Consider the following 249,650-nt stretch of genomic DNA (forward strand, 5'->3'; position numbering starts at 1 on the left):
TTTGCCGGGGGGTGGAAATGAGTTCCAATAAGCGAATGAATGTTTTGTGTTGCGTGTTGAGATACTGTTGCAAGAGTTCCCGCGTTTTTTTTCTCGAACAGACAGTGAAACAAGATTCGAAACAATTGTTTCATCAACCGTTAATGTAATTTTAATTAAAAAATAAAACAAAACCTTCATTGCTTTTGTGAAGAGTTTATACCGCCTCTGTTCTAGGCTGTTCTACTCTACTACTTCATGTTAATAGCAATCCAGTTTTCATGAATATTTATTGCGTTTGAGCATTTAATAAAGAATTCGAATGTATGGGTAAGCTTTGAATAACAATGTTCTATATTTATATTCAAAATAAATACGTAAAAACCCCATGTGTGCCATTCCTTGTGATTCTTTCCTACGAAGAAACGGATGAACCTAAACATATATGACCGTTTTCAAAATAATGAAAATAGTACGTCTTGAGTGTTTACACACCAATTCAAACACTCAAACCATAAGACCATAATTGTAAGTATAAAACTCCATAAAGACTTTTTTCATATCTCTCAAATAATATTTACCTGAGAACAACACCTGAGCGATGTTAAACTTTTGAGTATTTCATAATGTCATCAAGAAGTGTTCTTCAAATATCGTCTTCACACTTCTGCTCTAAAATTCCCTCCAACAAGACGTGTGTGAAAAACACAGCATATCATTTGAGTTACTCTGCCACCGAAATCACTCAATAGCTCCGGCACTCTAGCTCGCTAGAAGAAGCGCCAACAAACTGGGGAAAATTGCGCCTCAAATCCACTCGATTCCCAGTTTCACTCAGCACGAGTGTGTACGAATGTGTGAACGTTCTTATCAGCGGAAAGTAGGTCGAATGTAACGATGAGTTTCCACAGTTTTGCCTCGTATTTTTTCCACCTACCCCTCCAATCTGTTTTGCGAATGCGTTGTGCAGGAAGAGAACGGAAAAGAAAACATGCTGAAACCGTTCTCGGTTGTGGTACTGGATGCACTGGAATTTTTGGGGCGAGTAAATTTATAAAGATCGATACGAACCGAACGAACGGAAGCGTGGTTTTCTATTCGATTGATAATGCTGTTACTGCTGTGAAGGAATGATAACACGCAGACCACACCATGAGAAATGGGACTCGAATGGGAAGCATTTCTTGCCACTGGAAAGATGTATCGATATCGGTAAAAGAACAGGCGCTCAGGAGCTGCAGAACAATGCCTCCACAACGTGGCAGTGGCTGGTAGTGAGGGAACGGAAGCAAGCAAAAGGGTTTGTTTTTGGTGTTCAATTATCATAATTGAACGGCAATGGTTGCACATTTTAATCAAATTGTGATAATTTTACACTTATCAGTCGTTGTGCTATCGAAAGGTCAGCAACAAAATGACTCAAATCATTTGCAATGGTAATGCATTTTGGCAAGGCACATGGTAGTATCGATCGATCAATCAATTAATAAAATGGAAACGCGAGCCATTATGACAGCGTCCGCTGCTCAATTAAATGTAGCGTGGAAGTAATTTTTAAAATGAACATGTCATTTTTTAATTAAAATGCAAAACTAAGAGTCATGTCATCGTTGTCGATTGGTTGAACATTTGCACTGGAACGGTTCCTGGTAGTGGTGCAAGCCATCGGGACCGGATATATAATGTTTCACAATTGATTTTTGCTGATTTTAAGAAACATCATTACACTCCTGTGTCATGCTGAGCGATACGTATGTTATACAAGTTAATGAATTGCTACCGTGTGTTTCATCGAACTGTACAGGCCAACCCCTCATAAAAGCACAATTTTTTCGTCAAGCACACATCATACTCTCTAAATTTCCGGCGGCGTCAATTTAATCAAAAGCGGAATTGGCTCAAGTGCAGCATCACCGTTTCATGTAGGCAAATACAATTGTAAAACTCGCTCGAATGCACGAACGCGACAGACGTCGGAGGGAAGCCGTGTGTCATGTTGTGCGGATGGGAAACGTATTGCCTGGAGCAATCAGGGCCAAACCAACACAAGCGCGGAAGCGCCCGAAGCATGGGAATGCATAAATTAAAATTAAATTAACATTTCTCTATTTAATCAAGCCGTATACCACCCGTTGCCGATAAGTTTTCTCTCCACGCTGCGGGGTGGAAGCTTTTTTCTTTGTTACCCCCACCAAAGAGAAACACACACACATATAGGTATGCAGGTGATTTTCTTCATGCGGGAGTTGAAATTATTTTTCCCTCCGCTTCTCGACCTCCCTTTTCTGTGGCTGCATCTGGTGATGAAGAAACCGCAATGCCTCTTTTCTTGCCTTATTTTGGCGGCAGATACCTTCCCTGTGCGTCTGCTTTCTCCGGTAAAACCACATATGCGCCTGAAACGTATGCAATCGAAAGGCAGTGCTGATACTGATCACACAGGATGAGCAGGATGAGCGGGTTGGGAGTGTATATGGTTCGAAAATAGTCGTTAAAAAGGAAGCTCAGGAAAAAGGGTCCCAAATCCTTCCCAACTTTCCCACGGTACACCTGAAAGGGGGGCGGTAAGGGTTTTCTAATTTTCCCACCAAATTTCCCAAATGGGGGTTGCGAAAGTTTCCCGCCCAGTTTCACGGAAAGCATGACGAATGAGTTTCTGCTGCGCTCGTGTGTGTGTGTGTGTGTGTGTGTGTGTGTGTGTGTGTGTGTGTGTATGTGTGAGTGTGTGAAAGGAAATGACGAAAAAGGGAGCGGATGCAAAACCGAACCGAAAGGCGTACACCCCAAACGCTTGCGATAAAGCTGGTTAAAGGTTACACGGCAAATGGAAAGCACACCCCCGCCCTCGCTAGTGCTTCCTTTAGGCTACTAATTTTGGGGTACAATATTCCCACGGCCCGTACAGGAGGGATTCCTTGTTTCCGCCATTGCTCCCTACCTTCAACACCTGAGCAGCACGTGGGCAGCCCTACGCCCTGCGAAAAGGGCATCGCACACACGGCAGCTCGTGCAGCAAACCGTCCACGAGGAAACGGTTCCCGATAAAGTACCCACACCGAAAACAGGGCCGGCGTTTTCCGCCAACGCGTGATGACGACGATGACAACGCCAACGAGACGAGAGCCGATGGTCTGAAGGATTTAATTCAATAAAGAAAAACATTGTCACGAAAACGGGTGCACCGCACTCGCTTGCTCCTGATGTGGTATTTGTGTCTATGGCTGTGTGCATGTGAATGTGTGTGTGTGTGTGTGTAGTCCGTGACCTGGATTAAGCTTCGGCATTATCGAGTGAGGGAATGAGGGCAGAACTAGTGGCACTTCCCTGATTCCAGCCCCCCCGATGCTGTTGGATGAGTTGGGAAAAACGTGGAAACGTTCAAGGTCTGTGTGGCCTTTTTTGCTTCTTTTTTGTTGCTACCCAAAAAGGGAATGATAATGGAGCGAACGGGAGCAATTCACTCTTGCCACCGCCAATGTTACATGCCGAAGCAGGGTTTGAATTCTAATTTACCTCGGGGTGACACTCATCATCCTTCTCTGATTCGGTTGTTCCTGGTGCGGGTTTGCAGGAGCATAGGAGAAAGTGAAAGGCATCCCTAAGCGCCTTGTCAGGTTTTGGACTAGCGTTCACGAACGGCAACACACGCACACACTTTCACTGAATATCCTTATTCATTGTTGTTTTGCTGTTTCCTTTTTCCGTTGCTCCTGCAGTGTGTCGTCGTCGTTGTAAAGGTTTCAGGGCACAAGTGTGCACGTGTTTGTGTGCGTGTCTCTCTTTGGTACACCGAGCACATCCTCAGCTCCACATAGAAAGCCAATTTCTGTATCCCCTTCTCTCGAGCCCGGTGAGTGGAAGTTAATGAAGTGCACGGTAAGATAGTGGAACAACAAACGAACGGAACGGAAGAAAAGGGAAAACTTCACCCCGCAGAGCGACTAGGAGCGACACTTAAATTAACCTTCCGAAAAACGCAAACCAACCGAGAGGCACGCAATTGAGATTCGGGTTGAATTTCGGACCGGGCCCAACTTCTAGGGGTGGACCTGGGGCGTGGAATTTTAGGGCACGGGATCTCGTCATGCTTGTAACTCGACAATGGTGGTTTAGCTGAGCACGTAAGGGTACGCTATTTAGTTAGGTGACGAAGCCGTTGCTCTGTTGTTTGGGGTGGCTTAAGGTGAGACTAGTGCCAGCAAACAAGACAGTGCCTTACGTACCACACGGACAATAAAAGCACGAAGGGGTCAGCCAAACCCACATACACGAGCGCGCGCGCGCTCGCTCTTTAATAGTATATATAGAAGTAATTGCTTCCGGTTCCGGTTTGCTTGAGCTCGATCCGGCTGCACAAACGACACCAGGGACACAACTGGGAGTAGTAATTCCGTTTGGCGTAGAGGGAGAGTGCGAAAGAGTGAAGTCTATTGGAGGAAGCGTAATTGGTTGGAGTAGCTTTGTGGCATAATATGATTTACTGTTTTATTGATTTCTTTGTTTCTCTATAGATTTTGAGACTCTTTGTGGGTATTTGTTTTCTTTTCCACTAATTGCGTTATCTGTAACGAGTGTAGATAAATTATTTTTGATAAAAGTTGCATCTACATCAGGTCATTTCTGTTTTGTGTAAGGAAATGCTTGGCAGAGGTATGTTTAATTGAAGTATTCACAATGCCATACAATTTAAGCTATTGTTCTAAATATTTTAAAGAATTTATTGAATATTTCAAATTTTACTCACCATATTTCAGTTGGTTGGAGTACATTTCTTCCTGTTATCTCTGTTATTCGAAAACATTCTTTGCTTTTACACTTGATTTAAAGATTATGGAAACTATATCAAACCACAGAGTCTTCACGTTGTAGTTTACTCTACAAACTAAACTCCTAACCAGCAACCAAACACAACCAAATCCTAAAATTACTTTGTCCTCGTCCCAAGTTGCACGTTTCCCACATCAAAAGCGTCATAAAAATACACTTAGAATTTATCTTAGATTGTTCAGAGCTACGGCAAGTTTGAGCGACATGCTTCTCAGCACACGTGTTGAATTGCAACACGATCCGATTTGGGCCCCAACCAACCCATCTAACCCGCACCCGGTCCCCGTGCTCCGTAAAAATAACATAATCTCTTTGAGAAAACATTGCACATCGTTGCATCTGTAGGTACACCGTTACACCTACCAACAGCCCCGGGAATAAGGAAACGGCAGCATGCAGGAAGTACTCCACTGGGAGTACGGGAAAAACGGCACACAAACTTCGGTTGCATCGTAACGGAGCCGAGAGCAAAGCGGTCTGGGGTGAAAATGAATAGATGATGACTGATGTAATTACGTTCTAAATGGATGCCTGGGGCCAATCGGGATGAGAGTGTAGTCGAGGGTGTTCTGCAACAAACCTACCCAAAAGCCGTAGGGTGGAGCTGCGATGCAGGAAAGATGCTACGACGGTTGCCTTCATTGTGCTGCTCAGACAATGCATTTCGTGCAGTTGCTTTTCTCGTTGGCAGCTTGGCAGAGTTGGTGTTTTTTTTCTTCTTCTTCTTCTTTACCTCCCGGCCAACGAGAAGGCTTTTGCTGGTGTAAGGTAGAAAGATATGTTGTTTTGGTTGTGCAGCTGCGGGCGTAGTTGAAATGAGGGAGTTTGACCGTGCCAATTAGCTAGCCAATTAATTAGAAAACTCTCTGTTTGTTTTGCCCATGAGAGTGAATGTTCGAGAAAGCGCCATATTAAATATTTTTGTTGATTTTTAAATAATATAATCCCCATAATTTAGAAAAGCTTAAGTCTCTCATTCTATTCTTCCCGTTTTGAAGCTTCTCGAGAGCCTTTGCTTGCAATATTAACCCTTCCGAGCAAGGCCACTTGTGCGCTCAAAAACCCACCATTGCTCGTGTTACGTTGCCCATGCTGAACCAGTGAAATGAACCGTGCTCAGTTGTCAGAATATCCTCGGAGCATCCAGAAGCACCCCAGCACACTGACCGGTCTTTAGCAAATCCCAGCCCTGATACACACCGAAACCGCATCCCCGATTGCTCCGATCTCCGGGACATTCATTTTTAACGCTCGATTTCATCCTCACCATCCGTGGGCAGCTGCAAGGGATCGTTGATCCTCTTCTATCGGTTTGCATCTTGGCAAGCTGCAGATTGCCAGCTCACCCACGACACAGCGGTCGGTCGCAGTAAGTAGCACCCTCATCCCTCCCCGTTTCAGGACGCATCCGGGACGCATTTCGCAAAATGTGAAAAGATAAACACAGCGAATCTTAAGAATGAAGAGGCCATCGACGGAAGAGGCGATCCGCTTTATCTTTTTTTTTCTAGCAGCGTTTCAGCTCAAGAGCTCGCCATTTCCCTCGTTCTGCTACTACCACCGCCACCACCTTTTGTTGCACATGGGGCTCTACATGAATGGGTTAGCAATAGGCGAGTGGTCCTCCCGTTTTGCGTCCTCATCACCATCTCCACCGTCGAACAATGGTGAGTTGGGGCCCGCAAAACCGAACGGGCTAAGAAGAGCGTGTCAAAAGCAACCCGGATAACTAAAACAAATCGCCCCATTTTGTTCGCATTAAGCCATGTGCTTGAATGGTTCGCACAAAAGGGCCCAGTTTCAAAGTACCGGTGTATGTGTGTGTGTGTCTGTCAAGAAGGTGAAGTTGGCTGGCAAGGGTTTGTACGATTTTCCGCCGTTTCGGTGTTATCTTGCTTTCTTCTGGAAGCTGTGGAGCGATAAGAAGCTGCTTTCGCACCAGAAGGACCCGTAAGCATTCCCGTATCCCAGTTAAAGGGGTTAACGAAACACTTTCAGCCCACTTGCCACACTCACGTTCGTAATATTTCATGCGAAACGGTGCTCGGGTTGAAAGCGTTTCGGAGTGCACAATCGGTGAAAGAAAAGAAAGGGAAAACACTCCCCGCCCCCCCTCACACACACACATACACACACAAACAAGCGAAACAATAGCTTGAAGGGAGGTCGGGAGAGATTGGGGACAGAGCACAGAAAGCAACGGTGAGAAAGTTCTCGAGACAACTTTTCAATAGCTCCATCTGTCGCCCGGGTTCGGGATATCCTGCCCGTAGAAGTAGTGATATTAGTAGTAGTAGTAGTAGCTGTTGTTGTTGTTGTAGCGGTCGGGCACTTCCTTGATGAGTCCCCATTTGTGAAGCGGTCGGTTTAGCGTGGTTTTCATCCAGTGGGGGCTTGTGGGCTTGCATTAGCCTCAAGATGGTGGCAACATTCCGCCCAAGCACAAGGATGATCGTCACGGAAAAAGGAAAGCGTGTCCTGCCAGCAGGTTGTCAGTTCCACTGGTATCAATTACTCTTACTTTTCGAGTGGTTGTGGTGGAAGTGAAAGAATTTCGACTAGATTGACTGCAACTTGAAGCGGAAATCAAAAACACCAAAAAGACTTTTAGTACAGTTGGAGTAATGTGTCGTCCCGATAAAAATGGTGTGCAATAAAGGGACGATTTTTCAGTATGAAAAGGATTGTACAAGGGTTTAGGTTAAATGTGATAAATCTTGACTTCAACTAAGGATATATCAAGCATAATAGTTTGAGTTTTATTGGAAATACTAAAGCTTCTGAGCAATAACTCACCAAGAACTCGTCAAGTTTATATCTGTTTATGAAATTAAATGTTTCTGCGGTCAATTTTGTTACAAATAATAGTATTTTTTACAACTGAACCTATAATGGCGCTAATCAACTTAAAATTTTAACTAATGCGATTGAACAGGATGTTAGATTTACATATTCTTCAGTGAATATGAAATACCAATGTTTGGAAAAACTACAGTTTTAACATCATTATTAGTGACGCTATAAGTCAAGACAAACATTCTTCACAGATAATCCACAAATCCTACGCAAAATAAACCTCAAACTCTGACTCCCATAATGACACAACAGGACATCTTTTGTCACCCTAGCGGTTGGCAATGTTGAGAGCCTTCCCGCCGGCACCGAATCGATACACTGACCCGGAAGCAACGGAACACTTCAAAACCGCAACTTTCTATCATTTAACGTCACCTTCTGACCCTGAAGTTGAAGCTCTTCAGCTGACCGCAATCCAGTGGGATAGGGCTTCGGTGCAACCCGTTTGCTAAAACCTCATTGTTTCAACAACTGGCTGCATGCATGAGCAAACCTACCAACCCGAACAACCACAGCATCCAATCGAAACGAAGCATCCAACCCCAAAAACATGTGTCTTTTCCGGTTCAAGTACCGGCACCGGTGTCCTGCACTGTGGGATGTCTTTAGATGGCGTGGGTCGGGGGTCGTACGTAAAGTTCAACGAGAGGCTCTGGGGAAAGGGCAGTCGCTATCAACCGAAACAACCCCAAACCGGTAATGATGCTGGTACGACCAACCGTTGGGGCGAAATGGCCGGGCATGTCCTTTCAAGATGAACTTTGAGTAGCCATTTTCGATTCACCGGTCGCTCCGTACACGTCAACGAGAAGAAACAATGCGCTCGGAACAATCGGATGGCTGGTAAAGTTTCGAAATGCAACCGGTGAGCAAATGCAGCCACATCATAAAGTTCCGCAGCTTTAACCTGAAACCTTATTTCGATGCTTTTCGGTCGAAGTTTGGTGCACAGCCCCGTTAGCTGCGATGCAACACCGTCCCAAGACAACGTTCGATGTTTCCCCCCACACCACGGTGTGGTATGTTTGAATATGGCTTCGATCCGTTCGATGCAAGGACGGCGTCCAACACACACATTTATAGGAGAGTAACATATGTCCACACAGAGCGAGCGTCTGATGTGGTCTTTCGGGAGGGGTGAACGGTGAGGGAGAGAGACAAAACACAGGGAACGGAACCCAGAATCGGGGTCACCATGTTGAGTTCGGCGCAATCCATTGCATTATCTTCGCCTCTGCTTTTGTTGCTTTCGAGAGCGTCACATTCAATCCGCACTATGGGAAGGATGACAGTAGGTCCCCGTACGAAGCTGCTGTACTTGATATGAGATGACTTCAGCTGCAACAGCATGATTGACGGATCCGATGATGTGCAAGATTCGGGACTGGTTCGGGTCAGGTTAACCCAGACACATTCCACATACCGCTCGACACGTTGTGAAGGGGTAAACTTTTCACATGTTGCACCTCAACAGGGGAACGGGAATACGGTTGGATGTGGTACGCTTTTTTTCTTCTTCTGCAATGTGTGATTGGCAATAATGAGAAGGATTTCATTTTTGACAACTCCATGTAGGATGAAAGGTCCGCTTCATTAGTGTGACCTCGTTGGGACAATGGAGAAGCGTACGAAATGCTTTGCTGGGAAGCTTTTTAGTTCAAAATTTGCATTTAATTACGTTTCAATTGATCCTGTTGACATTTAAATTAAGAGTAATTGAATCCGTCAGTATTGATTGTCACAGGGGAAATCCGAACAGATGTTGTCAAGAATTGTCACTTCAGAGAAAATGAAGATGTAGAATCGATATAATCAGTTATTTAATTACGTTTGGAAGGACTTGTTTGGTTTGATAGTAATAACTAGATCATGTTAAGTTCACACAAAAAATAGAAATTGTTGCTGTCAGTTCCTAATACATACAAATAATTGGCATGCTCCAAATGGTCATACATAATACCAGCGATGAATTGCTTTCCTCGTCTCATGTTTGAATGATTCCAGTTAACTACATTCCTTCGTTAGTACAACTAGTGTACGATTCTATTTCAAACAGCGTTAAATAGACAATACGTCACGTATCTACATACATACACACACGCAAAAAATGCTATTCCTGCACACCCACATTCCTGCACGGATAAGGTAAATTTCTATTCCTTTTACAATTCCAAGTTAATCACCGTACCGTACAGTGCTCCCTAGTTGCCGTGTGACAATGACAATGCACGAACCGGTTTCTTCATTCTGCGGCAATGTACCAGCACGTGTCCCGTGTTCAAACAGCCATGGTAGGAAAAGCAAAAGCACGGATCCTACTTTCTATCTTTCCCCAGATGTTGCTCCCATTCCCAGTACCAACGCAACGGAAGGACGCAAGTAGACAGGACAGAAGGACTAGGACTCATTATCGCGGGCATCGCGCACCAGCATCGTGGCGGTTGCAATTTCACACACTCGGCTGCATCAACAACATCTTTTTTCGCCAATTATGCCGCTTATTCGCTGAGCACGCAGAACGACGCTTTCGACAGGATGGTTGGAGAAAAAGCGGAGAGGGAAGAGCCGGGAGCTTTTGCTAAGCTTTTCACGGGAGGTGGACCGAGGTGGAAATGCTTTTGTTGCGTTCGACATACTTTGATAAACGTTGATACTAGGAAGCCAGTGCGCCTTCGAGCAAACCACGAACCCGGTAGGAAAGTGACGACAAAAAAGATTGGTGACATTTATGCTATACAGGACAGAAAGAGAGAGCGAGAGAAAGAGAAGGGAAAAGAAAGAACAAATGATGAACACTTCCACGAAGAATTGTACGCAGTTAAGCGTACAATTCTATCAAGAATCACTTTGACGCTTGGGACAGGTATTACCCGGCTGTGCACTGTGCCTGATTTTCCACTGTTACGCTAATGATGGTAGGTGACATTGAGGGTGGCATTTTTCTACGAAGGTTGAAAAGCAAATGTGTTTGATGCATAGAATCGATAGAATCTGTACAATCGTTTGATGTTGTTCAAGGAGCCGTAGTCGCGCAGATTTGTTACGTATCGGTCCAGAAAGCCTTTCTATAAACGCTTCCTATTAATGCGCCATAAACAAGCGCACTACTCCGCTGACATCTGTCCAATGTTTGACAGTTGTGATGGAACGTCTATTGTTATAGTTAAAAATGTACCATAGCGCTTTCGGATGTCAAAGAGCCTTAGCAGAACCAAGTTTACCTTTGGCGTGTTCCTTTTGTCAATTATTTAAACGGTCGGCAGTATGCAATACACAAAAGTTGAAGGTGGTTTTGGGATCTTTGCCCGTTTGAAACGAATAAATAAATAAATCTCCACAGCATAGGCAGCTGCGTACGTTCCACCGGCAGCCCCTGTGACCATTGGCGTTGACGAGATGGCATTAGAAAATCGGTTAAAAGAACTTTTCCAAACTCGCTCCATAAGATGGCTCGCCTCCGATGGGAAAACTCGCCACTTCATCCCTTCCCACTTGAAACTTGCCGTTTGGAAGTGTCCAACAGTGGAAAAGGTAACATTCTTAAACTTTTGAGGCACTTTGGGGCTTTGCCGACATTCGCGGCATCCTTCCCATTTTGCGGTCAACCTGTGAGGATGCTGTGTTGTGGGCTATAAATATATTCGTCCGGCAGTGAAGGTGTTCTTCCCCGGAGTCGGGTCCGGATCTTCTACCACTCGCAAAGCTACTTTCACAACGCTTGCAAACTAGATCAAAGACCACAAGATGGCGGTCAACGGAACCACAGCCTGAAGAGTCTCGACAAACCCCACAGAATCCCCTCCACTCCCCTGCTTTCGCAGCGGCTCTCGTCTTCGACAGATAATTCGACTTCCAAAAGTGAAATTAATTCCTGCGCCATCATAAATCTCACCGGCTTTTCCCTTTCGCTCGTTAGCAAGTTCGCAAGGGCAGGGAAATATGTCTAGCTTTGTAGCTGTGTGTATGCGTTAGTGTGCGCGAGTGTGTGTGTGTGTGTGACTGTCCACTGTTGGACAATGGTGGTATACTTTTTGTTGGCCGTAGCTCGGTTTCAGTGTTTCATATTCTTTTATTTGCTTTCTGTGTTGCCGTTCGCAGAAGAGTTTGTACCCTTTGCGACGGGGTCGTGTACGCACTGTCAGACCCGTCTTGTGGTTAGGGATGGAAAATAAAAATAAAATAAAGCACACAAAAAGGGAATACTCGCCATCGCTAGCGTTAAGGAGGAGAAATGTTGTGGGTAGAAACAGTAAACAGAACATGACAGAGATCAACTCTAGGGATCATCAAGACCGACTTTCGTAACAGAAAGTTTCTGCTTTGTCCGTGTTAACCAAGGAACATACAAGTATCGAGTTAAACAGCAGGATGCTTTCTGTTTAAAAAGGATTTGCTTGCTTCCTTATATTTTTTAATATGTATTGCACTAGCTTTACTTTTTTCAACATGATTTGAAGAAATATGGGTCAGTAGTTCTTGTTACACAACTTTTCATACTACTCCGTATTCATTTTTTCAGCTGTCAGATAGTGTTTATTTCTTATAGAAAAGTTTGAACAACAACATAAACTGATCTTAAAATTTCAACTTTTCCACAAACACAATTAATGCTCGCCATGGCAAAGTTAACCTACTACCGTTACCCGAAAACACCGAAAAACTAGCTCTAGGTCACCCGACATGGTCGAGCAGCAGCTACAGGTGTGGGCACTCCGCACTCTGTTTTCGGTAAAACACCCAGCGGGAAGCTTTCGGTCATAAACATAATTAAAAGTTTTCCCTACCCGTAACGGTGGACCCGGCAGCAACGTGGAAGCGACACAACACGGTACAAGCTAAACTTCCAGCCCCACGCCGCTCCGGTAAAAAAATCTTTAAAACCACTGCTGAACCATCGATGACACGTGTTTTATTTTGGCTTCTTTTGCTGTCTGCTTTTAGTTTCCCATTCTACAAAACGATAATGATTTTACCATCATGCGACAACCCAACACCTCGTGCGAAGGATACCTTTCTCTTTTGCGTCGACGTGCGACGACGAAAGTAATCAAAAAGTTTAAACCATTCACCAATCACAGCACCAAATCATCTCGTTAAAAATGATGATCTTCGAATAACAACTCTCTCTCTCTCTCCCGCCCTCAAACCCGGCCATTTGTTGGGGGACAAACCTTCCCGAGGGTGGCTCGTCGGGCGGCCAATTTTCTCCAAACTCTTCCTTCCCGATACACCCTAAACGTCATCGTTCACCGACATGCCAGCGCACGTTTTAGAACCAGAACGATTTTATGACCTGCAATTCCCATCCCAGCGCACCCATTGCTTCGCTCCACCCGATGACGAAGACGTTAGTAAATCACGCAACCGGGAGACTATTGCTCCCACATCTTTCATCGCAAAATATCTGCTGCACCCGATGCAACTTGGGCCACGATAATGTTGTTCGTGACTTGCCCCGGTTTGCCCCGCCTGCTCCGTGTTTCCACCGGTGCGGCAAAGCTACCAAACCGAAGCCCGGTGACTACAAATTGCTTAAATTGAGTTTATCTGGCTTCTTTACCCGTTGTGCCCGTGTGCTTCCGTGGCGTTTTTCCCTCCTCGATACGGTGATACAAATGAGAAGAATCATTGCCGTCGTCCTCGTTGACGGCAGTTTTAGGTTCACTTTCTTTACGCAACGCTCCGGATGGCAAACGGTAGCGTTGGCAATAGATACCATAATTGTGACAAAAGTTAAGTACGCGGGTGTGATGGATTGCTGAAATAACATCATTCCATGCGAAGTAATGTGAAGTTTGATGGGCAAATAGGGAGAGGACGGGGTCGGACACCAATTGCACCAACTCACGAAGCCACGAAACCCGAACGAAACTTACGAAAAAGCGATGCATATAAGGACACAAAACGTTCGGTGACATTTGCTCAGGGGTTTTTCCTGCCCTATTCATCCAAACTGTGTTTTTTTTAATTTTATTTCATTCGCTAGTTTTTCATTCGAACGTTTTCGTCGATTGTCGATTTTTGCATGATCTATGCTGGAAAGAAAAATGACGAACAAATATCATCACACACCCCGTCATTTCCCCCGTTACATTACGTTGATTTATTTCGAATCATTCTTTATCCGTTGGGAATGATTGCAGCGTGCATTGCTGCAGTGAAATATTTTTCACATTTTTGCAGCAAAAAGGGGGTAATGTATGTTTGAACTGTCGGGTTAAGGTTTGTCCATTGATTGGTGCTGCAATTGCAAATGGAAGCAGTCGTCTGGGACGCAAATATGAAGAATCAACTTTAGCGGAGTGTTTGTAGGATTAAGCATTTATTTTTAATGGATTTGTGGGCAAGAATTAACAATGATTGTTCATAATATTTGGTAGAATAGTGATGAAAAGAAACCTGTGCGAAAATGTGATTTTTACCAAAAGATAATGAAAAAACTTACATTTTCCGTATTACGTTGAATTATTGGATAACAAACGTTGAATGGACTTACATATAAAGCTCGTTTTTTTACGATAACTTTCATCATAACTTTTGACACTCTCTTCTTCTGTATTTCTGTATTTTCTCATTCTCAAATAATTTCTATGAACGTGTTGCAATTTCCGTGAGTGACACAGAAAATGCACTCAAAACCATACAACCAATGCAAAGCGTTATTGTTGCCCAAAATGAACTCCGCTCACGTTGGCACTCAGCACACACTTGGAACTCATTTCCCCCTTTACCATTGCATGTTCCTCGTTCATGGCTGCGCAGATGAAAAGGAAGCAAAGAACAAAAACAAGGACCAAAAAGAGAGGAAACTCCGTAAGAGAAGCAACCCGCTTTCGGAAGGGGAAAATCGTCCTTCTTATCGTACGCCGAGAGAAAGAACGCTCTTGAGAAGATGAAACTCCTTTACACACTCTCGTCTGTACCGAGGGAGTGATGACAATCACTGACCATCATCAAAAATAACCTGTAGAATATGCTACGCGTCCATCTTGTTTGATAACGGAGTGCGTTTGTGCAGGATGGTTTGTTTGGTGACTTTAGCACACGCAAACGATTTCTAGTGTGTAGAGGGATTGTTCAAATTGGCGCAAGAGCGGTTTAATATTGCTTCATTGTTGATCAAAAATCATGCACACCACAGTAGATGTAATCATAACAAATAATAAAAGTGTGTACGCTTATCGAATCCTTCCTTCCTCCTCAACCATACAATCACTCACACACTTACGCAGTATCAGCTTTGGGTGAGAATATTGTTGAATTGTAACAGACGGCCGTTTCCCAAAATCCATCTGATTCGCACGTTTGGCGCGAGCTCTCACCATTTCCTTTCTGCTCTTTTGCATGGTGCCAGTAGCCAAGCTTCCTCTCGCCAGCATTACAACGCTCGCAGCTTGCCACACTGGTGTGTGTACTACCGTCAGCGCGCCGTTGTGTTCGGTGCCCGTGTTCCTGCCCATGCGTGTTGCGCGTGGCGTGTAGTTGTTAGGGCGATCCAGGATTGCCAGGCTTCGGGTGGTCCTGGTTCAGGCAGGTTCTACGCATCCTGCTTGCCTGGTACAGCTGTGAACGTGGACGCGACATTTTCACCGAAAGGGTCTAATGTTTGCTTTTCTTTCTAAATTTCCCCCCAAACGTGCTTTTGTTATTATTCTGTCTCATTTCCTAACGATTGCTCGGCAGGGTGGAAGTTGCTTTTAATTTTCTTTTTCCAATTATTACTTCTACATTTGTTCTTTTAGGTAACGGGCAGCAGGTGCTCACCAATATTATTGCAGCTTTTCTACGTGCATAGCTGTGTATTGTTTCAAACCATTCATTCCCAGCGATGCTAGCGCTCAGATAGATGTGAATAATGTATTTCCTGCGTTGTAAATAAATCAAGTCAAACAAAACTCATTGTTCATCGTGAGTGAAACATATACGTTTCTTTTTTCACATTATATTTCAGCAAAGCTAGAACCCATCCTTCGAAATCAAATAAACATTTTGTTTGTTAAGAGCAAGTTAGACACTTTGCAAACGGGGATAATTGAAAGAACGGTACCCCTTTTTATCGCTGCGAACAACCACTCTCGACACGTGCAAGAGCAACACGTGCTAGTCATTAATTTGTTGTGCTGTGAGGCGTACGGAATGTTAGCTTTTTAATGGCGTTCGTGTGTACGATTAAACTCACTGCAAAATCGCATACACAAACAGACAAAGGAAAAACAGTTGCACTGCCGCCTAGAGCTGCCCGGCAGAATCGTGGAAACGACAACAATCAGTTTCAGCTTCGGTACCCCTATAGCAGCTAGAGCATCAATTAAAAGTATGTTTTCATTGAAAACTAACTAACCAACAACACATGTTATGCATTGACTGGAATTTAAACTTTGCAACCCCCGGACCTGGGTGTTTGTTTATCACTAATGCAATGGTCTCCAGGTTCAGGTTGTTCAGTGCGTCGGGATATTCCCTGAATTCCACGAATGGGACGCTTGGGACGATATAGTTATTAATCAGTTGTTTAGCAACAGTGTGCAGTTTTAGGTATTTAATTAGCGCGATACGCTTGCTTGCATGATTAAAACTTTTGCACTCTGGTAACGATGGAGACTCTCCACTCTTTCCTATGGCAGGAGCAGCTACAACGCTAGAGACACTATAAACTCAGGCATGCTGCTAAAAGTATAGTTTTTTGCTGCGATAAATGTGTCCGATCAGTATAGCAGTTGTTTTAGTGTGTAACGAAACTACCTGGGCGTGAGTTGATCTACTGCATGCAACTGTTTTGCTGTAGCAACGTCAAACTGGAAAACCTTTTTTTTTGTTATTTTATTTTACATAATAAATTATCGTAGACAATATACGCCTAACAAATCCAGAAGAAAATGAATAATGTTTTAAGTAATAAGAGAAGCATTTTTCTGTAACTCCTTTTTTTACACCCCGCGCATAATGGTAGCTAAATTAATCTGCTATCTTCCCGCCCTTTAAGCTTGTTCTGTTACGGACGGCATGTTGCAGAGACCGTATCGTTGCGAATTTATTTTTCTGTTTATTTGCAGCCTCAACCAACTTCCGACAATGTGCTCTCCGCGCTAACGAACGCTTCATCGTTGCTGATTAGCTGCTGATAGAACGGAATCCAATTAAAAACTTTTATCGAGTTCACCGGCGGAGCATGCTGATGCGGCCAACGCAGCTCAAACTGTTACTTTATAGCACATTTCCTTCTTTCACCTTTTTGCCCATTTTGTTTTTTGCTCCTGCTACTGCTGCTGTTTGACGCAGACGTGACAAATTGCATGATTGAATAGCACCTTACTTTGAAGTTTTTTTTTCTTCAAATTTACTTCTTCAATGAATGTAACATAAACTTGGTACGGATCCAGGGCTTAATTGTAGCTTATGTTGAGAATGAATGCAATGAGCAATTCTTTAAACTTATAATAATACAAATGGCCATGTAAATTGATCCTCAAATAATTAAATCTGCAATTGAGAACTATATGTTTGATTTATAAGTGGTGACAGCAAGTTTTTGTAGCCTACCATATTGAACCAATTCTTTTCCCAGTAATGTTACGCCAGTTAGTTGCATGAATTGTTTATATAAATGTTTATCGAACTGGATTAAAATTTGTATAACTTTACTATATAATTTGTATTGAGCTTCCCTGTTTGGTCGACTTGGTCGACTGAAAGGCAAGATCATGTAACGCAATCAGTGAAATGTTGTACGCTGTCTGAATGAATCCAATTGGAGTAATGAGTTGTTACAATATCAAAAAAGAATACACATTGAAGGCAATTAAAAAAAAAAACAATTAAGAAAAGTAGAAAAAATAAACAGATCAGATGTTATACCGACTGTGCGGATCAGTCGGTATTTTCTACAACGACTTTCAGGGAAGCTTTTATCTAAAGCTTTTTTCTGCAATACGCCCAAAAGTATGCAATGCGCAATCCATCAAGAATACAACGCTTTATTTATATTTCCTGAATAGATTACTATAAAGTTAAATAGATTCAAAAGACGTGTGAGTCATGTTATTAAATTTAGAACTATGTAAACTGATTCTGTATTATTTTTACGAAAAATATTTCTATTCAGTTTTTTTTACAAATTTTATGCAATCCATCGATTTTAAAAGTACTCAAACCAATTATATTTACAACGAATGGTATAAAACACATTAAGGTAGTAAAAACGAATACAAGTGCTTGTACTTAATTTCCTTTTAAACAATCTAAAACACAAACAACCAACAACACACCATAAAACTCATTCGCGTTGTTGACGACCCCTGCGATCTTGCACGATCGCCTTCCCAGCAACGACGGTCTGGCGCTAGCGGTCCGAACCAGCACGCCTCAGTACAGGTTTGAAGCTCGCCCGATCCGAAGCGGTTTCGTCATACGGCGTGCGCCATTTTCACGTACCCACCGTAGCAATGCGCACCGTGCGTTTGCTCAGCCCAGCAAGTTGTGCACGAGTGTAACGAAAGTGACGACAATCGGCTGGTCAAATGTAAGCAGCCAAAACATTCTGTTGCCCTTTTTATTTTGCGCCCCGCTTTTACAGTCATCTGCAGCGTGGAGCACTGTTTCTCGCTTCTGTCATCGGACAAGTCTTTCGTTTTTGCGCACGACGCTTATGAAAAGTGAAGCGATGAAACACGGTGTAGTGGAATAATATTGCAAGTTTTGGTGTTTGGTGTGTTGCGAAGTGAAATGCATTCACACAGCGTTGGATGCTGTTTATGTTCGTTAGCGAATGTGTGTGTGTGTTTGTTTGTGTTGTGTGTGAAGCGGTGTAGGAAATTGCGTATCAGTCCCCTGCGGGTGATGATCGCGGGCTCGTAAGATTATCGATCACGTCATCGCAACCGATCATTATCGTTTATAGCTCATTATCAGTTTTACGTGCGCTTGAATGTGAACAGCCCAAGTGTGGTGGGTTTGCAATAGAATGTAAAGAGTTGAAGTAACTGTGAGTTCGCAGAAAAGAACAGTCTTTCCAGCAGTTCAATCAACGCAAAGCTATACCGGTGATCGAGCCCTACTCCCAAAAAGGGCTGCAGGTGGTTCTTGCCAAGCTTATTTCCGGCCAGTCTGTGTGCCCGTTTATTAGAATTGATCTCGCGAAGCGTGGGGAAGACTGGAAAAATCGACCCAGAAATGCTCATCATCATTCAAACAACCGTAGCCGGTCCCGTTTCGTGACAGTGCTGCCAAGTAATTTGATTACGTTTCTTCTAAGCTCTTCCTGTCTCGCCCGCTTCCCATCATAAACCATCCCCGTGCGCCTGCCAACAAATTACAGCGATCATTAATTTTTCCTACCGCCCGACATTCGCGTCGATCGATTGATCGATTTCGCTTTCGACCGATCGATTTGTGCGCTTCCTTCGCTGCAAACATTTTTGATTTCCTTTTAGCGCTTCTGAGCGCATCTCTTCTCGGCTCGGCTTTTTGTGTGTGTGGTAACCCGCGCAGTGTTGCTGCTGCTGATGCCGTTGGCATTGGTGGTTGGGTGGAAGCTGCAAAACGGGGCTAGTAGGCGGACCAGGGGGGGGGGGAGCACGGGCACAAAGTAGTATTGCACACACCGTGGCCAGCGCATGCCACCCAGCACCCATCCGAGGGCACTTGTGTGAGAGAGCGCGTGGAGCGCATGATGGAACCTTACGTAACCCTTTTTGCGACTGGACGTGGACGCCACTTGTGGTTCGTCCGAGCACTACAGTGTGTGTTTGTGTGGCTGTATGTGTGAGTTGGCGAGCGAAGCATTTAAAGCCACGTTCTGGTGCCCTGGCGGTGGCCGTGCGGCAAGATGAAACATGTAAATATGCGCAAGAATTTGGTCAGCATTACTGTCTGCGGCTCGCTCGCGGAGACGTAGGGGTGATTTTTGCATCCCCACGGTAAAGAATGACCCTTTGCGCAGTGACACTTTCGATTCGACGGCTTTAGGGAAAACGGGCGAGGGTAAAAGAAGCTTTACTGCATAGCAAGAGCGTGGTGCATCAGCGTGCGGCTTCACAGCGCGCTTTGTATTCATAGCTTGTGGTGGTACTGTGTTCTTCCTTCCCTCATTTTCCCTCATTTAACTCCCATCCCCAGGTTTTGGTGGCTGGCGGTCGTTAATGGAATTGTTATTTTGAGGTATTTTGTTGCTGTTGCTTCTTTTGATTCGTGGTGGTGTTTTGCATTAATGCTGTGAACGCTGTAATGTAAACATACCACAGACAAGTGTGTTTTAATCAGAGTGTTTGTGTGTGTATTTTTTGTTGTAAGTGTGCGAAGAAAAAAAACGACAAAAAGCGCTTAATAGCAGTGTTTATTTTGCAGCTCTCATCCGCTCATCACGGGGGGTTAAATCGAAGGTGACAAAGATGTGAAAGTGGCTTCGTTGTCGAAGCGACGAAAAAAGAAATAAAAATATCCACACGCTTATGCGAATTTGCCACCCTCTCGCGGGCTGGTGTGAAAAACGTAGTCTGTGAGCCAGTGGTTGTGTGCGTGCAGTTGTGTGTGTTTGTGCGGGGTGACAGCATCACATTTCGCATAATGCTCCAAGCCCATTTATTCGAAAACAGGGTTCAAATTAACAGGTGAAGCATATCGAAGAGGAAGAAGAAAACAAAACGCCTACATCTACAGTGTTGTGTGTCGTGCAGCAATATTTACGCCTGTGTTGGTTACGCGAAAAGCAAACTGGTTTTTGTGTGCGATTGTGTGCTTTTTTCGTTTGGGATTGAATATTTTATCACCACCGAGGAGTTGTTGATCTGTTTTTTTTCGTGTGTGTCTTGCTGCAATCTCTCTTAACCTCGCCAAGACGCAACCCAACGACAACGACGAACAGCGTGCCCAGAACGCACGCACGGTGGTAGCGGTGACCAGCTGCCCAAATAAGGCGAAGCACAATACCACAGCGCCACAAAAGGATAAAGTCATCTCTTGCCTCATCGGTCGGTCGCACCCTCCGTCTCAAGGTAAGCCAGTGGTAGAGAGGAACGGTGCGCAAAACCGGACCGGACGGACAGAGGGAACTGAATAAAATTCAATAACACTTTTATTGGCCTGTGCATTCCTTGGGGAATATTGTGGAAAAGGCCGGGTTCAAAAACATGAGAAAACAATTTTGCATATTTAACTTTAAGCGGCAAATTTTAAAGTACAGTTTTCGTGACAAAACTTCGGAGCTTTTTCACCAAACAAACGTGCTTTGATGCATTTAAAGGAAGGCAAAATAAACGCTGCACAAACGGTGCACATGACATCATCCGTAGCTGTAATTTTGCGATGTGCATTGAAGCGATTTTGTCACCGTGCGTTGCAGCAAACGTGCGTAACCGACCACCCGTCCACCGGGAACAATGACCGAAAATGTGTTTGCCACCGGGCAAGATGGGCTTGCTGCAGGTTTACAATCAGTGGTTATGCTAATTTTATGAGCCTGTTGCTTTGTCGTGCAAATTATATGCTGCTCTGTGTGCATCCCCTCCCGAGGGGATGGAGCTCCCGAGAAATTGAATTTTGGCCTTTCGGAGAAGACATAAAATTAATTTACAAAACTCGTAGTTATTAACTTAAAGTCTGTACCACTTTCAAACACTGAACCAAACAGTACACACTGTTGCAAAAGCAGTAAAATGGTAGAAAAACAACACAGCAGTCAAATTCCATCAACCCAAAATGCCGCTACAAAACCGCAAACATTTGTAGCCGTCTGGTGGTACTGGTTTGTGGTTTTGTTTTGCAACGGCTTCAACGTACGCTACACCGGTAGCGCTAGCCACTGCGTCCGCGTTTGATTGGCCGTTTCGTTTTCCAGCCGTGCCGTTTTGTTTTCGCTCTCCCCGCCGTATTTGTGATCTCTGTAGGTCCAGCCACAGTTGAAAGCATAATTGTAATGATCATTTACAAACCGATCGGATCGGATCGGCATCGAAGTAAAGGGAAGTAAGCGCCGAAATCAAACTCCGTAGCGGAGGCTAGACGTTTTTGTCCCTCTGTTCCCCTAATGCCTGCGGTAGCCCAGCCATCGAGCAGGTCAAGTCAAGACAAAGGTTCTCCTGCTGCTGCTGCTGCTGCTTCTGCTGCTTAGTTCTGGCAGGTGGCAAAAGGTGGGCCCCATTCAAGCATAACACACACGACGGAGAACACACACAACACCGGCGGCCGGTGGAACGATCGGGTTCGTCGCTTTGCCGTCTTCGTTCGTTCCGTAGCCGCTACCAGGGGCGTTGAAGTCTTTTGTTCCGCGTTGTGATTTGCTGTGCGTAATTACGCTGACGGGTACACGGAGGGACGGTTGAAAACCAAATATCACTGTCATATTATTGTGGCACCGGTAGCTTTTTTGAGAAAGGATGTTTGGTTTGTTTTGTTAGTTTTTGTTCATATTTTTCCGAAAGCAAAAATAAAAATCTAAACGTGAACACAGCGTGTCATGTGTGTAAACATTCTTAGAAGAAAACACTGTATGTCACGATAAAACGACACGACTCGACCCAGTAAAAGAGGTGGGCGTTGAAGGCAGATGATGATGATTATGAATGCGGCCCGCTTTTAAAGCCGCTTTGAAAAATCAAACAACAACCACAGAACAACCAACATGACGAAACAGGTGATTCATTGAGCAGAACGCGCTGCCCTGCTTAGTCTCGGTGGGCGGGTTCGTTACAGAATTGAACCGTGAGGTGCGCCACCTTCCAAGATCGAAAGAACAAACGTGCCGACAAGTTTAGCAGCCATAAACGCGGTGGGACGGAATTTGTTGTTTCGTGATGAAACATCCAAAACTCCGTAACGGGCTACGAGCGAGCGGGAGGCGTTAAACAGTCGCAACCGTAGCGTGCAGTGGTACCGAACGGGGCGGACGGGGTGTACCATCCTGTGGGTAAAACAATCTCCCACGGTTAATGCCACACCACGGCCGGAGACGGAAGTCGGGAGTAGCATCTGGGTCGCGTTAGAAAATCAATCAAAATTGTAACGACCGATCGGGAGGAAGGAAATCGATTAACGGGTACAGCGACGCCTACAAAGCGCCAAAGCACCCTTTTGAGTGATCAGTGGTTGATGAAATAAAGTGCGCTGTGGTACATTGTTATTAGAAAAATTGAAGCAATGGACGATCATAAAACGTATTCTTTAATGGAGAAACTGTAAAGCCATGAATATTTAAATATGCGCTTCCATAATCAACTCAATGTCACTGGCCGATCTTGACATATGCTTGACAATTGGTAAGCTCGCTGGATCAGTCCCTTCGTGTCCGTGTGAAGTGTAAAAAAATCATTGCATTAATTCAACCACACCACCACACAACCCCCACGAGCAGAAAGCGACTGAATGATACACGATGACATCAGCAACCCGGGGTCTGTGGAGGTGAATTTCGTTTCCAATCCAATCCCCAGCCCCATCGGAGGCAAATCCTTGATCATGACATCAGATCGTTGACTCGCAGCGCAAAGCCGATCGAGTGTGTGGTTGTTGAATGTCACTGCAAATCAGCTGAAGCTGACGAAAAAAAAGGTGGCAGGTAACAAACATTACCGTAGCTTCGTTTCGTGAACGCGGTACAGGAATGTTGGGATAGCATTAAAAGCTGTGATTTATTGTTATTTCCTTGCCTTTCGTTGAGGCAGTAACAAAAACCCGTTTTAAAAATTGCACACTTTTAGGGAAAGCTGGTACCATCTGTAAAAGATAACTTGGGCAAGGAAATAAATAATCCGCAAGATTACGTGGGTAGGGATGTAAGAGTTAGAGGAAGATATATTATGCAATAAATCATTAAATTTGGAATGAAGCGATTCATGATAAAATAATAACATATGCGTAATTCTAAATTTCAGGGTCATTTTTATGTATAAAATCGTTTAAGATTCGAACAATGCAAAGTGTTACTAAAGAAAAGCACAAGTTTGAAGTATTTGAGATAATTTTTAATGTTCTTTAACGATTTTTCACACAAAAATTCTTGAAAAGAAACATTTGTGCTGCCTCCAAACACTCACATAATGCACCGAACCCATCAGCCCACCCCAAAAAAAGGCCTCTTTACAAACCTCCCCAAATAAAGGGTGTCAAACGGTTTAGCCTCATTTGCGTAACATATGTCACGGGGTTGAGTGTTTGTAGGTCGAAAGGTTTGCCCTCGAAGAGCTCACAAGCGTATCGGAATCCGGAGCGCGTTCAGCGTTTAAGCCTAAAACCCCACTCCACGCGAACGATTATGACATACACGCACACAAAGACCAGACGAGGCACACTCATATTTCGTGACACCGATTGCAAGAGAAAGATTAAACGAATTTGACTGCACTCGAGATCATTCGTTTCGGCATCAGCGAAACGACAAGTTGAAATTAAACGCTGCTGATGTTTTCTCGGTACGCACTTGCCGTGAAGATGATGTTTTAACTGAGCAAAGCAAAGAGAGGCACGGCCAAGCCTTTCAAGGGTGCGCTCGAAAACGTCGCTACCAGTACCAGTCAGCTACAGCAACCATGACTACATTCCAATTTGCATAACAAATCAATCGCTAAGCCACGACGAATCAATCGCCTCCCCCCCTGCTGCAGTGTTTCGGGCTTTGTCATATTTTGTGCCAATGTCAAACCACCCCCGGTTGCGGTAACCTTCGCACCGCGGCTACTGCCTACACGCTTGTGTCACCATCACCATCCAAACGGAAACAGGGCCCCGAAGGCTGGAGATGCGTAGATGCTAGGCGTAGACCTTGAAATCTATAAATACTGTAACGAGTCGTAGAGTGGCGTCTTGGGCGGCTTCAGTGTTTCGGGGAGGGTCTGCGACTGCCGATGACACTCTCGTTTGCCATCACTTCCAGCGCGGTGCACAGTGCGTGCGGTTGCTGTGGTTTTAAGATGGTGTGTTGTTGTTTTGTCACCAGTCTTCATTTCTTTTCCGGTATCGTAGATACACGGGCCCAGACTGGCAGTGAGACGCGCGCTTCGAATATTAATCACTCGGAAGCGTTACCCCACTTCCAGCGCCTGTGGAAACACGATAGAGTTCACTCTAGACTGACATAATTAAACACCGTTTTACCACACGCACACACAGGTGTGTTGTACACGGTGAGCTAAATTCATAATTGTGTCTAAACGGTTTAAAGCCGTTTCAGGAAAGCAAAACGGAATGCACAAAAGAATGAGGAAAAATTAAAGAAGCTTTACAAATAAGCACACCAGGAACACACTCCGGTTGTCACATATTCCCTTCTCTTTCCAGTGGAGCATGCTGTTATAAACCGTTGCGATTTGTCGCTGCATGCAACACAATTGCTTTAATTGCCATCAAAAGGCCTAGCCTTATGAGCGTTTAAATGAAGCGCATCGTTCTTAATGAGACGCCAACAAAACGCAGTCAGCGCAGTGGTTGCACTGGGGAGATCAGCATTAATTCAGGTTAAATCCACACGACCACCTTCTGCTGTCCCACATTTCTGGGGACGGAGTGGACATCTGGTTTTATGGCTTTGCATTATAATTTTCATTATCGATACCATTGTTCTACCGTCCGGTGGAGAGCCGGACACCGAAGAAGGGCTTAACAAGGGTCCGTTTGCTACTGACATATGCTGTTACACTTTATGAAAGAAAACACCGGCAATGGAGTGGCCCTTTTGCGCCCGGCATGGGCGAAACAATGACCGTTTCGATGCTAATGCTGGTTTGACGGGGGGTAGTGTGTGATTTTTTTTTTTGTTATGTTTCGTTCAAGAGCGCTCTCTTGAGCCTATTCTCGCATGTCGCTTGTTTTACCAAGTTCCCGCGAGCGCACGTGCGGGATGATAATTTATGCGCTTAACACTCTCGACCGAGCGAATGGGTCTTCCGGAAACTGTTTAACAGTGGTCTTGAATGAAAGAGAGACGAAGAGAGAGAGAGAGAGAGAGAGAGAGAGAGAGAGAGAGAGAGAGAAATGGAAAGAACCCTTTCAAGTGTGATTATTTGATTGGGAAACAAATTGCTACACAACCGAGGCACGTGCTTTGGCGATTCGCATCACCAAGGCAACAACAAGAACGAACCCCAGGCGTGCTGTCAGGCCAGGCTTTCGTCAAACGGAAACACACACACGCACTGCGCTGGCTCTTCTCGCTGGATGAAGAATGCTAATTTCTACTTCCGTGGACTCTTTCGGATTGCCTTTCCGTAATTTATTCCAGCAACATTGAAGTGAAACCATAAAAGGGCACTTCAGCAAATGGAATGGTTCCGACCGGCCCGGCCGACCATGGTGCTGGTTGAACTTCAGCCTGCTCTAGCACCGAATCGAACACCAAATCGAACTGTGTGTATGTGTGTGTGCGTCATCATCGTGCATAATAATTCGCGTTTCCCCTTCTCGGTGCCCAAAAATGGTGCGACTGGTTGCCTGTCCTTCTCTCCACTGAATCTGGTCACTACAGGGGTAATTCCGGACATCAGCAAAAAAAGCCACCACTGATCGGGATAATAAAAAAAAACGGAAGATTACTTAATCTTGCCGGCCGTCGATGAAAGCATGATCTGCCCGCTGAACGGGTGATGATCGCGAGAAGCACTTCTCACTTCGTTTGCTACCATGCGGAGATAGCTTTGCAAACAGTTTGAGTGGCCTTTGCGGCATTACACAATGCTTGAAAATGGTTTAAAGTTGCCAAAACCTTTTTCCCCGATCACCAGCAGCAGTGATCGAATCGAAACAATCCCTCCTGCACCAAACGGACGATCATCTGTTGTTGTAAAGTGGTATGAAACGCGTTTGGCTGCTCTGCAATACTTACGTCACCTTAAGCCGTTTGCTCCAAATGGTGCCCGAAATGGTGGTGGGCATCGAAGTCAATGATCCGAACTTGCCACGAAATTCCGGCACACGCAAAACGAGTTTCTTCCGCAGCGCCTGTCATTTATGCACTGTGATTCGTGCGCAATTCGTCACATCCGCAATGTGTATCTGCGCGCCTACTCAGATCCAAGCCCATGTGGACAAGTTTATTGTCGGGGTACCAGTTTATTGTCTGGGCGTACTCCGAAACAGGATCCGCGAGTAGGTTTGTGTTGTTGCGTGTGGTTTTGGTGGTTACGGATGTAGAGAGCAACAGGCCGTGTTTTGACAATGCTGTTCACAAAAGGTTGCTATTTATTAATCATGTTTGTGGGTGGGGTTGCTGTACGAGTTAATGAACTTCGGTAGCATTAGGTTATTGTGTTGATCAGGTTAGATTTGTTTCTTTTGCTGGAATTCAAGTTGAATCATATTTGAGTCATAAATACAGTTAGGCTTACTGTGCTTCTCTTACCTGTCTCGCTTTCTATAGACAAATCTTAACCAATGTTCCTGAAATGATAAGTAACCCTGTACTTGTTATACGCTTTTGTGGAATTGCAAGAATGCATATAATTAACATTCAAATTACCCACACAACATAGGACATTGTAACGACAAAGATACACTTAACCAGTAGCACAACACTCACCCTTTTCAGAAATCGAAAGTACACTTTCGGCCAATCCCTTTCCCGCCCATCTTTACCCTGTCGCACGATCACGCCCTCCTTTGCGTTTTCACGATCACGACATTACTGTCCGACAGTAGCAAGCAGCGGGTGAGTCATCCCCCCAAAAAAGGGCACTGCCGGTAGGGGTGAAATCGTCTTCGCCGTCCTCCAAACGTAGAACACCGTACTAGGCACAACCACAACCACGCTAATATATGCACATGCAACGCGTGACGCGTGTTATTTTTACTTTCATGCCGCGTGCTAGAAGATTCGCGTCAACCGAAGCGGCTGCAACAGTGTCGCGAGCACTGTCTGTTCAATGCATTAAGGGTCATTCGCTCCGGAATGAAAACGCTTGACATTTGCCGGGAAAAGAAGAGGTGAGCTTCACTTTCTTTGCACAAAATACACTGATAGAAGCAACATTCTTCGTGCCGTTTTCTAGGAATTTCAAGACCCTGCAAAGATGGGGACGCCTGCAAGCGTGTGATCCGTACACTTTCCTTTGCATTTTCCCGTTCTCGGTGCCGGCTTGATATGCAAATCCACGCGCTCGCACGCTTCCCTTGGTGACATCCTTGGTAAGAAAGCATAAATTTATCACACCAAAATGCATTGCGGCAGACACTCACTTCACAGTTGAAGCTGTGTCTTCGCTTCGGGTGTAGTTTTAATGGCGCGCGCGCCATGATAAATGGAAAATTCTTTTCTCTCGCTGTCAGCACGAAACATTTCTTTCCCCGGTTTCGGACGACGACGACGACGACGGAAGTTCGTCGCTTGCCGTGCAAGCGCAAAAGGCGCATTTTGGGGCCATCTGCGCGCATCGATGTGCGCATCAATGCAAACAGCATTGCAAACACAGCGAAAAACATGCGGAAAAGTGGTACCGTCAAACAGCAGCAGCAGCAGCAGCTCTTTTGCCGCGAAAGTGGTTTTTCTAGTTAGGTTTGCTTCCGTCGGACGGAGTGGCGGCTTGGCGGCGCAACCAATGCGATGCACACGAATGCGGCATGCGCACAACGAACGGCCGGCCGGCCCTAAGCTCAGTGCGGTTGAAAAGTTGAAGTAAAAGTTGTACCTTAGCCGGTGGGAGCACTTATCACTAGCATTTGCAAACGGGGAGTTTTGAAGCGAGTGGCTGTGCGATCGGTTCGGAAAAACAGGTTCTCCATTATACGCAGGGGCGACAAACTGCTAATCCCACCTCGAAATGGAGCACACAGGCTGCTTGATCGAGGGTGGGAGGTGAGGCTAATATTTAATCCCTCCCTTCCTCCCACAGGCAGGAGGGATGGTATTGAGTATGGATTATGTGGGTTTAGTTTAATCTAATCGCCCCGGACAGCACGGGATCCAATACGCCTTGTGCATACATTAGTCGACGATGGGTTGGAGTGAAAACGCTTCCACCACCCGGGGTCGGGGCCTACCAGTCCAAAGTAGGTGAAGAAAAGTTGGGCTACAGATTTTCCGTGCTACCAACACATTCGCTTGTTGTGTGTGTGTAACGGAATGTTTAAGCCCATTCCCGTTGGTTCTTGTTTCGAAATCAAGCCACCAACGGTACAGAATATTGAGGACCGATATTGAGGTGCACTTTCTACAATGTTTGCTGCGTCGGAGCCGTTCGTCACACATCGCACCAAGGGGAGGAAGATGTCTATCGGAACATATATGTGTGCCGAATGTACTAGCAACAAGTATGTTGCATTGGTGCATTCGTGTATCAAACCGGGAGTAATCCTAAACCTTAATCCGCCGCTCAATGCACTGCGTCACTTCGCTTCTCACTAGCATCAAGGAAGTTGGTTACGCTGGCTTTCGATTTTTGCTGCTCCATTCCTTTTCCCGCTCCTTTACAAACACCTTTCTACACTGCTCTTCTGAACTCTCTTTCAAAACGTACACTTCTTGTAAATGTTGCTAACGGAAACAAACAAACATAGCAAACAAACTGGAGTTGTAGTGCCGTTTGATCTGCCCGTTTTCCACGAGATGAAACTGGGTAACGAGTCTCCCCAGAACATGTGTGTGTGTGTGTGTCTGTGCATTCCAGACGGGCCGACAACATCACGACACGAAACGACACAAACGGTAATCGATACTGCACCGCTAGAAGCGCGGTCTGGCTACCCCCGGCGGTACAGCTGATTCTGGAAGGGTGATCTAGTTTACACGTTCTGTCTGCTTCGGTGCCGGCTGTGGGGTTCGCCTCGCCGCGCATTGCACCTTCACGGACACGATTTCCACATTTGGTGTTGGTGCACTTTTGCTTGCACACCGTCGGGCAGAGAGTGCATTCGACGGTTTCCCGACACCGGCGAAGCAACACGGGAGTAAGTTTGGCTGTTTGGTTTGGCTCACTGTTGTTTTGTTTTGTACCTTCCCTTTCTACAGTCATTCTTGAGCGTTTTTTCTCTCTCTCTCAGTATTTACTTTGGCATGGAATTTGGAATTCCAAAGCTTTTTTTTGTTGTTTTGGTCGATGCACCGATCCACTGCCACTGAGAACGCTCACGCGAAGGGTTCAATTGTTTGCTTATTGTTGCATCGTTTTTACTCCGCATTCGGGAAAGTGAATAACGGGAAGAATGTTGCTCGCAGCCGGCAGCCGACGTGAAAAGTGAAAACACTGCTGAGAGTGGTTGGAACAAACAAAGCAATCTGTAGCAAGTTGTTATTGTGTTACCGTGAGGTGATCTTCCGTGAGGTAGCATTGGGGTTACAATATTTCACTTTTTAAGATCGATATGATTGGATTGATCAAGTTGATGCAATTTACACAAAACTGAACATTTCTTATGTATTTTAACATTGTTTTCGTTTGGTTGTTTTAGGATTTGAGTGTTTGTTAACATAATCATTGCATCTAAAAAAGAAATTAAAAGCATCTAAAAAAGAGTTATAATAAAAATCAATTTTAAATAAAATATAGAATCAATACACTCAACAAACAACAAAAGTTATTCAATCACGATGTATTGTACAATAAAGTCCAATTTCTTATGCAACAATCGTGCAATAAGCAGAGAAAACAAAAAGAAAACAAACAAAGTGCATAAAGTTCAATGCTAATTGCAAATTGCAAAGTGAAAGTTCGTCCAGATCGCTTTCCAATCATCGCCGGTTCAAGCTCAAGCCGATCTCGAACCCGGCCGCAAACCAAACAGAAACGATCACGAAACGTAAGTTTGAGCTTACATAAACTACATTTCGATTGGCCGTTGCTCGGTTTGCTGCAAACTGCCCAATTAGAATGGAATTACAGAGATCACGGAGCTCCTTCCAGTGTCCAATCTACAGATTGCAGTCGGATGCATTAGATGCTTTATTACTGCTGATGGTGGGTACTACCTGCTGTACGACAACTCCCTATTGGCATTGATTTATCCTTCAGCTCTAATCCACTATGCAAAACAACGCAAAGACAAATGGCAAAAAACACGCGTCGACAAGACTGCTTGTTCATCTTGACAAAGGCAGAGGTGGCACCTTAATAATGGTACGTTGATCAGGTTGCACCCTGGTTGCCGCAAAAAAAAAAAACAAACTCCAATCCAACGCACACGCATACACCGCAAAACGAGACATGATTCTAACCGAGCTAGAAGTTAGCAGTGATATTGCCTTTTTATTTACGGACGCCTGCACACCAGCCAGTGTCATTCGATCGACCTACGCGGAGCGCAGTTACCCGCGAGACCCCCAACAACACCTTAGCACGCGGGCAGTAATCTCGACTCGGACTCGGAGTGGAAACAATTTATTAGTCTCTTTTTTGTTGCTGCTCTTTGCCACACTCAACAAAACACCTCGCGAGCTCGGTTTAAGATCTCACGTCATGTCTAGACGCGTCGTCCAAACGGGGTGTGGGGCAGCAGCTATCCGGCAGGTCCAACGCGGAATCACCACTGCCAGAACCGCGCAGCAGTGTGGGCTTTTTTCCCCTCAACTCAACTCAGCTCAACTCAATCCAAGCCTAATGTGCGCCAGCCACACCATTCGCCCGCTTAGACGCACACGATCGAGCAGGAGCGCACGGAGATCGAGATTCGAGAGCGTGAGGAAATTCCTCTGCCCGAAGGTCGTTCGAAATGTCATTAGATATGGCTTTGAAGCGGATCAAAAACGGCGAGATCGTTCGGCCGATCGTTGAAAGAGAAGGTGGCAGTCGCCGAAGCCGTTCGAACTGCATCGGCGAGTGGTGGCGTGGTGAGCCGTTGGAAATAGAAGGTTTGAATAAAATGTAATGGTGTGTGTGGATCGGTGGGAAGTTGTTCATCCCACGGTTGTGTCGCTGTGGGTTGTGCTTCATGCTGCTGCTGGAGGCTTTGACGTTGTTCTGGTATGTGCTTCAACAGATGGTCAGGAGTCGTGAAGTATTTTAAACAGGAAATCACGACTGTTCGATTCTTCTAATTGAGTTCTGTTGGGTATTAATATAAAAACAGATCCAATTTTTCATTTTCTAAAGCTTTAACAAATCACTTGCCAACCAGGCAAGTGCCACCACTACACTAACAAATGTCAGCAAACAGGGTATTTCCAACAATATTTCTTTGTGTTTTCTCAAGTCAATACTTACACTTACCATACGGAGTCAGTCATCAAAGAGGGACACGGTTTATGCATTACTTTGGCTCTACGATCAGCCGCGCATAGCACAGCCTAACACAACAAGAACGGTTTGAACAGCTCATTCTACGTTTCTACTGCTAAAAGCTTTCCCAACAGCGGCCAAGAACATCCCACTTGGGAGCATTTATTTACATACTATTTCCATTACCGAAACTACTGCACGTGGCATCGTATTATCGTGCGATCAAAAATAATTTTATCCCAAAACATGTTCACAGCGTCCGGAAACACTTCATCAATCTCCTTCGAACAATCCTCTGGCCCAGCTCTGTAATGAGGCTCTCCTAAACCCCTAAAACCATGGGTAGAACAAATGATTGCTATCAAATCGATCAACACCTCCGCGCGCGCGCCGAAACCACTCAACGCTGTCCTAAACGCTGATAGATGGAAAGAAAATGAGTCCACAAACTCGGGCAGCGGAGGTACACGATGCCGGGCGGTGTGAGGTGTCTTTGCCTTAAGGGTACGCTCGCCGTTGCGCTCCAAACAGCAAAGCGACAAGATTAATGCTCGTGGCAGTAGTTATGCAAAAAAAAAAGAAGTGAAACACATGCCAAAGCAAAACAGTCAATCGGCCGGGCGGCGCACATAACTGCTTAATCATGAACCACTTCACGCCACACAAACACACACAAACGCGCGATGAGAAGCTTTTCACTCTTTTTTTTGAGTCATTTTTCTTCCGCGTGTTTGCATGCTTCCTCGTCACCCGAAGCTTTTCCGCAACATTCTCGTTTGTTTAGCGGAGCGGCTGATGATGAGACGTGTGTGAGGAGAGAGCGTATGCTCGGGAGCATAAATCATCACCTCATTATTACGCGGACCGACCGGTGCCGGAGCAAAGTCAATGTGAACCGATTGCATCACCAGTGCGTGTGTGTGTGTTTGTCTGTGATATTGGTACTAAAATATTACCGAATCATAATAAGGAAAGCTGATTTTAATTATGCTGCCAGAGGGTGTTGGTTGTTGCTTCGTTTTGTTGGACTGGGTAGCTTCGTATGGGAGAAGAGAAGATTACATCAATGGAGTGATTATGGTTTGGCTTTGAGATGCTTTATGTGAATGTAAGTAATGAGGAATTGTTAACAATTATGTTGTTGAATTTAAAAACATAATTGCGATGGATTAGATAAATAATGGATACAGCGAATACAGCAAAGACAACAACTACAATATCTACCTTTCTATAAATACCTTGAAAGCTCTTCGCTTCCCTCAGATTCCTACTCTAATCCAAGTAATTGAAAACATTAACACAATATTCAAACTCATTTCAAAGCTACCAGCAACTCCCACTCCCTTTGGCTTAACTATTCAACCTAAATACACAACTACATTACAACCTGTGTAGTAGTGTCTATGTGGTGCCAAGCCCCATTCGGCCCATTGCATAGTCACACTTGTTGAAAGCATACCCATTATAATTAAATCAGAAACTTCGCCAAGTACGTGACGAGGCACGACACTTAATTGCAGCGACGCTCTAAACCCTTGCAAGCTAACACCTTTGCTATTGCACCTTGCACCAACAAGACCACAGGATGCACACGTGTCACGGAAACATTTGTACCACAGCATCCCACCTCTAGCTGCTCTGTGGCTCTGTGAGTGTGTGTGTGTGTGTGTGTCTGGGCATATAAATGCAGAAAATCGGTCCTCATACTGCAATCGATTCAGTTGCTACATTAATCCCAACCCCATAATAACCAACCTCGAGTCGTCTGTCGCCGCCGCCATTGTAATTAGCACGTTTAAATGCACCATTGTGATAGTCTGGAGGCGGCGGCGGTGGTGCACCGAGCATGCCAGTGCATAAAAGATCCTGCCCCATCATCCTAGGCGGCAGGGAGTTAGCGCATTCACGCTTCTCCATCCCGCAGGCTGGGTGTGCAAAAGGGTGTGTGTGTGCAATCGGACTGGTTTTAATTTGAGTGAAAGCTTGCGATCCTCGGAATGCGGTCATATTTTCCCTCTTTGCTTCTACCTTCACCTCCATCTCCAATTGCCAGAACTCTAGCATGTAAGGGAATTGCATCCACTATGATGCCGTTCGATCTGGATGGGTGAGCGAACGAGGAACGGGTTGAAAGTAAACATGCCGCCGACGCTGTACCTTTGCTATCAAACTCGCACTGAAATCGAAACGATAGAGGCGTTGTGTGGCCCTGTCCCATGTCAACCCCTTTGGCGAGTAGTGAGGCTGATCATTCGGACACTTTTAAATGGGATGAAAGCATCTAGAGACAGAAGAAAAATGCCCATTTCTATGTGCCCCGTGTAATTGGGGCCGGAATGTGTCAACGAGCTCGTGTTCCTAATCTCGGTAACATCTTGATTGACCGGGGGCTGGCTTTCCATTCCCGAAATGCATTCAGATCAGATATCGATTTTAAAAAGGGGTAGCGGTTTGCAACAAGGCTGGCTCACAATATTTTGAAATGGGCAAGGAATGAAGGTAGGCCAACAACTTTTTCCAAATTTTCACTTTTTTGTGTGTTTCATGTTCATTTCCCGATAAGCCGCTGTGACACCTTGATTATTTAAATCTTCTAAACGGCCCCATTACCCATTACACTTCAAGCTTTCAACAGCCAAGCTGACGTGCTCTAGATTGATCAAAAACACAAACGGTGGGCGGTGGGCACTGAACGCTGCACAAAAAATGATGAAACATGGTTTATGTAAGTCCGTTCCGGGTTCGGCGATAAATATCATCACGTTCGAAACGCCCGGCTAACCTTCAACGAAATTGTTTATCGCGATCGAGTGAGGGCTGACATTTCTTCCATAACATTTCTTTTCGTCGAAACAATCGTGCGCCCAGCGAAACTAGTTGGTTTGGATTTGAAGGGTGGAATATTCAGTAATGATTATGATGATCTTTTAGAAGAAGTAGTTTCTCGTATATTTAGGATGAATTTTGTATGTAAAAACGACTAAATAAAAGTATTCAATGTTAACAGATCCTATGCTAAAAATAGTCCTAAAATAACAAGAACTATTCTTTTGGCTAATAATCAACCCAACACTGCCCTTAACGCGCACATGTTTCAGATCCAATTTAGAGCAAAAGAAGGCGCCATCACACAACCCAAAACAACCGAATGTTGGCCATATTTAATGGATGTTTTAGGTTAATCGCTTCCTCCGTCGGGAATCGCGCACCACGAACCAGTGCTAAGCTCAGCCAGGCTTAACTTTGCCATTTTTCATGCACCCTTTTTCCGAGGAAACAAAAACAAAAAAACCCCAATCCCCAAAACCGTGAAACTGACGACCAGAACTAAACGATACACCATGCCCGTGATCATCATCATCGGTTCTGTTAGGCCGTGGAAAGTGGGCGGACGCAGCGCGGAAGAAATCAGCACAATGATTGATGGTGTCACGCAGCGAATCCGAATGTTCCCCAAAAGTTCCTCCGCTCGCTCGTGGGCGCGCTCTACCGTCGCGAATAATTAAGCGTTTAGTACAGTACAGGGGGTAAGGGATTTAAGGGATGGCGGCCAAATAGCGGCCCCATCGGCCGGGATTCCAGTGCCAGTAACGGATTTGTAGCCAGTAGAAACGTGCGCGAGAGCCTCCCATTGAATAATGCATTGGGAAACGGGGGTCCGGCGTGTAGGGTCGGCGTCGGTACAGGAAAAAAAGTAATCGCCCTAATGGGGCTTTTGGCACGCGGGCACGCGTTTTCTCTTTTGATTTGATTTTGGATTGCAGTAAATAGGGTACACAAGTGGTCGGCCGGTCGGCATCAAATCGCATCAACACCGGGCCCCCTGTCACCGTAGTGCTTTATTAATTAAACATTAAGAGGTGTATTTTATTGTGAAGCAGGATGCATACAAAGCGTATTGTGAATGTTTTTTGCACTCTCTGAAACGCTCCAGATGGCATGGTGAAATGCTGTGGAAGTAATATATGAAACGATGCAGTGGGAGAGCCACTCGACTGCACCATCAAGGTTACACTGAAGGGCCATCGATTCAAATCGGTGACCAATCGAGAGTAAAAACGTTCTTGAAACGTAACATCAATCCAAACAAACGTGTATCGCTTTCCCATTCGCTCTTCCGTTCGATGGCCTTCCGGTCAAGGACTCACCTGAAAACTGATTGGCATCATTCACACACACTCACATGCGTAGCGTATACGGATACAACGATTGGAGATGGAATCGATCACCAAGCCAAGCGTTCATTTCAATCCATTCCAGTCCATCGTTTTTACATCATTGAAAACGTAAAGCCGCTTTAGGCACGGCTACACACCCACCCACTGTATCTTACAGTAAACTGGCTCGATATGGGTTTGCTGCATTTGACTTGTCACGAAGGTGTACTGTACATTCCAAAGCAACATAGAAAAAAACACACTCTCACACAACAACCCAATTTTAAACCCTTTTCACCTCACATACGGTACAGTGCACGCACGCCCTTCATGTGCGTCGGGAGTGTCCGGCAGGCGTTTCTGGGCAGTATCTAGGCAGCGCGGAAGGTTCTTTAGCGAGATGAAAGGAAAAGTTCAACAAAAAATCCCTTCACTTCACTTCCAACGTGTACGTCGGGTTTTTTTGATCGATTTTTTTTTTTGTTTTTTTTTTGGATCTGAACATACAACACGCCCTTGAGGTTTACTGAAGATCGCGTTCGGTTAGAAATAAAACACATGCAACAAATGGGTCCTAGCTTCCCCAAAAAAGGTGGATCGAGCTGTAGAACGGTGCTTTGGTAAAATAGAAATAGGACACCTTAAGCCTGCCGAAACGGAGCACCAATTGAACAGAGCATCCTTTCTCTTTTTTGTTTAAAAATGTAGGCTTATTTATGATCGGATCGCACCATTTGGCCTTGATGAACGTTTTATAACAATTTTATTAGAGGCAATCGTACAACATTTATTACAGTTGCCTTATTGAAATGGAATTCAAGCTCAGTAAAGAATATGCTGGTTTATATCGGTGTCGTCCACAATAAAATCATATTTCCTTGAGATATTGGTTTCTATACTTCGCTTTAACGCATCAAACGATAGAGTTGATAAAATTCCATGATATTCATTTCAAAAACTGCTGGTGCTACGCAAGTTCTATTGCTTTTGCAAAGGGTAAACCTAACCCTTATAAACTCATCTGGCAGCTGAAAACTTACTGCCACAACTGCAACAATACTCGCATCGCGGCCCTCGAAAGCATTGGTCGTTTGTTTTGCTTGTTTGGTCGTACTTTATCAAGTTCAAGGAAAATCAATCCACTCGTCCCCTCCCCCTATACCCCTTTGCTAACCAGTTGCGGTTCGGCCCAAACTGCCCGCCGGGCGTGAAAATCAACCATCCATCAATCCCGTAGTTGATCCCGAACAAATAGTGGGGAAGGAACCTACACCACCAGCAAGAGGCAGCGCACCCGCGGCGAAGGTCACACAAATCGATCGGCTGTACTTGGGCCCAGTGTACGTGTACGACACCCTGGAGGAAAGTGGGTGGTTTGGTGGTTATGTGTTGCAGATTACTGAATCAAAGCCAGAATCTGAAACCTTACGCGGGTCGCGATTGACGGTCCGGCTCTTCAAACGATCAAGCAAGAGCTTTCGGGCCACCAACAATGCACGCTTAGACGAGGCGGGTCGTTCCGTTGAGCGATAGAAAAAATCACTGCACACTACACTTATACAAACACACACACACACACACACACACATATATATATAAATTCAGTACCTAAAATCCATCTGTGTACACTGGTGCTTGCTGAACGGACTCGGCTGCGATTTTGTCCGGCCGATTGCATGCCAATTGTTTGACCCTGAATCATAGGCGACATTCAACGGGTGGAAGGATGCAGGATGAGTGATGTTGTTTATTTGCTTTTTCCTTTCCTGTGTGGACCGTTGGTTGTTTTTTTTTCTCCCGGGGTGATTTTCGTGGTCCATTTCCAAGCAATCGTAACTAATGCGCTTTCGCTGCTCGTGGGGACGGGCAGGGACAATGTAATGCTATAGAATGTATGTTCTTTGACTCAATGGCGCCCTCAATGGAGTAATCAGAGTTGTGAAGAGGGGGCTGAGGACTGTTTGATGGAGGGTATGCGGATGAATTTTGAGGAATTTGAACAATAGCTTGTAGTTGGATCAAGTATTTAAAATACTTTTGGTACCCAAAATATATATATATATATATATATATATATATATATATATATATATATATATATATATATATATATATATATATATATATATTTAACATTAAAAATACAAATGCATTGCGCTCAACGCAAAAATTCAATAACAAACAAAAGAAAGCAATACCCTTAGTTCCTTTAACAACTTCCTAGATTAGATCACGGGCCTTATCAATCCGCTCACGATAAGCCACTGCCTTTCTCGCTTTCAGCGTCAAATAAATGTCGTTCCCCATGTACGCAAGCATCGAACCGCATTCGCATTATTGGTCACTTCCGGGAAATCAGGGTGCCTTACACCGAACTGAACAAAAAGTGAAACCCATCCACCCCGAAAAACCCAACCCCAACCCAACCCAAACCAACCAACCAACTCGGGGACTCAATCTGGGCCTTCATTGAACCGCTTCGTGCGAAGGGAAAGAAAATTGAGCGACACAGGGCAAATTGCGGATATGTTTCACATGAGAAACGGCACAATTCAGGACCTTCCCATGCCACCAAGCCTCGCTCACATACACTCACACTCGCTAAAACCCTGGCATGGAGTCGGTCACAAAATCATAATAAAAAAAGGAGCCAACACAAACGGCCCAAACCCTCAATATGATGGCGAATGATATATGGTACCACCATAAACATTTTATGAACCATGTACGATCGCTATCGATGAAATCGGGGCGAAAAGTGTGGAGTGAGGGTGGTTAGAGGGGGGGGGGGATTGGCAGGGAGTGTATAGTGGCTTTTTTATTGGTTTACTTATGTTGGTTTTCCTTCCTTCCCCCTCATACTCCTCGCGAGAACTATGGCATTACTAGCGCTTTTATTTCCTTTTTCCTTACATCTGCCGCCCCTTTTGTCAAGTCCGGCTGTCGTGAAGTTTGTTGTTGAAGCTAGAATAAAATTCGATTCCAGTCATATACAGTACAGTTTCGATTGCGGGCAGTAGTAGTAGCACAACCAGTATTAAGATAGTGGCTTTGATGATGATGCTATATGGCGTAGCAACTGAAACTGATGAGTAATGCGACTGTAAAGGAACGAGCGTTACATGAGGAGGAATGTATGTTGAGTTACACGCGACCCAAGTACGAAATTTTATGGCGTCCATTGTGATGGGACGGAATTGAAAGCTGATGCAGTTGCAGCGCCTCGATTGAATTGTTAGGAGTCGATAAACTGAGTTTTAGTGCTGGTGATGTCGAAATGATGATGTCAACGTCCAATTCTGAGTCCTTCGTGTATCACCTTCGTGTATGTTACTCAATTGAAATGGAATGTGACAATATTATGTTTATTTTTTCATCATCAAACATCAAACAACAATCCTTCTTTGTGTAGCTTATATTCTTAAAAAAGGCTCCATTCAAAAGCTCACAATACTGGGATACATTTCCTTCTTTGCTGATTACTCTACGATTATTTGCGATAAACGTTGTGACGTAAGCCGACACACTCTAATGCCTCAGAAGAAGAAGGAGCAAAAAACCCCTCGATGACTTGCACGCCATCATAAGGGGCTCATGCGACCATCCACCACCATTCAGTGTACCTTCTTCCGTAAAGAGATCACCACAACAGAAAGCGTACAAATCTTATGTAAACATAAATGACGTGCATTCTTCTTCAATTCACTTTCCCGACTCTTCCCTTCCCCGCACCACCATCAATGGAGCACCCACCGTACACTTCTCTCACGCAAAACGTAACGATACAGACAGACACCGAGTTGATTGTTAGAAATGTTGCTTATCTTGGTACCACCACCATTTCTTCTTCTTCTTCCTTCCTTCATCATTTCATCTGCCAGCACACGCACAAGAATTCGTACGTACGGCCAATATCTGCAGGACCGAGAGCACAAGAGCTTTATCCCCGGTTGCTGGATGGAATCTGAAACCATCTCAGAAGTGAGCTGCTTAGACGGGATACATTAGGAACCGGCGTGACGACGGCAACAACGAGAACGACGACGACGACAACAAGAAAGCTACACACATACATTACTACCGGTAAGGTTAATTCTAGTCATTCCATCTCTATATGAGCATAAATTACCCTCCGACGCCCTAGCGCATCATTACAATCAAAGAGGAAGATGATCACCTAACCTGGGGTAGGGATGGGGATCCCGAGAATGCGTAGTCTATTAGCCCGAGCACACATTTCTTACGCTCTAATGGAGAATTGTGTGCAATGGTGATGAAGACTTCGAGGATCTTCCCTTTTTCTCTTCAAATGGTAGAAGAATTCTTGGGACTATCGTCAGAAAAATTTAAAAAGTGTAAGATACAGACTTTAGGTCCAATGGCTTTATATAAAATGTCTTAGTTACTGCCAACTATATCGTCAAATTGGTGACTCTGATTGACCATTTTTTGCGTCAAATAGTATCTCTTCTAACTTTACAACATGATTGATTGTAACATTCTTTGGTAACTCGTTGACAACTCCTTCAACGCCTGGGTAAGATAAGGCGTCAACTCTCTGCATTTGTTGAAGAGCACACAACCATCTACAATCAACGGGGAGCTGAGCTTTCATGGAGTGTAAATTGATTGATGTTACCGCTGGTGACATCTCCTGTGACATTTTCACGTAGTTCGTATCACTTTCCAATGAAATGTCAACTTCTCGTGAGATTTCAAGAAAAAGAGAGCATTCTACACTAGCTCTCTTCTTTCATTAATCATTGCTACTGTGTTGCTGAAGTGCATACTATCTCTTTTAGAGTTTTTGAACCGATTGCAGCAAATCGGAAACATCTTTGTCGATTGAAGTCTGATGGTCCTTCCATTGGAGCTTCCACTATCATGATGCACCTTTCGCTACTGAGAGTCTGATACCTAAAGCAACCATCAAAAATGAAGGCCAACCGGAGATATTGCTCCCTCGCAGAATGTCAACTATTTCCCATGCATCCGTTCCATCATTACGTCTTACGCGTTACACGCTCGCAGGCAAACGTTAACGACCAATAATGCTACCTGTAACCCAGTGCCGAACATGATCTGCCCTTGATCACGTCCAAAAGAGCACCCTAGCTTGAGTAGCAAGCATCTTGTGGAGGAACATTTTCCACTGCCTACTGCACAATCGGCACTTCACAAAAAATCCCCCCGGTAACGGAGTCGTTGCGCTCGTACAAGAAGCAGAAGAGAGATACTTCACCAAAAATACCAAACAAAAAAAAACCCATCATCCCCCACACACACACACGCTCCAAAGATGCATGACCACTGGAGCAGTTCGGTATTGATACCATCGTTATGCTAATTAATGAAGCTATTAGGTGATGGTATCGCTAATCGATCTTTAATTTGTTTGGAACGCGAGCCTGCACGTCTCCCTTCCCTCCTCAAGCCAGCCGCTTGCTTCTTGGGGAGCCAGCTCGGTGAGTTTGCCCTTTTTGACTGGTGGCCGCGTGTACTGCCAGCTTCCGAACCGATGTATTTTAATAGACAGTCAATTAGGTAATTTAAACACCCATTCCACCCCGCTGACCGGTGGCTGTGAAGAAAGTTTCCCCCCCTCCAGTGACGAGAGAAGGTCAGTGAGAGCGAACGAGGAGGAAAAAAGTACATCCTTCATACTTAAATAGGTACCATTTATTACACTTTTAAGTTCATCCGCTTTCGATTCCCCTGCGTGCAGTCGGATGCCCAACTGAGATGATGGGGGAGAAGAAAAAAATGAAGCCAACCATGTTAAAGGTTAAGGACGGTTGAAAATTTGTTTCGCTTTTTTTTTTGTCTGACCTTCTCCACTCTTCACCACATAAGCGATATGTTTTTTTTCACATTGGCATAGACAAAGGTCAGCACCCAACACGCGGAAAGTGTAAAAGAATTTCTCCCATAAACGTAAAACTTCCGGGCCAAAAAGAAAAAAAATTAACCCTTTCCAAAAACACCGAGCTTTGGACCCATGGTCTACCCACTTTGCATATGATTGATGCCGTTTGACATTTGTCTGATCTTTCAGGCGGCAAATGAATGTCTATGGCGCATTTCCTTCTTTCCCTTGCTCGTTGGCTAAGAAAGCAAATAAAAATAACTATAACAATAAATTGATTGCATGCAGCCTCGATGGGGCTGCACTTCCTTCACGTCCTACATTCGTGCACCTGTTGTCGTTGTTGTTGTTGTTGTGGTCGTCATCCATGCGTTAATATGAATATGAACCATCCAATACTCACATTAGTATGATAATCGATGCTTTAATAATCCCCGCAGCGTAGGAAACGGGGGATTCGTAGTTAAGCGCAGTGAGCTGGACAAACATTATGCTTAGGCTTCTAATTCAAACCAAACATCGTAAGCCTGGAAGTTATAGTCTTTCGCTTCCCCTTCATCCCCTACGTCACCCTTCCGGCCTTATCACACTAGGGAGTGGGAATGGGAGGATTACTGGATTTTCAGGATTCATTAAGATAGCCGACACAATCGCGCAAGCAAATTAGATGTTCTGCGTGCTGCCACCTGGTTAGGGGGACCTGCGAGCCGATGAGCGACCAAAACCTTTGTGTCATAATTTAGTCAGCTACCATGCTTCACGTGCAAATCATTATGAATACAACTATTTCGGTTCATCCGTTCCGCTACGGATCGTTTCGGTTCATCTGGTTGCTTGAGCTTTGATTTGCATAATAATGGGAACGGGTGGTAGTGTTCTATTCAGCTGCCCGACTCTTGATCGGTTCCGCTGGGAGGGCTTGTACAATGTGCTTTGTTGAGCGTGTGTTAATGTTAAGCAGGAAGCTTTTTATGCAGATTTGAGTTTGTAGGAAATATTTAGGAATAATGTTAAATACTGTCTGAAATATTTTATTTAAAAGAAGTTTTTTCATGAAACTACCTAATACTAGAATGCTCCATCCCAACATGTAGCATTAATAAGAGGATTTTTGTGGAATTTTCCTATTTTACCTTCAGCGAAAATCTTGTTGTCGCTTTTTAGAATACGAAACAATTCAAATAATCATTATTGAAATTATTCCATTGAAACGAACCCTTTTTCTATCAACTAAAAATAGATTACACAGCAAAACAGCTTACACCAAACAATGCACTGATTTAATCTTGTGAATAAACCTAGAAAAAAACAGGCATCACTCTGGATTTGTATAAGGCACATTATTACATGTCCTTCCGAGAAACGAAGCGATAAACTCCACCCTTCATCGGGATAACAATCACAACGAGATAATCTATTCTGTTTATTTATTTTTTTACGTCCCCCACTTTTGTCAACAGACAGTAGAACTTATCGTTTAAACAATTTCTATCGCTAGCTAGTGAACCGACTAGAAGCAAACAGCAACAAAAAACAGCTAACAACGTTTGAGGTACAACCCAAGAACGTAATTTTAGCATTACCTGTAAGCATTGAAAAAGTGTTTCAATCAACCCCGCCCTGCCTTCAACCTGGCTGAGAAATTTTATCAACCAATATTCCTGCCCCTGTCGCTACGGAAAAGGGCAACCGCTGCAGTGAGGCAAGCAAAAAGTGAAATTAAATAAAACACAGTAGCTATCCCCCGGGTAAGCCGACCCGATATAATCGATATTTTATTGAGCGCTGCAAAACGTGACCCAGCCCCAGCCACTGTCGGTGTCAGCTGCTGCTGCTGTGCTTTCCACACATTCGGATGGCGGCCCTCCGAACTCCATCCCTAAACAGTGACTACACACCACCAATCTATCGAGCCTATTGCCCAGCCTTCCGTTCGAAGTGATCGGTGCGTTGCGGTAGCGAACGAATGGGCCAAGGAGGAACAAACGTTTGCCCAGCAAAAGAGGGGGGTGAAAAATAGGCACACAAAACAAAGGTAAAAAAGCAAACGACAACACAAAACAAAAAGCACTGGAATTAAAAACAATCTCCACCGCGCGGCGATCGTAATACAAGAATCCGTTCGCTAATTAACGGTGCATCGACATCAAGATGCAGCCGGGCTCGCGACGTCGTACGTACTCCGGCTGAAAAGCGTACAAAGCGGCGAGCCCCACGCCGGCGACCGATTTCCTTTATGATTTCAAGTTTATACAGGGATTTGCCGTGTGGAAAGAGAACACTATTGAGCACGGGTTGCTTTGCCCTGGGAATGGGAACCTGATTCGTGGCTAGATTTAACCCAAATGCCTATGAGAAGCGTTAAGTTGGACGTGTTTTTAGTGCAATGGTAATCGGTTGCGGTTTCTTTTTTTTTTTTTTTGGGATAAAATCATTAAACAACAACAAAAAAGAGTATCCAAAACAACGATACTGTAAAGTGCTACACAATGAAAACGGAACCAACTTAGTTGTTGCGATCTGGCTGTGTTTAACTATGCCAGTTATTGCTTCGATACGGCACCCCGTTATGATTTACAGCACCTTTAGACAAAAATATTGCTCATTACTCTTAAACTCAACGAAAGCACCAATAAACGAATCCTAACAACAAAAAAACGGCATCCCATCATCTTGTTTATGGGCTTCTTTTTTTGTTCTTTCTACTGCTACCACTTCGCATTCGAGAAGAGGAGCCGTGCGGATGCCTCCAGCTGGGCGCACTCTTTATGTCCCAAAACCCACCAAGCAACGTGAACATTTAAATTAGCAACCCCTTCCCCAGGGACTGAAAGCAATGCAAAGGTGGCCACCACCTCTGCTCCATGCTCTGCTTTGAAGGCGTTAAGTTTAAAGCGTTGGCGCTGCTGCACTGAAGCTGCGCGCCCCCCCAAACCGTTCCACTCCACGCTGCAGCACGCGTTGCGGCATTACATTAACGCTTTCATCTTCCGACAACGACGACGGGAGAAGAAATTCCAACATTAACCACCACGTGAGCCTGGCCAGCCTTCGTAAGCAGAGCCAGCAAAGAAAGCGGTCGTTTTTGGTTTTTAGTAACATGCGGAATTTATTCTAATTAAATCGTTTGCCATGCTCGCTGCTCTTCGTTCGGTTTTTGCTGCCTGCGAACCGATACACGCACATGATTTAGGAAATGGAACAAAAACATACCTTAACCACACACGCGTTTCGAGCGTTTCCCTAAGATGGGTGTAAGTCAATTTTAAGAACGTTAATTGAAACGAGCCTGCCTGAATTAATCCCCCGGCGAGTGGGTTGAGTGTGTGTGTGAGCGTGTGTGGCAAAGTGGTTTCGTCGCTTTATGTGGAGCAGACAGGCAGACCGCGAAAAAAAACGGAAGCGAACAGCTCTACCAAAGCTCACGCTGCGTTAATGGTACCCTTGCACACCTTTGAGTCCTTTCTGCCGCCGAATGTCGCTCGTTGCTTTCCGCTGCCATGCTGGGACCAAGTCGGCCGAGAAAAGCCGATTTCAAATTAAAACCAGCCAGAGCTACCGGTGTGACGTTTGATTAGCTCTGAAGCTGCAAGAGGTGGAGAGGGTGGTCGATGTGGACATTTGATAGAATTATTCTACAGGGTGGTCTAAGTTACAGTGTCGTACAGCAGCGGCAACAGAAAGCAAGATAAACCGAAACATAAACGCAAGCTGACCACCGCGCGGGAACTGCTCAGCATCGTAAACTTCCGCTTTATGAGTTGCGGAGATGAGAGACTCATTTATGCGTCTGGATTATGGGCCGACTTTTTGATCGGTTGTGACGAGTCATGGCTTTAAAACCTTTCAAAACCTGCAGCTTAGCGGAAGAAAGCAAAGCAAATGTACGAGCTCAGATTAACTTCTGTGTTGGACTGGATGGCTGGTGATGCCCAGCAGAAAAATATGTTTCATATGTAGTAGGAGAATTGAAAACAGAAAGGTGAAAAAGTATGCTTTTTTTTTGGGAATCCAGTAGGAAATTATTAATAACGCATAAACGCGGAACGTTTAGCACAACAATGAGTAAATGATTTAGTGGGAAAACGTACCACACTGCGTCGGTGTCGATGCGAAGTGATTAGCGTCCGGGCGTGGGGTTTCTCTACCGTTATACACGCAACCCAATGGGGCTAACACCGTCCCTTTCATTAATCATATTTCAAACAACAATGTACCGTGTAAGCTACGTACGCTGGGAAGGTGTAAAGAGCTTTTCAATTTCATACAATTCATATTTATAGGGCAATGGGTGAAACGGAAAGGTGACGTATTTTCTTTACATTACTGCATGACAAATTGAAACATTGTAGACGATTTTCAACATTCGTATTTAAGCATATTTTAAATAGAGGTTCCTTCTAATTGAAAAGCTCTGTGAAAGCTACGCTATGTTTGATTGATGCTTCAAAAGGTGTTGTGGCATGTTTGAGTTGTTAATTTCGCTGTAACTTAATAAGGGCTTACAATATCAATAGAAATGAGGGTTGTATACATGCTACAAAGTCATTAACAAAGCTGACTGTCTGCGCCTAAACATGTCCAATATTTAAACACAATAAAAGTTCGAGATAAAAGAGCAAATGATCTTGCTTAGGGACCTCGAAAACGTATAAAATGTTTACAAAGTTCTTCCAAAAACTAAAACTTCACTTAACTTCAACTGGCTCGAATTTCAAAGCCTCAAAATGTGAATAAAGCTGCATCAAAATGACAAATGAAATTGATTATTTCACGGGTGTGAAAATCAAAATCCTCCACAACGAATATCTTCCTCCCTTATGATTAACGTTTGATCGAGGGGCGTGAAAACGCATGTCGCTGTGTCCCTTTTGCACCCTTCCTACACATGTTCAACCATGGCTTTGGCTCAGCTCACTGGCTAATGTGGGATGTTCGTCGTTTGCTGCCGTCTGTTTCTCCCCTTTTTTTTCGCTGGTCATTCATATCACAGGCAGAGTTTTTGAAAAATGAACACATTCCAAATCACAAACCTAAGCAGGTGTAAATTAAAAACATAACAACAGAAACTCCCCACACAAAAAAGGAGACCACCGTAATGGAACGGGTTGTGGAAGAGGGCAAACATCGCTTCCTGCTGGGAATCTACATCTACTGTGTGTTCTGGATTTTTATTTTTATTTTTTGCGAACGTTAGAGCTAGACCCTAAAAATTCCTAGAAACTGCTGAAGTAGACACCAACGAAAACCTGACAGAGAAAACAGGGCCACCTAAGCTTCTGGGAGAAGCGATGGAATGACGAACAGCAAACCAGGATCCTTTGAGGGTTGCGCTCCCGCAGAGAATCGTGATAAAGGTTGTCCGCAAGTCTGAGAGGGGGATTGGGGTATCAACGGGTCTCCTGATCGACTCCCGATACCTGGTCAGTCGTTGGAGAATTTTGCAACCAAGTTGTTTGGCGATCGCGCGAACTGAGCAAACACAGCAGAGAGAAGAAAATTCAATCCAAGCATGAGCAACACAATAAGGTAATAAAGACTAAAACAATAATAAAAAAAACAGCGTAAACTTGTTTCTTTCGGACTGATGATTGAAACCGATTGGGAAGTGGAAAAGAACAAAACGAACTCCCTCCTAACGTCACCAACGAACAGTTTGAAGCGCGAGTGCTGACATGCAATTAAAAACGGCGTCAGTATCACATAACCAAGATCTCGTTTGTGACCCGTTCGGCTGCAAATGTCGGTCAGACTCTCACGACAGTCCAGCAAAACTTGCAACACTTCCACTAATCGACAATTAATCATCGGCCCCAAAACGATTGATTTTTAATTAGCACATGGCTGTTTGGAGCTATGAAGGCTCCGAAACGTATTCTATATCCACGAAACGTTTGAAGAATACGCCCATTCTTGAGGTCGGTATACCGTTTCCGCTTAAAATCCGTCAAAAGTGTTGATTACCATTTCCACGATGTTTAAAGCTATACACCCTCTCTCCCTCCCTCATACAGTAGGCCACTTTCTCCTGGCGCCTCGCGCGCCTAATCAGCGGACAACGCGGACAGCTTTCAAGATATGTTATGATACCGCTAATGAATGCCTGCTCTGTCCAACATCTCTCCCTCTCTGTACCCTCGTTTACCCCCTCCAACAAATCTACTAAGGTGTCAATCGTTTGCAAACGACCTCCCAAATGGTGAACTCTGGCCGGTGAGGACACAAGAAAGGCGACACAAGAAAGCAGAAAAACAAAGATAAAACGTTTGTTCTTCTCTTCACTGACTCAGCGAGCGACAGAGAGAAAGATTGGATAGAGCTATTAATTTGGTAATCACCATGCCCGGGAGTGGTATCTTCCTCTTTCAGCGGGTCGTCGGCAGGTGGCTAAACTGGAGCTGGTGGAGTGCAAAGTGAAACAAAAAACGCTCCCCAGTCACGCGGTCAGTCTGGACGATCCACGAAAGCTCTAAAGCTCATCATCTGCTCGTCTGGGGCACTGGTTCGTCTTCGTCGTTCGTTTCAGCGTGCGTGAAGCTGATTAACCTGACCCCGGGAAAAGTAGATGTGATGTGCCTGACCTACAGCGACGGTGTGGTGATCTCGCGAGGTGCTGAAAGTGAACGAGCGCGGGATTATAATTTCAAGCTCACGACAATGTGCTCTTATTAGCGGCACGATTTCCGGTCCTTCCGCTAATTGAATGACTTTCTTCGGTGGAAAAAAAAACCTATTTCTGAAGCGAGATCGAAAGAGAGAAAAACTGCAGTGAGGGGTTTGAGTGATTTTCGCTTTTCTTGCGTATTTCGGCCCTTTTAATCAGCGGTGGCAAACTGATATTTAAAGTCGGCGAGCAAAGCCTTTTGATGCAAAGCAATTAAGTTATATTGGAAAAATGATTTTTAGCGTAAAGTGTTGTGCTTTTATGTTATTTCAAAAACTTTTAAAAATCCAATAAATTATATATTATTACATAACGCTGTTCAAAATGTAATGATACAAATTTTGTGTTTAAAAATGTTTAATGTCACATTAAGACATTGAATAGGACAGTGTTCCGTGGCTACATTGTTGCTACTAATCGTGTGAATTTGTCTCTCCAGTACCATTTTATTCTATCCAACAACCTTCGCCAACATACTCTAATGTGCATCATGGTCAATCAAAAACTGCATCATGACCTCGTACCGCAAAGGACACCGTCCATTGTCAATCCACCGGGAAAGTCACATGATTTATCATTCCATCTGCCAAATTGCAATTGCCAGGCTCGATATCAAGCTCCCCACCGCCGAAACAATCTTGCCGAAAGACCATTTCAGCCGGGTGGATTAAATCGGCGCTTCGTAAATGGTGTGTCAGAGAGAGAGACAGACGAGCAATTTTGTGCGATTGCTTTATTTCTATTGTTACCATTTATATCGCGTGGCGTTTGGTGAAGGTTTTACTGCCATTGTTACTTTCGGTGCGTCATGTGCGCCAATCATCATCTTCATCATCATCATCTTCTTGCTGTTGGGGCTGTTGAGAAACGCACCTTGCAAGACCGATCTACCAAAAAAGAAGAAGAACAAAAAAACACCTGACCTGCAATCCCATGAGCATTAGCCAAAAGCAAAACAAAGCAAAACAGAAACACAATAATAACTTTATTGTGCACAATTGTGCGCAATCGAGAAGACGAATTGTGTGGCCAGGTCACCAGGATGCTCTATTGATGGGTTTTCCCATTTACTTTTTTTTCTACAAAACTTCAAAACATAGCCAACGAGACCTTCACAGACGGTTGAATGTGTGTTGTGCCGAGTCACACACGTGAGACGGCATCGCCTGTTCTTTCGATTGTGCGATTTGTGATCCATTCGTTTATAGCTTCATTCGACTATGACACGCATTCGCACTTGCCAGCAAAGGTGCGAAAGTAATTACAACGTGTGTGTGTGGTGACCCGCGGTAAAAGAGCCGATGATAGCAATCTTTCCCTTGTCAACCACACCCATCACGCCCGTCCGTCGTATAAAAAAGCACGAACAAATGAGTTATTAACCTCAGCACTGAACACTACAAGAGGGCTTTAAATTCGGTCTAATCCACCAGCATTAACCCACTAGCCGAATTGTCGAGCCAAGATACGTTGGAAATGATACGCTTGCCAAGTGCTCGGCCGTCGTGTACCCCACAATCGGTACCACGAATCGGTTCCCCACCCGAGAAAGCTTGATTGTAATTGATTGTAAGGACTCGCTTAGTGGGCTTCACCATTGCTGCCCACGAAGTTAACCCAATTTTGTAACGATCTGTTCACACGATTCGCAGCAAGCAGGCAGGCAGCTGCATCATCAACACGAGAGCGAGAATATGATGAAGCGCCTGGGCGCAAGGTGCTCGATTCTCTCGGCCTTTTTCCATGCCCGCCGGATAAAATTACCATGAGCCCTTCCCCCGTTCGGGTGTGTACGTGGTTCCTTCCTTTCCACACTCAACCAGAATGCCCAGACGACGACGACGGCAGTGAAAGTTTCCGCACAGTGCTGAATGATGACACAAGCACAGGGCAGTTACTTGCAATACGATAATGCTGCTCCCTTTGCCCTCAGCTTTGCTTCTATTTGTAAAATGCACCCATTTCTCTCCTTTTCCTGCGGGTTTACTGCACACCACGCACCCGGACGGTTCTAAGAAAACCTTCCCCAAATCGTTCCAACAAACCTTCACCAAATTGGCTTACAAAAACACATCAGGAAGGGGTTTGTGCAGGAGCACAAAAGTGGGCACGCTGCCAAGAAGATGAAAACTCCTGCTCACAATCACCTCCCAGCTTCCCTTTGTGCTGCACGCTGCTGCCCGGCATGAAATATGCTCCGGCGAATTTGATTAAAAATTATGTGGGAACAACTTGTGACGCTTGTGGCGTTCGCCGCACCCGGGTAGGGCGAAAGGTAAAAGTGCAGACCAGACGCCTTCCCCTTTCTGGGGCGGGCGGCTAGTGTACTTTAGCTCAATTACAGCGCAAATGATGGTCAGTGCTGGGTGACCACAAATCCCGGGGATGAAGTGTCGGACAGGGGTGTGCTCTTGCAGACACGATCTCCGACAACTCGACACGGTCGGTGCTTTATCATCTCGGGTGCAGTGATTGTCTTTTCACCTCCTCCTTTTCCTTGCACGATTTGTTTTCTTTCCCCAGTTCGGTGTGTTGTTTGAGATGATTTTCTTTTTAGTGCTACAGGTGCTTTGCATTTTTGCACAGGAGAAAATTGCATTGAGATGGAGAGAGGGTTGACATGAGAGCAATAAAATCTGTCCATTTTTATTAGAGATTTACAAGAAATGGTGTCAAATTTCAAATTTTAATTTGATCAAAAATAACATAAAAACTCGTAATAACTTCAACATAAAACTAGAAAACTTCTCAATAAGCAACACAGCATCACGAATGTTCGATATCCTTTCCATTCATACTACCAGCTTCATGTGTACTTCATGTACACTTTCCAACACACCACCACATTCGTGGTTATCCCGACATCCCGTGTCCCATCAGCACTGCAGACAGCGCCAGTGAATGAAAGCCAATGTGAGGTTAATCAAATTACTACAACCTAATCAACCATATTAAGTACAACACAGCCCCAAACAATTCCCCCGATCAATTAAATCCATCTGCCCTCGGGCTCGTGTCGGGCCCGGCACACTGACACCGCCACTAAAGCCACAGAAGAATTAAAAATCAATCATTGCTGTTGGTTTATTGGTGGAAGTGCAGTAAAAAAAAATACGACCACAAAAGCGGGATGATCGTTCCACAGAAACAGGAAATATTCCGGAACGGAAAAAAACCGTTTAGTGGGGATCGCTTTTTTCCCTCACCTAAATAGGCAATTTTTATTCATGATTATTTGCAAACATTTCCTACATTGAGCGCCAACATTCGACATCCGGCACCGTGGTGTAAACAGTTGCGCCCTCGTCCGAATCCCATTAAAAACTAGGACGCATCTTTTGCGGACTTTTTCCACTACCAGCTAGAACCATCCCCCCGAGAGCCACAGCTCAAAGATGCGGCGCAAAGGGAACTTTAAAATTGCTTTCATATATTTTACACTTTTCGATTACCTAGTTGTGCTCACTGTCCTCAGTTGCTCTTTTCTTGTGCTGTTTCGCACTGTCATACATAGAATGGCAAAATACCTTCACTTTAATGAAAAGAACTTCTTTTCATGATGAGCTCCATGTTATTCATGTTTAACCTATTTGCATAATACTCGAGGCTGAAGAGTCACTTCCATTGCGCTCGCTGGCTGGTCGGGCAGGATGACACAAAGCGACCCATCAAAAGGCACGTTCCAACACTCCACACACCGAGACACCCCGGTAGAGCTTTGGTGAGCTAACTTGTGTTACAATGTGCGTTGCCCTAAAGAAAAGTAAGGGACAGAACGACACATTGGGCAGAGCCCACACACACACACAGTTTTCGAAGAACCTGACGACGAACCACAACAAGAAACCTGCGAGAGAAATCCGCCAGAGCTGTTTCATCCTTCGGTTACTATAGCCACGATAGCATGGCGTACCATTGAGGGACAGGGGATTGCTTGCTTTTGCCTTTGCTTGATTTGATTTCTGCATGCTGGATGGTTGATTAGTTTGTACAGTTCTCGCATCGTATGGCCCAGACAGACAAGCCGGACAGACCGATAGTAGCAAAGAGGTTACACGTCGGGGTTAAGGGTTACGCTGGCAAAGGTGGCGTACTGAATGTTTACCAGTGTGCCCGAAGAGGAAAAAATGGAACCTTCCAAGCCGGACTTCTTGGAAGGATATTACAAAACAAACCAAAACCTCCCCACCCGGTACCAGGCACAGTTGGGGAGAGTATTTGTAAACGGGGAGCAGTTCGTAGAAGTTGCATCTGGTAGCAGAGTACCGCTGGCGCTGGGTTTTAATTAGTTCGTTTGTGCCTGGCGAGGTTCTTCAAAGAAGCATTTTCGCTTGGGACGACGACTTCATAACCAGCCGCTCGACGCATGTAAAGTGTGCAAAGACAAAGTTGGGCATGGTTCATTCATCAAACAGTCAGTCAAATTCCAAACACCAGCATCAATCCGTAAAGCAAACACCATTATCAAGTGAGGTGTCATTTCGTTTGCCGCTTGTACAATGCACCCGATCAGATGCACGTCCAGACTGGACAGTTTGACACTTATCCTTCTCATCCGCTAACGACGAACGATCCCCGGGGCCCTCCGCTGGGGAAGATATCTTTCCGACTACATCTCCCATTACCCAGCCAATCATCCCATTCATCCCAACCTCTCACACACTCACACACAGCAGAACAAAGATCAATCGAGCTTCCTTCACCAAAGATCTGTACCAAAGCATACGACCACAAAGCCAATGATCGGTAGGGCGATGGATACGGTGGCGATTCAATCTGATCCTCCCATCCCTTTGTCCTCGCAGTACAACCGGCTTCCGATGAGCCGGCCAAGATACCGAACAAACCCGGCCGAAACAGTATCGAGCGAACCCATCGGCTACAATGGTGCTAACTGAATGGGGTGGGCTATTCGCTACCACCGTTCCCGAGTCGCTTCAGCTTCAGATATCAATCCGGTGGGAATTGAAGTCATTAATCAATCGGCACCCTTGGACACCCTGTTGTACTGCGCTTTCGCGCGGCTAGCGCTTCATCAAAAGCATGGATGCGGACGAAAAGGGCGGCTTTTCTTTTCTTTTTTTGTTATTGTAAGTACTGGCGCGGTGGCGTTAGCGCTCGCTCTCGCGTACGTGCGATGATGCATTTAGATAACGGTCAAATGGGGGTCAAACCGGCGCACAAAAAGGGAGCTAGGGAGTGGGACTGGAAAACAGTTCAACGTCACCGAGTATGCCGAGAGGTGTACTTCTATCGTGGTCTCGGAATGGGAATGGGGCGCTCCGGGTACTTGGACGAAGTACTTGATTTCTCTCAGCGCTTCTGAGCTTTCTTTCTGATTCGCACTCACAGTGACCAAGACAATTTTTAGAACACATAAAACCAGTATCGGCAAACGCGCATCGCGGTGTGGGAAATAAAGAGAAACATTCAACAAGCTGCAGTAGCAGCAGCAGCAGCAGCCCACAATACAAACATCTCTATTTTAATGATCCCGCCAGCTATAGCTGGTACTTCAGCACCAGCAGCACCAGCCCAGTCCTGAAATGACGCTCAAGCATCATTAAGGAAAGTGAAAGACTTCTAAGTCTTCTAATTGCTTTAATTGGATCTCAATTTTCTCCCGAGCCTCCCATTCTCGCCCGGTTCGTTCTTTCTCGCGCGGTGTCATTATCAGCAATAATTTCACACGAATCGAAAAGAAAAGGAGGACGCAGCGGCGGAGGGTAAAAACATAATCCTGCCCCATTCATAAGCTCGCTGCTAGCGCGTATCTCGTTGTGCCCAACCTGGTGAAGTGTTTAAATTTGACACGTTAATAGCACACGGTTTTCAACAAGCTGGTGCCGCACCCGCATTTTGTTCCCCTTCGCCAGCGAACCCCTATCGAGCGCTCGATCGTATCGATAATGCGGCATCCAATTATGTTATCATTAGAGCAAAGAAAAGGGAAAACGGAACCGAAGACGCGGGTCGTCATCCTTTCACTGTAGCGCCGGGTAGGCATTAATCAAGCCGCCGTGTATCTGTTGCTAAACGCCGCGCGTGTGGGCGCGTATATCCGTTTGCCACCAGTGTATGTGTGTCGTGATGGCATTATGCAAAGTAAGGCTAGTCACGGTTAAGCCGCACAAGCGCGGCGATGACAAAACGAAAGCAAACGCCTACACACAAACACTTTCGGGATGCCAGTTGCCTCCAATGATGGCCGTGTCCGTGTATCTTAAGTGTCTCTTTTAACGCCTTCCAGCCAGGGCGGGCGGTGGTCCCAATAAATCGGTACGACATTTGAGTGAGAATCAATCGAAGGCAATCGTTATGAATGGGCGATCGGCTTGGTTGCTCATTAGCATAAACTGAGCGCTGAGTCCATTAGGTCCACACAAACTGCACAAATCGGGGGATAATTTGTTGTTATAGTTACACCTTTGACTGCTTCGTCTGTGGAGAAAGGAATTTCCTGCAGTAAATTACATTGATTGCAAGAATCCTAGGACATTAACTTGGTTTAAGATAATGCCGAAGATAGTGCTACAATAATGAGTTCTTTCCGGCAATGCACGGCAATCATATCAAGCCACACATCAATTCATTAAATGAACCATTAATTATAATGTTAAATATAAAATAATTAATAGAAAAACAAAACTCTCCAAAATTAGTTTCCTTTCCCTCGTTACGTTTGACAACCCGCTTATCGCCATCATAACCGTCATGATCATCGTCACTGTTCGCATGCTTGGCTGGGCTCGCGCACACCTTCACCAACCGAGGGCAATTGTGCTCTGCTCGACTTACTTACTTTCTTTGTCTTCTGCCCATGCGGTGGGAGGTTAAGTTACATGGGACGGCCCGCGTACCTATTTTCTTTCTTCCTACCATCTCCAATGCCAAACCAAAGCCCAAAGGCAACGATGGTTTCGCGTTGTGTTTTGGTTTTTGTTTTCCTTTACCCTCGTTTTCGTTATGTAGCGCGCTCGTCCATTGAACCGATTTCACTTTTCATTGTCATAGTCGTAGCGCCCAAAAGCGCCCACCAAACGAAACGGTAGCGTTTTTCGCGTGTCTTTTCTCCACACACCTTTTCTGTTTTTCTTTGGTGTGGTTGGGTGCCTTTTCCTTCACTGCGCGTGCACGTCCACAACCGGTGCTTGGTCAGCGGACAAACGTCTCCCCCCTTGAAGAAGCGTGCGGTGGTGTAATGGTGGGTGGGTTTTGAGGACAATTTTTCCATTTTTCAATCGTTTGTACCGCTCGGCCTCCGTCTCCGGACCTTTGTCAGTTTTGGTGCGCAAGGGGGAGGAATTTTAGGCCCCACATTTTTCTGTTCCGAGCATGGTTCGGAGCATAACACAGGCGAATTCCGAACCGTTGCACATCGGGGCGAGTCTTGCAATGTACTTTATTTAAGGTTGTCACGAGCGCCCTTGCTTTCTTTTTGATTTGTCCACCGAGATCAAGGAGAGCTTGTGTGTGTGTGTATGTGCTTGTGTGTGCACAACGGTTTGATGAGGGAATGAAATAAAAAATACGCTCTGGTAAAGGGAAGAAATCCTTTATCTGCTGATAGCACTTGATCGTAGGATGAAAATTGAAAAAACAGCAATTCTTTCAAAGCCACCGACACAATACAGAACAAAATATTCGAAAGTAAATGTTCCTTTTTTCAATCTAAAGCAAACTGGGAATTATTCTCTATTCTGCGAGTACGTTTTGAATTTGGTACACCGTGCGATCAATAGGTACTCGATGGAAGTGGTTGAATTCAATTACGTACAGTTTGCAGTCTCCAGGTGGACGCGCTTTGAAGAATTGCTTTCCAACAGAGAACATCAAAGCGAATTAAATCGATTCAAATCTCGACGCTGACGTCGAAAAGTAATTGTGAAAGTTTGTCTACTTGTAGCATAATATTACTTTCACCAGGATGAAATGGATAAAATTACCACACCGTTTTAAAAAGGGACTTTTAAGAAAACACATTTTTTAACGACAAAACTCGTTTCCTACAAACAGCTTTTCGCTTCTGGAAAATACCTATAATTTCAGCTCATTTTTTACTTACCTTAAAGACATCTCGATGGGAGACGCCTTAATGTGCAGGGAACGAACCAACACCAGCTGGGGTAATGGTGCAAAGTGGTATGCTGCAATTATGTAGGAATTTGGTGGACTGTTACTGCAACGATTACTTCACGCCTTACCTCTGAACCGGTTAAGTGATTATTGTGCGTCAAATGTGTGTCAACCTCGTGTGAGGGGGTTGGCAGTTGTTGGGCGCGAGGAGCAAAAGAACCATGATCCTTTGTCATGAAGCTTTGTCACGGTGCGAAAGTGGAACGGAAAAAAACCATCTCGTGTTCAAAAACACGAAAATGACTATTTTGACCCAAAAATGCACGCAAAAAACGAGCAGTCCCGAGCAGTCAATTGCAGCTATCAATCTCCGTTTGCAAGTTAAAACTCTGCCAAAGTAATAACATTTATCAACGTAATGTTATGTACTCACCCGGAGGTTAACAAAGAAATCAATTGTCTCTGGCCATCACAATCATCACGATCCCGGCCTTGGTCCCTTGCAGACAGAGTCTGCTGACCCAAGCACAGTTCCCTCCACTTGGACCACCCTGACTCGCTATTAATCTTTCGGTCCACTCTCTCTCTCTCCCTGCATTACAACCGTTGGAATGATTTATTTTGTCAAATCTGCACCAAATACACATCCGTATCGATAACATCCTTCTTCTTCACCTGTCCTAAAGCACAAAAAACACCCTTCGGTGTATAAGCAAAAAAGTAAATGTCATCTGACGCCAACGCCGGAAAGGATGATTTGGAATGGCAAAAGGGTGTCAGTACAGCAAACCATCGTTAAAAGGCTTCACACATTTTGCCAGCAAAAGGGTGGCACCCGAGGGGTGATTGTACATTCCACAGTTTAGCTCGAAAACTGCCATTCCAAACCAAACTGACTGACCACACAAAACGTGAGCGTTCGGTTTTATGCTGTCCCGCCCGCCCCAAAATCCCTCGCTGTGCGCACCAACGAGGACGCGCTACGAGGAGCAAAACAAAAACCGACCCGAACCCCTGGATTTATGAAACAAATTGCCACCTATTAGTTATTCTCCTCTGCCAGCCGGCACCCTTTTGGCACGCGGTTGGATCGCGTTTTTCATGCACGAATCACATTTTTGCTCCATTTGAACGCCGGATTTGTATCACTCACGTACACAATCCCCGTCCTCCCCGCACAGTCCCTTTTAATGGTTGATTAACGCGACGCAAACGGGCACTGCGGCCACTATAATATGAGCTCATTTTTTGTTGCTATTTTTATTACTGCTGCTCCCTTTGTTTTGCTACTTCTTTCCCGTCCCAATGGATTAGGAATTTCTCGAGAGAATAGAGAGAGAGATAGAGAGTGTGTGAGGGCAATGGCGAGAAGTCCTTCCCGGGTGGAGCGACGGTACCTTTGCTACATTAACTTACTGACCTATATAAATGGAGCCGTTAATGCGAACGGAACCTCACCATGCCACAGGAACAGGTACAGGGCGCTGAGATCGGACCACTCAATCATGTAACCGTTTCCGACGAGCGCCAGCAGCAGCAGCAGCCGCAGCACCAGCCATTCTGAGCGTTTGCCGCACCTCTTTTCTTTCTTCGGTGCTTTCTTCGGGCAAGATGCAATACCTTCTTGATAGGAGAGAAATCCACAAAACCGCCCCGCCAAGAATGTCAGTTCCGGCAGTAATTTTATATCACTGTCAGGCGGGACTCGCCCAACCCACACCTTGGCCGTGGACCTGGACACAGGGAGAGAGGCGTGGCATGTCGTGTCGTGACGTGTGTGTGTGTGCCCGCAGCATCATATCAGTCACTCCCCAAACAACGTGGTCGTGTGCAGGAACCGTTCCACACCCTTCGAATGGGCGCTCGCCAACATAATCAGCTTACAGCCGGTATCCTAAGGAAGCCGCATCATTTCGTTCCACTCGAATCGGTCGGTTTTTATTTGACGCCCTGCCAGAGAGAGAGAGGGAATGTAAGGAAGGGCGAAATGGGGGAAGGGATGCAGGTTCACACCTTCCTTCAGTTTCCTATCGCGTGTTGGGTGGCTCGGTGCCGGAAAAAGTGCCTGATTTTCGTGCCGGCATCCGGCAATCGTTTGGCATTTGGGATTGATGTACCCCATACATGTATCCCCATGGCTCGTGTGGATCGCTACACCCTCCTCTCAAGCGTTGTGTGACTTGTTAGCACGCGGTAAGTTATTGCGCCATAAACACTGTAGCAGTGTGTGCGTGTGAAAAGTTTTTATCGTGAGAAAACGGTGCGCGCGACAAACGCCGCCCGATGGATGGATGACTTTCAGCACCTTCCACAATCTCTCCACGCCGGGCACGACGATGAATGGTTGGTCGACGGTAATCTTTACACCACCAGCTTCTCAGTCGTTTTTGGAAAAATAAAATAATAACGGGGTACGGCTGTTCGCTCAAAACCTAACGCGTGCCGACGGAGCTTGTTTGGCGGTGGCGATGATGATTTTATTCACCGCACAAACATGCCAACACACAAGCGCTGACGTGCGTTATGGCCTCCCCCCTCCGATAAAGATCTGGGGGAGAGCTTCACAGCTTCACGTGTTAACACGTGATGTGTGCGGTGCCTGCAGGCAAAAGATTATGATGACACGTGTTAGCCCGGGCCGGGTTCTTGCATTGGAATTTTCTTTTCCTTATCCGCTGGCACTACTTCTTCCCGCATTGAAAGGAATGCGATTGATAGCTTGACCTTACAAAGGAACTAAGGGATACATACAATTTATAATAAAAACATAGCAAAAAAACACATACATACTCCCATAAACTTACCAATCAAGTGGGTCAGCTTTGAACAGCCCCGATTACACATGTTTGGATTGGTAAGCCCCCTGTTGCTCCCCATTATCGGAAGTGCTCTATCGTGCCTTATCGGGCTCGGCCATCGATTGCCTTCATACACACTGCAGTGTATGGGGGGGGGGGACCAACAAACAAGCTCGTACATAGAACCATTTTTCCACATCCGCCTGCCGGCTCAGAGCTTCACAGACCACATTACACTCTTGCAGTGACGCAACGCGGCTACAATTGAAAAGTGTGAGTGTTTGATAAGCCACAAGTACTCGGAATTTGCTGAACAAATATTTATACCCCCCTTTTCTCGGGTCGATTGTGTGCGTTTCTTCGCAAGGGGAGATGTACGGTAAAAAAAAACGCGGCCACCATTTGCGTACCGTTTTCCGCAGTGTGGCGCACTGCACTGCACTGATCAGCAACAGGTACGAGCAGTATGAAGCGTGAGCAAAAACTCTAATGGATGCCCGGCCTCACTCCAGTTGCCTTGTACGCTCTAATGAGTGGGTGATAAAGTTAGGCCATCTGGACAGGAAGTGTATTGTTTTGCGAGGGGTTAAAGCGCATGCCATTGATACGGTGTGGTGCATTGCTAGCGTGATTTACTTGCTTTCCGAGTATGATTATTTAAGCTTACTTGCACAAATTAATCTACGACCTTGCGAGCTGCATGTCGTGAGCTATCTGGAATTTTCTCCATGGTGGAAAAAAACATGCGTGTAGGCATGTTTTACGATCCTCCTTCGTTTTTTTATCAATTTCTTCTCAGTTTTCGCGCCAAAATGGTTGGAGTAGAGCTTTTGCATCATGCTGGTCAACAAAGATTTCGATGGAACGCAGCTGGGAGATGTTGGACCGCATAAATTAGCCAAAAATGGTTGCACTGAGTTTGGGCGTCATTGCTTGCCGCTGTGAAGCCACTGGCCGCGAAATCAGCTTCCTGTTGAGTTCATATTTCTCAGGTACTAATTCACCATATTTGCATCGACCTCCCGGTCAGCAGTCCAACGCAACAATGTAGCCTCTTGTCGCTCGTTCTTCATTCACAGCTTCCTTTGGAACCACAAATCGCTCAGGGTCGTCGGCAATTCGGAACTGGGTTTTCGATCAATGATCTGATTATTGTCTAATAATGGCAAAATGTTTTAGACGCCGGAATAGGCTTATACGATGTCCAAAAACGGACGTGCATCATTGGTCATCATAGTTTGAGCTCAATTGATATAATTGTCAAATTGTATCTGCTGACTCATAGGATATTGTTATTGAAAAAGCAATTAACGTTTTGTTAATGTTGGTAAAGATAAACCCATGAAAAATTGTGACAATTGTGTCCCTTTTTAATGCAAGCAAGTTACAACGTAACCTCAATTCTCTTCAGTACCTTTTGATTACTATGAGAGCATCGTGCATTACAGGGTTTTCCAGGAGCTCGAATAGCTGTTAGACACTTTATTGACTCCTGAAATGAACTTAATGTAATGGGCATTGGACTCAAGGAGCCTGTGCCATAGAGTCCAATTATCAACATATGAAGTTTACTTCCAATACAAAAAAGTCAAGAAAGTGTCCCAAAACTATGAGAACCCCCGGTAAACCCTGCACATGAAACCGGCATCAGCACTGAAATACAATAAACTTTAGCAGCAAACCGTTCGATGTAACGGTAAACCACTCAGAAAACCATGTTAAAATCACTTTAAAACAAAAAGGAGGTTAACATCAGTTTGCAAACTACTTGCCACGCGGTCCAGGCTGTGCTTCCATTTCGATCAACAGACAAGTGGCACTACAGAAAAACAAACCTACCTACCCACGCGCACATTAAGAACATAATCGAGCCAAGCCCCGTGTAAATACAACAGCTCCCGCCGATTGCAGCAAACATAAGCACTCCAGACTTCCTTCACAGCAGAACCCCAATCCATGCCTGGCAAGTAAATCATCGTCAAGCACATGAGCGACTCCCGGGCTTGCTCGTCCATCAGCGAAGCGGAAGTGAACGCTGGTAGTGGTTCACAGCATAAGACTGAAGTCAGCGCTGGCAAGAAAACCTTTCTAAAAGGGTACCTATTGTTACTGTTCACCCTTGAGGGCCATCCCCACAGCCGCTCAACAAATCACCCGGTAAAGCATGTACACTGTACGCTGTGCCGTTGTGCACAGCATTTATCCCATTTATCCCACACGGGACACACGCAGCTGACAGCGTCACCTCATTGAAGGCGCCATTTTACACACGTTAACAGCCGCCCCGTTTAGGGTTTGCGTCGCATATGTGGAGCCTCAGCGAAAACTTCGGCCCCACTGAAACAAAACCATTTACAGCTCATTAACCGCCACGCACATTTGCACCGCAGCGACCAGCAACTTTTCGCGGGCTCTTTCGCTGGCCGAGCATTGTGTGTACGGTAATTTATGACGGAACAGGAGGACGACGACGACGACGACCACTCGAGCCCGTGTAGCATAACACGCAACCATTTCGACCGGCAGAGGCCAGAACTGCCACCTTCTTAGTTCTCAACTTTAGCCGTCACAACGGCAGCCGTGTGTGTTTCTTCCGGATTTGCATGACCATAAAGAGGTCGGTTATGCAAACATTCACCCAAGCCAGGTAGTGTGTAAGTGTGTGTGTGGAGTGTGGAGTGGGAAAAAAGACCAAAGGTGGTGTGTGCCATTTTGCAGACGGTGAAGGGCAGAGAACCACAGCAACTAGCCAGGTCTGGGTCAGCAGTCGCGGCCACGGAAGTGTGAAATCTTATTCCGAGGGCATCTCGTTCCCGGAAAAGCGCGCTTTATTATTTTGAAAGGCAAACAACACAACACACTTTGCGCCGTGTTTGTTTTTTCGCTTTTGTAAACCGGGAACTGCCCAACTGCACCTGCTCCGACCTACGGAAACGCATTTTGTAGAGGGATTTACGTACACGACGAAACATATGACCTTCTCCCCCAATCGAGTTGATCATACTTTCTCTATTACACCCCTCGGAGACTTGCTTTTTGTTTTATAAATAATGAGTCTTTCAAAAGTGTGCTCTCCCGCGAGGGCTACCGATTTAATCACACTTTATGGGCAATATTTATTTTCTTTTTGCTTCACAAATTATGCGAATCATTGCCTCATTGATATTCAATGCACACACACACATATATACCCCGTTGGATTTTAGGTTTTGTTTTTGCCACCTTTTTTCAACACGGAACAGTGTGTCATTCAAAGGAACAACGGCAAAAAATCGCATTCAACCGCCGCCAATAGAACGGCACAGCGAACGGAGGGCACAACACATAATAACAAAATCCTTCACCATCAGCAGAGCTGCTGCCACTAAATGGGACACACATCACGCCGGTGCAACATGTGTGAAATGTATGCTAATTGCAATCTATATGCGTGGCTACGTCTGCATGCATAAGCGTCATGCACACATTCTTTCGTGCGCACACGCTTTTTGTCACCCACATTTTGTTAGTTTGTAACCCCTTTATCCACGCGTTCAGCTCCCAGTTCAAAGTGCGAATAGGAGTAATAGAAATGGGGGAAAAAATAAATTGCTGACTACATTGATTGTTTTTTTTTGTAAGACACAATGTGCCTTTTTTCTATCATATTGTTATATGCTTATAAACTGTCCAAATGAAATTCAACTAGATTACTGCAATGAGACATATGTTCTTTTCTTTTTCTTTCCAGGATTTGTAAGCCTTTCAACAAGACTACAAGACTTACGGTAAGTTCCCCTTCTTCTTTAGATTTGTTGTTCTTAGAAAGCTTCCGAGGCCAAAACTTGTACACATCATTTTCATACTCGTAATCAGAAGGTGGTTTATAATTATAAGACAGTCTATAACATCAAAGCTTTTGGCTCAACTTCAAGAGAAATTTTTTTTTAAAGGTTCGATGAAATCTGTGAATTGATCCATTTAATATCCTTAATAGCTCTTATGACTACTTATGAATTTTGGGTGTTAAAATCTTCAAAAACATAAGCTTATGCCTTCCTTTCTCCTTCTTCTTCTTCTTCTTCTTCTTTGGCACAACAACCGCTGTCGGTCAAGGCCTGCCAGTACTCACTAGTGAAGTGAGCTTTGCTTTCAGTGACTAATTGTTACCATAGCAGGATAGTCACTCCTACGTGTGGGGGCACGGTCTATTCGGGACTTGAACCCATGACAGGCATGTTGTTATGTCGTACGAGTTGCGAATGTACCACCAGACCGGCCCCATGCATTCCTTTACTAGGTTTATTAGTCCATACTACGTCGTAAGCTTCATTTCCAATACGTAAAATCCCATTTCAACACTATCAGAGTCACATACAGTTTTAGTTACCACGTACTTTATTAAAATGTATTTTAAGCGTTCGAGATATTTCTTAATTGTGTTAAGCGGGTTTGAGAAACTCTGTAAAGCTTCTGGTAGGTCCTACGGATACATTACGAGCGGTAAAGTCTTTCGGGAACACTTCCGCATACCCTTTTATCAGTCAATAAACCATACAGGAAAGGTACTTCTTCTCCCGGCAAACTACAACTAAGCTACAAATCCCCCTCCGGATTGGGAGGATTTTCACCAAAGACTTTTCCAAATGGGCTCTCGCTTTAATGGAATTGTGGAAACCATTTCAGGAGCACACACGCACACTAAAAGCCTCACCCGATTCACATATCCTAGTCTTCGGTTTCACCTTCTGGAGCCTCCGTATTGAACGACCAAAGGAACGGGAGGGCCTAAAACCAACCAACTCCTAAAAAACACAAAATGATCCCTTTGGGATAAAGGTGAGGGCAACAATTCGGGCGATCGTTGATAGGTTTCAGGTGGCATTAAATGGGTGATTTGCATGAAATTGAACCACCATCCAACCTTGCGGCTTGCGTCGGTCGGCTGATTGTTCGTGTTTTGCTTCGCTTCCAAGCAAACACACCGGGACCAATCAAACACGCACGGGGCCAAACGGTGATGAGTTATATGTGCGTGCAGTGTGTGTATGCATGTGGTTATGGCTGTAAGAATTTGGTTATTGCGTATCAAATTGTGTACGGCACAGGTGTGTGTTAGGGCGCACGAAGTGCGCAGATTGCATTAGACACGTGACTTTTTTGGGAAAAGAAAGACATAATTGTAAAGAAAAGATGCAAGAGTAAATAAAAAAACTAATGAAACAAATTATTTTCTCCAAATTAAAGAATACAACACACAGAAAAATGATAAGTGTCTTTAAAGTACTTAAAAGTTTTTAAAAAAGTTTTAAAAAAATAATAATACACAATCATTACACACCATTACAACAAGTAGAGAAAAAAAACTTAAACAAGGATAGCATTTACCGAGAATAAACTCTTCTTGAGTGCAGGTAATCACTTCAATTGAGTTGAAAAAAATAATTTAAAAAATCGCAGAAAAATGCCTGCAAACATCGTCATTAAAAATAATCCATATAAAACAGATAAACAAACAACACTTCCCCCCACACCGAAATTCAAACTTCCCCATTGCACTATGCACGCTAGAAACAACACAAACAATGAGATGGCAACAACAACGTGCAAAAACGCGAACCGCACCACGCACCAAACAAAAGAAAGCATGCTCCCCGGCCCCCGGTATGAAAGGATCGCAAAGAATTAACAGTTAATTGAATATAATACACATGCCAACGTTGATGATTGTTGTTTGACGATATTATTGATTCCGGAGCGGAGCGGGAGAAACCTCTCAAACAACCACCGTTTTTTTTTTATTTATTCGATCTCCTTTTCCTTCTTCCCTCCCATTTTCAATTCATTTCGCACACTCTTTGCTGCTCACGACGTCGACTACGACACAGTGTTGCCTTCGTTTCGCGAAATTAATACCACTCAGCTGGGTAAGCAAGCGGTATCGATTGCGAGAGGCCGTACGCGCCCTCGTCGCAAATGTCCTCCCATTGCTGTTCGTTCGTCATTGTTGCCGGCATGGCGCAGCCCCAGCAGCCCCAGCATCCCAGTTGCCGTTCGATGCCAGTTTGTTTGTCTCAAATCAACGAGCTGCGCTTTATTTTTTACCATTTTCTTTCATTTTTTCCTTTACCGTTGTTCGAGAGAGCTCCTCTTTTGTGCTTGCTCGCGCGAAAACAAGCCCAAATGGTGAGAGGAGAAGGGGGGAGGGAGAAAGGGGCTGAGCATTTGTAAAATGTTATTAGAAGAAATCGGTAAGCATCAATCAATCAATCAAACCCCCAAACGGTCCGCGCGCGGCAACAAAAGGTGCGAGAAGGTTTTTGCTGGGTTGTTTTTTTTTCACAGTGCCTCCCCAGTACATTCCAAGACGGAGGGGGAAAGAGAAGAGGGCCGGACCGTCGGTTGGGGTCGATCCGGTGAATTCGATTTGTACCTTGTGGTGTGAAGAAAATTCCACAGCTGATTCATGGCTTCACACGTTTCCGATATGTTACCGCGGCGGCCGCGTGGCGCGGGGCATTTTTGTTTGGCTCTCGCTGTTAGTTTTTCCATTTCCTTTTGTGTGCCAGTGTTTTGCTGCACAACACGGTTAGCTTTTGTGCGACCCGGCGAGAGGGCCGGGATTGGATTCCGTACCTCCCACCATGAGAAAGCACCGTGCCGGGAAGGTCTTAATCTTAACCTTCCTGCTGGGTTTTTTTAAGCGGCACGGCTCCCTCTTGCGCCAGCACTAACGGAACGGCGATGGGTATGGTTCTTGTCCATCATTCATCATCACTGCAACGAGACGGCTGTGGACTCAGTTTCGAAATGGGAAATGCCGGGCTTTCCGGCAACTGTTAATCGCTCTTTTGCAAACTCATCGCCCGATCTTCATCATCCAAGAGCATTTCGAGCGGCTTTGCAGGCTCTTGTTTCTCTCCGACCGACTCCTCACTACCGGGGCATGGGGAGGAGAGGGGTGGAGGTAGTGTTAACGGAATGTGACATCCGATTACACCCAACCTCTTATCACGATCTTCTCCGATTCGCAAAACGTGCGCGCGCGCGCGCGTCGCCCGTGTGGGAAAAGAAATTAATGTTTGTCTTTCGCGGTGCGAGGCTCGTGTAACGAGGCCAAACGTTGGTGAAACATCATCTGCACCGCTGTTAGGCGCGAATGAAGGAGTGTGGTTAGGACCTCTTCGCCGAACACCTGCTAATGGAGAGGTCTTCACTGAAGATTTGCTACAAAAATTGATTGCTACCTCAAACAAATTGACCACAGTAAGTCATGCTAAGCATTTGCCTCGTTGCCGTAATTAAGTGAGACGTTCCAGAGCTTCAGCAATAACAGTTCTCTCGTTAACGGTAAAAGAACTTAACTAAGTGGTTTCATCCAAAGAGGAAGAGCGAGGAAGATCTGCTTTAAAGTAAGATAAGATATTGTCACTTTGCAGCATTAAAATCTGGATCGTCATTCCTTCCAAGCGTCTGCTTCTTCAAGTCCACGATCACGATCGCATCGCTGGGCTGCAAACGTCACACTGCTAACCGGGCTGCTTAGTAAACAGGAAACGATAATAGACACTTGTCGGAGGGCACAGAAAAATGGGCTCCCCCTCTAATGGGCCCCAACAGGTGTAGCACATTACGCATTCGACCCGGGATTCCAGGGGAGTAACAGCAGCAGCAACAGCATAAGCAGCAGTGGTGTCGGAGCATCTCGACAGAAAACTACTCTCGTTTAAATGTTCATGGGCTTTTGAGCTTCCGCTCCCGTTATGCGCTTTATGTCGTCACATTTCAAAGCTGCTATCGACGTTGGCTTCACACCGGCATGGTGCACTAGCACCACCACAACCACCAGCACTCGATGGTATCGTGTGCACTTCGCGGTTTGTTGCATTATTGCTTACCGGTGGTCATGGAGCATCATCTCATGTTTCCGCTAGTTTCTAACATATAAGGCATAAACCGAGGGATGAACAAGAGGGCTACGGAAGGAAAAACTTGCCCCCTAATCAGGAAGGCAAACAAATTTTCCGACAAAATGCGTTAGAGTAGTCGAGTGGTGCTTATAGGTGGCGGGAGTTTTCGAGGTGTCCAGTTAAAGGTACATTGAGCGAGCCACAGTTATGACAATGATTTGAATCTTTTTGAATCTTGACCTTTAAAAAACATTTTTTTTTTAGCTAAATATCATTTAGCAGATCTTTAAACGAGGTAATTCCTGTATTTTCTATTAAAAAAACATACATGAGTATGTAAAACAAACATTATTTAAAAATGCACCTTAACATCATGCTCATATCTTAGGTCATATTAAGTCGATAAATTGGGACATGAAAGCAATATGTTTTAATCATTAATCCATTTGATGTACCCACAGTACAGTGTTTGCAAAGTTTAGCGCACAAATACACCGCTTTACTTCGTTCGGATTAGCCTACGGCCGAAGTAGGCTGTAAGCCACAGTACACATGCAACACTCCACCCATGCGGGTGCGGGTCTTCCAGCGCTGCGTACACATTCCGGAACAGTCGCGCCGTATGCCGGGGAGTTGCCTCTGTCCCTATTTAAACTTATCTTTGCTCCACTTTGTACCATGTGCAGCGAATGGCCTGCTCGGCAGCAGCCCGGGTCATACCAAACCCAAACCCGCCCATTACCTCCTGGCGGGATACCATCTGTGGTGAAATTGCAGCAACAACAGCAGCTGACGTGCACATTGGGAGAGCACATTGCAAACCCCTTAGCCCAGAGAAACTAGCTAGGCTGGGTGTTTGTGTGTGACAGACAGGAACATGGCAATGCCCCAAATCTCCCCCGTCATAACGCCCACCCAAAACCCCACCTTTCAGTGTGCTGTGTCGTTGAGAAGCCGCTGGAAAAGTTCACTCGCTTGCTTCCCCTCCCAAAAGCTACCTACAGCTATCTGGACGGTTAGATAGTTCGACTTTTCGCCGGTGCACAATACCAAACGTTGTCGAGAAAGCGTACCACAGGGCTCCACACTCCCAAAAGAACCACCGAAGTCTAAAGGGGGAGCGCACACTCGTTCGCAAACCATTGGGTTGACTTTACCGGGCCTGATGACGGCTTAACAGGTAAATTACAACCCTGGCCACAGATGGCGGTAGCATCGAGTTAAAGTGCATCCTTTCTTCGCGGCATGATTACGTACGGCCCGGTCCTGATGTTGGACTCAGTTGCTGTGCTCAGCTTGTGACTTCCCAACGTTCCTTTCTGCCGCTGTCATTCGAAGGCTCCTTACAATTCGTTTACATACGAAACTCGGCGGCTTATCTGGAGCAAGATCGGGGAGTAAAGATGGTAGGGTAAGAGTCCTTAGATATGCTGAGGTTGGACAGTTACATTTCAGGACGTTATTGCCACTACATGCAGGTACACAAAGAGGTATGATGCATCGTTTATGTTGTGTGCTGTCTGAGCTGAAGTATGCGAACGGTTGCCAAAAAAAACGAACAACAAGGCTTTACGATTGGATGGTTAAACTTCGTATGCTTCAAGCCGACCATGTGAGTATCTGGAAGATAGACTCACTTGAATGCATTTTTAAACAGCTGTTCTACGGGCTAAACCACAAAATGGCCTAAATGAATCTAATATCCGATGCAACTGTTACAATCTCCTCAAATTAAATATCTATTTGCTTATGGTTCTGCTGTACCTGTTGGAGGTTAAGGATGAACCTTGTATGCTACCATGAGAATCTTGGATTACTCCGTAGAACAGTACACGGATGACATCAGCAATCAATGTCCAAAGCAGCTACAATGTCATTTTGTGTTGCATGTCCACTTGAACCATGAATCTATTGAATATGGACAAAGTATCTCTTATTAAACCACAACAGCTCACAAATATGTCAAGTAGAAATCACCTTTAATAATATTATGATTGGAGCATCTTTCTCCAAAGACCAATCTATATGGAAATTAAAACAATATTGCCTAGATAAACAGTAACTGCCTCCTTCTCGGTCAACAAACACTCGTATATTTCCTCTTATCTTCTATATGCGTACGGTTTGCTTTTACTATCCCTCTCTCGCCTATTAATTACTCCATAAGCTTATCCTCATTACTCTTCCTTTTATGTCCTACCCATAACATCCCGAGAAGAATTAAAAAAGCATGATACCATCCCGACGAGCGCATAAAGTAAGCCGAATGACGTTAATCCTTTCTCTACGATCCTTTCCATACTATGCCCCGGTTCCACCTTCACAGCAACGTGGAACGGCCGCCATTGGATTGGATCGATAATATTGGATTAAAAAATAAATAAACATATCATTTTATTGTCCCGGGCCACTCCATCCAGGTCCAAGGACCGAGGCACAAGACATTGGCAGAAACAGCAACAAGAGGCAACATTACAAAAAAGCCGACGAGACAAGCAAGCAGACAAGATAGGAGAAATGAGGACTCTCGAAGCGGTATGTGCGGTTGGTTGGTTTCCGCTTTACAATGGTGACCACTTTACGCAAACAAACGATGTTCGATGCCGGTTTGGTTTACGCGTTGCTAGATTACGTCGACACGGAGACAGGTAAAGTGGTTTCGTGTTCGAGACGGGTTGCCTGCTGCAGACGAGGGAAGCATTCGGGAGATAGAGAGGGAAGAAAGGGTGTACAATATTAATAAGTAATGCGTAATTGTATCGCAAACAGAGGACGCGTTTGCCGGGATGTGCTGTAAAGTTGCCACTTGTTGCACGGTAGGGTGTACATTAGGCTGGAGTACTTCGGTATATAATGTCGTCGTAATCTGTGAAATGTTTGACTGTAGAAATCAATTAGAATGGGGGTTTATAGTCCAATAACGGATGAGGCAATACATTACAAGCGAAGGTGAAATGGATATTATAAGGGCTTGTAAAGCATGTTGCTGTGATGTTCCATTTATAATGAAGTCAATTTGTTTGATTATACTTCTCTATTGTTTGTAATTTTACCTGATTAATTATAAAATGGCCCTTTAAACCAGGATTTGCTTGCAGGACCACTCCAAACTATCGAGCAAATGAACATAATTTCGATACCTCATAAATTAACGTTACCTTCATCGCTGCAGGAGATTCATGAACTACTTCTCAAAGCTGTTGTGCGCACACACATACACAATCTCCCAAACCAGCTAACCAGACCAAATCCCCCGGTGCGGTATAACCACCCCAATAATGGATGTACCAACTCCAGCTCCATGTAACGAACGAATATTTACGATTATTGTTATTAAACGCAAAATATCTGGCCCAGGGCAAATCCATCCATTAACGGCAAGCGAACCGCCCGAGAGCTCGTGTGCCACGGACTTTTGCAGCACTTTCGATCAGCTCAGCCGCCTGTGCACCGGCACTTTCCCAGGTAAACTCCCCCATATTAACTGGAGCCAGCGCCCTGTCATGACGCAGGGCCGTGTCAGCCCTGCGGTTGCAGCACTGCGTCATTACTGGAACCGCGTACGTGCGCGCACAGAAAAACCGCAGGAACTAACTTTTTGACGTTTACTTCCCCTCGCACTCGTCGCACTCGTGCATCCTTCCATCCGGTGGTTTTCCAATGATGAACAGTAATGAGGTACCTCCCGCCCCTGAGGAGGTTTGACTGTAACGCCCGGAAAGTGTTAAATACATGCGCCCTTCATCAACGGTTGTGAAGGGTCCTTTTCTGGGGTTGGGGTTTTGTTGTGTTTGTGAATTAAAACTCTTGTTCTGTTAAGCATTATGGAAGCGGACCGTAAAAACAGTCACGCATCAATGCTTAAACACTTCCGCGCGATGTCAATTGTACAAAAGAAAGCTTTTGTTCGGCAAATGGAAAAGACAATGCGAACCTTCCTTTTTTTATTGTAAAGGTTTAAGGTCCGCGAAATAATCGATAAACAAAACAAAAGCAACGGCAATGTTGTAAGTAAAACAGCTGCACAAAACACACAAAAAATGAAACACTGCTCCGAGGCGTGGTACAAAAATAAACAGACCACCACATGCAATATTATCAAGCACCGAAGACGAGGCACAGGGCGCTGAATGGAAATAATAATCAGTTGCCTAGCAGTACACCTTCCCACCCAACGAGTGCGACAGAAGCGATGCATAAAGTTGCATGATTTATGATGGCTGCCCTTAGCGCAGTGCGAAGGAAGAAGCTACTCCTCACGTAGCCCAAGCAAGCGGAACGGGAGAAGGGATAAGGGTGACAGTTCCATTCCATGGCTGGTAGGTTAACGAATGTCAAATGGAGGTGGTTCAATTTTCCATCAACGGCATCACGTGGACGTGGATGGGACGACCACCGACGTAGTGACTTTCGGTGTCACACTTTGCTGTCCACGGCCCATCTTCACTAGCTTTCTATCGTGCGCCGGGTCGGTGAAGGAAGGACCGTTTTCTAATAAAGACATATGCTCGTAACCATTTTACCTCTCCTTTCCACTTTTCGGAGGAGAAGCCATTGACGACATCATTCATTCCACTGGTGCTTCGTTTGCTATCTCGATTTATAATGATTTGTCATCAGTATCCTCGGGTCCTTCGAGCAATTTCCACCCTCCTGGTAGGGGTTGGTGTGACCCGGGTGCTACCATCCACTGACGTACGCTCCGTGGCTGTACTAATTAGTTATTGGGAAGGCACCCGTTACCATCGCTCGTGTGCAAAAACAAAGCTAAAACAAGCGACAGCCGCCAAGACGTCATAGTTTGGGCCTCTTTGCTCATCTCCTCCCAACAACAGCAGCATCATCATTGGCAATGACTGAAAGATGCAATCTGCGTGCTCTTTGTCTCCGTGTCAACATCACATAAAAAAAGCTGGGAGCCTCAGTAAATTGAGGTTGGCAGCAGGCCATCCAGTTGCCCTTGGCCGAGAGACAGAGAGAGAGCGAGGGATAGAAACAGAGGGACGAAGGCTTCGTTGCCATTCCGTCCGGCCGATCTGTTGACTTTCTCGTCATTTTCTAATAACAATCATTCCAAGCGTGCAAAAGTACGCGCGCACTTGTGTCGCATTACTGCCCAACAAGCTGCCGGTGTGTGCTTTTGGGGTCGTCTCCGTCCAGCTTTTGCAGCTTGGTTACGCGATCCCTCCTGGTGTGCAACTGTGTGTGTGCTGTGCTGTGCTGATTTACGAGTCGAGCTTTTTGGAGAAGGGAGCAGGGAGGGAGAATACTTTACGTTTCCACTTACAGTAAACGAGCCGGTTGGCTCCTCGGCCATTGATGTGCTCAAGGTGGAGTTACGCATCTTGGCCACTCGAATGACAAAGTTGTTGGAAATGAGGCTTAGGTGACGGTCGTCACTAGTTATTGGCCCTCTCTCCTTGTCAGCGATAAGTTGTTTATTTTTTCAAGAAAATTAGCTATGCTGTAGCTTGGGTGGTAAGTTTACTGTTTACTGACGTGTCTTGCGGACAGATCTGGAAGGGGTTGGTTGATGAGAGGATCTGAGCGAAAGATGTAGTAACGATTTTGCTACAAAATTATGAAATAATTGGTTGTAGAATCTACAGTTGTTTTCAGACGTCTTTTCTAGATACTTCTTGGATTTGCTTTACAACTTTTGAAGCATGTTCGACTTATTCTAACTCCATTTTTTCATCCCAACAATGTCAAAGCTGCTAATTCGATTAACTTTGCCAACTCCAAACCGGCATAGACATTAGCAATCAGGCAAAGTGCTAATTCCTCAACGACGCCACTTTACACGCTTACCGTCAAGATTTAAGGAATCCTGACGGTTACCTTCCCGCTTTGCAAGTCCTACCCAAAAACGCTATCTCAACCACTCCACCCTAAAGGGGAGACACACTGTCACGCACCTAAATTATGCTCACCGACATTGACAACGATATCAAGGTGACGCCGACGGCTATATGTACCGAAGGCTTAAAGCACCGCGATTCTGGCCGCGCGCGAATAAGTTTTGCCAGAAGGCACCATTTCTTTAAGCGCCGATCCCCGGACCGTGGTGCTACCTTCTTGGGTTTTTAAGATAATTGAATTTCCGTCCCGTGGCCCTGTGCCACGCTTCATCTGGTTCATCTATCCCCGAGGGATTCGTCTGTCTGGGCACTCGCTTCTCGGCACGGGATGAAATAAGGCCACATGACACCATGGGTAAAAGATCCCGAAGAAGTGCCGGCAAACGGCCAACTGGAGGCCAAGGGGTAGTAATCAGGGTAGTGAAAGCAAACATGCAATACGATATTTACACCCGCCGGGGATGTGGAATCGGTTATCCGGAAGAGACAGGGGCAGATTTACGCTTTAAGGCTACAATTACGATTGCTCGCAATGCTCGGGCCGGATCATCCACGGGCAGGCGGTGAAGAAAGCTTCTACTTGGAACTATGAAAGTGTGCCGCTCTGGGATGGCTTTGACTGACATCATGGTGGACCGTTTTTGGACTGAGGACTGACACGACAAGATACGAACTGTCCTTTAAGATATATTAAATAAAATATTTTGCAGCAAACAAAAATGTCACATATTCGCTTCTATCTTATTAATATTTTTCTCATTCCTTCTGCTGGTCCTTATCCATTCCATATCCCACCAGCAAGGTTGTAGAGCTTACTTCCGCTCCAAAGCTAAAAGAAGTACAACACGATTTATTGTTCGTTCGGATTTTGAAGAATGCACCGCTCCAAACAAAGTTCGATAAAATACTCTGCCATGCTTATCCTCACCGGTAAACCCATCGTCCAGCCATCGCGGAACTAATATCGGCAAGCTTAACGCACTCCACTCGGAGCTTTCCCGCAGTACAAGCTTGTGAAACAGCTTCTCCCGGGAGAGGATCTCAGTTATGCGGAAAAAAAACTTACAGCAAATCCCTTGAACTGGTCGTCCCGCCACTGGACGAAGCTGGAAAGTAGTTTCATTTCAGTCCACGTGCCATTCGGTAACTGGATATTAAACCATCTAATACGCCTTCAATGTTGGCAAAAGTTTTCTGGAAAAGCGCAAAATACAAACACTCCAGCAAACTGACTTTGGTTTAGGACTGGGAAATTACTTCTTGAACGCGGTGGTTTCACTCGGTAGAAAGACTGCTTAAATGATTTGTTGGAATTTTTTCTTACTCTTTTCTGTTTTCAATTGCATTTGATTGCAGATATACTAACTACTTTACTCAAAACCCGTTTAACAAAGTGCCGTGTGCGACAGCTCATTAAAACCATTACACACCAGCAGCAGCCAAAAGCACGCCAAAGCAACAGAGCACGTGCAATAAACGACAAAACGCTCAGTTTTTCATAATTAGCATGTTAAATTAATGCCCTCAACGACTACCCAACCATCAACTTGGTTTCCTTCCGACCAAGAATGCACACACACACACTTCTCGGTTGCGGTTGGTGTTCCATTCGACTCCACCAACAGAGAAGAAACACCGCCAAAAAGCGGGAGAAAGGATGAAATTTTTACGAGCTTCCGCAACCCATCAATTGTGCACCGGGGCGCACCACTGGTCAACCGAGCCCAGGCGCAGTTTACGAACTTTCGCGCAAATTTTGCGCCCGCCGCCAGCCTATCGTAATTTGCCACTTGGCAATGGCATTTTCATTGGCAATTAACCTGAACCTGAAGCGTTTAATAGCCGAAAAGTCGGGCTTCTCCAACGGGCTCATAGCGGTGTGCTTGCTGGCCAAACAACACATCCTGCCATCTCGCCATCGGGGGCTCCATTTATGCCCTTGCCGGTCGAGCCGGTCGAAGCCGTTTTGAATATTCAAATATTTCGGTAAAATATTAGCCTCATCTTTGTCTGGCGCGGAGTCCGGCGTGTGATAAGATTTGTCCCGTGCGCATTTTTTCCAGGGGCAGGATTCCGGGAGCCACCGAACACATTCCACGTTCTGCCGATTCGCTGTCCCATAAACCACTCAACGGTAGACACACACATACACACACTCTTTTTGTATCGCTGTCGTTCGTTCAATCTGCGATTTTTTTTACAACCGTCTGGCATTTCTTTTTAGTTTCGTTCCACAAAATCAATTTGCCAACAACACCGGTGCAAAGGTGCCAGGGATTTTGTGGGCGTCCAATGAGATGAAGATAGCAACGGAACACCTTCGAGCGAACGAACTCTGCGGACGGAAAACAAGGCCGAAAAATTAAAATTAGCAATTCCAGCCGAAATTCCAGCAACCCTTACCCCTTACAAAAACTCGCTCCGTTCGATCCCTCGGGATGGATAACAAACAGCGAGGGGAAAGTCATCCAGTGTGGCAAATAACATAAACCACCATTAAGATATCACCGCGGGTGTCACGCTGTTGGGATTGAAGGTTAACGGGCAGACTGTATCCCCCTTGCAACCAGTGGAAAGTGTTGCTTTTTGCCATTTTGCCCATGCAGAAAGCGTCCACCAATTTATGCCACAAATGGCCCAAACCAAAGATCCGAAAGAAAACACACACAGCCAGCCAAGGCCAAGGCTGGCGAAGGAAATTGGAAATCAGCTATTTAGGGTGGCCGTTGCGGCGCCAGACAGAGCTTGGACCAAGTGACATACGGTGACCCCCAAACACCCAGCCACAGTTTCAAACCCAGCGCAGCACAGTAAATGAAAGCAAAAATGAACACCACGGCAAGTGGAGGCTTCCACAAATTAGCTGCGTAAATCATTTTCCGCTGATTTGTGGGCGAACGATTACGTGGAAATGGCAGGAAACCGAAATCGTTCACCGCGTACGCGCTAATGAATCCCGACTTTCTGTTTTTCGGGGGGTTTTTACCAGGGCACAACTGACTGATCGAGATCGAGTTGCGATCGTGAAGATACGGGGTGAATCCAGTTGGGTTGTGTTTTTGCTGGGAGCTCTTGCAAACAATAAGCTTGTTAGCCCCCTGACCTCGGCAACTGAATCAGCTGGTGGGTGGTCTTTGAAGTTGAAGGTTCCAAAAAACAAAACAGTTTGAAATATTGGCCTTCAATTCGCAAAACCTTGGCCCATCGATTGGCGCTGCTGCAGCTAATGAACTTCCTGTACGAGGATGTACGATACCATATGGAGGAGCTACCGAAAAAAAGAATAGGCAAAGCCATAAACCATACGAACCAAACGAGCAGTGGTAGCAGTAGGATAGATAGAGAGAGAGTGTAATGAATTTCCGTTAGACGATCGATGTGTCTCGTCTGTTTGCTTACAAAGCGAAGAAATATGAGTAATATCCGCTGACTGTTCGTCGAAGGAAGACGTTTATATTTAAAGTGTTTCCTTTGGTATAAAAGAAACATTTAAGGGAAAAGCAAGACAAAATCAGAGAAACTGCCCAAAAAAACCCAATTCGTATGCTTTGAACAACTCTCAAAACAACACAAAAACCCAACCAAGTCGCAAATGGGAAGCGAGAAGAATTAAATCAACAGCAGCAATAATGAGATACAAAAAGCCCCCAATCGAAAGCGCAACCCAGCGGACACACCATGCGGCCCTCATTGTGGTTCGCTCGGAAATTGGGCCAATGTGGCGATGTGGTGAATTTTAAATTTCCTTAAACTCGCCGACCGAGTCGATCGATCAACGCCACAGATCAGTGCGATGGGCCCAAGTGAGTGCGTAGTCAGTGGCGTTTACACTTTGAGTTTGTCGTTGGTTTTTTTGCCGCCTCCCCCCTGCCTACCACCTGGGGAAAGTGTTCGGTGGCTCGTGCAGTAACAGCACAGTAGCACGTGACCAAACACTGTCCCCCCGGGGGCAGGATGTGAACGTACGCGGGAAAGTGTGTTTTACGAGCCGACGACGATGACGACGACGACGAGACGCGACAGAACGGTGTGCAGCACAAATGTCAATTGACATTATTCGTGTGTGTGTTTGTTTGATTAATGGCCGTGGACAAGGAAAATTGTTTGCACAAAGGCAAAAGTTTAATTATCTCTGGCTTTCAATTAATGCACGAAAAGCCTACCACTTGTTGGGCAAGATTTAAATATCGATTAGTTTCATCCGTTGTGTGCAAGAAGCGGCTTGTTAAATGAGCGGAAAATGAACCACCAAATCAAAGTTGGTTCGATTCGTCGGGACTTGATATTGGTCAATAATCGAACAGCGATGCAGCAGCAGCAGCAGCAGCAGCAGCAGCAATACAACCACCACTAATGAAGCAATGAAATTCGAGCTGCATTTCGTTTCGACAGCACACTGATGTGACCTTCCGAGAGCACATTTGGAAAACGGATTCGGACAGGTGAAAATGCCGCCGGCATCGAATTTCAACCCGTCTGGTATTTATTCAATCCAATTGATCTCACAGCAGGGCAAATGCAGATGAAGAGTGGGCACTTTTTTTGCCCCCCTCAAGTTCCAGGTAATGATGGTGTTTGTGGATGATAGTTTTTAAGTGGGATTTGAACTAAGGTTCAAATTTCAACGCTATATTGCACTTTCTATTCCATGTGTTGATGAAGATGAGATATTGAGGCGCTTAGTATATAAGGATATAAATTGAAGGTTAGCTTTCGTATGCAGATCATTTCATTCCTTTATTACTTCCATCGATAGTTCATCGTTTCGTGCTGCATCAAGGCAGCTTTTATTCATCAATAAAACTCTTGATTGAATCTTTTCTTAAATCACGCTTATAGCCATTGAAGCCTCTTACATCAGTTCAACTCAAAAGTACTTTTAGTAAACGATTTGAACAAATTACGCTTTTATCGTGTCAAATTAAGGCACTAAAGAGGGACTTCTTGTGACAAATAATTGATAAAATGAAGTGAATGTGAAGTTTGCCTTCACAACCTATTCAACAAGTACCCTAATGGACCCTAAGGACCTTAATGAATCTAATTATACGACTGTAAAGAGAGTACTTACTGTATAATAACATCACCCATAAAAGGGAAAAGTTAGAGACCCAAGCTAAGAACTCACGAAGTCAAAATGACTCAATTAATTGTAAACGCATTGCAGGAAATCACGAATACCTTCATTAAAGAGCACCAATTTCAGGTCAACGTCGTCGCTACCGATCGATCTTAAAGGTCCAGTTAGAAACCTGAACCTCAGACTGAAAAGTATTCCCCTTCCTTCGCTAACTCTCGCGACCACAGCGATTGATTCCAATCGATGCGTTTCGAACTGGTTAGGCCCTGATACTTGGTCAACCACACATCCGAAATGCATCCACCACCACCAAGGGGTTGTGCGTGCAAAAAGCGAGCTGCAGCAAACAGACAGCACCGGGAACGCACCGGACAGTGCAACAGTCAAGCACACAGGAACGAGAAAAAAACGCAACCGTACACGCGAACGTGAATCAATGGGGAATCTCCGTTATCGAACCTACTTCCGTGCAGCATCAGGTCGATTTATCGTTCTCGTGTTGCGAACCTCCCACCACCACCACCACCACCCGGTGACACCGATATCCCGATGCCATGCGCCTCTGACACACATTTCGCTCAAAACCCAAAACAAAACCCGACGACGGCCGAGCATGCACCTGACCGGATCCGGTAACCAGTCCCAGCAAATTGATGGGGATTGGGAGGGAAAAAGGTAAACAAAAGTGCATTCCCCATCACTCCCCCGGTGCGGGGCATTCGTTCTAAGATGCGTGAAAGAGAGAGACAGCGCTGGGTGGGAAAAGGGTAAGAATAACGACGCGCACCGCATGAGCGCATCCCGACCGGAACGGGACCAGAGAGTTTGTCCCAGTTCATCGTTCGGATGTTCGCTCCTTTCGCCTGATAAAATGGCAAACTTACCCCAATCCCCCTTTTGCGTCCCCGCGTTTCTCGCCTCTTCCCCTGTAGTTGTGCTTTTGTACGCGCATTTATTAATGATCGAGACGAGATGGTTCGTTTGCACGACCGCTGGAAAATGAGGAAAGGTTTAAATTTCGAGTTCCTCACCCGAGTACCCGGGTTGTGATGAATTGCATCCGAAAAAGGGATAAAAGGCCGCACAAAAAAGTGCAAGTGCAGGCTGGAGTGATGGCCACGAAACTGACCCACCGAGACCGGTGCTTGAATGACTCTGCTGCACTTGCAATTCGTCATGACACCGATTTGCTGCGATTTTTACCGCTTCAGCCGAAGTTTCGCATCGTGACGAACGCTTCTGCCTGCCGCATTCCCACCCATTGGTCCGTACAGCTTTTTTGGGTTGATTTTCAGGTTTTAAAGTTGCCTCTTCCACCACCAACTTTTATGTTACTTCACGATTTATGCTACATTGCGGGCGGGAGCGGGCAGTGTGCCCTCACGATAATCAAACCCGAAATGGGGAGAACCACCATGCTTCCCATAAACGGGGTTTGTCGGGGATCGCATAATGAACTCGTCCGATCGGGCGTCGACCGGGCCCAATCACGCTCGCGCCGGCGGGACAGTACCGTCCCAATCCGTGCAGCATAATAATCGGGCATGATGGGCAGCTCAATCGGACCCTCGCGTCGCGTCGTCTTTCAATCTTCATTAGGCCCCTCGTACCGGGGCTCAGGGTGACAGGTTCACGGGCCGTCTGGCCCGTAAGTTAGCGCTGATTGACTTTTGATATTTGCGCTGATGCTGCGCTCAAGAGGTTTGTGAGCCTCTCATTTTGGACAATAAATGCGTCCTCTTTTTATTCGGCCCTGTCTGGATCCGCTTTTGAGGGGTCAGAATGACAAAGTAGCATAAGCATCGGGGAGTGGCCCCTCCCAAAATCATAGCTTTGTTTGAATTGGACGTTGTGTAGCTGGTTGAATTTAACGTTACACGCTGAACCGAGGGATGATATTTAAATTAATTTAATCTTCTTTGCCGGTGCTCGCGCGCCAACGGGAATGCTGTAGCGTGGTCATCATGAAAGCCTTGCCATACCTTAGAAAGATGACGAGTCCGATGGTGCGTTCTCTGGCAGTAAAAATAGCCACGGTATGCGGCCCACAATCCCACAATCCAGCCAACACCAAGCGCACGTTGACCAGGTTGACTTTGGCAGTGGAATGTTTGGTTCATTATGAAGTTTGATGTTGTGAATGGATCGCGGTTAATTTGTTTGCGCGCTCGTTTTATGTCGAGGATTTATCTTTATCTGGTCGAGGGGACGATTATCAGCATTGGGGCGATGCTTAGATAGAGGGCCGGTGCGAATTGATTGATGTGTATCTCTTCCACCACAGTGTGACGGATATCGGGATGAAAGGGAATACCAGAGCTCTCTGGTCAAGCGGGCCAGGTATTAATAATGCAGTCAGTAGGTTTTGGTGTTTGCTTTTTTATCAATGCTTAACCAACTGGTTGAGCTATACTGGGAATGAATAATATATATCACTGCCGATGGAATGCATTGAATGTTGTTTCATGCCATTTATTCATAGAACGTCATATTAATTGCGTTGAGAATAATTAAATTTCAAAGGAAAAACTGCTCACCAAAAACCATTGGTGAACCTATTTTTAAATGAAAATGGTATTTTCAATACATTAACAACTCAATTCAATACAAAACAAAGATAAAAATAACCTTTTTGTATTTGCATTATTTTCAGATAAAACAAATTGAAGCTAAAGTTCAAGTCTAACGGTAAGTTGATGTTAAATCATTCTCAACAATACAATTTTGCACATTCGGTATGAGATTTTGAAGACAAATTGAATAAGTTTATGGCTGAATTATTACAGACTGGATCATTCTGATATAGTGGAATAGTTGTCAAACACACGACGTAACAACACTTTATTTTAACCCGTTACAGGTCAAAATTTCGTATGAACCTACTATACTTTATCCTACATTGAAGCGTACAGTATTCTATAACTAATAGCAGATCTTGACCGTTTTGAAAGTATTCTGATAAATAAGAGTTTAACCTTGAATATCGCGTAAAATGAACCGAATTATCTATGCAAAAATTGGTTGAGATCTAGCTGCTGAGCGTAAGATTACCATGCATTTAACCTTTGACCTTTAAACCCCCATAAAACAAGTTCCATACGATTACACCTACATCAACTCTTGAAGACTATGAAAAATCTAACCAATTCGTCAAAGGCTTAAAAATGAATACAAACTTGTTTTGTGATAGAAATCGTGCGATAGAAGCTTGGGCGAGCGAGGTACGGTGTCTTTTATCGTTATCTCTTCCCCTAGTCATGACAGTATGATTAGCTTTACCAACAAAACCTGTCCGTCTGGCTGGCTAGTTAATGGCCCATTAACATAGCAAATGATGGGAAATTAGACACACACAAAAAACCCAAACGACGCACTGGATTTGTATAATAAAAGTGCAGTTTTAAGCTTCGAGAGGGGTAAGCTTTACCTGTTCGTGCATAATCGGTGTTAATTTCTCATCCACAGCCTGGTACAAAAAGCAGCAGGCGAGAAAGAGAAGAAGCTCACGCGATCTTAAAGATCAATAACTAACGATAAAGCTCGGCCTTGCTCGGAAGGGTCGTAAAATTTAATTGATTTGATTTGATTTCGTAAATTTGGTAAATTGAATTCCCAACCCAAACCAAAATGGAAAATGGGAGCATCCATGTATGTCAGCCATAAGTTAGCATCATCCTTTTATAATTTCCCTCATTTCCCGTGAACCGGGAGGATTCTTTTTTCAGGCTATTGGCGGGAATTATATTTCCGCGAGCCACACAAAACGAACCCATAATTAAGGTTAACCGTGACGTGTTGGTTCGCGCAGCATTCAAGCACAGCACGATACCAATTAATGCCCTTTCAACGGGGGTGCTCATGTTGTTTACGAGCTCGTAGCTTGAGCTTTTCTCCAGAAAACCTGAACCCACCCTCCATACGGTCGGTTTTTGGCATGCATAGTTTCGCATAATTATGATAATAGAAAAACGGACGAACCAGTCCGCACAAAACGGTGTGAGGTCCGAACGGAAACCCGATCGAACCCTGGTTTGGGACCTTCGAACGCGTTCGATTTTGCATAAGAAAAATGGCAACGGATGCTCTAAATAAAGGCAAGGCTGTTCCATTCTTGCTTCTAAAGGGGGAGTTTTTTTATGTGCTAATGTGTGCTGTGAATTTAAACAGCCCAAGGCAGACGACAGAAGGCGCCAGTAATATGAGAGACCGTTGGCGCGCGCAATGATTACCCAACGACATGGGCGTCCCTTTTGTGCTTCCCAACATTGCTATGCAAATAGTGTTGTGTTGCAGGAGTCAATGTGTATGTGTTGGGGTGGGAAGCATCGGAAAATGGGAAAGTCATTAAAGTGTACGCTACCGTGTTGTTGCGCGCCCCATGATGACCGATGTTCGAACGTTCCATTACAACGCAACTCCATTTGGCCGTGGCGTCGTGGCTGACGTTCGTCTACCAGCACTCCGAGAACAACAACAACAACAAAAAAGAAAAGGCTTCAAATCTCTCGTGCATTGAGATGGATCGATTTCCGGATACCGGAAAAGGGGTTTAACCCAAACCCACACTCCCCCACTGCATTTGAGTTCGACACTGGTCGTCCTGTTCGATCGCCACACTGGAATGACGCGAATGCGTGCAGGAGACTCATGTTGACGTTGTTGTCTCCCGCTGCCCCGGAGACGGAAGACCACCCGGAACGGGAACCACTTCGAACCGGAACATCTGTCTCTAGCGGTGGTCATACTGTTCCGTAGCGTCGAACCAACAACGCGCGACATGAAAAAACAATCCAATTCCATACGGTTCACTGTTCGCATTGGCGGCTGGCTTCGGATGGGCTGGACAGGGTACCCGAGAGTGCCTTGATTGCTTGTTGTAGTTGTTGTTGTTTCTTGTTGTAACGACCCAGCGGGGGCGATAGTTCACGCACAACCCGGGCACACCGAGCACTCCCAGCGTCGTCATGGTCTGATTCCAATTCCGAACCTTTCGATTTACACTTGTACACACAGAGCTACACCACCAACCAAATCGAATTCTTTGCCGGCAAGTCCGGGGCAGGAGTAGCAGAAGTGTTGCAAAATTCCGCTAAACCAAAGTGTCGTGCCATGTCTGTACAGTCGCCGTTAGAACTACACAGCACAGCCGAACGGGACCGGCCGAGATTTTCACACACGTCACACACCTCCAACTGCCCGCGATGAAGCAAATTGGGGATGGGAAGACCTGCAACACGTCCTCCCACAGGCGAACGGGGCGAGATTGAATTACACACTTGTCGCAGCGGCTCAATCGTGTGCGGATAATGTCCGTTGTTATTGTGCTATGCGAGCATCTGCCACCCACCTACTGTCACCGCCAATTCCCGAGATGGTTCCGCACGACCTGCTGCGAGCTGAGGCTGGGGAGGATTTAATGATTGAATGGTTCCGATCCGGTGGCGCCTGTTGCTGACTCGTCTGGCAGAAACCCTTTTCGTGCCTTGCTGCCCGTCCCGTGCGACCCGGCCCCTGCCCATCGGTGCAAAAGCTAATCGGAACGAACCGAATCGATGATTACTAATGACGAATGATGTGCTTCTTCCCTTTGTTGTTTTACCCTATTTTCCGTGCCCGGGCCGTGCCGTACCGCCGGTGGGAATTGCGAATAATGACACGCACATCTTCCCCGAGTCCCCATTCGAGGTTCCGGACGGACCTCTGGAGGGGTGTCGGATGGCAACTTACGGGATATGAATAAGATCCCGTAGCTTGGATGCTTCTCGTCGAACAGAGGAGAAAAAATAACAGTTTCGTGCATTAAAATCGGTTGACGGTGGCATTTCCAGCCGGGAGAATTCAAACCACCCCGACGGGAGACTCCCGGACTCCTCCGGTGTCAGAATAATGGCTACCTTATCGGCAAATAACTGACGTGCCGCGTTTTGTGAGGTTTTTTTTTACAGATATCGCCCAACTTCTCCACAAAGTATTATTTATGATGCAAAAGGAAAAAAAGACACTCACACAGACACACAAATACATGGCACATTTTCCTGCCCGGGTGGTGTGCGGTTCGCCATGTTTTCATTCTCTTTTTTTGCGGTACAATGGCGGAGGGAACTGTCGGTACTGTTTGTACTGGGTACTGGTTGGTGCGGCTCACTCACTGTGTGTGTGTGTGTGGGGCAAAAGTTTTCTGACAGCTCAGAATAATAATGATCGGTCGTTTTGATTTCGCTGTGGGTACTTTGTTTCAGTTTGGCCAAACATTTTACTGCCCTTGTGCCGGGACTACTGGGGCTGCGGTCTGGTCTGGAGTGTGGCCGTATTCTTTTCGTGTGCTTTTTTTGTTCTCCTCCACGCTGCACGTGGACTGTTTTGATGAAGTCATAACAAATTAATTGTAGCTTCCTTTGGCAGACCACTTTTTTCGGCTTTCCCAGTCAGCTCCAAAAGATGGGGGTTCGAAGTTAGGCGGGATGGAGAGGGGAATTTTTGAAAAGTTTTCGTTTTAAAGGTTTTTTTGGGGAGTGCAAATTGTCACAAATTGGGAGAAAGTTAAGATGGATGGATTGAAGCAGATAAGAAGCATTGGATGTTATTGGAGCTTAATTAAAGACATTATATAGTTAAAACATTACTCAACTTCTTGTTTAATATTTCTAACGTTAAAGGCGAAATTAAAGAGCCTCAATGTTGTATCCTCTTCAATTACTAATGACACGGAATTTTGCCAGTTCGCCTAATAGATCTCAATATCTGGTGTTGGTGTTATCTGTCGTCCATGAATTTATCAAAAAGCCTTTAGAGGATATTCGTAACATGAAGAATACTAAAGCTACTCCACTTGGTCTTGGTGTTGGGCCCATCAGTATAAAAATGTCATCAATTTTAAGTTGATTGAAAGTTAATTCTTGATGGCCATGTGATTACAGATATTTCAGTAAACCAAGAGCTTAGATGGGTGTTGGATCAATCTGTCTGAGGATCCGAACGTTCATACATCACCATGATCTGTCAAACTCAATTGATCTTGAGCCGTGTTGAACATCATGTAGAAGAACTGAAACATTACTGTGATGCATCTCGCAATCATTGAAAAATATTGTACATATTGGAAATTGACTCAGAAAACCCTGTAATGTTGTGCACATTCCAAAGTGACATAAAAACCCCTGTAATGATAAAATTAAAGGTCATAACAGCTAAATGTTTTAATATTATCCTAGTTCATTTCAAAATCATATGAAAATAAGGTCAAATAAAACAGCTAAGGGTTAAGGCCGGTCTCGTAGTACAGTTGTCAACTCGTACGACTTAACAACATGCCCGTCATGGGTTCAAGCCCCAAATAGACCGTGCCGCCATACGTAGGATTGACTATCCTGCTATGGGGAGAAATCAATTAGTCACTGAAAGCCAAACCCACAAGAGGTAAAGGCAGGCATTGACCGACAACGGTTGTTGAGCCAAATAAGAAGAAGAAGAAAACAGCTAAAGCGGAGTTTTGAAGAAAATGTTTGATTTTTAACTCCAAGTCTTCCAAACTGCATTCATTTGTATGTGATTGTCTACACGAGTCATCCATATCGAATACTTCTGTGTACCGTATCCATCAGTTAGGTTTACAATGTTGTTCAAATGTTTTGCTTCGTGCAAAAGAAACTAATGTTGTGAAAACGGTAGCATATAAATAAATACAATGACATAAAAAAAAAAAACAAAATAAAACTAATTTATTCAGCTTAACGATGCGTTTCTAACACCATGCTCCATCCATACGGCATGCAAATTTAATCGAAAACTACCGCGCTATCCCCCCTGTGCTTAAAAGCTTTCGACCCACAAGCATGCCATGACGATCACATGACGGCACATCTGAATTAAAAGCCCTTGACGTCTTCTTGGACATACACACGGGTCGCATGACGGTGCAAAAGCCCCACTTTTACGATCTTACCGGTGTGAAAACAAAAGCAGAAACAACAACCCTCACCTTCCCTCTTGACCATTCCCCTATTACGATCGACGGTCCAGCGTGACTGATTAACAATGGCGTCCCGCGCAACAAAACGGCGCATATGAATGTGATGCTGAAGTTCACCCGTAAACTACAACGTGCACACGCACGGACATTGTTTTTATATTGGTTTGTTTTACGGTGCTTCTCGTACCGGCGCGGACGGGGGGGTCTCTCGTTATGATGACGCACGCCTTGTGAGAAGAGGCGGCACTTTTTGTTTCGTCCGTTGTTGTGTCCCCAAGTGCCGGCCGACCGGTCGTTTCCCTTTCAAGGGCTGCCCTTTTTCTTCGCTTCTGTTTGTATGGCGGGGGCGTATGGCACGTTTTTGGGGCCACGTTCGTTCGGTTCCACATATCGGTCAGGCCGCATTTCGCTTTCGCGCTTTGTTATTGCTTGCCGGTGATGGGAGCCCGGATCGGGTTCGGGATGGGGGCCGGACGTTTTTCGGACAAGCGATTCAAGATTTGTTTTTTGTTTTGTACCACTATTTGCTCCAGTTTCCGAGCGTTTTCCTCCTACGCTCCGCCCTTCTTAATCCCAGTGGCGATTCTTTTGAATGGTTCGTGCCTTCTCCGTTGGAGCTGACTTTCCCGACAACTCATTTTCCTTTTGTTTGCGGTCGCTGTGTGTCTTGCACAGCACACTACGCTGGGGACGCATTGCTAGATGATCCAGTTTTCTTACCTTGCCCGGTGTGTATTGTTACGGATCTCCGGTGGTAGAAGAATGGCTAGAATGGGCTGTAAATGGGCTGGAACGTTTCGGGTGGAAGGCACGAAAACTTCACCCACTGTCCGAAGTTACGAAGGGAGAAACTAAAGCACTAACACCCCCACTTTCGGGAGATACTTTCCCTGTGATGGAAGGAAAATCCCATAACCGAAAAGCAATTGTGTTTTTTGGAGGAAATGTTTTACTCTGTTTGGGCTACAAAGCTTGAAAGTGAGCGAAGTATGGAAAGTGATCCAAAGCACCGAGCTGGACCGGGCAAGGGAAGGAAATCAAAACACAACCCGACGAACCCCTTGGTCTTCAAAATTCCCACGGTTTCGTTCGATTTTCGAGGATGGGATGATCTCGTGATCAGCTCCCAACGATCATCACCGGCCTAGGATTTGTTTGTTTGTTTTTTGTTCTCAAACACCCTGCCTGTTCGGTGTTGTTTTGATTTCGATTTGTGGCCGCTGCATAATTAGTGCGGAATCGAAAAAGTATGTTTTATCAGTTTAAAATGCAAATTCTGTGACCCACTTTTTCCCCGTTTTGCGAAAGAAGCTCTTCCATTTGCTCCTCTTGCCGCTTTCGCTCTCGGTTGTGCAAATATTTGTGTTTGATTTAAGCCATTGTTAAGAACCTGTGTTGTTTCCTGTCGGCGGCAACCAAAAGCCTGATCAGTGTGTAAAGCTTTGGCGTTTGTTTTTTGACTATTCAAGATTAGGTAAACTCTCTCAAAAAGGGGAAATCAGCTTCCTTTCAACCTCAAAAAGAGGAAAAGCTTAAACAGACCAACTAATTTTCATCGCACACCAAAGAAGAAAAAATATCCGGCTAAACACGCACTCCAAAGCGGCCTCCTTTTCACACAGCGAAACCCCATTAACAAAATTGGCTTATATTGAATTAAAAATTTAAATTTAAAACACTTTTCACGCTTTCCACGGAAAAACGATCTATCCGTCCGTCCGCTTGAGATTGATTGGCTAAATGAATGAACAGAGCAACTCCACAAAACCCGCCCCAACCAAGATAATAGCGGCGCATTATTTTGCAACAAAAACCGCTCCACCTTTCACCTTTTCATTTCGATCGCGTTCGTCGCTAAACAAGGTGCAGATTGTTATCATCATGCCTCAAAGTTTGCAGCATGAAAATATCATTAAGTGAAAAGTGTGGTACCCAACGACGGCCAGACGGTTGCGGTTTGTGAGCGTGCGATTTTACATTACAAGCTGTAACGACGAGACACGAGATCCTGTGTTTACAGCGCGAGGAAGTCATCGGACGAGGTTTACCCTTTACAAAAAAGCTTAACCTCAGCGTCACAGCACCAAAGGAGTTTGTCGGAATATTTGGCTCTCTGCCGCTTATCATCTGCACCGACTGGTGGTGCCATTATCTGCGGGTGACTGTTCTCTTACAACCTGTATGAACTCCTTTTCTGAGGGTAAGAAAAATCCTGCCAACCTCGCAAGAAAACTGGAACAACTTGCAGCTAAAACACTCGACAGGCGGAAGGCAAAGGAAGCATTTTTGGGCGCGCCTTCCCACCGACCGGCGCTGACTGACTGACTCACTGACTGACAGACAAACAGACTCAGACTGGGTCAGAATGTCAAACGGTGAGATGAAGACGAAATTGCTGCAGGCTTCGCTCCTTCCGCCCTATCTCGAAAGGCCATCGGTTGGAAACTATTTGCTGGGCCAATTTGCTGGAAATTGTTCTCTCTGGCTCTGGCCACGACCCAAGTCCGACCGAAGTGTGCCCTTTTGAAGGAATGGTTTGAGGTGGTTGAGACAGATCGCGCTTGAGATTGATACAATCCGCGGCATTAATATCAACCTGCTGGTGTGTTGTAGCCTTTGCCGAGGGCGTGGGGAGCTCTGCCAGTAATTGGACGAGGACTTTTCATTCCAAGTAACTGGGTCGATTCGATTCGTGAAGCTGATTTATTATTTTAATGTCGGTAAAATGGCTGTGAAATCGTGCACACAGAATGGTCGGGTTATCTTGCTTCTGGGGCTGAAGGAATTGATTACCAAATATTTAGCAACAGCAACATCAGGCTACAATTTGAAAGAAGAGCTTCCTCTTAACAAGCTATCACATGTCCGCTGCTATCAACACTGAATCGTAATGATTTTACACAAGTAATGCTTCCTGCCAGGGTCTACACATCTCTAATCCTTTTAATCTACTTTCCTTTCCTAACAGCTCACATCATCAAAGGAGTTACTTTTATAAGCTTTGGTTTCGTATTTTACTAAAGCAAACGCTGTCCCTGGACAACGCTCTGCATGGAGCCGGCATTCAGGGGCAGATTAGTCTTTCAGTCCCCTCTTTTTCCCCTTCACTCTCTCTTACAGTCCATTTGAAGCTCTTTTTCCATGGCAGTAGCACAACATTTTGTGTAGTTTATCTATACCATTTACCAAGGTAACTAACCATTCCCAAACCCACCTTTATCGTGCCGTATGTCTGTATGTCTGTCGACATGCAATGGAACTCTTTTCACTGCATCCCGCACGTGCATCCTCTATCCCCAGGCTCCCAAGCTTATTCCGTACGATCGAGCATGTTTTCGTTTCGTTACAAAATTGGCAGAATTGCAACTTAACACCAATTAAGTTGCCGAAACCACACACTATGGGGAATCGTTTCACTATGGCAAACTGTGGAGCGGAAAGAGCGGTTCCCTTCTTTTTGACTCCTCTCTGGCATGATGCACCAACGAACGGGGACCATTGGTGGTCATTATTTTTCGGGGCCAGACTGTAGTTCTGTGGTCGCAAAAAGCTGCATCTGAACTGCAGAAACACACACACACACACATACCGAGCGTTGCATTTTAATTGAGGGAAGAGCGATGGAACCAGGCTTTTATGTGCGCCGTTTCATGTAGGTTTCATTTTCAAACGCTGCAAACTTCTAGCGAGCGATTGCAATAGAGAGGGGAAGGCAATTGCAACAAAGTCACATACAGTAACTTCTAATGGTTCTTAATTCTCCGTCAGTGCTTCCGTTTTGGGGAGGGGTAGACGGCGTGCGTCTCAGGGGAGCGATAGAGCCGACGGAAGTGGCTGAAGAACTTCAAAAGGTACCAGGGCAAAACTGCACTCTATTATTTTAGTGCCGAGTGCACTTTGGAACGTCATTAGCTGAAGGAAGGCAAGGATTTCATTGTCCTTGAGGGGGAGAAAGAAGAGGAATCTGCTCCGTTACCGTGTAATGGTACTGTTTTAATAAGCAGTAAATGAAGGCCATTTAACACAGGGAAGTTCATTACAATGGTCAATGGTTTCGCGTGCTTGGTAATGTTTCTGGGACAGATGAAACAGTTTGAAGGTGAGATTGAATTTTTCAGTTTTTGGCCATCATCGTCGTAGAAAGCTTGCTCCAATAAATGTACACACAATGGAGCAAAAACACTGAGAGTGCAACACCGTATGTGCTAGCACACCTTGTAAATATCACCCTATGCGACGAAATACCAACCTTTTTTTATTTAAAAAAAAGCTACCCAAACAGCTCCCCAACGGTGCAACCTCACTGCAGTAGTTGCAAACCATTATTAGCATGAACGTATACCGACACCGTTCAATAAATCATCCACCACCGCCGCCACCCATGAGAGCGGTATCGCTGGTGGGAACACACCTGGTGCCGTGACCAGGAATAAAATACGACGCACACATGGTTTCGAGTTTTGCCGGTATTGCGCCCGACGCTCGGAGAGAGAGAGAGTTTCCACTGGGTCGATCATCTGGGCAGTGTGGTTCAACCTGTAGGACCTAGCACGCACACGAAGTTGTCCAACAGCAAAAAAGGCAAATAACCAAACAGAACCTTTGCTGCATTCTACGCCACACACGGTTTGGCAAACAAATCGGAACTGACCGGACCGGACAGTCCAGTCAGTGTTGTTTTTTTTTCTCGTCACTCTGTTGTCGTTTTGTCTCGCAACACAAGCACAAACACTAGCTAAACATGACGCTTATGGCATTATGCGCTGGGCTGCTGCTGCTGCTGCTGGTATGATTTACGACGGAAGTTTCGTCGACGGACGGACCCAGTACGGCCAGAGTTTATTATTAAAACTTGACCGACCCGAGCACTGTTGACCAGTTGGCATGTTTTTACTTTCCTCGTTCCCCGTTGTGTGAGCTCATAATTCAAGCTTTCCGTGTCTCCCATTGGGAAGGGGGATGGCGAGGGTTACTGCTCTCGGTTTCTATAGTAACTGTGCCTAGGGAGGCGCAGTAAAAAAACGAACGGAAAGAATAGCTTCCAGCTCGGAAGCTCAGAACACACACACACACAAAAAAGAAGCAAAACTCAGACCGGACGGTTGGGATGGCAGTACTGAGACAATTAACTAATTAACTGTCCCCTTTGCTCCGTTGCCTGATCCACCGGATTCAACCATTTCCCCTCTGTCAACCTCTCGAACCCTCCCTCCTGTCCCAATCTGCACACAGAAGGCCGCAGGATACTGTTGACTTTAATTTGTTGTGTTTTGCAACCATTTGCTTTCCCTCGTCTGCAGCAGGGGAACAGGCTGGACAGAAAAAACATTAATTCTACTAAAGCCCATCCCCACCCCCCTTTGGGGCGGAAGGGAGAACACAAAAACAACTCCATTTCGCTTTCCTTATGCAAACGAGGTTAAGCATTCCATTTTAAATGCATTTTTCAGCACAGCGCATTGGCATTGGGATGTTTTGTTGTATTTCTGGTGATACAAGGATTTTCTCTCGCCGGCTGGTGGATCGGATTAGGCATCAGGGATATCTGGATGGCTTACAGGCTTATTTGCTATTGTGTACAAAATTGTGTTATTGCTGCCGAACTCAGCAGGGAATGGGGTAATGGGCATGGATTACAGCTTTCGCGTGGAGCAAAAACTAATTCGAAACTGCAACAACACACAAATCGGATATTCGAATGGTTCGCTCGTTTGCAAACACGATGTTTTACATGGCACAGATATGGGTGCACCATTAGGAAAATTACAGTCCCGGGAATGAAAGTTGGAGCAAAAACAAAATAGGACCAAGCTTTTGCAGACAGACCAATGTTTAAATAGATATTTTCAGGGAGCGTGACAAAATGCGACATTCGTAACTGCTGCTACAGCTATTATCAATTTACATTACTAATTAAAAGGATTTATTTTTTGGTTTTACTGCACGTTCCTAAAAGCTTTTCTTGCGTCCTTGTACAAAAAGTTTGCCATTGTCGGCAAAAAAAAAAATCAGTAAAACATTCAACAAGTTTTCACCCTCTTAACACGCCCCATTTCACTGTCCCGTGTCGGCGAAGATTACTACACCTGGAAGCGTCAACGAAGCGCCAAAAAGCTTCCAACGCACCTTTCCCCTTCTTAGCAGGGGAGGATGGAACAATTTGTTACCCATTTTTACACGATTTATTTTCAACGACTTTCCGCTTCCTTTTCTCCGGTTTGCCAGCATTATCAGGGAGGGGGAGGAATGGGTTGAAAAATTGCTTCCCCCTATTCTCTTGGGAAGGGAAAAAAGCTCGCTCGGTCGATGCTCACCGGTGCATTACTGTACATTGAACCGGAGCGGAGTTCACGGGTTGCTACTAGACCTACTGCGATTGATGATAGTACTACAGCACACCAGCATCGCCGGGGCATCGAGTTGCCATAATGAAGGCTGCCCTGTAAGTGCAGCACTGTAGCTGGTGCTGCTGCTGCTGCTGCTTCTAGACAGGAAGGAAGTGTGGTTTAAAAAGAAAACATAACAAACGAAAACCCACCAACCATCCAACCAAAGGACGAAACAAAGGACGAAAGGCGACGTCATTAATTTATAGTGCTGCGCACCGACCATGGTTTGAACCATTTATATTGTGGAGCTTCCGGGCAAATGTCGAAAGAGAGTGGGAGAGAGAGAGAGAGAGAGAGAGATAGAGAGAGAGAGGGAGAAAGAGAGAGAGAGAACTAAAGGGGTTTTTGGAGCCACAAATCAGATCAAACCCATATCCACTAGGACTAAGAAGACGTCTGTTCGAAAAGGGAAGGACAGGGCCGTCCCACCTTGTCCAGGGGCGGTAGGAGAAGGCGCAATGCTGCATTTACACACAGACATACACACACATATATACACACACACGATACGATGTTAGGTAGGTGTCAGCGTGTGGCGCGTGAATCGCGCTCCACAACCCAGACGTCGAGTGAACTGACCTTTTAATGGTTTCGGTCTCGCACGCCATACCATGCGACCGGTGACCGAGTTTTGTGTCCTACCCCTACCTCGACCCCTTAACCAACCGATTCGGCAAAGCAAACAGTGCACCAGTGCATGGAATAGCGCCAAACCGGGAAAAGCCGTACCTGGGGCGTCCCGGGGTGTTTGTAGGAGATAAAGTGAATAAATTTTACATTTTACTACCGACCCGTTATACCCAGGCGCCTTTTTGATATGCCAGAAAAGAGAGGAGCGATGCTCGGAGACAGGAATTGTGGGGGGAGAATAACGTAAAACCTTGGGATCGGTCATGTACACGCCACTCGGCCGCACGGTCGAAAGATCGAAAGGCAAAATAGGACACGTCCAGCAAAAGCAAGTCCAATCTTGCTTTTTCTTCTTTTTTGTGTGTTTGTAAAAGCTCCCCAGGTGTGGGGGTACACCTCCCGGCAAGACATATCACGAGGGAAAACAAGCGACCTGCACCCACTTTCTGTCTCTCCATCACAACGGACAAACGACAAATTTTCCATCACATTCAATTTATGAACATGAGCATGATAAATTCTTTCAATCTTGTGTCCACTACCACCACCGGCACCGGTTTATAACTGATGGACGCGCGTTTTCCACGTCGCAAAATCGTCGTTTTAACACACGCAGGACACGGACCGGTGAGTTAGTAGAAGGAAGCGTCCCGCCGCTACGGTTCGGTGCAACATTATCCGCTCGACCGGATCAATATTCCAAAGGTCCAAATTTCCGAGAATTTCAAACTTTGTGTGTGTGTGTGATTGTTTTTGTCACATTAGATGGCGACCCCCCATTGCTCCACAAAACGCCATTTGTCATTAGTGATGTATCAATCAAAGCTTTAATGAAGTTGTCATGGTGCTGCGTTTTGATGTGTGCATCGTTAAAATAACACATCAGCGCGTGAAGCGCCCGCCGTTTTGATTACAGCACGACCGTGACAGACCCAGACCATTACGTCCCAATGCGAGCCTTTTGTTACTTACCTTTCGCATAAATGGGCAAAACGGTGTTTCCCTGGAAGTAATAAAGCTAATTAAATAACAGCTCGCTTTACAGATATCACCGCCTCGATGTACTTAAATACTAAGACTGGGATGAGGTCCCAGTTGTGTTGATTTGCTACTTCAGAAGTTCCCACGGCACACACGGAGCAATTAATTAGTGCAAACGGCATGCGAGCGAGTATCGGTGAAGATCTCTTGAAGTGCAGTTTGAAGCCCTTCTGCGTAGGGCCGTAGGGCTGCCGGCACATCGCAAAGAGACTATCTCAATTAAGAAGCCTTTGCAGTACGATTATCATAGGCAAATATTTACCTACCGGGAGTAGTTTGCACACGCTCCTCCCACACTCTCTTCACGGTGCTCTTCCACGGCACTCTGTTGATGACACTCGGTGGCCGATTTATGGCTAGCCGGGCTGTAAATTCTACCAAGTGGAGCTCCCAAACGCAAAGGATCGTAAAAGCGTAGGTCCAGTGTGGTCAAGGTTCGTTCTTTCTTTCTCCCTCTGTCTCTGTCATCTCTCTTTACGGTTCCTAATTAAGCGATCCATCTCTCGGACGGTGGGGTCGGACGTTCATATCCCCCTCACTAAACCTCACCCCGGTCCGATATGGCTTTTGATGTTGGAATGGGACAATCTCGGTGTTTGTTTGCCGACTCGGGCCGACTGTTTTTCTTCTTTTGCTCCAACCCCTTTTTGTAATGCACTTCTCCCCTGTACGGAGCGCGTGCTGCACGCTGTGGCGTGTGTGTGTGTTGTCAAACCCGTTGTCATGGCAAGCGCATCCTTTCCGCGTATGTTATGAAGACATTAGCGCAAACTGCACCGCACCGTGAAAGGATGTGCTCGGCGATGAGGATGGTAACATTATTGTCAGTAACTGTTCTCTCTCTCTCTCTTCAACTCTCTCTCTTTGTCCTTCTCTCTCCTGTAATCCAACGAATGTGGTCACAAGGCCACCAACTTACCGTTCAGTCTCTGGTCGTAGACGTTTGTTTGAAGTCAGCGATACCGGCCAACAGTGCCGAAGGGAATGGACATTGTGTGATGATACACCGGTACTACCCATGCCTGCAAAACCCATTCGGAATTGGAGTTCCCCTCTCCCCTCTTGTCTACACCACCCCTACGCTTAGCAAATGGTGCAGAAACAGAAGCTCTCCCCCTTTGCACCGCGGCACATCAATTATCTGTCATTTTACAAGATCTCACCCGTTGGTTGTTGCTCGCCCCTACCTGAAGTGAAATGATCGCGCGGCACCCCAAGAATGGCAAACCCGACTGGCAACAGCTCACAGGCGAACTTGACATTCCTTGGCCGGGCATGGTGTGTTCTTATCGTCCACCCCGATGCAGCTCGTTACAATCATCGCCCATCCCAAAGATGGGATGGAGGAGTCCTTCGCTGCTTCGACGTGCCGCCAATGCTGCCGCTGCACTACATAGCTGCACCGATCCGTGGTCGCGTAATCCCCCGAAGGCCGGCATGCCGGCAATCCCTTATCCTCTGTCTCTCCCGTGTGTAAAGGGCGATTAAAACCGCGATTGTTTTCCATCGACCGCTTTTGGGGTGGTGTGTCTTTGCTTCAACAAAAAAAAAAGCACACTTACGAAGACAAAGTAAGATCAGGCTGGTGCGCGCACTGATTGCGTTTCCGATTGGTAAAATCCTCACCCCAATCCCCTTTTTCGACGTAATTGTTTCCCTTTTCGCCCCCACGGGCACATCTTCCCGCTTTCTCGCATCTCCGTTAGCAGATCTACAGAACTCTTCGCCCGTCTGCCGTTCTTTTTGTAGCAACGATGGCAAAAGCGTCGTAAAAATTCCCGTCCAATTGAGCTTGATACACGCTCCTTCCCCCCCCCCCCCCCCGCCCAGAAGGGTGCCGATTGGCAGATAAAACGACATCTTCAGCTACGGTTTCGCTCTCACCAACGGCCAACGTCCCCATCGGTGGTCTAGGGGCGCGATCTGTTCGTAGAGAAGCGGGCGGTAGCGTTTGCCCTCTAGCTAGCAAAAAAATTATAATTAATGGAAATTGAACGCTAAACGAGTTGATAATGGTTTTGCTCCCCCCATCCCCCCCCCCCGCCCCTTCCAGCCCTCCCAGGGTGTGCATTTATTTTCACTTCTTACGTCCGCTCTGCATGCCGAGATGCTTTGCTATAGCCACCGTTCTGTAAAGAGTTTTACAAAAAGATCTTGCCGCCTTTACAGGGTTTACCAGAGGTTGTCATAGCTGTGGGACACTTCCTTGGCCCTATCAGAAATGAACTTCATACAATCGGAATTGGACTATGTGACACCCTTTTTGGACAATCTTCTTGTAAATTCTTATTGGATTTGTCCAACACAGTTGCTGTAGAGTCCAATTCCCATGACATAAAGTTCTTTTCCTGTAAGAAGGAGTCAAAAACGTGTCCCACAACTATGAGCACTCCTGAAAAACCCTGTAACGCCCTCGGGGAAGAATCGGGTAGGAGAAGCACTAAAAGCTCCCACTTTGGCCACATTCCCCCTTTTTTGTTAAGATGACAGGCCGGACAATGTGGAAATACGCGCAAAGAGTCCGTCCTTGAGGCAGCGGAACATGCTAGCGATCGCGCGTTCTGCCCATTTGCCAGCAAAGTCAGCGGCGTCGTTGGTGTGGCTTGTGTGTCCTTTGAAGGCCGCTCCACGGTTGCGGAAGTTTCACACCGCAAATCTTCACCGTCACGGCAACAGCTTTTGAGTTAATTCTAACAATAATCACCAGTGGATGTGGCGGGCGTGTCTCGACAGTAACGAGTGTGCAAATAATTTCCTCCTTTTCCTAAACGCCACCACCCGCAAATGTGACGACGTTTGTTTGATTAGTGGTGCAAGGAAGTGAACATTTTGTTAGCTCAAACAGTAACTAAGTCTTTTTTTTAAGAAGGTGTGGGTCTCTTTTGGAGAATTCCACGACCTCAATGGAGTAACCTAACAAACGGCGGCTCAGTTGATCGCGAGACGTCGCGATCGCGTTGACAGTGGTGGATCGTGCCGTATAACAAATGTTACTGTTTCGATGTGTTCAGTTTTAAAATGGTGCTGCAAATCCGTATGTATGAGATTAGGCATTACTTCTGCATCATGTTTAAAACAAATCGAGAGGATTAATCGTTTTGTTTAAGAAAAAAAGCCCGTTTGACAACGACTTCTGATTGATGAAGTTGTTTGTTCACATTCAGTCGTTTGTTGCTTACTTTTCATCACGGTTTTTGTTGCTGTGTTTAGTCGTCATCCATCCAACGAGAACTAGAAAGCCATCAATAATCCCATACGTCCGTGTAGGTGATGACTGCGTAAATATTACATCAGTGCAGTGTTTTTGTGCCTGCTGTAAAGCCCTGTCATCAGTTCCTTCAGTTCAGCACGCTCCGAAGGACGACTACTGCAAAAGGGAGAAGAATAGCTTCACCAAGCACAGGTTCTTCAGGTGCTGCACTTTATTATGACGCCCCAATGGTGCCGATGCAGCGCTCACTTGACAAAGTGAACCGTGCCGCGACCCTTCCCCGTAGTGTAGTGTTAGTGTAGTGTGCCTCCCTTTCGAACAACTCAATAAACACCAACCAACACGGCCCAGAACTAAGAGAACTGAAGGGAATTTCCCACGAAGTTTTAAGACAGTGCAGAATGACGCCACACCAAGCGCGGGCCACTCCCAATGTGCCTCGCTCAGAGGGAGTTCAGAGATCTCGGCTGACTTTATTGATTGCACACTCGTTCGTGCCAGACACATTCCATCTCGGACACAAGGTTCCATCCACGAGGAGCTTCTCGTGTGCAGCACACCGAGGGGAGCCCGTTTTTTTAAACTGTTGAATGAAAAATGGCACCACAAAGCCCTCCATCAGAGAGAGAGCCCTCCCGAACGGGCACAATTTCACACCTTTTGCTACCGCCACGGTCCTCGGTCAATGGGGGAAAGGGCGTGTCCTGCAGTGCTGCCAGTGTGGAAGTTGCATCCCTATCCCTAAGAACCGATTCAGAACCGACTGGTGAAAACCCGGTCACGAACCCGTGTGTCTGTGCTTCGGTCGGTCTCGAATCGGGCGGATTTGCCAATTACTCTTTTGACTGTGTCATATATTTCAACATTTTCTGCAAACCCTGCACGCCCTTCCGATCGTGTGAATGAAGCGGCGGATGGTGGATGCCCGTTTGGACCCCGATGGCGCTTGCTGACCTACCCTAACGGGAACGATTGCCGGCCCCCGTTTTGTTGTGTTTTTTTCCTGCCTGAATCGTGAGTCAGGTTGGCAACAGGTTTGCGAATTACAAACGGGGCGAGGGCGGCCCACAAGTGAAGGTGTGCCCGCACTCTATTAGCTTGCCCGATATTGCCTTATTTATTTCCCTTCGGAGGGAGGGAAGCTTTGATGGTTCACCCGCGAGAGCTTAAGCTGCCTTTTCGCCCCTTCCGAGAATGCAAAGGCACACACACACACAAAAAGACTGAAAAAAAGGAAAAAGGGTTCACAAACGGAGGGTTTTTTTCCTTCAATTTCCTATCTCCTTCGCTTGGTTTATCGCTTCGTTTGAAAGCGATTGATTGGGCGCTCCGTGGGAGTCCTCCCTTACGAATGGCGGGAGCATGAAACAGGTTAAATTGTACTCAAATTCTGTCGCTTTTTGGTGCTCCTTCTCAAACCTTCAAGCCTTCAAACACATTGCCAAGAAGAATATTTAATGTGCAAAAAGAAACGGTTAAATATAAAAGCTCTACCAACTTCTTGCATTGATCAATCATGCAGATGGATTGCTGCTGTAGACAATGGATGAAGACACGCTGTTTAATTATCAAGACAGCGAGGGCAGACAGAAGCGTATCCTTTTTCCCGCGACAGCTTCATTTGTCACGCTTGTTGCGCTGCTTGTTGGTGATGAATCGGGTTCGATGAATCATTTTCCTCCCCCCCCAACCCTCCCCCGAAGTGTAATAAGAAAAGCCGGTTGCTCAGCCGGTGGTTGAATTTACCCGGCGAGCGAGAAGTGAGTGAATTAATCACACTGATTGCAGCCAGTGTACCACACAGTCAATGGTGCTCTCCCAATCGGGGTCGATATTGTTTTAATTGTTCCAAAAGCTGTGTTGCCGCTCTTTTGATGTATTTCAGGCCATTAAATTGTGTTTGAAGGCGTTTGTTCTTTTTTGTTCACACGCTCTTTCTTCCAATCGCCTCGCCTCCACAAAAGCGAACGTGCCAAACGCACGCGAACCGAACGGTCGAAAACCCGCCGCAACCAATTCCAATTGCAGGCTAATTATACGGATGATGATGATGCAAATTGCTTCTTCGATGATATTTCTCCCAAAAGCTTCCCTCACGCTCCATGGCAACGCTTGGAGCTAAACATTCCAAAGCTCCCAGGTAGCGCAGACCTTTGTTTGGTAAACTCACAGCACACAGTCGGCGTCATTATAATCCGTTTGCAGCTCATCTTCAACTCCAACGCCACCAAACAACCGCCACGCGGGGCACGAGCGTGAGCCAATTTGATCATCAAAATTCCCCCCATTTTAAGCCGACTTGTGCCCTCCCCCTTGCATCTATTTCAGTTTTCTTTTGAGCAACAATTTTGTAACCGAATTTGTGTGTTTTTTTTTCCTCTCTCTCTCTTTTCACTTTCAGCTTAAGCGCCTGTTTTTTGCATTCGGAAATTCCCACCGAACCAACGAAGAGCCTTCCGTACTGGATCGTACACCACCGAATTCCAATGACGACAGCAAGAGTGTGATCCTCCGTCAGTTTTTCGGCAGGGGGGTTTTTGCTGGCCCAGAGGCTAGGTTTGGATGTTGCCAAACCGATAATGACCGTGAGGTCTGGCTGACGACGACGACGGCGATGATGATGGAACGATGTTACGATGATCGTAATGGAAGCTGCAGATCACGCTGACCATAATAATGATGGCCGTGCATATGAATAACTGGGAATAAGGGAGCTCTCTCGTGTGTTCCATAGTTCCTGAGAAGAGATCATCGTGATTATTGTTGTGCTGTCTGTGTGTGTGTGTTTTTTGTTGTTGTGAAACAGTGGAATCATTTAATTTGCCGCTCTTAGAAGAGGAAAAAAGAACTTAGGATCTTCTCTAAACACGCAAACAAACTCATCAAAGACGCACGATCGTTTCAAGAAACAGCGACAACAAAAAACGATCCCCTAAGTCCTAATCCTAATGCCCGCACAAGAGATACAGTGAATGAGCCGAAAACTGGAGATTCCGAAAACGGTTGGTGGTCTCCCATTATTGGGTCAAAGTGTGTGTATGAAGAAAAAAAACGGACAATCCAGCATTGCCAAGTCATCTCTCCGAATGTGCCAGCGTGCGTACCGTGTTGTCTGATCCGCGTGCCCGTTTGTTGCGGCAACAGTTTAGTGCCTAAAAACGATCGACTCGTGTGCGTGTCCGTGCTTGTGTGTACAAATTAAGAAGTGGGATTAGCTTTAAGACGTTGTAATCTAGCTTCAGTTCAACCGTTGTGGCTTGGATCATCTCCAATCTTTCCCCCCTGTACACCCCATCATTTCAACATCCACAGTCAACATGTTGAAGAACATTCACGAACGTACCGTGAAGAAGTAAGTGCGACATGATCGTATGTGCGCTATTCACTGTTCCAACTAACATCCAACTGTCTTTGTCTTCGGCAGGGTAAAGGGTAACCACTATGTGGCAACGCATGGTCGCGATACGGTAGATCTGCCGTACGCACAGGCCAACCGGGGCTACTCGACCGATGGCGAGGATAGCCAGCGGGCTCCCTCGGAGCGCACGCTGTCCGAGTATACGGTGGCGAACGAGCGAGCCACACCACCGACTGCGCCGACCCGCAAATCACGCCCCGAGCACAAGTACCAGAACAATGGTGGCCCGCGGCCGCTCTCTAGTCCACCGACGCGCGCCCCACCGAGGGCACCGTCCGCGCTCAGCTACGATCATGGTGGTGAAACGGGCAGCGATATCTACGTCACATCCGCGGCCTACAAGGCACCGTCGGAAATAAGGTAAGCGCAATGGTCAGGGGGATATGGTAACGGAATCAGTTGCTGGAATGGAGTAGGTACTTTGCAGGACAGATTCGTTGCATGACTGATAGGATACAGTTCTTATCAGTTTTAAGACCAGTATGGGTTGCGAATCAAATCCAAGATCAGTGTGGGTTTAACGGCAATTCCAGAAACTAATGGGTTGGAGATCACTTCTAAGAACTATATGAGTTCTGTATAAGTTCTAGGTGCTATTTGGGTTCAGGATTAGTTCCAGTACTGCTGTAGATCCTGAATAAGTTCCAGAAGCAGTAAGAGTTCATGATTAGTTCGACGACCGATATGGGTTGTGCACCGTTGCAAAGGCCGGTATGGATTCAATATCAGTTCAGATCAGGATATGTATGAGGACCTGTGTGGATTCAAGATCAGTTCCAAGATCGGGATGGCTTCATAATCTATTGCAGAACCGATATTTAAACAGGACCAAACCCAGGGTCGAAGTTCAAATACCAGAATGTGATCAGGGTCCAGTATTTGCAGGATTTTGATAGGTTCAGCATCAGTTGCATTATGAGTTCAGAATCAGCTCCAGGTGATCATTATGAGATCTGAATATATGCCAGGATCTGTATGGACTTCATGAATCAATTCAAAGGCCTATGGTTAGTACATCAATTCCAGAATCGATCTGGGTTCAGTATCAATTGCAGGTCTGTTATGGATTTGATCACCAGCATAAGCTCAGGATCATTTCCAGGACAGAAATGTAGTATGGAAATGTGGTATTTAGTGTGGAGCAATTCAGAAACGGTCTGTTCCAAGATCAGTATAGCTTCAGGAGCAGTTTCAGGGAATATTAATTCCAAAGCCAATATGGGTTTAGGGGTCAGTCCCTTAACTAGTACAATACTAATAGCAACTACTTCTCCTTTCCGTTCCAGTCGTTACAGTGCCCACCGGACGCATCAATCCCGCGGACCGCGCAGTGTGTACAGTGTGGCCAGCACGGCCAAAACGGGTCGCAGTTCGCGGCGTCACGGTGCCAAGGTAGAGGCCATGTCCGCCCCGAACCCATTCTGCCCCAACGTGAAGGGTGTTTGCTGTCTGATGCTGCTGCTAAACCTTGGCCTAATCCTGATCACACTCGGCTTCGTCATAGTGATGCAGTTCATGGAGCCACTGTTTGTTTGGTAAGTGACGCTTTGAAGCCTTCCAATACCAACCCACTAACAATGTCCTCATCACTGCACTCCTTCACAGGATCCTGGGCGTGGTGTTCCTTATCTTCGGCTTCGGCACACTGATCGGCAGCATGATCTACTGCGTGATCGTGTGCCGGGATGCGAAGACACCGTCCCAGCTGAAGAACGAGGACCTCTACTGGACGAAGCATTGGCAGAAGAGCATCGGCTACACGCCGCAGGAGATCGACTACAAGACGGATCGGTTCGACGAGCGCGATCGATACTCGGACCGGTTTTCCGTTAGCAAAATGAGCGGCAAATACTCCGATCGCGACATTACACGGTATTAGGGAGTGTCACGTAATTACGATTGTTCAGTAGTCCAGAGAGTTTGTGAGCGAAGATGTAATAGAGGGGCCTTACGTTTTATCATCGTGAAAGGATTTTTAATGCAAAAGAATTATAATTTAATGCTTGTTATACTAGACAGGTGCCAAACACCTTGAACCAGCAGTGAGAGTTACTTTTACACGCATTGATGCTAACTTATATCGGAGGGAATTTGTTTCCCCCCCCCAGAGTCTTTATCCTTTCACAGCCGTCCAACCCCCCTGCAAAACCAAGTTACTAACCATTTAAATTAAATGATTTCGCAACGATTTTGTCACACCGCCGCCTGTGTGGTACGTGTGTGTTTAGCTGTCTCGCGGAAGAACATTAAACGGAACGAACGAATACGAAGCGGTGAATACGAACGAAAGTATAACTTTAACTAGTTGGTAGGGAATTTTAACTTGAAGCAATAATCGTAACCTGATTAGAAGCATAGAAAGCAACACAATCCAGTTAAGTTGACGGTTGCTAATGATAACTATAATAAACATAAAGGTAATCGATTAAACGGCCAATTATAACGAACGAATGAATCCGTCCTCTACGGTCCTTTTTTTAAAAAAAACACTCTGTAAATAATCCAACTTTAATTTAATGTAATAAAGGAATGAATGTTTTTTTTTAATATCATCATAATTGCGTAATGCAGCAAGGCATAATGCGTTGGGGTTTTTTTATTCATCCATGGCTAGTTGTAGACGTACACGTACATAGAAAAAATGTCGTTTGCCGTTTCAAAAATGGCCTATCCTTCGGGATTGGTAGGTGGCTTAACCGCCTGCTCGCACTACAAAGCTTTGCGTTGCGTCGATTCAGTAATACCGGAGGTAAGAGGTGTACGTAAACGCTATAAAATAGCTTAAAATGGTTGGTAAGTAAGTGTAAGTAAAATGAGCGACGACTTCGCAGCCACGAGGAAACGAACTGCACGTGTTTCGTTGATACTTATCCAGTAATTGTGATTGATATTGAAATTAATTGCATCCTTCCTTCTTCTTATCCGCTCCTGCCTTCTATCCGTTCTCCTTCTCTATCAGCTGCTCAACCAGGAGCCTGGAGTTCGTTTGTACGATCATTTACGTTTCAGCACCAAAATACGATTTCTTAAATTCCTTAAAACATTCAACACTAAACTCTGGTAAACTCTTTCACCTATTTAACCGTGTTCCTTGCCTGATGCATCGTTTAATCTAATTGAGACAAAAGTGATTGAAAAAGCGATAATGAGGGGAAAAGGTCATGGAGTTCGTGAGGATACGCGTACGCTAAGCGGGATAAAAAGAAAACGGATTCTATCCGAGCTTAATTTAAAAAAAAAAAAACCCTGTTCCCTTACTTACTGATACTACCTACTCTCTACGTCTATGATAAAAATGCATTAGCAAATTGGACGCAATTCGTGAGACATTTCTTGAGGGGTGCATCGATCTTAGGATAAAAAGCGTAGAATGTTTTCTTTTCCATTTCGAAAAACAACATTCACCTAACTGGCACTGGCAGGAGAGTAGGGGCGGGACAAAGGGGGTAATGTAAGCATTGTATACTATGACACACAAAATTGGTCACACATGGGGGGGAGAGAAGTTACACCTTAAACGCGAGATTGATAAAGAAGGGCAATTAAACATCCGTCTGCTGTGTGCTTCCCCCTTTCTCGCCACCCTTTGCCCCACCCTTGGAGATCTGTACACCCATCGAGCCGAGCAGATTGGCCGCCGGACCCGGCCCACCGAGCTGCGACTGGTAGCTTTCCATCATGTTGCGCAGCGTGTTGACGTCGATGTTGACCGGTTTGAACGTTTCAATGTCGTCGAAATCATCGCCCGCGGCAGTCGGCGCGGAACTTTTGCCACCATCACCCTCATCCCCTCCCTCCTCCCCATCGTCGATGGCCGTTTCGAAGCTCTTGCCGATCGTCGTCCCCGCCAGCTCGCGGTCCATCTGTGCCATGTACGTCTGCAGCTCGCTCTGGACGGCCCGGTTCGTGCGTGTCGGCGACATGTCCTCTATGTTGCGATCGTACTCATCCTGGCTGTAGTCGCTCATTTCCGACTCGTCCGACGAATCCCACCGATCCTCGGGTATGAGCAGATCGAGCATGTTGCGCACGTGCATCCCAAATGCGCCCGCATCAAAGTCCACCGACTGATGGAACGGCGATTCCTGCGCTACCGTGCTGCCCGCATCCGGTACGGATGTGGCGCTCTTGCTGTTCTGTTGCCCTTTCTGTCGATCGTGTGCTCCCTTGCTTTTCGTGCGCTTCGGTTTGGTGGGTGATTTCAGTGGGCCCAAATCAAGCTTGGCCAGCACAGCCTTTGCCGCCCGCTCAGCATCCTTATCGTCTTCCACCACAACGCCATCGTATTCCGATTTCTGGTCGAGAAAGTCGCTCACCATCGAGGTGAACGTTTCCGCCGCCGCGTTCGTGTTGTTGCCGTTGAGGGAGAACAGCTTCTTCGCACCGTACCGCTTGGTCAGTAGCTGGTCGAGCTCTTCGGGCGAAATGTTCATCCAGTCGTCGCTGTCCGCGGGCGGTAGCTCCGCACTCTCCCGGCGCAGCTCGTCCACATCCCATTCGTTGCGCTTCAGGATGGACACGATTTCTTCCCCTATCTTCGGGGTGGTACGCATCGAGTCCCGGTTTTCCGCGTAGTATTCCCGTGCAATCGCAAGCAGCTTCGTGTGCTCCTGCGAACCCTCGATATTGTCCCGGAAGTATCCCTTCGCTTGGAGCGATTCATAGTAACTCTTCCATCCCTTATCCGTCTCCCAGGCCGTGCGGGAAGTTTTCGCCTGCGATGCCAGTATCTCGAACCCACAGGCCAGCTTCACACCGAGCATGTGCGCTTTGTACGCCGGATCGGTTGACAGTGGGATCGTCCAGCCGGTCCGACGGTCCGGCAGGTACCGGCTCTGCGCCAACATTGCGTACAAACACTTCGTAAAGGTGACGCTAACGTTGACGCAATTTTCCGGCGGAAAATAACGCATCGCCCGGCACGCTTTCAGATCGATCGGATCGCGCCCACAGAAGGCCAGCACGGCCGGTGCGACTAGTTGCGGGTTTTCGCGCAGCACTGCCGCCACACCAACGGGCACACTTACCGTCGCACGATGGTGATGCTCCACAATGTCCTCCGGGAAGCCCTGAATCCGTTCGCGTATGCATTGATCTACCTCGGCGCTGACGCAATACTTTTCCCCTTCCGTGCTACGCACCCGTTCCAGTGCATCCTGTATCTCTAGCGACTCCTGCTGCCCCTCCTCACTGGGCTGCACCAATCGCAGCGTGCCATTGCAGATGAAAACTTTCCCCTCGCAGCTTTCCGGGTTGGCCCAGCGGGGCAACTGTTCGGCCGCCTCGATCAGCAGGAACTCACCGTCCGCATCCACAACGCGCGCCACCAGCCCGGGAATGCGCTCGGTCAAGTGAAAGAGCAGCGCGACAATGAACCACTCATCCTGTATGTTGTCACCGACGTGGGAAATCCCGTACAGATGAGAGGGTAGTTTCGCTAAAAATAGAAAACGCGAACAAAGTTCAAACATGACGCTCACTATGCTGTCCCCCCTCCTCCATCGCACGCACTTACCATTTGCCATACCATTCTGTCCCTCGGCCGCCTCAATCAGCATGCGGGTGTCGTTTAGCAGCCGCGGCACGACCCGAAATCCGTCCCGATGCCAGATGTACCGCTGGCAGAACGCTTCCGCCAATCGGTTCACCTCCTGCAGCAGTGGCTCCAGGGCGTGTTCGTTGTTCTCCAGCTCCACATCGGACGGGTCGGATGGGCGGGCAGGAAACAGGAAGTACTCGACAAAATCGTCCTCCCGGATGGACTGCAGTATCTCGCGGTGTGACATCGTTTCGTTTTTGCTGGAAGCTTGGTAGTAGTAGCGAACCTTTTTGGACTACCTGGTTTGCCTTCGACAGGGTGTTTGCCCTCGCCCCAGCAGATTCAATCGATATTGCCGTAGCGAGCGAGAAGGAGGGGGAAGAAGTTTAAGGACGACGCAAACAAAGCCTTCCCCTACTCCGGAACTTTTCGACACGTGATTGATGCGTGTTTCTGCTAACTGGCACTAAATTGTGATTGTGCAATGGTGTGGGGATGCGTCACTAAAAGTTATCACACTAACTAAAGCTTGATTGTATGCATTTTTTGCAACTTTTTTGAACAATTTCACGTTCCGTGAGCTGTGCGCGATTTGTTTTTGCACAAACCGCCTTTTGTGTTTTGACAGTTGACAGTTGATGCGCATGTTTAGCGCACACGGTTCAACACTTCAATTGAAGCTCAATTTGTGGAATTTACACTTGGCGCGAAAGAAATGTTGAGAAATATTAAAAATTGATATTTTTGGGGAAAATTTGGAGTATTACTGGTTGAAGAGAATGAAAAAATGATTAAATCCATTTCATTTTTATTCATTTTTTTATATTTCTTCTGAGAAACGCGTTTTTGAATTAAAAAAAAAGTCATCAAGTTCAAGGCCAGCTTTGTGTAGACGACAGCTAACAACAGCATGGGGAAAGATGCAAAATGCAATTCAAAGTAGAATTTGCGATAGGAAAGTTCACTGCTCTTTGTACGGGAAATACAATGTTTTACTAACATTTTCCATTCTTTCATCGTATTTTTGTGTTATTGTTTCTTAAGCACTTGTTTGCTCACGATAATATTATCAGCTTTCAGATCTTTTCCAATATTATGAAATAGTTCTGCACTATTTATCATGAATCACCGTTCTAGAATTATTTCCCCATCTTTCCCAGAGGATCGAAGAAAACCGATGCATCATTCCTCCACTATCGTTACGTAAACACCCGCAAACTACCGGTGTCTTGAACAGCCTGACTTTGTTTACATCGCCCCAGGAAATGCACAAAAATGCTATTTTGCGACAAAGGAACTCTTTCACCCATTTTGTTTTACTTGTTCAACACCAATAAATGAGTTTTATTGACTAAGCATACAGCAAGTTGCACCAAACATACAAACTAATACATCGCCTTCCTTATCATACACAATCATCTCCGCCTCCGAACCGAATGCATGGATGCCGCCGAGAGGGCCACACAAACCACCCTACAGCCTACTCGCCGCCCTTCTTCTGTTTCTTGTTGTAGTCCTCCAGCGCCGCCTTGATGGCATCCTCCGCCAGCATCGAGCAGTGCAGCTTGACCGGCGGCAGCGACAGCTCCTTCGCAATGTCCGTGTTCTTCAGCTGACCTGCCTGGTCGAGCGTCTTGCCCTTCACCCACTCGGTGGCCAGCGAGCTGGAAGCGATGGCCGAACCGCACCCGAACGTCTTGAACTTGGCGTCGATGATCTTCCCATTCTCATCCACCTTAATCTGCAGCTTCATCACGTCACCGCAGGCCGGAGCACCGACCAGCCCCGTGCCGACGTTCTTGTCCTTCTTGTCGAGCGATCCGACGTTGCGCGGGTTTTCGTAGTGCTCCAGCACGTTCTGATGGTACAGGGCGGCCGGTACGCTGCGAGCACGCGAAACCTTCAGCAGGGTGCCGATGTTGCGCGGCAGAGACATGATGATTCCTGTGAGGGTTGCGTGTTTCGATTCACAAACGATTTGAATGTTACTTTCCACAAGCAGGTTTAACGCGCAAGCACGATTGCACTCCTCGACAAACAATTGCGTTGTGGTGTGGTATTTTGATTGACAACAACAAAAACCAGATGTTTTCCTGTGCTGCGCGGAGCGCCGTGTTTATATCGTGTGGTTGTAAAGTTCGTGGTGGAAAGCTGGGAAGGAAAATCGTTAATCGTTAAATTCGTTAATTCTTGCAAATTTTAGAGGTAAAATGTTATATTCGACTACAAAAATCAGCTCAAAAGTTGATTCATCGGGGTTTCTTCTTCTTCTTCAGTTTGTCGAGGTCGTTTGACGGTTCGGAACTGAAATCCAGCTTCCTGGGCCCTTCAGTACTAGTCCGCTATTGTGTTAAACACAACCTCTGTTGTTTTTGGACGGCATCAAAGGCCATATGTCCTCTTTCTATATGTGATTTGTTTTCTGAAGTTTTATGTGTGTTGTCAGTTTATGTTGTTAGGTTAAGTACTTCGTCGGTTTATTATGTCATGTAGTTTAAGCGAGACGTTTCAGAAGGATATTCGGTTAGTTTTTATAAATTTTATCACCATTTTCATTTTCTTTTTATCTTTCGTCTTCCAGGCCTTGATGAAGTTTTGTTCATTTATTTTTAACTGGTCTTTTCGTTCCATGTCGAATTTGTGGCAATAGAAGACTCTGTGACTCGCTGTGTCCTCTACGTTACAAATTGCACATGTTCCTCTGTCTATGAGCTTCATTTTGTGTAGCCAGAAATTACCATAATCATGGCCCGCTATTAATCTATTTAGTGTTTTGATGTCCTTTGCTGGGATTTTTAGTCTATGGTGCCACATTTTGTTTTCTATTGAGCTTTGGTATCTGGCAAATTTTTTCCCTTTGCTTCGGCATAGTTCATTGTACCATGTATTGGTCTCGTGGTTAGCTCTCTGTTGGAATAAATTAATAGCATCTTTTAATCTTATTTTGTTATTTATCACAGTTTGTTTACTAAGACTATCTTTGGCTAATTGGTCGGCAATTTCATTTCCAGCTATTCCGACATGGCTAGGGATCCATTGGATTATTGCTCGAGTGACTTCACAGTTATGTAGTATTCTCCCGAGAAGTTCGTCTATTCGATTTTCTTCTTTGGCTGTATTTAGTGTTTGGCATGCTGATAGACTGTCTGTGTAAATGGCAATATTATTCCATCGTTTTTTTGTCGACATCTCGAGTGCCAGGTCTATTGCGTAGAGTTCTGTAGTGCTTATGGATGTTGGGTGTTGGAGTTTCTTTGATATTTTGAGTTCTTCAATCTGAGTTTTTACATAAATTCCTATGCCACAATTTTCATCTTTTTTGCTGCCGTCTGTATATATTTTTATGCCCTGATGTGAGTTGATGATTTGCATGCTTGTTTGGTAAAGGACTGTTATGTTTAAATTGTGTTTGTTGGTGTCAATGCCTGGGATGATCGTGTTAATACTGATGTTTCCGGAAGTGGATTTTGAGTGGTTGAAATCATACTTAGTTATGTTGTTGAAGATGAGTTTGTCAGTTATGTATGTTTTTTCTTGAGCGGTTAGATTTCTTGATGTGATTGGGAGTGGCTGAGATGTTGTGGTGAAATAGGAATGTGCTATTGCTTTGCATAGTTGTTTTTGCATAAGAAGTTTAGATCGTATGTGGAAGGGCATTTCTGCTGCTATGGCGTGGAGTGTGTTGATCGGAGTAGTTTTTGTGCAGCCTGTAATTTTCCTGAGTGACTGGTTAATTATTGTGCTCATGGTGTTGAGTTTGTTCTTGTTGGCGTTGCTACTTAGAGTTATCCCGTATTCCAGGGTACCCCTCACAAGAGCTTGGTGTAGTTGTTTAGCTTTTTCTGGATTTATGTGGTTGGATTTGTTGCATACTGCTTTAATGAAATTCATTTTTTTCTGGGCTTTGTTGATTTGGTTGTTAATATGGGAGTGGAATTTTAATCTGTTGTCAATTTCTATGCCTAGGAAGTGGTGGGAGTTGACTTGTTCAAGGGGAGTTCCGTTTAGTGCTATTGTTGTGTGAGTGTAGTTTTTGGAAAATGTCATGAGTTTTGTTTTTGCTACGTTTATTTCAAGTTGAAGGGAAGATAGTGTGTTTGCCAATTGGTTCAGGGCCCGTTGTGTTTTTGTTTGAGCTGCTGGAGAGGTGATAGCACTTCCAATTAATGCGAAATCGTCTGCATATTGGATTATTTTTACATTATACCGGTTTAGTTCGTGACATCCACTTGTATACAGGTTGAAAAGCAGTGGTGAAAGTACGTCCCCTTGGGGCAACCCGTTAGTTATCCTTCTCTTAATCGATTTACCTTCAGCAGCGATCTCTACCAGTCGGTTTGAGAGGAATCCTTCTATCCATCTGATATCTTCGTGTGGTATCATTTTTCCGGAGAGGATTTTTGTTAAAAGGCCAACATTCACACTATTGTAGGCGTTTTTAATGTCAATAAAAACTACTGTAGTGTGTTTGTTTTTTCTTATGTTATTTTTTAAAATGTTGGAGAGTGAATCAACTGCGGAGGTTGTGGGACGGTTTTTCCTAAATCCGAAGGATGTGCTGGGGAGAATGTCAAACTTATCTACGATGTGGTTAATGTTGTGTAAGATGGCCGTGTTTGCCACTTTCGTTATAGTAGGAAGCAAAGCTATGGGTCTGTGATTTGCTGCTAGACTGAGATCCTTGCCGGGTTTTCCAATTGCTACGATTTTTATTCTTCTGAGCTTTTTTTCCACGACTCCTCTTTTGTACATGTCATTGATGTTTCCGATTATGGCTTTGGTGTTTTCGCTGCTTAGTAGTTTCAATGTTTTGTACGATATTTTGTCAATACCAGGAGCAGAATTCTTTTTTGAGTTTAGGATATTTTGCCATCTGTTGTAGTCAATTAGATTTTTATCGCTTATGAATCGGGGTCTTGTTTCATTTTTTTTTTGGTTTGATGAACCGAAATGAATTTTTAAGAACTCTTTTGCTAGGGATTCATCTGTGGCAATCTTGTTTGTTCTGGCAGGTTTATCTTTGAACATTCCCAAAAGAGTCCAAAGGTCATCCATAGAGGATTGAGAATCGATCAAGTCAAGTTTTTCCTCGATTCGTTTGGTTTTTGATTTTTTTTTTGCGAATCGAAATTTGGCTGATTCTTTCTTGTACTTGATTTGGTTTTCGATCGTCCGATTTTGGTTATAGTCTGTTCTAGCTCTGCATTTCTCTTCCCACGCTTTTTGAACGATATCATTCCACCATGATTTTGGGGTGAAAGGGGTCTTAATTTTGTTTCTTAAAATAATTTTATTGATATCTTTGGTAATTGAGTTGATGTCAGAATTGTTATTGTATGGTAGGCTGGATATTTCTTCGTCTATTTTTTTCTTATTATAAACTGTGATTTTTTGTGGGGGAGGTTTGAACAGGTTAAAATTGGTGAATATAACCCGATGTCCACTATTGCCGATGTGTATGTCTGAAACGTTCCTTTGAATATGTGGGGTTATAGCTAGAGAGGTGATTGTCAAATCTATTGCTGAGTTACTTTTGTTTGGGTCTGGGTTAATGAAAGTCTGTTCATAGTTATTTATCACAGTTAGATTGTTTTCGTTAATCTCATGTAAAAGGATGTTTCCTTTTCCGTCACACGTCTGATTTCCCCATTCAGAGTGATGAGAGTTGAAATCACCCATAATTATTAATTTGTTATATTTCGCCAAGCTTGTGATGCTAAGGGTTAGTAAGCTGCGGAATGTTGCGATTGGTGTGTTGGGTTTAACGTACACCGAAGCGATTACTAAGCCTGCTTGCTTTATACGAGCGGCTACTATCTGTATGTATGGGTTGGGGGGAATCACTTTGAGTTTTTCTGTGTTTAGCTCTGTGCGTATTAATATTGCCGCTCCTCCGTAACCATCTTCTCTATTGTCCGATATTAGTTCATAGTGTGGGATGTTTATTTTCCCTATGGCTTTATCATCCAACCATATCTCCTGCAGGCAGGCTACATCGGTCTTTCTTTTTATTAGCAATTCTCTAATTTCTTCTTTGTTGGCTCTTAGTCCCTGTATGTTAGCTTGTAATACCGAGAACATGAGACCAAATGTTTAAGTGTGGATGTGGATGCCTTGTGAGTGGTATTTAGTATAGAATTTTGAATTTATCGTATTCTGATGTGTTATCTTCTTGTGTATTAGTAATTATGTATTCCTCCACCATCATAGTGGGGGTTTTAGGTGTTTCATTAGTAACTTCTATGTATATAGAATCTGGTGATTCAGGTGAACTGATCGTTAGTGTGTCGCTTCTTGTGGGTGTGTTTGTTTGTTCGTTGGGTGTAATCGGTTGATCGATTACGGTTGTCTGTTTATGTGTTTCACTTGGAGTGGTGGGTTCGGCTGTGTGTGTTTTGTTATTTTCTGTGGTGTTTGTGTTGTTTATATCATTGGTGGTATTTCGTGAATTTGTTTCTTCTGTCGAGTTTGTACTTACGCTTTTTGTTGCTGATTTTGTTCTTTGTGCATAGGATATGTCTGATGTGTAGATTTTAGGGATTTCGGGACACTGTCGTCTACGTATACGTTTTGCTTCTCCGTATGTTATTTTGTTCACTGTGCGTATTTTACTGATCTCCATTTCGTCACAAAAAACAGGGCAGTTCCTGTCTAGCGTATTGTGGGCATCTCCACATGACACGCATTTTGTTCTTACGCATGACTCTTTGTGTTCCATTTCACTGCAGTTTGCACATATTTTCTCGCGCTGGCAAGATTTTTTTGTGTGGCCGAGTCTCATGCAGGTGGTGCACCGCATGGGTCTCGGAATGTAGAGTTCCACTTTCAGTGGATACAGTCCGAAATCGACTGTACGTGGGATTCTTCCTGTTTTGAAGGTGACGATTGCTGTGCGAGTATTGGTTAACACATTATTTATCTTTCTTTTTAAGATAATCACCTCTGTTGCCTTCTGTGTTTGAGGTCCGTCCAATATTTCCCCTTCCGTAAGGAATTCGATATCGGGGCATCGAATCACTCCTTTGCTACAATTTAAGGTGGGGTGTTCTAGCGTTTGAACCTGGATCTCTCCTCTGTGATCGGGGATCGTTTTTATTTTTTTAATCTTCTCTGCTTGTTTCTGGTTGGCCACTTTGATCAGTAGCTTCCCGTCTTTCAAGCGACTGACCAGCATTGGCTTTCCGGAGATCGCATTTTCAATTACCTTTGAGATCAAAAACGGGCTAACTCGGCTTAGATTTCAATCTCGGGTTGTGGATTCCATCACCATGAATACCTCATCCTCCATGATTTCTTTCTCAAATCCTAGGATTTTATTCTTTTTCCCCATTTTCCTTTTAGGTTCGCTTTGGAACTCTAAAATGTCGTAGTAGTTCCCGAGGGGAATGCCCCCCCCTGGGTCCTGGACCCCCATTTTCCACTAGTCACTTACGCACTCTACTTCCACTCCTCCTTTCTTATCCTTTTTTTTGAAAATACCCTTGTCTTGGCAAGAAACTTTATAATTGATTTTCCTTCTTCACTCTCTTCTCGCTATGCTTGTTGTTGGTCAACCGCTGCTTCGAAAAAACCGTCTTTACTCTTCAGTGTCACACTGTCGAATGATTCATCGGGGTTGCTAGCAGTATTCAGATCTGATTCAGTGAAAACTGCTATCTGCTCACGTTTAATGATGAAATCATCACAGCTGATATTTTACCGGTTTTAAGATATCTGTTATCTTTGTATCTGATTTAACAACAGCAAATTATCAATCCACGTTTTAATTAGCAGCAGTTATCAATAAAAATGATTCTTTTTTACAAAAAAAAAAGATATTCCGAGAGCCGCATTGTTTGTAAACAAACAGCTGTCAAACGCCACGAGTTGAAGTAAACAAAGTGCTCGGTTTTTCGTTCTCTTTCTGGGCCATAAAAAAACACACACAAATTTGTGTAAAAATACATCCAAATCGTGTAAAAACTGTAGTTAAACATGTCCGTAAGCTTTACCCGTCGAAGTACACGGTTGGAGCTGCTCAGTGCACGGGCATTGCCACAGCAAAAGGTCATCGTTATAACCGGTAGGCTACCAAGATCAATCCTTCTGTTCGTCTCCTGCACTAATCTACCTTCTTGCCACTTTTTAGATAAACTAGGCTTTGAACCAAACGCAAATACAGTCACAACCAGCTGGCTAAGTGAGCAGTACGGCGATAAAGCTACCACCGCCGGTGTGACCCATTTGAACGAATCGTCTAAATACCTCCTGCTGATCCTCTCGCAGCTAGAGCGCCGATTTGAACCGCGCCAAATATTCCACTACATCGCCCAGTGCAAAAGGGATGCCACCGTCGAGCACGTGTTCGTGTGGATTGTGGAGCAAAAGCTGCAGGAGCCGTTTCTGCGACCCTACCTCGAGCATATGGCCGACAGTGTGATAACGTTCGAGGACCGGCAGCACCTGTCGCTGCTGGTAAAGAAAAGCACCGGAGCCGTCACGCACAAGTACTACGAGTTTGACCCGCTGAAAGATTCGATCACTGTTGTGGAAGCAAAGCGAGCAGCGGCGACCAAAGCAGCTGCGGTTTCGATGGAGGTCGATCCACCGCCGAATCCGGCCAGCTTGGGCACGTTTAAAATCGATCTGAAAGATGAGGAGGTAGCGGCGAAGAATGCTCTCACGTTGCCCTTTGAGTTGTAAGTATTGCATGTTGCCTTTTTACGTTCGATTTTGTAATAATTTGAAACGTTCTTTTAGCTTCAAAACGCTCCCCGAAGGAGGAAAGATCCTGTACCATCCGGACGCGGAGGATGATCTTGACGAGGAGGATCCCGACGATGACTTGCTGATATGAGTTACGAAATACACACATGCTCCCGTGGAACGGCATTTTGGTTTGTTTCTTTTTATTCACGCGTAGTATCTGCACGGGATAGGTATATATATATATATATATATATATATATATATATATATATATATATATATATAATTTGATAATAAGTTGACTCCTAAACAGGCGGCTGTTGACAGCGGACATTTTGAGTATAGGCTAGAAGGTACTAACTAGAGACACGGAACACTCACACTCCCTCACTCGTAACATCATCTCCTCGGCGCACAAGCTACCTTCGTTCAATTGGCAGTTTTTGACTGTTGCAAGAACACACTTACAAACACACACACATGCACACATACAAACAGAATATTTCGTCTTTGAGTAAGAATTTAGTCTTTCCTTGATCGCGCAACAGGATTAGTAAAAGCAATTGACTGGTTTTCATTGGAAAAGCTTTTAAAAAGGTTAGCCTTTTTCTGTGTGGGACCGGCCGGAGAGAGCGGGGGAACCACGCTCCCTTTCGATATGTACGTGTGGCGTTCGCTTGGAAGGTTTCGGTGATTTAGGAAAGGGACAGGTCAACAATCAACACAAACAAAAACAAATGGCACTAACACTTCCCTGCTTATATCTAGGGCCTCTGAGCTATTACCCCGCTTGTTACCACCCCCCCCCTCCCCCACACCCTAAGCTAGTTCGACGTTACCGATTCAACGTCGATATCACTCTTTGGATCCGCGGCCAAGCTGCTCCAGCTGGTTGATTTACAATCGACGAATCGGCCCAATTCCTTCCGCTCCAATCCGGCCACCGCACACGTTTCCCGGATCGAGAAGAACTGTGACACCAGCTTGTCCAGCTGATGGACCTGCTGCTGATCGTCCGCTTCCTGCCAGTGGTCGGCCCGATCGTGCCGATCGCCGGAATGCCCTACCGGGTGTTGCTTTCGCTCCTTGGCACGAATTTTGCTCGTGGCCGTGTTGGCAGTTGACCCACGGCGCACTGGCAACACCTGCCGGTGGGTATGGCGTTCCAGCAGCTCATTTTCCACCGTCCTACCCTCCCTAACGGTAGCTTCCGTGACGAGAAATCGTGTCGCTCCGAGCAGTGCTTTCCCCTGAAGCAGCCGGGCACCCCAAACACCCTCCGCTAGGGGTAACTTGAGCTTGCCCGCCCCCTTCAGGAAGTGGTTGAAGCTGTGCAGTGGTCCGGTCGGGCTGTCCTCGATCGTAAAGTGACTAGCGGCAACGATCGTGCCCACCGGATCGATCCACTCGACGGCGAGCGAATGGTTGGTAGCGTTTCCACCCTTCACCCGCTCCGTTTCGAGGGGCGGCGCTAGCCGGAAGATGAGTGCCGGTTCCGCATTCGTACCGATGATGCGGGGAAAGTTGCGCGACAGCTGCTCCTTCTCGTCGTACTCCGTGCTGACCTCGAGATGGATCAGGCGGCGGGCGAGCGGTGTGCTGCGCGTCACTTTCGCCGTCACTACGGGCGATATCCACGTTTCCAGTTCGCTCCAGCCGGACCCCAGCACTGCTTCGTGCCGCACGAGAAAGCCCCGGTACGTGTCCCGCTCGAAGTAGTGCGTAATTTCCCGTATCCGGCCCGGTTCGTACAGCTGCTCCGTGCTGGTGCGCCCGTTCATGCGCAGCAAACTGTGCGCCACGTTTAGCAGGGCGCCGTCCGCAGCCGTCGCAACGTCCTCGTGATGGTACACGTTTTGCCAGTACGCGTGCAGATTCGGATACTCGGCCGGGTACGGTCCAAACATCCACTCTTCCAGCTGCAGCACGATCGCCTGATTGACCATCGCCTCGAACTTGCGGCCAAAGAACAGCTTCTTGTGCTGGCTGGCCTGCAGCCGTTCCCAGTCCTCCGAGCGGAAATTGTTCGGACTGCACCCGCACCAGTCGACGATGTGGCGGTACTGGCATTTGCAGCCCAGCTGCCGCTTCCAGTTCGTCATGTGCAGATTGTTGTTCGTGTACGTGTGGCAGAAGCGCGAGTTCCTCAGCGCGGTGTGGAAGAACGATTCCGCCGGCAGGATGGTGTACTCGAACACGCGCAGAAGGCCCTGGATCAGTTCGTCCCGCTGGCCCACACCGTCCCCGGTGACGTAGCGGGCAAAGTCACGCGACAGACACACCCAATCGCTACCACCGTCGATGGTAATGCCGGCGGGCAGGGCCCGATCGCCGATGCGCCACATCCGATTGTCACACTCGACGAACGTCATGTCGAGGCCCTGCTTCTGGATGAATCGCTGCACCTCGCGGCCATGGTTGCGCACAAAGTTCTGGCCCCGGTTGGCCGTCAGGAAGGTGACGAGCTGGTCGACGGTTTTGAGCGGGAAATCACTCTCGCTTAGATTGAGCACAAAGTCCCACTGCCAGCCGGATTCGTACAGCAGGTACTCCATGCAGGAGAGCAACATCTGGAGCAGCGACGCGCCGCCCCAGATCGAGGAGAACCGTTTGCGGGCGAGTCGTATGTTGGGGAATTTGGGCTCCAGTTTCAGCAGCTCACGGTACAGATACTCCTGGCGCTGTGAAGCAGAGAACTCGATCTTAGTAAGCCTGTGTGCGTGGTGTAAAAGCATAGCAACCGCCGGTTTAACTTACCGCATCGATATGTATGTAGTAGTAGTGCCGTGGGCTGTACAGTGCTTTCAGTAGCCGATGAACCTGCCGAACCGCACGACCGTTTAGCGTCAGCAGGAACGCAATGCGAACCGTTTCGTCCGCACGCTTCGGAACAGTTTCTGTGCTTTGGGCGGCAAATTCTAAAAAAAAGTATCGAAACATTATTCAGAAAACTCCAGAATGACCGGCGTTGCTCCGAAACGTACTGCGTATGCCAGTTTCGTACACATTGATGGTGAAGTATCCACCACAGGCCTGTTTTGGATCGCCAGGACACTTGATGTTGCAGCTCGAGTCGGGTAATTTGGCCGACACTTTCGGTACCTCATCGCCGCAGAAGCATTCGTAGCTAGAAGAGGAACAGAAAAGCAAAAGAAACAGTTATTAAATATCCTTTTCCCCCCGGTAAGTCTGTTCCCTTTCGACTTACCCATACTGAACTCCCGCAAACGGGTAGCCCGACTGCAGACACAACCGGATGCACTTTTCCGGCGAGTTGTTCGTCTTGAAGGTGGAATAGTACCCCGACAGCAGCCGGAAGTTCTTCTCATCCCGAAAGCATCCCAGCGCCCGATTCGGCGAATGATCCCCCCGGGGGCAGAACGTTGGCAGCCGCTGGGGGTAAAACTTCCCCGCCTGTATTTCACACGCCACTTCCACAATTTTCGCCTTGCACGACTGACTCTTGGCACGGTGGATGGCGGAAACGGTTTCCTTGCGCGTGAGCTCACACGGTGGCACAAAGTCGAGCTCATCGAGCCGGAGTACGTGCTGGTTCTGGTGCGGTTTGCCATCATCCCTAGCGGTACTCCGGCCCTGACGCCCAGCTGCGTCGGCAGTGTCCTTCCCCCGGTCCTCTAGCGGCACGTTGTCACCGGGTGCCGTCCTTTTCACGTACTTGTCGTACAGCTTGCGGCTCAGATCGCGCTCCGCGGACGATTCGTTCCCGGACAGTGGCATGCGCAGAAGCTTGTAGGCCAGAAACACCTGCCCGGCCACGATCATAAACCCGATCAGCACGAACACTTTGTAGCGCCATAGTAGGCGCAGAGGAAATTTTTGCATCGCTGTTTTTCAAAACACACCTGCACACCTACCAGACGGACGGTGAGCGGTTGCTAGGCTGGAGGGAACACTGCACGTGGACCTTTCAATCGCGTGTGCATTGGAGACTGGATTGCTCTGGGTTGCGACAGGAGAATGCTACCGAACTGTACGGAGGGACCGATTCCGGGCTAGCCAATACATTCACCTACCCGCGATGGACATGATCGTGGCGCGCAAAGGAAGGGCAGCTACGTTCACTTGCTCGTGTTCTACAAAAATCAACCCAGAAAAAAGCGAAGACGTGTTAACTAGCCAGTCGAGTAAAACTGTCGACGCATGCACAGAATTGGACGAACCAGCACACTGCCTACGACGTACGATTACGTGGATCGGTGCGAAGAATCAAATTACATCTAATTAAGAACCGCCGTCGTCGTGACTTGCTCCAGATATTGGAGAACCGCCAGAAAACAGAAGAAAGGGCAAAGAAAACTGCACCAACGGAGCGCGAACAAGAAGCAAACGAAGTGTTTTGACAACACGAGCTTTGTTGACATGGTGGAGAGAGCATTCCGGGCGGTTGGCTCACGCCGCAGGTAATTTGACATTTGCAAAGAAACGTGCATTATTTGACATTTGACACTGCTTGTTGTGTTTATTTTTTTTTCAAAATTGCACAATGCCATGCAAATGGTAATTGGATTTTTATCCCCTAGAATCTAACCACTTTGCTTCCACCGATAATGGACGTCACTTTTCGGATCTGGCGCAAAACTGCTCCACAGTGTAGAGTTACACCGTTCCAACGGCTTATGTGTAAACTGCTCCGGCGCGATCTCACCGCTATCCACGAGGCACGTGCTCTCGAGCTGATACATTTGCGCAACGTTTGCCCTAAAACGAAACTGTTTTTGCAGCACATAATCTGCATTGCTCAGTTGGCACGTGGTGCTTGCAGCAGAGAGGATACCACGTGGTCGAGCACAAGCGTCAGTAGTTGTGGTAGAAACCCGTTTTAGTGGAATCGGCTTATTTTTGACTACCAGAAAATCAATCATTCCAACATAGGTCGCATTAACAAAAACTTTCGCTTTCCATACACCGGGAACGAGGGGCGTTTTCAGGGCGGTGCTTTCAAGCGGCTGATTATCAATTACGTCGGGTTCTTGCTCGATTGTGTACCGTTCAACCGTAACCGATCGTTGGCGAGGATTAATCCACTCGACGCTAATGTTATGGCTAATCGTTTGCGCAAGGGTTTTATATTTTGGAAACTGAAACATTAGCACAGGGTGTTTATCAACAGTGAGCACTCGATCAAAAGCGATTACCTCATTATCGACCCAATCGATCGTGTTTGAAATTTGCAGCTTAAAGTTGGCCAGTTGTTTCACTACCGCCCGGTGAGGCTGAAAGGTGTCTTTCGGCTTCACAAACACTTCCAGCTCGAGGCGATGATCGTTCAACAGTGCTGCATGTCGTATCAAAAACCCTTCAAATGTGTTTCGATGAAAGTAATGTGTTATTTCCAACACTTTCAATACTTCGTATCCCTCGAACTGGTTTTTCTGCGCATTGATATAGAGCAGCACGTGTGCAACATTTAAAACGGAACTCATTCTTGCCTCGTGCTTTGCATCCTCATGGTGATAAACGCTTTGCCAGTACGCGTTCAAATTCGGCACACCCAATGGATACTTTCCGTACGCATGCTCTTCAATCATGAGCACAATCATTTGATCGTAGATGGGATTGATTTTTCGCACCGCATAAATGCTTTCCGTTAGGTGTCGCTGAATATTGGGAAAACTACTCCGCCGTGTGGTCAGTGGGCTACATCCCGTCCACTCGACCGAGCGACCCTTTGGGCAGCCCTTGCCACGCACCCAACTAATAAGCCGCAAGGTGCTGTCGTAGTGCGTTTCACAGAAGGGAGAGTTTTGTAGCATTTGTCCGAAAAAGCTTTCCGTGCTGTGAACCGTATGCTCCATGATGGCCATCATGTTCTTCACCAGGTCGTGGCTTGTATCCAAAAAGTAGCGTACAAAGTCACTGGATAGACAAAACCAATCATTGCTACCATTCGTCACCATACCGCTCGGCGGGGCACGATCACCGATCAGCCACATTCGATTTTCACACTCAACAAACTGCTTATCGTAACCTGCCTTGCTGATAAACTCGTCCACCGTTACCATTCTCTGCATTAAGACGAAGTTTCGTCCACGATTGGCGGTCAGGAATTGTGTTAGCTTGGAAATCGTTTTGATAGGAAAATCACTTTCACTCATGTTAAGAATGAAGTCAGGATTCCACGATGGCAGGCTGAGCAGGTGCTTCATAGCGGACAGCAAGGCTTGAAGTTGAGTGAAACAGCCCCATGTGATGGTGTGGCGCTGGCGGGATACGTGTATGTTGGGAAAATCCTTCTCCAGTTGTAAAAGCTCGCGGAAGAGATAGTGTTGTTTCTGAAAGTGTTGACGATGGTTGAAATTTTGAATGATTATTGAAATGCGTTTTAATTTATCTTACCGGATCAATGTGGATATAGTAATAGTGATTGCGATCGTAAATAGCTCGCAGTAGTCGGCGAATTTGTCGCAGATTTCGTTTGTGGAACATCAACAGGAATGCAATACGGACGGGTTTATCCTTTGGGCTTGGATACAGTTTTAATGGTTGTTGCGGACGCTCTGCAATTATTGAAAGGATGATTGTATAGGAGATAATAACACGTGTTTCAACTACCTACTCGCCAGTCCCGTTTCGTACACCGAGGATGCCATTTTCCCTCCACAAAACTGGTCCAAATTTCCACTGCACGGTGCGTTGCACATACGACCGTTGAACTTTTCCTCCTGATTTGGTGCATCATCGCCACAAGAGCATGTTTTTCTGGAGAAAACAAGCAACGGGAATAATGAAAGGTATGTTTTCGGGATTGTTTGTCGGAGTGTTACCCATTTTGAACGATGGCGTAGCGAAATTCACGTTGCAGACAAAAATCGACACAAGTATTTGGCGTGCTGTGTGCAAAGATTATAGAAAGCGTATCGTGTGTAAGGTTCCTCCGAGGAAAGCATCCCACCAATCGATACGGGACGTAACTACCGCGCGGACACTGACTCACTATCTCACTAGGCGTCAGTTTGCCCAGCACATTTTTACAAGCTGTATCAGCTAGCTTAATTTTACACTCATCACTACTGACACGCCGAATGGCATCGAGCGCTCTCGGCTCGGAAAGCTCACATGCGAGCTGATGCTCGGTTCCGTTTGAAAATGTAAGTGATTTGTTCCGCAAAGTATTTGCATGCTTTGTATTGACTAGCGCACTGTAGTAAACAACAGTTTTAAACAGTAATATTATTAAACTTAAGTTTAAAATCACACGAAATATGCACTTAGCATAGGAGACACGATTCACAGTAGAATGAACGATCTTCTTCGAAGCCATCTCGGCGGCGGTGTGTGATAAAAACTAAGATACATGCTGTGCTGAAAATCTCACGATAATATGTGTGATTTGGATACGCAGCTGTGCAAACAAATCCGTCTTCGATTGGAGAGACTCTCACGAATGTGCTCTCCAAAATCGCGATCGTTTGCGATCGTCTATTGGGAAAAATTGGTTGTATGTGTGAGCATAAAAGGTGAGGAAAAGTAGTTTTAAATAAAAAAAACAAGTTGCTGTAGCCATTTAGGTTTAGTGAACGGATGTAAATGATTTTCGTTACCTCCATAACTTTAGAAAGTCATGGTAACTATCCGTAAGATTATTAATGAATCGTTTAAACACGTTAATAAATTTGAAACAAACGAACAAAATGTTGCTCAGATTTGCATAAATGCAACCCTTCACAAATTCGAGCAAAATGCAACTGCTCGACTTTAGCGGGTCTGCTCCAGCATAACTGTCAAATGTCTAGCATGTAGTCAGCAAGGCTGAACAAAAGAGGCGTTGATGGTGAATACATGATATAATGATGTAAAATAATACATTTTATACGTGGAATTGTCATCAAACATTAATTACAAGGATTTTTAAAACTATTTGAAGAAATTTAAAACTTGAAATTCAATTTTTAATTATACGCGAGAGATACAGAAAGAGATAGCAACAATGCATACTTTGAACGTCAAATGGAAATCTGTCAAACGTCATCCACATGTACTTACCGCTCCGTCTGCCATGATCCCTTTCGGTATTTCGGTAAAATTATCAGTGCAGAAAAGATAAATTTTTCGCGACAAAAACAAAAGTGTATAACTGAATCTTTCTGTACAGCTTGCCGGGTAGTTTGGCAGATTGAACGTGTTACAATCTGGAAAAGTTGCAGGAAGTTTATACAAATTACGGTCCACTACCCATACTATACCTTCAAAGAAACATTCGCAAAACCGTGCGGTACAGCAGCAGCAGCAGCAGCAGCAGCAGCAGCACCGAGTATGTGTGTGGTTGCTGAAAGACCGCAAAATTAAGACGTAATCTTTCCGCTCCGGACAACTGAAGTGGATTATTGCAATTGAAGTCGTACAGCTGCCGCGCAGTGCAATTTGATCGCAAACACTTTAGGTAAGACTATCATAGATCCGCTTTTCCGTGCCCACTCGGTCCAGTTGGTGTCATTCTCCAGTGCATCATTAGGGCGGGCGGTGGTCGAATGCCGCGGTTCGATGGGTTCGATTTGTTATGATGTGATGATGATGGAATGTGATTTGTAATAACGCTCGACAAACAACAGGCATATGTTTGCTATTAGTCACGTTGTTCGGTTGGCGCAGTGCGACCGTATGACCCTCCTCTGGCCTGTGATGCGCAGGAAATGGTTTATGAGACTTGATCGATGCTTCCGTCCGCTGCTCTGCTCATTCCACACTAACTGAACATCTGTTTCTTTCTTTTGGTAGGCTTTCAGCTTGCTTTAGAAAACACCCGAAACGATCGTGGCCGTGATCATCGGTTGATCACCGTCTATATCTATATTTTCTACCAACCATTTCTACCGGTTCCGGTGCGGACCAGCGCGCAGGCCGTCAAAATTAGTGGCGAAACACGAGTACGCAAAATGTCCCTCAGCTCGGACTCGCCGGATGCGAAAAAGCCCTGCAAGGGCATCCTCAAGTCCTCCAGCAGCTTCGACAAGCATTCGGCGGCATCGTCAGTGTGAGTGTACATCTGCTATCTGTCGTGTGTGTCGTATTTTTCTTTGTGACCATCGAGCGGCCCCTATCTTTCCACTTTCAGGCACAGGAAAAGTGCAAAGTTTGATGAGCTCAATGTGCTGCAGACGCACCACCCGCCCGATAAAGATTACGGCCACATGAAGGTGGACGAGCCGAAGACGCCCTACAACTACGTAGAATCGGACGACGTTGATCAATTGGATGCTGAGCTGCTCGCCGAAAGGTACGGGCCCCACTGTGCGCTGCAATCGAGGTTTCGAGGGTTCGAGAGATAAACGCATAATGATTGATTTTGCAGATTACGTGCGGCCGATGCACGGAGCGATGCCGTCTCGGAGGAGGACCTGGACGATGACGACGACGACGAGGAGGAGGAGGAGCTGACGGAGGAGCAGAAAAAGCGCAAGCTAGAGTTTGAGCGACGCCGCAAAGCGCACTATAACGAGTTCGAGGCGATCAAGCTCGCCCGCAAGCTGATCGAGGAGGACGATGAGGAGGACGAGGACGAAGATGGTGAGGAGCAGCGGAACAAAGCGACCGGCTCGTCGTCGTCGTCGGGCCCGAGCACAGTGAACCCTGCCGGTGCGATTGCGGTGACCGGCAAGGAGGAAACCGGCATGGAAATTGAGGAGATCGAGGAAGCGAGCGGGCGCACGGCGAAGACGGCCGATAGTCCGGTGGCACGGTTAAAACCAGGTATGGAGGAAATTGTTTAGACGGCGCTGTAGTGACACCGTGGCGTGTGCTCCCATCTGCCCCCGGCGGGGGAGCCGCGCGTTAACATGTACGCTTCCAGCACCGGATGCCCCCGTGTGGAACTCCGGCTTTTTACACCGCATTGTCCGTACACAGACACATGAACACACACACACACATACATAGAACAACACAGAGACACATACACACACACATGTAACGTGGAGTGATAAAAATCTAAGGTCCTAAAGACTGCCAATCTGCCATTTTTTGAGCTGTTGCATGCGGTTACACACCGCATCTACTGAATGCTGTTCGTTTTGGAAAAGAGAGAGCGAGCAAGAGAGAGAGAGAGGAAGAGAGAGAGTGCAAGAGAGAGAAAGCAAGAGAGAAAGAGCAAGAGAGAGAGAGCAAGAGAGAGAGAGAGAGGAGAGAGAGCGAGAGAGCGAGAGAGAGAAAAAAAAAGAGAGAAGTTTCCATTCTTATATGCATCAAAATCTCTTCCATTTATTTTCGGTAGGATCTTTCGATACATTCACCAAGTGGATGAGCTCTGTGCGTCCCGCTGGTGAAAGTATTGGAATTGTTTATTTTTTTGTATCACAATTACGCTTGATCTGTGTTGTGTCCGTGTCTATGGATAAAAACGGCAAACCCCGTTATATATAGAGCGCTAGTAGTGTTACGCGTACTGTAACGCTTTGTCTGGCCGGACGATCTGATGAAAACTATACTTTAGGGACAAAATGGTGTAGTATACCAAGCCACCAAACAGTATGAATTGCTGACGCGTTTAGTCATATAGAAATATGGTCCATTTTGTAGGAAAACACACATCTATTTCTACACGAAAAATTACGTTACGTCCAAAACAAAAAGAAAGCTCAAATTCAACACAATCACTGATTTCGGTACATGAGGCAGTAAGAATTATCCATAATTTTGTAAAGATTTCAGCAGCAAAGTTGCTCATTTACGCGCCACTGTGTAAGCATCCTGATTTAAGTATGATGATCTCTTAATTTGATTTTCTATTTGTTTCCTCCCTTTTTTCTTTTTCTTCAATGTACTTTTTCACCCATTCTTGTCCGTGCTAATGCCCGCGCCCGCGTATTGTAATTGACGAATCCTTTATTACCCCATTACTGTATTCGCGTGTATTGCATGTGTTTTTTTTTTTTGGCGTTTTTTCCCGGTCTGTCTTTCTACGATGTGCGCTACTCCCAGTATCGAGCTCGATCATACTGGAGGAATGTTCCGAAATGCAGGGCCCCCGCAGCTCGGTCATTGCGCTGATCATGATCGTGTCGATATGTTTAATGATTTTCTTTATCGTATGCTTCACGTTGCTGTTTTATCTGCTGAAACGGAATGACGATTAACGATAGCTTTATGTGGATAAGTGTGTTTCTTTTTTTGTCATTTGTGAGTGAGACTTTACAACTAGATAGGATGAGGATTGTTTTCTTTATGCACCTAGAAGAAGGGAAATATTAATTAAGCAATTCTGTGCGTGTGTAGGTAGACCCGACTGTTCAATCAAATGCTAAGAGGCAAATTTATCAACCATCGAGCGTGTTTAGTTTATTATTTGTGTACTGTTTTTTGAGTGGCGAGAACGCAACCTAACCCATATGATAATATGATTGAATTTTAAATAACCTCGCACACAATGGTTTATTTGTTTCTAGTAGTATAGTTTCTTTGGGGAAGAAAAACTACGCTCCCATTTATGAAATTAATTCACTTATTTTTAAAAGGTTCCTTTTTTGCAACGGGAAGTATGAGTGTGTGCTGCTGAAGAAGTGGAAGAGAAATTTAGGAAAAAGTTTAGTTTGTTTTCCACCCGCCACACACCACAAGTCGACTAACATAACCTAAATACCTCTCTCTCTCTGTGTATTACGAGTTGTTATGAGATTTTTGTTTTTCATAATAATTTTGATCATGTTGCTATCAGAAACAACTAGCCAATCAGTGCTGTATCAGTGTCACGTTTGCTGTGTGTTGTGTTTTTGGTAACAGTTTCTGCGTGAAAAGCGTGTGCGCGTATGTGTTTTAGCAGCATCAAGCAGCAGCAGCAGCAGCAGCTAAAACAGCCGGGATGTAATGCTGAGTACTTGCTCTGGTGTACCGGGATCGGATCGTTCGACCACTGCACATCTTTTGAAGCGTCACCGTCGGCGTCATGATCTTGATCGATCTCTGAACCGGAGTCGAACCGAACCGGATAGGTTGGGAAACTATCTATAGATGGGTAAAAGATTGCTGCACAATCAAATCAAATCCGGGTTTTGATCCGCTATCGGCACCGGTGGGTGTAGTCGGCAGAACAATGATAGAACTAATTACCAGTACACCTGCTGAAAAAGGCAGGAGGAGCGTAAACGTAACCAATACATAGATGATAGGCGCTTAGTATAGATAACAATATTTTTTTTTATAATTTCCGTTTGCTTAAACAAAAAAAAACCCGGTTGGCACGCGGTATTGTGCCGTGCTTGCTTGCGTAGTACCAGTAAGCGTAAGAAATGGGAGGAAAGAAGAAGAAGAAGAAGAAAATGCTAAACAATAAAATATCGAAGTAAAACAAGAACATTCATAAAATAAAAATATAAAAAAAATGTCAAAATTCAATTATAAAAAAGAGAAGAGTAACATAACATACGCATACGGTCGAAACCAAACGAACAAACTAAGCAATATAAGTACTGCAATTGATAAAACTAAACAAGAACACTGCATAGTTTCAAGATGTAAGCAAAAGAAGCAAAAAAACCCAATTAAAATGTATAAGGCTAGCAAAGAAAAGAAGAAGCGGTCTCTTGTTGAGCGTAACATTTTAAAAACAGTCAAGGGTACCAACCACCTAATATGAGATAATCAAAATGGTTAAAGAAACAAGATAAAAAACAAAAACAAAAACAGAAACACGCAAAAACAGCTTAACAAAATAAAGTAAAGTGTCCCACAAGTAAAGCAAATAGATAAGATAAGAAAGTAAAAGCTTATTTGTAATAAAAAAAAGAAGAAATGCAAGAAGGTAGTGAAAGCAGTTCAGAAGGAACTGTCGGCTGTTTTACAACAACTCGTTAGGAGGAAAAGTCATGTAGCGTCGTGAATGGATCTGTTGTTATTTAATTAGCTGCGAGGAATTTGTTAATGTGAAACCATGGCCACGGGTCAAGCAGATTTGCATGCGAAATGTCTCAAAATTAAAACTAAAAAAAAAGACTACACGCAGTTGGGCAGAGTTTAAAGCACACAAACTAAACCATTTGAAGAGAAGAGGATCTGCTTTATTGTACAGTTTAAGAAAAAAAACACAAACACACAACATAGAAAGCAATAGATTCCTTTTCGATCGTGACGAAACAATTGGCTGATTATGAAAAGCGCTCTTGTGAAAACTTCCAAAACACATAAACACATGTATTTATTTTGTCCCAGCACTTCTTAGAAATGGAGGCCATTCGAGGCCCTGGCCCTAGCTTCATACCACCGTCTCATCCATCCAGAACCGATTGTTTTGTTTTAAAGTTAGTCACATTTGCAGCTATAAATGCACCCGGTTTGTTATGAGTGAGAGGGACGGGCCGAGAAGTAATGGAGTGAGATTTAGTTTATAATTTTAATTCATAGTTGAAGTTTGTAACGAAAGCTTGTGCGAGCGCCGCCCCGTCGTTTCACCGTTTTATTCGATAAGAGTGGTAACGTTGAGTGACGTCTGGTTTAGTGGCTTAGCGTAGGGGTTTTCGTGGGAAGGCGTAGTAGAAGCGAATGCGTTGGATTGGAATTTGAAAATATGTTAGCAAAATTAATCAAAAAAAAGGAAGCAGCATGAAAACAAGCAATAAAGTGAAAGTGATGGTATGTGGCAGCGAGGGCAGCGGATGAGCAGCGTGAGTTAAAGGAATTTTCTTGAATAAATTAAAGTCGTGAATTGAATGATGGCAGAATGTTTGATATCATGCGAATAATTATATCTATTTTTTCTTTTTTTTTATTGTAGGACGATCGTTTTGATGCCACACCGAAATAGAAGAGAAATTTGAATTCAAAATGAAAGCACCAAAAACCACGCACAAAACCCGACCCGATTCGTTTTTGCAAATGGTGCGAATGTTTTGCTGGCCTTGGTACAAATTGAAAAAGGCGTATCCGAGCAATTTCCCGCATAGGGGTGGCTCTGAAGGCGGGGACGAACACGGGAGCGAATGATAAACATGTGAAATGTAAAAATAATCCGTGCTGAAATTGTCGAACTAATTGATTTCGATGTTTCGTTTGCGCTAGCACATACTGATCGACGACGATGACGACAACACACGGCGTCGCTCATGTGCACGTTCCACTGGCCAATGTTATGGATGGCCAGGGCTGGAATATCCGTAGCGGGTGGGGAGAGAAGCGTTACTGCATTAATGATGTTGTTGTATTCACTCATCTGATCGCCGGGGATTATTTGAACCAGTGTCCCTGCCGTTGTGTCCGGTGCACTTAATCATGTGCCACTCCCGCGGTGGTCCTGTTGTTGTTGGGCCGTCGTTTCCGCACGAACGCATTGGCCAGATTCGGGTGGGGCTCTCTCTCTCTCTCTCCCTCCCTGCCGTATGCAGAAAGGTGGCTCATTATCGTTAAAATAAATTCCTATCATTACCACTAGCGCGAGCGCGGGGACAGTATCGTGTGTCCTTGTCTCCCTGTGTAGGCGCATATACTTTTTGCCCATTTTTTTGCTCCCTCTTTGCCTGTATGTGTAAATGATAAACTTTTTTACCAATTTTTTCCATGTTTGCCTGAACGCTGAAGGCACATTCGTCATTTCCCATGATGTTGTTGGGGATGATGATGGTTCGCGTTCGCTGAATCGTGGATTAATTTAATAAACAAAAATATCGCTTTTGCTTTTCTTCATCCACGTGTGCGTTTGGCACATAAAACACCAACACCGGGAAAGTGCACAAAATTGATTCTTTACGCCGGTGGTAAAAATCAAACGATACCTCCACACATTTAATGTCCGCTCCATTTGCCTGAGTTTTTCTTTTTTTTTTGCAATTTTGCCTGGCGGTGGCGGACGAATAAATAATCTAGTCCATGTGGGGAAGGAAAGTCCACGATTTTGCTGACAAATCACACAAACCCCAGTGTTGTCGTCGATGAGTGTACAAAATTAATTCATCCAACGCAACGAAACAAATTCAAAGTTTATGCACACATTTCCAACTCACCAACCAATGCGTTTGGGTTGTAAATTGTAGCTCGTGTCTGTCTGGCTGTCCGTTGATGGGTGAATTCAACCGGAATTGGTGTGGTTGCTGGTCGCGACTTCACTTTGTTTCACTGTTGTGAAGTTGTTATTCCGGTTGAAGTGGTTTGCTCTTCGAGTGCACACAAGCCCGCTTGTACAATGTAATAGTTTTGCAGTACAGAAATACAGAAAAGTGTAACGATTTCGAAGAGATAGAGAGAGAGAGTGAGGATGAGGGAGCTTTTTCCCCGCTGTCTGAAGCGACAAGGGACGATGGTTCGGGGATGGATACCAAATGTTGAGCGGAGTTGAGTTAATATTTTCGATTCTCTATTTTTGGAAGGTTTACTATACACAAACACATTCTATTTCCATCGTTTTTAAATTGTTTTTTTTTGTGAGTCTGTGTGCGTGTGGGGCAACTGTAACATGTTGCTAAAAATACGATGTCGCAAAAAAATAGAATGCTCCACGGAAAACCATGGAAAGTTGGCTGGTGTGTGTGTTTTTTTACAACGGCTTGCAAACGATGAATGTTTAACAAGGGATGTGAAAGAGAAAATAGAAACAAAAGAAAAAAAAAAAACAGGCAGGGAGTGAAATCTCGATTTGATATTTATTTGCTGATGAATATGTTTTTCTCACCCATTTATGTTCTTTTATGGGAGATTTGGGGTGGGAAGGGCCTTCGTTCGCTGTCGTTCGCCCTTTCCACTTGCAAACGTGTGCAAATTCGGCACGCACAGCCGGTCGGGGTTCGTAATGTTGTTACATTTCTTTTTCTCCAACGTTTCATCGCATCCATCGCAAAAAAAACAGGGGAAAAGCAGAGAAAAAAACCTCGCATACAACAAAACCCATGTTATGTGTACGCAGATGATTGTGATGATTTTATTAGGTTTTTTTTGTCTGTCTCCGTTCTGTTTTGTGGTGTGCCTAGGTGCCTAACTCCCTTTTTTGCTGGTGCTTTTTTTTTTTTTTAAAGGTGACGGTGACGGGCAGGAAGGGACCTGGTCCCATGTTCACAATGGTCATCTTAATTCATGTTAAGCGAATTTATGAAAGGTACGTTTTTTGGTGGGTTTTGCAGTGCGGGATGGATTTTTTTGTTTCTGTCCTCTAGCTTTTATAGCCCTTTATTTTGGTGAATATTGGCTTTTATTTCATTTTTTGTTTCTGATGGTGATGATCATGACGATGATGTTTCAATTCAAACACAAATAATAGGTTTAAAAGGTGGAGGGGCTTGTCCACCCTTTTGTCTGATGGGGTACGATTTAATTATTTCATTTTGTAAGCTATTACATGCATGAGACGATCTTTATTACACACCACCGGTGGAACCGGATGGTAGGGTACTCAACGCGTTTGATTCAACGAATAACTTTTGTTTGGCAAAGGGGCTTTAGTAGAAGATTGCGTTGGGTTGCTTACTGTAAATTGGTTTAATTGTTTTTGCTACAAAAATAATTTTGAGAATCAGCTATTTTTTTCTCTTTCTCTCTCTATCTCTTGTTGGCCTGCTCACGATAGAGCACGTCGATGTAACATGGACTGGTCAACAATCATTCTTCAGGAAGTCTCCAATCCATGTAGACACCCAATCTCCGACAGGTCTCGCTTCGCCTGATCCAGCCATCGAGTTCGCTATGCTCCCCTGCGCCTGCCTTATGCTGAACTGGGGATCGCTGTCGAACACCTTCTTGGTGGGATGCAAGGCGCTCTATTGCTCACTTATCCGGTCATTGATGGAATATGCAAATATCGTATGGTGGTCAACTGCAGCGTGTTCTTTAGCACGATTGGAATCAATCCAGCGCAAAATTACACGATTTGCACTTTGCTCATGGAACCAAAGGCTCGATTACCGGACTAGGTGTTTGCTACTTGGGTTATCTACCCTAAGTGAGCGAATACGAACGGGCCAGGCTGTCGTTCATCAAGGGACTTCTCGACGGCCGTATTAACTCTCCGTCGCTACTGGCTGCCATCAACCTGTGCGTTCCTGCCAGGCCGCTCCGGACTCGCTCTATGTTGGCCCTTGACGACCGTAGAACGCAATTTGGCTCCTCTGACCCGTTTCCTACTCATGTGCCGTGTTTTCAACGCCGTCAGCGACGCTTTTGAGCCAAGGATTTCGCCGACTGAGTTTAGCGATCGTGTTTCTATGCTAAACTCTGTCCCATAGTGCACATTTTTTGTTCTATAATTATTGTAATCTTAAAACATTCATTGTAAAACACTGCTAGAATCGTTCGAGAGGGCATTACTGTCCATCGATACATAAATAAACATAAACATAAACATGAGTCCGGAATCCCCATAACATGACCCAGCCAAAGATGGTCCGGAGGATGCGTCGTTCAAACACGCCCAGAGCTTTTGCATCCTCTGGTCGGATGGTCCAAGACTCGTGTCCATAGAAGACCATCGGGCGAATCAATGTGCGCAAAGTATCATTCAGGAAAGGAGGAATAGAGCGTAAAAATGAAGGTAATATTGGTCAAACTAGATCCATACTCTAATTCGTATTCAGAGACATCTTGAGCCTCTAAATCATTCGGAGTCGAAATTGGAGTCATCCGGAGTAAGAGTCATTTGGAGATGGAGTCATCCGGACTCGGAGTCAGCATTAACCGAAGTCAGTTCGGAACCGTTGTAGCATTCCAGAGAGCCCATTACTATTTTCAATCATATCAAAACTACAAAACTACGGGGTTTGTGACACAAATGATCATAACCCATGGTATCTACGATAACTCATGCATTACATTCACTAATCATAGCCCAACAACATCACGAGTAGTCTTTCATGAAAATGGATTAAAAGGACATTACAGGATGGTTTGTGCCGGGGGTCATTCCAATAGGAATTATCATCCTTATAAGTTTAATCAGCCTTTTTTCACTTTTATAACCTTGAGCTGCTGTATAACAGCTAGTAGAACAGATAACAACTTAGGGGGCAATTTATCCAAGGAAGAAAGCTTTGTCACTTCTGGCATAACATTTGAGGCCTTATGGGAATTATAACCATAGTCCTAGCCAGTGCTGTAATACTGAGTGGTGAAGAGTGTTCACTTCAGCACGTTCTTATCAACACGTTCATACTTCATTACAGTTGAAGTTATGACCAGCCTATAAAGTTAGAATACTTTACACAAAAAAGATTCATCACTTCAGATAAAATACTAGTTTCTGAAGCAAATTTCATGCCAGGGAAACTTAAAGTTACGGCACTCGAATAAAACCACAAAAGCAGTTTTTTTTTATTTCCTACCAACTGCGCAAAGGATGTCAACCGGACCGGCGATAATGAGTGCGGGGTGGGCATGAAAATATGGTTTATTAAAATTGGAGGACCAACCCCCAACCCCCAACTGGTGTGTGGAGTGTAATTTTGTGGCTTTTCGGGCGTACTCACATCGGATATATGAGATCGTTGTGGTGGCCAAAAACAAAAAAAAAATAAAGGGAGGGTATGTGAGAACGACCCGACCAGTGCCGGTGCTGGAAAGCTCATTTGTGGTTGTGCTCGAGGAAGGGTGGAGGTAATTTTAATTGGACTAAGTCTGTTGATAAAGCGGAAGCTATGAATTAAGCATATGTGTTTCATTTTACCCGAAACCCGTGCCAGCAGCGTGCCATCAGTTCTCCTCAGTGCCCTTCTCCTCGCGAAGCAGCGTTTGAATAATGATTATTGTCTCATCTTTTTATTATTACACACTCCCGCCTGCCAACATTGCATCTTCCCTGTTTCCCTCGGTTTTGGGTTTTCCTAGTTCCTAGTTGCCGCCGTGTGTCTGTCCGCCGCCAGTCGCATCAAATTAATCAACAATAAGTGCAAATTTACGACGCACCCAGATAGATATATTATGCACGGTTGAGCCCTCTTTTTTTTTGCTGATGGCTCCACCAATCTCTGTGGCCGGGTGGTTGGACTTTTGACCGGCCCACAGATCACAACACCATCCCCCGCCGGCTTGCTGTTTTGCTGTGTGGCCTCAATCACTGACCCGTAACAGTGTCCGTTTCAATTTGTGCTTTTCGGGATGTCAACGCTTATTTGTCATTCGCGAGGTGGGGGCATACATGGCCAGACTCAATTCCCTCTCCCTGTCTCACCGGTGAACCGGTCACAGTTTGTGTTGCAATTTTAATAAATTAAAACAATGTATAATAACGACGTGGAAGCAAAACGCAGCGACCGAATTGACAGCACCACTGGACAACCCAGTTCTGGGAGGACAGATGTACCGGAAAGCACCCCGATACTGGAAAAACAAAGCGAGCTCCTCTTTTGGCGGCATTAATATGAAAGCTTCCTCTGGCAGGTTTCCGTTTATGAAACATACCGGAGGCCGTGAAGGTAATGGTGGTGCGTTTAATGTGTCCGGCTTCACCGGATCGATTATCCGATACACCGATAACAGGTGTAGGAATGAAGGGTTTGTGAGGGAGAGAAAGAGAACAGGAGAAACAGACATACAGTCCTTTTGAAACAGATTTGCAATCTGTAACAATGTGGTTTCGTGCAGGGAGAAAATCCCATACCCGTGCGTAAATAAAAGCTTCCCTCGTGCGCTTGGGAAACGCAAAGCGCGGGCTTTCCCGGATGCGAACGGGTGCGAAAACAATCGCGGGGCGGTGTGTATTGGGATGCATACATAAATAATGCGGCGACTTCAGATTCGCTCCCGTGTGGTGCGTTCATCTTGTTTGCCTTTCACTCAAACTCAGCTGTGTGTAAAATACGGTAAAACAGCCCAGCGTAACGTAAAGCTCTTTTGTACACAACCTCTCCCGTTATATTTTTTTTTTTTGTGAAAAAGGGAATCTTCTGTGCAGTTTTTAGCCTTCCTTCTTTCCATCGGTTGAAAGCCGTTAAATGGTTGTAATTTATTTAAAACTTCGATTAATAATTACTCCCCAGAAGCCACAGCTGCGTGGGCATACGTGGGCCGGTGCTGCAATCAGGAGCCAGGGCCGGATTATGTGTGTCGTGCTCGTGCGTTTCTCGGCCTCATTGGGGCTTCATTTTAATGAGAGCGGTTACCACCGAACCACCTGCTGCTGCTGCTGTGTTAATTTTTATTTCTTTCTCACTTTAATTTCGTTTCTATGATTTCTTTGTTGAAACAATAACATTCAATTCAGTATTAATTTAACGAATATAAGCCTTTATTAATGTACGTTTTTTATATTGTTTTATATCTGTGTGTGTTTATATATATGTGCGCGTGTTTCAACCATCATAATAAGCGTTAAGCGCTCACCGGGGTGGATAGATTCAAATTTTCGCCTCATAAATATAACAAGCATAATACAGCTTAAATAAACTTAACTTTGCATTTTTGTTACTTGCTCCTTGTTAATGTAGTCGATCGTAAAACACAAAATAAGCTTAAACCCAATACAGAAAAAAAGCTCAAAAGCTCCTCAAGCGCACGGAAGCTTCTCACACGCGCACCTTCGCCTGCGGTACCTGATACTTGAGCCAAATCAAAACACACATCGAAACGGAGAACAGAAAGCACACGACAAGGCACAGAAAGATTAACGCCATCGCGCAACTGATGCGCCCATTTTCCACACGTATCATGGCGGTTGCTTTTGCCGGTTTCAAAACTGTCCGGAAACAAAAGGTAGCGCTGGCTAATCGAAGTAGACACTTGTTGCTGCTGGTTTACTTGCCCTCTTCCTTGATCGTAGTAGTAGTAGTAGTTGAATAGAGTTTATAAACAAACGCTGTGGAGCTTTGCAGAAAGCTTTTGAAAACCACTTGCTATCTCACTCACTCTCTCTCTCTTTTTCTCCCTCGTATTGTCTCGTGTTTTTGCTTGGGGAAACCTTATTAGTAATTGCTAACTCTTTCTAGTTTATTTCTTATCTCTTTGTTTTGTTTCGTTGTTTGTTTCTGTTGTTTTCGAAAAATATGTTTTTGTGTGTGTACAGTGTTAGTTCGTTTGTTTTATTTATACGTGTGACGGTGTTGTTTTTTTTTGTGCCTGAAGCAGAATTTAACAATAAGCGCTGATTGCTTTTAGTTGTTCTTAAAAACGCCCTCACTTTGAACTTTCTCCTTTTCCTTTTTTTTGTATTCCAACTTTCCTCACATTTCCCTTGATCTAAACTAGCATTTGCAAATACTTTTTTTCTGATTTGTTTTGGTACGTTCCAAAGCTTCTAGCATTTCAAGACGCATTCGCAGCCGGGGGAGTGACATGCACACATTGAACATGCTTCTATTTTGTTGGGTTCTTCAAATAGTAATCCACCACCCGAGCCCGGGGAGGATGGAAAGGAAACGGGTGCCCTTTTTAAGCATGGTGCTGCGTGCCTGGCGGTGCCCGGTAGCCCGGGTAGGTGTTGTTCAGTGCATTCTTGGCGAAGAAGTCGGCATAATCCTGCGAGTGGGAACGATTTGTTTGTAGTTGTAGTTGTCCAAGTGGCCGCCCGGTATTGTTGATCGTTGTGAACAAATGGAGAAAGAAAGAAAGAAAACATAGAACACATTAGAGTGGATTAGGCAGTTATGGATGGGTTTGCTGGGGGTGAATGCAGTGCCGGAGCAAGAGAATTAGCTTGATAAATGGACCGCTCGTTCGGCTTGCAAGGGGTTGCCCATAACGGATTTGCTTGTGTTTGTGAAGCGGTTACATGTGTTTTATAGTGTACCGGGTCATACATCGTGCCGATCTTCTTAAGAGTTCGTTTCTCGGAGCACACTGGATCAAATTGATGTTTCATTATAAAGATTAAGCGGTGGGATTATCACACATTCAGTCATCAGAAGTAATGTGAAGCTGGTGCTGTTCAGGAGGGAGAAAAACAGGTGTTTCAATGGTGCACTAATGCACTTTTCACACGGACTCTTTCACTCGTTCACACGGTGAAGCTGTTTTAAGAACGGGTGGGGTTCTACGTAATAGAAAATAAATATCAATTATAGCACACATACGCTCCCACCTTCTCCTCGGCACTCTTCGCTTCACTAATCACAGTTCAATTGGACGGTGATTTATTTAGTTAACACTTGAAATGCGCTGAATGTAAAAATTGCTTCACCTCCAGCCATGCGGAAAACCCGTGCGGGTTGGGAATGATTATCGATTTACACACACACACATACACACACACTCATACACATTGCGCTAAAACACTCATACGCAAGGATACGTATTTATCCTTTCCATCTATGCAATTCAGTCGAGATTAATTAAGTTGACCAGTGAACTGGAAATAGTTTTAGTCACTTTTCAATGGAGACGATTTTTTCCGTATCGAAACACGAGTGTTTGAGTTGCTTATGGATATAAATCTGCAGTGCTCGGCATTACTGCACAGGTGACGCATAAAAAGTCCTTGTGCGATGGTCGTTGGTGCACTCTTCGATAATGTGTGCTCGATTTTGAAACGCGTTGAGTGATTATGGGATTTTTTTCTCCCATTTCAATTGATGTAGGGCAACATTATCTATTGATTAGTGCTATTGAGTGTCCTTCTCTTTCTCAGAGTTACATAATTTTTGCATTACTTAAAACAAATAAATTTGTGGCAAAATGGAACGCAATTTTCAAAGGTTGAGTTACAAAGCTACACCGCTGCACGGGTGACAGACGTGTTTTAGGAAACGGCGTTGCTCGAATAAATCATTTAACGAAGCCACATGAAAATCCAGGGAACTTTTAAAAGTAAAAACCTGTTTTACTGGTTAATGGTTGATTCAAAAATATAGCCAATAAGACTAATGGGAATCGGCTAGAATTGAATTACCATTTACAATTATTAAAAAAAGTCTTTTTCCGCACAACCATCCATTTCTTCCAATGAAACCCTTGCAATGCCACAATAAAGCAACTTGAAATGTATTGAAATTAAAGAAAATTTTCCCACTATAATTCCCTTCCCTAGTAGGATCGGGCACGGGAGTGTGGCGTTTCTTTTCCGGATCGATAAATCCTATTAATTTGCACGCGGACATTCGCTTGCACTTGCTTGAATTAATTCCATCGAAAGGGCAATTATTCGCGCGCGCGCGCGCGCGAGTCGCATTACCTTTTGCCACACTGCATTCAAGACTGTGTACGTGTGTGTGTGTGTGTGTGTTGGGTTAATGGCATGGATGAACCAGGTTTGGTACAGGGCCACCTGTACTTGTACCCAAGCCCGAAAGTGTTTCACATTCGTAACGGTGAGGGTAAGTCCTGCAGGACAGGAAGAAGCTGGGAAGGTGGGCCGCAGTTCCGCGAGAGTGTTGAAATCCTTTTTTCCCCCTTGATGTGTGTGTGTGTGTGTGTGTGTGTGTGTGTGTGTGTGTGTGTGTGTGTGTGTGTGTGTGTGTGTGTGTCTGTGTCTGTGTCCACTCAGATATGGCAATGAAGGCTCCAGTGGCAGTTGGGAGTGGGGGGCTTCGATCGAGAATATGGCTTTTTGGTGTTCTGACTTTTTGGTACGCGTTCGGGGTTTTCTGTTTTTTGTGTGTGTGTTCATTCCCTTTTTTAATTGTTCACCAATACCCGTCGCGAGGCCGGAGAGCTCGCTATCAAATTATAAAAAATGGCCCACGCCAATCGTTCCCGTTGCCCGATCGCGGAAATACGCTGAAAGCGCGGAAATCCTGCCCCACGCTCTGCCCTCTAGCGCTTCCCCGTGGGTTTTCAACGCTATTGTTTCGGGCCGCAGGTTCGGGGGCCAACTTTTCCGGAAAAAGCTCAACCCGTTTGTTACGGATATACTGTGTGTGTGTGTTTTTTTTGTGGGGTTTTCTGCGGATCATGTCAAAACCGATCCCGATAATCTCGCCTGGCTCGTTAGTTGTGGCTTTTGTAACAAAAAAATAGCCAACAAGGAATCCGCATCGCTTTGTTTCCGCTGTTGGCTTAAAGGTGTCAAAGTACAATACAGCAAACAGGGATGGGACACACTGACACATAAATACGCACACCTTTTACCGTGCAGTATGTATAGATGGGAATTGTGTGTGTGCGCTTTTTTTTGGTACATGTACGTGCATATGGGTCTGTCTTCGATCCATTATTTCGTACCCTTGTCAACGCGTTTATGCGGCACAATGCAACACCGATCTACCTAAATTGATGGGATTTGCTCATAAACTAACAGTTAATTTACCAAAAATTTACCTATTTTGGCAGCAATCGAGCTGCGTTGTTAATGTGCTGAGATGAGAAAGATTGTGCCTTTCAATTATTAATTAAAAAATGCTATTAATTGGCATTGTTTATTGCCAAAATATTCTATCAAGCCAACCGGCAATCCTTATTGATAAGAAAGATTGGTGGAAAATTAAATCAAAATTAATTTAATTTATTTATAGAAATTATTTTACACAGCAGCATTCTTTCTTGACCGTACTCAGAGAATGATAACGGCTGTAGCTTCAAAACCTTCGCCTGTGGGAACTGTAAGGCAGTAAACGCCAGATGTCTGAAGGTATTTTTTTGTTCAACGAATCAGCAGAATCACCACCTGTCATATCTTGCTCTAGTTCACTAGCTCTAGTACAACAGTACGAGTAGGTTGAATCGTTTCATGGCTCTATTTCTTTTAGTCCTTTCGTTCACGGTTAGTCATTCAGTTCCAAACGCAGAGCAGCTGCTGACCGATGGAGCACGGACCGTGCTCGTTTTTCGTGGTTATCTCGTCGCTCTAATAAACGGGCATGTACTTTTTCTTTCAAACGATGGGAAGGTTTTGTAAAAACTTCAATTACTGCAGGTAATAAGCTTAAATTTCACCTTTAAAAGTGTATCAATAATTAATGTAGTTACATATTTGCAGATTTTCCCCTCTTTTCCAACTTTTTATTATTATTATTATTATTATTATTATTATTATTATTATTATTATTATTATTATTATTATTTTTATTATTAATATTATGATTATTATTCTATAATGCTATATGCGCTCTCTTTTTATAAACTGTTTCTTATTTTGCAGAATATTTTTAAAACTACATGCTAAAAATCTTATTAAAACTGACAAAACTATCCACGAATCGCAAATTTTACCTTTAAAAACGGTAGCAAAAGGAAGAATCTTTTTAAATTATGTTTTTTTTTGCTTTATCTTGTCTAATATGCAAAAAAAACTAATTTAGCTGACTTTGAAAATGTGTTCTCTCCTTCTGTTCCGTGATCTCTCTCTTCATCTCTTTATCTCTACGCTATCTTCTTTCCGTGTTCCGAAAAGAATTGAAAGACTTCATTCCTTCTATAGACGCTCTGCGGCCATTTTTTGTTCTCCATCCTCTACAACGTTCGCTGAATTCAATTAGCATTGATTTTAATTCAATTTCCTTTCCAATTCTTAGCAGACCGTCAAAGCAAAAGCCACATGCCAAAGCTAGGTAGCACCATATACGTAGGTAGTGATGGCCATCCCGGTATCTCGATATCCTCGATATATTAAGGTCAGTGGAAAAGTGTGACCTAAAGGTGAAAAATCGGAACCATCCCAAGCACGGGCTAGAAATATCATCACGGAAAGCGTGGGGTTAAAAAAACACTACACAGAAAGGAATGATTCGATTGAAGAAAAAAAAGGCAAGCATTGCAAGCTATTCATACATATATATGAGAACACAAATGACGTTCTATCGATGCAGCAGTAGCAGCAGCAGCACCCGGTACCGGTAGAGCTGTGGGCTGCGATGAAAGAGTGCCTTCCAAGTGAAATCGTACACGTGACCACTCCATCCGATTCGTTTTTTTTTTGCTCCATCCAGGGTAGAGATTTTCTTCTATTAGATGAAAGCTTTTGACTTGATCCCTTTTTGCCGCAGGGGTTTCTGTGCGAAAGGTACGTAATTAGAAACGCATTTCGCAGTGCTCGATAGTCGTGGATTTCCAGTTGCTGCTTCCGAGTGAGTCAGAGGGAGGTTTTTTCGTTGCTGCCCCCTTATGATCGTGATTGAATTTAATGCAATATGGTGTAGGATCTTTTACTTCGTTTGTTCATGCACGCATCCGGCGTCTATGCATGTGTATTGGTTCTCGTTTTTTTTATTTCAAATGAATGGCAGGTCGAAGTGTATGATGATGCGATAATGCAAATGGACCAAGAGACACAACGACACGGGCATAAGTTGATTAATTCAATTGTACACCTGGATGACAATGAGAAATATTGTCAGCTGCACGTTAATTAGCTGCTGTTACAATGCATCCCAAAAAAAAGGGTGATCATTGAATTGAAATGCTATTTTTTTAAAGCGAATGCTTTATTGAAAAGTTCCATTGCAACAGTCTCATTTCAAATAGTTCAAATAATAAAAAACAAAAATCCTCAATATCATAATATTCTGTTCAGTTGGCATTACCAACACAAACCATCAGTTGCTACACCATTCAATACAATCAAGTAACAATGGCTCAAGAAGGGAATGAAACGCGTAACAGTATCCATTCACCCAAGAGGCATGATGCGCAACGAAGTACAGCATGAACACACATTACTAAAACAAATCCATTTGGAGCTAAATTATCCTCTCGCATGTTCTTCCCGCTGGCCCCACGTTGCATGGACGGAACAATGAATGCATTTTTCCACCTGCTGCCCATTGTCTCGGCATACTTAGTATGTCTGCATAACGAGGCACTGTAATGAAACAAAAGCAAAAAAACCCTCACCAGACAACAATAAGAACGGTACGAAACATTACACCATCAATGTGGCACGATGCACCTGCAATGCTGCAGCTGATGATGATAATAATCGTTCGTAACGATAATGATGGTAAAATTCTCTCAGATTGATTGTGTACAAGACAGGGTAGTGGTATGGTAGTGGTGGTGGTGATGATATAGTTTATGCAATTCATACGCAACATGCCATCCGTCCGGCAGCGCCTACTGTGTGAGTGCATTAGAACAATGCAGTTCGATTGCATAAAGCTAGGCGGCTTCAGTGTATTTTACTCCGTTCGTCAATATAGAACGGTTATTTATTATGGCTAGCTGGCAAAACAATGCTCAAAAAAGGTTTGTGGGAAAACAATGAATATGTCTAATGAATTGAGCGCTAATGAAACTGAAGGTTTTGAAATTCAATCTAATTAGTTGCATTTATATTAAAAGGAGCGTTCGTAGTAGATTCGTAGAAGAGAGACAGTTTGAACTAATTTAAAACAGAGCAAAATAGCTTCATTGCTGACATCATTATTTAGATATGACGAAGCCTTTTACAAACAATTAACTTCGTGCAAAATTTTGGAAATTGATCGTCTATTACAAATGAAACCGATCAACGTTATCAATTTTCCACTTATCGCACCGAAGTGAAACCAGATTCCCGCACAAACACGAGTGCATAATGCGCTTAATGCGTAGCCCGGTTACTGACTGGCGACCGTGGTAACCGTAGCAAAAAATATTAGTGGAGCACCACGCAACAAATTGGGATTATTACATGATCCAGGCGAAATAATTGGCTGCTTACCGCTGTTTGCTTACCCAGAAGCAAATCAAATTGAATTTCACACTGAGCTCTGCTTTGTGGGAGGTAAAGTAGAAAGATTTAATGTGATAGTTCATTGAACGGCATGTGCGAAATGCAAACAAATTATTTTTGGATGGTGTTACTCTATGGAATTAGGATTTGTACGTGTTTTTTTCGGATAGGATGAGTATTTCTCAAATGAAATCGGATAGTAAAAGGGTATTTAAAGAGATCTACAACGGGGTATTCAAAGGTTCATGTGTGTCTGTTTATCTTAAAGAGAAATCTTATTAATCCGTCGTAACTGTCTTTGCGGGGTGGAATGGATATTCTTTCGGCCTTTTTGGTCTTTGATCACAGGCAAAGGAACCCTCACAGATTAAGTGCGTTTCCGCGCATTATCTTTCTTGCATCTTAATCTATGAAGCACGCTGGTTTTGGCCCGTCGGGTTATGTGGGTTTTGGCTAATTAATATTGTGACCAGTTGTTTTTTTTTGTGTGGCAGCTACTCGGTCTAGCAACGAATGATTTCGAGCAAAACGATCCAACAAATGAGAGAGATGGGAAAATGGCCCCTCTTGCTGCAGATGGCGTTAAAGGCTGCAATTTGTCTGCTGGTTGGTAAGATTAGTGGGCTGATCGAAGATAGGCTGGATCGTTTCATCCCTTTCTATATACATTCTGGGGACCGTTTTGGTAATCATTGGCTCGGAATGGTTGTTTTGAAAACGATTGGAAAAACAGTTTTATATTATTCACTTCCAGTCTAATAAGGATTTGCGGTGTGGATGAATTAGCAATATTGATGTTCTTATTAGACCGATAACTAAGCGGTGAAATTTATCTAATGAGAGGTTTATGTTGATTTAAACTAATCTTTGCGTTTATAGCACTTCAATATGATCACCATTAGAAAACGATTTATGAAACAATTTCAAATGACCAAAATCAAATAAATGTCAACCCGTATATAAAACACAAAACAAAAGCTCTTCTTCAACCCGCCACCACCAATGGACGCGTGTATTCCCGCGAACGAACCAGCATACCAGCCCTCTGCAACTCTGGCCAAACCGCAAAATAGATGTACCATTTGGCTGAGGTTTAGGCAACCGGGATACAATTTGCAATTTCATCCACGGGGCCGACAATCGGCATTATTTGCGGTGCCCTGTCAGCGTGGTTTCGCGGTGCTGTAAAAGCGTCCCAATGAATGTATGTACCGTGGACAATATATATTTTTGTGACCTTTCCCCCCTCGTGGAGTTTTAGTTCCATTTTCAGGTTGCGTAGGCAGCTGCGTACAATAACAGTGAGCGTACACACCCTTGCGACGCTTGGTGGGTTGGTGTGGCCCCTCTTTCCACTGCCTTTAGAAACAACAACATCAGAACATGATTGTGGTGGGATGTATTATTTTTACGGTAATTAGATAGCCTTCATTGATGTCACTGGGTTGCTCTGTGCCGGTTCGGTTCGGTTACAACTAACCTCAGGTGCATAGATTTCGGTACGTACTAGTGTCGGTGTGGGCACCCCCCCATTCAATGTACAGCAATTATTATTACGACCCACTTTTTTCGGCATGTGGGAGAGGGAGCGAAGCGTCTGGGGTTTGCTTAAACTCCCATTCCAGCATGACGACATGACGACCCAACCTCAACCACCATTACCCGTACTCCACCACTTCTTTCTAATGAGCGGTGCGCGTTTGCCAGCTTGCTTAAATTCAATTAAAACATACATAAGCACTCACAGCGTGGCACCACAGTTGCAATTGTAATCCACCGTTCCCCTCCCCTTACCGCTTTTTTTGCTGGCCGGGGTGGTGCCCAAAAAGGTAATAAAACACTGCCGACCGGAGCGCAAGCACGTGGGCTACCGGGCGCCTCCACCACGAAAAAGGCAGCCAAATCGGTCCCGACACGATTACCGCGCTTACCTGCTGGCCACACTAGGAGCCAAATAACACCATCATCATCATCATCATCAGCAGCAGTACGATTGCCCTCGCCTTTGCTGCCAACTGTTGATTGTGGCGGTTAAATAAATGTGAAATTTTAAATACTTTCGGTGCTGGCGGCGCTTTGCGCGACCGTGCGCTTTACCACCCCCCCCCACGGGGGAAAGCTAAAGTGCAAATCTAAAATTCATTCAGATTTAGTGTGCGTGCGTGTGGGAGGGTGAGGAAAGTGTGTTAAATTAGAATGTTACAATTAAAACGACCCGTTTTACCGGCGGAAGGTGTGTGTTTGCTGGTGTGTGGTATGAACCAGTAATTTTTGGTAAAGTCTGATGCATTTTGAGAGTGTTTGGCGGTGGGCTTTAATGTGCTTGGTGGTAAAAGAAGGTATGCGCTTTATACAATTATTAGTGAAATTGTGCTCATTTTGTGCCGTAGACACAACATAAGTGAAATTCAAACTAACTGATAGTTAGCGGGATAATGCGTGTAAATTTAATTGAATTTCCGCTCTAATTTCATTCATTGTGATGAGAAACAAACAAAGGAAAGATTGAATGGCGGCGCCAGCAGCATCTCCAGCACGGGGAGAAGAATAATTTCCATCCATCTCATTGTTTGCGAGTCGTTATTCAATCAAATCAATCGCTTTTGATTGATTTTAATCAAGAAAGTGTATAGATTTCCCACCGCTAAGCAGGTTTCTCCCAGCCAGCCATCCCTGCCCTGGATAATTGAATTGTATTTAACAGCTTAGCGACCCATTCCGGCTGGAGACGGTGACAAATCTTTGTCCGTAGTTGGATACAGAGGGGCGATAAACCGAGCTCACTGAAGATTCATTAAATTGAATACTAATAACACCGTTAAAACCGTTGCGCCGTTATTGATTTGTAGTCTCGGATTTGCCCGTGCCCGATAAACGATTGGAAGGCATTCGATTAAAACTTGCACCAAACTTTTGTAAGCACAGTTCGTTAACATTCTCGAGGGACACGAAAAGAGTGACCCACCCGCTGTCCTCCCTCCCGTCTGCTCTTACCTTCTGCTGGCGGCGTGGACGAAACGCTGGCTGCTGGGCTAGCTTACGGCGTTCCTCGTTATCCACCTCCGACTGGCGCTTGTATTCCTCTGGGGGCCACTTTTGATCTCCGCGCATATTGCTACCTCCTGCAAAATGACACAAAGAAAAGGAGAGAAAAAGAAAATGAGAGTTTTTTGTCGAAATAGAAAAGAAAACACGCACGGGTTGTGCGCGGTTCAGGGTTGGCAGTCTGCTTCTCAAAAATAAATAAAGCAATTACAATAAAGTATCGCTAATGATATTGCAATTTCATGAACAGTAAGCACCGCGACGCTTTTATCTATCCAACGACGCCGGTGGAAGGACGACGCAAGAGCAATAAAATCAACCCGCTGTCGCTACGCTGTTCGGTGGTGCACAAATTCAACCCGAGCATAAATTTAGGCGCTTTTCGCGCAGCGCAAGATTTGTCAAGCAGCTCTAAAAGGGGTAGCAGGAAAAGGTAGGATGAAAAATGGAAGCAAAAAAAAAACGAAAACAAATGATTCTTCCCATTAGCGATTAGGTGGAATGGCAAATCATTATCGTAAAGAACAACAATCGTGCATTTGGTGCGTGTACGGCCGTAAAAATCGATTTGCAATTTCTGTCAATGGAAAAATTTTACTTTCCAATCAGCGCGTAACAATCGAGCGCTTTCAACAGCGTGTTGGCAACCATTACCGAGGGTTCGGTTTGATTTATTTGTTTTATTGTGTGCAGTGGAGATCACCAAACGTAATGGTTTTGTCGAACCGCGCGTGAACATCGGTTTAATGTGGCGAGGGAAAGTAAGTGCTTAATTGTGGAAAATCCTGGTCCTAGTATCAGATTGAGCTATTGTTTAGAGTAATATAGCAGTAAAAGTACACACAATCTCAATGCATGTAGTTTCACTAAATTACTAAAACGGCCAAAATAAACAAAACCTTACTTTAGCACTATTAAACGCCTGAAGGTATGAAATATAACGAAGCGTCTGTAATTTTGCCTATTTTTGGTATAATATGATTTGGTTACTATTTATATTTGTACAAAATTAAAATAAAACATTCTTTTACAACCAAAATAAACAAGAAAGGCAAAAGATGAACTTAAATTCACTAAATCTAGCTCAAAGTTCGTCAACCTCATCGGAAAGCATACCAGAATTTAATTCTGTACCTTGCTGTAGCGTTCTCAAAACAAATCTTCAAAGACTTGCCTAGAAATTGCTACAAACTTTGCAGTTTTACTGTTCAGTATTGGAAAATTCTACGTCAAACGTCAATTTCCTTTTATTTAAATGCTCCGCAGTATGGTACATTGCTGCGTGAAGCTCCAAACAGTTACCCTCCCCCTTAATCGCGATAGTCTGATTAGTGAGAAATCTTTCCATTCTCCTGGGGCAATCAATACCGCCCCAATACATCGCAAGGGAAAGTTTGTTTTCTATGACGCAAATTGACACAATCGACAGAAAGAAGAAAGAAAGAAAAAAAAACAGCAAGCACAAGCCTCTCACCATCCTGATGAAGCCATTTTTATCGCCGTAAATCTTTTGCTGCGCGCGAAGAAAGCACCATGTTTGAAGTGGCAGAAAGTGAAGCATGGGTACGGAAAATGTACTTTTTTTATGGCGCGCTGATATGCGCGAAAATGTGCTTGCGTAGGAGCTTACAGGCAAGGCAGGTAACGGGAAATGTAAAGGTACAAAACAAAATCCAAGGGAAATGTATTTTGCCTCACGTCACTGAACATGCAGCAATTTTTGCTTCATTTTGCAGAAAAAAGAGGGCAAAAAATGGTGGGCCCATTCTGTAAAGTTTCCTTCATTCGATGCAGCCGTCATCGAGATTTTTGCACGCGTGTGTGTGTGTGTTTGTGAGACGTTTGTTAGGGCAGGCATTCAGAGCCTGACAGGGCAGAAGAAGCCCAAAAGGTTGCGGAGGCGATGGGGCTCATAAAAATTCAGAAAAAAATCACTTTACAATAAATCCGGTGCGCCTGTCGTGCGATGCCATTACAATATTGCCGCCAATGGCCTATTTTGCTCTCCCGTCCTGGGAAGAAGCCAAAAAAAAAAGGGAAACAGGCGTACCATTTGGTACGCACATTCGCCACAACGCTTCACGGCAAAAGCCATGTGTCAGCCATCGGTTCATTTACATTTGTATGATTTAACCGATTTGCCAAACGAGCTCAACGCTCGACAATTGGGCAAACTTGGGCAAGCGAGGAGCGAACAGCATTTTCGTGCAGCCATGCATGCACACTGGTACGGGCGCCGGTTTCGGTTTGGTTCATTCGCTCGCCTTGCGGGGAAATAGGCAATGGCGTATGGTGGCATGAAAAAAGACGGGGGCCCGTGCAAAAGAATCGTGTTTGCTACCTTTCAATGTGCTAGCTTCCATACCGCGCCCGGCTTGACTAGGCGGCGGGCGTTGGTAAACCTTTTTAAATATTCCGAAAGTGTTTTGCAAATGCGATGATATTTATGCACGCTTCCACCTGCATGCGCTCGTGGAAAAACGATTTTAGAAAAGCCATTTTTCGTGCCATTTGTGTGTGTGTGATGCAAAAAAAGAGACGAGTGAGAATAAAGGTAAATAGCATGAAAAAAAAAACACCCGCGAGAACAATTTCATAACGCGTATGTGAAGAGATTGTTAAAACACGATCGTTTGCCTTGTGAAAACGGTAATGCATTTGGGGGCTTTTGTTGAGTGGAACATCTTCACCGCTGGAAAACGGCAGCCGATTGAGCAGTGTGACAGAGTGCAGGTTGGCTGAAAGCGCCATAATTTGTCTGAAAGGTACAACGCAAAATCGTTTCCAAACCACAGTGGCACAGGCATTGTGTGTGCGAGTGTGTGTGGTGAGGTTATGCAATGTTACATCGTATTGATGGGAAGGAAGGTCGTATTTGTCAAGTCGTGGGAAGCCAACAAGGCGGTTGCATGCAAACGACGACATCCGACGACAAACGGATTGGCAACGGCAGCAGCAGCAGCACAAGACGTGCTTTCGTGCATTTATCGATGCATCGAATGGGTGCACACACGCGATGCACTGCAAATACGCTGCGCTGCACTCGAACTGCATTAACCGAGGAGGAGAAGCGAAAGCAAAAAAGAAAAGAATGGTGTACCACCGGGGCTGGAGCGGGGATTCGGTGTGGGGGACCGAAAGCATCGAAACGGAAGCTAAAGTTCAACTTCCCTCCCTCTGGCACAGTGCGCGGCTGGCGTAAAACGGAAAACCGTGTCGTATGTCGCCATCTTTCCCACTTGTGCTCGCTACATTTCGAGCGTGCACCGTGCAGTGAGCTTACATGCGACTTTTGAGCCGGCTGAAAAGCTAAGAAGGTCAGATGTGTAACATGAAACGAGTTTCTGGTTACACGAGATGCACGTGCGAGTGTTAAAGGTGGTCGTGGCGTCTCTGCTCGTTTGACATATTCGCAAAGCATTCGACTTTCACCGGGATAGGTAGGGTGAGGGGAGTTTGAATTGATGACAGATGGTGAAGAGCATGGAAAGGTACTATCGCTCGTTTTTTTTTCTTTAGAGTAGCATTATGTTTTATAACAGACATGTGACTTACTGTGCCACATTTAACGCTTCGATTGGGTTTCAGTATCTGCTTGACTGGGCCCAACCAAATCCGTCCATACAATCTAGAATTATTTGCTATACATATTGCATACTTTAAGGCGTAAAATATTTGAATTTTGCTGGGCTGAAACCACTGAAACGACAAATTAGAAACCATTTGTTCGAGTAGTACCGTATTGATGGAGGCGCATGGTTGCTTTGGCCAAACGATCCTTCACGAAAATCCCGTAAAATATTGTTTTTCATCGTTAATTCGGGTACATTCACTCTATTGGGACACAAATAATTTGTAACAGAAATCGTAGCTCTTATCTCACTAGTCTAACTCGAACAAATTCCCATCCAATTCGAACAAATAGTTGCTGCGCCTCTCCGTTTCGCCATCACTTCGCATCCAATCGCATTGTAGCCGTCTAGCAAACATCTCACGCGCTCCGAAATGTCTACAGAAATGTGACGGATAAGCTATCAGCGGTATGTGACCGCAGAAAAACGATCGCACTCCTCCCCGGTCCACGGCTTGTGTCTCGGCACGGCGCGCCGTGAATTGTTTGAACAGTGGCCGGCCGGATCTGCCAACGCGACTGACGGGGGCCCTTGGTGCGATGAATATTTGATGCGCGAAAAGAGCTTTCTATCATTAAATTGAATTTATTTTAGCTATTTATGAGCTCCCTCATGCTCCTGCTCGTGCTCGTTATCGGCTCCGGGGTCTGTTCGGAATCGTACGATTATGGCGGTACGATGCGGTTCGTCGACGAGGTCGGTCGGTCTTGGCCGTGCCTATGTTGGCGCGTTTGCCAAATGTGTGTGTGTGCTGTGTCTAAAAATGGCACGCCTAGGGAAGGAATTGGGAGAAGAAGCGACCGGAGAGGTGTAGGTGTTTATTTGTGCTAAATGCGCTTTACGTGTTGCGAAAGCTCGAGTAGCTTATGCTCATCCGCGGAAAGGGATTGATTTATTGGACGTACGCTGATGCATATGTGGGTTAGCTGGCCACAACCGCTGCGGACGGACGCTCACCGATCCATGAGAGGAGAGAATGCCATGCTGTGTGTGTGTGTGTGTATCTTGCTACGGGGAACTGTAGTTTTTGGGAGGTCTAAACCTAACACACGCCCTAAAGGATGGTGGTCGTTCATATCGGAAACTACCTCGAAATGGGATTGTTTCTTCCTCCCCTAGGGGAGCGTGTCTGACGATGCCTTGTATGTGTGAGTGTGTGTGTGTGTGTGTGTGTGTGCTAGAAATAGCTTTTACCCCCAGTGCTTCGGTGACGTGCACTTATGCGGCCCGTTATGGACAGGTACGTCACCTTTGCGACGACCTCCTGAAGTATTATTACCAGAGCCCGAGCATCAATAACGAAATCGGCAGACTGTAAAATGGAATGCTTCCGAAAATCGTAAATCAAGCCAAGAGCGAGAGAGAGATAGTACATCACAGCACACACGAGGGGAGGCACACATATAAGCAGTTGAGGAATCACTTTGCGCCGCTATCAAATCACCTTTTAGTTTGGCTAAAACCGAAGCCTCTCCAAGGTGCCAAGGTGGAAACGGGCAGGATCGACTTTTCTCAGCTCCCGGGCGTATGGATTTCGGTCGCAACAACAACGTCTTCTAGGGCGAGCCTTTCGCTTGTATGCTTGTTCGAAACGGCACATTTATTATAATATTCCGTAGCGCCCTCGAGCGAATGGGGTGGGCGAAGAGTTGAGCGGCTAAAAAAAGAGACGGTGGCACAACCGAATATGAACAGACCCAGGGCATTATCGAAACAGCGGGACCTCTCTCTCTCTCTCTACCGGTGATGCCAGAAGGAATCGATCACATCTATAAATAATCAACGACAAATTGCATAGGAAAAATGGCCTGCGGGCTAAAGCTCACAAGTGATTGTATGTGTGTGCCTGTACGGTTGAATCGAGTTTCGGTGAATCCAAGCGAACAGATTGGAATGCCCCGCGGGAGAAACGTTTCACATGCCGTGCCACACCTTCCAGTGTCTACTCGTGCCTTCCTACCGCCCTGCTGGGGAGTGTCGGTTTTGTTGCCATTATGATCCATGACTTGTTGAGAGAGGGAGTGAGAGAGTACGAGAGAGAGCAAAAAAAACGATTTGTTTATCCTGCACCGCTCGAGGGTGGAAAGAAAAGGCTGCTGCTGATGATGTGAACCCCTCTTTCAGTAGGCGTTTGGTTTATGGTGCCGCCGTTGTCCTAAAATGGGGCTGTTTTCTTTACGGGGCCGGTACTGACCCTGGTCGCTCGCTGGAGGGTGGTGCGACATGGGGAGGAAATGTGTTGCTATTGTGGAGCCGGAATCGATGATTGTTTATCCAGTGATTTTACAGCAGCTTTAAGTGGATGTATTTCGCCACGTGTCGGTAGGGCATGCAATGAAGTTGTACGATTGTGTATTGAAGCGTGTGGGATTGTTGTGTTGGAGATTGGTATAGTTTTTGTTTTGGATACTTCAACTGGTTAATGATGATATTTCTTAAGCAAAATTGTTTCATAAATGTGTAGGGAGGGTTCAAATTCAGTCGTGTCTGTACTCGCTTTACTGGTTTAGCTAAGAAAACTGAGGCATAGTAAAAAAAGCAAATCCAGTAACTATCCATATATCCATCCAGTAGTAACTATCCGTTTAGAATAAAACTACTACATAATGTCAACTTTAAAGGATTATCAAGAGAAATGGAAAGTGAATGGAATGGATATTGAAAATATTTTAAAAAATTACGGTTTGAACAGGTTTCATAAAAAGCTTATAGCAATACAGGGTTTCGCACGATTTATTCGTCGGTTCCCACAATTTTTTGGGCTCGTCTCACGATTTCTTCATCGTATCCTATAGATTTTTGGTTCGTTCCCATAATTTATTGATATTTTCCGATTGGATATCAATACAATTGGACCAACAAATTCTGGGAAACGTCCAGAAATTCGTGAGAACGCTCCAAAAAAATATGGGAACCCACCAAAAATTGATGGGAACCAACCAATAAATCGTGGGAAACCCTATATGTTTTTGTGAGAACAATTCCAGCTGATATTAAATTTTGATATTTGAAAAATAGCAAAATTTTAAAAAGGTTGTATACGTAGACCTCAATTTTTGAATTGTTATTTTGAACCTGTAAGTTTTCATAAAATTGTCTTTTTGAACTATACTTTAATGGCATCTGCTAATTGCATGTCTAAGTGCATAAAGTGTACGTTATGAATAGGAATCTAATCAACTCTTTGAGTAGCATTAGAAAATGGCTTCAAAACAGGAAGGAAGCTTTCAATTACATTCGTTACTTGTACGTTTCTCAACAACAACTAAAAAAGAGATCTTTTCTACAAGTGGTAACGATAGCGGTAGTCTCATTATCTAACATACATTCATACGAAAGCATTGAAAGCATTGAACTCATCCGCTTCCTACGGAATGCAACACTCTATTGCCTAAAATGAGTGAACAATTTTACCGGCCCGATCGTCCGAGCCGTTCCGATTCGATTTACAAGCGGAAGAAGCAAAATTTGAACCATTTCACAAGTACCACTCGATGCTCCCGGATCATTAACGTTGCGGTATTTGCACACGAGCTTGCTTGTTTTCGCATCGCACCGGAAGGGAGGAAAAAAAGATCTCAAACAGGATGATCGGAACCCGGTACACCCTCGGGGAGCAGTTCATTAAGCATCGATTGGATTGTTTTTTTCCTCTACCCTGCTTTAGTGAGTTTTTTCCCCACACCACTCTTATTCTACTCTTGTGCTCGAACCGGTAACAATCTGCACAAATCGTTAAGTATCGTTGGAAAATGGGGAAGCGTTACAGCAGCCCCAAGTGCGCGCCCATCGTACGGCCGATTGCAATTTTCTGCTGCAGTAGATGCATTTTCGCTTTGACTATTGAATGGGCGTGCTGAGATGGGCCTTGTGCAGCTCGTACAATCGTGGCACTTGTGCCGAGTGGATGATGTTTCATTGATCGACTACCAACGTGATGTACTATGCGATGTATTTTAGGCTTTTTTATATTTGATATTTTTAATCTTTTATGAATAAAATTAAAATCATTGAAAAGGGCTTTCCTCTTTTAACAGATGCAAAGCCACGCGACTCATTTGCATTTCAAAGTCATCGCAGCGTTTCAAGAGCAGCCGTACGAGTTTCCTTCCTTAACATTAGAAGGCTTTCCGGCACTGGTTCAAAGCCACCCTTGCTCCTCCTATAGGCCGCTTTAGAAGCTTACCTTGATAAATAGCAGCAACCGGTTGCGTCTGATAGACGGGAGCGGGCTCCTGAGACATTGGTGGTTCTTTGCGTAGGGTTGTGATCAGCGTCGGTGGCAACTGCTGGTGCGACTGCGGTGGCTGCGCTGGTTGGTACAGTGGTTGTTGCTGTTGTGCCGTCAGCGGTTGGAAAGCTTCAGTGGGCTGCGGTTGGTACGGCTGCTGCTCGAGCGGATTCTGATACTGTGGTGCTAGCGGTTGCTGTTGGTGTTGTGCTTCGGGCTGTGGAAGAGTACAAGAGGGGTGAGATAGTTGAAAAGGTTAAAACCTTGAAGGACGTAGCACAGCACACGCCAGATACTGGCAACCGGGTAATGGTAGTATTACATGTAATTGCATTTAGTGAAATAGAGAAGGATTTATTCGAATCGTACATTTGTATTAGAATATTTGATTTTTAATTGTATCCAATTTGATATGGAGATTGTTTTGTAGCAGTTCAAGAGTGCTCTTTACTACTCACGCAAAACAAGCAATCGTTGAATTCATATTAATGTAAATTGTGAAATCATCGTAACAATCTTTAAAATCTCTAGGCCATATTGCTTTCGATTGTGTTCATTTTACACAAACTTTACATTGTTGTACATACTATAAGACTATCAAATATGTTAAGTCAGTTGTAAGCTGACATTGAAGTGAAAGTGAAAGAAATTTAATAGAAAGAAAAGGAAATCCTAATAAAGTGTAATAACACATAGCCTTAATTTGTGTGTTTTGTGTGCAATTTTTGAAAATATTTGCTTTGTTCTTTATGCACAGGTTCCGTGAGGTACCATGCGTCTCCATCCTTTTGGGAAAATTTGATTTTTTTCCAACGTATTGTTAAAATTCAACAACTAAAACCCTTAAACGAAACACACGCTGTTTCTCGCACATCATCATTAAAGACATCCATCGACCAATGATGCACCTAATGATATTCCATTCTATTTTGTACCAATCCTTCCCAGCAAATGCATGTTTAATTAACCTCCACACACTAGATCAAACTGGAATCAGCAAACGGTAGAAAAGCGGTTTTGCGCTCGAACCTTGTGTGCGTTTTGCTGCATGTCTGCATCATTGAAAAGCTTAAGGACATGCTCTAAGGACACAAAACTCAGTGCCTGTTTTCCCTGTGTGGCAGATCAGTTTATGCAAAAGCGGTCCAAGCTCGACGGTCAAAACACCGTGCCGACATTGTACATTTGTACGGTGAAGAGTGTGCCAAACCTTAGGTTTCTAGATTTTTGGCTAGCTCGGTGCTGAGTGGGAAAAAAACCTGTCATCATTGGTCAGCACCGGTCACCACCAGAGGCGATGTTTATTTGCCTCATGTTTGATAAATACTCGATATGAAGTTCGCAAGCAAGAGGAGCACTGCGACCGCCAGCGATGAAACGGGAACCTGCTTGGAATGTCACCGCAGGATTAGTGCGTCATTAGTGCGCAATCGAATGCACTTGCTGTGACAAACTGTGCAATGGGGAAAGTGCAGGAGCGATCTAAACAGCAGCAATCCACAACTGGACATTGGCCGTGCCGGTTTTTGCCGTGCGTTTTCCAATATGCAGCCCGGCAGCAGTGGGCAAGCACCCCGAAGGCGACACTTTTCCGTTGGAGCGAGCAAAACGGGATTTGGTGTTTGTTTTCTCCGTGGCCGAATTCCGTGACGCGGTTGGGAGTTGGGAGTTCAGATCCCGATTCGGGCCCGGGTCGTACGGGTTTTGCCCGCTTTGAGCACCCGGGTTACTGTTTCATCTCGTTATCGGAATAAACAAAGGATCTCGCGCGTCTGCACTGACAACGCACGGTACGCACGTCAAGCGGGCGCTACCCCCCAAACTGCTCGAGGCCAGCGCCCGGGAAAAACATCGTCGAATGGCCATGTTACGCGTCCGTTCAAGCGCAGCATAATTTATCCAGCGAACGGGTAGCGATACCGGAACTGTTACTATTTTGTGCGTTAACTGTTTTCGCATAAAATCGCGCACAAGTGGCCGGTGGTGGTTTGTCGCGGCTTCGAAAGATGGGGGGCAAGGTGCAAACACCGTTTGCAAATTCCACCAAACATTCGCTACATATTTCAGCTAGGATTGGGAGCTGGGTTTTTGCACTGAGCGCGCAAAGGTGACCAAAACTGTGTCGACGCGTCCTGGGAAAAGCCGATCGCCATTATGCAGGCCAGTTGACAGCTTTCGAGAGCTTCTGCGTTCGAGTGTGTGTGTCTGTTTACCTCAATAATGTTTTCATTCGCACCGTCTGTGTGTCTGTGTGTCTGTGTGAAGGGGTTGGATGCGCTGCGGAGTGCATCACATTCTAATATGGGGAGGTGGCCGCGAGCAACGAGGTGTTTCGCGTTTGCCGTGCGGTTTTGTTTGGTGCTGCCATCGCGTGGTTAAGGGTGCGTAGTTTGTGTGCGGCATTGGGGCTAGTTTGTAGTTGACCCAGACGGTCGAACAATGTGTGATACTAGTAGTTTAAGCAATATTTATCTGTAAGGTGTGTTCGTTTGTTTTGGGTAGGTAATAATTCGAAATGGGGTGCATCGTGTAGAAAATAAATGCTGTAGCCTAAACGACCTCTCCCAGTCGATGTTCAACGAACCGATTATGTTACTAGCATGTTTTTATATTGTTGAAAATTTGAAATATAAATCAGTAAATTAAATTAAATACAGAACATAATAAACTTTGGTAATGAGAAGTAACAAAAAGCCGAAGTAGAAGCGTTTGAAATATTTGAAATGGACATGAAATGTATGTATTCTGAATATAAATAAGGATTTTTATACTATTACTTACTACAAGATCAAATTGAAGTAAACTTTGTCAGGGATGAGACCCTTAACATAACAGTTTAAGCAATGAAAGTGGCAACTTGAACATGGAAGAAACTCAACGTCACAAGCAATTTATGTACGAAGCAAAAAGATAATTCAAGATCTGCTATTGTGTTAGTTTTGAGACTTTTAAGTAAACTCAATCAAGTTATTTGAATTTGAATGTTTAGAATAAAATACAATTCTGTTTATTTTTTATTTTTTACAAGGTGTTCCTACTTACTATTCAATGTTTTAGCTTTATTTATTGCTTGTGAAATGTGTTACCACAATCGCACCACAATCGTTTATGTATTGTCAATGCAAAAATGATTTAGCTCTTTATAATGATTTTTAACAAACCAAATGAATTCAGGTTGTGGAGCATTGAAAATCATATGAAAGAAACGAATAATTATTAAGTAGCCAATAGAATTTTTAAAAGTTGTTGAATCACATTTTACGAGCCGTGAACAATACTGATTTTCGTATTGGAAACACGAAAAGTGAGCAGGAAACCCTACATTGAAATTACAAATTTAAAAATCTTTTGATCCGTTTATGGTTTTGTTGATCAAACAGTTTTTTGTAGAGATTCATGAAATTAAAAAGCTGTTAAATTAATAAAAACACTCTTAAATGTGAAAATCAAGTGAATGCACAAACAAACGTGTTTTTTTTATCACACTTTGGTTGTTGACACTATGGATTCATTAGTTTTAGCATTTATTATGAGTAGACAGTAAAGCAATTTATGAACTTTCCTTCTAAAATGTGCTTATTGGCAGTCAGTGCTTGAATATATGCTTAATAAAGAAACTTGTAATATAAATACAACAAATCATTTATCAAGAAATGTGTGTTTGAGATAAATAGTAAAGTATAATATAAGACAGATAGCACATATATTTTACAACAAAGTACATTAAACATAAGATACAAGTTTAAAACGAAGTTTGCGTGTGCCGATCAACAGGTAAAGACAACGAATTGGAAAAGGACAAACAAACAGAAGATTAAACTAAAGTAACAAAGAAAGGTAAAACACTAGAGAAAGAGTGAGAGAGCAGTAAGAGCAAAACAAACACAATAAAAAAAACAAAACACAAATAAACGAAAATCGTACAAAGAACCCACCGGATGTTTTGTTTTTATGCTTTTCTTTTCAGTTTCGTGCGCGCGGTTTGTGATTTTTTTGCGAGGACAGAGGAGCAGTGGTAGCAGTGGTTCAGCGCGCCATAGCGTGTTTCAGTAGTTATGTACCTTTCTCGCACCGTACCAGGCAGCTGGCCCGGTTTGACCGGATGGAGCGTACCCCTGTTGGTACTGCGGCTGCTGCTGCTGTTGCTGATAGAAGGGTGAAGATGGTGAAGAAGGTGAAGATGAGAATTGGGACGATGGACGGTTGGTCGGTACCGGGGAGGCTACGTGTGCCCAACCGCGTGGGCTTCCACTACCACCGAGGTTAGAAATGGCCGGTGAGCGCGGCGAGGCTACCGGAACCACCGGAGAGCGTGGTGATGCGGCTTGATTGGCGTAACCTCCACGCTGCTGGTACTGCTGCTGCTGCTGCTGCTGCGACTTGTTGGGCAGTACGGCACGGCCACCACTGAACGCGACAGTGGAGGATGGTGCACGGGCGCCGGGATACTGATGCGCGGGCTGCGGTGCACCCTGGTACGCCGGGTACTTGAGCTGATTAACCGGCGACTTGGGCGATTGAATCGATGTAGCCTGCTTTACATACAAACACAGGGCGCCACGATGACGATTTGTGGATGGTGTTAGGATGAGACAGGATGAGGATGATGGTTCCAGGCGATGTGGTCGGTTTTATTTTTATTTTTTAAACACAGTCAAGATGCAAAACATTCACCAGCAATACCCCCGGAAAACAATGGCACATCCATGGGCATGAGAGACATGTGGTGAGAAGTGGCGATGACGGACGTTCGTTAGGAAGGAAGCATGGTTTTGTTGAATGAAGATAGATTTATAATACAGTTTCGTGCATTGAACGGTTGTTGGTTGGGGGAAAACACGTCGAAAGGGAAAAGAAAAAAAGAGAAAGAAATAAAATAAAATACAGTTCAATGAGCTACGGGTGCGATATACAGGTAATGGAAGGCTTGTGAGTGTAAGCTGTGCTTCTACCTTCAGCGTCAGTGTTTGAGTTTATCTTAATATTAAGATTGATAGTGTGTTTATGTGTGTAATAAATTTAGTTGTAGAGTTGAAGATCACGTCTTGCATTTCAGAGGCAATATGCGATCAGCAATCCTTCTTTCTTATACTTAACTCTAAGCGGTTTAGTAATCCATTCATTATATCTTAAACTGGAAACACTGCTACAAACGATTCATTTCAACTCGCACTTTTGATCTGTTTGAAATTGAAGTAGGTAGAATACACCTATTGTTGGAAAATGCGATAGGAAGAACACTCCCTCAAAGTTGTGGTGCAACCAAATACCTATTATCTTATTTGTGCAGAACTCAGTTGGAATTGTGCTTAATTCAATGAGAATTATGAGAGAAATCGCATCTATCACTAGTGGAGCACGTAAGCTAACACCTAGGAAATTTCACCGTCCGCCACATCTTAACCGAATGCCATGGCTATACTGCGGAACGCATCACCAGCAAATTGAACCACAGCATCGACGCCATCCTCTCATCAGACAGCGATTGCCAGCGTGAACTTTTAAAAATCCCTCGTATCACTAATCTTTATAAACAACTCTAACCGAAACCACATTTGTAACAGGCAATAAAATCAACGGATAGTTTTAAGTAAACCGAGACTACCCGTTATAAGGTAACTGCAACCCACAAATGGCTTGCAAAGAAGAATGTTAGATTTTATGTATAGAATTAATCTACCAATTGAAAGAGGCGAATGAGACCAATTGGTTCAAAGTCTATATAAAAATAAAGAAAAAAATAAATAAAGTAAAACCACCGACAAACCGACGTGACACTTCGAACAAAATGAGCTTCAAAAGTTGTCTCCTTATTTCAAATGAAAGTACGTTAAGCACTAGCGCCATCTCTATAATGATTCGCTTACTACTTTGACACAGAGAAGAAACTGCAAATCCCCTTGTTGTTTTTCTTTGCAAATTCCAATGCGTATTGTTTTATGTACTTCTCACATCTTTTGCATTGATTTGGAAACTTATAAAATAATTTTCCTGGGTGTTTTGTCCAATAATTCTCACAAAATCGTGCCTCACACTTCCGTCGCAATTTGTATTTAGAAAAGTTGTTTACATCGAAGCAGCAGTGAGTAAACAGAGCTTACTTTGACAGAAGTGATCGCCTCACTGGTAAATGGCAGTACTTTCGTGTGGGACACTTTTGTAACGCCAGTGTCACGTCGGTTTGTCGGTGGTAAAACATTCGGAAATTATCAATAAATCAAATTTGAGTTTCAATAAACCCTTCTAAGTTCTTTTTTCATTATTTAGTGAAACATTGCTCTTATTGGGAAATTTGATTTACACTAAAGAGTGGCAAGAATAAGAATTCCGTGGTTATTAAGGCGGAAGTTCGAATCAGGATGCCAGCCATTTTCTTGGCTTTTGCCCGGGAGAACTTCAATATAACAATTTACGTGACAGAGTAGGCCTTATACCCTAGATGATCATATGCCTCAATACCCAGACATTGATTTCATAACGCAGTTTGTAAACAGCCAAACATAATATAAAGATTATTGATATCGAATAAATGTAATCTGAATCCTGAGGACCTCATATTTGACGTTGGTCGACCAATATAAAGATCATCTCATGTCAGAAGAGAAAATTCCTTAAAAACCAAAATCAAATCTCCCTGGGAGCAATAAGAAAATTGACCATCAAAAACTCAACCGACAAGCATCTAACAGAAGCAGAAAACACAACACACACAAAAAAGGATGAAACTACAGTGCTGTATATACCCTTCACTGTAAGGTGAATGATAAAAATCTGTTCCAGCAGAGCATCTCAAATTTACAAACGAATGAGTGTGTGGAAGAGAGAGAGAGAGAGAGAGAGGGAGAGAGAGAGAGAGAGAGAGAGAGAGAGAGAGAGAGAGAGAGATTGCTCCACCCGAAAGCACACTCAAAACTGTTATGATAAATGGCTATTGTCTCACATTTGGGGAGATGGTTGCCGTTCGCCCGGCGGGCTGTAACTTTTTGTTTTGTGTTTTACCTTGTATCCAAGCTTGTTTTGCAGTTCTTGTTCCCCCCCCTCCTGGTGACCACCATCATAATTGTCATACAAAAAAGGCGCAGAAAGTCACCGAGAACAGTTGGTGGTTCCATCGTTGCCATGCTTAGACGCTTTTGGATGAAAGTGGCGGGGAAAGGTTTGTGTAGTGCAGCCGTATTCAGATGAATGTCACTGTCGACCCCGGGGGCAATCGTGCCTGGGTGGGTTGAAGAGGCAAGCAACCTCTTGTGTGGTGTAAAATTTCGAAGCATAAAATAAAAGTGCATCACCCATGAAGAGAGTCTGCTTCGGTGGTTTGGTTTGGTGTGTTTTTTGTTTGGTGCAGCTCGGCTTGCCTCATCGATCATGGGGATCGTATTTCTATGCTAGTGAGCTAATTTCGTTATTTTTACCACGCTTTCGTTTGTAGTTCCATCAAAAAATATACTCAGTTTGTCACATGTTCATGGAGAGACAAAATTATTGCATAAATAAAGCCAGAAATCCGAAACCAAAACGTCCATTAAAATGAACAACTTTGCTGAACTAAGGGTTTTTTTTCTTGTAAAACAAGCTAAACAGTGTAGTTATTCAGGAGTGTTTGCGTGTGTTTAATTATTTCATTTAACTCGAGCGTCACCATCACCAACACCATGCAGTCTTTGTTCGAACGCGCAAAGTTTTAATATGTGAGCCAATTTTGTTAATTATGGGGATTCATTGCCACATCTGCCCCACTGTCTTCCAGCTTTACCCCATTTTTCTAACATGCTTCATGGTTCCCAGTTTCCAGTTGGAGTGAGAAGCTTCGAACCGGAGGGAAACGGCACCGGTTCGTTTCAAACAACCGTAACGAAGGGTGTAAATGGTCGAACATCGAAATGAAGTCCTCCCCTGACGGTGCTGCTGCTGGTGTCTAGCAAGAGCAAACAAGGGAGGGAGGAAGAGAGAACAAAACAAAAGCACAGCAACAAAATGGCAACAACAAGTGTGGTAATTAATATTTCTGATTGCGAGTAAAAAAGAAAGCAGCAAAAAGAAAACGAAACTTGTAGGGTGAAACAAGTATTTACGACACTTTGCCCACTGCTCACCGGTTTGGGGATGGGAGGCATTTTTCGTACGTTTCTTTTTGGCGCTCGCACCAGCGTAAGGTGGGAAAGTGGGTGCTTTTTCTTTGATACATATACATACACAGCCACATAATCACTTACACTTACAATACGGACCGGGGCGAGGTGGTGTACAAACAATTTTTCTTTATCGCGCGCGATATTGCTCCAGCACCTTTCGCTTCTCTGGTGGTGGCGGCGGCGGTGGAACAACGGAGCCGTAGGAAGAAGACTAATGGAGCAAATTTTGACGTAAAACTTTGTGTACGGTTTCATTTGCGCGCTCGTGGACGGGGGTGGTGGGAAATTTATCCAAATTCACCCACAAGGATACGATTTGATGAATGCCCGTACGAACCAGCAAGCGAAGCACGAGCGTACGAACGAACGACCGCGAGTGGAACAAAGGAAACAGGTGGTAGATGAGTTAGTGAAGGAGAAGAGGACTGGTAAGGGGAATGTGGTTCTTTTGCTGGTTTTTCGCTAAATGGAGGGTAAAATTTGCTACAACATTAAACAATTTCTTTCGTTTCGCCACCCGAAGCTTCTCCATGCCAGGGAGCGTATAATCGAAGGGACCTGAGCTTGGCTAATGAGAGAGAGACAGACAGAGTGCCGCACGAGGTGTGTGTGTGTGTGTGGATCGGTACGTGTACATGAAAGGAAGGCATATCGGTGTGTGTGTGTGTTTGTGCATGGCATAATTATTCACCAGCATGTGTCGAAAGTGTCGAGTGTTGTTGGTGTGGTGGGGGCTTTCTTCTGTTGCGATCTTTATTAGCGATTCGTGCGCTCGTTTCGCAGCAGGTTTTTGGCAAATGCGTCATTTACGGGCCGTGACGTTGGTTAAAGGAAGTAGTTTCTTCACTCTCAGTTTGTCTTAACATTAAACGCAAAAAGCGGGAGTGGTTGTTTGAGCTGCTAAAATGTACTAAAACAGTGAACACACGAGAGCCTTTTGACGCGTCGCGAACGAAAAAGCTGCCCAATGAATTCAACTCCCTACCACCCTACTCTTGGAACACAAAAAATCATTCTGTTTTTCTTTCATTCCCATTGTGATTTTCCTTTCCGCGCCTCGCAAAAGGTGAATCTCGGGGCTTTTTTGTGGATTGTAGGATGTTGCAGGTGCTTTTTGCTCCAGCTGTGCTAAAACATCACGCCCGAGCAAATCGGAAGAAGCCATGGAATTAAATAGTTCCCGGGCGTGAAAATGGCGCTTCGGAGCAATTTCGCCAATTGATGGTTGGTCGCTTTCCGCTTTCTACGCCCTGCTGAATTGCTTCACCTGCCGATTTGAGTGTGTTCGGCAGTAGTACCGCGGTAGTTTACGCGGATCGTCACGATCTTCGCCGAAGCATTACAGCTGTTCAATGGGCTGTGAGGCTTTCTATCTCTCTCTCTCTCTTTCTCTCCGAAGCTTTTGGTTGAAATGAACTGTGTTGATTTTTTTTTCGTTTTCGGTTTGCCCTTTTGCACAAACGGGATGATGTCCGTGACGGAATGTTTACGTACGCGAAATGTCTATGCTGCTTGCTCAAATAATATTTGTACGCTCGGGTAAACATACGGATAGTTATTTTTTTGCTGTTGCCAATGCCCTATTCAGTGTTGTTGCTCAGTGCAAAGATGGTGTAAAAACATGATATCATTCCTCGTTTCCAGGTAATGGTTTCAGTGTAATATTTATAAAGTTTCTTGCCGATTTCCACGCAGTTGGGTGGGTTTAGTAAATGGTTTTACATTGGCTTACAATTTACTCTAATAAAATAATTGGAGTTTAGAGATTGATACTCATGATTTCTTGATTATTATTAATTTACTTATTAAAGTTTAGAACAATCGGTTACATACGCTACCCATTAGTATATATTACTATTTTAGAATTTTAATGCAATAACAGGTAGGCGAAACTTATAATTGCATACATTGAGGCGTTTTTCTTCTGAAACACTCTCCTGAGTCCACAAAAAGCACAATTATATCGTTAATACATGTGTCATTTGTTCAAACTGATCCAGATCTTGTTTTAGGCTGTAAATTGAAGCAAAAAACAACAGAAAATTCGACTTGCTAAAACAAAACAAACCCCCTTTCTCTGTACGGTTCATAGAGTAGTGGAGTGAAACCGAAACGAAACGTTCGAAACGCACACACTTGCTTCTTTGTACCGTAAGGCCTGTGTAAAGCGTACGACAGTTTGGAAAACCCGAAAAACCACGAATGGGTGGCCTTTGCATGTAACCCTTCCCGCGCCAACCGTTCGGCCCTCCCCCACAACAGGGGCAGGCCTGGCAGGGTGGTTTATCAGATGATTTTTATTGCATGTTGGTTGCATGTGTGTCAATTTTTTGTTGCTGTTCGAGGTCGTTTTTCGGTCAAGTTTATGCCGAAGCAGAGAAAGATCGTGCCGTTATGGACGGCCTGCTGTTTTTTTTTGTTCGTCCCTAACCCGTTCTGTGTGCCACCCACATTTTCTTTTTGAACTTTCTTTGTTCAAGGGCCTTCCGTGTCTGTGTTGTTTTGCATTTTTTTATTACCATTCAACTATACGTAGCCGTTTGTTGTTTTTTTTTGTTTCGTACCACTAGTCTACAGGGGGAAAGGGGAAAAGCGACTGCTCTTGTTTTATGGGTCGTGAATTTGGGTAACGTTTGGGGCAAAGGTTAACCCCCAAAAGCGGACGCCGTGATGCGTGCTCGGTGAGGAATGAAAATCTACAAACTGTGGGCTGTGTATGACTGTTGGTACGACCGGCATGATGGTACGAAATAACGAGGAAGCATTTGCGTGTGTTTTTTTGTGGGACGTTATGTACAATCGGTTGACTCTTGACGGTAACCTTGAACAGCACAATGTCACTGGGCCGTGTAGTGATTATTGATTTTGAAGCTGTTGTATGTTGTTTGATTTCGATTACAAAACATTGTAAAGCTGTTTGCCGCAACGAATACTGTATTCATTGACGTCATATAAGTAGCAAACAGCAGTACTTAACATGTATTTATCGACTATAAACTGAAAACTTTGGGGTATTTTGGAACAAATAAATACAATTGTAGATAAGATACAAAAATTAATATCAACTGTTCACAGACAAACGTGTAAATTATTACATTCGAGCTTTTCCCGAGGTTCTCGTAGTTGTGGAACACTTCATCGATTCTTTCCAATTTGAAGTGAACTTTACATCCATGATTCATGGATATTCCTGTTGGATTCGAATTTGGCGGTAATGACTGCTATAGAGAATAATTATTTTCTCATTTAGTTCATTTCTTCGCAGAAAGAGTAAATAAAGTGTCTGAAAACACCTAGAACATCCTATAAAGTATTAGAGGTGCAAATATTAGCTATTTTTCAAACCAAGGTGACAGTCTATTTGTATTGTTGTTAAATAAAATAACACCACAACGTATGTAGAAGATCCAATTAATAAATTAGAAATAGGTTAAAATGTTGTTTCTTCATGTAGCAATCGAAGGAATATGAAGAGAATTACTAATGTAATTAGTTTTGTTCATAGAATACATATTCTAACCAGCTAGCAGTGCAACATTCTGGCTGGCATATTGAAATGGCATTACCAACTCTACCTCACCTTGCACTATGAATGATTGCAATGAAGAAACAACTGACTCCCTCCTGCACAAATATGGCACAACCTGCGGAAGGATAAGCGGAAGCGTAATTACCGTATTTAATCAAATGCTTTCGCTACAGTGGGCCAACAAACTGGGCTTCCCATCGATGGAAGCTCCGTCCATCGAAACCATCCAACTGCCGGCCGTTCGACGCGTCACACACACGCACACGTGCGCGCAGGAGCGCTATGCAGTTCGCGTGTGTATCGAATCGAAACAGGTCCCTTACGGTTGTTGGCATCCTTTGCGCCTCGACGCGAACAGAGAAGGTGGGAAGGCGCTTAAATTGCGTAAACCTCACAAAACAGTCAATAATAATCATTGTCGGTAATTAATTAGACTAGCGGGTGCGTACACCGCGGTGCTTCCAGTGGAGGTTTGGCACGCAATGTGCGTATGTGCACACAAGTCTACGTAGCGATTGGTGTGGCTTGGAGGCTGCCGCTGTAGGTTTCTGTGGTTTTTAGTGTGGCAACGTGGTGGGGGAACGTGTGGTAACGATGACTCCTTTAGCCTGCCACACCTGGATGACTTCCAGGCCCCAGTTTCCCGGGCAAGTTCCAGGTAATCTTCCAGCTGCTGCTGGCAACCGAACTGTTACGTGTGGGGCACACTGCTGATGATGGCCATCGCCAACCGTTTGAACCGTCATGTTGTTCATAGGGGTTTTGTGGTTGATTTACTCAGCGGGAAAACACACACACACACACACACACACACACACACACACACACCAGGCCGGAGCGAGTTGCCAATCAGGGATGCTGTTTGTAAGCGCCAACAATTTATCACTCAAACAGTCGGTTCCGGTTTGTGCGAAAACGCACATTAATGAGCCGATGAAGGAGGGCCGTGGGCTTGTGCTGCAGGTGAAAAATGCTTCCCGCACATGTGAAGGACAACCCCCGGGTTGACTTCGTTGGGGACGATGAATGCAAGAAGAAAAAACAAACCATTTTGTTCCATCGTAGAATTACTCATCACATAAATAACCATAAATAATCAACACCTACTGAGCCGCGCATTGGACCACGAGGGAAAGCGTTTGTTTTGCTGCCGTTAAGTGCCGTCTGCTGCGGCTGGCGCTACTTTATGCCGTTGCCGTTAGTGTTACTTTGTACATACATTCGTTTGAAAGACAAGTGTGCGCGTGTGTTTAGTTTTTACCTTCATGATGGCCCACCCAATCTCCCTTTTGTGCCTTCAACACTGCGCCTATTAGAGTCACGTGGGCGCAAAAGAATTCCCGCCAAAAACCCGCCTCCTCGCACACCCAAATCCTTGCGCACCATTCGTCCGGAGTTTTGTCCGGCCAATGGTGGCATCTTTACGAGCACGAAGGTATGGTAAGAATGTGCCAAGATGTTAATTTCAGCTCTCGATCGTTGGCGAAAGCAAAAGTGGCTCACCCTCAATGTGTGTGTGTTTTTGTGTGGAAATGGACCGCCATCTTGGGTGGTGGCGCACGCACGCCACTCAAGCTGTGGAATGTCATTTCTACCAGACCAAGCGTTAATGTGTGTGTGTGTGCTCTACCTCCATTCTCTCCCCATCACAAACACATGATGCCTGGCAATAGCTTACATTATGATGTATATCCTTGCACGGCGCACCTGTCCATCCTTGAGGGAGGGAGGGAGGGCTGGCAAGGAAATGACATGCTAACACGTATGAAATATGTTTAGCCGAAAAATGTTCGGTGATGAAATTCGCCACGGATGCTGCCGGTGCGTGCCTGCCACACTGGATGACGTTCATTGTGGGTGGAGTTATAATAGCGAGCAGTAGGTGAGGGTGGGAAAAGTATAATTTTTCCTCGGCGCGAGTGCGCGTTACTTTTTCCAACCTCTTACCGACAGCAAGCGCAAATGTAATCGAGAAAATGTAGTTGTTAACAAATTTAATGTGCGAGATGATTTATATGATTTGTTCTTTTTATTTGGCAGGTTGACAAGTGTACTGTATGTGCGTGAGTGTGTGTGGGTGTTTTAAGGACGCATGTTTCGATCCTTGCGGACAGGTTTATAAGGTGTTTTGTAACGGTTTAATTTGACACTCGCGCCATTGTTGGTAATTGTGTGGGATACGTTCAGCGTATAACGTTACAATTGCTTTTGTTTATTGTGAAACATTGGCAAATTGAATTGAGCTTGAAACATGCTAGAAACAGTATGGTTTTTTATTATTCTGAGTTACAAAAATGGAATGAACAATTCTACCAAAATAATGTTAATGATATGACTAAAAGAATATCCTTTCTAAATAAGTTTTATTTCAATATTTTTTCACATAAAAATAATTTATGCAATTTTAATTAATTCAAGAAGCTATTTAAAATAAAAACAATAATACTTAAAGGTAATCAAGACCTCTGAAATTTGCCCTATGGTGCAGTCGTTGCCACCCAATTTTGGCTCTAAGGCACCAATTTTTGACAGTGCGCATCAATTTTTGACTCAAACAAGATGTCTTAAAGACAAAAATGGTGCGATTCTTGTAGGATTTATGATAATGTTTTAAAGGTATTTGAGAAAATTGATGGAAATTGTAATTTCAAATGATATAAACAATACAAAAACCGTTTAATTTGATTGTGTTGTTGGGAAAAAAATATGAAATTTTATGAATGAATTCTAAAGCCAATGGTTACACCAAAAAATATATGCCATTTTTCCGTTCAATTAAACATCTGAAATAGGCATAAAAATGTTTTATTTTTAATTTTTTCAATTAAATGTTTCACTACTTAACTTACTTTTTATTATTTCAAAACACACATTTTCAGAAATTATGTTCATTTTTGTAAAAAAGCCATTGACTGTGAGTCTTAGAGCAAAATTGATGCCTTCGAGGCAAAAATTGGTGCTTTGGAGACAAAAATAGGCGTGTTAAAGTGAAAATCCAGCGGCAACGGCTATATGCTAATATAACATAATTTTAACTAAACGATCCGTGTTATGAGCTAACTTTTTTAAACAACAAACCTTGTTTGGGTAATTAAGTATGATTATATGTAACTAAATTTCACACGCAATCCTGGAAGCGTTCCCAAAAAGATTCTCCCCCCACCTCCCCTAATAACTCATCCTCATTCAATCAATTACCGAACCGGTACCGTGTTTTTAAAGTCATTTTTTGTATCTTCACCATAGTCTCGCTGTCTTTAAACACATACGCAACATTGCTCAGGTGAATGCGTTTGCAAAATTGCCCTCCATTAACGGTGCCTTTTCATTACCGAAACTACAAGGAAGGAGCAGAAACTTTCACCACACGCAAGCACGAGCACGAGTATCGTCTTTGTTTTGCGGAGCCAAACATTTTACGGCATTTTGTGACTATCATTCGGGCGGGACGGTGTAGCGGTCGCTCGCTTGTGCGTGCCTGCGTACGTCATGATCGTGGGAAACCCCCAGCTCACTTGGGTTGCTCCAAGTGCACTTACAGAGCCTGCACACGAAAAAACCCTGAGAAGGGAAACCTAACCTGAACAAATTTGGCAAAACTCAGTATCGACACACAAGCGCACACACATACGTTGTGCCGATCGTAAATCATGCGCAAAATGAGTGCTCACGTGTTCTGGGTGCGTTTTATTCTCACTTTTGCGTACAAATTGGCAATGCCAACGGATGGAAACGGCCATGAAATGAAGCATCCTTTTCCCCCAGCCCGACACATTCGACCACTTAGAAGAATGCGCAAAGAGAAGAAGATAAGTGCAGGAAGCGGGCAGCAAACATACTGTCCAACTTTTTTGCCCCTGCACTGAATGGAAAATGATATCATTTCTTGTTTCAGAGCAGCAACACACATCGGGGAAATTACAAACTGCTGCACCGTAATGCAAGAGTGTGCAAGAACACCCTCCTGGAAGGTAGTGGAAGTTTTCGGCGGATGAAAGTTAGTCCGTTAGTCAATCGTTAAGAACAATGCGGAAGGATGCTGTCTGATGCTGGAAGGGTGTGTATGTGTACTTATTTCTGTGGTAGTCTCTGTGGACGATGATTTGAAGTGCACGGCGGGGCTTTGTTTTTGACTACAGGACATTGGCTGTGCTTATGCACAGCCTGCAGGGCACTATGATGTGTGTTTAAAAAGCGTTCTTTTGCGGTAGTTCGAACAAAGCGGTGGTCCCAAGCAATGGATAAGTTTCCTATTGAGGGAGAATGTTTTATTTAATATTGAATACTTTGAACGAAAAGAACGAGCCTCGTGCTCGGTGTGTTCAATGCACAATGCACTTTTTAAGTGTAAGAAGACGTGTGGGCATGGAAATAGTGAATAGCGTGCGAGCTGTGTTGTCTCATTTCTCGAAACTCAGCACCTTCGTTACGGGAGGAGCTTTAATCAAACATACAAGAGTTCCGATGCAATTCCGAAAAATCAATATCTTCTTTTTTATTAAGATGTCTCTTTTCTTCTCTCTGGGGAACAAATATATTCAATCGAACTCTATCCGCCCATCATCAGATACAGGGAGCAAAGCAGGTGACGAACAAAGCAAAACAAAATAGATCATGAAAGAGATCCTTCGCATCGAGTGCGTTGCGTGCCGCCGTTGCCTACGTCGTTGGCAAAAAAAAAAAGAAAAACGGTGGCCGCGGGGGCTGCCAAACCTGTCCGGGGCTGCCCGGGACTTGCAACATGTCACGTAGCTTGTTGGTGTTCAAATAATTCCGCCTTTCGGAGCAGGTCGGCGTTGACACACGGTACTGTGCACACGGTCTGCCACTGTGAGCACGGAATAGTGCTCTTCCCGGATCAGCACCAAGCGTATGTGTGTGTGGATGTGTGTGTCCCCCCGTACTGGCAAATGTTATTGCACTGCCCGCATCCACTTGTCGCTTGTCGGGCGTTGCATCGAGCATCGTTGAAATGTTTGAATTTGAAGTATCCTCCTGTGGCCGACAAAGGCGACGTATTTTCACACACACACACACACACGTGCACACACCCATTCGTTTCGACACCTTTCGCTCCACGGGTACGTGAATCTATTTGTCCAGGATAGGGATCCACGGGGAAGACCAAGCGATCTAGAGTCACCGTACAGGTGAGACGCGATTCGTATTTCGCTGTGTTTGTGTAAGCGTTTGTGCGTTTTGTGTGTATTATTGCATGACAACTTATCCTGAACGTGCGAGCACGTATGTATGTGTGTGTGTGTGTTTGTACAGCCAACGGGTTTTGACGATAAACTTTCAACCTTCCAATACATTGATTCCGATCCACACGCTACGGGGCAGATGCACAAAAAGCGGTGCAGAAAAGGGGAGGATTTTTGGTATCTACTAGCGTCCTTCTGTGTGTGTGTGAATGTCTGTGGGTATTGTTTGCTGGCTGGTCGCTCGAACCATCTAACATCGCGTTCTGGTCGACGGACGTCGTCCATAAATTTTTGTTTCACGCCATAAATCGCAAAGCGCCATAAATTGTACGCCCTACCACAGCCCCACAGATTGCACCTGTTTACTCGTCGCCACCATCTGCCGTCGCACCTGTCGCAACAGTGGCTGCGTACCGGGGAAACAACCACCGGAAGCCGCATAAACAGGCAAGAGTCTGTTCGGTGCTAGTTTTTACTCCTGCTTCCCGCTTTTTGCAATTGCTGTTCGGTTAAGCAGTAATAGTTTGTGAAGAGCAGGGAACTGCGCCACCGCTGATGACTGCATCCGCTCAAAACGCGCCCAAACCAAGCGCTTCGTGTATTGATGCAACCGAATGCAAGAATGTCTACAGATCGTTAGCAGCACCGGGCACTGGGGTGGACTTGTTTTCGTTTGTTTGCCCTCCCTTGCTTGGTGCTTTCCCAAATGAACCCCTTTTTTCGCAGAAGAACAATCGCTTTCACGTTTCCCTGTCCGGTGGGGCGGGGTGTGGCACGATCATCATCAACATTATGACCGGGCTGCCATTATCGTTAGCGTTGCGTCAAATCTCAAGAGGCGGTCTGCTCGCGAGTGTCGGTGAAGTTCCCGGGTCGGTGTAGTGTTTAAGTGTCAGGCCAAAACCATCCTGCAACGCTTGCCGTGCAATCTGATGCGATTTTATCACTTAATCGCTAAAAAATCATATCCCGGGGAAGCTCAATGGCTATCGGCTGGGGTCCAAAGCTGCACTTAGCGCTTGAATGCTTTTACAAGAAGATGAGCACCAAAAAGCAAAGCATCACTGGCAGCGGAGGTGATGCAACTCTGCGATCGATAGCAAACATAAAAGCGGCCCTGATTGACACATCCTTCCCGCGTGGGTGCGGAAGCAATGGAATAAAAATTGAGCCCTTCCCCCCTTCCTGACACAATAAAAAAAAGAATAGTAAATTTGCCCACCATAAGCAGAAAATGTGTCTCGATTGTGTGTGTGTGTGCTGTGCTGGTGGTGGGCGATTTTATTACCCCGACGGATCGAATGGCCAATTTATTACAGCCGCAAATGACCGGCACAGGTCATCGCTATGGCCACCTTTTGCCGCCAGTGTCGTGGGGGGACAGAGTGATAAAAGGTGCAAAACTCTCCTATGCAGGCAGGGTGTGTGTGTGTCGATTGATCCGCTAATAAATTTTATGAAGCACTCGAATATAGATCATAAAATCGGCGTGCCTCTGTATGGGCAGGTGCAACTGGGATAGGTGTGTTTGTGTGTGTGTGTGTGTGTGCTGTTGGATGCTGATAACAAAAGCTGATACGCAGTGAAATAATGGGGCTGCGTTAGTTAGAAATTTTAGGCTGCGGTAGGATGCTACGGATGGATGCAAAATAAAAGGGAATAATAGGCAGAGTGGCAATTTTACGCGGAAAGCTATCGTTTTAAGACTTTTTATTGCTTTGGCTGCTGAACTGGGGAACAAAGTTTATAACAATAATACTATTTTTGGCAACGTTTACAGACAATAAGTGTCGTAAATTTTCAACTTGCATTTTTGCATTTAATCGTCTTGATTGGATGCAAATGTCAGCAAAAGAGGGCGGTTGAACAATGAAAAATGTTATCTACTTAAATAAATATAAGGTAACCCGGGCATATGATCGGGCATTAGAAGGACCACTGTTGTCGGTGATGACCTTTGACCCTAGATAAAAAATTTCCAAAAGGACTCATTTTGTATGTGCAAATATTGGCATACACATACTCTTAAAGTGATTTCGATCTTAATTCACTTTTTTATCATAACTAATGATATCATCTCCACGTTACAACAAGCTAAAATCAGTCCATCAATAATGCAACAAAATTCAGTTAAAACACAAGTCTCATCATTCCCATTTTCCAGTGATCACCAGTTGTTACTGTTGCCGTATTTTGCATGTTAATGCAGTTTCTACTGCACTCAAAAGCGTAATTATGCGCTCAGCGTAATGCACCCAGCTGAACTTTCCCCCCAAAAATTTCCATTTGGCACTTTGGTCCATCTCCGAAAAGTGATTTTGTTTTCTTTTGGCTCGCTAGTTCGCAAACCCAAACCCTTCGGCTTAATCTCGTTTATTCTCTATTACTTGCATTAAATCCCACTTCAGTTTAACGTGATTCCCGGTTACTCTTCCCATAGCCGTGCATATGTGAGTTCTTTTCGCTAAAAAAAAACAAACCCCGGATGGCGCAATGGAGGTGTCATTTAAGGGTGACGTCACCATCACTCCTGCCACCGCGCCGGAAGACACGAACCATTTCCCGGCTACATCGAGCGGCAAACTTTTGATGTGCACTTTATGCATCAAATTTGCATTCCTGGTGCAAGCAGTGGATTTTCCGATCGAGGAGCTTGGCTGTGTGTGTGTGTGTATATATGTGGGTTTTTTTTCTTTTTTTGCCTGTGTCATACTTACACTAGATGAGATTCTTTTTTTCCACTTCTCCAGTGTGTGTTTTTGTATGTCTTTCCTTCCCTCTTTCCCCAATTTTTTTTTGGGAGGAATGGACAGCAAAAGGATGGATAAAAGCGTGGCAAATGCTTGTGCCATTTTGTTCCGCATGTTCGTGTGTGTTTGTGTGTTTTGTTGCCAGCGCCTTTCATCCACGGTACAGCCGGGTCAGAAATATTATGGCTGGTCGAATGGGTTACTATCTCCCTTTCCTCTCCCACCGTGCCAATGCGAGACGAATGCAATTTTCTCGATGGTAAATTAACAGCAACGAGGCCAGAACAGCTGCACTGCAATGCAAATGATTTACGTCACACTAACTACCGCCCTTTCGTGTGCCGCCTTGAGTGCGGCCGCCCCGGGCAGCGTGGGCCAATTAGAGGCCAAACACGCTCGTGTGCAACGGTTGCGGGCGAAAGGGCGAATCAAATGAAGGGGAATAATGGAACGGGGATGAAACTTGTGAAAAAAGGCCAGCTCGGGCGTGGAAGCTTTCACAATCATTTACACATTTTAAGCGAAAACAATCGTGTGACCGTTTGGGCGCTTTTGAGCTGGCACCGTCGTCGTTGTCGCCAAGGAACGAGCTGGCCGGGCTTGGTTAAATATTGAAATAAAAATAATTAAAAACTCAACGCCTTGTCCCCTTTTCTTCTCGGGGAAGCAGCTCAAGGGAGTGCAAAAAAGGGGAAAATGCTAAAAAGGGGAGAATGACGAGCGGGGAATAAGATTCAATTAAAAGCTATTGGAAAGGAATTATGAAACGGCCATTTGTGGCCGTCGCATAATGTGGCTGGCAGGGGAAAATATGGTCTTGGTGTTTTTTTTTGTTTGCTCCTTTTCCGGAAAAAGTTTTGTACTGAGTGTTATGCTCTCTCGCTCTCTCTCTCTTTCTATCTCACTCACTCTTACTCTGCTTGCAATTAATTTGTCTTCGCTGGTGGTGCTTGTGCAGCAAAGTGATTTAAAATTACCATAATGGTTTAATGCATTCATGAACCTATGGCGCTTTTGTCGGTATGTGTGGCTGCAATTTGTTTCCCCTGCTTCCCCAGGGTCCTAGATGTTAACCCCTGCATTGCATTGTGGCATTCATCAAAACTCCGAATCTCACTGGCCTGCTTCGAAGCAACGGGGAAAAAAAAACCAACTGATGCTATGCAAATGACAGCTCCGCCGCGGTCTTGTGACAGCTGTCAATTTGCTACATCAAGTAGGTGATAGTTGAACCAAACAAAAACTACGAGTGAAACGAATTTGCTAGCCTGGTAAGCTGCCTTCGCTGTGTCTGTTCATTCCCTTTAGAAATTTGGTTCTGGTAGCCAACCCATTTTATCCATTATTCTACTATACAAAAGAAACAGAGCAGAAAAAATGGTCTTAAATAAGCACGCTAAGAAAAAATAGTAAACTATCCGTGAAGGCAACACGTTGACAAGGAACGTAGAGTAAGTCCCCTGCCCCAAATTAACACACGTCAATGTAGCCGAGCGAATCGGGTCAAGTTGACAGGTGACGTGTTAACTACGTTGCTCAATACGTTTCGTCGGCGTTCCATGTTAAACATCATTTCGGGCGGTGGCTTAATTTTTCAATCGCTCCGTTAATACCGTTTGACACAGTCAGCAGCATTTTCGTAAACGGTTGTGAGGCGTTTTGCCTCTTTTCAACACGATTCTGCGACCTACATAAGAGTGCAAGCGACGGTTGGATAATTTATAAATCCGTCTTCACATTCATTTCGAACGTGGATGATTTTTTGACCGTGTGCCAGTATGTCAACAACGCGCTAAGTGGTTCGTTTATGGGAGTTTTTTTTCTTCTCCCACTGATGAAAAAAGGCAATCGTCTCGAGCAGCTCGTTCCGGATGAAATATTGAGCAAACAAAATTGGACCAATATTTGTTGGCAGCGAGTCAGATTGGCCGAGGTCGCTCAACAGTATTATCCGCAGTTCCGGACCGACCGGAGCGATGGGAAGATTGTTGTCCTTCGTGGAATGTGTTGTAACCTTTGGGATAGTTTTGGAGTGGCCGGTAAATCCGATGGTATTTAAATTCCATCCATGGGAATGTTAGAGTAAATACCCAAAAGGTGAAACGCGCTACGGATTCAACCAGAAAGAGCAGCTGTCAATATGCGCATTAAGCCCTGACTGACATAACAGCAACAGTACTTTCAAGAGTCTTCATAGCGACATTTTAGCAGCTCTATTTAAATCCTGGTCACGGCGTCAATTGTTTCTAAGAAAAATAAACATGCATACTTTAAGGCGTTTCACAGTACACAAGTACAGCGAAAAGCATGTTTCTAGCTTTCCTCAAGCGGTGGAATGCTTTTATTTCACTTGTTTTGTATTTTTTCTACCTTAACGTTTTTCTACCCCTCTCTTTGTTGCGTTTGAGGAGTAGGTGGTATTAAAATAATTCGCAAACAGCACATAATCTGCATAATTTGGCTGCCAGAAAAGGAAGGGAACGAACGCGGCGGTGATGTGTGGCAGTGGCCGGAAACACTACTACCCTTACTCACCCTTTGTATGGGAACGATGCGTTCCACCGGCTGGTGCGGGTGCTGCTGTTGCGGCGGGAAGCTCGTTTGCTGATAAGCCGGTTGTTGCTGCTGCTGCTGCTGCTGAGGGTTCGTTGGGTGGTAGAATTGTTGCGGCTGGAACTGCTGCTGCTGCTGCTGCTGCTGCTGCAATGGGATTTGCTGACCTACCGGTTGTTGTTTCTGCTGTGATGGATGTACCTCGTACTCGGGACCGTCGGCTGGCGGTGGCCAAGCAACGCGCTTCAAACCTACCGTAGAGGAAAGAATGTGCACACACACACACAGACAGAAAAAAAGAGGAAAAGGCGTGAGTTGTAGAAATGTATGAGAGTGGTAGAATAAAATAATTAAATTGCTACAGCGATTCATCTCTTCTAGCGTTCTTCTACGTTCCAAACCCTCCCGCCAAAAAAAGCCCATAGTCGGTGTCCATGTCAGTTAGCGATGGTGTATGCTTTATATTTCTCATTCCCGGCTTTCCCGAGCCGTGGGGCCGTGCAATCCATCTCCTCCCGTCGGCTTCAGCCTCGGCTTTGATATATCTGTGAGTGAGTGAGCTAAAAGTGTACTCCGACTGGGAAGTTTTCTTTTTTTGTTGCACACAAGCGACTGGTGGAATGAAATCCGAGAATTATCTAACGGACACTTGCCAGTACTAGCACCAGTCGGGCTCCACGGGCGGGCACGGGCGGACGCTGTGGGACGGGAGGGAAAAGTACAAAGCGTAGTACAGTTGCAAAACCCACAAATCGTCCTACTTCTTTGGGAAGATAAATGGGATTTGAGTGAAAGACTTTTCATCTGATATGTTTGCCACCAACAGTGGCCCTTTTCTTTGGGGATAGCGTGATCGTCGGGTGGGGCGTTTTTTTTGTTTAAAGATTGCCGTTCTTTTTTGTTTGCGTAATGATGAGCCGTGCTCTAGAAATTGTTCAGCCCTGCCGGCGCACACACATCTCGTTTGGTTTTGCTTCTTCCAACCATCCCTTTCACTGAGATGGTAGGATAAGCACATCATCTTAAGCCGTCAAAGCTTAAAGCCAACAACGGGTAAAGGACTCGATCCTAACGCCCTGTCTCCCCTTGGCCATCCATTGACTGCAGCACACTTTGCAACAATCAGTCCGGTTTGATGAAAAGATATATTCACAAGGGATCAAACCGCTCACCCAGTAAGTTTTGCCCGCGCACCACAAACGGGGTGAAGTTTTCCTTCCCTTTTTTTTTTTGGTGTGAGTTGGTTTTTGTTCACCATTTTCCAACTCGCGAATTACCACTGCCGCACTGCTGTTGACGTTTGTGTGTAAAGTGCATACCCGGCTGTCGGGCAGGCTCTCTCGCAGCGTGGTTCGCTTTTGTTGTTTTTCTTTTCTTATTTTTTGTCATATCAAACCATTCCCGCCACTCAGGCACTCAGTGGCAGAGAAGCAGGGGAGCAGCGGGCCGGCACAGCCCAGACATGAAGCTAGTCTACTTTGCCGCGTGTCTTTCACTCTCACTCGTCCGCGGCTGGAGCGATGGTTCATGAGATTTTAATTAAAACAGACACTTTCTATAACAAGTTTTCAAAAACTTAATTTGCTGTATGAAGTTGCGTCTCCGCTTTGAAGTTTCCGTTTTCACCCGCCCACAGCTCGCAGTGTGGTGCGAGGGTTTTCTTTTGTTGCTCGCCCTACCCCTTTCTTTGCCGTTCATTCAAAGCGATAAGATCATTCGTGGCCAGTTGCGAATAAGACAGTTTCGAGTGTATTTTCTTCCCTTTTTTGTTGTTGCTTTTGTGAGTTTTTTTTGTCTATACGTGTGTATGTGTGGCTCGTCTTTCGTGCGAGTTTTCGAGTTGAATAGCCGCAGCAAAGTTTTTCTTTGCGCAAAGTCGTGCACTTTCGTGGCGTGTTTTATTCCCCCCCCCATTTTGGTTGACTGATGGTGTGAGCCGGTTGCATTATGATACATATACTTTTCGCTTTTAATTTGTGCGCTAGAACACGATAATTTATTATGTTTTTGAGGGCAATTATCCTTTCTTTTTTTTGAAACTTTTCTCTCGCTTTCATGTTGCACACAAAACCGCTTGTTTGTCACTACATAATGCGGCCGTGTTGCTGCTGTGCTTTTAAAATTGCTGAAAAAAAGTGATGAAAATTGAAAAAGCGACCTGGTGGTTGGGTGGAAATGGCATCCCCGTTTCATCCAGCCCATCCAAACGGGCCAATGACCGGTTCACCGACGTAAGCAAATTTCCATTGAAAAACGTTATAATGAATCGTTTTTAAAGCTTCTGCTAATGATGCTGGCTTCTCTTCTCTCTCGCTTCTTCGCTGCATACCCTTCACCAGTGCACCAGTGCTTTAGCTTCATTGGATTATGATTTCTGCCCACCAGGGATTTATCGTGGTAATTAATCGTTCATTTGCTGATCCAGTGGTGTATCCATTTAGTGGCATCGACAGCGTCGATAGCTCGCGGCTTAAGTTTGTCAAATTTAATGTCGTTGATGATGATAATCATCAGTAATCAGTTGGTGGCCACCTTAACGCTTAGAGTGATGAGCTGAGTTTAGGATAAAGTGTAAAGCTAGCTTACAAATCTTTCCATGGAAAATTGATACGAAAGGATATCGGTATGGAGACGCATGGTGCCTGATGATGATTGATATTGAATGGAGACGCATGGTGGCTTAAACAACTTGGTTTGTATATTGATGCTCTAATGAGTTTTAAATTCAAAATGCGTTGCTTTTTTTGAGAAATCAAAAACTGTAGCAACTTTTCAGAATCAAAAGTGCAAATGTTGGGAAAAATACTTTGCAAAACACACCGTGACCCCATTTCAAACTACATAGCGCCGATCTAAACCAGACACCCACTGAAGTAAATGCCAGGATGAGACGGCGGCATCCAAAAATATGGATGCTCGTCTACCTTTCGCCAAACCCTGTGTCTCTACTTAGTAGCGTACGGCCGAGTTATGACCGCATTCCAAAGAGGTTGCTCTTCTAAACGGCCGGTAACCGGTGCTGGCGTGTTTTATTTTAGAATCGAGCCAGCATGCCCGAATGCATACCCATGCTCATGCATTCTGTAGACCTTGAGCGGGATTGCTAGTGCGTGTGTATGTGTTTGTTTGTGCATTGTAAAGTCAGTTTTCACTTCTTCTTTATTCCATTTTTTGTGCGATGATGCGTTGAATTTCCGTATCCGAGAATCTAACTTTCTATTTTTAAACTAAATTTGCTCATTTTTCCATAGAGCTGTGTATCGTCCCAATTTATAGCTACGTGATGATTCACACCTTCCATTCTCCGACGATGGATGGCAGTAAATTTGCAGTAACGCTTCTGTTCCTGTTCGCTGCTCGCTTTCTCTGCCCTAGTGCTTGCACGTTAACACACTTGCCACCTTCTTTGTCGTATGAGCAACGGCACGGATGTAAAATTCACCAAAAAATATTTATATTTCAATCAAAATGTACGTTACATGGAAGCATTCATTCGTTAAAACTCAATAACAATATTTCAAAATTATCAACACAATTTTTGGCATTAATACTTCCACTTCAAAAAGCACTATTGCTACCAAGAAAGATTGAATATTCACAAACCTTTATGCAATGTTTCACATAAATCACACTCACAGCACTACAAACGAGCACAATTTTAGCAAATTTACGAACCAAATATTCGACGCAATGCTCTAACTAACCAACAAGTACTAAACCTGTATTCAAACTGCCTTGCAAAGCGGATCACGCAAACACCAAATCCCGCACGGTGGATCCCGAACGTTTGAAACTTCGCGACAAACTGAATCGCCCGCAGCACGCTTGAGCCGTACGAGCATGCCAAGCATACCTGCTGCTTCACTACCTGTGGCGGGACGGTTAGGCAAGGCGATTGAGTCATCAGACGGGGCAGAGGACGATCTTCCACCGTTCACACACACACACGATCGTTCCGATCTTTGGCCCCGTGGTAGTGTTTGTGATGGGGTATGCGCTGTCAAAAATTGTATCCGCCAGGTATCCGCCTGCCAACATACCAACACCATTGCCGGCAATGGAAAGTGGTGAAAAAAACCCACCATAAGTCACCATCAGCGAGGGTTGTCAGAAATGTGACGTCCGGTTTTTTGCGTCTTTTTTGCCTCTTGGTCTCTGTTCGTAGGAGAGGAATAAATGTGAATGAGTCAGACGTTGACGAGACCGAGACCGACACCATGACGACGTTGAGACGGAACGAATGTCGGCTTTTCTGCATACGTTGGGCAAATGCGGGAAAGATTGGGATGAGCATTTTCGGGTACCATTCCACTTTTTGTTTATTACTTTCGATGCGCAAATATAAAAAGAACGCCATCGTCTGCGTTGGAAACAAAGAAATGGTGTACGCGTTTGCCTTACGTGGCCAGATTAATTTTCCTACTTGATGTGCCATAAAATAAAACAATAATCCTGCACTTTGAGAGCGCAAAGAAAATATTTATATTAAATTTGATAAATTCCGCATCATAGAACGTTTGGGGACGGAAAAACGACCTGCCCTTGAAATGCTTTGTCTTGTTGATCTTTAACACAAGCCTGTCCTTGGCTTGCTCAATGTCCCATGTGTCCTATCGGTGACCGCACTTTGTTGGATCATCATGGTTGTCCTCTGCGAGAACATGAATTTAAATGACCAATTTGTTTACGGCTCACATCATCAACATCCGAGCCATGACGCACGACGGTTCGGCCCGGTGCCCCGTGCCTGCCCATGGTGACCAATCACAAGACGGATCTTTTATTTAGTTTAATCATCATTTTATTTAGACGTCGTTGACCTACCCATTCGTAACCGGAGAGAACGGGGGTGTGGGAAAAGGTGGCCGTGTCGTGGCCAGGTGAAAAATAGACTCACATTCGTCAAGGAATCGTATTCTTAGCGCACGGCATTCGTGTACGTGAAGAGAGGAGCGAACAGCTCATGCTTGTCGCCTGCTGGCGTTAAATTGTTTATTGGAGGATGAAAAATTGCGAAACATACTCCCGGATCATCACACGGCGGAGGGCGGTGTTGTCGTCCCGAAACAGATACGGACCCACAAGCTAAGCACGGGTCGTATTCTGCTCTCTCTCTCTCTCTCTGTCTTTCTTGCTCCATTGGTATTGGTTCGTGTTCATGATAAAGTGTCCAATCTTTCCACCATATTACACACGCGTCCACCAGAGGACAAAGGTCTGGGTGGCGAATGTGATACGAACGTTCGACACTTTGTGGCAGTGATTCGACCGGTTGCGGCAAACCGCAAAACGAATCGGGTTGAAAGAAAAAGATCCATTTCTTTACACTGCGGGTGGTGAGCTGGAAATTGCGCTGAGCGTGAGGGGAAGAGCGGGAGGAAGAAATGTATGGCATCCGGTTGGCTGTTAACAGTGACAAGCTGTCTATTCGTGTGGAGAGCAGAGCAACGATTGCACCACGAAGGATTAGGTGCTTAAAAAATGGAAAAAGAGTGTTAGATTTCTTTTAAAAGGGTTTGTTAAGTTTTAAAACATTTCTGCTAGATTTTTACACAATGCATTCAGTTCTCGATTTTTCAATTTCATCGATCTGATAACTACCGTTCTCCTGGAGGTAAGGTATCATACATTTTTTCCCAATTTTTATAAAAAGAGGCAGCATATCCTGCTATAGTAGCCTGCATCCTTTCAAGCAGAACAGCAAACTGCTATCGGCTAATGTTTCACATGACTGCACAACTGCCTTCCGTCCCTGGCAGCGTGCATTGTGTACTTCGAGCAGCGAGCAGCTCCGTTTACTCTTGAGCGCTCTTCAAGCGTGGTATATTTTAAAGCAGAGAAGCTAAAGCTAGCAAGCAGATGTAGGGCAATGGAAATAATAAGAAAATTAAAAAAAGATCTAGTCCCTCCTGTGCTAGTCTAGAAATGTTCATCTCAATGGAAAGATGCATACGATAAATGCATGAAAATAAAACGGCACTTTCATGTGGAACAACGCAAGTGCTGTCGAGCTTGTTGTCAGTATAAAAATCCAAAGTTTCCATCCATCCAGCACAGGAATGGCAAAGCAAACGGGCAGCTTGAACCATCACATACTGGCGTAAAATTGTGTGACTAGGTTCGGGTTTTTTTGGGTTCGCAGGAAGCAAGAGAATGCACAATGCGCACCGAATGCGTTTGCTAACAGGTAACTCTGGTACTCTGGCACGTGTTGCACATTTTTCGTACGTACCACCGTTTACCGGTGCCAGCAGTCTAGTAGCCAGACAGTTTGCCCCGGTTTTAAAGGTACGGGTACGGTAAATGTCACTCGCGGTGTACAATTTTCTAGTGCGCTTTCTCCGCCTGTACGATTCCTCGTTGACTTTACAGGGTTGGTAGTGGCGAATGAAGCGTAAGCGTAAATTGCTTTAGAGAATATTGCGTGGCAAAGACAAGAAAGCACCGAAACCGGTGTTTTATTTGTGGCTAGCAGGAGAATAATGGCAATTAAACAGTCACATTTCCGTTTTGATACATCACGGTTTGCCAGGCGGAAGGAGGACTTAAAAGGATAATTAGAAAATAGAATCAAAGTTGGTATTTCAAGACAAAAGGCCTGGCTTCTCTAAAAAAATCAATAATTTTAAAAACAGTGCAAACGAATGATAGTTATATGACATAAAGTCGTATTGTTCCTTTAACTTGAAGTTTAATATCTGCAAGGGTTGTAAGTAAAGATTACATCTTTATCATCGGTAGGGCTTTTAAATTGATGACATTGAAAAGATTGATAATATTGTGAATAATTTCAACACTTTCTTAATGTACTTTTTAGATTTGTTGCCACAGATCTAATTGATAACTCTCTGGCATATTTTTCGATGCTATTATGACTGCCAATGGATATTTTTTATGATTTTGTTGGATAATTTATGGGAAAAGGGATAATCCGTGGGCAAAAACTAGGCACAGAAAAATGGTTTAATAAATTCTAATAATAAGAAATGAGATATATGAAAGAGACAAATGAAGCCGGTCTCTGAATGTAAAGAACACAAACTATAGTTTTATGCTAAAGTGGTCTCAATGGAACTCTCTATCGAATAATTCCTATTCAGTTTTCATTTCAATTTATTCCATATCAAAGGGAAATTTACTTTGGAATAGATGTATCGCTTGGAATCATACATTTTCATCAATTTAACAAAAAAAAACGTCCAAAATTCATCAAATATGAATGCCAGTCTTCCAACTGCAAGCGTCTCGAAATCAGAGCCAAAATCTGCATAAAATGTCCCCACTTTACGACCACTTGACTGGCAAATGTAAAATGATGCAGCAAACGACTTTTTTTTTGCATATTTGGTTCATCCTTTTTTGGCCGTGTAAATTTCTTCATGGTGCAAAGCTCGCACACATATGATAAGAAAATATGACACTTTCATGGTGCAAATCTCAGCTGACACGTATTAGCCGTTCGCCGTGCCGGGCACGGTTAGGTTCAAAATGTGGCGTAAAACAGATTCATCCTTCTGTCGTTCCCCTCTCTTTTCAGCCGAGCCTTTGGACCCATGCCGGTTCATCTTTTTTTCTCACGCTGTACGACTTGGGTTAGCTTCGTTTGGAATACAAGCGATCGTATCGTTTTGGTAAGCAAAAGAGAAAAAAGGCTAAAAAAGAACAAGACGTTGGCATGCAAGTACACTTCAAAAGACGCTTCGGTTCGGTGCGATGGGAAGATATGGTAGAAAAATGCTCTGCAATTGCAGTACACCGCCTGCCATGTGAACAATGAGCGTTGGAATGGGAGAGCAAAAAGGGAGGAGAAGGCATCTCTGGACAAGATGCAGCTGCTGCAATGCTGTGTTGCTGGATCGAATGATACTACTGAATCGGTACGTGACGGTTTGACAAAATTCTACCCCCTAAACGGCGGAGCATATTTTTCTACCTGTTTTTTTCTATCGACCGAACTGTCTTTTAAAAGTTAAATGGTCGTGTTTGTAACCGACGCTTTTTTTCTTGTGCTTTTTTGTGTGTGTGTGCCATAAAACACCACTTTTCTTGTGAGCTACAAATTAAATTTCGCTTCCAGCGCTCACAACAGAGAGCACACATATTTTTTAATTAAACATTCGCACCATAATTGATTCTACGCTGGCGAACGAAAACAGCTCGCCCGTGTCTCGTACAGCCATCCCAAAACACATGCATGTTTATGCACGTCAGGGAGCGCATCCCGTGCGAGCAGAGGACGAATGTACAAACACGTGGCAAGATGATGCTGCCGCCCGGTGCGAATGCCGTGCAAGCATCGGTGAACCTCCGGTGAAAAATGCAACTCAAGCATTCCCGTCAAGACGAAGTCATAAATATGCTCCCGGGGTGCACCAGGGTTCTTGCTCATTGCACCGCATGTGTGTGTGTGTGTGTGTGTGTGTGTGTGTGTGTGTGTGTGTGTACGCGTTCCAGCAGCACGAGCAGAAGCCGTTTATGCTTGCCAGAATGAGTTACCCCGTTTGCAGTTCCCACCACTCCCGGCACTGGAACTTTCAAAGCTGCAAAGAGATGCTGACTCTCGGCTGGCAAGGTGCAAGCATTTGTGCATTCCGCCCGCGTGCCCGTAGCTTTCGCAGGTCGGCGTGCCACTGTGCCGCCGATATGCATGCATGCCAGCCATTGCACACGCTCTGGGTGGAGGGCACGAGTTTTTGCAACCCGAATCCCGAAACCCGCGCCCCAGGCAAACGAATTTATCGATGCTAATGAATGTTGGCGCTCGGGCTTCAACCGTGTGCAAGATGTACGTTTTTATTTTTGGATTATTTTGCCCTGTTGGAGGTCGTCAGGTTGGCTGGCTGGTTTTGCTGTCTCGCTCCAGCCTTCAGGGTTTGGATGGTCGGTCTATTGTTGGGTGATTCTACACTCATTAAGGTTTTGTGCCTCATTTTGAGGTTAAATGAGGCTTCCCATCAGGTAGCAGCGAACGAACGGGGAAACAAGAGCAAATGCAATATGTAAAATGATGCTCGACCAGCGTCATGTAAGCCCAGCAGCTGGAGCAGTCATCGTTTTGATTGCGTTTTTGTTGGGTGTAATGCAAGTCTCAGCGGGCTGCCTTACCGTGTTACCGTTAGCGGCCTGTGGGTTTTAATTATGCGTAACTAGGGTGGAAAAGCTTGCATTGTGAAGATTGGCTTTACACTGTTGATGAGCACTGTATAGTTTATATGAGACATGCATAATTGATTGCCTAAAAGGTTGCAAAAGTGATAGAAATTCAGTGTTTTACACGCTTTACTTGTACCATTCAGTGCCAATATTCTTAAAACAAGTAAGAATAATGCATTAAAAGCTATGCAGAAATTATACTGAACAATTAAACGATTAATATTTGTTGAACAAACCAATGTTATGATATCAACTATTACACGAGTTCTTTTTAAAATTAAAGTACCTTTAAAGTATGAAAAAAAAAAACATTCTTTTCACACGTTTCTCCGTTGCCTAAATCGTGCTACACCCACCACTGCTCTAGCTCAGCTCCCGTTCAGTGATTTATTGTAGTGTGCTGATATCTGTCATTACGAATCACTACATAATTTACACTGCATGTAATTAGTTAGTTTTCCCCCTTATCAGGCACACTATCTCTAAAGGGCGGAAAAAAGCTAACTCCCACCCAGCACCCCCAGGACCAAGCCCAATAATCGGACTGTGTTTTATTATACCAGCGCAGCAGGGTGGCGTTGGGTAATTGTATTATTTAATAACCATGCCCCCGCTTTCGGACACGGTTCCAGCACACGGTCGTAGCACAGAAGAGACGCCGACGTCCGGATTGAACTTTGCTGAAAAGGGCCACTAAATCTAGTCTCATTAACCCTCCACCGGGAGGGGAGGGAAAGCCTCCGACCTGACCCTGAAGCTGATTGACGTTGATCAATCTCGGTACGAAAGGGAGTTGATTATATTAATGCCGAACCAGGGTGGACTTCACTGAATCGAGCAGTGAGGAGAACAAAGAAAATAAAGGGAAAAACTGCCATCGTAATAATTCATCCATTTTGGACCAGTACACAGTAATACACGTGACCCCGACGACAAATGATTGACTGATTGACTGGAAGTGGAAATGGAACGGTTTTGGTTGTGTGTCCGCGCTTGCGAGCAAAGGCGAGCGAAAATAACAAGGAAAATCAGGGCACGAGACAGGCGTATCTTAATAGTTTCCAGCAATAAAAAAACACACACGCCCGTAGTGCTGTGGGAAGTGAAATTGAAGTGATTCGCTGAAATCAATCGATGCTATCTGGCAACAGTTAAGTGTGATTGGAAGCAATGTAGGGTGGTTTTGTTTGAAGTTGAAGTCCAGCAGTTCAAGTGTCTGCGTGTGGTCAATACTTCTCTGGCGTGTGTGGAATTGTTGAGTGCATTTAAGAACCGTTCCAGGACTTACCTGAAATGAAAAAAGGAATTGAAAAAAAAAAATGCATCATTAGAGCGCTGTCTTCCTACAAATTGAATTTAATATGCTTTTATTACACTTAAAGTCATTTCGGAAACAAACCACCTCTCGCCGTCAGCAACTCGTTGAACTTGAATTGTTTATCGATTTGTAACGTACGAGCGCATTAAGGCCGGGCGGTGAATGGAACCGGTACTCCAAACCCCCGACTGCAGACCAGCAGGAACACGAATTGTCGTCATATAGAATGTAAAAAGGGCACTTAACTAAAAAAAAGAAGGCAAGCCACGAACCCCACAAGAGTGTGTTTGAGGGTATGGTTTTTCCTCTCTCACTCAATTTCCTCGTACAGCAGTTAAACACAGCCCACCCTGAACGCTAAACCAATAAACTGTGGCGGAGATGGGGGGATTTAAAAAAATCGTTTTAGAAATTTTTGAAGAATGACCCCACATTCCGGGAAAAACAGGACCTTGACGCCGGTGAGCAGTTTTCCCTTCACTTCCCTGGACTGGCGATGTACACGTTCGCCGCAATCGGTACAAGCCCAACTCCCTGCTCCAAGCCCGGTTGGTATGATTTATAGTAAAAGGAAAAGCAAAATTACCATCATTAATTTGATGGTCGTTTCCAATAAGCCACAGCTATTCTTCGTGTGTGTGTGTGTGTGAGAGAGAGTTTTTCTTCAGTCGGGCCCTCTTTTTGTAGCAGGAACTAGCTGAACTATTGCTAGCCCATTAGCTAAGCTCGTTTGTTTTTCGCGGTAATACGCGCTCTTGTATGTGTGTGCTTCCCATTTGCAGTGTTTTGTGTATTGTGCTGCGGCAGTTTGTTTTGAGCTTAGGACGTTCGCTCGCCCCGCGTTTGGTGCAGTAAATCGTTGCCAATCGTGGCCTGCCCTCGCGCTTGATGTTCACATATTTGTTCGTCTAAACTTGGACAAATAATAGTACCTAAACACACACACCCACAGAGCTGATACATGGTCAGCCGGCGTACGCGAACGGTGTATAGCGTCGTTTCTTCGTGGACATGTAATATGCGGCCACCGTGCATGATGGAAAACTTCAGCCGTGGCATGATTGTTTGTGGAAATTATTAATCACACGAATGCCATGGCCACTGCACATTACGAGCCCTGCCTGTGCTGCAGGAGGTATACACACGCGCGCGCGCTCAAACAGACTATAGGAGAACCGGCGGAGAAAGTACTTGGCCGGTTACGCCGCAAGACGCCGTCCACTGTGCTGCTGTCGGGAGCTGAGTTTGATTGGTTGTTTGTACTTGACTCGGTCGGTTGAGTTTAGCCAGCGCAAGCTCACTACCTTCCATCCCAGCACCACCTTCCCTATCGAATCCTCAGCATCGTAAAACAATGGTGGAACCCCGGCTTCAGCAGCATCACGACTGCTGCGGCTGCTGATGAGGATGATGAGGATGATGTGAAGTTTTCGCAGTTCCCAGAAAATCCATCGCACCCAGGAACAACGCGTACAGCGCCTTCGAGAGCGCGCTCGACAACTCCAAGCGTGCACACAAATCCAATAATAAGCTTTTGCAACGGGGCTCTTGGACCGATAATTGGGCGTGCGCTGTTGCTTTGCTGGGATCGCCTTTCACCCGCCCGGCGCGTTTTACGGAAAATGAGGCTCAGCTTTTCAACAGGCCGGGTGGATGAGATAATGATCGCAACGCTACTCCACCGGCACCGCGAGCTCGCGATCCGGTAAAAGTTCGAATCGAATTAGAAAAGGCCCGCCGAAGCGTTGAGGGCACTAGACACGCGTCGGGCGTGCGGGTTTGACTCTTGTTCGAAAATTAATTTATATCATTATCTTGGCCTTGGTCTGGGGCCTTTTAAGAGGACATTCGGTCTGCTGCACGGATGCTCTTTGTCGGCGAACGGCGTCGCTTACGAGCACCCGGCCGGCTCGATGACCTGTAAAGCCCGTCGCTAAAGTCAATTAAAGGTTGGATGCGTTCGAGTGGTTGCGATTTTGTTTTGTTGCTTCTGTCGGTCTCTCTATCGATAAGGATTCTAAGAATTCGCTTCATCATTAGACAGATTAAGCTGCGGTCAGTGAAGAATTCGTGAAATGAACCAGAAACTTGTCTTGGGTAGTTTTAACACTGAATCTCCCAGATGGCGACAGCAGCGTTTCCTGTTCCTACGTACTCAACGTGTCGAAAACGCTCCAATGATAATAAAATATGACAATCTGTGAACGATTTGTGTGCGCTTGTGGCCCCGGCCGGACCCCGAAGGCATATTTCGACTGCCGCTGACGCAGGGTAAATTGCTTCGTGGGTTGAATGAAATGACAATTTACGATTCCCACAAGTGGAATTCCGAACTGGGTGCGAACTGTGTGACACCGCCACAGAGGCGCCCGGAAGGAAGGGAGTGCTAAAAGAAAAATACGACCCGTTCCCCGTGCCTTGCTCGATCGCTCTCCCTCACCTCTCGCTGTACAATCATAAATATTCCTATTTCGCTCCTAGACTTCCGGGAATGTGCTTTTGGGGTTGGAACTGTTTTTTCTCTCTCTCTGTGTTTGCCCCCTTTTACGATCTACCACACTTTCCTGTTGGAACTGACGGGTGGAGTGGAGAAGCTTTCTAAGGGATGCAACAACAACAGCAGCAGCAGGAGCAGCAGGAAAGGATATGAGATTTTCTCAGTGTTTGAAGTGTTTCACACTCAACGCTGGTGTTTTCCACCAGCACCGTATGGCGCAACTGGGCAATGGGTGTCCTCTCGGCTGTAATAACTTTTGCTCCCTTTGCCTCCGCACCGCATGCACCCTTTGCTTGGCCGGCGACCAACTTACACCCGGTTGGTCAAATAAACAAAAGTGCATCTTGTGCAGCTTGCGCGCGTTCGCCGCCCTGTCCCTGTCGCCCGGAATTGGGTTACCCGCTGTCACTTCCGACTTGCGCTTGCTTCGATATCATTGACAGCACGGTTCGCCAGGCAGTTGGGGGGACGGGCGGGTGTGAACGTCCGGTGCGGTGCTTGGAAGTAAGATAAGAGTGCTTAGGGCAGCCGGGAGCTTCTTGTTTCGTTTCGACGCGACGCTTTTCGCAGAACGATATGCTTCCAGCCATTTTCTTTATTTTCGATATCGGTAAGTGAATTCCTATCCTGGAGAAGCAGATACAGACACACACATTCACACACTGGGAGTTTCGGGCTATTTTGCCCATTGTGTCGATATGTTCTGCTCCTGATTCGCTTCCACTTAGCAGGACAGAACTTTCTGGTCCCACCGGAAACCTTCTTCTTCGGGCTAGAAAATGCTGCTTTTTGATTTATAAAAGAAAAAAAAACTGAAAAACACACTACACCACCTCTTTCTGTGTGTGTGCGTGTGTGAAGTTTGCCACCCTTGCGGGAATGTTAGTGGGGCAAATATAGTTGGCAGTGTAAAAGTTGAAGAACTCTCTCGTCTTAAGTAGTTTGGTGCCCACCTTGCAGGGGTGGGGCTTTAGTTTCGCAAAAGAGCATGAAACATGATTCACAAAACGTATGGCATCTGTATTGGTGCCATAATAATGACAGGCAATGCTTAGCAGCAGGGAATAACAAACCAGTGAATCAGATAGAGCCGCTCGTAAAAAGGCAACATTTCGCCGTAATGGATTTCGGGCGCTTCACGCCGATCACGATTCCAGTGGCTCATTTTCCAGGTAATAAATAGCACAACATGAAATTATTATTTCCCGTTTTTATGTGTCCGACGGTTGGATTCAGTGCTTGGCTGCGGCTCCTGCTCCTGGGCAGCTCTATACTTTTGCTTGGCGGATGCTGGCTGACGAGCAAAAGCGAAAAGCTCGCAATCAATCTTTCGGCAGCTCCATTAGCGAGGAAATGTTTATGGTTTCGCGGAAACTATGATAAAACTGCTAGAAATGTCTAGCAACTGGATGGATGTCTTGTCCACGGACAATAAAGATGCAACATCAACAGATTGCTCAAGGCGGGGAGGAGAAAAGGCTGCTAGCACCGGCTAGTTAGGGCAACTCTTTGAATGCTGCAATTCATTTCGATTCGATGGTTTAATGGCTTCCACTTTGACGGAAGCTGGCGGCATGGCGGTGTAGGTAATTTTTATGATGCTACACACTAAATCTTACTGATTGAGTTGATTTGGCGAATAGATGTGTTTTATTGGTGCAGTGAATCTTTCTGTCCAGTCGACCATATTTTTGAAGACAATTTATCGTTTTCATATCGGGAGAGAAGAGTACCTTTTTTATGTCTTGTATTTGTGTTTGAAGGCAATCATTTTTCAGATTGTCGTTTTTGGTTTGCTGCATATATATTGCCTTGTTTTAGAATCTCTCTTATTTGCATGTGCATTCTGAATGTTCAATTTGACTATGCGTTAATCTCAATTCTTTATAAAATATCCACCGACTTCAAAGCCCTTGAAATAGAGAATATTAAAGAATTGATATTAATAAAAATGCTCCATACCTTCAGTTGGTTTCAAAAGCTACGCTTTGCGTACGTCTTTTCAAACCAATAAAAAAAGTGAAATTTATTGCACAGCTGAAAATAACGCGAAACAAAACCACTTCCTTCAACATCACGCCAATCAGCTATAAATAATGTCCACCATTTCCGGAAAGTAATGTGTTTTCTACTAAAAATAAACATCATCAACAACAACAAAATTGAAGAAAACAAATACAAATAAACTCTTTCACACATTCTGCGCTACCTAAACCAGTGTGAGTATGCGTTGTTCGTAGCAAAAATACAAAAAAAAAAACAATAAAGAAATACACAAAAACAACAGGAAACAGGGGAAAGCTGTTTGCTCTTCGTGCGGTACCGTGTTTCGGTATATCAAATGCAACCGCGTGTAGGTGACAGTGTGGCACGAAAAACAAAGCCTGACTGAATAATGTACGCCCCGGAACCAGGAATGGTGCACTGGCCGGATGGTTTCTTATTGGAAAAGTTTACTGCGGGCATACTTTCGAAAGGTGTGGAAACATTCCATAGGTTAACGATATATAAAAAATGGTGTAAAAGTGGTACAAAGAAAGGTGTGCCAAAAGTCTACCACATCAATGCGTAGAGCAGCAGGTTCGAGTGCTGTTAGTAATTTGAGTAAGATTATTATGAAAAAAGGTATTTGATTTATGGACTTTTTTTAATTGAGATTGAAAACACTGCTTTATAGCTTGTCTTTTGTGTGGAAAACATCGCAAACGAGGTTGTGTCTCAAAGGAACCCTATTTCCTAATGACAGAGTATCGTTTGTCATGGTTTTATGATCATCTTCAGCAACTTTTTGTCGTTTCGGTATTATCTACATTCAAAATCTCTGAACGATTGACTGCTTGATGAATGATAGCGCTTTTTAGTACCGGCTGTAAAGATAGAACGTGTAAATGGTGTGCAAATTGGCGTCTGTTCCCCAACAATGATCATTTGTGCTGCTCTGTAGCAACAACAAAAAAATGATTGTAGATCGGTAAAGATTAGCTGAGATAATTTGTTACGGCAAAAAACATGGTGGAAAACATGGTCCAGGGAAAGTCACATTTCAATCGTGGTTTTGCGAAAAATCTGATTCTATTTTCAATTCATTGAACAAACAAGTTCACTCGCAGCAATATTAGATAGTTGCTATGCCACGCATCAACATCGTTCTAGTTTTTGGTACTGTAAATCAATATGAACCAAAGAGGTTAGTTCAACTCACTTGCCGACGGCACTGACCATACATTTCAAATTTTAACCAATCAATATTTAATCTATTGAAAACACACACACGTAACTCGAATGCTGGCACTTTTCTGTGCACTGTGTAAAAATCCAGCAAACGTAGCGTATGAATAAGTGATGCGCAGAGATTTAAAAGTTCATCTTTTGAAATCGGAAGTGCAAGGATGGAAACATTGTAGTGCAACAAAAACCGAATATCAGCCGCTTGAAACACACAAAGGAAAAAAAAACGAAACAAAACACAACAAAGTGATGCAAAAATCATTACACTTCATGTACGCTCCGATTGCTGAAGTGACTCTCCACTGTACCGGCGTACAACGCTGCTTGAAATGGAGGTTTCACTCATGCATCGCTTCATGGCACAACAAAAAAAAAAAAAAAACTACACGCAAACTCATTCACGGGCCACTTTTGTCTCAAAGCTCCACATGTGGTTTGGTTGCTGTTTCCGTTTTGGCAGTTCCGAAACTATAAATAAATGCTTGCCGTTTTTTTCCAATGTAATACAAATATTGTGCTATCGCCTATTATGCATGCAACATGATCGAAAAACGGACGCTTCAAAGTTTCTGGACATCCTCCTCGGTCCACCGGGAGGAAAGAGGTGAAAAATAAATCCACCCACGGGTGTAAAACGAAGCAGCAGAAGTGGAAAACAGTGGCAATGGTTGTACCTTCGATGTGTGTGCGCTGATAAAAAAGGGAGATTTATAGAGAAAGATAGAGAGAGAGAGAAAGCGAGAGTGAGAGAGATGAAGAGCATCAGCAAAAACAACAATCTTGCCAAAGCCGTGCATCGTGAAGCTTCATAATGTGTAATGTATAAATGAGAGAAGATAAGGGAGGAAGATTGGGGGAAGGAAATAACATCGAGTATTAACATTACAAAACAAAAAAGTGGCGACTGCCAGCCAACAGCAAATGTGTATGTGTGTATGTTGTAACAAACGAGACCACTTCTGTTTGGTGGTAAAAATTACACTGGCCGGAAAAACAGACAGCTGTACACGTGTGGGATATTGTGTGGGAGTGTGTAGAGGGGGAAAGCGCTTATGTGCGAATCAGAAAATCAACCGTTTGCAACGTGTTGTGTTTAAATTCTGAGGGCATTTTTTTAATTTTACTGTACTCATTCATGCTCTTGGGTTTCGTGTTCGTTGATTCGATGGTACATTGAGCCCTTTTTTGTGTCAGTTTATTCGTACGCGCTGTAGTAAATTTGTTTGTTTGGTTTTTCCTTTTAAGCAGCACCGGAATTAACCGACAGATTCTTTTATTTTTATTATTTTTTGGATGTTATGATTTTTCTGTACAAGCAAGTGGCGGATTTTTCTGTGAAATGAGTTGTTGTTTTGTTGTATCAGATGAATACGAAGCTTAACAAACTTTTGTTTACAGTTCTTCACATATTGTTGCATTTGTCCCAAGATCTGTGGACTGCTTTGAAGGTAAAAAAAATAAGGATTTATGGAACATAAACATAACACAATGTGAAAATGTTAAAGGAAGAGAAATATCCTGAAACTATTCGGCAGAAAGGACACTACACCAGTAATTGTTCATACTTGAGCCTAATATTTGCAATATTTCAAAAGCTATATGAAACAATCGATATACTACTACATTGATCCATTTATAATCAAAGAGTACCTATCAAGGATCAGTAGTGTCACGGATCAAATCTTTCAAACGAAGCAAGTCTAGGAGAGTTGCGTTTTAAACATCGCATGGAAGTTTTATCCGATATTAAAAAAGCAAACTATGATTGCGCCTAAAGATATGCAATGATTAACATCACTGAGATTCTATTTCTCTGCAAGTGAAAAATTAGAACAATAATACATCTGTTTTGTTTTCTTTCTTTCAATTTCATTCAAAATGGTTTCATTTATATATGAGAATTTTATTTGTGAAAATGTCTATTGACTATAATAGAGAAAAAATAGTTTGAATTTTCTGTTTGAAATCTTTTATTTCCTTCGATAAGTTTATAAGTGATAAGTACAATGAATGTGTTACAAGTTTACATAACAAAATAATTAAAAAACTTGGTAGTACGGGAGCGTACGTAAACCCCACCGTCCCATTTAATATCACTCATAAATAGTAACAGGTTGTGTAATGGTTGTAGCAACAATAAAACGACGGATAATTGAACACACACATACTAACTAACGGCTACATTTCACACGCCTGTCGGTGCACGTGAGCTCTGCGCCAGCTCTATTACTTGTCTCTCTTTTCACCCGCTATCTTTCCCTTCATCTCTTCACCTCGCCGGCCTACATTAGAGTGTAATCGGATATTATCACAACGGCAACATTGACACACTATTGCAGTGGGAAAGGTCACTAGGAACGGGACGAAGGTGGCAGGAGCTGTGCAACCCTGTTGCGAACACGTGGACTTAACACAGGCAATCAAGTGACTGCACAACAATTGCAGTTGCACACACACACATAGAGGCACACACACACCCACTCGCTCAGTGGTACGTACCTTCGTCGGTCGGTGTGAGCTCACGTTGCTGACGGCTGTCCGGTGTACCGGCCGGCGGACAGCGAACGTGGTCCGGTTCGTTGCAATGTAACACCTGATTCATTTGCACAATCTTATCTACATTGTCACCGGGCTGCCGGTTGGATGAGCCAGCCGTTACGGTAGGATCAACACCCGCCGGACAATAATTGTGACAAGCGTCCACTTTCCAATCGGATGTCTTCGGTGCTGCTACACCAGTTTCTTGTCCCGTTCGGCGCTGCAATTGGTCCTCCGTATCCGTGACGCTATCGACCATCTCCTCCGGCACTGTCGGGAGTGGGAATAGTGCCGACTGACTGGAGGTACCTGGGGGCGGCCCGGGCGAGATGGCTCGCATGTCAGCCAGCGCGAACCGGGGATCAATCATAAACAGCCCCTGCTGCTGGTACACGTCAAGCGGGTTCCAGTTGAAGATGGCCACGCTGGTAAATGGGTCCTCCCGCTGGGGCGGTAGCTCCCCACCGACCGGCTGATTGCCATTGTTCGCGCCATTGTTTGCGCGACACTTTTTGCTCTCCCCTTCCGAGTGTGTCCTTTCTGGCGTGTCACGGTCGTCGATTGTTGGCGTCATTTCGTTCCCCTCCTCGCCACCGCTACTATCGGAGGCTAATAAATTAATTAAATTATCATCATTTATCTCGACCCGTGGTGCCATCGCACGATTCTCGGCTCGCAGCTTCGGTGCGCCAGCTTCTTGTTGCGCGGCTGCTGCATTGCTGCCGCTCGCCGACTCTTGCCGCTCCTGGAGCAGCTGCTTCTGCTCCAGCAGCTGCTTCGAAAAGGTCAACAAATCATCCAGTATGCGTTCGATTACCGGCACGTTCTCGACCAGCTGGCCGAGGGTCGCTTTCGTAGCTGCACTTTCCTCGCTGTCTTCCGCGTTCGCTTTGAGCGAGTGGTTAAGCTGTTGAAAAATGTCCTCAATTTCTTCGCCGCGCGTTTGCCGGCGGGTGGGATCGGTAGTGGGTGCACCGGAAGCGGGCGTTGATTGTTCCCGATCGTTCGCGGTCAAATCGCGCCCGGGCGAAGGGGTTTTAGCGCGGGGGCTTATATTTCCATTTTCAAACCTTGCCCAGCGGGTGTAGTCGGTGGGAGGGGAGGGAGCTCGGGACTGTTGACACTCGCCGGGAGGGGAGTGAGCTGCACTCAACCGGTTGAGGGAGCAGGAGCGGGCGGAGAAAAGTTGGGGAAAATTCAAACAAAGAAAAGCCATGAAATGGGATGTAGTTTGTGGGGGAAACCCGGGACTGTGGTGAGGACACAAAGGTTGGGGAGGGATACAAATAGAATCAACGGTGACGGACAGGTTCGGTGACAATGATTACTCAATTAATGTCGATGAAAGTCGATATAGAGTTGCTTCGTGTTCCTTTTTTTTGTTTGGCTTTTTCCCACCAGGCGAGTGAGTGAACTTCCGATGACCTGGGGCAGAAGTTGGTGTGAGTATGATCCATTGTTCTCGTGCACTGTAGTGTCCTGTGGCCGCCCTCCTGCGTCACAAGTCAGCGTGTGTTTGGTTATGAAAGTCAAAGTTTTTTTGTGTCATTTTTCTCCATTTGCTTGTATATTCTAGTTTTTTTTTCTATCCATCTGTCGCTCTCTGTGAGCATGTCTGTGTGACAAATTCCATCAGCAACGTTAGCGGAAGGTTGATTTTATATTTAGCTTCACCTCGGATGGTTTGCCATAATCTCTCCTCTGTAGTTTGTCGTATCATGTCAAATCCTCGGTATTGCACACACACACACACACACACATTGAAGTTGGAATTCCAAAAGCTTGTCTGAAGTCCCCTGACTGTGAGTTGACCACTGACAGGGTTTTCCATTCGAGCGGGCCGCAAAACCCCCATAATGCAATTCACCGCCAGCATCGTCATCGAAATGGAATGACCCGCACCGCTTGTCCTGTGTGTCTGTGACGACAGCCACAACACAAAAACAGGTGGAGAAGTTTGTGTCTCATGTTTCACCGTCCGTTGCCGTGTGTGTGTGTGTGTGCCCTCGGTGCCCCAAAGGAAGCAAGGGGGGAATGTTTGATGAAATTTCAGGGCCATGTTTCTGCACGGCAGCGTGGTGCGAGCTGTGTAATGGTCCCGAAGGAATGCTGCCCGCCCGGCCGGAGGCCCGGGTGGTTCATTTCTCATCAGCCGTAAAATGTACACAATTTCGAATTTTCCGTGCTGTGGGGTGATTGCGTGTTGATGTTGGGTGTTTTTGAAACGCGTGGAAAAAAAAAAACTCAAACTTCCCCTCACTAGTGTGCGGCACACAAAGGCTGCAAGACAGATGGATGGATCAGTGTGAATTGCAAACCAATTTCAACCTTCCGAGAGAAGATGACTCGTGATGAAAGTGTGATGCGTTCGGAGCGTTAGGCGTGGAGATCGTTTTCATACGCACCAAGGTAGCACCATTCAGCGTCCCCGGGTGCGGCATTTTCCAGTGACTCGTCCGTGCTGCCAGTCCGACCGGGGGCGGCAGGTGTTTGCGCTCCCGGTCCCCGTTTATCGCTCAATAATTCAAATCGTCCAAATTCCAGCGACCGTTCGTCGAACGGGCCAAAAATAAACTCACCATCGGTGAAACTAATCATGCGCGCTGGTCGTACCGGCGTGCCGACGGCCTCGGTGCCGCGTTCCGACCGTGCCGGTGCGCTATTTTCGGCCCCGGAATGGCACGGCGCAGGGTCGATTGATTTGTCCCGCGGTGCACCGGCCCACTGGTGGTCGAAATGGTGATGCGCCCGGCTGTTTGCGCTGGCGTCCCGTGTTTTATCAGCCGTTAAATTTGTTTTAAAATAATCAACATCAACATTACTGCTGGCCGGTACGGTTGATGGCGTTGGCGAGCGAAACGATTCGCCCGAAACGGTGCGGTACGGGTTTGCATCGTCCCGCTCGCTGCAGCTGTTCGGTTCCGGGGAACCGGAGCCGAAGCGTGTTGGGCAGCGGGTGGGATGAGCGTTGACATCATTATCACCACCGGCGGCACCGGAGCCAACCGTTGGCTGGCAACGGTCCCGGTGCGATGGGTTCGTTGATGGGAAAGTTGTCGCATTGACGGCAACTGCAACGTTTACTGCCGGTGAAAGCTTGACGCTGGCACGTTGGTTGGAGCGGTCTGCAAATGGTTTTGCAATTATTTTAACCTATAATCTTAAACGTACGGCCACGGGAGGAATGCTCCCGAGGTGGAAGTGATTGGACGCGTGGCGCTTGGTGATGGAGGACCGTTCGCTGGGCAAATGCATCCGTTGGATGATGTTGGCGCAAAGACAGTGCATCGGAATTCGTGTTATTGCACAACTTCCCAGTCATCTGTTTTCAGTAGAATTAGCTTGAATGAAGTTCCTTAGATATGTGACCGTTTTCAAGGGAAATCTGAACACATTGAAAGCAGAACCATATCGTTCGAATTTGCAAACATACGTCAAGTGACCCGGAGACTTTGCTTGTAAAAAGGACTCTCTGGTGCGATAGTTCTGGGAAAGGAAAAGACAGTGTTTTCGTCTTATCGGTTTTATCAGGAAAATCAGTTGCTTTCACAGTAGAGATATTGCATTCAAAGTGCAATTGCATTAAGTTGGTAAATAATCAATCGGGTTCTTGGTTGGATATGACTTTAGAAACGGTTCACAAGCATTTATTTATAGTTTTTTTCTAATTTGATTTACTATGTGTCTTCAAAATCGTATTTCAATTTTGTTTTATACAAATCCTTTAAAAAACAATTCTTGTGGTTTTATGCTTCATCCAGTATTTCATTTAACAATTATCATTGGTATTGTAATGTGTTATTTTTCAATTTAAAAAAAATTTGCAATAAATTTGATTTTTCAGTTTCAATTGAAGTTCACATCCAAGAAATTGCATTCTTCAATCAAACCAACCCTATTATGGGTGCCGGAATTGCCAACAGGTACGCCAGGAATCAATTGAATCTTTCCGCTCCCCCTGCCCAGCGATCATACGCACTTCATCACGATCATACACACTTCAAACTCATCGGCATTCCGGTGCACTCGACACATTCAATTGATGTGCGGCCGTGGCCGAAACGAGCCTGGCCATAAAATGCATTCCTTGATTGTTATTCCAAACAATTCAGTGGTACTTTTTTAATTTCCCTCTCGTTTGTCGCTCGTCCGTTCCCTTTTATGTCATCATAACAAGGGACAGTAATAAACGACACATTGCATGTATAAAACAAACAGCAACAACGGTCAACACGGAAACATCCGAAACCAGTACCAGTCACGCGTTGTTCTTTAATTGCTTTATGCTCCGGACCGGTCATCTAGTGCGCGAACTGATTTTGTTTGTACGCGGCTGATTTTCAACCACCGACCGGGGGGTTGGGCGGCTGTACTGTTGCTTGTGCTTGTGTTTCGCTTTTATTTGCCATTCGTGAAGCTTTTTTATTGGAATGAATCACGGCACACAATCAAGCAGCATTTTTAATCCACGCACACTTTTATTATCCCCACTAATTCCATTCCGCTCAAATTTGCTCGTTGTTATTTGATACGGTTTTGATTGATGTGATAAATAAAGCGGGATGCAAACTGCGAGCTGGGCTCGGCCATCGGGGACGGGGGTGCGGTAGTAAGGAAATATTGGTTTAATTAAATATTTGCATCCATTGCGGAAGATGATATGCGCTGAGCGGGAAAGTTTTGGCAATAAAACGGCGAAAAAAAAAGGATGCTGATTGTTTTACTTACTTTGGAAGCTCCAATAAGGATCTTTGTTTGCCAAAAATAGGATTGTGAGTATGTAAATTGGAAACTTATTGATAGAAACGGTAACGTTATTGATAGAATCAAACATTGGAAAGATGTTTGTACTGCCCAATCCAAATTGAATTGGACTGTAAATTCAAATTATTCTCTCTAACTTAATGTGGTATTTTTGTATATAAATGATGTTTGTTTCAAGAGTAGTTGCCTACAGACTGCCATAGAATCTATAATTACATCTTCAATCATCGGAACTTCATATCTGAACACGAGTGTTTCGCCTTCTGCAGGCATTGTTCAGTTACGTAGTGCAATATGACTTGTTGGGTCCGTTTAAGGCTCATGTTCCTATGAACGAGTAAATCGTGTTTTTATTTGAGGAATTTTAGATCCCACACTGATGTGTAATATGTAGAAGTTATCAGCAGCATTACAGAGAGTTTCAAGTTAGTCCAATACCATAAACAATCTTGTTTTTATTCTTTAGGAACGTGCCAAAAGGCAGTAAGAATGATCTGCCATTAGTTGCTTCAACTACATTACAATTACAGTTGTGCTACAATTAGATTCCAAATAAGAGTTTATAATGAAAAGTATGAAAAGTAATTTTCATACATCGAGATTGGGCAAGATGACCATACAAATACGAAAAATATCATCTATTGCAGAATTGATGACAGTTGTTAGGCAAAATTTTGAATTATCTTTCCATATCCGTATGAACCATTTGTATAATAAAGTTCCATTTGAAATGCATGAACCCTCTTAATCATAATAAACCTCAACCTCCCTCCTTATAACCTTCCAACCTGTTATTTATGCTCCAAAACACCCCAAAAAGTGCCTAGCAACTTTCATGCTAAATCATCTCCAGAAATCTCCTCCCGAATCTGAATTCGAATGCGAGCGGACAATCGTTTGCCAGATGAAAATAAGCTTTACCCCAAAATCCCGGTACCTCCAAATGCCAACCACTCCACTCCACTCCAACCAACCAACCAACGGTTCCAATCACTTTCTTCGATCGGATCGCTTTCGCGCAACCGAAACCAAACGCATTACGCGACTCCCGGCTAGGCTAGGAAAGATAATTACCACTTGTAGAGCAATCCCTTCCGGTGTCATCCGGCGTAGTATTCGTAGGAGCAGCAGCAGCAGCAGCGTTTACATTCGTACTACGGCACACCTCTGGCAGCTCATCGTCCTGCTCAGCCTTCTCCTCCATCTCGGCCGTCGCGGTCATATCGCCCGCAGCACAATCGCACGGGTATGGTGGCGGTGGGGGAAATTTGAAAATCTCATTAATTTTTACGCTCGAACCGGAACTTCCCGAGCGTGCCCGGGGTCGCCAGGGGACGGACGGTGCCAGCGGTTCTTCTGCCAGCGGGTACGGTGGCAGCGGTGGGGATGGAGTCACATAACGGTAAGCCGATGGTGGTGGTGCCGGTCCCTCCACCGGAAGTTGCCCATTGTCGGATGACGATGCTTCACGGCGATAATGACTCCGAACGCTTTTATTATCATAATTACAGTCGAGCTGGTAGTTCTCGTGCTGTTCTGCTCCTGCTGCTGCTACTGGCCAGAACCTTTGAAGGTTATCATTAGCGTACTCGTTGTACGCTGTGGTGCTGGTGGTGTTGGTGGTCCCGTACGCAACATGTGTCTCCCGGGCGAGCTGGCCACTCGCACCGCGACGCTCGCCGGGCCCGACCGACGCAGCTCGGTGATGATAGGCATCGGCTAACCCAACTCCGCCAGGCTCGCCCGGTGACATTCGCTGACAGACGACCGGATCCCTTGGAGATGGCCACCGTTGCTGCTGCTGCTGCTGCTGCTGCTGGTGATAAATTTGATTTGAATTTAAATTAATCCAATTACGATTTGGCTGATTTGATACATTTAATGCTGACGAATGCGACTGGCATCGGTTTTCGGTGATCTGACGCTCGTCCAACGGTTGTGGTGTTGATCCGGTGTCGAGTGGACCGCCACCTTCCATCGCCATTACCACCCCCTGGTCGACCGTGTCTGTAATTAGTTTTTCATTGTAATTATGAAACTCGCCGACCGACGGCCAACACCGGTGGTAACCGGTGCAGTTGACGTTACTGTCAAATTTGTGGTCTTGCTGTCGTTCGATTGGTGGACTAATGGGGATGGTGGCGGTCACTGGGAAGCAGGCCGGTACGGTGGAACGCTGGTCCGTTGGTGCGTCCGGCGAGCTCCAGTTGCTGGCAACAGGAAAACGTACCGTTGACGGGTCCGCCTGTTTGTCGAAGTAATTAGTGGTCAGCTGATCGGCCCCGATAGATACCGCCGTCTCCGCCACGGGAGAGACACACGTCACCGACGGTGTGGCGTTGGCAGCGTTGGAGTAACTTTGTTTCGGCGGTTTCCCCTGCCCGCCGGTGCACGGTGCCGGTTCGTGACGTCGATCAATATTTAAATTCCAGCCCGTATTTGAATTTAAATTGAATTCGTGATTCGCCTCAACCGCATCGACCTGCTGCTGGTCGATTGTCTCGATGCAGCTAACGTCCGTCACGGTCGGGTGGCGTTGCAGTGCGCTTCTCGGTGTGGTCCGGCCACCGGTGGAGGGTTTCCACTTTAACGGGGGCTTCGATTCAATGCCGTCTTGCAGCAGGGTAGCTGGTGCGGGCTGCTGCGAAGGTCTCTCGAATCCCTGCACCGAGTGGCTGCGCTCGTGCAGCTGCATCTTCCCACCGTGAGATGGCGTGGCGCTGCGACGACCGGGTGATTCGAGGCGACGATGATGATGCTGCTGCTGCTGTTCGGGTGTAATTGGTGTGTCTTGGAACAAGCGAAGCATAGCTTCCAGCTCACCGCTCACTATCTTATCCATCGGCAGGTAGTACCGTCTCGGCGGCGGCTCAGGTGGATGCACTTCCTTCCGTGGCTGACAATCACCACCGTCCTGTGCCGGCACAAAATTGCCATGCACGGCCGGCCGATCGGTGTCCCGGGACGTTGCCGGCAGTATCCCAGAGCCCTCGCTGTCATCATCTCGCAAAGCCGTACGATTATCGTGCTGCCCGGCGGAAGTGTGACACGGAGCGTTCACCTGCGTCGTCGTCGTACCGGCACTTCCGTAAACATGATTATCATTTTTATCCTCTCGCTGGTGGCCCGCGGGAGCAGCAGGCGGTGTAGAGCGAGGCCGTTGCCCCCAGTCCGTCAGCACGACGTTCTCCCGGTCGTACAGTGTGCGGAGTGGGTCAATTTTGTGCTGCCGGCGGATGCGCTCGTCAAAGTGGATGCTGTCGTGGCTACCGTACCGGCGGCTGTCGATTGCAAACTCACCCTGCTCTGCGTCCGGCAGCGCATCGGTCACGGCCGATGGGGAGGGATGGTGGCGGTCGTGCACCGGCCCGGTGCCGGTGGCCGGTGACCGCGGAGGCCAGAAGTTGTCACACGACCGGTGACGTCGTTGCAGCGGGCGGCGATTAATCTTGAGCACGGTTTCACGGTCGATGGACGGGGCCGCTTCGTGCGTCCTTCGTGCTGGCTGTCGCGAGCGGCTCTGACGTCCAACGGCTGTCGTCCGGGGGCGGAAGTGGCCGATCGGGGATAGGGAACGAGAGCGATAATAATGTAACATGTAATTAATCAAAATTCGTTCGCACTGCCCGATGAAAGAGGGGCTTAAAACCAAAAAAAAGGTACAAAAAGTCTAACACATACCGGTTGGAAACGGCGAACACAAATACCCTTACAAACACGCGTGATAACTGCACTAAAACACTAAAACAAGGCACTCAAAACATTTGTCTTTAAACACATACACCACACTTTAACACATGCTGGAGTGATTTATCGTACAGTTTATTAACATCCTTATCCTTACAATCGTATCGTATGGTGACAAATGAGGGAGGTATAAACAATGAAACAACGATCCGAATCGGTACACACGCAGTTAGAACTCGCCAATACTTTACAATGTGTTAAAACGCTGTTCACACAGTTAGGCAGTGTGTAATTAATTCCCATCTGCCCGTACGCACGCAAGGGGATTTTGCAATAAAAGTTGTTAAATTGTCCAGAAAATCCTCTCCAAATGAGCAATTAACGATCCGACTTTCCACCCCTGCCAGCCTGCCCCACACAGTGTACGGAGGTGGGCTTGGATTTGAGTATAGAATCACTCTCTGATAAAAAAACAAAAACTCTGCCACCGGAGTTCACATACGGCTGCACAATAATGCGCACGTATTGGTGCTTTCAAATGCACTCAAAGCAGCGTTCTACTGTGAGCGACGCCTCCTCGATTATCACGCCACATTGCAACAGCGCATCCGACGCCCTACATCCCGTTGGGTTGGGCTGACTTTTTCCCCGCGAGCTTTTTGCCGTAATTAATCGCCCAAGATGGGATGGGGGGGGGGGGAGGGGTTGGTTGCCAATTTCACCCGAAAGGGTTTGCCTCACTGACCCAGTTTGCTGGTAGGTTTGCCAGTTGGGGTGAGCAATGAGCAATGATGATTGATTGCAGTGAACGCATTCGGGTGGATTTGAAGTTTGAGATATAAGAGTTTTATTTTTTTGAAAAAAGTTTTCGTTACGTATTGTAGCACAAATATAAGCCTTAATGTATTTACTCATTCAATCTCCAAAAATGTTAATGTCTCCATTGCGATTTTCCCCTCAAAAATAAATCCCCCGTCTGGCAGAAGCGGAAAAGCAATTCCACAGTGATACAGAAAATAAAATTCCAATCACATTTATCGTTCCGCGTTTTCCTCCGATTGTACCTCATTTCCCACCTCCCCCAGCTCTGGAACATTCTGTTGCCCGCGACCCGTTGGCGATCGATCGCGATAATCGATTTGATTAAACGGCTTCTGTTAAAGTTCGTGCGATTCGCTTCCGTTCGATTCGTTGAGCAATCTTCTTTTTTTTCCAACCCATTTCCACCATTTCGCTTCACGCGCACAGTACAGAAGCTACAGGGGCCCGCGCAAGTAATTAACAAGTGTTGTACCAATTTCACGCATCATCATCAGCAGCAGTATCATTCTCGTGCCTTATACAGCACCAGTAGCCGATGTTACACGGTGCGAGATAAACCGAATTGCTTGGTCAGCGAGCAAACAAGTAGGGAGTGTACAAGTCCCGTGCGCCCGAAATGATGCTGCAAACTCGTGCTTGTGTTTCGTGCTCTGCTGTTCTGTTTGCTTAACAGTTCTGTAAGGGATGTGCGATTGAACGTATGTTTGGTTTAATTTTTTTGATTAAACTTCGCGCTGTTTGATTTTCTCGGACGTTCGAAGAGTGCACTGTCAATTACATTTGGTATGATAATTTTGTTTTATTAATGATTAAATGTCACAAGATGGGCAAAGTTTCTGCAAAGCTTGTCCCAAAGCTTGCTTTTTTGATAATTATAATGGTCGTTTTGTTTAAAAATGCACACGGAAAACCCTTGTTTTTTCAAGCAAAGAATCAAAAAGCATCATCGATAATGCATCTCGCTTGGCCGGGTCCACTTGTAAAGCCAATCCTTGTAATGGATTATGAGTAGGTAGCTCGGTGTGTTTCATAATTATCATTTTCTACCCTTTTGTAATCTTTTTCCCGGTATGCTTCTTGCTCTTTCTCTCTCTCTCTCTCTCTCTCTCTCTCTCTCTCTCACACACACACACACTCTTTCTTTGGCTTGTTCTCTGTCTGACCTCATTTGCTGCGATTAATGCCGAAACAAGAATTGGCTCCAGCTTATCAGCACGTGCCTACCGCCTTCCGCACGCAGATTGCCGGCACGATCTGATTTCCTTTCATTCTAATTACATTTTTCATTGCATCGTAATGCTCGGTTTCTTACGGAACGGATATGGATTATCGTTTGTCTGGAAAAGGGGGTTTTGTTTTTTTTCTTCACCACGGCGGTAGGATTGAATCAGGCGTAAGCTGTGCCAGTCGCGAAGCAATTAAAATAAAATGTGCTAATCGTGGCGCTGGTAGGAACGAGAAACAAAACAACACAACGCAAAAAAAAAATGCGCAAATAAGAGTCCCGCCCGCGTCAGCGATCGTTACGGCGATTTGCTTTCTGGCATAAATAATTAAAGGGGTTTAATAAGGTTCAATTGAGTGAACCTTTTTTTTCGTCTTCCTTTTTCCAGTTTGGTTTTGTTTTCGGGTAGCCTGTAACACTGTGGAACGGTTCAGCGCGTATCGCACAAAACGGTGGCGTTTTAATGGTTCAACGCCTCGCACAACGACGGATAGAGAATTTGGGCGGAATAGCGTTCGAGAACGGTTGGGAGTTTACGTTTTGCTGCGTTCATTTGGTTTCATTGCCTACTTTTGCTAATGAATCGTGCAGCATTGCTATGCGGAAGGGCCACTGGCACTTAAGCTGAAGCATGCACATTAGCGTGGCATTGTTTGTAGGCGTCTTTTTCCACTGGAGAGCAGAGATTGACGCTTTTGGTCGCTTGCATGATAAGGAAAAGTGTGCAAAAAGAAAAGTTTGAAATTTTTGCTAAAAACTGATAACAAAAACCACCATATTTCTCGCACCCGATTGACACATTTTCGATGGTACGCCGTGTCATCCCGCTCTCGGGTGACCAACTTTTTGGAGCCCCAACAGTTGAAACTTCAGCCCGAACAACTAGGCCGTATACATATCCTCTTCGCGCTCTATCTATTTTTCTATCAAAGTCAAAGTCAGAGAAGAGGAGAGTGCCTGCAAAATCCATCAATCAATAATACCCGACCGGACCGGTTGATGGGTAGGCGGAAATCACTCAGGAACGCCCATCCGTCAGTCTCCGTGGTGTACCGGGAACGCTCAGTGTACCGAGAATGCTCGGTACACTGGCCAACGGGGTCCTTTCCAGAAGGAGGGAGCCTCCGAAAACCACCGGAACTTTAATCAATATCACAAACAATCGAGTAACTGTCAATTGCCGGGTTGCCGGATCCTTCGTCAAACTCTGCTGGTGGATGGACTGGCTGGGGAGACGTTGGAACATCGGGACATTGAGTTTGGTGTGTAGTACATTGAGAACTGCCGCTGAACACCCTTGTCAGTGAAAAATAATGTTGCCAGAGTTGCTGAAGTTGAGTAAACTGTTGTTTAAAGTGTTTGTTCAAACAGTTCCCCATTTCAAAAGCGTTGTAATATGTTGGAGTTATGATCATGTTCAAGAATTGGAGTCACATTAGGGGTTCTGTTCGGATCAGGTGAAGTACAATTTGTATCCCATTTCAAGGACAATGACAATGATTCTATTTCAGTGTTAAACGAATCGTATGATATTCAATTTTCCACCAATGCCTATAACTGACGTGGGCGTGCAACTACAGCTGATGACCATCGACGTTGATCGAAAGTGATTGAGGCTTCCGAAAACGCGCTCTCAGTCGGCAAACGCTACCGAAAACCACATCATACATCGAATGCATCATCATACGGTGTGGTTGTTTCTAATCACTCTTTCTCTTCCGTTCACACTGCGTCCCTGTCTCGTACCTTCCACCCTGGGGACGTAACAGTGCGAAATCAATCAACGGTCTGTACATCGCAGGCGACGACACTTAAGCCTCTGATCTGCTGCCGAGGTTGCTGCTGTTCTGTCTGTCTGATGACTGTTGGCTTTGACCGTTTGCAAGGGCGGCTGTTAAGCAGACGCTTTGCAGCACGCACCACACTGTGGTGGATCTCACATACACATACACAAGCACGGACACCCTTATTGATTGAACTGCCTTGTGGCGGTCGGGCAAGGCACCAAGGACCAAAGGGGATTGAAAGTTTCCCGCCTCTCAACCGACTTGATGTGAACCATTTGGCAAAACCGGCGGCGCAAATGAGAATGAGACGCAACCATTCCGCCATTTTCGGGAAGATGCTCTACCGGGGAAGAACCACACGGTGGTGGTGTCCGCTTGCATCCTTCACAGCAGATTAGAAGCCTTGGCCCTTTCGATGAGTAGCCGGAACCGAATACAGCAATACAGACGCCTAGCGCCGGGACTGCTATCCGGCTGCCAGCAGCCCTGAAGGCAGGTATCCAATTACCGTCAATTAAACGCGAGATAAGATAACGAGCATCGTATCTCGGCTGCGCGGTACTTTACCGGCTGGTGGTTCTGCCTCCCCCGGAAGCCCGGATGGGTTTCCGATAACGCGGACGCAATTGAGCTTTCCTCGTACAGTGGCGAAGCTCGCACTGGGGCTGATCGGATTGAGCGATTTCGAACGGAAAGTTATTTAAAACTGTCCGGCGGACGGGCGTCTAATCAGTGCTTGGTGTGAAGGAGCGACACACAAGCGAAACGCGGACGGGGGAAAGATGCTTTCCCGCCGTAAGATGTAGCAGCTGAACGATCTTTCCTAAAATGAGCATCGGTACATGGGTGGGGCTTGGCAACGGGGCAAAAAGGAGCAAGTTGGACAAATTGTGTTATGTTAATTGATGGTGCGCAGGTCGGACATTGGTATCTACCTTTGGCCGGACAGCTAGCCCGATCGATAGCCCAGTGTCGCCGGGATTCGCCGAACGGAAGTGATCGCGATGCACACAGTAAGTAACAGCCAATTAGTGATTTGAAAAGGGGTGGACAATTGTATTAGAGTGTGACAGAGCCGAGACAGACGCTGTCGTTGGCGGTGGCACGTATGATTCACGATAAACGAGCACTTAATTACAGACACACACTCACACCAGGGCCAGATCGTGGTGATTCTTTCGTGGGAATCGGTCTGATGATAGACGCTTTTTTAGAAAATTAGTAAGGCTGTCACTTGTTGCAACTTGTCGGTAGGACGGAGTCGATTTAGGACAGTTACTTACCGGTGCCGCGCGACTTTTCGCGTTCCTCCTCCTCGAGCGCGGCAAGCACGGCCGATTTGGCCAGGCTCGGCGGCTTGGTCGTCGATGGGTCATCAAAGTCGATTCTGGAAGGTGGTGGAAAACGGTGAGAAAGACGATTAATTTGCATACTAATTGTTTCACGGGATGCGACTTTCGTGATGTCAATGGACGGTTTGGCTAACAAGAGTGGACTGGTGTACCAGTTGCAAGTTGGGAAAGTGGTTAGTGGAAGGAGCTTTGTAGAGGAGATGTATCGATACGATTGGTTCGTATGATTCATGATGTCACGCATGATTTAGTGGAGCGATACAGTTATTGCTTATAGAATTGATAAGGTTTTGCATGATAACTTAGTTTTGGACTTGCCTAAGTAGATTTATGCATCATTTGATCATAGTATTGACATTCTCTGGCATCTCTTTCTTGTCTGTAACATCAATCTACTTAAACTAGCAAATAGTTAAATTAGTTCCAATAGAGGGCGCTGCAGTATCTCTACTAATGAGTTGATTTATAATTCAGTTTATTTGCACAGTTAAAACATGATCTTGTAATGTTACTGTTTGTAGCCATCTTTGGATCAAACAAGCTTTGCATCGAGCGGAGACGCTGACCTATCCCAGCTCATCTCAGTGTGTGCTATCCCCGCAGAACTTATACAGCTCAGAATTACCTACGACCAGTAATCACACTCGAAGAATTACTTTATCAGCGCAGACTTCAGGCACTGCAGCACCAATCCCCGTCGACTGTCGAGATAAAAGAACCCGTCACAAAAATAGCACAACACAGCTTTGAGGTTCAACAAAACCGGCGGCGGCTACTCGCTCCGAGATTGTCGAGATTGCCTTGAGCTGTGAAACATGTTGGCCTGTACCAAGATCACCAAATAAATCAAATTCCACGGTTTCCCAGTTTTGTCTGTGTGGGCGCTGAAATGTTGCTCTCGTCCGGCGGTCAAAATAATGCCGGCGAAAAGGCAATTCCTGCTGGCCAAAAATTTCCACCCGACGAAAAAGGCTTACAAATCTGAAGACTGCCACCAAGCATATCTGTGTGTGTTTGTGTGCATGATTGGTATGGTTGGTGGCAATGTTCGCTCTTGGGATGAATCCTTTTTCCCTCGTCACGACACCCGTAGAGTGATGCGGTATGCTTGGAGCTTTGCAGCGCTGTAGGCTGCACTATCCCGAGCCCAAGGACAGACGGCCAACCCACACACCGTCCGCTTGCTCGCTGTAGGTGAGCCGAGGTTTTGCTCTCGGTTGGGATGAGCCAAAAATATTTTAGGAACGTGTCCGCTTGTGTCTTGTGTCGGTGCAGACTCGGCGAATACGGTCGGGGGTTTGCTTTTGTCCTTGATGCAAATTGAAAAACCGGACCACAGGAGAGCTATAACCACACACATACACGCGAGAGGGCAGGAGCACTCGTGTGGTTTTATGGGCGAAATTGGCCTCTAATCTTTAGATTACAAAATAGATGAAGTTTGTGACGGCCGCAATCATTTGTCGCCCGGGACTCCCCATGGTGGGGCGTGTAGAGTTGTGCTCGGATTCGGACACTGGACAGCATGCAGGATTTGAGATGCATGTAATCTGAATCTGCACCGGGACATTGATTTATTCATTGTAAGATCAGACTGTGACAAGATGATTTGGGTATGTGTTTGTGCAAATGTTAGATGATAAACAGAAAACACAATACTATGCAAATGTATGTGCAGAGAGTTTGTTATCAGATATCCTATTTAATCTTCTATTCCAAATTTAAAACGCTTCATCAAACTGAGTCCAACGAGAAAGAAACAATCAACAAAATGAATTATTAAACTACTTCTCGATGTAACTTTGCCTCCCCGGTTGTCGTTTCACGCCTGGAGTAACGGTAATTTCTCCGTTTCTCAATTAGTTATGCGTAACAAATCCACGATCGATTACATTAGCAACAAGACGACGAACCTCGCCAGAAACTTCATCCCCAAACACAATTACACACGCGTGGCTTGGTGGTGGGATGGGCCTTTTCCCCCATCTTGTACACAGTGAAAGCATTCCTTCCAAAGTTACTGGGACCGCAGTGGATGGTTGAGGGTTGGCTCCGTTTGGCTCTGCAGGTAAGGGCCGCACACGAGTGGAATGTGTTAGGAAAAGTTTTATTCATAGGAAAACTCCTTCGGAATGGACAAGTGTAGCCGCACCTAGTGCTGTGGAGTGGGAAAAAAGATGTTCCTTCACGAAGTAGAAGGGCGACAGACGCAAAAATTGGGACGTGGGAAATATGGTGGGCCGTTTTTGCTGCAAGAAAGATGGGTGAAAATATTTGCTTATCTAATTTACAGACGAAAGTTTGCTCGTTTTCCAGCCCGGTGAAGACACCTCGTGCTCGTCAAACACTGATACACGCAGGCACACATGCTCCCCACATACGAACATTAGTTTCTCCCGGTAAGATGTCTTCTCGGTTGGAGTGTGCAAGCACGTGTGCGCTTCGCTCTTCATAGCGTGTTGTAGCACGGGTCGGAAAGTGTCTTAATGTTTTTGGAGCAAGTTGTTCCACCGCCACTTCCAAACTTTCCCCTGTGCCACGTGTGTGACGATTGAAAGGTTCCATTTGGCCTGCGTACTGCGTCTGCTAGGTAAGGATCGTGGGATTGTTATTTGAAAGGTGATAGTGGGAACCAGTCTACCGAGAGCTAGTAGATTTTTAATACAGCATAACGATCGCCACCGAGGCCAGTGCCAGACGCCAGTGCCAGCCAACACCCAGTGGGAAAATGAAGGAAGGCGCAAAAGTTGGTGCCTCTGCACTGGGCGACGGAGAGAGATCCGGGTAGCAACCGCTCCGGTTTCCCTTTGGGCGGTGTGAAACAGTGCGCAACATATGCAAATAACCCTTCCCTTTATGAGGTTCGGGTAAAGTGATATATTTCTTCTGCTAGATGTTTCCCCCTGTTTTCCGAGGGTAGCGCTCTTTTCGCAATCGATTCCTACTGCAGAAGGTGGAAGGGGGCTGCAGGCATGTGTGTATGCTTTTCTGCCCAACCCCATACCCAATCCGTTCCGATTCGGCCGTGTTCTGTTCCCTGCATCACCCAAACCCCAAACCAGGGGGTCGTAAAGGAGTGAAGAATAATTCAAAAACTTTTGCGAACGAAGTGGAAACTTTCCATTGAATGAGAAACTGGTAGCCGGAGGAGCGGCGGGGTAAGAGGCGGTGGCAGCAGTAAGGGCAGGTACAGTACTCGAGTAAAGTTTTGAGGAAGGACTTTTGGCACGTTGTGCTTTTGCTTTTGCAGTCTATAAATCATTGATACGATAAATCTTTATCAGACACTTGTCGGATTAGTTTACAAACATGACAATTTTCTTGGCCCTGCATATCGTTTCAAGGGGGCGAGGCACATTCGAGGAATCGCGACTGTGGGGGAATTGTGTTGAAGGATCGATTTATGGTGATGAAGGTGAGGGTCCGCGTAGAGTATGCATTGTGTCTATTGCTGGATGATTTTAAGACCGAAGCGCGCAATGGAAGATGCAGTTTGTGCTTTCCATGTCGTGAGACCATCTTCCATGCCCGTGGTGGGTTCAGATCTCTTACAGGACAAGCCCTCTTTGTATGAATTTTACTACTTTCTTACTATTACACTAATTAGTCCCAGATCTTCAAACCTTCAAATGACTGACGGTGGTTGTGTCAAATGAGACGAAGATATGTATCTTGTGTGTTATCAACTAGCTGATAGCATATAACTTAGGTGAGCATTTTGCAAACAAAGCTGCATTGTTGCTTTAATCCTTCTACACCGATGATCTTGTTCCACAAAAGAACGGAGCTCCCTTGCAACTGCTCCGTCCTCATACGGCCACAAACGTGTGCGTGTCTGTCTATCCGCCCAGTGCCAAGCATCCGCAGCCATCCTCCGATGAAACGATCTTTGCACTCACCAGAAACGATTACGGATTACATGCAACGGTTGAATGAAGATATAAATCCATCAAGATAAACATTTAGATATTCCACACGACTGCCCTGGTCGCTGGCCGACTCCGGGTCCGGTCGGCGTGAAAGCTGAAAGTGGGACAAGATTCGGGGCTCGTGACTCGTGACCGTAAAACGGAAGTTGGTCCGGTTCCTTCTCCCTCACACCATTGGATAGGGTCACGGTTTAGCTAAAGTAAACCAACCTTCCAAAGAGAGGCTTGGTGCTGGTGGGCGGGTAACAATTTAATCACCCCTCGTACCGAACGAGACAGGTCGTTGAGATGCGGCGGAGTACGTATGAGAAGGTTACAAACGTGCTGCTGCTGCTGCTGCTGTGTCTATGTGCAATAAATCATACCAGGATTTACTTCCGATGGGTCCCGCATGCACAGGAATTTGTCCATCGATCGAGCTGACCCCGGTTCCCAGCACTAGTTAGGGCACTGGCCGAAAGTGGTTCTTTTGTATTATCGGCTACCATCGCACTACTAGCCTGGGTGAGCAATTATTTGCTTCGTAGAAGAGGTTCATTTAGCAAAGTTAGCTCTCTCGGTCTCTCGCTTTCTCTCATGATAGCTCTTTGGAATTAAAGGTAAAGTTCCTCCGTATAGCAAACACACACGCTTAGCTCACACAGAAGCATGAGCTCGGGGTTGACAATGGCTGATGGTATGTTTGAGTTTATCTTTCAAATAACAACTTCTAGCTAAGGTCTACAAAATGTTTTCAATATGCTGATGAAATCACACAGTGTAAAATTCAGTAAAACAGTAAATTCATGTAAACATGAATCCGACACAGTACGTGTTTTCATAAATGAAAAATGACCTGTAAATTCAAAAAAATTGTCATCCATCATAAGGTCATATCATTCGACACATGCTCGATAAAATGATTTTTGATTTATTATGTAGCCGTCCCCCGTGTAGCATTCTTCATATGGCGACAATATTTCACCGGACAGCAAGTTTACGTTTATCTTCTTCTACTCTCACCATTCTGTCTGTATCAAATGAACCTTATCGAGGACGATGTCACTAAGAATTAACAATCAAAGTTGCAAGGACATTTTGTTCACACTAGACACCAATTTACGACCAAGAAAGAGGCACCGATCTACGCACCAAATACGTAACCATTTCCCAGCAAACAATGCGCACAGCTCTGGAGAGTCAATCAAGCTAAATATTATCTTAAAATCACACCCATCAAGTGGGGTGTTGTTCCCTGTCTGTCGGCACAGTATGTTAACAGTTTTCTGCCCCGATGCGTACAACTCCCGATCCATACATATCCGATGAGAAAACACAATGCCATCATCCATCCAACTCGCTCTCTCTGTCTCTCTGCCCAGGACCATCTTCACGAAAAAGCCCCAAACATGTGTAGGCAGACGAGCTATTGTCCTTTCGGTTTGGTTTCCTGCTGCTACTGGTTGGCCGGTTTTTGGTCTAGCATGGAAACCATAAATTCCGTTTTAATAGCTCGTAAAAGAACAATACCACAGCACAACCAGGTTCACACTCGAGCATGATAACGCAGTTCGTAATTTGTTTTTCGGCGATTAACTTCGAACCGATTTCCCCTGGGGGAGTGTGGGGTTGAAGAGAGCGTCACACACACACACACACACACACACACACACACACACACACACACACACACACACACACCAGGACACAGAATGGTCGATCTGTGTTGCTTGTGCGTTTGGACTTTCGGGCTGCAAAATGTGGAACACCACTGCCCATGAATCGGTAAGGTATTCGTTCATCCGAGTGGCGTGGGATACGAAGAAGCATGCAAAGGTCTTCTAATCCCGGGATTGAATTCTTCCGTGTTGCCAAAGAGCAAGCGACCAGACTGTGTGTGGGCACTGGAAATTGTCTGGACTTATTTCATCATCAATTCATCTCTCCGGTTCACCGGGTTGACCACACCTCAAAAGCTGGGCCGGCGCACGGTCAGCACGCAAACCGCAGCTAAACCGGTGCACGGTGATTCGTCTTCATAAACATAATAAAGCAATTTTCCCAGAGTAAATCCACCTCATTCCCTCATTGTGCTGGGGGAGTGTGCGAGCGGTTCATGCCTGTGTGCACGTTGGGTATGGTGTTTGGGACCTATCCTTTTACCATCAACATTATCAACCGTAAGCGCGCGAGCGTTCCCTCTAGGGAGCCCGCGCGCTGGACGATTCATCTGGTCGCCATGTAAATGCAAGCCATTTTAATCTCTTCTTCAGGCCTTCGCCTCATTTGTGTGTCCACTACGTGCTGGTCATTATGATGGAGGAACCGAAGAGGAACAGCACAGGACGTCTCTTTGCGTAGCGACTTGTTTCCCAGTGTCATCTGAAATCTGTTTCAAAGCTCGAGCAATTCGTCATATCCCGCACACCGGGTCTGGGAAGGGGAAAAGTCACCTGAGCGAATGCGAAACAGACATAATGACGCGTGGGGAGCGGCAAAATGGGACGGATGGTACCCTCCAAACGATGCGGTGTGGTGTGACAGTGGTACCATATTTCCGTGTCCGTCGTGCGTCATGGCGACCTTTCTTCCGCAAACAAATCGCTTTCATAAATTACGATTCATAATCCAATTTTGTTAAAACCTTCACATGCGGTCGGTGGCTCAATGACTGGGACACTGTGTAGACGATTCCGGTTGCAGGAGGAAGCAAAGGAAGGACTTTTTGGGGCTCTATTTTGTATGATGAATGTACAGGACGCTACTAGGTCTAAATATTAACATTCACACAGACGTTTATGAGCTGTAGCTGTAGGAACGTTAAGAAGATTTAAAGGTTCTGGGAGCAAAACCTTACGCATTTAACAATATGGTTTCGGGGGAAGATTTCAAGAGCTCTTGCGAGATGAGCTCGATCAGCAAAACTCTCCAACGGCCAACGACAATTCCAATTAAAAAACTGCAGAGATAATTACGGCCCCACGTACGCCCGGCTAGATAACGATGTTCAACACTGCACTCATAAATTGCATCCCTACATCGTTCGAAGTAAATTGGCTCGTGAAGTATTAAATACTGAATTCAGATCGTGTCAGGCAGTCCTCTCTGCTCTTGTGGACGTGTGTGCACTGCTCAACACAAATTGAGATTCTATCAACCGGTTTGCATTCGAGAGCAGTTGTTTGATGTCATGCGATGTCAGCACTTCAGGCACATAAGCATCCCCATTGGGCACATCGCATTGCACAACGCATAACAGCTCTTGATGAGTTCGATTGCATACTGAGCTGCTTGAGGGGGTGGGGACTAAAGCAAGTTTGATTTATTTCCAAAAAGTGTTAATACACGGTTCACTAACTCTGCTGCAGAAGAAGTTGTTAACTCGGTATGTGCAATCAAAACAAAGCTGTGGAGCTCAACGGAATTGTGGCAAAACATTCCGAGCACGGATCCCGAATTTTCCCAGAACTATGTGGCAAATATGCAAACCATTTTCAATATTCCTTTGAATTATGGCCACAGCTGAAGCGTTTCTCGTGCGTACAAAACCGGTAACTGTTCAGAAACGTTCTTGCATTCTTCCTGGTATTGGTATTTTACTGTTGTCTTGAATTTATGGAATAAATTTTGAGTCTAGTGAACTGCTTCATAGAATTAAATTGATTTTTCGTGGTAGCAATTGCAGCACAGTATTTCCAAACTCTCTCGAGTCACTAGCAATAACTATAAAAGCCCTCATGTCACTTCTTTTGTCTCGTTCAAATGATGGTTTTCACGGAAATGCGACTTTCGCAAAACCTACCTCCTGGGGCTACGATACTGGGAAACTCGTTGCTGATACGCCATCATCTTCACAAGCACTGTAGTCCGCACTGACCACTATCAACACAACACTTTCGTACAAACGCGCACAACAGTCACTTCCCTCTAGGAAGCCGTTCGCGTACAATCCTAACTGTTCGGTTATCGCTGCCCTAAACTCGTTCACACGTTCGATCGATGGGACTATCTTTTCGCGAAATCACGAACCACAACTCTTCTCCGGATACGGAGCGGTGGCTTCTCAACCTAACTAAACGAACAGGAAACTGAAGACCGCGCGTGAAAAATTCCACCCAGAAGCACCACAGAAACACAATCCTTTGCGCCCAGTCGTGGTTGGGGATGTATGCGTGATGTGATTGGTTGAAAAAAAAATCACCAACTTCCAGTGGCTTCACTCGCGAGCTCAGCGGCGGCTGCTTCTGCTGCTTTATGTCCGGATCGTTGGATCGTTTCGCGGAAAATGCGATCGGCTTCGATAGACCGGGCCTGGGTTGGTTGATCTAAGCTAAACCGAGGTGTGAATCGGTTTGAGTGAGAACCCGTCGGACGGATTTACACACCCATAATTTACCACACCCGCATGTGTAGCAGTGCACAAGAGGGGCGGGTTGTAAGATAGGAGCTAAAGTCATTAGCAGCGTTGGTGTAGGTGGTGAGAGTGCATATGTACTAGAGCAAGAAACAAACAAAAAAGAGCTCTCTGTACGTCACATAACCATACGGGAGAGGGTCGAGAAGCAGTCGGCGTACACTTGGCGTACACTGTGGGATGTAAGTGTGCAGGTTTTTAAAAATACACAACCCGCTCCTAGTGTGTCATCGCCGCTACATCGCCGAGCAGTGCAGTGTCCTTAAATGTAGTTTGAGTTTCATTTGGAGGATGTTACTTTTAACGGTAGAAAAAGATCATCAAGCACACCGAACTAACGTCAACCGTCATCTGGACAGCTGATTTCAAGAGCACTGGTCGTGATGAACCCGCCCGACACCGCTTAGTCATTACTCGCGTAGAATATTCACGGGCACGGGGCTGGTGTTCTACGCCTCGCGGGAACCTGTCACACCGTGGGCACTATTTTGAAACGCGCGGTCACTTCCACGCGCAGTTATTCAATACGTCCGTGGTTCTAGAAAGCCGGAAAGGAGCCGCATCGGCTGAGTAATGTTTCCTTCCGTGAACGTATCGCCGCAAGCCGCGATACGGCTGCTACCGTTGTCGCTCTTGCTTTGCTGATATATTTTTAAACATATTCTTCCGAGCCGGCCTGTTCTCCTCTTTGGCATCATCTAACAAGGGGGCCGACGAGGGGTGATTGTTTGTTTGGCGTTCTAATAATAGTACCATGACTAATCGTTTCCCCCATTCATCTTCCAACGCGGTGTATGGCCGCGCGTTGCACATTGCACATCTCCTTTTTGTACAACATGTTGTTATTTTTTGTAAACCTCTCTAGACACAAGTGGATTGGGTTCTGTTCGTTTTTTTTTCATTCGTTCGTTTCGGTATATCTCGTATCGCTGATTCATAGCGATGGCAGAAACCTCTGCCCCCACCGGTTCGGTAAAGATAGGTCAGGTTGTTGTGCTCGCTGCTCGGTGTGACGAGACAGTGATGTGATGTGCAGCTTGTGCACGACGGAAAAAAGAAAAGAAAATAACATTAAGACATTGCTGCGGGGGATGATGTTATCTGTGCTGTGCAGTGATGATGCACAAGCATGAGCTTAACTCGCTATTATCGGTCGTTCGGTTCGTTGTGGGTTATGCGAGAGAGAGAAAGATGCGAAGAAAATAAAATACCCTAAAGTGCATCGTTGCAACGCGGGGTAAAAGAGGGATTTAACAGGCGAGAGTAATAGCTGATAGTGGTGCAAGTAATGATGACTCAATATCAGTAATTTGTTCCACGAAGAGATTCTCTTTGGTACATGGATTTGAGCTTGCAGTGGTCGTCAAGATTGCGGGAAATCTTAAACAGTATCAGATCAATCTATTAAGAACAATTGAATGCAGGAAATTCTATCAAATTGGATGGAATGGTTTAAATTTTTAATCAAACCTCCAAGGACTTTCTTCCCCATTTCCGGTGAGTAGAGCAGCCGAAAGAGTTCCATCCTACCGCTCTCGGGAAGCTCTATTTCCGGTTCCACTTCTCCACCAGTCCGGGTAGTTTGAGCTGCAGCGGCACATTATGATTGATAGTACGTTTGACGAACCGGATCCATTATTGCAGAAGGAATGTTCTAGCAATTTCCTTGCCCAGAACGATAAACGAACCTGCGTCGTGCTTCTATTCATTTTTCGTCAGCTTCCGTCATCCGTGAATCGTGAATGCTCTAGCCCCGTTTCGAGCTATTCCGGAAATTAGAGATAGAACAGAGCTACTAGATAAATCATTTAGCAACCGAAATGATATTAAAGGGAGGGACTGATTGTTTTTCTTTTATTATGATGAAACAACGGCACTGGGTTGTTGGAGCAATTCTTGAAATCTTTATTGGGAGTTGAAGTACAATTCCTACTAGAGAAATATCCTTCAAGCTTGGGGTTTCTCGGTAGTACACACAGTGATGCGAAGTGTAATAGAATATCGACATTAAATTGAACCTGTTGTTTGCTTTTTCATCGTAAGTTTGGTTTTTGTTACCATCTTCCGAGAGCTCCCGTCCAAAACCAAAGCAAAACAAAAAAAGTTCTCCATTGTAATGACCTACATAGAACTGTTCTTTTCTTTTTCTGCCTGTCGTCACTCAACCTCCAGTTTGTCAGAGGCACGCCAGAAGCATCAGCGGAAATCTCTAGCAAGAGAGGACAAGACATTATTGGCTTGGTGACTAATGATTAAATTTCCGTGTGCAACTTAATTAACCTTTCCCACGTTTACACCCGACACACCCGACCTACCCAGGACTCGGGCTGGACACTGTTCCATCAAGATACCGAGTGAGAAGAACTCAAACGCATACACACAAAGAGTGATAGAAAGAGAGAGAGAGAGTGGGTGGTAATGTTCACGTTGCAATTGGAAAGAATCTCTCGGAAGCGAGACGACCCCAAACCGACCCCACCCCTCGGGCCGGGTGACAGACTAACGATCGTCGTTCACATTTACACTTCCGGCCGATGCGGAGTCAGTCCGTGTCCGCACACCGGGCAATGTTTTGCATTAATGAGTCGCCCGCCTCTTCGCCCAGACAGAGCGGACCAAGGGGACGGTTTTGCCTCCGGCGCTGGCCATTAATCCTAATCAGGATGCCGTGCCGTGCAGGATCTTCCGTACCCACACACACACACACACACAGCGCTGGCTTCGGCAAACCCTCAGTGATTCATTTTCTTTTCATAAATTCCGTACCGGAGGCGAGGATTACTTCCATCGACCCCGGGCCGGGATCACAACGGCAGCTCAACAGATCGGTTTGATTCTGACCTTCCAATACAGAGAGTGCGAAGGAACAGGGGGAGACGAGGGTAAAAAAAGCACAGAAAAAGTTCGCACTCTCTCTCTCTCTCTCTCTCTCACTCTCTCTGCCTTCAGCCGGGACTGGCTCGTCCGGAAACGGTGCTAATGATAGCCCGGCCGAGCAACTTCCGGGGCCGATGCTTTCTTTGCTCGCCCGTGCCCATGGCCAAGTAAATGGGACGCCAAAAGTCAGCGCGCCGGCTATTTGGATAAAAAGGTTCTAGACAGCTGAAACACAGGTTCCGCTGCTAGGTACCGCTCAACAGGGGCGAGAAAAAATACGGCTCCATTCATCTCACGTTCAAATCTAATTAGCAAGAATGGAATTAATTGCAGCACTAATTAATTAGCATACATGAAATATTTCCCTTTTTTCTCACACTTTCGCGCTGGCTTCGTTGCTCTGGGGCATCTTTTCATCACCATCGAACGATGGGTGCACCGTAGAACCATGCCGTCGTAGTAGTTCTGGGTGATTGGGCGCGTGGCTATCCAGCCCGAAGGATGGGTCTTGGATCCCTGTTCGCGAGCGAGCGAATTGAATCAGTGTGCCGGGAAGACGCAAAAGCGCACGAATGCCTGCTAGTCGTAACCGGCTGAACGGTTCTGATCGATGTGTATACCACCGGTAGTATGTACATGCTGGAATAGTTTTTCGTTCGCCCGGCGTCCCGAGGTGTTACCGTTAGTGTCGGTTGACTTTATCCGTTTTCCTCCACCGGTTTCTGTGTGTCTGTGTGCAACTTCGTATGGGTTAAAGTTAGCAAGAGGAGGGTGACACGGGGCACGGTTACAAGTGTTTACTTTCCCCGTGTTGTCCATTCGCTTGTCTAGCTTTTCTCTTCCTGCTGGCTTCAAGGCCAGTGGGGATGATAACGGGGCAAACGGCTCGCCGTTGATGGTGTGGAGGATGATGATGAGGATGATGATGATGATGGTGCTTAAGTATGTAAACACAGCGCCGAGAAGTAAATGACAACACTGGTGAATTGGTGCTGTGATTAAGCCGTGAGTGTGTACGTGAGCGAAATCGTTCACTCGGGCACTTCACGAACGACTTTGAAGGCATGTCGAATTGGCATCGGCCGTTGGTGTCGTTTCCTAATCGAAATGGACCGACTGGGTGCGAAAGGGAGGAAGTGAAAGGGGCTAATCTTGTTGCACGTCCCTCTCGAGCGGTGGACTAATCCTAGGCTACTTTCATCAGGCACATTACTGTCGTCTTGTTAGGGTAATTGTAGCTGCTCCTTGGGCTGTGCTACTTGTATTGGGTTGCGAAAAAATGTTAATTACTGTCGTGAGACGGCTTTTGTTGAGGTTTGTCATGGTGTTGATTGGACATATTTTGAATTATTTAATATTTTAAAATAATTGTAAGGTTTAAATTCAACAGCCTTCTTGAAACCATAAACACACATTTGTTTAAAACACTTTATGTACTTATACCCTTACACCTCGTAAACTGGAAGAAGCAGCCTTTAGTTGAGAGGGTTTCCACCATCACCCACCAGCATAGTGCGACAAGCACACCGACACCGAAACTTTACCGAAATAAAACTTTCCCATTGGCATACTCCAGGCGCACGTACCGTGGAAAATCGGTGAAAAATTACACTCCTGCTCCTGCTCCAAACCTTCCCCACAAGAGCCTGCTCTTCAGCACATAAACCATTCGCGAAACGTGAAATGCGAATTTTCCGACCCCGGTGGTTGGATTGGTTTTTGGTGGTTTTACTGGTTGGTTCGTTCTGTGTGTGAGTGTTTTTTTTTCGCTCAGACCCACCCGTTGTTCCGTGATGATGGTTTTCCGACAAAAAACGAACTGTACCGTTTGTTGGGAACGGCTGGAAAATAACATAATCAACGTTATAGCCGTGCGGTTTGCGCCACATGAACCATCGGGATCGAATAAAAAATTGAAGGCGACCCAACGCGGGCAGGGCATGGACCCGGTGCAGTGGAACTCAGTCATCGTGGGGCTGCCGGGAGCAGTGTGAAGGTAGGAAGGAAGGAGATGGTTTTGGATGCTGGCTGGACCGGGATGGTTCGGTAAATTTAAAATTCTTTTACCCGAAAGAAAAATATTTACCGGACGTGATTTATATATTGTGCCGGTCAGCGCGGCAGAGCCTTTTCTCCCCCCTCCACCTCGTTTCATCCGCAGCTATTTGCCCTTGCTGCTGCTGAAGTCAGGTTAGAGAAGCATCGGAATGGAACAACAAAAATGTGTTGAGCTTCAGTTTGGATGAGTGTGTATGGGCTTGTTTTTTTCCTTACATTTTCATCAAATAATAAAGTTCCGAGCAAGAAGCAGCGCACGGAAGGGACGCTTTGTAAGGCGACAGCGTTGAGTCCGCGCCGCGATACGTGTAATGGTTAGCACAAACAAAGGAAGGAACGCACAGTCCCACACTTACCCGACGGCCCCGTTCGACAGGAGCTTCAGTTCGCGGTCGAGCGTTTCCTGGATGTTCTTCTGCGAATACAGATTGATCGGTGAGTTAAACTGCTTGTGCACCAGTCGGCGCTGCATCGCGGCCATCGTGGAGGTGGGTGAGGTGTCAAAAGTTTAGCTTAACGTTGCAATCAATCGGTGAAAACGTTTCGACGAAACTCTGCTTCGTTTCAATTTGATTTGCGATCAAATTAAACAAATTGGTGATTGAATTATGGCGCTCCACCGAGAACCCGTCGATCCTGGTAGGTCTTCTTGCCCAACCGGGGTGTGATGTCTTGGAGTAGTGTCGTGAGGCTCTACAGTGTGTAGTGAGAGTGAAAATTGTGAAAAACACAACAACAGATGAATTTACTCCGTTAATTTAATTGCTTAAATTGCTCCATTTTTATAATAACGAGCTAGATAGTACACAAGCATGCATTATTGAAATTATAATTCAAGTGTAAGATTTTAAGAATAATTCAATTATTACAGAGAACAAAGAGGTAAAAGTTATGGGAAGGAATCATTAAGTAATGCTTCAATAGTACTGTAAACAAAACATTTTAATTGTAAGTGTATTAGCACAAGCTACACCTTAAGCTCATTGAAAGAAACAAGAAAAGAGACGCTAAGAAAGGAGCTGAATCAAGCTAAGCTAAGGTCATAAATAAGTATATGCATAATGGCACAATGTTATAACTGTTGTTTTGTTCAGTAAAATACACAACCCATTCGCGATTCCCAAGATTTATGCGACCAAAGTTTCGACTGCCTCCTCCCGGCGACTGACGAAGGTGAAGATTGGCCGGGATGATTTAATTGGAATTTCAATTCCGACAATCCGTCTGCTTGCCCGCAGCAAACCGTACAACTGATGGCCTAAGTGTATGTGTGTGTGTGTGAGTGTGTGGGGTACCGGATGTGCATTCACCGCACGAGTTGTGATTTCTTCATGATCAAAAGTTCACGTATGAAAACGTAATGCTTTCCCCCCCAAAACAGCGGGATTGATTGAACGTGATAGCCAAATCAATCAGAAGAAAACCCATTTGCTACCACCAGCGCCGGGTGTACCTACGTGTTTGGAAAAGGATTGAAAGGTGGAGGAGCAGATTTTGAAACGAGATATATGGTTCGAAATGATTTGAATGTGAAGCAGGTTTCATGCTTGCCGGAAACAGCAGCCGTGTTGATGATGAGCAAGAAGAAGATACTAAGCGAACTGCAAAGGGGGTTATTCGGATTTGTATAGAATTTGACGTGTTATACTAAGCGCACAAAAGATATGTGAGTGCACCGATACACACACACACACACACACACATGTGTACATAGAAATACAGTTGGAGCAGCGAGTAGCATTTATGCATATGCTTTACGCTTCCCCATCCGTGAACTGACCGACTGGAAGAAACAATGGTGAAAAGTATGAAGGCGACGGTATAGCTTACGAGCGGGAGGGGCGGCTGAATCGTGAAGCTTGGAGGAGCGAAACAGGAATGAGTGAAATTAAATTTCGAAATTAATTAAATGCATTATGAATCATGGTGGCGCGGTCTAGCTTTGCGCTTGCTCAGCGTGGCAAACGGTGGTGGTGACCGAAATCCGGATGTTTGAAAGGATGCGGCGGTTAGTTAGTTGCGTAGGGAAGGATGGGAAGGTGATGCGATTATGTATACCTCCTACCTACCAGCCCTTATTTCGTCTCGCCAACATGTTGGCAAGCGTTGGAAAATTTATGTGTGGGAAAGATTTGCTTTCGACAGGAGGAGGAAGCGCGATATTGAGGCTATGGGTGGAATATTTACCGTTCGTCTCGTTTTACCACCATCATTGCCAAACCATGGCCAAACAAATATTGAACCTGAAGGAGCGGCGGCCAACAGCCAAACGATTGATGCTTTGGATTGGAAGAGGTTAAAAGGGTACAGCGAACGGATGAAATCATCGAACCAGGCAGGAAAAGCAACGTTGTGCAAGTAGTCGCGGAAAATAGCAAACCACAATCCGGATGTAGCGCTTGTAGCGGGTGCAGAATGGAATGCAAAATATGAGAAAACATCATCCAACCTGGCATCCAACCACGGGGGGATGGGAGCCATTGTATTATGTTCCACCTAGGCCGTGTACCTCGCGTCTACAAAGCCCGCCGTTAGTCTGCTTTCCCACTGACCCAAAATCTCCAAACTTGTGCAGGTGCAGGATGAAATGATGAAAGTGTTTTTGAGTGATATGCAACTGAAGGAGTTTTAGGCTAAAGATTTTCTAATTAAAACTTCTTTCTGTGCGGCGAGCGGGGCTGTGTTGACTTTCCATCAAAAAAGGGAAAATATTGGCATTGGGTACGGGTGATGGGGCTCAGGGTGGATTTCTGCTGTATGTGATGTGCTTGTGAAAAATGAATGTACACCGTGCCGCACCGTGTGTTGGTGATGTACAACTATTTGGATTGCGTTCCATGAATTGACGTTCGAAAACAATGCTCATGTTTCTGCGAAGACAAATGTATTTTCATGTTGTTTTGACTAAAACATTCACATACATTAAGCACAGCTTAACGAGGAATGAATAACTGTTTTTAGAAACGCCTAAAGGTATGTATTTTAAGCTCTAGCGCCTGAAACTCTGCAATGCGCAATTCAAAATGGTATGCTTTTGTACCGAATTAGAAGAAGGGAGATTGTCAATGCCAATCTGAACAATTTTAGAAGCTTTTTGGCTCAAGCAACTGTTAAAACTCTCAGAAAAAAATACCATAGCTTGTGTTTCAACAGAAACTGTAAAAAAGTCATTTCAAACATGAATTGAAAAAATGAAACGTTTCAAAATTTATTTTAAAATATTTTACCTGCACAATGCAGAAAAACTAAATTTACTAACGCCAGCCAAACAGGCCAATGCACTATCCCACACAGTTTTAATTAAATCGTTTTGATTCATTTCAGTTCTCCTTATCAACCTTAGGCAAAAAAAAGAAATGGCACCGATTTATCCCTTTAGCATATCCCAGTTATCGTTCCGCAGTGAAAAGCACGCACCGAGCGGCTAACCGGTACCAGTTGGAGTACGGGCACACAATGGGAGAGAAAAATTATTTATTTAGAAAATTGATTATCAATTACAATTACACGGTTGAGGAATTGCACCGACCGAGCTGCTCCATTGCAGCAGCAGCAGCAGTCCCATGCCGGGAGGGCGGAGATAGCTTCACTCACACGATGCGTGATGCACACACAGAGCAGTACGTCCGAGCCTGTAGCAACCGACCGTACTGTGTCGGCATGTACGCTCGGAGCCCTTGGCAACACTGCATCGATTGGGACATGGAAGATAATAAATTTCGACGGCCCCAGCCGTGCTGCTGCTGAATACCGACCATACCGGGGGCAGCGTAGATGTCCGGTGGCTTTATTTTACAGTCGAATAAGACCGTGCGGCCCATCATCCCCATCCCAGGGTTGAGTGTTGGGAATTTGTTGTGAAGGGGGGGTTTTGAGAAGAGCACTGCACATTCACCGTTGCAGGGGCCGGCACTACATCCAGACAACGCAACTCACACGCTCGACTGGAACATTGGTTTTCCGATTTCGAAATGCAGGCGTGGCGGTTTGGTGCTACCCGGTGCCGGAAGGGAAAGGGTGCACAAATCCTACCGGCACAGGTTCTCGTACGAATCACCATCATCATCATCATTGGAGACCGTTCCAGCTACCGGATATCCTGATTTTCTCCATCAACATTTCCACGGTCGGCGTTCGCTTGGGTTGAATCGAAATCGCCCGGCTGGATCTCCGATTTCCGATGATCACTTACCTCCGCAGGCCTTTATCTTCCGTTTTTTTGTTGTTGTTGATGCGTACATGCCTGTGTGCTTGTGTGAATATTTCAATGTGGTTTGGTGCGTGCATGGACGCTTAGTATTTGCACTCTGCTCGAATTCCACCCATTTTAAGCACGCTTCGCTGCAGATGAATTTAGAATGAAATAAAATCACAATGCGGGAGATAAATCGTGCACACAGGTGCTGTCCGGCTCGATGATTCTATCAAATCTGTCCGTAATGGAAGGGGGGGGGGGGGAGCTAAGGGAGAGGCGGCTCCATTTGTTACTTCCTTGTGCCCTCTCCGGACGCATGGGTTGGCATCTTTACCGTTCTGTCAAGCGCCACTGTTTCAGTTCGCCCATCCCGCAACAAGATGACGACAGTGACGCTTCGCACGGGTTCAGCTTTCTTCCGCTTGAGAGCATCCTTTTTCACGCCACCGCTCCTGCGGTGCGCTTCTGGCAAAATGCTCTCCCCTCATACCCCTCTCATACCTTGATGCATGCTCGGCCCTGAACAAGGCCCCCGATTCGACGGACGTCCAGAGCATGATTTATGCAACAAAAGGTGTACACCGGCGGAACAAATTTGGAAATTTCGAAATTCGATTAATTGGGTCGCTGATTGCATTTTCTCGTCAACGTGCGCCAGGTACGTGCACTCATCTGTGTGTGTGTGCCTTTGTATGTGCATATGCTTGGCGGTGTGTGTGTGTGTTTGATAGAAATTTGCATTTTCGGTGGCCCGGATGCCGCGCGATCCATTCACGCCGTGCATTAGATGCATTAGCCCGAACTTAGGTGACCCGTTTGGGGAATTGGCATTTCGGGCCGATTCATTTGTAAAGAGCTGTGCACCGAACCGGAATCATTACTGTGTGCGGGTTTTTGATAATCTGATGGCAAAGTGAGCCCTGCCCTGACGAGGTCATGCGGGGAGGCTGGCGGGAGAGGAGGAGTTTTGGGTTTGGACATGTAATAATGTGCCTCGATGCGAAGTGGAAGGAGATTTAGTTTGTTGAATAAATCGGACCAATTACTATGACTTGCTGGATAGATGCAGCATTGATTGATTGCAATTGGAATGAGTGATTACGTAAATAAATGACAAGAAAATTGATTTTTCGTCGTTGTGGTTTGAAAAAATCCAATTCACTTAGTTCCATTCGATGCAAATTTTTCGCTTTTCTGAATTATTGTATCAGCTAGATTATTAAGGCAATAATTTGAGGCAAAGAAGACAGCAACAGCCTGTTTTATTTAATTTCCACAATTGCAATTTGCTTTACACTTTTGAGAAATTGAGTGATATTTAGATATTTCAAACTAGTTGCCACCGATTCCAACCAAAAATTGCGTCTTACAAAGCAATTTCCGCCAGCTTCGGAAAAAAGAAAACTCAACATGGTTTATTTTGTTCCGAAAAATGCACATCTAGAACAGTGATTCTTATCCGTTTTTTGTTCCCACATACACACACGGTACACATGCACACATGACTCATAACCGGAGCTGCAGCAGCTGAAGTGACAGATCTGTAGAGTCTGTAGAACCCTCCACCATACAACCTTTTTACGCTTTGGCAGTGTTTTTGTGTTAAAAATTCTTTCCCACGCTTTCGGGCAAGGGATGAGCAAAATGGCAACGGCACAGCGCAGACGTAGACGCCCAATGACGGATCGGATACGGAGGCTAACAAGGGGAGCGTGTAGTAGGATAAGCATGTTCAATTTCGAAATTTATGCGCTGACAAAGTAGATTTTAAATTCAATTCAACGTACTGGCATGGTTCTTCTTGGTTCGGGTGCATCGCCAAAAAGAGCAGCAGGAGCATTGAGTTGAAGGTACAAGAAGAAGTGAAAGCAGCAGCGGGAGTCAAGGTGAGGTTTATAATATTTTCTTTTTTTTTTTGCTGTTGCTTGAGAACCTTTCTTTTTTCTCGTCTCACTGTGCCCGGTTTTGATGCATTCTAGTGATCAAGTTTTGGCTCGCTCTTTGTTAGTGGCTGGGTTGGGCTGGGAGCGTTTTGACGAATCTAGAACACTATACGGCTGGAGCGGCAGGGTGGTAGTTGCAGCAAAACCTAATAGAGTGAAGGATTATTAGTTGCAGCAAACCCGAAGAGCGATGGCGTGCATTGTTGCTCCTGTATAGGGGGGAAAACGTCAGCACGTTGAACGGTTGCTTGTCCAGGGGCAAAATCGTGTTAGGAATGGATAGCCTCATAGTATTGCTGTGTTCCAGTTTTGGGGATTGTATCACTCCAGTTTTGGGGATTGTATCAGTGTTCGCTAGATATAAAGGATTTTTATACAACTAAAATTGTCTATGAACAATATATCATTATGGATACAGGGTTTTCCAGCAGTTCTCATAGCTGTAGGACACTTTATTGACTCCTTCTTACGTGAAACAAACTTAATGTAATGGAAATTGGACTATATAGTACCCTTGTCGGACAAATCCAATAGGAATTTCCAAGGAGCCTGTCCAAAAAGAGTACCATAGAGTTCAATTTCCAACATATGAAGTTCACTTTCCATAAGAAAGAGTCAAGGAAGTATCCCACTCCTACGAGAACCCCTGGAAAACCCTGTAACAGGGATTTATGATAACCATGAAGCAACTAGACAATTCCATGAAGGCTTTTATCCATTTTATGGTTTTGTTAAATCTAATTTGGGATTATCGCTTTTGTCACCCCAAACAAAAACTCTCTGTTAGCCCTTCACAGTCTGTCCATACGCCTCCAACCGGTCGACGGTGAGACGATCGATGGGTGGCCAACATTAATGTTACAAAATTTGCTTCCCCCCCTCCCTTTTGTGGACCAGCAACACGACGCTGTGCTCCATTGTGTGAACATGGTGCTGGTGGGACTAAATTTAGTTTGCCCGCCTGTCCACCTACGCCAAATTTACGGCCAACGGCGATGGTACGCGCCCGAACGTTGGACACGCGCGGTCCAACATACGCAAAACGGCTCACAAGCCCGAGCGCGGGAGCTGTTGCGCGATTGGCAAAACGGTGTCAGTAACATAGGTTTGGATAAAAAGGAACAAGCAGGTGCGCGACCGTCCTCATGCGAAGATACGGTAACGGTGTCCATGGTTAGGACACCACCACGATCATCATCAGCATCAGCAGCAGCAGCGAGCGATTTTCAGTAAGGGAATGCGTTTTAAAAATAGATTGATATGCCCCATTCCATCGGTTATTTGAAGACACATTTCGAAATAGCAAATTTTGAACGGCGAGCAATGGAAATTATTCGCAAACACTTTGTTAGAGGCGGCGGGCAGCGTTTGCGTTTACTTACCGTGGATTAAAATAGAAACTAAATTCCGTACAACCTGCAGCGATGGAGACGAGCGGTGCTCCTATCTATTCATTACCACTTCACACACATACAAACACACTTTGAATATGGAAAATTGTGCTGGAAAATGCTACGAATATAAATACGAACAGAAAGAGAGAGAGAGAGAAAATACACTTTATCACTTTGCGTACTATGTCACCCGGGCACTCAGGCTGTCAATGAAATCCTCTTCACTATCAAAGATAAGAGCTCACGGAACGGTGGTGCCTCAAGTATCCGTCCTGTGTCAAGTGGAGGCCAAAATTTTGGACTGAAAAATATTTCCAACCTCACTCAACTACACACACACACGCAGTAGTACACTGTCGCTCTCACACTTCAACACGATCGTACCCCGCACGGTTGGAAAATGGAACGAAAATTTGCACGCACTCATGCACAGTGTGTGTGCTCGTGTTGTACACTTCTCGTGTGTTCCCTTTTTCTACTTGTTTTTTTCTTCTTTACAACACTGACACTTGTTTGCGAATCGGAATGTAACCCTCTGCCTCCGAGTTTCCAGCGCCAAAAGCTGTCCAATTACTCTGCCCGGTAGATTGATAAGCTTGACCAATTTACCTGTGGAGGAAACGTCCGGAACACCAAACCACCCAGACCAACGCATCGACTCTACCGATGGATAACGGGTCGGGACAATCTCAAACCTCAAAACCGAAGGCAGATTCCCTCCCCCCTCCCCTTTTGCCTCGTTTATGCGTTCATCTGTTTTTCTTTGCCGGGGGGTTGCGGTGGCTGTGCTGTTGCCGTCCCGTTCGCGCGCGTTGCACGGCCTGTGCAAGATTAAGTTGCGCCATCCTGCTTGGCAATAAATTACTGCGCTTTCCCCTTTCACCCCGCTTCCGGGCCGGTTGGAGATGCCTGGGGTTGAAGGATTATGATACAAATATTCATGCGCAGTATCGAATGTGGCAAGTTTGGCATATGTGTGCGCCGGATGATGGTGTACGAACAGGCAACTAGTTGAGGTTGTGTGTCTCGCTATCGGTTTTATGGGGATGGTGGGGGTCGGTTTACTTCACGGTAGTTACATTACATTTCTCGCTTTCAATCGAGCCAGACGTGTGAGTGTGTGTGTATTTCACAGTTTGTCTTGGCTCCGGTGGGAAAGTGCTGTGGGTGTGGAGGGGAGGTGAAAGATCAACACTACTTTCGTCGTGTGTTGTTATAGTTTGTGCCGATGCGCAGTCGTGTGGATGGAACGCGACAGTTTGTTGCCAAGTGTTGGGTTGTAGGAAAAGTTGTGGAGTTGCTTTCTTTAAACTTTATTTAAAAATGATATATCTAAAAACTAAATATCAATTAAGCAGGTAAGTAAATATCACAAAATGTACATTACAGTACATTTTGTGATATGAAAAAAAATCAATCATTTTACCTCCTTTTCTATGGAAACACCTGACAAAGTCTCCATTTTCATGACATAATTTCTCATGCGCATAATTTCTAGACAGACAGACACAGATATCGTTTCGGCTGCGCGTGTGCGGCTAGTTTTAGAGCAGTGAGATGTAGAATTTTGAACTTGCGCCACATCCCACACGGTTTTGGTGTGACGTGGCCGTGAAATATTGGTGCGTTGGAGGAAAATTTTCAGATCGATTAAGAAATTGTTGAGAGAGGTCCTTGTGAGCTGAGCATCTAGAGAAATTTACAGCTGTAGAAATTGATCTATTTTAAATTATTTGTTGTTTATACTTCACTTTTGATGATTCATTCTTTTTAAAATGGAGCAATTGATGTTATTGTTTGTAAAAGTAAGTCTAAAACTAGCAACATTTGATGGTTTCTTTAAAGATGTTTTTTCATAACTTATCTGAAGTTGGAAAGCATGATGGAAAATGATATCCTCTAACTTCATGTTTTTGTTGATTGATTGATACTTCCTTCATTTAATCAAAATTTTAATCTGAATTAATTTATATTTCTAAACTATTTAAAGGTTGATGGATTTACGATGAATTTGTAACAGATTCACCTCGTTGCGTTGCTCAAGCGTACCATCGATCGAATGCGTATATTTAGCAAATCGAAATCTCCACCACAGTGTGTCGTTTGTGACCGCAAAAAAGATTGTTGTTGTAGTTAGAATTCTCTCTGATTTTCCACAGCTATAACCAGCGGCACCATGTCCAAGCCAATAACACAACAGCGCTGAACGGTCGCTGTGTGTGTGTGAGTGCGCGCGTGTGTAAAATTTGGAACGTGATTGTGGTTGATTTTCCGGGCAGAAAGACGACGGAAGAAGTTGAAAAATGGTCGTGAACTTTCTTTGCAATACGAGCGATTTTAGACTGCCCGTACCTTCCATCCCCATTCCAATAGATGGACGATGTTTAAATAAACACAAGCGCGGTTCTTGCGGCCTACAGCTTGAAATCTATCCGCCTACCAAACGCTGTTGTCCGCTCGGGTTCGAATGGAATTTCGGAACCGAAGGCGAAATAGCTCGCGCAATACAACAGGTGTTTTTCACGTTTTTCCTTTCGTTTTTTTCATTCCACCACCAATGGTTAAAAATAATACCTACCCAGGCAAACTCAGGCGTGGGTTTGCAAAGCCGTTCGGTGAAAATTATTATAATTTTATCTTCCATTAGATAATATTATTGTAATATTTGAAGTGAAGGTTGTTAAAGCGCAGAGTAGTAAGTTAAGGAAATTTTAGTAGGAGGCAAAGAAGAAGAATTCATCAAGAAGAGCTGCCCAAAGAAAGCCACAAATCCTTGCAAATGTATATGTTTAGGTGAAATGGAAAAATAAAAATGAACAAAAGCTAGCACAGCTTGTTTTGCGCGCCGAGTTGTTTACAGTCGACAATGGACAGGCATAAAAGTTTACTGCAAATTTTCCACCCGAATGCGTGAACATCAATGAAACTACGGCCCCAAACAGACGGATGTGCAATGAGACGAAAGAAGGAAACGAAAACAACCATTCCACAAGATGCCGCCCAACATTAGACGATCGAAGGAGAGAGCGGAACAAGGAGTGTTAACAACGGCGAGAGGTAGACACAGACCTAAAGCGACCACGGGTTTAATAATGAGAAAAGTTGCGATTGTTTTCGTCCAGCGCATTTGTGCGAAAATAAACGTTTACCGTTCGCATCTGCTGCTGCTGCTGCTGCTACTGCTTACTTCCCCGAACCACACCAGAAAATGAGTTCGATCTGACGATGGACGGAGGGATGATGTTGCTCACGCACCTAATGCTCACACAGCGGCATCCTGAAGGAGCGCTCCTCTGGCCTACACAAAACCAGCTCATGTTGCTGGGCAACTTTCACCACATCATCGACCGTCGGCAGTTTATTATGATCTGCTTAACCGCGTGCTCCTGCCCAGCGTCGATTGAGGATTTAAGCTTGAAAGTTTCTTCGTTCTCCCGGGTTCGCTCGAACCCCGGCAGTCCGGTTCCATCCTACAGGACGCATCCCGGGCCCTGTGCTGCGGTTGCTTTGCAGATGATGAGCAGGAAATGATTATTTCGGCTTCGGAAATATTTGTTTGCCCCGAAAACTTTTCTAATGCAAATCAACACAAATGTGCGGAGAGTAGCGGAACTTTAGCGTAACTGTTTCAGGCTTGTTTGTGTGTGCGTGTGTTAGTTGTAGAGCGATGAAGTTTATAAAGCAATCGGCTCTAGGTTTTTAAAACCTGTTGATTAAGCCCGTACGAGACTCACATTACATCATCGCTTATCGGTATCATCTCGTTATCGGCGTCTTGCGAAAGTTTGAGAATGTTGGACGTCGATGCTGGTCGATGGCTGGAGCTGGAGTTGCTAGCTCTGTGTTGGCGTTGAGCAGGATTCATTAAAAGTTTGGTAGTTCATTTGCTGCTTGGAATATGTTTTCACTTCCATCAGTGTGAATGAGGTTTTGCATGGAGGAAATTAGTAGGGAAATGTTGCACTGGTTTGCTTTGCAATGAAATGGTTGATTTGCAAGAATAAATTCATTTTTTATTCCATTTGGTGTTGGTCGTGTCTTTGAAAAACTTGCATTACTTTAATAACGAACTGTTTCCAGTGTATTGACATAAAAAAGTTAAACATGAATAGTAATACTAAAATTCGAATTTCAAACGTACACTGCGAGCAGCTATTCTTCTGTAAGTGCAATGGCACGCAGATAGGATTTGCCCCTATATAAGTATCAAATTGTTTTATGCTTCCATTGGTCGAATAAAACGTATAAATGATGCATTAAAATTTAGGCAACAACTTATTTCTGAGATGCAATCCAATGTTCCCCATCCCTACAAAATTCGTATGAGCCCAGTCTTTCTAACGCCGTAAAGTCTGTCTTTTCATTATTCCAATTAGTCACAAGTAGGCAAGATCATAAGAAGCTAAGGCAGGTCTAGACCAGGCCATGAGGAAGGCACTGTGACCAGCCATAACTTTCCCTGCTACAACGGTATTTCGGTGTACATGCGAGATGAAAATAGAATGCATGACCTACAAAAAAGAAAATAACAACACAATTCAGCAAAGGGAAACCGCCGAAAGAGTTTTATAGCGAGAGAGAAACAAGACCTTAAGCCAGTTTATTCTCACCTGTTCGCAAACGGACGTGAAGCGTTCATCTTGCACGCTTCAAAATTAAAGCGCATTCATTTCATTGCATACGAAAAACAAAAAACAAACAAACACACACACACACACACACACACACACACACACACACACACACACACACACACACACACACACACACACACACACACACACACACACACACACACACACACACACACACACACACACACACACACACACACACACACACACACACACACACACACACACACACACACACTCAAGAACACTCAGTACCGTGTCTTTACAACGCTATTACACTGGCACACCCTTGCCGGTGACGTTCTGTTCTGTGGCGACTCACGCTACTCGCAGGGAGGGAAAAGTGTCATCGGCCGTAATTAGTGCGCGTTCGTCAGACAACATCGAAAGAAGAGGGCCGGCCCTAAAAATAGCTCATTCAAATCAACACCCAATCCCGACTGCGTGTGTCGCACGCCGAAGAAAATGGGTCGTTTGCGACGGTGGACAATAATAGAGCAAAATTTCAGTGTCATTGGCTCGCTCGCGAAATGGGGCGGGAAAGGTTTTCATTTATTATTTTGCTGTTCATTAAAATTCCATATTTACAAGAAATGGGATGAAAGCATTTTTGCGCTGCAATTGCAACTCTGCTTGTGTGGAACACACCACGTAATGATTGAAAGCAATTACACTTACCTCGCCTACATCAACAATATGACCTTTTTACAAACCGAATGAGTGTCAGTTTTGTAATACCTGTTCAATTATGCAGTTTCACAGCATGAGTTTGGGGTTTTTTGCTTCATTCTTTTATGTCCCCAAAGATCAATTAGCACTCTTTGTGTCGGTGCAAACATCGGGGACATGGATCGGGCTGCCGGTTGAAAATGGATGCTCTCGAAATCACCACTTGAAGTGAGGCGTTTCGTGCCACGAAATAGGGTAAAGAAAAGGACAGGCAAACTTAGCATCATAAGGGGCACAATATCCCACCCATCCACCGCCCGCTGAAACACGGCTCGGTGGCACACACGGGCTTACAAAAGAGCGTTTTGGGGGTCTCCCCCCTCGCCATCGTTGCCCCTCTCCCGTGCGGTGTGGTTTCATCGTTGCAGCGTTGTGCATCGAAGCGCACGAGATTGGCTTTGTTTCGAGCGCTGAAAGTTAAATATTTACTTAGGCTGCTGATCCTTTGTAAAAAGGGTGCCCTGCGTGCCTGAGCATGTACGTGTGTGTGTGTGCGTGATTCGCTCCACTTTTCCCTGTCGTTCAATCTTGGTCCCGGTGATCCCTTATCGGTACACGCCGTATCTGATGTCGTACCTTTCATCTCCTTCCGCTCCACCACCATCACAGTGCCATCACGCTTTAAAAGTATTTTATGCGCAAAAAGGATACTTCCATCCCTGCACCCCTAGCACTGTGCGGTTAGGATGAGATGTGAGCGAACGAGCGGGCGGGTGTAGAGAGCAGAGGTTGTAAAAATAATATTAAAATCGAGTAACATGATGTTGCGATGAAATCAGAGCGCTTGCGAGGTTTTTCGGGTATCGGGTATGCTTCGGGAGTGCTCAAGCCCGCTTTCGAACCATATTGGTTGCAATTTGATAAGCTGTCATTTGCATGCCGGAAATGGAGCACGCTCCGTTTAAAAATGTGTTCCTCACTCCCGTGAGGATTGTTGGATGGTGGCGATAATAAGTGTGCACGGTGTGTTGGAGCTTTTCCGGCACTCAACGAAAAACGAGTGAACAAGGGCATTGATTTGCAATTGTGTGCTTTTTGCGTGCATCGTTCGAAGAAGTTTTAAAACGGAAAAATTGCAAATAATGGTGCTGTTTAATGAAGAAATCACAAAGAACGCTGGTGAAATTACAAATAACGTAATTTAAATAATAATCTTAAAAGTAGAATATAAATCAAAACATTACCTGCATTGATTTGCAATATTTAGTCATTTTTCGGCAAGGTCAAACGCTGAAATATGCATCGATAAATTTGAATGCACTGATCAATAGCATTCGCGTGTTCATACGGGTACACTTTCCTCCTCCTCTTATACCCGGAAAATGACCCAAAGGATGGCTACGGTTTCCACGCACACACCCACAGCACACGGTCGAAATAATTTTCCGGACCAATTCACTTCACATCCGGCACCGCATCAAAACAAACGAACCAAAACCGGCTGTGGGTGATGCAAGCAAGGGAGCGGATTCGCCATTATGAGACCTTGTCTGCCTGCCCAGCGGAAACGCTATTGTGCTCGGCTGAAGGTGCAGCGCGTATTGTGTTGCTCTGTCATTTCATTTCGACAATAATAAATCTGAAAACAAATTAAAATTTGCATAATTAATGTGTCGACCGGCACAAAAATAATATTGTAATGATTATTATTGTTATTATGCAAACGTTTGCCGCTTTGGACGCGGAGCGCATCATGCCGAGAGAGCTTGACAAACATGAGTACCGTTGCCATTGAGGATGGATTTTGGGTGATGTCTGAATGTGTTTTTTCTCCACAACACACACGACAATAGATAATACCGGATTAAGCTCTCGAGATTTTAAAGGTGTTTAACGATGTGTTACTTTATGTTATCGTTATGCTTCAATTAGGTATATTAAACGCTTTAAACTCAACGCTTATGAGCTATTGCAAATACTTTGCAACTTACCCAGAAACTTTGAAAAAATTAAAACAGTTTGAACTTCAATACAACCATTAACAATGTTTAAAAGAAAAGATTACTTGATCGACTGCGAAAAAACAGACGAAAACCTTCTTTTCTTCTAGCTATTTCCAATACTAATTATTTTTTAATAGTTTTTTTGCACATTTTTCCGTTACAACAACAACCACATGCAGGAAAAACCATCCTCGTGCAAGAGCAACGCTTCGCTGGCAGGCGAAACGCTCGCCCACTTTTCCGCTCATTTAAATTCCGCCCGAAGTTATGCACCGCGCGTAACAGCTCAACGTCAAACTACGGTGCTGCGGTGTTTTTCCATCAAACGCAAAGCTTTTAATGGCGCACACGTTATCCATTGCCGCCGTCGACTGGCTTGACTGGTAATTAGTGGGAAAAGCAAAGCGGAGGCGAAACTTAAGCCCGGCTGCTTGGGCGGCAAATTCCCGCGGATAAGGAAACTGTAACGCCTCGAAGACGAGATTATTATGCACACACACACATACACACATCTAAACACAGCCGCCCATTCTGGGGATGCAGCGATGCAAAAACTAACACCTAATCATCCCCGGTTGTCATTCGCTCCAATGTAAGCAAAGCTAAGCGAAAGGGCGTACGGCAAAACTTTCGCATGCCTAAGCGGCCGAGAGTTTGGCGGCGTTTGGCGGTTTAGGATAAAATGTGAAGTTTGGTGCGAGTGAAACTTCACACTTTCTTGCGGCTTTCGGCGTCTTTTTGGCAGAGGCAGTGTGTGTGTGTCTAGCAGTGCCCGCTGGTTCCACAGAAAACTTTCCACCAGCTTTTCCGGTCCACTTTTCCGGCAAGGGCAGAGGAAATGCTTTCTCGCTGCACGGGGAGGCTCTCCGGAGGATTGTTGCTGAGGTTTCCTGCTAAGCTTCCTGTCGGGCGTATCATAATGGATGGTGGTTTGTTCATTAGTATGTGACCTGTGTGAATGGATTAGCGGTGCCAAAGTGTTAGTCCCAAGTGTGAATGGATGAGGTACGCTGTGCAGTTTGTAGTTTCGCACTTTAAGTGGTTTTGCTTTCCACTTTTGTTTATTCTATTAAGTCCACATGCACGTTTTGGAGAAAGGTGATCATGACACAGCATAGTTCTTAAAACGATTGCACATTTTTTTTTTTAAATAAGGAATACAGTTGACGATGAGTTGAGTTGAGAGTTGAGAGCAAATTGAGAAGTGATAAAAGTTTAAACTCCTCATTCAGATGGGTGAGCAATACGGCTGGTCCGTCCCTACTGAACAATACATCATTCAGACGGATATAGGAACAAAAACCAGGTCTATCGACATTCAAAACGACATGAAATGCTGTTGCACAGAAAAGGCCATAATTATCATTTATTTATAGAGCTCATTATTTTCTTCATTTCTACCTGTATAGGCTAAAGACTCTTTACTGTGCTTTCGAAAATCTCTCACACTTAACTGCATCCTGACACCGCCATTTAAACTGGCTAATAATTACTCACTCTCTCTCGCCCACCGGCCTAGAGCAATGCTGTCTATGCTGTCGTGATGTAGTTAATCATTCCTTGTTTCGCCGGCAACTCACCCAAGTGCACTGCAGGGTGGAAGAAATTATCCACTTAACCACTTGAAGATGTAGCTTTTTGCTGTGTTTTTTCTCTCTCTCCTCTCCTTGCGCTGGTTAATTTAGCCGGGTGCAAATCGTACCAAACGATCCCGATGCTCGACAGCTGTCGTTCTGCCATGTACAGCGTGTCCATACAAGCGTGTACAAAGAATGTGTGTGTGTGTGTGTGTGTGTGTGTGTGTGTGTGTGTGAAAAAAACCTTACCTTCCTTAACCGTGTACGCCGAGGCAACGATGCATGCATGTTGAATATGTTTTCTTGTAAATTTTAATGCTCGTTTTTTTTTGTGGTTCCTGTTCGTTCCTCATTTTCGACGGACAAACGGTCGACCTTTCTGCACCCTACCAGACGCCTACCCATTGGAGAGACGTTGGGAACGTGCCTAACGAAGGTACCGAGCGCAGCGCTGAACGATGCATTATTTAGAAAATAATTGCAAGTGTACATTAACAGCATTTGTTATCTCAAATGACTCAATTATATGGCCCGACGACATGCCACCGAAACGAACGCACCCGGGCATAATCCGCGTTCACCGTTCACGCTGGGGGATCGTGCACCGGAGCCTCACTGAAAGCTGCGCGCAATGGAACGATGAAGACCCCGAGGTGGAAAAGGTCCTTCGTGCACTACCCAGGAATCGTAGGGATCAAGCTGGGAGAGAAAGAGAGAAGGCAACCATATACAGCGGCGAGCGACCCATCGTCGTCATGTGACCTCGTTGGGTTTTGATGAGGAGATTGATTACATATGCAGTAAATACAATGGTCGGGAAAATGGAGCGTCAAGAGGTGGTAGTGTTACATACACACAACCTACCCGGCTATTACCAGCGGAAGGAATGTCACATCATACCAGTGTGTGTGTTTGCGTGTTTTTGTTGGTCGTGTTGGATCACTTATGCGTTTTTGATGAATGTGAAATGGTAATGGGTACCTTTTGACAGAGAAAGGGCTTACACACACTACCAGTAGTTCCTCGCTTTCGAGGGTGACCCCTATCGTATTTAAGCAGGCCGGCGCTCATTGACGAGAAGCCATGATTAGTGACGTCGTAGTGAGCAAGGATAGTAATTTCTGTTTTGTCGACACGGTGTGTTTAACTTTTTGCTCCTTTTCTTTTTGCTTGTACAGAAGCAACTGAGTGTTGGTGGGTTGGTGCAGTCATTTAAACGTAAGTACGGAAACTGATACAGTTGGAGTTCAACTCTCAGTCAAAGCAGAGGACTATTGTTTATAATAACAGTGTAGTAGAAGAGTTTTTCAACTACCTTCCATTAATTTCATTGCTACTGGGCGGTTCCGTCAATTTGAAGTTTTAAGCATAAATATCACTTCATTTTCTTTTAAGTGAAAGGTATAAAACCAGCCAACCCCGAAGAGCTGTCAATTGTCAAAAGACACACCAAGAGAAGGTTTTATATCTTCAAAAACAGTGACAGACAGAATTCGTAAAATTCAAGATCGCAGCTCAAAACCACAAAAAACAGGGGAAAAAACGCTCCTCCCCCTCTCTCTGTCTCACACACACACACATTGTCTGACTTGTTAATGGTGTTTTTATGTAAAATCATAAATCATTGTACTGCTGGGATCGGCTTTGATTGGCCAAGGAATTAAACATTCCAGTTCACACCTCGAAGCTGGAGGATCTCGCCCTCTCTGTAGTGTGTGTTTGTTTTACGGCTGCGTTTCTATTTTTACATCAAACTGCAGTACAGTGGCCTTTTGACTCATGACTCGGTCGTTCGTTCGTTCGTTCGTTCGTGCCATTGTTGTCGCTCTGTCACGCTCGCTGCGTTGTTTGTGTATGTGTGTACTTTTAATGGTTTCTCTTTTACAGTCTACTTTACACCCGAGAGTCTCCGGATCCAGTGTACTTTACCATCTGACCGTACTGACTCGTAAACATTTGCACGCATTAAACCACACTCCACAGTGTGTTCCAGGAAAGGAACATTGCTCTGAGGAGTGTTGCCTGTCCGTCTGAGGGCTGTTGTTTTAAGTTGCGGTTGTGTACTTTGGTCTCTTCCAAAGTTGTGCTGCCATATCTATAAAGACGAATACACACATACACAAAAGCTGAGAGTCATCCACAGATGCAGCAGTGTCTTGTAGGTGACATTAAGTGAATGCAGGTAAATAAAACTACCCCCTTGGATCCTTCTCCCTGCGTGGCTCGTGAGTGTTCGCCCTTTGCAAGAAGCGAAACAATCTGACGAGTTGACAATGCACCAGACACCTCGATTAACAGCCTATTATAGGTGCATGAGCTTTAGCTTCTCCCTTATCGGCCGCCCAGATGGCGTGATGATGCACACAAACGCTGACGTGTGCTCCTGCTGGTTGTCGGTTGTCAACCACGACCACGTGCGTGGATTGAAAGCCGGTGTCCACATCATCCGACGAACATATCCGGGCCGGAAGTCACACTTACACCCGGACCCATTCCCACTGCTCACAGTGACACAAGCGGGGACAGCACTTCTGCACCACTGTTTTGTGTTATTGTAATTGCATGTCGTTGCAAAGGAAGGCAACTCCTTTACTCCTCGCTCTGGCAAGAGTACACAGACTGGGGATAGGGAAGAGGGCCTTCTATCGGTGTACATCTTGTCCGCTGACTTGCTGACCACTCTTTGTACTTTGTGCGGCCCGTAATTGCACTAACCGTCTTTGCTCAATGTTATCGAGTGTAGCGATACACTACAATTTGCACTGCAAATGCAACCATTGTTACAGCGATGCTGGCAGCAAACGGGTACGGGATGGGTTTGCCGTGCACATTCTATTGGGCCTGCTTCCACCTCTTCTGCCTTCAACGGTAAGATCGTTTGAGGGCTGCCAAACGAGCCTTTCCCGGACATTGTTGGCGTTGGCAGCGTCGTTATCTCGTTACCTTACGCACTTCTCGGTTTGATGGGAATTATGACAAATTTCCTGTCCCGCGTCGAAAACCGTCGCAGGGCACACGGTGATACTGCGCCATCCAGCATCTATTGACATTTGTCGCATGTCCTCAAGTGTCAGCAAAATGTGTACCCAAGGGCCGGGGCCGCAAGAGGAGCTTGGTAAATGGTCAGCAAGCAACTATTTCCTGTGCTGTGCGAACCAGCCCTTGACAGGGGCGTACGCAGCAGAACGCATTCGCAACGAGCGTGTGTATATTTGTACTAACAAAGGTAATTTAAGTTATGTTTCCACAACGGTCCCATTCCTTGGCCTGCTCGATGGCTGTCGTAGCTGTAGTGCTGTTCATTTGTCTGTCCATCGTGTACCGGGGGCTGAGACGTTTACACAAATGCTTACGCGAGCAATGATAAGACTCTTAACAAGGCGCGGTGCTGACAATTTGTGTGACTTTGCTTTTGCGCCTCTAGGTGGAGGATAGCTTATTTATAGTTTGTTTTATTGAAGTGGTTTTATCAAGGGAAATACAAGGGCAATTTAAAAAATGATAGAGTTTTCTAAACGATTGCTTCATTGAGTGAGCTTTTCCAATAGATCACATCATGTCCAAACACCTATCATCGGGCACAACGCAACGCATCAATCCACTGTGCACATTATTTTACACACCATTTAACAGAGCACAGCAACACCAACGACCACCAGTGCTCATCTCTTGTCCCCGATACCTTCATAATACTATTCAACGAAAGTCAATGTCGCTTCAATGGTAAATGATTGTTCGGGCGTGCCCCGGGGCGTTCAAAATGGTGTCGCTTCGCGAAACGCTTCACGCACGAGTCCGATGGCTCGCCGAATGATCGGATCGGAGCGGTTGAGGATCACCAGTCCAGTCCGTCCAGTGCACTCGTCCGTCCAATGCATTAAAACGGTGATACCTCCCAGTTACGTACCATTGAAATTCATAATCGTCAATATTAGCACACTCGGTGCATGGCACTAGGGCGCATGGAGGGAAAACTGGTCTCCGTTGGTGCTCTTCCCAGGTTCGTTCGCTTGTTCGTGCGCAGCGCTATTCACGTTGCTTTTGGTCCGTTACACACCAGCTGAACCTGGTTTTTGCTGGCCTGTATGATTTACACGACCACGGCAGCGAACGAAAACTCGGCGGGATGCAGCTCCAAACGTGCCCGTCCCAAGCCCAAGCGCCTGGTGGTCACACGATGAATGGAAATTTATTCAACGTAAAGTGAATTATTTGCGACATTTAATGAAATCAATTGAGTGAAATGTAATTCGTGTGCTGGAGTGATATGTAAAATTGGCCTCCACCCACACACCCAGTCGCTCCAGCACCAGTTAGGTTAGCGGGAGAATATGTATGGCATGTGTGAGTGTGTGAAGCTTTTGTGCATTGCGCTGTTGCAGATGGGCGATAAAATTGGCTCCAAGCGTAAGCTCAAAGCATCGTGCATATTTTCCATTGAATGGTAAGGCTATGATTTTGCTCTGTGAGTTTCACTATGCTTCAGTGGTATACTCTATACTTATTTGCTTACTCTTTATGTTCAACAATTATTAGAATGATCAGTAGATGAATATCATTTAGTTTTACTACACCTTTGTTCGTACGTTGATTCAACGTTTGTTAATGATTAAATGTCAGTTTATAGTCATCTCTAGTTGATTGATTTTTATCGACAATTATAGCATTCAGTACAACTTTAAAGCGTAATTCGACCTATTATCTAAAACTAAGACCTCAAACCACTCTCTTTGGACTAAGTACTTATAAGACGGGGTTTTGTGATCTTAAAGTTCGATAAAGATTTTGAAAAGCTTTTCTGACATTTTGTATAACGACAAGCGTAAAACAAGTCCCAAGAGCTCCCTTAAATAAGAGTTCCACTAATAAAAATAATATGAAGAACCCTTACAAATCATTTGTAATCATGATCATCAATCATGGAACTGCAAATCATTTATCATCATGCATGGAAGTCTCGAAGAAGATCAGCAAGGCAGCTATCGAACCAGACTTAATAAAAGTATAGAATTTTACAGTTTTTAGACGATCTTTGTCTTGCTTGTTTGAGATGACTGACGGTGCAGCTTCATATGAATCTATAACATTGTTCGAGCGTGATGTCTTGTTCAATATCTGCCAGAGTGCAACTAAACTGACGCCTAATGCCTTATGTGCAATGCTTTTTTCATCCAGTCAATGTATTCTCATCAGGATAAGTTTCATAATATGATGAACTATTAATGTCTAACATAAAAAGCTGTTGTACCGTTTTTATCCAATTTAAAGCTGAAAGCCTGAACACTATTCATTTCTTTTCGTTTGCTGAATTCAATTGCATCGCCAATAGCAGCCCATTGCAACGGCGAAGGCAAATTGGTGTGAACAGTTTCTCATTCCACCAGGCAAAAAGTAGCCAATTCACAAAGCAATTCACTTATCACGCTTTACTGATCGTGGTTTAAGAATAATTTTATTTCCTGTTTTTTCGTGTGCATTTCCCCTGCTATTTCTCTCCTGCTATCCAAACGAGCAAATGAAAGCTTAAAAAATGCTCAACTGCACGGACGGATATTCTTTGCCAACCATCGTTCTACCACCTTATCGCGGCACGGGAATCGCGTACCCAGCTCACCACGAGTATCAGGAAGAGATAGTTTATTTGCATGTTATCTGCCTTTAACCTGCAGCTGCCTGTTTTTGCTTTCCTCCATTCCGCACGAGTACTGTTGCTGAGATGCTGTACGGGATGCGCGCATCGATGGCTACCTACCATGGGCTGGGAGGTCCGCAGCGCGGATTATGGTTCCCAGCGGTAAAATATTCGCCGGGAGTAGAACCATGCATCGCGCACACCGGTACCGGCGGGAATAAACGACTAAAGAGAAAGTTGTTTTTTCTTCTCTTATTGTGTACACCCCATCACGGCTGTAAAGCAGCGGCAGCAGCAGCAACAAACCCGGTCCCGGGCTGGTAGTGTGGAAGATGGACGGTGGATGGCGGGGGAAAAGAAATAAAACAAAACCCCCTGGCAGCATTATGTTGTGCGGTGTATAGCCACTACTTACCACAATCTCATCACCTCATCATTACGCTTTGTGGATGCGCTCTTCATCAGCTAGGGCGGGTGCTAGTGTGGCCCCCTTCGAAATGGCTTTCGGTGGATGATGATGGGTTTTGCTCCCTCCCATCCCGTCATAATCATCGTCATCAGCAGCATTTTCATATCCGTTTGCTGTTGCCTGTCGGCGGTGGAAAGACGCGGCACCGGATGTGCATCTTGCACAACCGGTGCGGTTGGGTATGGTGATGAGGAGAGTCTGAGCGGTTCGTATTTCGTCCCAGAAGCGAACAGTGGGGAATAAAGAAGCTTGCTCCCGTTTCAATTGGCGAAAGTGAGTTTACACACGTAAATATGGTGTTTGGTGTTGGAAGGATGAATTTCATTACGTTGTGGAACAGATTTTTGAGGGATGGTTATATTTTATGAATTATTTGTTTCGGTTGGCATCGTTGAGACATTGTGCCTGACATGGGGAAATATACTTTACAGGTTAAGTGTGTGTTTTGAGTAGGTACAACGAATTTCAAAATAGGGAGGGAGTGTAAGCAACAATTTTCTAACGTTCTTTACTGTCAGAATTAAACCACATGCTTGCGACTGTATCAACAACTTTAACGTTGTCTCTCAGCAAACCTGTGGCCAGTCTCCGAGTGTAAGCTTAAGCTTAACCGTAACGAAGCGAGGAAATCGTCATGCATAATCGTGTATGTAACGCTTACAGAATCTCGCGTGTATTCTTAAGCACACGAGTGAATTCTGCTCCAGGAGATAACAAGAGGACGAATCAGCCTCTCCCACACGGTTACAAAACGAAGCCCGGATGCGGAAGGATCTTGCTGAAAGTTTGCTGAAAGTATTATTTATGTATCCCATAGGTAACCTAAAACTGTTAACGCTCTCTAACCGGCTTCCTCACACGGCTGTAGCTCTCTCTCTCCCTCTATCACACACATACACTCATGCTTTTTTCTATTTAATTCTCTTGCCTCTATTTATCACATCGCTCGCGTGTGTTGTTGGATTCCGGTGGACAGCAATGAACCCCCGAGTCCATCCCACTAGATACAGTGCAGTCCCAGCCGTGAACTGCAGTCTCTTGTGTTCACAAAAAGCTGCTGCAACTTTTTACTACTACTACAGACACACACACACCTTTCACCACACAACCAACAAGCCGCACTCAATCGTGCAGCTATGTGTTGCGGGCGCGCAGATTTAGCTGGTTTGTTGAAAGAGTGCAACAAAGCTCCGACAACGCACACGTAGAGAAATAATACAGTGAAACAAGGGGAATGCAACGACGGAAAGCACTTTCCAGTAAAACCGAAACCACCGGTGGTAGAATGGGAAGGAAGAGTACATAATTCTCGATTTGCCCCGGGCCCGGGAAGGATTGTCCCGGAATGATGAGCGACGTGAACTGGGCTAAGAGGAGGGACTAGACGGCCAGGCTAAAACCGCAATAAATCCGAACCCTTGGACCCTTTTGTTGTGTTGCACGATTGTTTATAGTTTACAGTGCTCTCTATCAACATGATAAGTTATGCTCTTTGGTAGTTTGGTTGTTTATAGAAATTGTTGCCCTTTTGGAGCGGATTCTTCGTAATAGGGGGGAAAAGGTAAAAAAAATAACGCTTTCGGGAGTAGTTTAAGACAATTTCATACCTTTTTGCTTTAAACAGTGCTCTTTTATTCATAAAATTGTGAATATTATAAAGGTTCAAATATTTGATTCAAAACTTATATAATTGCACTATTTGTTTATTATTTTTTTGATTGTTCTATCTATCTTTGTCAAACTCTTTCGTTTTTTTTTATTTTCATGCCCTTTTTAAACACACTTACAGACTTACTTACTTACAGACTGTGAAATATATTCACTAAAGAGCTGGATTGTGATATTGGTTTAGTATAAATTTGATAAGAAGAGTGAACCTTAATCGCCGGTCTGTTTGCAACTGTGTATCCGTTTGTCCCATAGTTCATTACATAGTTCATTAAAAAGTTCATTCTTGTAGTTCGAGCAGTTAATGTCATGCAGTCCAAATTAGTCAAGTAGTTTTATCTATATCTTATGGTTTAGTTCCTTCTAATTCATTTGTTTTCTTATTTGAATTCATATTTGAAATATATAACCCAAAATCCAACACTAACTTTATTTTCTTTAGTTTTTTTACGGTGTTTGTGTGTCAAATTAATTAAAGTGTAACAGTGTAAAATAACACCATCTAAAAATGTATTGCATCTCTTTAATATCCTTTGCCATTTAAAACCAACAAAAAAGCACAATATTTCACCGTTAATATGCTAGGCTTTCACTTAAGCAACCCTCAACCCAAACGAACATCCTAAGTTCTCGACTCGTCTTTTCGCGCTTAATTTAAAACGTTAGCCACCCTCCCGCAGAAGCTGCAGCTTACACACTGATTACCGGCATAGCTTCTTTCCCATCCACCGCCTCAATAGCTTTTCCGCGGAGAAGACATCGTTCAAAAGTGCTTCGACCCTGCTTCTAGCCGTGAAGAAGGAAGAAAAACAATCGAAAGGAAAAGCATAAAATTCTTCGAACACACTCAGAGGATGGAGAGAGAGAGAGGGAGATTGGAATAAATTTTTATTATCATTGTAAATGGATTTAATCCCCATCCGTTTTGGGGTGGGTAGGAAGGGGCAAGAAGGGGGGAAAGCGAGCATTCCTTCCAATAACCGTTCGGTGTTCGGTGGTCTTGGGGCAATTGCACCCAGCCAGACGGGAAGTAATATTCGTCCGAAAGTCCGTGGAATGCGCCAACTTTCCCGAACGGAACGGAACCGACCGGGACTGTATTTTCCGTAGAGGGGCTTTCTTCCTTTTGTTCTTAAAGTTTTGAGCGTCACCTCTCGCTTCCACCACCATTGCAGGCTGTTTTCAAAAGGAAAATTGAAAACAGACAAATTTTTACGCTTCCTTTGTGTGCGTTCCACCTTTTTCTCGCTTCCCTGCGCTCGCTGTGTGTAGGGCGAATCGGGGGCTTTACAGATTTTAGAGGCCACTTTCAATGCCCTCGCCCTTTGATGCAAAACCTCCCCCCTCTGTGCACAGGCTTTACGGTGTGATTTTCCCACGGGGCAGCTTGTCGTCAACATTCAATTTTCCCGACCATGTCTGTGCTCCCGGGAGCATTCACGTCCCTCTATCTCTCTCCGTTCATGGAGCGCTTCCCTCCTGTTCAGGGCAAAAAGTAAGCGGCGTGGAAATGGATGGATGGATGGATGGAAATGGATGGTTGCTTCACTCGGTCTGCGCTCAGAGATTCGGCCCAGCTTGGGAAATTATCCAGAGAGCTGTTAAAGTTTATTTTTACGAGCCCAAACCAATACCGGCTCAGTGAAAAAAAAAAACAACGAGAACGGATACTTTCTAAAGCCGCCTGCAAGCATTAAAAACGTGTGCCGCCATTCTCGCGCTCGGGGAGAGCTCGAGACGGAGTAGAAGAGTGTACACGCAAGCATTCGCGATGATTAAATACGAGCACGAAAATCGGGGAATAACTTCTAATGCAGAAACGCTCGTCTCGGCATTTTTGTTTTCCTAGGGAAAATGTGGGAAATCATACTCCTTGGTCTCCCCAGTTTTAAAGACACCCATTCCGGGTCCGTCGGCAGCGAAAGCCAAATAATAAACCATGATCAAAGTTTAAGCGAACGGGAGCAACAGCACAGGAATGATGACGCGCACGAAGCGCACCATAGGCCAATAATTTAATTTAGTCCTTCCCATTAACGGTTTATCCTTTCAGCCAGTGGTTCGTTTCGATGTTTTTTTTCCTTTTTGTTTGTGTGTTTATTCCTGCACTCTGCCTTTGAAGCGTCGCGGAAGCACAAAACTTTGCTGCGGTCGCGGTTGTCATGGGCGGCCGGGGCCGAATGTTGAACGAATTATCTTTCGCTTAATTCCCGGTCCTCGGCCTGGGGCTGGCATCCGGGAAGGATAACGAGTGTAATTTGATTGGAAATTATCTGCGGCGAGGGATCAAATGGGCCGTGCAATAATTTTATTAAGCTGTTTATGAAAATAGCCGCGACAGTGTAAGCTTTCTGGGGGAAACAACGTTCCTGAGTGTGTTTGATTTGATAAGAGAGTGAGGGTGAGCTAATGCAACATGTAAAAAAGTATGAAAACAATATTTCTTAAAACCTTTTCGGCAAGAATAATTTGATTATTGCAATAACTAAGCAAATGATTGTCTCATTCGAGTTGAAAAATAATAGAATTGATTAAAACTAGTAAAAATTAGCATTTTGCCAAGTTTTTCTTCGCCCAATATGTCTTGTCTCAATTGCGCCGAAAGTAGTTTTTCGAACCAACCAGTCCCAAACGCAGAATCATCATGTTTTGATCGTTTCAATCCAATAACTAAAGCTCCTTTGCAGAGAGCATAAATTGTCCACCTTCTTATTCATCGTACTCAAAAGAAAACCATCTGCTGGCCATGTCGCTTGTCAGCTTGCGCAAGATAACTACTGGAGACACAGTTGTCCAATTTCCCGCCGGCATCGGTACCCTTACAATACCATCACCGTATTCGTAATGCTAAGAAGCACTCAAAATGAGCCATCGTTTTGTGCATTTTTACGCTCTGTTTACTGCCCCCTTTGCAGGTACACGCCACGCCACTCGGCATTGGCCGGCATTTGGCCACCCAAACCGGGCGCACGAGTTATCTGCAGTAATCAAACGTGAAAGTATTCGTCTTCTTGTGCAAGTGAGGGAGCCTTTGGAGAGTTTCTTCGCTTGTCCATTTGCAGACACAGATAAAAAAAAACTCACAGCAAAAGAGACGCTTTCACCTGACATTTAGCTGACGATGGAAAAGCTCCCGTTGTGCGGTAAGGACGAGCGAAGTGGAAGCGCTTTATCATTTCTTCTGTTCAGGGTGAACGAGGAATGTCTGTTTTTCACCGCACAAATACATACCTTTTCGAAATGGTAAACGACATCCACTGCATCCTCCAAACGCGTAATGTGCAAGGTGAAATCTTAAAGTCATATGCTTGCGATCATGTTTCTGTTTCTGCCCTCCCAAAGTAGAAGTGTAAAAATGAATGGTATTTGGTTACGTACAAGGAGCGCTTTAAAGCAAACCGCACTAGCGAAAAATGCTGCACACGAAAAGAAAGAGCACTTCCATCGTACCATCGTCTTCGTTATGCTCGTTATGAGTTGACCCACGGCACGCTAAGGAATGATACCGGTCGGGGCGAAACGCCCGTTGTTTGAACACTTTTTGATGACTCAATTTCGACATTGTAAAATTCTACGATAATGAGTGCTGTTTTCCAGTGGGCGAAGAGGCCCTCCTGTCTGAATGACCTTCGCGTGCAGCGGTGGCAGAGAGCGAACAGAAGGAAAAGGAAGCTATTTTTAAAGAGCACCGAAACTTACTTCTTGCCCGAAATGGTGGATGCTGATACTTGATGCCGGAATCGCCGGAGTGCTGGAATGATTTTTAACTCAAGATCCGCTTTATTGTTACTTATTGTTTGTGTGGCGGTAGTGGCGGTGTGTTTTATCGAAGAAAGAGACCTCTCCGGTCGTTGAGTTGATCGAAAATGAGTGTTTCTTGAATTGAAGGAGATACTGCGTTGCAGATGTTAAGGTGGATGGAGTGGACCTACCATGAAAAAAGGCATGAAAATTCTTGTAAAAGCTTACGTTTTGGGTGAAATCTGTTTGTTCTGATATGAAGGATATGAATGTATCTTAAAGTACTACTTTATTAAACTCAACAAAATTTCGAATGATTTCGGTATTTCCGAGACACACAATTTTTAAGGTTTTCGGCCCTAGAATGTAAATGAATGAATTTTAAGAATTAATATTCCACTCCGATCGCATCCATAATCATTCCCTTTCCAGTCGCAGCCTCTACACCTTCGTGTTTGAGTTTATCGGGTAAACTTTTCCAAACACCCAATAACTAATAATCTGCTCGTATCAAATCATAGC

General features: G+C 45.0%; 9 protein-coding genes and 1 long non-coding RNA gene across 19 annotated transcripts; 3 read left to right on the forward strand and 7 right to left on the reverse strand.

Annotated features, from left to right (window-relative positions):
- Positions 1-18,043: 18,043 nt before the first annotated feature.
- LOC120897918 lies at positions 18,044-103,312 on the forward strand. Of its 7 annotated transcripts, none has more exons than XM_040303116.1 (10): positions 18,044-18,181; positions 19,777-19,929; positions 20,005-20,651; positions 39,826-40,027; positions 63,079-63,115; positions 80,832-80,866; positions 99,820-100,770; positions 100,843-101,196; positions 102,123-102,371; positions 102,442-103,312. In XM_040303116.1, exons 7-10 carry the CDS (start codon positions 100,736-100,738, stop codon positions 102,713-102,715), a joined length of 912 nt encoding a protein of 303 aa, XP_040159050.1. In that variant the 5' UTR covers positions 18,044-18,181; positions 19,777-19,929; positions 20,005-20,651; positions 39,826-40,027; positions 63,079-63,115; positions 80,832-80,866; positions 99,820-100,735; the 3' UTR covers positions 102,716-103,312. The 7 variants fall into 7 exon arrangements, with proteins under 7 accessions (XP_040159050.1, XP_040159052.1, XP_040159049.1 ...); XM_040303118.1 differs by having other exon boundaries at positions 19,777-19,818; XM_040303115.1 differs by lacking the exon at positions 19,777-19,929.
- Positions 103,313-103,394: 82 nt separating this feature from the next.
- Positions 103,395-106,992, reverse strand: LOC120897915 (protein ecdysoneless). The gene is made up of 2 exons (XM_040303111.1): positions 106,352-106,992; positions 103,395-106,273 (listed from the first exon to the last, which is right to left on the reverse strand). The coding sequence occupies exons 1-2, from the start codon at positions 106,620-106,622 to the stop codon at positions 104,379-104,381; spliced, it is 2,166 nt and encodes a 721-aa protein (XP_040159045.1). The 5' UTR covers positions 106,623-106,992; the 3' UTR covers positions 103,395-104,378.
- Positions 106,993-107,684: 692 nt separating this feature from the next.
- Positions 107,685-108,436, reverse strand: LOC120897921 (iron-sulfur cluster assembly scaffold protein IscU). Its single transcript, XM_040303127.1, has one exon. The coding sequence runs from the start codon at positions 108,309-108,311 to the stop codon at positions 107,856-107,858; it is 456 nt and encodes a 151-aa protein (XP_040159061.1). The 5' UTR covers positions 108,312-108,436; the 3' UTR covers positions 107,685-107,855.
- Positions 108,424-113,946, reverse strand: LOC120897917. 2 transcript variants are annotated; one of them, XR_005738596.1, is made up of 3 exons: positions 112,854-113,946; positions 108,603-109,282; positions 108,424-108,526 (listed from the first exon to the last, which is right to left on the reverse strand). XR_005738596.1 is itself a non-coding variant. In XM_040303114.1 (2 exons), the coding sequence occupies exons 1-2, from the start codon at positions 113,547-113,549 to the stop codon at positions 108,884-108,886; spliced, it is 1,095 nt and encodes a 364-aa protein (XP_040159048.1). In that variant the 5' UTR covers positions 113,550-113,946; the 3' UTR covers positions 108,549-108,883. The 2 variants fall into 2 exon arrangements, 1 of the variants encoding a protein (XP_040159048.1); XM_040303114.1 differs by lacking the exon at positions 108,424-108,526 and having other exon boundaries at positions 108,549-109,282.
- A 272-nt stretch (positions 113,947-114,218) lies between these two features.
- On the forward strand, positions 114,219-115,246 carry LOC120897920 (elongator complex protein 5). Its single transcript, XM_040303126.1, has 3 exons — positions 114,219-114,437; positions 114,504-115,053; positions 115,115-115,246. Exons 1-3 carry the CDS (start codon positions 114,350-114,352, stop codon positions 115,209-115,211), a joined length of 735 nt encoding a protein of 244 aa, XP_040159060.1. The 5' UTR covers positions 114,219-114,349; the 3' UTR covers positions 115,212-115,246.
- Positions 115,247-115,613: 367 nt separating this feature from the next.
- On the reverse strand, positions 115,614-119,433 carry LOC120897914 (xylosyltransferase oxt). Its single transcript, XM_040303110.1, has 5 exons — positions 119,245-119,433; positions 118,272-119,157; positions 118,048-118,190; positions 117,821-117,981; positions 115,614-117,744 (listed from the first exon to the last, which is right to left on the reverse strand). The coding sequence occupies exons 2-5, from the start codon at positions 118,904-118,906 to the stop codon at positions 115,888-115,890; spliced, it is 2,796 nt and encodes a 931-aa protein (XP_040159044.1). The 5' UTR covers positions 118,907-119,157; positions 119,245-119,433; the 3' UTR covers positions 115,614-115,887.
- Positions 119,434-119,483: 50 nt separating this feature from the next.
- LOC120897916 (xylosyltransferase oxt-like) lies at positions 119,484-121,983 on the reverse strand. Its single transcript, XM_040303113.1, has 4 exons — positions 121,849-121,983; positions 121,641-121,783; positions 121,421-121,581; positions 119,484-121,356 (listed from the first exon to the last, which is right to left on the reverse strand). The coding sequence occupies exons 2-4, from the start codon at positions 121,723-121,725 to the stop codon at positions 119,608-119,610; spliced, it is 1,995 nt and encodes a 664-aa protein (XP_040159047.1). The 5' UTR covers positions 121,726-121,783; positions 121,849-121,983; the 3' UTR covers positions 119,484-119,607.
- A 1,079-nt stretch (positions 121,984-123,062) lies between these two features.
- Positions 123,063-132,301, forward strand: LOC120897919 (protein phosphatase inhibitor 2). 3 transcript variants are annotated; one of them, XM_040303123.1, is made up of 6 exons: positions 123,063-123,464; positions 123,800-124,055; positions 124,137-124,298; positions 124,374-124,771; positions 131,011-131,090; positions 131,559-132,301. In XM_040303123.1, the coding sequence occupies exons 2-5, from the start codon at positions 123,958-123,960 to the stop codon at positions 131,073-131,075; spliced, it is 723 nt and encodes a 240-aa protein (XP_040159057.1). In that variant the 5' UTR covers positions 123,063-123,464; positions 123,800-123,957; the 3' UTR covers positions 131,076-131,090; positions 131,559-132,301. The 3 variants fall into 3 exon arrangements, with proteins under 3 accessions (XP_040159057.1, XP_040159056.1, XP_040159058.1); XM_040303122.1 differs by lacking the exons at positions 131,011-131,090; positions 131,559-132,301 and adding an exon at positions 125,999-128,727; XM_040303124.1 differs by lacking the exons at positions 131,011-131,090; positions 131,559-132,301 and adding an exon at positions 128,784-129,465 and having other exon boundaries at positions 123,064-123,464.
- Positions 132,302-135,184: 2,883 nt separating this feature from the next.
- Positions 135,185-202,671, reverse strand: LOC120894989. The gene is made up of 9 exons (XM_040297927.1): positions 200,950-202,671; positions 200,148-200,889; positions 196,715-197,434; positions 194,271-195,452; positions 175,558-175,826; positions 157,469-157,942; positions 153,363-153,624; positions 145,494-145,621; positions 135,185-136,432 (listed from the first exon to the last, which is right to left on the reverse strand). Exons 1-9 carry the CDS (start codon positions 202,669-202,671, stop codon positions 136,346-136,348), a joined length of 5,586 nt encoding a protein of 1,861 aa, XP_040153861.1. The 3' UTR covers positions 135,185-136,345.
- A 5,206-nt stretch (positions 202,672-207,877) lies between these two features.
- Positions 207,878-229,457, reverse strand: LOC120897922. Its single transcript, XR_005738598.1, has 3 exons — positions 229,345-229,457; positions 228,724-228,853; positions 207,878-207,981 (listed from the first exon to the last, which is right to left on the reverse strand). It is a non-coding gene; the product is annotated as an uncharacterized LOC120897922 (long non-coding RNA).
- Between the last annotated feature and the right edge of the window lie 20,193 nt (positions 229,458-249,650).

This window comes from Anopheles arabiensis, chromosome 2, assembly GCF_016920715.1.
Source record: "Anopheles arabiensis isolate DONGOLA chromosome 2, AaraD3, whole genome shotgun sequence".
Classification (NCBI taxonomy): Eukaryota; Metazoa; Arthropoda; class Insecta; order Diptera; family Culicidae; genus Anopheles; species Anopheles arabiensis.

Excerpts from the sequence above, each read along its gene's own strand:
- LOC120897918 (XM_040303117.1), top strand. The coding sequence starts at position 100,736 with ATGTTGAAGAACATTCACGAACGTACCGTGAAGAA. Across the intron at positions 100,771-100,842 it reads CACGAACGTACCGTGAAGAA|GGTAAAGGGTAACCACTATG; the intron begins GTAAGTGCGACA and ends TGTCTTCGGCAG. Across the intron at positions 102,372-102,441 it reads ATGGAGCCACTGTTTGTTTG|GATCCTGGGCGTGGTGTTCC; the intron begins GTAAGTGACGCT and ends ACTCCTTCACAG.
- LOC120897916 (XM_040303113.1), bottom strand. The coding sequence starts at position 121,725 with ATGTGCAACGCACCGTGCAGTGGAAATTTGGACCAGTTTTGTGGAGGG. Across the intron at positions 121,582-121,640 it reads GTACGAAACGGGACTGGCGA|AGCGTCCGCAACAACCATTA; the intron begins GTAGGTAGTTGA and ends CAATAATTGCAG. Across the intron at positions 121,357-121,420 it reads ACTATATCCACATTGATCCG|AAACAACACTATCTCTTCCG; the intron begins GTAAGATAAATT and ends CAACACTTTCAG.
- LOC120897920 (XM_040303126.1), top strand. The coding sequence starts at position 114,350 with ATGTCCGTAAGCTTTACCCGTCGAAGTACACGGTTGGAGCTGCTCAGT. Across the intron at positions 114,438-114,503 it reads AAAGGTCATCGTTATAACCG|ATAAACTAGGCTTTGAACCA; the intron begins GTAGGCTACCAA and ends GCCACTTTTTAG. Across the intron at positions 115,054-115,114 it reads CTCACGTTGCCCTTTGAGTT|CTTCAAAACGCTCCCCGAAG; the intron begins GTAAGTATTGCA and ends ACGTTCTTTTAG.
- LOC120897919 (XM_040303122.1), top strand. The coding sequence starts at position 123,958 with ATGTCCCTCAGCTCGGACTCGCCGGATGCGAAAAAGCCCTGCAAGGGC. Across the intron at positions 124,299-124,373 it reads GCTGAGCTGCTCGCCGAAAG|ATTACGTGCGGCCGATGCAC; the intron begins GTACGGGCCCCA and ends TTGATTTTGCAG. Across the intron at positions 124,772-125,998 it reads GGTGGCACGGTTAAAACCAG|TATCGAGCTCGATCATACTG; the intron begins GTATGGAGGAAA and ends CGCTACTCCCAG.
- LOC120897921 (XM_040303127.1), bottom strand. The coding sequence starts at position 108,311 with ATGTCTCTGCCGCGCAACATCGGCACCCTGCTGAAGGTTTCGCGTGCT.
- LOC120897915 (XM_040303111.1), bottom strand. The coding sequence starts at position 106,622 with ATGTCACACCGCGAGATACTGCAGTCCATCCGGGAGGACGATTTTGTC. Across the intron at positions 106,274-106,351 it reads ACAGAATGGTATGGCAAATG|CGAAACTACCCTCTCATCTG; the intron begins GTAAGTGCGTGC and ends TTCTATTTTTAG.
- LOC120897914 (XM_040303110.1), bottom strand. The coding sequence starts at position 118,906 with ATGCAAAAATTTCCTCTGCGCCTACTATGGCGCTACAAAGTGTTCGTG. Across the intron at positions 118,191-118,271 it reads TTTGCGGGAGTTCAGTATGG|CTACGAATGCTTCTGCGGCG; the intron begins GTAAGTCGAAAG and ends TTCCTCTTCTAG. Across the intron at positions 117,982-118,047 it reads GTACGAAACTGGCATACGCA|AATTTGCCGCCCAAAGCACA; the intron begins GTACGTTTCGGA and ends ACTTTTTTTTAG.
- LOC120897917 (XM_040303114.1), bottom strand. The coding sequence starts at position 113,549 with ATGCTGGTCAGTCGCTTGAAAGACGGGAAGCTACTGATCAAAGTGGCC. Across the intron at positions 109,283-112,853 it reads CAAAATCAGCAACAAAAAGC|AGAGCTAACCACGAGACCAA; the intron begins GTAAGTACAAAC and ends TTATTCCAACAG.
- LOC120894989 (XM_040297927.1), bottom strand. The coding sequence starts at position 202,671 with ATGTTACATTATTATCGCTCTCGTTCCCTATCCCCGATCGGCCACTTC. Across the intron at positions 195,453-196,714 it reads CGCTGAATGGTGCTACCTTG|CTCACTCCCCTCCCGGCGAG; the intron begins GTGCGTATGAAA and ends GGTTGAGTGCAG. Across the intron at positions 153,625-157,468 it reads CCTGGTACGGTGCGAGAAAG|CCCGAAGCACAACACCAACA; the intron begins GTACATAACTAC and ends ACTCTTCCACAG.